This window comes from Polypterus senegalus, chromosome 3 (genome assembly GCF_016835505.1).
Source record: "Polypterus senegalus isolate Bchr_013 chromosome 3, ASM1683550v1, whole genome shotgun sequence".
Taxonomy (NCBI): Eukaryota; Metazoa; Chordata; class Cladistia; order Polypteriformes; family Polypteridae; genus Polypterus; species Polypterus senegalus.
This window is the reverse complement of record NC_053156.1, coordinates 14,539,225-14,827,582: the sequence shown is the minus strand read 5'-3', so window position 1 is coordinate 14,827,582 and position 288,358 is coordinate 14,539,225. Positions and strand designations below refer to the sequence as shown.

The following is a 288,358-nucleotide window of genomic DNA, read 5'->3' as shown; positions in this document are numbered from 1 at the left end:
AAGGCAGGCGGGGGTGAGGAGACGGTGGGATTTCCCTTTTTTATCTCTAGTTGTAATTATTCATTTCCTGCATTTGTTTAATACGATAAGATTTGATAACAAAAAAAGGAAATCCGTGCGATGTGGTCGCGTTGCATCGGTGCGTGTAAACGACAAAAGGAAAGGAGCGGAGAAGGGCCACGCGTTTAGTGACAGGCCATCTGGAGGAGTTCGAGGTGGGCTTGTTGTCACCTCCTCGTGTCATCTTAAAGCTGGGTGGCGCAGTGGCTAGCTGATTATCGAGTCGTCTTTTTCGAACTTTTAAAGTCAGCCTACAGCTTTAGACTTCACGCCCTGAGGTAGTGGGTTCAAATCCCGCTTAGTGACACGGTGTGACCATGAGCAAGACACTTCACCTGCCCATTGGAAAAACAAAGTGAACAATGCTGGAAGACACCTTGGATAAAGATAAAGCGTCATACTACTAATAATAAACGTTCCTCTAAATAAATACCGACGAAACCCAAGGAGTTCAGCAGGCGTCCTGTCCAGGGTTGCTGCCCCGAGAGCTAACATGGGGCTCGGATTTTAAGAATGAATGATGAAAAGCTGCCATGCGAACAGATACTTTTCTCTTAGGGACACCATCCGGCGAGTCACCCCCTACTGCGCCATCGGAATAAACAGCTACTGTTAAGCTCGAAGGGTGCGCTGTTGCTGTGGCGCCAATTGTCAAAGAAACCTCCGGGCTGAAGTGCAGACAATGGCTGATTGTTTTATTTACACGTACTAATTTGACTGTTACTTTTATTCAAAGTGATTGATTGGTTACATTCCTTTGCTAACTGGGGCACAAGCCGGTGAAGTGACTTACTCAGGGTCACACAGTGTTAGTAGTGGGATCTGAATCCTTGGTCTGAAGATCGAAGCCTTTACCACCACACTTCCAGCTGCAGTGACAGACGCCCCCACAGGCATGAAACAAATGTTTACTTTTTGTTTTGTACAGTCGCCCCCAAAGGGCACGCTAAGTGACGACGACTTGAATTCCAGTTAAAAGTTTGTCGCTCTCAGGCCCCGCCCTGGTTGCCCCGCCTCTTTCTGTATACCGATGCCAAGCCCCGCCCTCTTCAAACCGCAGCAGTCGATCTCTTTACTAACTGCTGGCCGCCTGACTTCTAATCTTGGGTTTTATAAAGGTGAGCTTCCACGCGGAAGGCGCTATAAGAGATTCTTCTTTTTTGTAGTGGATGCTCCTCTTTGTTACACAGGAATAACGAATATCTACGTACCGAGGGGCTCAGAGGACTTGTGAGGAGTGTGAGCCACCATTCTCCGGCATTATAGCGCCTTAGACACTCGGTCTCACGATTTTTGAGAAGGTGCGCTGCAGGAAACTCCGATTTCGCTTCATCTTAACTTTGGTAAAATGTGTCATTTATATTTTAGTTGTAAACTTCTGAGGGCGCTGCGAAGGGCGCTATATAAAATCGCACGGACGTGTCTGCCGCGCAGCTCGACTAAACGATAATATAGCGCCATGTTCAGTTTTGTTCGTTGCCGTTTCTTTGATTTTTATTTTTAGCCCTCTGTTTCGGTTTCGCATCACCTCGGGGCACCGCCACGTCGGATGGGAAATGTCATCTGGTCCTTCTGGATGTTCCACTTCTTTTCCCGCACGGCTTCATTTTTGCTATTTTTATTTTATCTCAATCTGGAAAGAATTTGTGAAACGTTTCTTGCCCGAGGCACATGCTTGACCCCGGCGGCTAAGCGGGCTGGCTGCCTGGAGCGTTTCAGCCTCCGGCGTCACACTGGCAGGGTGGTAACCCCTGGCTGGCACGGTGCCCACCCCTGGTCGGAGTCCACGTCTACAGTTCCCATCTTTTTCTTTTATTAGTAAATTATTGAAACAGAATGCTGCGGATGAGTCGTTGGCACAAACCGGGGGGCACATCTCTAATCCACGTTCCGGCATGCCAGTCTTAGTTGGGTGGTATCCGAGGCCCTCGCGCTTCTTCAGCATTGTTAAGAGCAGTACTTCAGTAAAGAGTATCAAGTCAGAGGTGCCAGTACGGGTGGGTTGGTGGGCAGTGCCACCCCCGACACCACCTGTCTTCTTCACGTGGTTGGGATGCTTGGTGTTCGCCCGACCGGGTCACGTAAAACACACCCCCTACTGGCACCAAGCAGGCTGGCACCACCTGGTCAATTATGTGTTGCGTGATGCCAGCTGACCACCCGCGTTCATATGGTTTCAGATAAGGCCATTCGGGTGGGGTAGCAAGTCGAGGCCCGCCGCGGTTGCCATGAGGCCGTGGCCGCCGTTGACGTCTGATCGCTGCGCCTGATGAATGGCCTGCTGCGGGTCACTCGGCTCGCCGGTCAGCTCAGCACATTTCTCTGCTGACTCAGCCGGCCGCTCACCCCTCCGCTCTCTCCGCTCTCTCCGCTCCAGTGACTCGCTGTGCGGCGGCCGGCTCCGGAGCTCCAGGCGGACAGACGAGCAGCATGACCTCCGCTGAACCCGAGAGCAAAGACTGGGGGATCCTGAGTCCCGGGAACTTCATCCAGCTGCAGCAGTACATCGACTGTGAGTGACCCGGGGGGGTTTGGGGGGGGGCAGTAAGGAATGAAGACGTGGGTGGGGCTCGGAGGGCTTTGAGATGGGGGTGGGGGTGGCAGATAGGAAAAAAGAGTAAAAAAAAAAAAAGACAATTAGAAAATGGGGGGCTAGAAAGGGGGTGAAGAGTCAAAAGGAGGAAAGCAAGAACTGGGGGCACGAAGAGAAGGGCAAACAGACGAGTGTGATTAGGCAGTGGGGGCGTTCAGAAATGGGGGTCCGCTGGTGACGGAGTTAAATTAGTTGGTGTAAATAGAAATGGGGGTTTGAATAGTCAGGGGCAGATAGAAAGGGGGGTAGATTTAGGAGTTAGAGGTTGAGGGGTGAAGAGCGAGACGCAGACAGACGGGGGTTTAGAGGGGCCTGGTGGGGAGGCAAGACATTAGAGAAGTGGGGGGGGCAGATAGACGGGGGGATCATTAAGATGGGCGATATGCCTGGGGGGGGGGCAGGTAGGGATGGGGGCTCAAAATGGCAGACATAGAAGCACAGAGGGGTGAAGAATGAGAGCGGATTGTCATGCACAAAATAAATGGGGTCTCAGGTGATGACGGGGTTAAAGACCCCAGAGAGAATGGAAATGGGGGGGGGTTGAACAGTCAGGTAGGCAAAGTGCCTAAAGAAACATGGGGGCTCAGGTGGGGGGGGCAAAAAGAGGAGCAGTTGGACCTGGGCAATTAGACAACAGGAGGGCATAGCAATGGGGGCAGACAATGAAAGGAAGACTGGCACGGAGTGACTGAGGGGTACATAGAGGTGGGGGTCCTAACAAGGCAGGCAGGCAGGTGACAGGAGATTGAAAATGAGAGCAGATTGGCATCGGGGGGTCAGGAGATGATGAAATTGAAGAACTTGGGGCAAATAGAAATGGGGTTCAGAGAATGGGGGGGTTGAACAGTCAGAGTCTGGTTGATTGGGGATTAAAAAATGGGGGCAAGAGGAGCTGGGGGGGCAGATAAGCATAGAGGGTTAAACAAGAAAACAGGAGATGAGGAGGGAAAGGAGAAAAGAAACGGGGAGGAAGAATCAGGGGGGCACAGGCAAGGGGCTTAGAGAATCAGGGGGGCACAGGCAAGGGGCTTAGAGAATCAGGGGGGCAGATAGACCTGGGAATGAGGAAATGGGGGGGGCGAGCGATGAGAGGATGATGAAGAAATGGGAAGCTAAAGGTATGTGATAGAGGGGGGGCTCAAAGTAGGTGGGCATAGAGGCAGATTGGCATACAGGGAAGTGGGCACTAGGAAATGATGGGGTTAAAGAACTTGGGGCAAACAGAAATGAAGGATTAGAAAATGGGGGTCCGACAATCTGGGCAGAGAGACAAGGGAATCAGAAAATCAGTTTGATGGGATTTTAAAAAATGGGGGCCGACAGAGGGGGGGGCAGTTGGTGCTTTGTGGCTGAAGAACTGGGGCCGATAGATGAGGTGGGGGATTCGACAATGGGGTGGATAGAAATGAGTTGTGGAATGAGAGGCAGATAGGCATGAAAATTAGAGAATGGCGGGCAAAGAGAGCGATGGAGGGGCAGATTGAGATTGGGGGGGATTAGAAAATGGGGGCTGAAGAGTGAGAGGGGCAAGTTAAAGATGTGCACCATAGAGTGAGGGGCAGACGCAGGGATGGTACAGGCAAACGGGCAATAGATGGACGTGGGCATTGAAAACAAGGAGGGCAAATGGGGTAGAAAATGGGGGCATGTAGATCAGTGGAGAGAGAAGCTTGGGAATTCGAGTTGGGAGTTTAGGTTGCGGGGTTGGGTGGGCAGAGAGACAGGTGGGTTTGGGAATTAGAGAATGGGGTCAAGTGGAGATGGCAGAGAAAGAGCTGGGGGCAGGTTGGCACATGCCCAGGAGACTGAGGGGTGTGCAGAAATATCGATGGATTCAGCAGAAAAAAAAAAGGGTGGACAGGCGTGGATTTAAGTGGGGCAGTTTGGGGGGCACAGAGTTTGCAAGAAGAGCCCAATGTGACCCATGAGGTCCTGCCCAGGTTCCCCTCCTGTTATCTTGAGCCACCCCGACACCATTTCTGTGTCCTCAACGATGTCCTCCTCCTCCTCTTCCTCCTCCTCCTCACATTCCCCGTGCTTTTCTTTTTAGACTCCAGTCAGAAGGTGAAGGACGTCCTGAAGGATTTCGACGAGAGTGGCACCTTATCCACCTTCCGGAGAGGAGAGGTGAGGTTCAAATCCAGTTACGGGGCTGTGGGTCATCATCTGGGTGTCCGCCTCCTTGGTGCATCACTCGCCTCCGTCTGACCGTAGCCTGCGTCTTTGAGGGCAGGTGGGCTGTGCCAGCGTACACAACACGTCTGTCCCTCCATCTGCTTGTCCTTGACATACACTGAGTGACCGAGTAGCTCTGCCCGGTGGCAGCGGTCCAATTGGTGTGACCAGTGTGGCCACATAGACAGATGGCGAGGTGTATTCATAGGTGCCACTAGTGGGCGCCGTAGCAGCTCCTCCACACACACTTGGTGCCAAGCATACTTGTCGGCTGTTGTGCAGTCGAGGGAATTTGAGGGTGTGCTCCACTGGTCAGTGGTCTGCTGGAAGGAATGTTCTGGAAGGCTCAGAGGAACAGTAGCACAGGGGGACTCTGAAGAGTTGATGGTGCCTTACATGGATTGCCAGGTAATGTTTTAGATCATCGGCCGCTGAGTTGTAAAAATGAAGCTCCATTATGAGGATCTTGTGACTGCTGGGCTCTGTGAACCTTAAAAAAGCTTCACCTCCAAATTCTCATGAGGCCTTGAAACAGAAAGAGAAGGCGGGAGGCTGATTTGGAAAAACATCATGAGATGAGGGGCTATGGCCACCTGGGTCAAAGTCGAGCCAGCAGATAATGCCAACCAAAATGTCTAAACAAAACCTGAAGCTAGACAGAGTCTTGAACATTCAATGCCACACACAATGCCAATATGCAATGCGTGTGTCTCTGTTATGTGCCATTTGGTATGGAATTTTGAAAGCAGTGTAATTGCTGTGATGCGTCATCTGTTGGAGTGACAAATATAATGTTTATGACTGTTATATGGCATTTGCTGTAGCATTGATAAAAGCCAGACCCCCGTGACCCTATTCGGATTCAGCGGGTTGGAAAAGGGATGGATGGATGGATGGATTGATAAAAGCAGGGATAATATTTTCAATACGCCATCTGTTGGAATGACAAATGCATGGAATTTTATTGCTACAAATGTTTGTGCCACACCGTTTGTTGGAATGGAAAATGTAATGTTTATGACTCTGTGATATGCCATTTGCTGTAGGGTTCATAAAAGCACAGTTAATGTTTGTGATCTTTGATCTTTGCTGTTTAAATCTCCGCCCCTACTTTGAGCTCCGCCTTCATGATGCACTGGATTGGTTCAGAAATTTGACACTCAGTGAGTCGTCTAATTGTTCCCACCCAATTTTAAGCCTAATTCAGTCTTGTTTGCCTCCAGATGTACATATTAAACATTTTGGCTTTGTGAACCATGTGTCATAATAAAAGGAAATACTACAATTGTTTGTGACGCGCCATCTGTTTGAATAACAATTCAAGTTTTATTATGACACATGTTTGTGACGCGCCATCTGTTGGAATGATAATTGTAGTATTTCATTTTATTATGACACACGTTTGTGACGCGCCATCTGTTGGAATGACAATTGTAGTATTTCATTTTATTATGACACATGTTTGTGATGCGCCATTTGTTGGAATGACAATTGTAGTATTTCATTTTATTATGACACATTGTGATGTGCCATCTGTTGGAATAATAAATGCAATGCATATGTCTCTGTTATATGTCATTTGGTATGGGATCATAAAAGCTGTGTTAATGTTTGTGATGCGCCTTCTGTTGGAATGACAAATGCAATGCATTTTATTAGTGATATGCCACACATCATGCGTATTCAGCCTGAGACCAAACAGACATTTTTATTCTCCAACATTTTTAAGATGAAAAAACAGGTTTTAGGCCGTTTTGTGATGTGCTTTAAATCGATGTTTCTAAACTACCAGGTCAAGAGCAACTTTTTGCCAGACCAAGTGAAAAAGTAAAAAATAAAATAAAAAAACAGTTGTTTTAGCAGCCGAGTAGCTCACACACCCCATAATAAACGTTCATCATTTTTAGACTTAGGCCCCCTTCTGTTTATTCACCGCTTTTCATTTTGAAAATCTTGCCTGGGGTCACCATTGACTACATGCTAGAAAAAACTGGGACCTGAGGCCATAAAGGTTGACCAGCAGCACCATTTTGAATGACATGCTAGTGACGAAGATAAGGCCTAAAGTGTGCACTCCGTCAGGAAAGCCAATGGGGATTCCAGTTCGGTTCAAAAGTGACAGAATGTTGTGGCGGTCCCATCGTTTCCCCCAGTAAACAACATTTCTATTGTCTTGTGAGACAAGTCGTTCTCATCTGTCCGCTCCTTAAACTCACTGACGGCAATTCATTAAAGGAGAGCATCGGAGAAACGCCATTTGGCCTGAAAGCAGGGTCGAGGTGGGTGTCGCCTGCACACGAGTGACTGTTAGGCCGGGTTTATACTTCACGTGACGTGACGCGACGCTCCAGCGGACACTCCTGCTACGTAAGCGTTGTACTGTTTATACCTGCGCACGTACTTTACGTACATCTGGAAGAGTCCACCAGGTGGCAGTGCGAGATATCATCACGGTGAGAAGACGTTCGGCTTCGCTGTGTTGTGAATTGCCTGAAACATCCATTAAATTCCGATGACACCTTACCGCAATATCTCTGAAAAGGACGTTTAATGATTAGATCCATCAATTCTGGGAGGTGTCCATTCCAGCTAGCATTGGGCACGAGGCAGAAACAATCCCTGGACGGGCATCAGCTCATCGCAAGGTGAATACAAGCACACGCATACACTGGCGTCATTTTAGTGTCACCAAATCTGCATGTCTTTGGAAGAATCCCGGAACACAGTGTGGAAACCCAGCAGGAAAACATGGAAACTCCAGGCAGGGAATACCAGCCACGTGACTCCCTGTGCGAGTGCTCCGCCACCGTGTGTAATTATCAACAGAATTCATTATTTAAACGAAATTAATGATTTATCTGTAAAATGTAACATACCTGCGCTAATGCACTTCATCATGAAAGTGATATCAAGTAGAAATCTAAGGATTCTAAATGTGCAGAGATCTGGAATATCAAACATTTAATGTGTTGTGTGTGGCGATCTATTGCCGTTTGTCGCTGCCGTCAGATGAGAAAAAAAAAGACGGCACAGAAGACGGTATGTGAGACTTTTAAAATGTATCGTGTCATTACGATCGGGAATATGCGACGCTTGAATATAAAAGCACCACGAATGCATCTGCGTGTCGGGTCGAACCATTCATCAAACATCGAAGCGCGCACATCAAACCGACTAGGATCTGCAAAGCGGCTTTCTGGCACACGTGGATAGTAAACAGAGACTCTGACGTCACGTTCCGACTTTTAGCACACTGCGCCCCCGACTTTTTACTGGTACTGCAACTCGCGCACGCGTCGCGTTAATTTCTGAGGAGGCGTCACAATGAACGTTGGGAACGCGTGGCAGCCATGATGTGCGCTCATACGCGTTCTGAGCGTCAAGTATAAACGGGCCCTTAAGTGTGACATTTTCTAATGGGAGATCCCAGTGGAAGTGTGTACAGTTGATGACACTGGTGATCCCAATGCTGACACCATATTTAACTTCTGTGGATGATGATGATGATGATGATGATGTAGTCCTGTCAGCACATTTCTGTACGTAATGATAGACAATTTGATAAATTCGCTAAATCAGGCAAGCGTTGTGCCTGGGAGTCCAGCATCATAAAATAAATTTGAGTGGTCAATAGTGTCAAACGTCAACACCATCACAGTGGACTTCCCTTCATCAGAGGATATCAGAATGCTGTTTACCACACGGGTTGGCGCGCTTAATGATCGCACTGATAGAAAATGAAAGGTCTGACATAAGAGACAGGCAGACATGAAAGACGCTATATAATTGATGGCCGTCCATGGCATTTGCTGCAGCAGTCATAAAAGCAGGGTTAATGTTTGCAATACGCCATCTGTTGGAATGGCAAATGCAAAGAATTTTATTGCTACAAATGTTTGTGCTGCACCGTCTGTTGGAATGGCAGTAATGTTTATGACTCTGTGATATGCCATTTGCAGTAGGATTCATAAAAGCACAGTTAATGTTGGTGATGCGCCATCTGTTGGAATGAAAAATGCAATGCATTTTATTGCTACAAATGTTGGTGATGCGCCATCTGTTGGAGTGCGAAATGTAATGTGTATGATGTGCATGCTCTATTTTACAATTTATCTTTTTGTGGACGTAGCTGCCGTTTCTTTGAAGCTCACATTGACTGCAGCAATACGGTCTTAAGTGAGGCTAACGGACGTGCATCATTCATTTTTACCACTGGCCCTGTGATGTCTTTGAATGCCAAAGCGATCGCCTGCTTTTACTGAAAGGTTATCTTTATTTTTAACGCGTGTGACGCGTCTTCCGCACACACGACACACACATGTCTATTTAATTGGGTCTTTTTGCTTTCTGTCAGCCCCGGTTTAACGACCGCATCTTTGACCTTTGCTGTTTAAATCTCCGCCCCTACTTTGAGCTCCGCCTTCACGATGCACTCACTGGATTGGTTCAGAAATTTGACACTCAGTGACACCCAACATGCCGGCCACCCTTCAGCGCCAAGTCCTACCTGATCTGGAAAGTTCTGCCTTCCTTATCTGGAAGATGTCAGAGCTCAGCGGGGCTGTGGGTAAGGCTGGTGTACGTTGGCATGGCGGCCTGCTGGTTGGGGTCAGAGATGTTTATGAGGGCCTTATTGTCCCGTGAACTTCCGACTTGCAATGCAGTGCGTCGCTAAGCTGCAGCGCCATCATTACTGCCAAGTCCTACCTGACCCCGAAGCTTCTGAAGAACCTCAGAACGGCGCAGTCACCAATAATTGCAACACCGGTGACGAGAAGAGTCGTTTGCCGTGAAGGTGGCTGGGCAGGGCGACACGCTGAATGTTTGAGTGGCAGCTGACTGGACGGGTTTTAAAGAAGCTCAGCGGTGTCACGTGGGCAGACCCCCAGTGATCTCGTGTGCTCGCCAGCACGTAAAGCAACCCGTGTAGCGAGTTGAACTGCCTGACCTAGAAATGTCCGACTTCCTTACCTGAATATTTCGGCTCTTCCTGTAATCGCGTCCCTCTTGAAGAACTCAAATGTTTTTTCAAATAATAAAAAAAAGAGACACGTTACAATGGTGTCTGTGTCACTGGGTGCTGCGGTGACATGAATGCCGCCCCGTTTTCTCACTCCTGGTTCCCCTTTTTCTCATCACCACAATGAAGTCTCTGACCTCCTCACAACCGTGACGATGCGTGTTTGGTCTTTTTATTTCATTTCTAAATTTTAGAGTTTAAAATGTCCTTATTGTTGCACGTGCAGAGTCGCGTGACATTCTGTCCTTGGATGTCACCACTGCTTGGCTCCACAACACTCACCATCCGGGCACAGACAGCCTGGTGTTGAAAATGAGCCTGAAGCCAACTTGAGACGACCCCCAAAACTGGAATGAATGGGTTAACTGGTGGAGGGAGGCCGCTGACATTTTTCCCTCCTCATCCTTATTGTCACTCGTTTTGCATTTGGCTACGGTCAGTGTCACTACTGGTAGCATGAGGCCACACCTGGACCCTACAGAGCTGGCACAGGTAGTCCTACATCTCCAGGATGGCAGGCACATCAATACGTGGCATTGCCAGAAGGTCTGCTGTGTCTCCCAGCACAGTCTCAATGGCATGGAGGAGATTCCAGAAGTTCTTCTAGGAGAGCTGGACAGGACCCCTCGTAGAAGGTCCTTAACCCATCAGCAGGACCCATCAGAGGAACAGGATGAGCACTGGCAGAGCCTACAAAATGACCTCCAGCGGGCAGGCAGGCAGGCCACTGGTGTGAATGTCTCTGGCCAAACCATCAGAAACAGACTTCATGAGGGTGGCCTGAGGGCCCAGCTATGTCCTCTAGTGGGCACCGTGGAGCTCGATTGGCATTGGCCATAGAATACCAGAATTGGCAGGTCCACCACTGGCGGGCACCCTGTGCTTGTCACAGATGAGAGCAGGTTCACCCTGAGAAGAAGCCGTGGAGAACGTTATGCTGCCTGTGACATTGTTCAGCATGACCGGTTTGGTGGTGGGTCAGTGATGGTATATCTGGGGAGCGACGCACAGACCTCTACAGGCCTGACAATGGCGGGCTCCTTGACTGCCATTAGGTATCGGGATGAAATCTTTGGACCCACTGTCAGACCTTATGCTGGTGCACCACAATGCCCGGCCTCATGTGGCGAGAGGATGAAGGAACTGATCCCATTGACTGGCCCCCCCACCCCCTTACTCGCCTGACCTCAATCCAATAGAACACCTCTGGGTGGGACGTTATGTTTGGGTCCATCCGACACCTCAGTCTGTCCAGGAGCTCAGTGATGCCCTGGTCCAGATTTGAGAGGAGATCCCCCAGGACACCATCTGTCGTCTCATTAGGACGTCGTCAGGCCTTGGCATCCAAACTACTGAGTACGATTTGGAGTTCCTGCAATGACATTTTGGCCAAATGGACTCGCCTGCCTGCCTGCCCCATCATTTTTCCCCCCTTTGATTTTTGGGGTGTCCCTCTGTAGGTTCGTCATTTTCACTTCCATCCTTTCGTTCCTCACACATCACCATATCACTCCACAGCAGTAGAGAGAGCCAGCATTGAGATCGGATGGGTTTTCAAAGCGGTCCTTTCATTTTTTTTTGAGCAGTTTATATATGGATAAAAATGTCAATAATCCAAACAGCGATCACAACTGTCATTTATCTGTCATAAAAAGACATGACATACTTCTAGTGTGCATACAGAGTTCTGCTGCCGTCTCATCCACACCATCTTCTGAAGTGCTGGTTGGATGGCGGCTGACAGACACGTTTCTATGCGGTAATACTAGTGGTAAGTGAAACAGCACAGTGTCATTTCTCTAGAATCGCCCTTTTTTTCTTCTAAATTTGCTTCTGCTTCTCCCTAAGGGCTCCTTTATACTTCACACTCAGAACGCAGTCGTGCTCGAGTCATGGCCGCCACGCGCCGAGTCCTCTGAGCAGGACCTTCAGAAATTAACGCGACGCATGCGCGGCTTGCAGTACCAGCAAAAAGTCCGGGGGGATGCAGTGTGACCAAGTCGTACCGTGACGTCAGAGTCTCCGTTGACTATCGACATGTGACCGCAAGCCGCTTTGAGGATCCTACGAGATCGATGTGCGTGTTGCGATGTTTGATCAATGGTTCGATATGGTGAAGCAAAATGCATTCGTGGTGCTTTTAAATTCAAGCGTCGCATATTCCCGATCGTAATGACACGATACATTTTAAAAGTCTCACATACCCTCTTCTGTGCCGTCTTTATTTTCATCAGAATGTATTTGGGCCACAGAGAAAAAAAAAGATTGGGACACAGCGAAAAGGTGTATTTTGTGATTAAGCTTAAATCTCGAAATGTCCGCTTTAACCTCGTAGTTTACTTTATCATTAACGTAGACCGTCGTAAACGTCCTCTTAAATCTGACCCAGTTGTTAATCACTAAGCGCTTCTGGGTCTTCCTCCGGCATTGACAGCAGCAATCGCCACACCGAACACGTTACATGTTTGATATTCCAGCTCTCTGCACAATTTAAATTTGATATCACTTTCATGATGAACTGCATTAAAATATGTATGTTACACTTCACATAATGAACACTGGTAATAATTGCACATGTTGTGGTGGCACTGCTGTCTGGCAGGGAGTCACGTCGCCGGTATTCCCTGCCTGGAGTTTCCACACTGAGCTCCAGTTTCCTTCCAAAGACATGCAGATTTGGTGACACTAAAATGACGCCAGGTTATTGTGAGTGCTTGTATTCACCTTGCGATGACCTGATGCCCGTCCAGGGATTGTCTCTCAGTCGCGCCCAATCCTAGCTGGAATGGACACATCCCTGGACTGATGGATTTAATCATGAAACATCCTTTTCAGTCTGACGTGATGCGAATGTTCAGAAAGGAACCGAAATCCGCAGCAGAAGGGCGTCGAGAAGTGAGGGGCTCCTTCATCCAGGGTGGCAATGCGCCTTTATAGCGCCTCGCTGGCTCGGTCAAGTCGGCAGTTCTTGAGTGTGTTTGAGGTTTGTTGTTGTTGTCCACTTTCTACTGCTTGTCTGGGGGTCCGCACTCTAAGCCCCCCCCTCCACTCCGTCACCTCGTCCAAATCCTCTGGAGGACCCCCCTGAGTGCTGCAGTCGAGTGATGTCATCTCGGTCTTTTGTGGTTTCTGTCTTTCCTGAATGTCGTGATTCATCATTTGCGGTACGGCGAGGTGATTTATTTTTTTACAGTCGTGCGTCGCCATGTTGTTATTCCCGTTGCCGGCACGTGGCTCCTGGTGAAGATGGAAGCGGCGCAGCACGACACCGTGCCTAGCATTGTCAGCGTGACCCTTGAAATCCGGCACAAAGACCCTTTCGGTTATCCGTGATTTGGGTACAGACTCTGAGAAGCGAAGCTTCCTTTCTCGATTGTCCAGTTTCTAGGGGGACAAGCAATAAGGGAGAGGTTTGGGGGGCAGCCACCCCGTAATACTTGGCACAAAATATGCCACAAATGATTAGTCACTAAGGACTGACTGGGCATTGAGAAGAGGCAGAGGGCAGACAGGAAGGGGTGTGCCCGTAGGGGCGGAGCCAGAAGTGATGTCATGCTGGATATTCATTGGAGGGTCTGGAGAAAGGAAGAGAGAGAGAGAGAGAGAGACCACATTGCCACCCCCTGGCCTGGCATAAGGGTACAATCACTGAAGCCCTTCTCGTGTGCTTCTTCTTTTCAGAGATATTGCGGTATTGTGTCCTCGGAATTTAATGGTTTGGCGATTCTACATTGGCCCTAGTGTGTGCTTGGTGTGTGGGTGTGTTTGTGTGTGCAGTAGGTTGGCACCCTGCCCAGGATTGGTTCCTGCCTTGTGCCCTATGTTGGCTGGGATTGGCTCCAGCAGACCCCCGTGACCCTATTCGGATTCAGCGGGTTAGAAAATGGATGAAATTTAATGGCTGTTCAAGGCAATTCACAACACAGAGAAGCCGATCCTGTCCTCACCGTGAGGATATCTCGCACTGCCACCTGGTGGACTCTTCCAGATTTACGTAAAGTACGCGCACAGGTATAAGCAGCACAAATACAACAACATTTATTTCTATAGCACATTTTCATACAAACAGTAGCTCAAAGTGCTTTACATATTAAAGAATAGAAAAATGAAAGACACAATTATAAAACAAAATAAATCAACATTAATTAACATCGAATAAGAGTAAGGTTCAATGGCCAGGGGGGACAGAAAAACAAAAAAACTCCAGACGGCTGGAGAAAAAATAAAATCTGTAGGGATTCCAGACCATGAGACCGCCCAGTCCCCTCTGGGTATTCTACCTAACATAAATGAAACAGTCCTCTTTGGATTTAGGATTCTCACGGAAGGACTTGATGATGATGATGATGGTCACGTAGACTTCTTCCTTTTAATCCGTCCATCATTGTTGGAGCATCATGAAGCTTTGAGTAGGTGGAGGTGGCGCAGGCCACCACCACAAAGAAACCGGAAAAAGAAACAGAAAAGAGAGTAGGGGTCAGTACGGATTTTAGAGCCACCATGAATAGTTATTTTGAGGAAATTGCAAATGTGCAGCAGTAATGTCCACTGGAGCTCCAACCACGTCACGTGAAGTGTAAACCCGGCCTAAGGCCACCTGCTCTTCCACAGCCTCGTCTCCCTCAGGCACTGCCTGACTGGACACTCATACCACCGGCTTCTCCACGCACGTCTCATTTGGGGTCTCTACTCACTTTCCCAAACTCCATATGCTGATCCAGTCCAGGATCCTTCTGGAGGCCTGCTGCCTGACACTCATCCAGGCTGATGGATTTTAGCCTCACAGGAGCGCCTGCAGTGTGCACAGGTACAGCATGTGCCCCCCAGCCACGGCCCCCTGTCCGCACTCTGCACCAAAATACACATTGTGTGGTAACGGCAGCCTGAGACCTCGCTGTGACAAGAAACCCATTATTTCATGCTTCATATTTTCATTGTAGACCTCATTACAGTTTTGTTTTATTGAAACTGGGAATTCTCGTGTGAGTCTGTGTGTGTGTGTCTGATTATTTATTCCAAACTGCGCCCATAATTCCAGATAATCAATAGGCTTCAATTTAATACAAAGAGAGAAGAGGGGATCTGCACAAACCTCTTGTTGTGAAACTGGGACGTCCCGACAGCACAGGTACAATAAACACTTTCAGAAGTTGCCCACTAGAGAGGGGAAAACACCATCAAAAACCCCGACTAGAAACCCAAAGGGCCGAGAACAAATGTTTGTAACAATAAAAGGTTTATTTTCAAAAAAGGATCTGCAATACACAAAGATCCGTAGAACACAAGGAATTGCCTGAATACGTAAAGCACGAAAATGGTGGTCATAAAACAGAGCAGAGGTTCAAAAGTTCAACAAACAGAATCCCAGTACGAAAACCCAAGACGCAGTCGAAAGACGGAGCAGAGGAGCTGAAAAATCCAGGATATCCCAAAGCGGGGCGAAAAGACACAGTGGAGACACGAGACTCGGCCAGGAACGATGGGAGGGCCTCCCTTAACTAGGCTGGTGGGCTGTCCTTACTGGCCCCACCCCCTTGGGAGCCACCCACTAGACACAAGGGCCATAACCTAGGCCACGCCCCTTTCCCAACACACATACACACATAGGAAAATGTACGTTATAATCAAAAGAAACGTTAATAGAAATACATGATACAGAATCTGTGGTGGGCTGGCACCCTGCCCGGGGTTTGTTTCCTGCCTTGCACCCTGTGTTGGCCGGGATTGGCTCCAGCAGACGCCCGTGACCCTGTAGTTAGGGTTGGATGATACAAAATTAAACACAACAGCCAAGGGGGAAAGTGCTGGCTGAAACGTGAAAACCCCCGGCCGTAAATAACAAAAAAACACACTCTGAGTTTTTAATAACAAATCTGAAAAAAAAAAAACCGAAAAAGCAGAAATGGATCGAGAAAGGAAATCGCGTAAAAGGCAAATCGGAACTCGTAATCGAGTAAGCCCAACCAAAGACCGAAAAGCAAAAAAGGAAAAACGCAAAACGTGATGCGAATGTTCAGAAAGGAACCGAAATCCGCAGCAGAAGGGCGTCGAGAAGTGAGGGGCTCCTTCATCCAGGGTGGCAATGCGCCTTTATAGCGCCTCACTGGCTCGGTCAAGTCGGCAGTTTTTGAGTGTGTTAGAGGTTTGTTGTTGTTGTCCACTTTCTACTGCTTGTCTGGGGGTCCGCACTCTAAGCCCCCCCCTCCACTCCGTCACCTCGTCCAAATCCTCTGGAGGACCCCCCTGAGTGCTGCAGTCGAGTGATGTCATCTCGGTCTTTTGTGGTTTCTGTCTTTCCTGAATGTCGTGATTCATCATTTGCGGTACGGCGAGGTGATTTATTTTTTTACAGTCGTGCGTCGCCATGTTGTTATTCCCGTTGCCGGCACGTGGCTCCTGGTGAAGATGGAAGCGGCGCGGCACGACACCGTGCCTAGCATTGTCGGCGTGACCCTTGAAATCCGGCACAAAGACCCTTTCGGTTATCCGTGATTTGGGTACAGACTCTGAGAAGCGAAGCTTCCTTTCTCGATTGTCCAGTTTCTAGGGGGACAAGCAATAAGGGAGAGGTTTGGGGGGCAGCCACCCCGTAATACTTGGCACAAAATATGCCACAAATGATTAGTCACTAAGGACTGACTGGGCATTGAGAAGAGGCAGAGGGCAGACAGGAAGGGGTGTGCCCGTAGGGGCGGACCCAGAAGTGATGTCATGCTGGATATTCATTGGAGGGTCTGGAGAAGGAAGAGAGAGAGAGAGAGAGAGAGAGATTGCCACCCCCTGGCCTGGCATAAGGGTACAATCACTGAAGCCCTTCTCGTGTGCTCGGGTGTCGCAGACTCTACAGCTTCTCTCTCCGACTGTGATTTCTGGTTCACGATTAGCCGTCGATGCATCGGGTTTAGTCTTCCAGTTTCGGTTTTGTTTCATTTCCTCTCCTGCTCCTGTTCAACGTGTCCCGGGTCTGCTCCACTGTCTCCTCTCGGTCCCCCAGGAGGAATCCTAATTATATGCCTGAAGCACCTCCGCTGGTTCATTTCGAGGTGGAGGAGCAGCGGCCGTACATTGAGGGTCTGCACTCCTCGCCCCGTCTCTAAGGCTGAGCCCAGACGACCCTGTGAGGGAAGCTCATTTCGGGCGCTTGCACCCACAATCACAGCTCACTCGTCGCTCGTGACCACAGGTGAGGGCAGAAACGCAGATCAGCTGGGGTCGTCGTTTTCATCGGGAGTGTGAGGATGAGGAGCTGCTGCCTCAGGTGGAGGACTTTAAGTATCTTGGGGGGTCTTCTTCCCGGCAGTAATGTGGACGTTGTACCAGGCGGTCTTGGTGACGATGGAACTGAAATGACGCAAAGCTCGTAATTTACCGGACTGTCTGTGTCCCTGTCCTCCCCAATGGTGATGAGCTGTGGGTGGTGACCAAAAGGACGAGACCACAGGGACAAGCACCCAAAAGTGAGCTTCCTTCACAGGGTGTCTGTGCTGAGCCTTAGTGATGGGGTGTGAAGCTCAGGTGCGTCCAGCCGCCCCAACCCGACACAGACAGGGGGACGCAGGAGGACACAGGAGGACACAGGGGGACACGGGTTCACCACTCAACACACACCGTCATTCCTCCTCGCGGTATACAATAATGTCAAGATTCACAGCCTCCAGTCCCCCACACAGGTCTTGTCCTTCTTCCTTCCCGACTCCTGGCCATTGAATACTGGCAGCTGCCCCTTTTATAGGACACCTGGGAGGACTCCAGGTGTCCAGTGACCTTCTTCTGGCACCAGGAAGTGCTGCCCAACAGGGCCCAGCAAATGTTCAGGTGCCCCCTGGCGGTGGCCATTGGTCCCAGCTAGGTTGAACTTCCATGCTCTGAACCCGTAGCCCCGCTGCCCACTATCAGTCTGGGGGCGAGAATGTCCTGAAACAGCTAAGGTCCTTCCATCATCAGGGCTTGACGTTGCCAGTTCATGGTGGTTCAGCGCTCTGATTAGGATACCGTATGGAGACCTCGGGGCAGACCCAGGACATGCTGAAACAGATAATACGTCTCGCCTGGTATCCCCTGGGGGAGTCAGAGGAGGTGGTGAGGAAACGGACATCTTTGTCATCTGCAGGTCAGTGTCCACGTCACGACTGAGCGTACCCCTGCCATAGTGTGCTCTCACCGCACTTGGACACACACTATTTGTGAGGACCACTCATGGCCAGCGCCCATCCTGACACTTCTTTTAAACACGTGTGCTTGTGGGTTGCATGATGTAGGTGCCTTCTTGCACCCGCGTCTCGCTCCTCGCGTCCCACTTGACTCTCCTGCTTTTCTTCCCACACAGTGGATTGATGAAGATGGCTTCAAGATCTTCATGAAGACCTACTTGGACGTCCAGGATGTCCCCGATGGCCTCTGCCATCAGCTCTTCATGTCTTTTCAGACCTCCTCGGAGACGGACAGCGCTTCTGGTGGTGAGTTGGTGAGCAAGGGGGCAGTCGTTGGGGTCTATAAATCTGCAACGTAGAGCGCAGGCGACATGGGAGGGCGTGTGGGGTTTGGGACAAAGTGGATGATGTGAGAGTCGAGGGCGACCGCTCCATAAGGTGGTCCACAACTCAGGGCCGTCTTAAGAGCATTACAGGACCCCCGGGCAAAGCAGGGCACTGGGACCCCTCGGCAAGTCACAACACATATAGATTAGCATGGGACCCCTATGCTCGTGGGGGGCAACTGCCCAGCGTGCCCATGCGTTAAGACGGCCCTGCCTGTCCATACTGGAGGAGAAGTCGAGGCGGCCATGTGGGCGTCTGATTGGCGGGGTCTGCAGACGCTCTGAGTACTCGCTGCCATCTGCTGACGTCGACGCTCTGTTTGACCCGCAGGTCCCAGACGGGTGTGCCTGAAGGACGTGTCCTGCTACCTGTCCCTGCTGGAGGGCGGCCGGCCCCGGGACAAGCTGGAGTGTGAGTGACCCTCTTTATTCGTCTGGGTGGAGATGGGGGGGGGGACGGCATTCAGTTTAGTGTCAGTGTAGTAAATGTTTAATTTAAAAATGAAAGAGACCCCCATAACCTTCTGGTGCCACCCCTCGTCGGGTACAAAGCTTCAGGAGGTCATGGGCTGCATGCTACTATGGAGACACTGAGACTGGCACAGAGCTCTGAACCCCACCGGCATATGTGGGCAGAGCGGTGCCACCTTGAGGACTTGCCACCTTCTCTCTTGCAGTCACCTTCAAGCTGTATGACAAAGATGGCAACGGCCTCCTGGACAGCTCCGTGAGTCACCCGTTTCTTCTCATAAAGGCACGTGAGGTGTCCTGTGCCAGTCTCTGACCGCCGCCTCTTTCTCCTCAGGAAGTGGAGCGGATCATCGCGCAGATGATGCACGTTGCCGACTACCTCGGCTGGGACGTCACGGAGCTCAAACCGGTACGTCTTGGGTGGTGTGGAGCACGATGGCCTTGGCACCCCCGCTGTCTGTCCTGACACCCACCCAGCGCTCCAACAGGTGGCTGTTGGTGGGGCGAGTAGGATGACATCCCCTGTCTCTAACCCGCAGATCCTCAAAGAAATGATGAAGGAGATTGACTATGATGGCAACGGCACCGTGTCCCTGGACGAGTGGATTCGTGGAGGAATGACCAGCATACCTCTGCTGGTGCTGCTTGGCTTAGAGGGGGTGAGTGCCCGACGGGCCATTTTATATAGCGCCATGCACAATGTCGTTAAGCAGACTGGAGAAAAAGAAATCGGGGTCCACCAGACACAGGCAAGTCTGAACGCTCTTTGAGGGTCTTTGATGTCCTTGATATGGCTGGCCATGCATTTTCACTTGTCGCTTTTCATCATCTTATGATTCAGTGCCGTTGTCGTGAATGACTTTGTGTTTTCTTGAAACTTTGGGGAGTGGTAACAAGAGGAGGAGTGGGGGTGAGAGGATTAGAGAGAAGAGCAGGGAGGGAGTGGCAGGGATAAAGAGAAGAGCCAAGTGGGAGTGTGGCTATTACTGAGAACAGCAGTGAGGGTGGGTGAGAACTACAGAGAAAAGCAGGGGGTGGGAGTATTCAAGAGAAAAGCACAATGGGGGTGAGAGTAGTAGAGAGAAGAGCAGAGTGGGAGTGAGGGGGTTACAGAGATGAGATGGTGTGCGTGGGAGTATTCAAGGAAAGAAGAGAGTGGGAGTTTGAGTGCAAGGCAGAACAGCAGGGAGGGAGTGAGAGTATTGCACAGAACACCAGAGTGGGAACGAGGGTCGCAGAGAAAAGCAGGGAGGGGGATGTTTACAGAGAAGAGCACAGTAGGAGTGGGAGCAATAGAGAGAAGAGCAGTGGTAGTGGGAAGATTATGGAGAAGAGCAAAGTGGGAGTGAGGAGGTTTGAGAGAAGAGCCAGGAGGTTGTGTGGGGAAGAGTAAGTGAGACAGACAGGGGGCGACAGCAATCGAGGGAAGAGCAGGGAGGACAGGTTCACATGCAGCCAATCACAGCATCAGAGCAGGTTTTATGCCCCGCCCCTCATGTCCCACTCTCTCCCCAGGCCGTCAAAGATGATGGGCAGCACTTATGGCGTATGAAGCACTTTAACCGACCGGCGTACTGCAACGTGTGCCAGAGTCTGCTGGTGGGCCTGAGGAAGCAGGGTCTCTGCTGTACCTGTGAGTGTGGGGCTGTGGGGGGGTTGGTGGTGGGCATCGTCACTGGACCAGGGAAGGGAGAGGTGGCAGGGTGGAGGCATCCTGACACTCTGATGTGTTTGCAGGCTGCAAGTTCACCATCCATGAGCGCTGTGCCTCCAAAGCTGTGGCACAGTGCATTGCCACCTATGCCAAATCCAAGAAGGACACCAATGTAAGTGGCCTGCAAGGGGGGGATGGGGGGGCGGCGCAGCAGAAACTCAGTATGGGTGAATTGAGTGGCACTTACCATCACTGTGTCACCATTCTTAGATTCAGAACCACATCTGGCTGGATGGGTACTGTGAGGCCAGCAAGTGCGGGCACTGCCAAAAGAAGATCAAGAGCTACCAGGGGCTGACGGGCAAGCGCTGTGTCTGGTGCCACATCAAGGTAATGTTACTTGTCCACTACGCCAAACCAACAGTGCGGCCAAAAAGGGACAGAGCAGCACAGCCTGACAGTGCATAAGCAGTGAGGACAAAGACACGCGGGCACATGCCAGGGAACACACACGGGGAAAACTCACGAGGCAAACTCAGAACCAATCTGAAAGAGCACACACACAGCCGAAAATGATCACAAAAGTATTACACACAACACCAAACCCACCGTCACACTACTGGACAAAATCACAAGCTGCCCATGTCACCCTGTCACACACTTGTCATCTGTGCACAGAGCCCACCTGCTGTCAGTCACATGTTTACACTCTCTCTCGCACACACACACACACACAGACACAGACCCGCCCACTGTCAGATATTCACACCCAGCCTGCCTACTATCCATGTGACACTGACAGATCCCGCCCACTATCACTTTGGCACACCCAGACAACACGTGTACATCTGGCCCACTGTCACTCATACAGAGCTCTGCCCACTGCCAATCTGACACAGGCAGAGCCCCCCCACCCCACTTTTTCATACATCCTGTCCACTGCCACTCTAATGCACAATCGCAGTTAGTCTGATATACACATCCACAATGCCCACCCACTGTAAATCTCTCATACTCATACAGGCCAGTCCATTGTCACCAGTGTCAATCATTAACACAGGACCCGCCCACTTTCTCTCACTCATATGCACTTTCAGATCTGACAATTGTCAATCATTTACGCACAGCCCGCCCACTGTCCCTCACTCATATGCACATTCATATCTGACGACTGTCAATCATTAACGCACAGCCCGCCCACTGTCCCTCACTCATATGCACATTAATATCTGACGACTGTCAATCATTAACACAGGGCCCGCCCACTGTCTCTCTTTCACATGCACATTACTGATGCGGTTGGCCATCGCAAGAGTGCTTTTGTCTCCCTCTGCTGGCCACACATCCACACCCAACATGTTTTTCTTCTTCTTTTTCAGCTCCACAATGACTGCGTTTCTGAGGTGTCTGTGGAGTGCAAGTTAGGAGTCTTCAGGGATCATATTTTGCCACCCTGTGCCATCTACCCAATCATCCTAGTAAGCAAGTAGCCCACTCGAGGGTTGGTTGGGGGTTAATGGCCTGTAGGAGATTGCAGCTTTTCTTTCAACCTGCCCCGTTTATATGCCCATCAGGAGAGGAGGAACAGCAGCTCACAGCCAGACGAGACATTGCAGGCTTTCACCACGGCGGAGGGGCAGATTCTGCGGGTATGGAGGAGTGTAACCATTTCTGTCTGAAGGAGGCACCACTGGTCTGCTGGACTTGATTTTCTTCTCTTTTATATTTCTTGACAGATCACACCAGTGGCCAACACACACCCCCTGCTAGTGTTTGTGAATCCCAAGAGTGGCGGCAAACAAGGGAAGAGGTGAGAAGCCAGGCGTGATGCCCCTCAGTGGACAAAAATGACCCCAGCTGGGCACACGTACAGTACCTGGTCCTGCATCCTTTATCTGTGGCTCTTCACGGACTGACCTGTGGCTTTTCTCCTTGCATCCCCAGGGTGCTTCGGAAGTTCCAGTACCTCCTGAACCCCAGACAAGTGTACAACCTCTCGGAGGGAGGCCCAGGACCAGGGTAAGAGCACCACTTCATCTTGGCTGACCAGTCTTCTGATCACTATATAGGCTGGACAAGGGGACAGAGGGTGCGCGTACTTACTGAAAGACAAGGTAGAGTCCACTCTGGAATGTCCGCTCAGTGTCAGCTTTATAAAGTGACGTCAGCATCGTCATGGGGCGAATGGACAGTCCCGTCTGGAGAGACCTTTATGCATCACTGTGGCTTTATAAAGAATATCCTATGTTTGTAATGGCCAGGGATGTTCATTTCGTAATGGGTTACCACTCAAGAGTGACCAAATGACATCTCTGTATCTTATTTATGACACGCTGCCACCTTCAAGGCTTGATGGTCACTGCGTCCCAAGGATGACCGCTTGCTGTCCCTGCTTTGTTGTGCTTTCAGGTTGAGTTTCTTCAGAGAGCTGCAGGAGTTTCGAGTTCTGGTGTGCGGAGGGGACGGGACCGTCGGCTGGATCCTAGATGCCATTGGTGAGTGTTAATGATGACCAGTCAAGATGGACGATACCCTAGGGACCCACAGCCCACTTCACAGTGTCCCCTGCTGTCACCTTACAGACAAAGCCAACCTGCCTGTGAGACCTCCGGTTGCGGTGCTGCCACTCGGAACGGGGAACGACTTGGCCCGCTGCCTGCGGTGGGGTGGAGGTGAGACCCTTCAATCGCAGTACCCTGTGGACACCACCTCTACATGGGGTCTGCAGGTGACCACTGGTGACACGCCGCTCATGTCCATCCGCAGGCTATGATGGCGAGGGTCTGGACCGCATCCTCACAGACATCGAGAAAGGCTGCACGGTGCTGATGGACCGCTGGAGTGTGCAGGTCCTGCCCGACAATCCCGAGGAGAAGGGCGACCCCGTCCCATACGAGATCATCAATAACTACTTCTCCATCGGTGTGGTGAGCGGGGGAGGTGGGGTGGTCTGTGGATGGTGGTCCACACAACGTCCAACCTAACTGGTGCTCTTCTCGTTCCCAGGATGCCTCCATTGCTCACCGCTTTCACCAGATGCGTGAGAAGTTTCCCGAAAAGTTCAACAGCAGGTGAGGTGGGAATGGAAATGAAGGATTTGACATGTTGTGGTGGGGGGCTAATAATAGACCTCTAGATGTCTCGTAAACGGAGTGCCCAGGGGACTAATATATCGGGCTCTAATATGAGAGGATGCTTACTGCATAATGGGGGAGGTCAAAGTAGATATTTTGGGGGTTTACCATATCTAATGAGAAGGAGGTCCTCTGCATCAAAACATATCTTCACCAAGTGGAGCTCAAAGTGGGCACTCGCTCACTCACAAGGACATGGGGGTCCTCCATAACTAATTTTGTTTAGTCAAAGTGGTCCCTTTTTAACTAGTATATGGGTATAGGGGTCCTCTGTGGCTAATGGTGGTCTTTATCAAGCATGGGTCTGATTAACTAATAAATGAGACCCTCCAAATGAGAGGGTCAGGGCGTCACTCGTGCTCTTGTATGTGAGGGCTCTCTGTGGCTAACTGCTGGAGGTCTTCTGTGTCTTCACCAAGTGGGGGGTTGAAGTGGACACTCATTGACGAAGATATGGGGGTCTGCCATAACTGATTTTGTGCTGGACCCTTTCTAACTAGGATTCAGGGTCCTGAAACACGTATTCTCTTATTAATGGGGTCCTCTGTGTCTAATGGGGTCTTCATTAAGCAGGAAATGCACCTTTATGAACTATTGTTCAGGCAAATTGGGGTCAAGGGGGGTACGTCAAAGGGACACTTGCATTCTTGCAGATGGGGGTCCTTTATGTCTAATAGGTTTCCAGCAGGTGTCAATATGGACCCCAAGTCCTCCATATCTAATGCAACAAAGAGTCAAAGCTGCACTAATTCTCTTATTTATATGGGGTCCTCTGTGTCTAGTGGGGGAGATCTTCTGCATCAAATATGGGGGGGGTGATCTTTGTCATCTTCACTAAGTAGAAATCCAAGCGGACCTTCAATTCACAAGGAAATGGGGTCTGCCATAGCTGATTTTTGAGGGCTGCATCTTTAGTCAGTGGGTTCAAAGTAGACCCTCGTTCACTGCTCCTCAGGGGGTCTTTTTAATTAGTATATTGGGGTTGTCCCTCTCTAAGATGTGGATGTTTTGAGGTATATGGGGTCCTCTGTTTCTAATGGTGGTCTTTATTAAGCAGAAGTCAAAATGGACCCTAATTAACTAGTACAAGGGGTCCTCCATATCTAAGGTAAACGAGAGGTCAAAGGGACACTTATTTCCATTAGGCCTTGCCCTTCTCCCTATGTCCTGCACGTTGGCATGGGCGTCCAGCTGGCATCCCCGCAGTCTCCATAAACAAGCAGAGGACACCCTAATAACTCCAAGCTGGTTGCCATTGTATATGGGGGTCCTCTGTGTCTGATTGGGGGGTCTCCAGCTAGAAGGAGTCAACGTGAACCCTTGCTAACACATATTTATGGTCTTCTATATCTAATGTGAAGGTGGCACGGTGGCACAGTGGGAGTGCTGCTGCCTCAAACATGGCGCCCGTGGTTCACGTCCTGTGGCGTTTGCATGTTCTCCCCATGTCCGTTTGGGTTTCCTCAGATTGTTCCATTGTGTCTGTGTGTGTGTTTAGGGTGGTCTGGCGCCCTGTCCAGGTGTTGTTCCTGCCTTGTGCCCAATAATTCCTGGGACAGGCTCCAGCTTCCCAGCAGACCCACTCAAGATAAAGCAGGCTTGGAAGATGAATGGATGAGATGAGATGAGACATATCTACTGCGAGTCGGGGTCAAAGCAACACGTCTTGTGTTATACAATGAGTTCTGTGTGTCTAATGGGGGGTTCATGATTTTCTATGGGGGTCCTTAATATGTAATGCAGGTGAGAGTGTATGGTGCCCCCTTGTGTCTAATGGAGGTCTTCTGCCATCAGGAATCAAAGCAACAGCCATTCTCCAGCATACGGCTACACCTCCAAGGCAGAGGGGGGCAGCCCAACACTGCAGGGTTTTGGGGGCTGACCATGTGACCCGTGTCTCATACCTCTGACCCCTCGCCACAGGGTGAAGAACAAGCTGTGGTATTTTGAGTTTGCCACATCAGAGACCATCTCTGCCTCCTGCAAGAAGCTGAAGGAGTGCATTACCATTGAGGTGAGTGGCGCACGGCTCATATAGCGCCTTGCACCAATGGCCAGCGTGCTTGTGGTGGGTGGGTGACTCGGAAGTCGGAGGAAACTCATTGAAACTTCTCTTTCTGTGCCCACTTAGTGCTGTGGGTCACCCATCGATCTGACTGGCCTTTCCCTCGAGGGCATCGCTGTGCTCAACATTCCCAGCATGCACGGCGGCTCCAACCTATGGGGCGAATCCAAAAAGTTGGAGCACAGAGGCTCACAGCAGCAGGAGCTGCCTGAAGTCATCATTGACGCTGAGGTTCTCCGAAAAAGTGGTCAAGGTGAGCCCACCCGTCTTCACTTGATGCTCACCGGTGCCCTCCGGTGGCAAGAGGGTAGCTAAACATACAATAAAAATACAAAGTAAAAAACGCCAAGCGTCCACTTCACGAGGTCCACCGCCCTCATGTCACGTTAGCCCCTCCGATTCATCAATTCACAGACTCGGGGAGATCCTGAGACTCCCATGTGCCCCGAAGTTGAGGGTCCCTCATTCACCGGCACCTCACCGATGCTTGGCTGGATTGAGAGCTGGTGGCTGATGAATTCCCACTCGTGTTTCCAAACTACTCCAGAACCTACGGGAATGAATGAACACTACGACGAGTATCTAAAGGGCATTCTGACCCGATGTGCGGGTTGGGATTTTTGTGCCGGGACTTTGGCTTTTGCTTGCTCAGCTCTCGCCTGCCGTGTTGGTACTCGGAGTGGTTTGTCTGCCCCTCGCCTCGTCTCTGTCAGCCCCTGTAACTCTGATCTGCCTCTTGGTTGGTATTCTAGCTGGCACATCAGGTGCTCTTTGCCCAGCCTAAGAACCCAACCCAACAATCACGGTGAGCATTTAGGAATTCATCACCACTTGCTGGGTTTTTGATACTTTGTCATATCACCAGTGCCCCTCAGTATTTCTGATGCCCCCGTCCCCCCCTGCATACCCATTGGCACCTATGGGAGGTATTTTCTGCAAAAATGAAAATCATAAAATGAAAATGCAGTCGCCCCTTGGCAATTTCATTTTCAAAGTCTGCACGTAGAAATGTTGCAAAAATTAAAATGACAATGAAATGTGTTTTAGAGGGTAGCTGCTGATTGCCATGTGCTCTTCTCCCCACGCGGGGGACGCTGTCCCGTCACAGCTGAACACCATTAGATACAGTGCCAACGTCTATTGATTACTAAAGTTGGTCCTGTTTCATTACTATGTGGGCACAGCCGTGGGGTACAGCTAGTAGAACATACAGTATCTCACCAAAGGGAGTGCACCCCTCACATTTTTATAAATATTGAATTCTATCTTTTCATGGGACAGCACTGAAGATGTGACACTTTGATACAATGTCAAGTAGTCCGTGTACAGCTTGTGAGAATTTACTGTCCCCTCAAAATAACTCAACACACAACCATTAATGTCTAAACAACAAAAGTGAGTAGACCCCTAAGTGACAGATGTCCAGATTGTGCCCAGTTAGCCATTCTCCCTCCCCGGTGTCATGTGACTCGTGAGTGTTAGAAGGTCTCATGTGTGTTAAATTTGCTGTTCTCGCTCTCACACTCTCATACTGGTCACTGGCAGTTCAACATGGCACCTCATGGCAAAGAACTCTCTGAGGATCTGAACAAAAGAATTGTTGCTCTCCATAAAGACGGCCCAGGCTGTAAGACGAGTGCCATCACCCTGAAACTGAGCTGCAGCACGGTGGGCACGACCACACAGTGACAGGTTTAACAGGACAGGCTCCACTCACAACAGGCCTCGCCAAGTTGAGTGCCACGTGCTCAGCGTCATATCCAGAGGCTGTCTTTTGAAAACAGACGTATGAGTGCTGCCAGCATTGCTGTAGAGGTCAGCCTGGCAGTGCTCAGACCACACGCCCGCCGCACATGGCATCAAATTGGTCTGCGTGGCTGTCGTCCCAGAAGGAAGCCTCTTCTAAAGATGATGCACAAGAAAGACAAGCAGACCAAGGACATGGATTACTGGAACTGACGAGACCAAGATCAACTTATTTGGTTCAGATGGCGTCAAGCGTGTGTGGCGGCCACCAGGTGAGGAGTACAAAGACAAGTGTGTCTCACCTACAGTCAAACATGGTGGTGGGAGTGTCATGGTTTGGGGCTTCATGAGTGCTGCTGACACTGGGGAGCTGCAGTTCATTGAGGGAACCATGAATGCCAACATGTACTGTGACATACTGAAGAAGAAACTGGGCCGCAGGGCAGTATGCCAACATGATGACCACTGAGGGTGAAGGTGCTGGACTGGCCAAGCATGTCTCCAGACCTAAACCCTACTGAGCATCTGTGGGGCAGGTGGAGGAGCACAAGGTCTCTAACATCCAGCAGCTCCGTGATGTCGTCATGGAGGAGAGGAAGAGGATTCCAGTGGCAACCTGTGAAGCTCAAGAGAGTTCAGGCAGTGCTGGAAAATAATGGTGGGCAGCCACACAAAATAGTGACACTTTGGGCCCAATTTGGACATTTGTCACTTAGGGGTGCACTCACTTTTGTTGTTTAGACATTAATGGCTGTGTGGGGGACAGCAGATTTACACTGTGATACAAGCTGCACACGGACTACTTGACATTGGGTCATAGTGTCACATCGTCAGTGTTGTCCAATGAAAAGATAGAATCAAATATTTACAAAGATGTGAGGGGTGCACTTACTTTGGTGAGATGCTGCATAGCACAAAAGTGCACCTCTGACATGGGGGTGGGGCGTGGAAAGTGGGTGGAGTCTAAAGAGGTGCAGCTGACAGGGGCGGCGTCACCACACGGGCCTCAGAATGTCTCAGGTCGCCGACTGCTGATGTGGGACATCGAGGCGCAAAGCCCCGCCCACTGACCCGCACAATTTGCATGTCGAGAACTCGAAAGCGAGACGGCAAAGTGGAAAATGAAAACTCCGTGACCAGTTCTTATTTGCGGTTTACTTTTCATCTTTGCAGCTTCATTGCGGTTCAGGCAAAAAATGGAATTGCAAATGGGGGGCATATCATTGTCCTGCCCGGGGTTTGTTTCCTGCCTTGCGCCCTGTGTTGGGTGGGATTGGCTCCAGCAGACCCCCCCGTGACCCTGTAGTTAGGATATAGCGGTTGGGTAATGGATGGCATTTCATTGTCATTTTAACTTTGGCAGCATTTTTGCGTAAATGCAATTGTGAAAGAGAGATTGCATTTTCATTTTACGATTTTCGTTCCCACTTTTGCTGAAAATACATCCCACATGGCACCGGCCATTGTGCGTGCATAAGATGAATGGTTTGACTGAACCGGCAAATGGCGGGTGGCTTAAGCAAAGTGGACCCTCGGTGTAGGAGAAGGAGATCAGAGTCAGGAGGTCTCATTTTCATTAACCTGCTTATCTTTCAGATATGAGTGACAAGCGGCTGGAGGTGGTCGGGCTGGAAGGCGCCATAGAGATGGGCCAGATCTACACGGGCCTGAAGAGCAAAGGCAGGCGGCTGGCCAAGTCCTCCGAGATCACCATCAGGTCAGACTGGCGCCGGTTTTTGGTTTTTTTTTTTGTTTTGCTTCCCCCACTTTGGGCCACAGGCCTCCTAACTCACCAGAACTTTCTGCCAATGCAGGACCAAGAAGCCCCTGCCCATGCAGATTGACGGGGAGCCGTGGATGCAGCCGCCGTGTACGGTACGTGTTCTGCCACCCGGTACTCGTCCCTCGCCATGCAGTTGTGCTTATGTAGTGACACACGATTGTGTGTGTGTGCGCGCATAAAGCTGTCCATCACAATGTATGTCAAATGCCACCTGGGTGGGCACCTGAGGTCAATTCCATAATGATGTGGGGGGCGCTCTATAAAATGTGGGCTGATGGCTTTGTGACAAGGCACAGAGGGCTGTTTGTGAGATGTTTTATAGAAAACAAAGTGTTATACTATGAAAGGCGCTATATAAACTCGGGTCACCTCTTTGAATCCTGCACCTGGTCACCGTCACCATAGAGCGGCACGCTGTCCCTGTGGCTGTAGGTTTGGATTATCTGGGAATTCTACAAGGACCCCTTCGTAGGTCAGGAGTGTGCAGGAGGGCCTGCTGTCCCATCCAGGGTGGCACTCAATACTCAATGGCTGGCAGGCAGGCAGGCAGGCTAAGGACCCGGACCCCAAAGCACAAGGCTGCAGGGTCCACCTCAGATCACACCTGTGACCCGCTGTGTGACTCTGTCTGGCCCCTCCATTGTAAATACATGGAAGCAGCTGTACAATGCAGCGTAAAGTGCCGTGGTATGGGGGCACAAAGAAAGGCGGTCTGTTTGTACTTGTGGCCCTGCTGTATGCGTACTCTCAAAGGGGGGCTATGTCTCGTCCAGTTTGTTATGAAAGGTCCAGTCGGCGATTGTCAAACCTGCATAACCCAAATCAGGTGAGTGGGGAGCTGCCGGCCGCCCCAGCAGCAATGGGCACAGTGCTCAGATCAGCAGTGGACAGGTGCCAGGCCATGCCATGCCAGTTTCACTAACCGTGTGAGATGGCATGAAAAACACACACCGAGGACACCTAAACTCCACCCCGACAGTGACACGGCCAGTAGACCACCTGTGGGCCATTACAACAGAGTGCTGCCTCCTCTATGAAAGGCACTATATAGAATGCAGACATCCTGCTTTGGACAGCCACTTGTCACTGTGTTGGCCATAAAAGTGCCCTGTGCAAACCGAAAAGTCTTACTAAGAAAGACACTATACGTACATTTTAACGCTCTTTGCGACAGACACCACACCATAAACACTGACTGCTTTGTGGCGGAGTACGTTGTGAAAGGCGCTATGAACAAAAAAGACGCAATGCTGGCTGCAGGTACTCAACATGAAACAGATAGAAGAACAGGACTCGGCTGGACTCTTAGCACCATCTAGTGGTCAGTGAGCTGTAAAGCGCTGCAGCTCGGAATTCAGGGCCTTTGTTTCTATTCGCCAGCTGTGGTCACATGACGCACAGTGCAGCCCTCCAGTTGAACAGCGTCGTATTGGATAAGGCTGCTGGTGCACATCCGGTCTGCGCCTTCTGTGCTTTTGATTTCGCTTTCAGGCGCAGTGGAAACTGAAGATTATTTTTTTTTCAGATTGTTAGAGCATTTACAACTAATTTAATATTCTGCCACATAATTTTCTCAATGGATGGAGGGAGAGATACTTTTCTGTTTTGAACGTTTGCAATTATGTGTGTCGTATTGCCGTCATTTATCGGCAGTGGATCTGGCTGCAGTTCTGTTCATCGTGCTTTCCGGCTTTGGTTTCTGCCGCAATGTGCGAGTTAAGCCGATGTCACCTCATGCGACTCGTATTTACAGGGTGTGTCAGACTTGTCGGCCTCATCGCTGAACCGTGTGAATTTACACTTGCCGGGCATGTCACACTTAACAATTGACACTGACAGCCAATAGCTTGCTGCCGCACGGAGCCGGTGTTCTAACGAAACATCCTACCCATCGAAATGATCGTCTCACTGATACTACGCATGCGCAGACCAAAATTACCATAAATTTGATAGACAACTTCTAAATACAACATGTTAAGTGATGACATGGTATAACGTTATAAGTTTAATGTTACGACTTACAATAAACGGATGAGTGTAACAAATATGGTGTATATACCATTCATGCCAAGTAATCTGTTGCTTTTAAACTACGGCCACCGGCGCTGTCACCAGAACGGTGACATTCCATTATGTCGTGGTGCGTAAAACACAAGACATTGGCCAGAGGAGCTTCTCTTCTGTGGTCCAAAGCCCCTGTCCTCTCCACCCCTTATTCCTTGCCACTGCACTGTATATGTTACAATACATTTATTTATATAGCACATTTTCATACAAAAAATGTAGCTCAAAGTGCTTTACATAATGAAAAAATAAAAAAAAAATAAGACATAGTAGGAAATTAAAATAAGTCATCATTAAATAACATAGAATAAGAGTAAGGTCCGATGGCCAGGGAGGACAGAACAAAAAAAAAAAAAAACACTCCAGAAGGGAAAAAAATAAAATCTGTAGGGATTCCAGACCATGAGACCACCCAGTCCCCTCTGGGCATTCTACCTAACATAAATGAAACAGTCCTCTTTGGATTTAGGGTTCTCACGGAAGGACTTGATGAAGATGGTCACGTAGACTTCTGCCTTTTAATCCGTCCATCATTGTTGGAGCATCATGAAGCTTTGAGTAGGTGGAGGTGGCGCAGGCCACCACCACAAAGAAACCGGAAAAAGAAACAGAAGAGAAAGTAGGGGTCAGTACGGATTTTAGAGCCACCATGAATAGTTATTTTGAGGAAATTGAACATACAGAGTATCAGGATTAAGTTAAAATGAAGTTATAAAAAGGCCATGTTAAAGTAATGTGTTGTCAGCAGTGTTTTAAACTGCTCTACTGTATCAGCCTGATGAATTTCTATTGGCAGGCTATTCCAGATTTTAGGTGCATAACAGCAGAAGGCCGCCTCACCACTTCTTTTAAGTTTTGTTCTTGGAATTCTAAGGAGACACTCATTTGAGGATCTGAGGTTACGATTTGGAATATAAGATGTCAGACATTCTGATATATAAGATGGAGCAGATTATTTAAGGCTTTATAAACCATAAGCAGAATTTTAAAGTCAATCCTGAATGACACAGGTGACCAGTGTAGTGACATCAAAACTGGAGAAATGTATTCGGATTTTCTTTTCCTAGTTAGGATTCTAGCAGCTCCATTCTGCACTCGTTGCAAGTGATTTCTGTCTTTTTTGGGTGGTCCTGAGAGGAGTGCGTTACAGTAATCTAGTCGACTGAAAACAAACGCGTGAACTAATTTCTCAGCATCTTTCAGTGATATAAGAGGTCTAACTTTACTTATGTTTCTTAAGTGAAAAAATGCTGTCCTAATGATCTGATTAATATGTGATTTAAAATTCAGATTACAGTCAACAATCACCCCTAAGCTTTTTACCTCCATCTTGACTTTTAATCCTAATGTATCCAGTTTATTTCTGATAGCCTCATTGTATCCATTATTGACAATCACTAAGATTTCAGTTTTCTCTTTATTTAGCTTGAGAAAGTTACTATTCATCCATTCTGAGATACCAGTCAGACATTGTGTTAGTGAATCGAGAGAGTCGGGTCATCAGGTGCTATTGATAAGTACAGCTGTGTGTCATCAGCATAGCTGTGGTGGCTCACGTTGTGCTCTGAGATAATCTGACCTAACGGAAGCATGTAGATTGAGAAGAGCAGCGGACCAGGATAGAGCCTTGTGGAACACCATATCGGATATCATGTGTCTGTCTTTGAGATGTGATAAAGCCGAAATCAAAGTCGGGTCAAGTTGTTGTCTCAGTGGAGCGAGTCGCTGGGGGTGTCAGACCACATGCCTGGACATCACAAAAACGCACCACTAGCTGCCCCTGGAGATGATGAATCCTTTTTGTGCTCCTTTTGTTAATCATCCTCATTGTTTTCTATGCCGGTGTTATGTGTCGTCGTGTTTTGTGGGCGGGGCCACCTGCCTATCACCGCCAGGGACTGCCCTCGGCTCCATAAAGACAGAGTCAACCCACAATTCCTTGCGGTGGTGCGGCGAGTTCTCTAATGAGTTAGTGCTCCGATTTTCAGTGCTTTGCGATTACTTGAATGTTTTAACCTTTGCTTTGGACTGCCTTGGCTTTTACAGGCAATTCCTTTATGAGCCTTTTGATCTCCATTCATATCATAGAGCATTTTTAGTTAGGATATAGCGGGTTGGATACTGACTAACTACAGGGTCACGGGGGTCTGCTGGAGCCAATCCCAGCCAACAGAGGGCGCAAGGCAGGAAACAGACCCTGGGCAGGGTGCCAGCCCACCACAGGCATCCCATCCATCCATTTTCTAAACCTGCTTCTACAGGCCAGCATCGCAGTCCACCTGACCAGCAAGTCTGTAGATCTGGGGTCTCCAACACGGCGCTCGCGAGCTACCGCCAACTCTCCACCCCTTGCCAAGTACTGTAGCTTACCAAAGGGTTGATGAATTCTACATAACATTTTGAAAACTTGATTAGTCAAATCAGGGCTGGGCGATCTTTCCAAAAAAATCAAATCACGATCCACAATCTGAATTGCAATCTCGCTTTTCAATGTGGCAGACACTTAAGAGAATATCCGGACTCGGTCTCATCAAGACCTAAGTAACACTTTATTTTAAATATCAAACCAAGTTGAATGCAATTGTGCTCTCGTTCGCTAGCTGAGCGGAGTTAAGGACCACGGCCCGAAGCTGGCAAGCGAGAGAGGAGAGTTAACCCCCCCGGACCCCAACTGCCCGCTGCGTGTTTCTCGGGTTTGAACAAAAATAAAATCAGTACTGCAAGCGAACTATGAGACATAGCGAAATGAGAGAAGTCGCAAAATCAACTGGAATCTTCAAGCAAATTATAGAAATAAAATCCGTTAAGTGCTTCTCTTGTGAAAAGCGGACAGACAGACAGACATTGGATTTTACATATTATATATTAGTAAAGGGTGGCACAGTGGCGCTGTGGCCTCGCAGTTAGGAGTTCTCCCCGTGTCTGCGTGGGTTTCCTCCCACAGTACAAAGACATGCAGGTTAGGTGCATTGGCGATCCTAAATTGTCCCTGGCATGTGCCCTGTGGTGGGTTGGCACCCTGCCTTGTGCTCTGTGTTGGCTGGGACTGGCTCCAGCAGACCCCCGTGACCCTGTAGTTGGGATATAGTGGGCTGGATGATGGATGGACAGATATATTAGTAAACCTTCAAACTAATGTGCAGTTAAAGTCTCAGCAGCATTTCTGGAGATTAGTAGAGCCCGATAACTAGAAGAATCTTCACCAAGTGGCTCTGAAAATGTCTGCTTTGTTTGGGTCTCCATACCTCTGTGAGTTTGACATGAAGGTCATGAAATCAAAGTTCAGAACACGACTGACAGACGAACATTTAAATGACTCCATGAGAGTGAACCTGAGTGGCTCCACTCCACCATCATCTGACTAACTAAAAAACACATCACACATGCGACTGGACCTGTGAATAAAGTGACATGTGACAAGATGACAAATGAATAAGTCCTATCTGTGGATTTGGAATTGCATTGTTCTGTTTTGACAGCCTTCATGTTTTAATTCAATAGTGTGAGATACACTAGGAAATGCATACAGACGTACAAAATGCACTTGCAGGTGAACTCAATATTTTATTGTGATGTTTTAATGCAAAATGTGAGTTGTGGACACCAACGTTCTGTAAATGTTCAGGCAAAACAAGCTTATTCAGTTTGTTTGGGTTGAAATGAGCTATGAGAAGAAATGTTAGAGAACATGAGGATCTCTCGGCCATTTTCATGTTGTAAAAGTAGCTCTCAAGTTTGGAGACCCCTGATGTGGACTGTGAGAGAAAATTAACAGCGACACGCCGAGAACATGAAAACCGCACGCCGGGAAGACCCGGGTGGTGATCCCTGGGCTACTGCATAGACACACAGTATATAGATAGACGCCGCAGTCACTGCGTTGCCCAGTCGACACGATACGTCAGCGCATCCGCCATATTGCGAGTGGCAAAAGTGCCATTTAAACTAAAACAGGTAGACGTGGAAAACGAGTGTTCTGATGAAAAAACAACATTTAAAACAGAATCGTTTACATACAACAGATTTTGGCAAATTGTTTACATGCAATTATTTATGTCCATTTATGCAAGAATAATAATTATTAAATAATTTGTCCCATTTAAGTAACATTTCTCGGACTGCCTTCTTCCATCTCTGATACATTTCTAGACCTCGTCCTGTTCTTACACAACACAGTACTGAAGTATCAGTTAATGCCCGAGTCACCTCACGTAATGCTATTCTATCTGGCATCCCACAAAAACGTATCCATCGCTTACAACTTCTTCACAATTCTGCTGCCAGGATAATAACCTGCTGCTCTAAATCCACTGACCATATCACACGTATTCTCTCTCACCTTCACTGGCTCCCTGTTCACTACTGAATACTAAATCCCACTCTGAACATTTAAAGCTCTCCACACCTCGCTGATCTCCTCCAGACTGGCACTCCTCTCGCTCACTCAGATCCTGTATTTTGAGAGTATTCAGTCTGGCAATATGGCGCAGCCTTAGTTTATGGAAGACAGACACAACTAAAGACATGAGCATGAAATGATGGCTGCCAATTTCAAAGTGTGCTTCCTCGATGTCTGAACCAATCTCAGCCCGAACAACCTGACTGATCAAAGACACACTGACAGCTTGCCTTCATGTCGACTGTTGATAACACGCTCAGCTACTTTGACCACCTTGACTGGACCCTCAGAAGGAATCGTCAAACCTCCTTTGTTTTTCATGTGAGCAGGTGGTAGCTTTGATCATATGACGCCGGTACAGCATCTGTTACCAAACTGGCACGGCTCACGGCACAGGACAGCTTTCTCCAAATCCCGTCTAAGGGCTACCTGACCTCCCACTGCTTCCTGAGGTGGGAAACCTTCAGAGTTTGAGAAATGTTAAGAGCTAACAACGATCTACACAGTTAGTGACTAAATACGTTTAGCCAAGACGTTGCCTGGAGGCTCACTTGAGCACATAAGTGCATAGCTTTGCTAGCATAGCCTGGCGTAGCTGAAGTTAAGATTATAAAACGGGATTTTCTAATGGCCAAATATAACCAAAATAATTGCTCAGCCTTACCTATGAAATGTAATCCCTGTGATCTGGTTTGGAGCGTACAGCGCTTTGTACAATCCCAAGCAGCACATGCATGAGGCATCTTATCCATTACTTCACTCCACAGCAGTGCCACTCGCAATATGGCGGCGACGTTGACGTACGATGCTGCTGGTCATGTGGCGTCTAGTAATTCTGTGTCTATGGGCTCCTCGGTGTGAATAAGAATAATAATAATAACAGGACCTCCCAAACTTGACTTGATGGTATATTAGAAGAATTAAGTGTACAGGACTGGCGAGCTTTGCTGGGCTGAATGGCCTGTTCTTGTCTCGAGTGTTCGAATGTTCTTAATAATAATACGAGGGACGTTCAAAATGTGTCCGCACTTTTACATTTTCATTGGTGGGAGGAGCAGCAATTGGGCGTGTCTGACAGTGTCATGTGACTGGGAAGATTACATCGCAAACTAAAAGGTGGAAAAGTGATTTGATTTGTTTATGAAATTCTTAATAAATAGGAGTTAGACAAAAAAAAAAAAGGATGATGTCATCAGACTGTCAACTGCAAGACAAACATCACAATAATAATAATAATAATAATAATAATAATAATAATAATAATAAATGAGTCCAAGTCATTACGATAATAAAAATAAGCAGAACTGTAGTAGTAATAATAATAAAATAATTATAAGTCATCTGGTGGACAGACATTACAATAATAACAATGATTAATAATAATGCCAGTCTGTCACTACAGTAAAATAAAATAATAATAATCCACTCCAAGTCATCTGGTGGACAGACAAACAAGAATACCAACATTGAATAAGAATTAGTTTATTCGTTATTATTAATGCCAGTCTAAGCCTCAGTAAATGGTCCACCAGGTGACTCGGACTGGCATTACCACGATTGATTTTTTATTTTTTGACCCCCTGTCAGTATTTTGAGACAGTTACAAAAGCAAACTGCACAGGGAAAGCAGAAATAAAAAGAAAAGAAACTTCAGCGTTTACAGCTATGGCAAAAAAAAAAATGTCCGACTTTCCCCCTAAATGTAACAATCGCATCAGCACATCTTTCTGAGGGAAAAGGAACAGACGCCAAACAGCTGGCGTGGCACTAGCGGGTATCACAGACCCTCCACACAAACCCCCAATCACAACCACACTGAGGGGTCCAAATGACGTTTTTAATTTTAAAGTACAGCAGGCATCGTCCTTCTTCACGGTCAGCAGAGCCACAGTTCCTCCCTGGCACACTTTGTTCATCCTGATCCAGACGTACTCCCGGTGCTCACCTGCTGGCTCCAGGAATGACTTTCAATGTCAAGCAAATCCACCCCAAGATGAGGGGCTTAAAAAGAGCTCCATTTGGTGGCACCTTTGGATGCCAACAGGGCAGTCCTACAGCACCGCAACTCCCATGCTGCCCTGCGGATACCCACATGTGCAGTCATCAAAAGGAATGCCAAGCACAGGATGCCCTTCAGTCACACTGGTAAGGGTATGTTGACCATCCCCCCCAAAGTGCCCCCACAGTGACCAACTACTGCACTGTCCCCCGTGCCCGGTAAGGGACTCCCAGCTATTCCTGACAGATCTCACCCATGATGCCAGCTTTCCATCCAAGTAAGGGAATGCAGGGTCACCTCCAGTGCGATGGCCTTCCATGTGTGACACACCAGTCAATTAAACAACGAGGCCACCGAGACCCGCTGATTTAGGGAAGTCATTGCAATACAAGCCTGCAGCCACAGGAGGGCGCCATGACTAAACTTGAGGACCCCCAGCACAAGGTTAAGCACTGCGGTGGTTACGTTTAGTCCTGGAGCCCCCCGTGATGGCAGGTTTTTGTTTCATCCCATTTCACAATTGCTGTGTCATTTCTTACTTTTAATTGTTCCCATTGTTTTGCCTGCAATTTTTTTTTTTTTTTTAAAGAAATTCCTAAATCTTTGCATTCTTTGCCATAACCGTTTGCTTCTTTTGCGGTTTCCTTGTAATCTGCCCCTGTAAGGTTTGCTCCTTTAATTGTATTTAAATGCTGAGATTAGCGACGAGCAGGGCAGACACGGGTGCAAACCGCACTGAACGCTAAAGGGGACCCATCACTGGCACCCGTCTGCTCGTCAACATGGCACTGAAATTGCTGCTGCCTTCGTTGTTGTCAACATTTGGGTAAAATAAACGAGCAAACTGCAGAGAAAAGGATGAATCAGGAATAAAACGTTAGAGGAAACTCTTTGACACAAATATAAATATTTTGGAATGTTCCAGAAAGAGACAGAAGACGACAAGACTAATCAGTAAACCACGACAACAATTAAAGGTTACAATGAAGCACCGATTGTCAAACTGCTGGCAACATAAAACACACCTCAGCCACAGGGTGTAGGAAAGGAATGGGGGGGGATCACCCAGGAACAGCAAATGTAGGAAATGGTGGAGTGTAATGAGGGAAGAAAATGATTGATTGACGTTAATCAATCAGTTAATTAGTTATCAGTTTGGCCTTCAGCAATGCCAGTAACCCACCTTAATAAAAGGATACGTCTCTGTGTGTCTATTTGGCTGCCGCAGTATGTTTGTCATTCCAACAGATGGCGCATCACAATCATCAAACACTGCGGCTCACAGAACTGCAGGTCAGCGACGTTTTCCCCAACATTACGTAATGCCCACACCATCAGTCACAAAATGAAAGGGTTAGGCACCCGAAAGGCAAACCCCGTATAACTGAATTAAAAAATCTAAAATAATAAAATGCAGAAATGCGTCTTTCAGATGGGAGTCTTAACAGAGCCTGGTCAAAGATGGCGATGCCTTCGGCTTGTGGGATGAACACGCAGGTCGCGGTGAACAGACAGCAGAAGTGACGTCGTCGGTGTTAAAGCCAATTGATCTTCCCGGCTGCATAGCGCCATCCTTTGGAATGGCGAGGAATTACCATTACTAGCACCGTTAAGCCATCCGCTATGCCGACACACGTGACAGCAGGTACTCGGTTGTTTAAAATTAGGATTGTGGGAGGGCTACCTGTGACGGGGGCCATTTTCCCGATTTTGTGACCAGCGTCATTGCAGACTGCAGTTAGACCCATCTCCTGTTCGGAATCCCATATCAAATGGCATATACCAAGGACATATGCATTGCATTAGTCATTCCAACAGAGGGTACATCAAACATTTACACATTGCATTTTATTACTACATGAAATACAAGATACATCCCAATAGATGGTGTACTGCAAATGTTAATGCCGAGGTCTACATTGACTACTTAGGTTTCAGCCCATCTTAGATGGGTAGCACAGGTAGTCCGCCATGATAAAAGGAGAAGTATCTCTGTATCTGAGTGTCTATCTGATTTCTATGTCTCTGCCATTCCAACAGATGGCATGCGACAAACCTCTATTGTAATAAAATTAATTGCATTTTCCATTCCAACAGATGGCACATCATAAACGTCACTTTTACGAAATACCACACCAAGGATGTACAAATTGCATTTTGCATTCCAACAGATGGTGCATCACAAACATTTACACATTGCATTTTATTACTACAAATGCTTGTGAAGAGCCATCTGTTGGAATGACAAGTGCCATGCATTTTATTACTGCATGCAATCCAAAATACATCCCAACAGATGGTGCACTGAGTCCATGATGGGTAACACAGCTAATTAAAATTATTTGGTCAGGCTCCGACTTTATTTTCCTTACCTTTCTCCGTTTTGGTCTCCAGCTGTTAAGACGTATATCAAGCAAACAGAAGCCCACCGTTTTAAGAAACAGAAAATTAGAATTTACGAGTCTCCAAGAATTATCATGAGAGACGTAAAAGAGATGAGAAACGGAAGGCAAAACTGTTGTCGAGGACAGGCAAGGTCAAAACCAGAACATCGTAAAGTTACGTAAGCAAGTGAAGAAAGCACGGGGGCCAAAGGAAAATATCAAAGTCAAAAATAGAAAACGGAACCAAGTGCCAGGCCTGCTCGTGGTAAAGCTAAGGGACACTTGAGGCTTTTCTTGGTTGATCATGCAGCCGAGGGTTACCTTACGCCAGGACCACCGTCGTTTTTGAACCTTCACCTACCAAATGTGACGGTCTGTGTCATGTGACCAGTGTCCCGTGTCAAGTCAGTAATATAACGAGAATAAAAATGAAAACATAACGAACATGTTCAGATACGCCATGCCAGTCTGATGTTCTTCAGTCATTTCCTAATATTTGTCACACCACAGCACTGCCACCACCAGCCTGCACAGCTAAAACCAGAACTCTATTTGCTTGCAGCAAATTTTGATCCTGCCACCTGAATGATGCCAAAGGAACTCGGGTTTATCTGTCCAAGCAGCTTTTAAAGCCCCTGGTCAACAGTCTGTGCCCACTGTAGATGTTCTTTCTCGTTTTACCCACCTGTTGTCACACTTTTGAGTGAGGTGTCCTGAATGGACATCCTGCAAACCAAAGTTGAATTTGGATGGCATTTGCCCAGTGTTGAGCCTTCTGGGTGATGCCCCATATGCTCTTCTGGTCTTTCTGATGCACAGGCTGTTGCCAGTCACTGGAAGTTCTTTACTTTTTTTTTTTTTTGCACCTTCCTTTGAAATGGTTGAATGTGAAAAGTCATTTGGGGGGGAATTCTTGAAGTGACACACCTAGTGCCAACTATCATGCCCCACTTACAGTCCCTAAAGCCACTCGTTTCTTTTTGTAAGGCTCAACCAATACTAGCAGTGCTGGTGTGCCCGATTTGTGCCACACATGGCAATCAGGCAACGAAAGGGAGAACATGTGTGAAGGTCGGGGTGTACCTAACAAACTGGCCACTGGGCGTATTTAAAATACCAATTAGGCAGCCACAAATGTGTTTGTTGTTAAAGGAGTTTGTAAAGTTTTCTTTGATGATGCTCCCTGTGAAAGGCGCTATACGAAACAACAATTCTTATGCTCTTCATTTTTTTTTTTCCTTTTCTGCAGATCCGCATCACTCACAAGAACCAGGCCTGCATGCTGATGGCCCCTCCGCCTCGCTCATCAAGCTTTTTCAACCTGAAGTAGTCACAGTACGGGACCCCGTCCATGCACATCCCCCCGGAAAACACAGGCCAGTTTGCCATTTGGTGCTCTGGAGGAGTAGGGGGGTCCCGTCTGGCTTGGACGGAGCTTGCATGTCCAGCATGGAGTGAGACGTACTATGAGGAGAGCCTGGGAAGTGGGTGGCATGGGACACTGTGACATGCCAGGCTGTGCCTTTTGGCTGCCATTCTTGTACATAATAATATTTAAAAGAACGGGAGTAATATTTTTTTAGCTTGTGGTGAATGAATACAAAAGAGGGCAATGTGTGTCTATTGATTTGCTTGCTTATGTGTATGATCCTTCTGGGCCATTGTGCCCATATAGCGTCCCTCCCTGCCAGCGGTGGCTCCTGTGATTACTCAACAAGAGGCAAGCAATGTTTATTTTATGTAGTGTGTCTTTCAATGTTTCACCTGGATCCAAAACCCGGGCAGCCGAGGGGCAAGTCGCTAGTGGGCATCACAGAGAGCCATCTGACGATAAGTCACCATGGCAACAACCAGACACCACAGGTCTCAGCAACCTGGCACTAAACCACATGAAGGAGAGAGCAATGCCCAGCTTACCCGCTGCATCTAGCAGAGGGCACCACACACTACAGCCCCCATGTATCAACCAAAGAAGCGCAGCAGTCCGCTCTGATCCTGCCGACTACTCCAATCATGTGAACGAGGAGTTCTTCTTCGAAGAGAAGCCATAATTATGACCAAAACGCAGTTCAATCTCCAGTAAGCAGGGTGGAGATGTTAACACAAGAGCGGTACGATACAAAAGATGGCAGGGATTTACCCTTTTTTTAAAAATGTGGTTTTCAACCTCCAATAATAGTATACGGTATGAATAGAAATGTTTGTTTGTCTGGTAAGCAAATCCACCCTGCCAAATTTTGCACAGGCTAATAAAAAAAAAAAATTCCCCTGTGACCGCATCAGGGTTTTAAGGAAATGTGCGCCTGCCCGTTTTCGTTATATGGAATTTTCTTTACCTCGCCACCCCGACATGATGAGGTTTCTAATATTTTTAATTTATTTTATTAGTTTTGAGGCGTGGATTCATTTCGACTCTTGTCATTTTTACGACGACGCTATTCCGCCACGCCATTTTGGATGCCGCCATTTCTCACGCGTTCCGGCAAGCACCACGTGATCGCAGTCGCCCACTTCGGGGACATCACTGGCCTCCCGGCCGCAGTCGAATGACTCGGGGATCCAGCAGTTTATAAAAGCTCTCCTTACGTCAGGCCTTGGCCCTCGGTTAGCAGGCCTAGCGTCAGGTTCCTTCTTCTGGTTTTGATGTTCGATTTGCTTGATTTCGACCTTGGGGAGCTCAGCCCTCCGTTTTGTAATCCTGTCCTGGTTGTTTTCTCCCTCCTCTCAGTAATTATGGGGTACGTACCCCTTAACATACCGAGAGGTACAGAATTATTTCATCATTGCCATATTTAGTGACGTCCCCAGAGGTGGCAAACGTCGTCATGCGAGACTTGCCGGAATGCATGAAAAGTAGCGGCATTCAGAAAGGCGTCGCAAAACGATGGTAACAGAAGTCCATCCAAATCTGTAGCCCGTTGTTTGAGGCTGGTAAAGGAGGGCTACACAGCGGCTCCAGTACAGCTGCAATTCTAGAAGAAGACCCTTACTGGAAGCGTGAGGCCCCCAGCTGGATCCACGCACCACACCCAATAACAAAAACAGTAAGACTGGTCAGGAAGAGACCAGACTGGCGGTGTGGACAGAAGTTGGTGGCATCGGAGGATGGCGCCACCCTCATGAGCAAATTACCTGGATGCGCGGCCTGAAAACACACTAACAAACAGCCAATGGTGCTGGGATGGTGGAGAAGAACCCCCAGGTTCCCGAGGAACAGCCCACTCCGACACAGTGAGGACACGCAGACTCCACACAGCTGGTCCGGCTCATCTCCCACAATTGCTGCTCCCCTTCTTTCAGCTCTCGACTCCCACAAACCCCCTCGTCTCCAAGGCCAGGTCCCCACGTTAGAAGATCAAGATGCATGACAAGTGTGGGGACCGCAGGGATGTCTGCAGCCCTCTGCTCATCCAGTCCGTCCCCTGCAAAGACAAGCAAAAGAGCAGCGGATGGAGAGGGGCATTGTGGGAGACAGCGACTAGGGGGTCAAGGCACCCAATCCAACCCTCGTTGTGTTCTTCAGGGGAGTGCAAGTGGCCACCTAATGGGAGGACAAAACAAAAACAAAGTTGGCAGACTCGTGTGCCCATCATGGGGTCTCTTAATAGGCCGGCCATCTTGCATTTCTTCCGGCAGAGTCCCCTCCGCACTTTATGTCCTTTCAAGACGTCTAGGCGTGTGGATGAGAAAAGATTAGAAAGCTGCGGCTCCAGCTGAACTGAGATGGCACCCTGTCCAGCATGCGGTCACGGGGTCAAGCCCTACAACCAAGACATTACCTGAACGGTCTGTCAAGGGCATCTACAGATGGCACTCCTGACGGGTAAAGAAATTACACACAAAATGCTTTAAAGACTTGGGGTCTGCCAATCCATTAGCGATTCTGTGTCAAGATCAGGCTCCCTCAGTACAATGCGATTGGTACTTGCAGGTCTCCTCAAACTAGTCAGCACTAAAACAATACCAACAAAAGACAAACAAAGAAAAACAAAACAAAATTACACAGGTTGCAAATATTATACAGTATATGTACACAGATATGCCAGCTGTGCTACCCATCCCTGACCTGTGGAAATCCACAACGTAGACCTCAGAGTCCGCAATAAGCAAGGCTCTGTTATATGCCATTTGGTATGGCTTTCATGAAAGCACTGCTAAGGTTTATGATGTGCCATCTGTTGGAATGACAAACGTAATGCCTTGTTTTACTACAAAAGCGTGTGATGTGCCAGTTACAATGACAAATATAATGCATATGTCTCTGTGATGTGCCACTTGATAATGGATTTGTAAAAGCGCGTCCTCTGTTGGAATGACAAAAGCAATGCATTTTGCTACTATTAAAGTTTGTGATGCACCATTTGTTGGATTGACAGAAATATGGCAACCAGACAGGCCTTTTGTTGAGGTGGACTAGACGAGTTGAAATCTAAATAATCAACGTCGACCTCCGCGCTAGCATTTGCAGCGTCTCTTATATGCCATTTGGTATGGCATTCATAAAAGCAGTGCTAAAGACGGTGATGCTCCACCTGTTGAAATGACATCCATTTTGTCACTACAAAAAGGTTTGTGATGTGCCATCGACTGGAATGACAAATGCAAAGCATACATCTCTGTTGTATATGGCATTTAGTAACGGATTTGTAAAAGTGTTGTTAATGTTTGTGATACACCATCTGTTGGAACGACAAAAGCAACGCATTTTGCTACAAGAAAAGTTTGATGTACCATTTGTTGGAATGACAGCGACATAAAAGGCTAAGTGTCTGTGTCTACCCCATTGCTAAGGTGGACGGTGTTACCGTGTAAGATGGGTTATAATCTAATTAATCACAGTAGACCTTAGCGTTAATGTTAACAGTGCACCATGCCCTACATATGTCTCTCTTATATGCCATCTGGCATGGGATTCGTAACAGCATTGTTAATGCGTGTGATGCACCATCTGTTGGAATGACATAAGCAACACATTTTGCTACAAGTTTGTTATGTGCCGTTTGTTGGAATGACCGAGACATCACAATGGGATAGACACAGACACTTATCCTTTTGTTGAGGTGGACTGGCTGTGCTACCCATGTAAGATGGGTTATAATCAAAGTAATCACAGTAGACCTTGGCGTTAATGTTAACAGTGCACCATGCCCTGCGCAGGTCTCTCTTGTATGCCATCTGGCATGGGATTTGTAACAGCATTGTTAATGCGTGTGATGCACCATCTGTTGGAATGACAGACACTTATTCCTTTATTAAGGTGGATTTATACACAATTATGTTGAGTACCACCAGTAACCACAGTAGAGATATGAAGGCAAGAGAAAGGTGGGACAACAGAAAGGAGTGACAGAACTTCCTTTAAAACAAATCACAGCTTTCACTCCTAATATGTACTGTATTACAGGATAGAATATCAAATCATTTTTTACAATTATATAGTGCTTTACATATTGAGCAGGGAGCCACTTCAACCACCACCAATGTACAGCATCCACCTGAACGATGCGACGGCCGCCATTTTTGCACCAGTACTCTCACCACACATGAGCCGTTAGGTGGTGAAGGGGCGAGACAGACAGCCAATCCCAGACAGGGGGCGATTAGGGGAGTCGGAATGACTTGGCTGTGGTGTTTAATTTAGCCAGGGCATCAGGATACACCCTGCTCTTTATGAAGGATGCCCAGGCATCTTTAGTGACCACAGAGAGTCAGGACTTTGGTTTTACGTCTCATTGGAAGGATGGTGTCACTTTTACAACACAGCATTCCCTTCACTGCACTGGGGCTTTGGCATCCACATTCAGACCACCAGGTACGTGCCCCCTGCTGGACTCACCCACACCAACCCCAGCTTCTCCCATCCAAGTATTGGCCGGGCCTAAATGTGCCAAGGTTCACGTGGATGAGCTCTTCGGTGGTATCTACACGTGCACATCCGGAGAGATGCCATGAAACAGTTCAAAAGATCTTACGGTCCCTCAGTGGGCTCTTTGGCAATTGCATGTCCACCTTCCATGGCATTTCTCTTCGGCGCAGTCCTGATAGACGGACCTCCCAGGCTTGGGTCTCATTATCAGGAAGCCCAATCGGACGCACAGTATGGACGAGGCTCTTCAACAAGTTGAGCACATTCAGTGAGGCACTTTATGTTCTTCTGACCGGTGCTTTACCCGCTGTCTAAACTGGTGGAGTGCCCCTCTCTGCCGACTAACCTTCTTACAGATGGTCACAGCTGCCTGGCCCGACTTAGCAAATCTTACACAGCGTACTGCAAGTCTGTATGTCTGCTTAACACGCGAACGTTAAATGAAAACCACACTCGCGGATCACAGTAAAGCAGTCATAGTCTGTGCCACGCTCGGCCCACTCGATGGGGCTTTACCCATCTTGAGCAGAGCAGGAGTCACACCAGGCTGGCGAGGACGGACTTTCAGGTGCTGGTGAACCTTACTGATCAGAGGGGTGGTGTGCTGTGCCCACTTCAGTTCATCAGTGATGACCAGCCCAAGACGGGTAACGCTGCTCAGCCTCTCAATGGCAACCCCATCCAATGCCCATGGCCTTCTGCTTCCCTAATGAGCTCCTTAGTTTGGCCGACAATAAAAGGATATGCTGGGTATTTTTCAAGTGCAAAGTGATTTCTTCTCAGAAATGGTTTGTGTGTGTTTACCTTGTGATAGTGTGTCCCAAAGCCCAGCGTTTGTTTTTATAAAATGTTGCCCGCACTGGCATTTCACATTGGAATTTACTAGGCACAGGTGCAGATGGAAAACGAAAGCCTTAACCCTTACCAAACACGTCCATCTTTCAAGCCAAGACAGCTGTTAAATATCAATCCATGCGCCTTGGGATTACACACACGCTGTAATAAAATACTTACACAGGAACATAGAATTTTTTATCAAAACACCACAATAGCATGAGGCTCAGCCATTTTAAAAGACCACCAGCCGTGCGGGTTACCTCAGTGCTGGTCTTGACCTTTCACCCCCGGCGGGTGGTTTCCTCTCAAAAGGCCAAACCCCAGTAAAACGTTTCATGGCAGGTGGTTGGTTTTGCTTTGATGGACTTCCGTGTTTATGTGCAGAACAGAAAATGTGCCCGTACCTCGAGGCCAACATCACCAGGAATGTGCGAGAAAACGGAGCCCTCGTCGTCACAATCACGTTTTTAAATCAAAACTCAAAGAGGACATACTTGAGACGTTATTAGGCTTTTAAATTTTCTGGTGGTGCTTCATGCCCCATTGCCTCCATTGTGAAGCACCAAGGCAGGCGAGCAGATAGTAGGGGGCTCTGCCCCCTGCTCGCCAACCCCTAGGCGGGCACTACACCACTACCCATTTCACAGCTCTGCCGCTCACGTATGGGGAAAGTGGATGTACAATTTAAACAGATTGTTATTTTCATGAGAATTGTTACATATGCATAATAGAACTATTTTACATTACAGCAAGTAATTAACCATATTAAAAAAAAAAAAATATTAAAATGTAATAAACTGAAAGAAAATGAGGTTTCATGTTGCGTTAAGAGTTATTCGTTACGTTATACGTTTTCATTCTGTTTGGCTTTGAAGTTTACAAGCAGATTGTTAAACTTACACTTTTACTGTAAAACTTCGGTAAAAACAATAGATTGGGAATAAACTTTTCGTCAACATTGCATTGAAATTTTGATTCCGTGTTTGAACTTTCATCATCGCGACAACGCAACGTATAAATGCCTGGGAGTAAATTTCATTTCTTATCTCTTTTTCGAATGTTCGTCCCTGTGATTTGTTAATTGTCATAGCAAAAGCTCTTCTAACGGGAGACTGTAAACGTTTTAATACGAATGGCGTATCGAGATCTCCTTTGGTGTCTCATGTTAGATGGACTACATGACCTTTCTTGGTGCCTGTTAAAATCTGACATGTCAGAATTGTTCGACCAATTTTCAATACAACTAATCTTGTCGTATTGCATAGCCCATCACTCAGACATCAATTACACAATTACATTACAATACGCCCTTCTTCAAACAGTAATTTGACCGGTGGAAGACCGCACGGTGTTAACGGTTGTAGATATTCTTCGTGATATTGTAAGTTGATGTTTTCATCTTCCGCACCATCTCCGCCAACTGTTCCAGCAGAGTCTATTGATACACATTTAACCAATTTGCCGTGTTACTGATCGACATTTTTGCCGTAAATTCGTTTGACTTCGTTTCTCGGTGCTGGGATTGCCCGTGTACTCTTTACTTCTGTTGATAACCCTTCAGGGTGAAATTCTTCAATAAAAGACGACGTATTATGTCCAAATCGTATTAGGAACTTAAATTGAGGAAAACGTAAAAATTTATAAGAGCTGAGAGAGCAGGAACTGTGATGACAAAATCATTCACAAGACTGAGAAGTGAGAGGACTGCGGGTGTGGGCCGTGAACCGGAAATGGTGGAGAGGAGGGCGGGGCTTGAAAAAAATCTCTTGGCAAAAGTCTGGTTTTAAATAGAAAGATCACTCACACACACACACACACACACACACACACAGCTTAAAACCGACCCAGTTGTTAATCACTACCTGCTTCTGGGTCTTCCTCCGGCATGGACAGCAGCAATCATTGGCCACACACAACACGTTAAATGTCTGATATTCCAACTCTCTGCACATTTAGAATCGTTAGATTTATACTTGATATCACTTTCATGATGAAATGCATTAAAGTACATAGGTTACATTTTACAGATAAAATCATTAATTTCATTTAAATAATGAATACTGTTAATAATTACACACGAGGGGGACACGGTGGCGGAGCGGTAGCACTGCTGCCTCGCAGATAGTCACGTCGCTGGCGTTCCCATGTTGTTTTCCTGCTGGGTTTCCTTCCAAAGACATGCAGATTTGGTGACACTAAAATGACGCCAGTGTATGCGAGTGCTTGCGATGAGCCGATGCCCGTCCAGGGATTGTTTCGGCCTCGTGCCCAATGCTAGCTGGAATGGACACTACCCTGGATTGATGGATATAATTATTAAACATCCTTTTCAGAGATATTACGGTAAGGAGTTGTCGGAAGTTGGCACCCAGCCCGGGATTGGTTCCTGCCTTGTGCTCTGTGTTAACCCCCGTGACCCTGTGTTCGGATTCAGCAGGTTGGAAAATGGGTGGGCGTTATCGGAATTTAATAGATACTCCAGGCTATTCACAAGACAGAGAAGCCGAACCTGTTCTCACCGTGAGGATAAATCACACTGCCACCTGGTGGAATCTTCCAGATTTACGTAAAGTACCCGCACAAGTACAAACAGTTGCGTAGCAGAAGTGTAAACCTGGCCACAGAGGACGTGTCACGTGAACGTTAGGAATGCGCGGCAGCCATGATGTGTGCGCGTACACGTTCTGAGCGTGAAGTATAAACCGGCCAAGAGGGTCTGGGAGGTTGAAGTGACCGAGAGTGGAGAGCGAGACAGGAAATTGATGGTCCAGCACTGTCAAAAGCTTCAGTGGACGGGGCTGGGGTGTGTTTGGACAGGTGGTGGCTTCAGTACATCTCAAAACTGCCATTTTAGCTGCTATTTTTTTTCAAACCTTGTGCGCCGGTGACCGCCACTTTCCCGAACTTGTTATAAAATTTCTTTGTGCATCAATCTCAGTATATTGCACACTGGGTACTGCCGTCGTGAGGCTCATTTCAAATTTTTGATTTCAAAAAAACGACATTTTATTTAGCAAGGCACATCGAACTCAGCAGCCAATGAGAAAACCAGCATCTTTGGAATCCTTTACTGGTAGAACTCGAAATAAACACACGCAAATGTAAATTCCATAGATTACAAGGTTCCCCTTCTCTCTGCAAAACTGACAGACCATAATATCCACAAGGCTAGTTTTCATTTCTTTGTAAAATGAGTGCACAGAATGGCAATAGACACAAACACACCTCCAATTTTTTTTTTTATTAACATTTTCACGGTGTCCATCGTGTATTTTTTGAATGGGCGATACCAGCCATCCTGTGCAGGTGTAGTCAGGGCAGAATAAATCCGCTGACACACCTACGACTGGCGACTATCAAGCAGTGCGAAATGTCTAAAAACCGTGCTGTGTATGTTCGGCGTTGCAGTAAGCATGCGTTAAAAAGTTCTAGATGTGTGGCTGCTAAAGCTTTGTGACGTCATCAAGGGGCGCTTGGACAAAAAAAAAAAAAAGGTTCATCCTAAGTCACCCGCGAGGCGAGTTTGCAGGAAAATATTTCGGCGAACACAGCACATTCACTGCAATAAAGCGTTCTGCCGAATGTCGCCTGCCAACCAACACGATTCCAGAGGGGAGTATTGTGGGGTGCACTTGCCAGTCTCATTTTCACTTTGGGCCGTACAAAAACTCATCTGCATCTTAACCATAGTGTACGTCTCTCCATTAGCAAACATACAAGCTATAAAAACCTGGACATGGACACAAATAAATGGACACAGGCTTGGTCTGCAATAAAAATAAAATCCTGCAGTAGTTCTTTATATTCCTTGCTTTGTACCCCCAATAAATACAAATTAAATCGCCAGTATACCAACAACCCAAAAGTGCTGCACTCGCTCAGAATATGGAACCAATGTAGGAAATACTTCAAGATAGAGGAGCTTTTCTCTGTGGCACCTCTGCACGAGAACCACCTTTCCACCCTGACAAACATATGCAGCTTTTAATATCTGGGAAAACATTTGCTATTAAATCACTTCGAGATCTGTACACAGACAATGTCTTCACATCCTATGAACAATTACACTCCAAATTTAAACTTTCCAGCAACACATTTCTTTCACTACCTACAAATTAGAAACTTTGTTAAACAGAACTTACCCAAAGTTCCTCACCTCCCATCAACCACTAATCCGGAAAAAATTTCTCGAGGACTCAAACGGCATTTCTCTCTATAATAAAAAAACTCTTGGAAGGGAGACGAGACGTGATCTTCTCAGAAGACAATTTGACGTCACGCGAGACAAGGCAGAGAGACAACATTTGAATCAAGTTCACGGACATCTAACCTGGCTGTTGTTGGATTGCTTTTGGCAGACACGCTTCATGTGCTCCCAGGCTCTTAAAGCACGCAGCTTGCCGGCAGCAGCAAGCCAGCAGATGATCCAACGGCTTCTCTTTAGCGTGCGTTCAGCCGCCCCCCCTTCACAACGTGAGCAGCGTTATACGGCCTGCGAGAAAGAGGTAACCACGCCAGGGGCCGGAAAAAAAGGACAAGTATTGTTTTCACAAAAGTTAAGGTAAAAAAGTGAAAATAATGCATATGTAACAATTCCCATGAAAATAATCTCTTTAAATTTTATGTAAGCCAAACCCGGGGGTGGACAAGCGAAACGATCAGGGAGCAGAGCCCCCTAGTCTGTAATATTTAAAAAAAAAAAAAGTCACTCAACATCTCAGAAGAGGAGTGGAAGGCAGCCATGCAGAGAATTCACTCGAGCGCCATATGTGCAAAGCATTCGATTATTCAACTTAAAATCGAGGTCATCGCTCTTGTTTAAAATTGTCCAAAATGTTTCGAGGATAAGAGCCAACCTGTAAACGTTGCAATCGAGCTCCAGCCTCACTAGGCCACGTGTTTTAGTCCTGCACCAAACTGGCATTTAAAGATTTTGGTCCAGAATGAAGTTAATCAGACAGCCTTGGAGTCACAATCCCTCCTAATCCACTAACAGCGGTGTCTGGTGGGCTCACAGAGGGGCTTAAAGTGGAGAAGTACAAACACATTGTAATGGCCTTTACTTCCCTATTAGCATGTAGACTTGTCTTGGTCAACTGGAAGAATCCCAACGTCTTCATTTGTCAGCTGCTCCAGTTAGGGGTCACCACAGCAGATCATCTTCTTCCATATCTTCCTGTCCTCGTCATCTTGTTCTGTCACTCCCATCATCTGCATGTCCTCTCTCACCACATCCATAAACCTTCGCTTAGGTCTTCCTCTTCTCCTCTTGCCTGGCAGCTCTATCCTTGGCACCCTTCTCCCAATATACCCCTCATCTCTCTTTTTATATATATATATATATATATATATATATATATATATATATATATATAGTCACACACGCGCAGCATGGGAGGCAGCTAAAGGGCTCGAGTGAAGGCAGTTCTGAGCCATGCCGGGATGTGGCAGAGCGCACTAACTCTCTTTCTCACTTCCCTGTAGACCTAACCCGGGAGGTTCCACCTGTCTCTCTGGACGTCACTTCTGGGACCGAGCCAATGGAGACAGACCTTGCCAGCTCCGGCCCCCCTGATGTCACATCCGGGACTAAACCAATGAGCGATGAACACGTGCCCGACCCTTATGACCTCACTTCCTGTCTCCCCCTTTAAAAGCCTTCCCTTTTCCCTTCTGAGTCAGTCTTGTTTTGGACTCTGTTGTAAGCACTTCAGTGCTGTATTTCTATAAGAAAAAACGATTTTGCAGCCAGGATACCATAATATACGGGTGGCTGCCCCAACTCTATCTGTTCATGTCTCGTTCTTGTGACTATATATATATATATATATATATATATATATATATATATATATATATATATATATATATATATATATGAGATAGGAATATAAGTAACAAGCTGGTTAAGTTTGCACATGATACCAAGATAGGTGGATTAGCAGATAATTTGTAATCAGTTATATCATTACAGAAGGACTTGGATAGCAGACAGGCTTGGGCCGATTTGTGGCAGATGAAATTTAATGTCAGTAAATGTAAAGAATTACAGATAGAGAGTAAAAATGTGAGGTCTGAATACACAATGGGCGGTCGGAAAATCGAGAGTCCACCTTATGAGAAGGATTTAGGAGTCATAGTGGACTCTAAGCTATCAACATCCCAACAGTGTTCAGAAGCCATTAAGAAGGCTAACAGAATGTCAGGTTATATAGCGCCTTGATCTGTGAAGTACAAGTCACAGGAAGTTCTGCTCAACCTTTATAATGCACTGGTGAGGCCTCATCTGGAGTCCTGTGTGCAGTTTTGGTCTCCAGGCTACAAAAAAAGACATAAGAGCACAAGGTCCAGAGAAGAGCAACTAGGCTGATTCCATGTCTACAGGGGATGAATTATGAGGAAAGATTAAAAGAGCTGAGCCTTTACAGTTTAAGCAAAAGAAGATTAAGAGGTGACATGATTGAAGTGTTTAAAATTATGAAGGGAATTAGTACAGTGGATCGAGACTTGTATTTTAAAATGAGCTCATCAAGAACACGGGGACACAGTTGGAAACTTGTTAAGGGTAAATTTCGCACAAACATTAGGAAGTTTTTCTTTACACAAAGAACGATAGACACTTGGAATAAGAGACCAAGTAGTGTGGTAGACAGTAAGACATTAGGGACTTTCAAAACTCGGCTTGATGTTTTCTTGGAGGAAATAAGTGGATAGGACTGGCGAGCTTTGTTGGGCTGAATGGCCTGTTCTCGTCTAGAGTCCTCTAATCTCTCCTCTTCACATGTCCAAAAAAAAAAGAGTCTCGCCTCTCTGTCTTTGTCTCCCAACCATCCCACCCGAGTTGACCCTCTAATGTCCTCATTTCTAATCCTGTCCATCCTCGTCATGCCCAATGAGGTACAGAAGACTAACAACTCCAAAGTGAATCATAAAGGTGTGTGAGAACATGAGGGCAACCCTTGAGAAGGAGATCAGGTAAACTAAAAGGCAGTTGGAGAGGAATACAGCAGATAAGGTGAGCCAAAGAGACTCTTTAGTAGCAAAAGAACAGTCGAGGAGGAGGTGAGGTGCATCAGGAATAGTGAAGAGGAATTCAAAGATAGACCGTGAAACAGCAGACACTTTAAACTCGCATTTTTATGTAAGGAAGTAGATAACCTCCTAGCGGGGAAGTACACAACCTGAACGATTTCAATCAGGGTCGCACAGCAAGCTTTGCATCAGGGACTGTAACTTTGGCTGTTGTAGTCCATTCTTTTAAAACTGGTGTGATGCTTGAGAGTGGAGGGGCCAATGTCTGACCGAGTGGTCTTCTCTTTGGCAGTCATTTCTCTCTCCTTCTAATGCTTCTTTTCAAATCCTTCGAATTTATAGTGCCATGATGGCTGCCTTATGCAAGAGACTGCATCAGTCAAACCCCCCCCAATTTGTTCCCACGGTCTGGCCGATTAATAATCAAGTTATTTTCATCTGAAAGTCCCAAATCTCCATGCCACACACTCCCACAAGCATACACTGTGCCCGCACTGGTCACTTGAGCTATACATTCTCACTGACAATGGCACGCTTTAACAATTGTGTTCTGCAATTCCCAGAATTTCTGTCTGTCTGTTATGCATACACCCCTGGGTGGCACCAGGAAAGGCATTCGGTCGTAAACATCACACCAGGACCTATAAAACATCAACCCCACAAAGTAACAGAAGAAGAAGGTGGTGAGAAGTTAACACAATGACCAGAGTCTTAGCTTAGGTGGGACAGAACAACAGACTGACTGGCACTGCCACTGGACTCATCCAGCACCCGACTGTCCGTGTGGAGCCTGTATGTTCTCCTTGTGCTTCTTTTTTCTGAACTGGAACACAACAATAACTAGTTGTAATGGCCGACCCCTTTACCCAGCGGGCAGCTACCCCTCCAAGACCTGTGGCCTGGATAATTTACTCAGAAATAAATCTACCTACCAAGCCGAACTTCTAACCAATTAAACTTTTCCCACACAATCGACGGTGTAAATGTAAGTACACAAAAGCAGGATGTAAAATTAAAAATGGATTAAATGAAACAAGACATGCAAAAAACAGAACAAATATAAATATCCCTCCACCCCAGCAACAACAAGACCCCACCAAATATAAATACAACAAAAACCCTCCCTTGGCCCTGTAACATAACACACAACACGAATAACAAAATGACTGATAAACTGAAGGATTGTGAACTGGAGTCCGATTATAAAACGGTCCTGAAAACGGATGACTGAACTAGCGGTAAATGCGGCGTTTGATTTTCCCGGCGATTGGAGCGACTTCACCGTGATTCCTCGGCGTATGGTGGATGGTGAATCGACCCCGGGGTCTCAGCAGATGGAGGGTGAAAGACAGTCCGGCAAAATGAAAAGCAAACTAGTGAAAAGGCGCGATGTGAAAAAAAAAAAACCAGCAAGCAAGTTGAAACAAAACGGTCTCCTTTCTCCTCCTCTCCTTCCTGATTACTTAAATAGTCCATGTGACGGTGGTGATTGATTAATTAAGAACAGGGGTTTTCCAGGTTTGCGGCTGTGGTCTCCTTCCATCATCCGTCCTCCTTTACGGGGACGGCATTAACTGCTACACATACAAACAGCAAACGGGACAATGAAACGAGACGCACTCAGGACTGACATTTAACACTAACTATGTGGCCCCGCTACATAGTATTAGTCTACCAGGGGATACCTTTACTATCAGATTATAATGAATGGCTTCCACAACCAAACAACATTTCCAGAAGACCAGCAGAGAATGCAAGTCCGTATTTCAGAATTAGCCTCCATTTTGATTTGAGACTCTGTCCCAAGTCTGGATAAATGGGGAGGGAGAGCTGGCGTCAGGAAAGGCACCCGGCTGCAAATAAATCATTTGGAAATCAATAGCGACTCCCATATTAGAAGGACAACATCATGAAGTAAAAGAGACAAGTTAAAGAAGAATAAACAAAGAAAAACAAAAAGAGAAAAAAGATTAAAGAAAAAAAGACAAGAAAAAGGAAAATAAGAGAAAAAACAAAAAAGTGTTAAAGAAGAAGAAGAAGAAAAAGCAAAAGAAGCAGAAAGCCTACAATGTCTTCATTTCTCTGCTGGATTGCTTGCTGAGCCGACACTCACTCACACACACACACACACACACACACACACACACACACAATTTAAAGATTAAAGCAGGTTGGCGAGAGGCCGCCCACCTTGGAGGTCCGAAGGTTAAGGTCTTATAAACAGGAGTGGTTAACGTGTTCTGAAAGTGGCTGACCTACAGTTACGGGGCCCACTTTGCAGCCAACAATGAGCTCAGGGTAACCTTGGTTATCTTCTTCACGACAGGTTGCGCAGATTACAGCACGTTGTCACACCCACCGCACACGAGGAACCACCCAGACTGGCGCCACCAGTGCAGCGGGTGACACCTCAGCACACCACAGGCACAGTAGGTGGTTTTTAAACGGCAGCTTATTGCCAATCCCACTGCCTCCTCACAAGTTTTCAATGCAAGTTGGACGAGCTGCTTGCAGGGCTGGCGACAGATTAACGTCACACGCAGGGCGGAGGGATTGCAGGTTAAGGCTCCTGTTCAGAGGCCCAGCAGAGATTTTTAAAATGTAACCGTCTCAGATTTCGATTAAAGTTGCCGTATTGGATTATCACACGTGTCAAAGAGTGACTGCTGTGTATAAATATTTCCTGTGTCTCAGTTGGAATTATGGTGGGGATGAAAATTGAAGTCGCTTCTGGGGCAGGGCCATGAGTGGGCACCTGCTTTGGTGATTGGCACAGGGGTAGCTCAGGTCTGGAGACAACCATCTGGTCTGCTTGTGCTGAGCTAGTGAGCCCGTTTGCTTGACGCAGCGGTCCACATGCAGGTAAGACTGCCCACGTGGGGAACCATAAAGCAACAATCCACCAGGTTACACCCTTGGATTCCATTCCACTTAAAACTGCTGCCGCTCTCTGTACACGTCACTGGATAAAGATTTCAACTATGGTGTTGGTTTGGCCTGAACTCGAGGGTTTAGAGGTTTGTTCGTTTAGTTTGTTCCATTTCTAATGCCGCTTTAGTTTGGTACTGGGCACCTCCAGATCGGCGTATTCGGCATCCAGGCATGGCTTCCTGGTACCGGGGGTGGTATCTTCCAAGGTCATGACCTTGACTTTACAACGTGAAGCTTTAAAAGGTCGGCAGATGACAAGCATTCGCCTGTCCGAGATCGAGGATAACAAGCCTTTGTGAAGAAAAAATGTATATGTCTCACTGCGCTGGGTTTGGAGTTCTTGCTTTGCTACTTTGGATTTCAGTTTCTGCTTAACATTTTGATTCTTTCGATTTTCATGCTTTCGACCCCAGCTTTGTTACCCGATTACGTCTCCTCTTCTGGTCATTTTCTTTATTTCTGCTGGTCGCTGCCAGTGCAATACCAATAAACTTCACACAACACGACTGCAAAACGTGTCGTCTCTGACCACAAAAGCAGCGAGGAGGAGCAGAAAAACAAATCACTGAAGCCACACGGAAGAAGATCAGCCACATTAGGGCGAGAGGGAGACACGCCACATTAGACGATGCGTTAGGCTGCTGATACCAGGGACGATAAAACGTCAGGCAATTAACAAGTCACACATTATGTGCTAACCTGCCCAATGGTTGTTTTTGGCAAGTCACCCGAAAACTCAACTTTAAATTCTTCACATTTTTTACCTAGTGCTGCGGTGGGCTGGTGCCCTGCCCAGGGTTTGTTTCTTGCCTTGTGTTGGCTGGGACTGGCTCCAGCAGACCCCTTATGACCCTGTAGTTGGATAATGGATGGATTTACATAGTGCTATTCTCACTACTCAAAGCACTTTACATGGTGACTTAGGTGCCACTTCAGCCACCACTAATGTGCAGCATCCACCTGGATGAAGAAACAGCAGCCATTACTGTGCCAGTACCCTCACCACACATCAGCTATCAGTTGGTGTGAGAGAGAGAGAGACCAGGCCGTGGAGGGCGATTTAACCAGGACATCAGAATACACCTTGCTCCTCAAAAGGAGGCCCACATATGTTTTATGACCAAGTTAGTTTTACATCTCATCCAAAGGACGTCGCCATTTTTACAACAGTGTCTCCGTCACTGCACTGCTGGCATTGGGATCAACATTCAAATCTTGGGGTAAGCGCCCCTGTTTTGATTTGGGAAAATGGTTCAAGGGGTTCTTTAGAATAAGTGGGCAAAAATCAGAGAGAAGAGGTCCGATACTTCAATAAAATTTACTTATTCAATTATAACATATAAATACATATGAATAGTATAATGCAGTAACAATAGGTTATAGAAATAAAATATGCTTAAAGAGACAAAACATACTTACAACAACATACATGCAGTAACATACATCAAAAGACCCAGAGCCAGCATTCTAGACCAGTAGACCGAGGGAGCCCGCATGTCAGTCTCGTCAGAGGATCAACCCCGTGTGCCTTTTATCACATAACGGGCGGTGTGCGCCTTTCCCCACGGTTGAGCGTCCAAAGAAACTGAGGGCGGAACCTTCCCTTATATACTACTATACTTTTCTCCGATGTTGTCTTTAATTAGTTGTGTTAGTGAATTAAAGGAATGGATGAATGAGAACTACTTGTCTTTAAATACAGATAAAACAGAGATGTTAATTGTTGGAGGGAATGACGCTGATCACAACAATATTCTGTCGTCATTTAACTCAGTTGGAATCCCAATTAATTTTACTGAATCAGCCCGCAATCTAGGAGTTATCTTTGACTCTAACAGGTCATTTAAAGTGCATATTATAAAGTCGTCCAAAACATGTTTTTTCCATCTTAAAAATGTTAGGAAATTAAGGCGCTTTCTAAAAAAACAGGATTCTGAGAAATTAATTCATGCATTTATCTCTAGTAGGATTGACTACAGCAATGCGGCGTACACTGGCTGTTCAAACTATTCTCTATACAGCCTCCAGTTAATCCAAAATGCGGCTGCAAGAATTATTACAAGAACAAGAAAATATGAACACATAACCCCAGTTCTTAAATCTTTACACTGGCTCCCAGTTAAGTTTAGGGCAGATTTCAAAATCCTCCTTTTAACATATAAAGCATTAAATGGCCGAGGTCCGGCTTACTTGTCTGAACTTATCATGACTTACAAACCTGAGCGCACATTAAGATCTCAAGATGCTGGTCTGCTTAGGATTGTGAGGATTAATAAAATAACAGTGGGAGGTCGAGCTTTTTGTCACAGGACCCCCTAAACTGTGGGCTGGTCTGCCTGCTACTATAAGAGATATCCCTTCAGTCTCAGCCTTTAAATCCCAGCTGAAGACTCACGACTTCAGTTTAGGACACCTTGACTAGAGCTGCTGATTTACTGTACAGACTGCATCTCTGTTGTCAGTCATTAGCACTAAAACATAAGTAACATGATAATTATATTTGAATACTAACCCTCACCTATTCTGTTTTTCTCGGTACCCAAATGTGGCCATTGGTGCCACGGCCCACCTGCCAAGTTGTTTGCCTGCCTATGGTAAAGTCATCCCTGATGGAGGATCACAGGAATCATGGGAAAGGGGTCCTTTCATCGAACAGCGTTTCAGCCGTGGCATGGCCAAATGGGGAGGCAGCTTGATGGATGAGGTCTCCAGGACTCTAAAATATCCAAACCTAATTATGTCATATCATCTACTGTTAAACCGTACTTCTAACATTTTTATTATTATGCTGTATTAAGGAATTGTTCTGTTGTGTATTGTATTGTATTGACCCCCTACTTTTGACACCCACTGCACGCCCAACCTACCTGGAAAGGGGTCTCTGGGTCTCTCTTTGAACTGCCTTTCCCGAGGTTTCTTCCATTTTTCCCTAAAAGGTTTTTTTTGGGAATTTTTCCTTGTCTTCTCAGAGAGTCAAGTCTGGGGGGCTGTCAAAAGGCAGGGCCTGTTAAAGCCCGTTGCGGCACTTCCTGTGTGATTTTGGGCTATACAAAAAATAAACTGGACTGTAAACTGTACTAATTAGGTGTCCTTGCCCAAAAGCGGCCTACGTGAAAGCAGTGCATGCAGAAGTGATCAGTTTCAGCATACCCCCTCCTTCCACGGGACACAGTGCTATTTTTCTTCTACTCGGCCTTGAGACTAGTGCCTGATACCAGAAGACACAGTAATATGCTTACATGTGAAAAAAGCCTCTCTAAGTGAAAAACAACTCCTTACATAGCCTTGGCTGTATCTTTAGAACATTCCCAGTTGTTTTTCCCAAAACATTAGTCTCTGTAGCTAATTCTGCACTGAAGCGACCAACGCCCATCTGCTCTCCTGATTCCCCCTCCCTCTTTATTTCACCTTTGCTTTTTACAGAGAAAAATCCTTCCATTACAGCCCCCTACTGGCCTCACCAACACCTCTTCCAGCAGCAATGCCAGCTTAGTCCTAGATGGTCTCCCATTCAAGTACTGGCTGGGCCCCAAACACACTTAGCTTCAGGTGGATGACTTGTTTTGAAGAGCCGGTGGCGTGACTTTGGCCAATTCAAACTCTGCATTTCAAATAATAAAGACATTGAAAAAACAGCAGCATTCTAAAATATTACAAGGCCATTCAGCTGGGCACCCTGTGGCCAACAGTGGGTCATAAGCAATACATCATTTTTTTTTATTTTTTATTTATTTTTTTTTTTTATATAAAAGTCCTCAGCAACAGTATTTATGTCATCTTTGAATTATTAGATAGAAAGACACTTTATAACAGAGATAGATGTGAACGGCGTTATATAACAGACAGACAAATGTGAGGAGCACTATAGAATAGATAGAAAGCTAGAAATGAAAGGCGAAGGAGCAGTACAGGAGAAAGCTGGAGCAGAAGTTGCAGAACAGCAGCATGAAGGAAGTGTGGGATGGGATGAAGATCATCACTGGCTGCAGTTCGAAGCGGGGTGCCACCATCGAGACAGACGTGGAGAGAACAAACCAAATGAACAACCTCTTCAACATGTTTGACCACCCTAACCCACTCTCACCTTGGAGTACTGCTTCCTCCACCCATCCTTCTGCCGATACCAGCATAGGAGAGACATCCCCACCCACAATCACAGCAGCCCATGTGAGCAGAGAGCCGAGGAGACTTCGTGCCAGCAAAGCAGTGGGTCCAGATGGAGTATCGCCACAACTGCTGAAGGCCTGTGCGTAGGAGCTGGGGAGAGTCCCAAGGCTTTGGAAAACATCTTGTATCACCCCAGTCCCAAAGGTACCACGTTCTAGTGAGCTGAATGACTTCCGGCCTGTTGCTCGGACGTCACATGTGATGAAGACTATGGAGCAGCTGCTGCTTCACCACCTGAGGCCACAGGTCCGCCACGCCCTCAACCCTCTGCAGTTCTCATACCAGGAGAAGGTGGGAGCGGAGGATGCCATCATCTACATGCTACACCAATTTCCCATTTGGAGAGAGGCAGTGATGCTGTAAGAATTATGTTTCTGGACTTCTCTAGCACCTTCAACACCATCCGACCTCTGCTCCTTAGGGACAAGCTGACAGAGATGGCAGTAGATTCACACCTGGTGGCATGGATCATGGACTATCTTACAGACAGACCTCAGTATGTGCGTCTCGGGAACTGCAGATCTGACATGGTGGTCAGCAGCACAGGAGTGCCGCAGTGGACTGTACTTTCTCCGGTCCTGTTCAGCCAACATACATCAGACTTCAATACAACTCGGAGTTCTGCCACATGCAAAAATTCACTGACGACACTGCTATGGTGGGCTGCATCAGGAGTGGGCAGGAGGAGGAGTATAGGAACCTAATCAAGGACTTTGTGAAATGCGACTCAAACCACCTACAACTGAATACCAGCAAAACCAAGGAGCTGGTGGTGGATTTTAGGAGGTCCAGGGCCCTCATGGACCCCATGGTCATCACAGGTGACTGTGCAGAGGGTGCAGACCAATAAATACCTGGGAGTGCAGCTGGATGATAAATTGGACTGGACTGCCAATACTGATGATCTGTGTAAGAGAGGTCAGAGCCGACTATACTTACTTAGAAGGCTGGCGTCCTTCAACATCTGCAATAAGATGCTGCAGATGTTCTATCAGATGGTTGTGGCGAGCGCCCTCTTCTACGCGGTGGTGTGCTGGGGAGGCAGCATAAAGAAGAGGGACGCCTCATGCCTGGACAAACTGGTGAGGAAGGCAGGCTCTATTGTAGGCATGGAGCTGGGCAGTTTGACATCCGTGGCAGATCGACGGGCGCTGAGCAGACTCCTGTCAATCATGGAGAATCCACTGCATCCACTGAACAGGATCATCTCCAGACAGAGGAGCAGCTTCAGTGACAGACAGATGTCACCGTCCTGCTCCACTGACAGACTGAGGAGACCCCACACTATGCGACTCTTCAATTCCACCCGGGGGGCTAAACGTTAACATTATACAAAGTTATTGTCTGTTATACCTGCCTCACACTCTCCATCTTGCATTTTTTAACTTGCACTGCGCTTTTATTGCTCTTTAATTAATAGTTTATTAGTATGCTGCTGCTGGAGTAGGTGAATTTCCCCTTGGGGATTAATAAAGTATCTTCTATATAAATGAAAAACAAATGAAAGGCACTATATAACAGATGTGAAAAGCACTACAGAATAGACAGAAAGCGTGAAATGAAAGACACTATAACACAAAAATATGAAAGGCACTACAGTATATAACAAATAGATCTGAAGAGCACTGTAGAATAGATAGAAAGCTAGAAATGAAAGACGCTATATAATAGACAGATATAAAAGGATACCTTTTCACAATTGTTTCACATGTGAGAGATAAATACAATCTGTAAATACAGGAGATTGTGCCAACATTAAATACCATGTAAGGCTGACATGTACTCCAGCTACTACATACACAAAACCAAGTGAGCTCATGTATGCGAGACTGATATTTTTACCCACATGAAACCAATATAATGCAGAGACACAAGACCACTGCTATGTGAGCAGACCACTACCGTGTGAACACACGCCAACACAGTTTCTATGCAAACTGATGCCCGTCACTCACAAAACAATGACACACTCACCTGAACCAGTGACATCCAAGTGCAAGTCCATTTATTTCAAATGCAAACCGGTAATCTACATCCACAGACCAATGCAGTTCATCTGACTGAAACCAGTACTGCAGACACAAACCAGTAAAGTGCGCACGCAAGCGGATAATAAAATTCTCAAACTGTGTGAACAAGTAAACTTTACACACACACACAAATATATTATTTATGGCCCATTTAGCCCCTCATAGTGTAAAACAGGCAGTTGTAAGTCAGGGGAGACACCATCTCATTCGACAGATGGAAGCTGGTGATGTAAATGACAATTTCATTCTCTTCTGTGTTGAAAGAACAGGAAAACTACAGTATATAATACGTTTATCACAGAGTATGAATAAAAGCTACAAAGAAACCAAGCTCAATGATGCTAACAAATCTTTCACTACATGCATTTAATTAAAACTGGTAACAGCCCACACCTCGAAAAGGTAACTGCACAGCTTAAGCTAACATGTAGAAAATTAAAACAACTTTAGACATAACACAGCCAGTCCTTTTCTAAACCATTTAGTCCTGAACAGGGTTGTGGGGGTCTGTTGCAGCCCATCCCAGCTGACAGTAAACTTTTTCAGCGAGACGTAATGCTGACTGTCCGTCGTTTCGGTTAACCCCTCCACAGTCCACATATTCCCGCCAGTATTGCCACCCTAACTTTCAGCAAAAACTTACATCATGTAACCGAAAAAAAATGCAGAAAAACAGAGACCCCTTAAATAAGGTATACAAAGTCTAACTAAATACAATAGCAGTACACTTCTGCTACATATTCTACCATATTGTAATAGAACTAGTGACATCCACTATGATGAACTTTGACAAAATGGCGTCCGTGTGACACTCACGCGTTAACGCAGACGTCGATAGGACGTGACAAGTCACGTGAATGAGTCATGTGACGTCAAGACACGCCAAATATAAATTAGTGATGTGCGGAATTCATCAATTTTTTGTTGACACGTATGAAACCATTAACCCATGTATACAAGACACTATTACAAATTTAATTTTAGTTTAAATATTGTGTTAGAAGAATTACTGATTGGGATGGGAAAAAAAAAAAAAGATTCTGAAGTCAAAAACATAGAAACAAGCACAGGACCAGAAAAAGAGATCCATGCGAGAAAACATTGGGATGAAAATACTGATTGCCGCCGTCAGAACACAGAAACGCTTCCAAGTGCAACGCCTCTCGACCCGACTGGTTACGCCCCTTGCCCCACCTTCTGACGCCGATTGGTCATTTCATTAAATGAAGTGTTGGTGTGATTAACACGTGGTCTTCAGTCGAAATGCAATACCCTCGAGCTGAAATACGTTAGGTTTGTTTTTAGTGGAGACAAACGACCTGTGGATATGAATCGAGATGCAATGCGTTTTTTGTATTGGATTTTAAATTGACGTGAAAATATTGCGTGACCGTACAGTGACGTGGCTAGGGGCGGGCGGAGCGGACGGTCCGCACCGGGCGGCATTACTGTATCGCCCAAAAAGCTCAGTACAATTCGTGCGTAAGCAGTAGGGTTCGGATAAACACCCGTGAATGCAAAAAAAAAAGTAAAGTTCTCCGATTTTTATCCACAACAGTAATTTTCAGTGTGTCTTGTGACGGCATCAGACACAGCAGTTGAAATGTGACAATAACAAAAATAAACATTACACCGATAATTTATAGGAAGATAAGCAACTAATTTACAATTTCGTTTTCAATCCGAATGCGTTCTTGCTGTACGCAGAACACATCCCACCTATCACTTGTATACTACACCGATTCCGTTTCTCGCAGCGTAATTATAAATTAGAACACGGCTTATCAATGCGTCTATATGATATTCTTGTCAAGTTGACGCTTATAAGTTATATGTGAAAAATCGTTTCTCAATATATGAATAAATCTATGCAAAATGTATCTTAATTTTTCTCTACACGTCATTTTAACATTTTCTATTCAAATAGGTTAACATATTCAGATATGTTAGAGGGCGGCAAATTGAAGCACCGCCCCGCGCGGCACGAACTCGAGCTACGCCACTGGTGCCGTTGGGAAACGCAGTCAGTCATTCGGTGGATAGGTTTTTAACTATGCCATAAATCTGTATCAAAATTAAAAGCTCCCCGTATGTATGAATCCCATTTCTATGTAGTTAGCATGTTGGACTGCATCACTTTTGGCACGAATCAATGTCGTGCGGAGACTTAAGGGGCGCGGGCAAAACTCCTGAGCACATGCGAGAAATGTAACTAAAAAGTCTCTGCTAAAACAAATTCTTGAATTATAATGTAATTATATATATATATATATATATATATATATATATATATATATATATATATATATATATATATATATATATATATATATATATATATATATATACATACATACACACACATACCTGGCCATTCTAATAACCAGTCTTTTGAAATGAATATTAATGAGCTAATGCCTAAATCTTGATATTAAAACAGTTATATTCTTATTTTTCAAAGCTCCAAAAAGTTAAAATTGACGTTGAGCATCATTGAAGCGGTTTAGATGCCTCCTTTTATTTTTGTGATGTAGCTTTCATCCTCGTGAGGACGACGACCCCCAGTGGACTGCTGGGGGGCATCGACATTGGTTTCTCGGGATTTCTGCCGGCCGGACGAGCTGGCTAATGACTGACTGTGGGGTATGTTGCTGGTCACAATTAATGAAATCCACTCTTGCCGTCAACCAGGAGAACAGCAGCCGCAGGATCACAGACGCCCAGAAGTTTAACATACAAACCGTCGTTCGCTTGTTGCACTTTTAGTGTTTCTCACTATAAGATTTACGAAAGTACGAGACCTCCATAAAGCTATCGTTTTCGGGTCATTTAACTTCCGTTTCACCGAATTAATTAATGGTTGGGATTAGGGGGGTCAATGTCATAAAATAGCTGATAATTGTGTTGGAAATAAGATGTTTGACGTAAAATTTGTTTTTGCACTAGAAACATTTGACCATTTCACATAAATGGTGCTACTTACTTGTTCTCGTTCCAAATTGGTCTCTGTTCAGTTTTCAGCTTGTACCATATTGTCCCGGAGTCTGTATATTCTCTCCACGTCTGCGCGGGGTTCCTCCCACCGTCCAAAGACAAGCATGTTCGGTGAATTGACGGTGCGAAGTTCGTCCTGCCTTGCGCTCCCATGCTAACTGCGACAGGCTCCGCTACCTCCAGACGGTGGTCTGGATTAAGAGCGAGAGAGAGAGAGATGCGAGGTTGGGCGCATGCGCTAATCACGCATTGCTGCACCCACCACATAACGAAAAACCTGGATTAGGACCCGAGTGCAGCGAGTGACTCCTCAGCACCACACTAGAACGACGTGAGATTTTCTATGGTGGCTGGAGTACCAATCTTGTCACCAACCCCCAAGTTTTCCCAGCAATTTGGAGGAGCTGGATGCAGATTAACGTTATACCCAGGACGAAGCAAGTGCAGATAAAGGGCCCAATGGAGTAGAGTCACTTCTGGCATTTTCGGGATTCGAACCGACAACTGGCGCAGATCCCTCGCTTCAGAGTCTGGATTAATTGGATTAGAAAATGGCATAATGGCCATTTGTCCAATTGGTTAAATTTAGTGTTGTCAAATCACACACGTTACTTTAACAATCCAATCATTTAATCCAGTTGGGCGGAAACCACACCAAACTAGCAGCACACCCCGTAACTGTCCAACATCTCCTATCATTGGTTTACCCGTATCTTTTCTTTTATGAATATGACAGATGTAGCGAAGCCGTAAAAAATAAAAGGTATAAAATATATGGATATTTTCCCCCATTAGCATACGTGTTTACATTCAGCAGAAAGATTGGGTACGCTATTAACCTTCCATCGATAACTACCGATTACACACCTGCGCTGCTGTCGCCTCCACTAGGGGGTGCTGCTGCAGGCGACGCCGTGCTTATGGGGAACGTGAGAGGCTAGTTGCAAGGGCGACCGACCCGCAAACTGCTAGCGGTTCAAAAAATAAAACATAATAAAGGACACAAAGTTCGTAAAATAACCTTTAGACTTTAATAAAATGTACAAATTAAATAAGTAAATGAAAATCGCTACGCATGCATGCTGCAAAAATAAATAACCGTCGTGAATCATCTCATTTACTCATGGTGGCATTACTGTAACGGGTGGGGCGAAAGGAGCAAGAAAAAAAAATACAAGCGATCGTCCCAGAATTACTCCGAAACACAATCAAGAACACAAGAGAAAGCTTTCAGCGGGACTTTCGTGATCTGCAATACATTACTCCATAAATTGCCATCTAAATGTCCACTCCATTGGGTGGTAAAGCGTCGACGACACCATCATCAGCTAGTTTTTTGCTGGTTAACTTGAGTTCGCTGCCGTTGTGACTTTGTCAGTTGATAAAAATTTGGTTGCGATTCCTCGGATTATCAGACCGAGGATCTCGATTGTCAATAGCGTAAGGGACGCCATTTGTACCAAAACGAAATAAATGAAAAGATAATTACGAGATACGTAATCACGCGAAAAACTGCAACGATAACCGGCAACTAAGACACAGTTGAAAGACCCACTGATTGATTTGATAGACGACAAAATCAGGTTAAAAGAGACCTTTTAAAAAATATAAAAAAATTATTTTGAGATGTGCCGTCAGGAAAAGACCAACTGTGAAATATAAACACGCCTTCAAAAAAAAGGTAATTTTAAAATAAAACCCGTAGACGTCAGTTTCAAAGTGAATTAATTAAAAGGAATAAAACAGTGATGTGCGATAACGAGAGATGTATTAGTATTAAGTGCAGTATGATCAAATATTCTGTTCTTTGTTAGTTATTTTTACAAGATTCATTTATTTATTCATTTCAGTTTTAAACAAACCGTGGAAGCATTTTACATTGAAAATAACACTACTGTAATTTCTGCCATACTGTAATTTCATCCAGTTCTAAAAATTTGAACGAGAGACGGAGCTATAATACAAAATGTCACTGGTTCAATAGATCAATCTTGTATCTAGATTTATTTTAACTTTTCACGAGAAATGTTTAGGTCAGTAAAATATATAACAAATTGAAAATGAACAAAATGGTAAGCCAATTTTAAAAGTCGATTTTTTTTGTGTTTTTTTTTGAGAAAAAGACCCCACCGCAAATGGGAGGCTGGCTACGCCCCCGAGTTGTGCCTTTAACATTTTTTCATTGTCTTTAATTTCTGTTCTAATTGCAGTTTTACATCTCACTTTATCTCAAGGAAGCTTGTAAATAATACCGAAGTAATTAAGACTTACGGACGGAGCCCATGCCTTCCAGTTCTCCCGCCTGCTTTTCACACGCACCTCCTCTTATACCCCATAAAGGAAAGTAAAGCCCAAAAGAGGGCGGTACCAACTTTACTCCAATCACAGAAGAGCACAGGCTGACTAATACAATGAATGGACTTTCAGTTTTCAATCTTTAAAGTTACCAAAACGCATAGTAATGAAGGTCCCAAATAATAATATCACTAAGACAGCCAATCATTATTTCGGTATATTACATACACATTAAGAACTAGATATATATGCAAAAGAACTTAAGCGAACTCTACCAGTAAAACCAGCAAACGACTTTAGTAGGTAGCACGTTGAAGTTTATTTCCGGATCCTCGTGATTGACTCTCATTTCGTCCAATTGCATGAGACATGCTTTCCAAATTTACGCCTCTATGGGAAATGCCTCATAAGGTGTATTCTGATTGGCTGAGGTCAACGTCACGTTCCGTAGAGGAACCCTCAGAGCGGCAAAATGGCGGAGGTTGTGGAGCTGCACAAACTCAAGGTAAGAAGCCGGTAGTCTGTTTGCGAGGAGTTGGTTGTTTAAGCTCTTTATTAATTTGGAATTGAAAGGATTGTTTAGAGGGTTAACGGGAGCGTGGCAGATCTATCAGTGTGTGCTTTAACCCTTATAAAAGGAGCAGGCGACTGTAGGGACAGGGTGCCTATAGTGTTGGGTTCAGTTTTGGGACGAGGAGTCGCGTGCTTTTAGTTTTCCCTTTTCTAATAAATCAAGTTAACTTCATCTTTGCTGAGTGTTTCTGCCTTAATTGTTTTTAAAGAGGCGAAGGCGTGAGCGTCACATAAGACCTAGGCATTGTTTTGCACTTAAGCTGTATGTTCATGTTAGGTGCACTGAAATGTTAAAGAAAATAAGCAGAGTGACGGCGAGTCGACGCCGCATACTTAAGACCGGCCCCCAGACCGCCGGCTCTTCTAAGAGGGGTGCAGTTAGGTGTTGAGAGTTTTTCAGTCTTGATACGTTTTGATGCCCAGAAGATCGCATTCGAGTTCGAATTTGAGTCCGCAGCGGGCGCGTGTGTGGCAGAAGCTCGTTCTCCGAGTGCGTTACTGAATCCTTCTTTTCTCAACAGCTTGCTGAGCTGAAGCAGGAGTGCATCGCCCGGGGTTTGGAAGTAAAAGGAAACAAACAGGACCTGATCAACCGTCTACAGGCATACCTGGATACACACGGTAGGCAAGACTGTGTCTGTAACTCATTACAATTCTGCTCTTCATGTCCGTACCAACGCCCATTGCAGTGTCAGATAATGGCTCGATCTATTTAACCATACGAACAAAGTAAAACTTGGCAAAAACTATCGTAGATGCATTAATAGAGACAGATCAGACTACTGTTTGGGTGGTAACAGGGTGACACCTGCTGTGGCCTCCAGAGCCTGTATGGCCAGGGAGGAAGACGGAGAGAGACGTGTGCAGTTCAGTTTAACTGGTGCATGTTTGTGGATTGCAGACTGCTTTATTCTAGGTTTATCTTCTTAGTTCTTCCTGCCTTCATGGTGCTAGCTAATAATAGAAAGTGCCACACTGGCAGCCTGGTATTTCACACCATGTCAAAATGCAAGGGATGCAAACCCTTCTAGAGCAGGGGGCTCTTAAACTTTTAAATCTGAGGACCCAAATTAGAAAATCAGAACTGTACTGGGGCCCAGGAAGAGGATTTGAAGGTTGCCGGTTCAAATCCCATTACTGCCAGAAGGGATCCTATTCTGTTGGGCCCTTGAGCAAGGCCTTTAACCTGAAAATTGCTCCAGGGGTGCTGTACAATGGCTGCCCCACACTCTGACATCCAAAGGTCATGCAAAAAGACAGTTTCCCCTTTGGGGACTAAAACAGTGTACCAAATACCCATCCATCCATCCTCTTCTGCTTATCTGAGATCGGGTTGTGGGGGCAACGACTTGAGCAGAGATAACCAGACTTCCCTCTGCCTGGCCACTTCTTCTGGCTCTTCCGGGGGAATCCCAAGGTATTCCCAGGCCAGCTGAGAGACTTAGTCCCTCCAGCGTGTCCTGGGTCTTCCCCGGGGCCTCGATGTGCCCGGAACACCTCACCAGGGAGGCATCCAGGAGGCATCCTGATCAGATGCCCGAGCCACGTCATCTGACTCCTCTCGATGCGGAGGAGCAGCGGCTCTACTCTGAGCCCCTTATGGATGACTGAGCTTCTCACCCTATCTTTAAGGGAAAGCCCAGACACCCTGCGGAGGAAACTCATTTCACCCGCTTGTATTCGCAGTCTTGTTCTTTCGGTCACTACCCATAGCTCATGACCATAAGTGAGGGTAGGAACGAAGATCGACCGGTAAATTGAGCGCTTTGCTTTACGGCTCTGTTACTTTTTCACCAAGACAGACCGATACAGAGCCCGCATCACTGGTGTACCAAATACCAAAAAAAAAAATATATATATATATAAAATATACATATACTCAGCAAAAAAAGAAACGTCCTCTGACTTTCAACGGTTTTTACTTTCAGTAAACTTATTGTGTAGATATTTGTATGAGCACTAAAAGAGTCAACACCATAAGATATAAACTAAAAATGTTTCACAATGTGTCCCTGAATGAAGGGAGGCTCAAAATCCAAAGTACCAGTCAGTGTCTGGTGTGGCCACCAGCTGCTTGAAGTACTGCAGTGCATCTCCTCCTCGAGGACTGGACCAGATTTGTCAGTTCTTGCTGTGAGATGTTACCCCACTCTTCCACCAAGGCACCTGCAAGTTCCTGGACATTTCTGGGGAATGGCCTAGCCCTCACCCTGCGATCCAACAGGTCCCAGACGTGCTCAATTCCTTCGACGATAAACACGAATCCGTCCATCACCCCTGGTGAGACAAAACTGTGACTCATCAGTGAAGAGCACTTTTTGCCACTCCTGTCTGGTCCAGTGAAGGTGGGTTTGTACCCATAGGCGGCGTTGTAAGGCAGGTCCTTACCAGACATCACCAGCAACAACAGGCCTACAAGCCCTCAGTCCAGCCTCTCTCAGCCTATTGCGGACAGTCTGAGCACTGATGGAGGGATTGTGTGTTCCTGGTGTGACTCGGGCAGTTGTTGTGGCCATCCTGTACCTGTCACGCAGGTGTGATATTCGGATGTACCGATCCTGTGCAGGTGTTGTTACACGTGGTCTTCCACTGCGAGGATGATCAGCTGTCCTTCCAGTCTCCCTGTAGCGCTGTCTTAGGTGTCTCACAGTGCGGACATGGCAATTTATTCAGCAGTCCTCATGCCTCCCTGCAGCATGCCTAATGCACGTTCACGCAGATGAGCAGGGACCCTGGGCATCTTTCACAGTCGGTAGACAAGTCTCTGTAGTGTCCTGCGATTTTAGAACTGTGACCTTAAATGCCTACTTTCTGTAAGCTGTTAAGGTCTTAACGACCATTCCACAGGTGCATGTTAATTCATTGATTAGGGTTAATTGAACATGCATGGAAAACATTGTTTAAACCCTTTACAATGAAGATCTGTAAAGTTATTTGGATTTTTAAAACATTATTGTTGAAATACACAGTCCTGAAAAAGGGATGGAGATATATAGATAGATAGATAGATATATATATATATATATATATATATATATATATATATATATATATATATATAGATAGATAGATAGATAGATAAAATATGGACCGCAGCATCATAAAGCGATCTATTATGGATATAATAATAAAAGTTTTTTTTTTTTTTTTTTTTGAGCATATTTCTAACACAAATAATACTAAAAGAGCAAAGTGAAAAGCATATCCATTTTTAAAACAATACTTGGTCATTCCATTTTCCAATTCATTTTATCCTGAACAGCATTGTCGGGGTAACTGAAGCCTATTCCAGCAAGCACAGGGTGCCAGCCCATCACAGGATGAACACACACAGACACCAGTGGGCCAATTTAGCATCACCAATCCCTCTACCCTGCATGTTTTTAGAACTTTGGGAGAAAACCCATTTGTGCACCTGGGGCTTTAACCTAAAGCAGTTCTCATTCAAAACAGGAACACATTCCTGACATATTGAGTGTAAAATTTTATTAAAGTGGAGAGAAACATTCTTAAGGGTGCAGTGTGAGAATGTGGTGATTTTTGAAATGACAGCATGAAAGGTCACTTGACTCGTGGTGCTAGTTAAGGCATGAAGTAGTTCAAAAATTATTTGATGGCGTAGCTTATTTACATTGTCATAGATAAGTTTTTTACTTTTTTATTTAATCAGCGTTTTTCAATTGAGGTCCACCATTAACAAACGATTTTCTAAATTACTTTTTATTTTACTTTTTAGATTTTATTTATCAACTCAACTAACAGAGGTAAAAAAGGCTAAATTATTCTTTAAAAGTATATGCACGGTCATCAGGCAGCTGGGTGTGAGCTTGTAGACGTGCAGGTAGACATTCTTGTTTTCCCACCTTTTTTTTTTTTTTTTACCTTTTTAGCAGGAGATATCAAGAAATTGCCATACCTTTTTTATTCCTACTGTAACCGTGGATTGCCTAAACAAAAAAAATTATATGCAGTATTTTATTTTATACTTTTTTACACTTTTTTTTTTTTTTTAAGTAGTTCTGGTGTTCTTATGGTTCTCACTCATTGGTCTAACAAACACATCCTTCACAGTCCCGGTTGACAGACATTTATCAAACTACTTTAATGTGACAAGGAAGGAATTCTTCGCCATCAAGTCTTGTTAAACGTAATACAAAAATCTTTGTGCCTCTATTATAGATTTAGTTTCAATGTATGCAATAATGGTGAAACCAATTTAAAATATTTATGTAAAATATAAAACGATGTGAAAAACTGATACTCCAATTCACTTGCCTTTCATAACACATTGAAGATCTTCTTACACCGGTTTTCATTTTGGCATTTCAAATTAGGGCAGCATAGTGGTAGTGCTGCTGCCTCGCAGTAAGGAGGATCAGGGTTTGCATCCTGGGTCCTCCCTTCCAGGAGTTTACATGTTCTCCCTGAGTCTGCGTTGATTTCCTTCCATAGTCTAAAGATATGCAGGTAAAGTGAATTGGCAATGCTAGATTGTGTGTGTGTGTGTGTGTGTTTGCCCACCCGCCTGTGCGATGGACTGGTGCCTTGTGCCATATGCTAGACTCCAGCACCCAACCCCGACCCTGCCTTGGATTAAGCAGCTTTAAAAATGATGTGACTTTACTATCTTCTGCCGCCGTGTTTTCACCCTGTTACTCTGTCTTAGGCAGTCATTTCATTCTCTGTCCCCCTTTCTTATGTGTCTACTGTCAGTCTTCCCAGACTTATTTTTTAATAGGTTGTAAGATTACTAACAGTCTCCTTGATATGCCAATGCCATTGCTTCATGCACAACTGCAATGAATTGTATGCTAAATAGCTGGTGGCATAGCATTCAATACAGAATTCACAGTTGGTTGAATTGGCAGTTTTACTACCTTTTGACCTAATTTTGGTCACAATCCATAGTTTAATGAAAAAAAACATTTTAGAGTAACAAATTTATTGCTAAATGGCAGAAGTACTTGCTGTTGCATTTAAATATCTATTTGTGTAATGGATTAAGGTAGCAAAGCAGATCTGTCTTTTTAAAATGTTGACTCTCTTGTCATTGCTGGCTGCATCGTTGGTGTCCCATCCAACAAATTTCTGTTGTTGCTATTCGGCAGCAGATTTAGACCTTCAAGGGTAAAGAGCAACAGATGTAAGAACAGTTTCATATTATACCCAGATACACAAGCATTTTTAATTTTACAATTAAAGCATGAACACCTAATTAAAATAAATGTGATGCTTATAGAGAAAGTTCTCTTTTTCCATTTTAGCAACCTATTCTTCAGGTTTTCACCTGTGGGGGGGGGGGTTGGGGAATCCAGAATCCCATAATCACATTGGTGATGTTAACTGTCCTAAGTAGTGTTCATTTGTCTGCACACATTTCTCTGTTGTTCTCATTCTTGAACTCTGTAGCCTGGATTTTGTGTTCCATGCCTATGAGCCTTCTTGTCAGCCAGCTGCTCAATTGCTCAATATTAAGCCCTTTCTGTGATGTGCTTGAAGCTCAGCAGATGTCGCAGCTTTTCTTTTTTCTCCCTTCTATTGTGTGGTCTTTTGTTATTAATAATAATTCTTTGCATTTATATAGCGCTTTTCTCACTACTCAAAGCGCTCGGCAATTGCAGGTTAAGGGCCTTGCTCAAGGGCCCAACAGAGCAGAGTCTCTTTTGGCATTTACGGGATTCAAACCGGCAACCTTCCGATTGCCAGTGCAGATCCCTAGCCTCTGAGCCACCACTCCGCCTAATTGTTGATTGATCAATAAACTCAATATTTGCACTTGATTCTGCACATGTGTACCTTGTTCTGGGAGATTATCAACAGATGGGCTTGCGCTGACCATGTTTTTATTACGATAAACATTTCTGCCCACCACTAGCTTGTCATGACCCAGACTTTTTTTTTTTTTTGAATTTCCAGGACATATGGGGATATATTCTGGATCACTTCTTGCTTGTCTGTTAGTATTGTTTCTTTCTTTGTTGGTCTTCATTACTTAATCGGTATCTTTGATGTGCTTGGCAGATGACATTGCTCTTCTTCTTCTACTTATTATGTTTTTCTTTGTAGCATAATTGTCTTTTGTGATTTGCTTGATGCTCCGCAGATGTTAATCTCAATCAGTTTACATCAGGAAACACAGGCAGAGGTCACTTTACCAAGGTTGTGACTACTTCAGTTTTTGAATTTCCCAAACGTATCACTGAACAATAAGCCTAGAGAATTTAATTGTGTTAATAAAACATGAACCGTTAACACATGTAGTCTATAGTTTGATCATAAAAATACACTTTAATACAGGACCTAAGGCTTCAATGCGTCTAGTTATGCAGGAGCTTAGTGTAAAAAGGTGTGTTTTTTTTTTTTTTTATTAAAGGGATAAAGAAACAAAATTTCAATCGGCCAATCAAGTAACTTGAAATTGGAGATCACTATCAGTCTTAAAACCGGATTAGTGCATCCCTACCGTTGGCTGAATGGCTTTGGTTTTGCCTAAGCCATCCTAACCTCAGTTTTATCCTGATTACTTGAACATTTGAAAAGCATTAAAGTCTAGATTTTCAGTTGTACAAACAGTATTGCACTTGCAAATTCCTTGAACTTTGCCTTTTTGTGTGGTCCTCTTTTTTATTACACAACCCAATGCAATTTTTGAATCTCCATGTATTGTGGGTGTTATGATAGCTCAGTTTTATTATATATACAAACTAGCCTTCCGCCGTGGCTTTGCCCACGTGTTAGTGAAACAGGACAGTAAGGAGGGACCTGTCTGGCTCTCTACTCCTGACGTCGCTCTTCTCCTTCCCCCAGCCCGCAGCCTCCGTCTCAGATTAGCACGAATATATCACTCCTGCAAGCAAACTCTGATGCTTAACGTAATGAGGGAAGTCGCAAAATCAACTGGAATGGCCAAGCAAATTATAGAATAAAAAGATCTAAATCCGTTAAGTAGTTCCCTTGTTTGCTGCCCCGAGGCAGACGCGTGAGTGAGGAGGGCCCTGCAGCCTGAGGAGTCTCTCTCGCATTCGCACTAATAAATCGGTACCGCAAGCAAATGGTGATACTTAGCACGATGAGAAAGTCGCAAAATCAACGGAATGTTGAAGCAAATTATAGAAAAAAACCCGATCTAAATCCGTTAAGTAGTTCTCTCGTGAAAAGCCAACAGACATAAAAATGGGTCTAAAAAAACTATAAGAAATTTCGCGCTTGGACCATGAAATTTTTAAAACCGTTTCTTAGCGAGCACCTAAGGGCCAAGGCTAACCTACAATCCAAATTTAAGTCCCAAGTCCTCATGGTTCGGGGGATTTTGTGATGAGTGAGTCAGTGGTAGTTGGCTTTTATTTATACATTGCCATTACGATTGATTCAGAATGTTTTTTTTTTTTTTTCCCTTAAATTGGTTACCCGTGCATGCTCCTAACCTGTTTTTGGACAATAGGGCAGAGTGGTGGCTCTGAGGCTAAGGATCTGTGCTGGTATCCTGAAGGTTGCTGGTTCAAATCCCCATCACTGCCAAAAGAGATCCTACTCTGCTAGGCCCTTAACCTGCAATTTCTCCAGGGGTTCTGTACAATGGCTGACCCTGTGCTCTGAACCCAAGGAGTATGTGAAAACAAACAAATTTCTAATACGAGAAATTGTTGAAGGCGAAATAAAAAAGAACAAAAAAAACAAAAATGTGCAGTTTTTTGTGTTGCCCCAGCAAACCACCTCCCCGATTTTATACTTCTGTCACACCATGTAGCCCATGTTTTAAGTTGGTGGACCTCCATGCAAAATTTTGTGAAAATCAGTTGAGCTGTTTTTGCACGGCTGGTGAAGAGACGAGTTAACTGTGGAGACGTGATCTGAGCGTTAAAATGAGGTCCTTAGTGAGCAGAACGGATAAACGAAATGAAACGAAGCCAAGCTGACAAAATGAAAAGACACTCTGAGGTTGTTTCAGTTTTATTTATACGATACAATACAGTTTATTTATGTAGAGCCTAAAATCACACAAGAAGTGCTGCAATGCGCTTTAAACAGGCCCTGCCTCTTGACAGCCCTCAGTCTTGACTCTCTAAGAAGACCAGAAAAACTCCCCAAAAAAGAAAAATCTCAGGAAAGGGGGTTCAAAGAGAGACCCCTTTCCAGGCAGGCTGGGCGTGCAGTGGGGGTCAATACAATACAATACAATACACAGAAGTGAGATGTCATTTATGTAACTTTTGTAATTTTCCTGTTTTGAAAATCTGTTGGAGACACTGATGTCATGCACTGCCAAAAAAACTTGCTTGATTGAAAGAGTCCAACTGTGGCATTTGAGGTTTTTGCAGATTTCTGTTCTGAATCTTCACAATTTCTTCTTTCCAGTTGAAGAGGAGGTCAATGAAGAGGAAGTCTTGGGAGATGACACAGAGGTAGGACTGGTCAGTTACGGTCACTTGTATGTGTGGATTTCTTCCTGCTGTCCAGTGATCTGCAGGCAGCTGTGCTCTCGCTCTGTGTGCAGAAGTGTGGGTTTGTGCAGAAATATGTGCTGGACTGGCGTCCTGGGTTCTCATTTCAAACTTTGATACGATACTAAGAAAAGTAATAAAATCTGATGCAGTTTTTGAAACCCAATAGAGTATATAGTGAAACTCATTTTAAAATGTATTATAATTCTGTATGCATTCAAATATTTACATTGATGAAATCAAATAATTGAAATTGTACTCATCTATACATATAAAGGAGAGTTGGGATCCGAGAGACTGTGTTTGTGGAGGGATGGAGAGTTAAGGCGGGTGGGGGAGTCACGTCATCATCTTCCCTCCCATTCACCTCATTTTATTCACTCCATTTCGCTCTGAGCTGAGCTCCGCAGCTGATGCGGTCTTGCCGTTTTTTTTCCTTAGTGTTTAGTCATTTCTCCTTTACTGATTTACTGTTTACTAGACACAGTACTCACTGAATAGTATTTTTTTCCTTTAGTGTTTCTACTTGGTGTTTCTTAGTATATTTTGGCTCCAGGAGGACAAACCAAAAATGTTGTATATAAAGAAGCTCTATAAGTCGCATGTAGATACTTAATTATTCCAACTACAGCGACTGCGGTGAAGCGCACGAGGTCTGCTAGTTAAATCATAGGAATAATTAGCTATAGTAGCAGTTAATCACCTTGACGTTAACCTTCATGCTCCTTAGGACTCTGTTTTGGTGGGACTTAATCTTATATAGGCAGATTTGAAGAAAAAAAAAATAAAACGTCACAATCCGGGCTGTGCTGATGAGCATTTTATGTGCTACACTCTCGAAGGAAATGCACCACGCCATTGCATTCACGCAGACCCCATCCGTGAAGTAGCTGCCAAAGCCAGTCAAGTTTCAATTCAGTTTCTACCATAGTACATCACGTATATGAACAAATGAAGGACTAGTGCCACTGTTTATACATTTGAGCAAAGTTCTACTGCCTCGTATAGTAAATGTGAAGAAGTCAAATTTGAAAATTGCACTAATAAAGTAAAGCACTTGCAGCAGCGAGGTTTTAAAAATCAAGGGAGCAATGGAGCCCTAGTGTTAAAACGTCTTGGCTCCTGAATGAACTGCACAGAATCAAAATGGCCTGCTGGTAAAAAATAATTTTAGACCCTTGTCTTGTCTTAGGGTGCCTACTCATTCTGGCCTCTTAACTGTCTGTCTCTCTCCCCTTTCCCACCTAATTGCTGATGTGTGGTGAGTGTACTGGCGCAAAATGGCTGTCGTCACAGCATACATTTGTGGTTAAGTTGGTTGCCCACTCTCCATGTAAAAGTGCTTTGAATAGTGAGAAAAAATCTGTATATATAATCTTCATTTGGATCTTGATCTTTGTTTGTCCGCGAATGAATTAGAAGAAGAAGCACTAGATGGCAGTAGAGAGACAGCTAAAACATAGGCGTTGCATTAAGAATCTCCTCCTGGCTTATACTACTGAAGACTGCAGTACGCCAGTCACACCTCAAAACACAGACATTCAAACTAAACAAATTCTTGTGCTTTAAATTAACTAAAGAGATCTTCATTTAGATCTTGATCTTTGTTTGTCCGTGAATTCCACGCATGCGTAGACCACCGTCCAGTTTAGTACGTTGTTGTTACTCACGGATGTCAACAATGTCGCGGAATAACGAAAGGGGTGGTGGATAGTGTTACGCTAGTTAGTTCCTGAGGCCTGGTCAGAGAATGAGATTGCCGAAGATAAAAGGTACGTGCCTACGTAACATATGAATGAAAGAAAGACAGTGGGTGAAATGAATGACAACGTAAGAGCACGTTCTGGAAATTATTATTGTTACGTTGTAGCCGGCGAGTGCTGCGCGTCTCGCAGTTGTACCGTGGCTTGCTCACATGTCAGTGAAGTGATCCCTATTTATGCTTTAAAGAGCCTGGATACCTATGTGTCCCTCTTTTATAACCATTGCTCCGTGTATATTGCCTGCGAGATTGGAGAAAGGATGAGAAGACATCGTGAGAGGAAACGATAGTGTCGTGAAAATGAGACGGAGTGTGAACGGACAGAAGCAGAAATGCTCCTACACCACCACATAATTACCATTCGGACAGTGATTAAGAGTAGGCCTGTCCTATCGAATCAATATCCAAGGGTTTTTTTTTGTAATTTTGTTTCCCTTATAAAAAATCATAATGCTGTGCGACGAAGGGCTCGGTTCACGACTGGCAGCCGCGTTTAAACAGGGAGCCCTTCACAGACAACTTTAACACACGCAACGTAGTTGGGCGCACATGGCTAGTGGCATATAAAATGCAATCTCATCATAGTCTTAATTAAACATTTCATTATGTAATAAAGTATTTAACCTGTAGAGCCATGGAGACAAAAAAACAAACCAAAACAAACAAATGTCACATCCCTGCTTTAAATGCAACCATTTTGAGACGCCTTGTTCCTCCCCAAAGGGAAATTGTCTTTTTGTATGACCTTAGGCCAGCTGTGTCCAGGTCAAGTCCTGGTGGGCCGCAGTGGCTGCAGGTTCTCATTCTAACCCTTGTCCTAATCGCCGAGCAGTTTTCAATGCTAATTAATTCCTTTTCCTGTCATTTTAATAGCCCTGTTTTTGATGATTCAGTCCTCTGAATTGATTTGTTTCTTCATTAAATGGCAGCCAAACAGAAAACAGATGTGACACAAGCCAATAGATGACCAACTAAACTGGAACATCAAACTCCACTCAGTTTCACTCCAACCAATTTCTTGATGAGAAGCCAATTCTTGATGTTAATTAAAGCCATTTATTAAATATCATGACTTGTTGCTGCTCTCATTTTGCCACAGCGGATTGTTGAATTTCTATTTTGTTCTAAGAGGTTTTGGTGACCTGAGCAGACCAACATGACCAAAACCTTCACCTTTCTTTATTTTTAGGTTTGCTGGTCACGTGGCGGCTTGTTTTGTGTCTCATTATTGCTTGGCTGCTCATTAAGGAAGAAGAAACAATGAAAGGGTCGGAGACATGTCAATTAAAAGAAAGGCCAAAGAAGTTAATCCGTAGCAAAAATGGCTCACTAATTAAGAAGATGTTTTAGAATGAAAACCTGTAGCCACTGTGGCCCACCAGGACCGGAGATGGACACCCCTGCCTTAGGGAGTCAAAGTCTAGGGTTGTGCAGGCTTATACTGATTGTTTGTGTCATTTAGAAATAAGAAAAGGAACTGCAAGCCAGGCCATCACAGTGGCGCAGTGGGTAGCGCTGCTGCCTCACAGTTAGGAGACCCGGGTTCGCTTCCTGGGTCCTCCCTGCATGGAGTTGCATGTTCTCCCCGTGTCTGCGTGGGTTTCCTCCCACAGTCCAAAGACATGCAGGTTAGGTGTACTGGCGATCCTAAATTGTCCCGTGTGTGTGTGCCCGGCAGTGGGCTGGCACCCTGCCCAGGGTTTGTTTCCTGCCTTGCTCCCTGGCTGGATGGTATTGAAGGCACTGGAGAAATCAAACAACTTCTTCACAATGCTGCCAGCTTTGTCCAGCCTTGTGGAGCAGAGGGATGACTGCATCCTCTGCTCCAGCCTTTTGTCTGATAGGCAAACTGCAGTGGGTCCGAGTGGTCTACCACAAGAGGACTCGTATAGTCTAAGACCAGCCCCTCAAAGGTCTTCATAATGAGATACATAAGTGCTACTACACTGTAGTCATTGGGTGAAGAGGTGCCTGTCTTCTCTGGACCAGGAACAATGCAGGCTGTTCTCCACAGCAAGTGGCATTTTCCAGAGCCTTGGGGACAAACTGAACAAGTGACAGAGGACACCATAGAGCTGGTCAGCACAGGCCTTCTGAACTTGAGGACTGCATCTATGCTTCTGTTCTGGGGCAGCTCTTCTGTTAATGACTTGATTTCTTTTAAGGGGGTGAGAATGAATGTGTTTTAATCTGTGCTTGATCTGTGTTTTTGTACGTCCATTTGTAAAAATATTGCATTTATCGTTCCTTTGATTAAAAAAATAATTAATAAAAAGAGAATATATGACTGGGTGGATGCATAATGATCACTCTATTTTTTTTTTTGTCCCCATTAGGAGGAACCGAAAGAAGTAGAAGCAGAGCAGCCACACTTGGAAGAAGATGTTGCTATTGAGAAGGAGGAGTGAGTGTTCTTCAGTAGTGCAAGCCTCCCACTTCTTGAGGCGTGTGCTTGTTGTTAGAAGGGTGTGTCTGATACGGGTCACCTGATAGTCACGCTAGCACTTCAGCTTGGCATAATGTGAACACACTGACCTGGCTTAGCTTTGCTCCATTTTCCTATGTGGCTTACTCCAGGTATGCAGTCCCATGCAAAGGTTTGGGTTCCCTGGTCAAGTGACTTTAGGTTTTTTTGTTTTTTTTGGGGAAAAAATAGCCATTTCAGCTTCAAAAGCAAACAAAATAAGACAATGGCATCTTTATGAAAATATTCATCTACATTCATCTACAGTTATAGGCATGAAACAATACACCTCTTCCACCATACAATTCTTATTGAGATTAAACCTTTGCCGTATGAAATCTCCATAAATGAAATGTTCTGTATGTTTAATATTGCCTACTATTAGACACCAGTAATGGCGCACTGCGTGTTAGCGTGCAGTGAATTCACTTAACTTATAGTTTTCATCCTCTTTTTCTGTACGTTTACCATTCGTTTGCTCAGAGGTTGATGCACTTGCTGTTTCCTGAGCAGCTCTTTTCTTCACCCTAGCGGCCTGCTGCTTCTCTTTCGTCGGTATCTTTTCACGTTAAAACTGATTAAGTCAGTGTTTGTGTTGGTATGTTTTTCTTAATTGTTAACTTAAGCTGGCACTTAAATCATTCTTAAGGCAGATTGAAGACTTAAGATATGAAGAGGTAGGGGAAGAGATGGCGATGGTGGTAGGGATGAGAACGGCGCCCATACGCATGTGCCCAGCTGCTGAGATTTGATTCCACAATAAAATAAAAAGTGGAATAACCTTGGAGGTCAATCATCACCCCGGAGGTGGATAGTAGACGTCACGTAGTATACGTGTACCAAATTTCTGGTGAATAGGTCAAAACAATTTGCGAGCTACAGGTGATTTATAATCCTGGACAAACAGCCACGGTAGCGTATTATATATAAAGATTCGTAAATTGGAACATTGCAACACACAAGTGTGTTTGTTTCTAAACTTATTCTTTTGTATAATGAACAATGAGATGGGAAAGACTGAGGCACAAAGCAAAAGACAGTTGAGCCCAAGAATGGTTGCGTTTGTTTCAACCCTGAAAGATCGCACCTTGCAGCTGTAATGACCACAGGAAATACTTCATTAAACTGCTAGCCATAGCTATTCTCATTCTCTACATTATAAAATATAGAGAGCTCAGTGTACCTGTGCGACAGGTTGATGTCAATCATGTATCTGGCCCCTCCTATCTCAAGGGTAATCTTGTACAATAATATCATAAAATACTTGCCTTGCAGTGACAGAAGACAGGTTGTGTTAATTGGCACATGCAAGTAAGAATTTCGCTGTACTCCACGGCAATTACCCTATAAAGTTAGGATTTGCAGTTACTAAAGTACAAAAACATCCAAATTTAAATTTTTATTTTTTGAGTGAACATCTAACTTTGCGTCATCAATGGTAGTCCTGTTATTTTCTGCCTGAATGAATTATCCGTTATCTGCTGGCCCTGACTGGCGATATTTCAGTGGTTCCCAAAATCCTGTCCTGGAGACCCACTGTGGCTGCAGGTTTTTGTTCCAACCAACTTCTGTCTTTCATTGGCCTAATTTAAGCAAACCATTATTCCCCAGTTTCTGTGTTTTTGAGTCAATGTAGAAATTACCAACTAAGTTTGGTATATTTTTATTAATATGTAATAAGCAGTGTTATGGTGAAAAAAAAAAATTTATATATATATATATATATATATATATATTTTTTTTTTTAAGTCATTAACAGCATTTTCAATCTAATTTTCATTCTGCTTTTCCAGGTGTTCTGGTTATTTAATTGATTATTTACTAATTAGTGGGTCTGACACTAAAGTCGTTACTGCTTTCATCATCCCGGGTGTTTGCTATGGTGGTTGTTAATTGTCACTTCTACTTCATCTTTTGGCTGCTTCCCTTAGGGGTCACCACAGCAGATCTTGTTCTTCCATATCTTTCTGTCCTCGTCATCTTGTTCTGTCACCCCCATCACTTGCATGTCCTCTCTTACCACATCCGTAAACCTCCTCTTAGGCCTTCATCTTCTCCTCTTCCCTGCCAGCTCTATCCTTAGCACCCTTCTCCCAGTATACTCATCATCTCTCCACAGCACATGTCCAAACTAATGCAATCTCGCCTCTCTGACTTTGTCTCTCTGACTCGTCCCACCTGAGCTGACCCTCTGATGTCCTCATTTCTAATCCTGTCCATCCTCGTCACACCCAGTGCAAATCTTAGCATCTTTAACTCTGCCACCTCCAGCTCTGTCCCCTGTGCCACCGTCTCCAGCCCATATAACACAGCTGGTCTCACTGCCATTTATTAGGGTTAAATGCAGGGAGCAAACTACACAGGAAAAGGGGAAAATAATAGAAAAATTACAAGAGAGTTGTTTCTACTTAAATCACATAGAAATATTTCTAAATGTCTTATAAATTTAAAAACCATACTGTTGTTTTTCTGACTGCAGAATGAAAGAAGAGTAAAAAAGACTCATTAGTTAAATTAGCTCAGTTGTTATCGATGATTATCACTGATTGTAAATCTTGTTGGAACAAAAACCTGTAGCCACAGGGGGTCCCCAGGATTGAATTTGGGAACCGCTGCTATATGTCCTTTTAATGAAAATGCCAACACTGAACATGAAACAGAGACAACTCCACTGTGCCAATATCCCCTTGCTGTTGAAAACCTTCACTGTGTAAAGACGTAAGCGGAACAGTCTCTGATTAGACGAGAAACGCAAGCATTAGGTGATTGTCTGCTTTCTCTCTCCACCATGTGGGAGGAGGACTGCTGTTGAGGGCCATGCAAAGTCCGCTGCTTTATCATTTCTAAATCGGAATCGGTATATTGATGTCTCGAGTATTTATTATCACACAGCTATAGAAACTGGAGTAAGCTGCCAGCAGTAGTATTTGATTATATCATGTGAGCTGTTGTAATATGATGAAGTTTGTTCTTTGCTGGTCCCAATAGAATTTAATTTGAAAACAAGCCTGTGGATGCAAGGGTGAATTTATGAAAGTCGCTGTACTCTGTCACTGTGTGTCTGTACTAAAAAAGCACACTGAGCATGGGAAAGGCGCTATATAAATAAAATGTATTAGTAATATTATTAGAACACTTAACCTTCAGTCCCAGCCTACTTCCACGTGCAGTGATGTCTTTGCTGTGAGCTGACATCTTGAATCGTTACATCATTATGCAGACAGTGAGTAACGGTTCTGCCGAAGTGCAGTCAGCATGTGTCATGTTATACATTTGATCTACTTTTTCAATCGGATGTTTAAATTCCCTCCTTTTGATGAAATATATTTTAATTTGCCCTTTTTTGTTCCCTTTTCCGTTATGTGGTAATGTCATACAAGAAATGATAAAGACCACAGTTTGTATTGCCGTTATTTTGTATCACAAAATTTGACAGTGACATTTTGCCTCATACTTATACAGTTATGATTCTTTCTTTTTGAACTGAAAATTGTTTTGCAGATGTTTTGGCGCCCTTTCCAAATTAAGGTTTCCATTCTTGTTAGCTTATTAGTCTGGTCTGATGTTGGTCATTAGGCATTAGTCTGGCCAAGAATTGTCATTAGGATATGTAAGATGGTGACATTTCCAGAGCCTGAAAGAACCTTTGGCTCTGTTATAAACTGTATGGCACTTAACGACCATGTGCTTTTCTAAACAATTGGCTGAAAATGAAACTAAAGCCCACAAAGTAGGGGAAGACCACAGTCTGAAATGACGGCTAAGTGAAACCATGGTGTTCAAGACAAAATCTGGAGGACTAAGTAAAGTGAGAGAACAGCTCATATACGTAGGGGGGCAAAGCAAAACCCTGCACAGGGACCTGCTGAAAAAAGCCCTACTGGGTAAGTCTTGTCACAAGAAACCCGTCTTAAGTATGCAAATTACATCTGTAGTTTGGAACCAAGTGTAAAACTAAACTTTTTGGCCACAACCTGCATAAAGGGGCCTGAGTTGCATCAAAAGCTTGCATATTGTATTTTAGTTAGCCAATAAAAGGTGTCATTTTGCTTGACTTCTCACTACAGGCCACAACCATAAATATTTGCTTTGGAGAAACAAATGAGCAGCCTTTGTGTGTGGGTAGGTCAGTTATGTTTGTGGCAGTGGAAACCTTGCATAATTACAGGAAAGAATTAATTATCAAGAATTCCTCGAGGAGAAAGTCAGTCAGTCAGTCACTGATACAAGAATGGCTTCTGTAGTGAGATGACATTTAAACACGCACTTCAAAATCTGCTATAAAGTACCTCAAGAAACTCAAGGTGAAGGTTATGAATGGCCCTCTGTCTCCGGGTTGGACTCCAAAACAAGAATTCAAAGACTACTAGCCAGCTACAAATAACATTTGCAAACAGTGTTTTTTGCCGAAGGGGGTGTAACTAAGTACTGACTTGGTGGTGTCCCCAAACTTTTGCAAATCCCTTATGCACTCTTGTATATTGTGTGTGGTGTTCAGGACAAATAACAACCCAAAGACTCCTTGGCAGTTTTACTGTATAGTTGAACTTGCAGAGACGTCCCCTAAGTGGGCCAGGGCAGACGTGTAGTCGAGTGCAGCTGTGGCACAAGTTGAACGGCACAGGCTGGATTCTGTCTCAGGTAAACATATGGTAGCTTGTTGCGTCAACGTACAGCGTACGAGTACATGTACCACAAACCTGAGTTTGTCTGCTTGGCTTGAATGAGAAGTAAGGTGCATGCAAACGCCGCCTAGTGGCTGTGGTTCAGTGTGAGCAGCACCGACTGCTCCATGCACGCACGCACGCACGCACGCACGCGCACACACACACACACACACACACACACCCGTCGTCTTATAATTGTGTTTAGTTTATTAAATTAATTGTACCTTGTAGTGGTACATTAACATTTTCATAAAAATACTGTTGATTTAGATAGCACTTTATTTATCCATGCAGAAAATTTGGCTTTTTTATTTTTTAATGCACAGCGCCACCTACCTGTCTCAAATACGCTCCAGATTGAACTAAAAAGGAGAAAACGTCTGACTTGGCTAAACATCAGAGGGGCAGCGACGGTCATGGTGAGGAACTATAAAGGCATCTTGCTGTTGGTATAGAAGAGCCCCAAGAGCATTTATCACATTTCTATGTAAATGCTTAGTGTGTTTGGTGCTGAAGTTATATTTTACTAATTAAATTTTTTACTAGCCAACCCGTGGCATACCATACGGCGCATAATCAGGCCGGTTTTTTAATCATTTTTAAGCACAGGGAGAAAATTAACATTTGAAAAATCGGTAATGTAATAAATCGGCAAGGAAAGCAACATTGTAACAATGCACGGAACAAACCAACACACAATCGTCCGTGCGGCGCTCAGGCGCGGAGGGTGGAACGGGAGGAGAGGAGAAGGACGTCCACTCCGCTCCCTCCGTCATGCTAGTCTGCTGATTTCTCGTCCAGTATGCACTGCCTGCTCATGTGCCCACCTCCAACTCGTCACTCGAGTCGTTGTCGTCTTTGCACAGTCCAGATGCACCTGTGACTCACGTAGACTTTTCATTGCTCTACGCGGTTTTGGCTGCCTTTCTATATATAATCCACCAAGACACCTGACCATGGTAGTAGCGAGGTGGGAGAGCGGTGTGTACAAAGTGCAGGAGCATCTAAGACGACGCATGTTTCTCGTGGGTGCGAATTGCCGTATGTAGCATGTAAAACAGTTTGCTATGGTGCACACGGTCGTGCATTGTAACCGAAAACTCGTTTTTTTTTTTTTTTAAAAGACTGCTCACTTCATTGTGTTTTAACCTCAGTTGTAAAGGAATGTTTTAAGGATCCCATGGGATACCCCTCGCAAACAGTTTTACACGCTGCATATAGCGATTCACCTCCGCGAGAAACATGCCTCTATGAACAGTCAACATGGGTCGGAGCTGCATGTGACCTCTACGACAGGTCGTCGTGTCCGAGTTGGTGTGCATGGCTATGTGAGTTGTCGTCGTATCCAATGGTCTTGGAGTTGGTGGCCGTGCTTGCACCATAGGTGTCTCGCTTGTCGGCGGCTTAGTGAATCCACGCCCCTTCCGGTATCCTTTGCATGGGTGTCTTGCCTTAGTGAATTACATATATATACACATCAGATCTCAATGGGAAAAAGAAATCCTCCTGGATATCTATACTGATATAGACTGGGTACTGTGTTAGGAACGAAAGGATGCCACATCGTTTGATGAAAATGAAAATGATCAACCTACAGAGCCCTGAATTCAAAGACGCCCCAAAAATCAGAGTGAAAACATTATGTGGCAGGCTAGTCCATTTTGCCAAAATTGAATTGCAGCAACTCCAAATTGTACGCAGCACTTTGTATGGCCCCTGTGTTCTTGTATACATGCCTGACAACATCGGTGCATGCTTCTAATGAGATGACAGATGCTGTTGTGGGGGATCTCCTCCCAGATCTGGACCAGGGCATCACTGAGCTCCTGGACAGTCTGAGGTGCAACCTGGTGGCATTGGATGGACCAAAACATAATGTCCCAGAGGTGTTCTATTGGATTTAGGTCAGGAAAGTGTGGTGGCCAGTCAATGGTATCAATTCCTTCATCCTCCAGGAACTGCCTGCATACTCTCACCACATGAGGCCAGGAATTGTCGTGCACCAGGAGCCACTGTACCAGCATAGGGTCTGACAATGGGTCCAAGGATTTCATCCTGATACCTAATGGCAGCCAAGGTGCCTTTGTCAAGCCTGTAGCGGTCTGTGTGACCCTCCATGGATATGCCTCCCCAGACAATCATTAACCCACCACCAAACTGCTCCTGCTGAATGATGTTACAGGCAGCATAATGTTCTCCATGGCTTCTCCAGACCCTTTCACTTCTGTCACGTGCTCAGGGTGAACCTGCTGTCATCTGTAAAAAGCACAGGGCACCAGTGGTGCATCTGCCAATTCTGGTATTCTATGGCGAATGCCAATCGAGCTGCATGCTGCTGGGCAGTGAGCTCAGGGCTCATTAGAGGACATGGGGCCCTTGGGTCACCCTCATGAAGTCTTTCTGGTTGTTTGGTCAGAGACATTCACACCAGTGGCCTGCTGGAGGTCATTTTGTAGGGCTCTGGCAGTGCTCATCCTGTTCCTCCTTGCCCAAAGGAGCAGATACTGGTCCTGCTGATGGGTTATGGACCTTCTATGGCCCTCTCCAGCTCTCCTAGAGTAACTGCTTGTCTCCTAGAATCTCCTCCATGCCCTTGAGACTATGCAGGGAGACACAGCAAACCTTCTGGCAATGACACGTATTGATGTGCCATCCTGGAGAAGTTGGACTACCTGTGCAACCTCTGTAGGGTCCAGGTATCGCCTCATGCTACCAGTAGTGACACTGACTGTAGCCAAATGCAAAACTAGTGAAGAAACAGTCAGAAAAGATGAGGAGGGAAAAATGTCAGTGGCCTCCACCTGTTAAACCATTCCTGTTTTGGGGGTCATCTCTTTGTTGCCCCTCTAGTGGATCTGTTGTTAGTTTCATGAACACCACAGCAGCTGAAACTGATTAACAACCCCCTCTGCTACTTAACTAAACAGATTAATATCCCAGAAGTTTCATTGACTTTATGCTATACTCTGATTAAAAAGTGTTCCTTTAATTCTTTTGAGCAGTATATATACACATACATACACACACATATATATATATATCTCTCCATCCATCCATTTTCTAACCCGCTGAATCCGAATACAGGGTCACGAGGGTCTGCTGGAGCCAATCCCAGCCAACACAGGGCACAAGGCAGGAACCAATCCTGGGCAGGGTGCCAACCCACCGCAGGACACACACAAACACACCCACACACCAAGCACACCCTAGGGCCAATTTAGAATGGCCAATCCACCTAACCTGCATGTCTTTGGATTGTGGGAGGAAACCGGAGCGCCCGGAGGAAACCCACGCAGACACGGGGAGAACATGCAAACTCCACGCAGGGAGGACCCGGGTCTCCTAACTGCGAGGCAGCAGCGCTACCACTGCGCCACCGTGCCGCCCTTATATAATGATTTTAAATATCAACAAAATATGCAGTTGGTCCAGGGGGTCTAAAGTTTTGCATGGATCTGTATCTTGTGATGTGGTTTAATATTTAATGAGACAAACCTTCCTTTCCACTTAATTTACAGTCATTGGAAGCACATGGGGCAGAGGCCTGTAGAAGGTTCTTTGACGGCCATGCCGGCCGTTGTCATTCGTGTGTCATTTGGTCCACTGGTCTACTCGCTTTAAGTGAGAAGGTCGGCCGTTCTTGGGGTTTTTTTTTTTTTTTTCCCCCCAATTACAATTTACACCAGTCAGCCACAACATTAAAACCACTGACAGGTGACGAGAATAACATGGATTATCTCATTCCAGTGACATCTGTCAAGTGGTGGGATTTATTAGGTAGTCCGTTCTTAAAGGTGTTGTGTTGGAAGCCGGAAAAATGGGCAAGCAGGAGAATCTTGGCAACTCGGACAAGGGCCAAATTGTGATGGCCAGACAACTAGGTCAGAGAATCTCCAAGATGGCAGGTCTTGTGATGTATGCAGTGGTTAGAGCTTACTAAAAATAGTCCAAGAAAGGACAACTGGTCAGCTAGTGACAGGGGTATGGGCCACAAAGCATAGCATTTGGGGAGCAAAGGTTACCCCGTCTGGTCCGATTCCACAGAAGAAATACTGTAGTGTAAAATTGCTGAAAAATTTCATGCTGGCCACGAGTGAAAGGTGTCAGAGCACACCATGCATACAAGACTGGTCAGAGTGCCCATGCTAACCCCTCTCCACTGCCAAAAGCACCTGCGTTGGGCATGTGAGCATCAGAACTGGACCATGGGGCAATGGAAGAAGGTTGCCTGGTCTGATGAATCACGTTTTTATTTACATCATGTAAATAGCTCAGTGCATGTGTGCCGTTTTCCTGTGGAAAGAGATGGCAACAAGATGCACTATGGGAAGAAGGCACTACAGTGAGACCCTGGGTCTTGACATTTATGGAAATGTTACACAGGCACCTACCACCTGCCTAAAGATTGCCACAAACCACGTCCACTCCTTCATGGCAACAGTATTCCCTGATGGTAGTGGCACCTTTCAGCAGGATAAAGCACCCTGCCACAGAGCAAAAAATTGTTCAGGAACAGTTTGAGGAACATGACAAAGTGTTCAAGGTGTTGACTTGGTCTCCAAATTCCCCTGATCTCAATCCGATCAAACAAAAAAAAAAAAAAAAAGTCCAATCCATGGTGGCCCCATCTTGAAACTTGCAGGATCTTCTGCTTACATCTTGGTGCCATATAGTTCAGGAGACCTTCAGAGGTCTTGTGGAGTCTGTGGTTCGGCAGGTTAGAGCTGTTTTGTCAGCATGAGGGGGACCAGCAAAATATAAAGCAGGTGGTCTTAATGTTGTGGCTGATTGGTATATACGTTCATGTCAGGGTTGGTGTAATAGAGTTATAACTAAAATTCTTATGATGGCATTCAGCGTACAATCCAGCCTATTTAGCGATCCTTTGAGTAAAACCTGCCAGCAGGAGGCAGTATCTTTTTACCATTTATATTCACTGGTTTTGGATATTTCTGAAAAGCTAAATCATTTTTTGTGAGGAAGTTCTACTGTAAATTGAGCAGTCACAGGTTATAAAATAAGAAAACGTGTCGATTTCCATTACTTTTGCTTTTAAATGGTAGAAACTATTAAACATAACCTTCTCAAACCTGCATAATTCTGTTTGGGGCCATGAGATGCAGAATCTAACCTGGCAGGAAACCACCCTGGAAAGTGCACCAGTCCATTGGAGGGCCTGCTTGAGTGCGTATTCATGGTTACAGTACTTATGCCGATCGGTCAGTTTAACGTCAACCTTAACATGACACGTCTTCAGGGATGTGCATGGAAAATTGGGAGACTCTGTGAGAAGGTGCAAATGGTCACTGAAACAGTAGTGTTGTACAATCCTCCATTTAAAAAGAAGCATTTGTTATGTTCTTTTTGGTAACTTTGCCACATGTCAGTTTTAAATTAATCAAAATATAATTGGTTCTAAATGTTCCCTAGTGTGTGCTTGGTGTGTGTGCCCTGTGGTGGGCTGGCACCCTGCCCGGGGTTTGTTCCTGCCTTGTTCTGGCTCCAGCGGCCCCCGTGTCCCTGTGTTAGGATATAGTGGGTTGGACAATGACTGACTGACCAATCAATATTTGTATAAGATAGATAGATAGATACTTTATTAATCCCAAGGGGAAATTCACAATAATAAAACCTAATATTATTAAATAATAATAGGAATAATGTAGCAAAAAGGTTAAAGAGGCACGAGAGGAACAATGCTGTGGCAGTTGCTCAGCAGGGAACAGTGGTGTGGTGTTGGTGGTGTAACTGAGCCACTCACACAATGGCATCGGTTAGTCATCATCTGCCACTCCCTGCTAGAGCCAGAATTACCACTTTGCTAATGTGCCCTCCTTTTGTGTTTATGCTGCCTGACAGGCAGGGTTCCCAGTATAGCCCAACGTTGGACTTGGTAGTTAGTAGCTTCTGGGTGTTTACACCTGTGGCACAGAAGACTTCTTCTGGAAGCCTGCAGTTGGTGTAGCCAATGTGAGTAGCAGCACGCCCCTTCATCCCCTGCTACGTCGTCTTCCCTCATTTGCCCATTTGTGCCTTTAAACATTGTCTCCCCGAACGACTGTTGTCTGTCTTCTAAACGCCCATACGGATCTCTACGGGTCCAAAGATTTGCTGCTCTGTTTTTACTCTGCTTGTTGTTCATTCTGCTCACTTATTTGTTCAAAGGTGATTTTCACTTTTTAAAAGCCAGCTTGGTTGTGATTGACCACTCCTGATTGGTACTTGTGATCACTCACTCATCAGAAGTTTCTAACTTGTAAGGAATCCTTTTAAGAAGATGATATGACTGAGATTGAAGAGAATGAGATGATCTGTTTTGGCAGTGGCGACATTAATTTTAATGTGCTGATGGTAAATGTGGAGTTCATTCCTAGGTGTAACCTCCATGTATAAACTGCAGCTACAGGTCTTGGTGTCCCTTTCAGCGCCATAAGCTGTAGGTGTAGTTTTCCTTCATGACGTTTGGTGCAGTGCAGGAGAATTGATGTCCTGGTGGGAGTGTAAAGGGCTGGGCTGGGACTGGTTTACCGGTTATCTAATCTGCGAGCTTGTGCTACTGTACTGTGTTTGCACTGCAGAGGGCAGTATTGGTCTGAAGTAATATTTCTCCATGAATCTTGGGAACATGCGCTGTGCTCAGTTTGGACAGCGGTCGGGTCCTTTCTACTTTAAGAAATGTAACAGCAAACACTGTTTCTGATCTTATTTACAGTTTGACATCCGGGAACCAAGAGAAGAATGTGGTTAAAACAACGCCTCCCATTTCGCTCGATGAGGTAGGTACTTTTTTTGTTCTCTATGGGCTTATTCACGCACTAGGAGGTAATTCTTCACTGTTAACATTGCTACATCCTACACTTTTTACAAATTACCCCATGGATATTTTAAATTGCTGTGAGTTTACTGGCTTTTCCTCCATATCTGTGTACAGTGCATTCACAAAGTATTTAGACCCCTTTACTTTTTATGTTGAAGCTTTATGCTAAATTTGTGTAAACTAATCAAGCGCCCCTCAATACCCCAGAATGACCAAGTGAAAACAGGATTTTGGAAATTTTTGCAAATTTGTCTAGGGTGGGTGTGCTGTCCTGAACTGTTTTTGTTGCCTTAGTTTTCATTGAATTTAGACAATTTCTTTATGTTCTTTTGTGCCCTGAAGAAGGGGCCAGAGTTGCCTTGAAAGCTTGTGCATTGTAATCTTTCTAGTTGGCCAATAAAAGGTGTAATTTTGATAAAAAAAAAAATATATATTATATTTATTCAAGGCATTCGTAGTCAATCACAATCTGATTCAGACTACGAATGCCTTGAATGTAATTACCCCAATGTACATACTGTCAAATAAAAAAAACGAACCACACGCCGTGGCGCAACGCAAGAGGCTTCGCCTTTAGCTCTGACGTCCGAGGTTCGATTCCCGAGAGGGTGTGCAGTGAGTGTGTACGCCTCGTGAGCCCAGAATTGGGGCAAAACACGTGTCGCATACTCTGTGCATTAGTTGACAGTAAAACTATTTCATTCATTCATTTATTTATATATATATATACACACACACGCAGTGGAACCTCGAGATACGAGTTTATTTCGTTCCAGCACTGAGCTCATATAGCGAATTTCTCGAAATCCAGTTAATCCGTTCCGCACCCCCAAAAATATCAACATAAAAATCAATTTTCCTAACAAATAACACCGATAAATAATATATACAAGTGGAACCTCGGTTTGCAAGTAACTTGGTTTACGAGTGTTTTGCAAAACGAGCTAAATTTTTTAAATTAATTTTGACTTGATAAAACGAGCGATGTCTTGCAATACGAGTAGTATGGATACACTTTGTCTGCTGAGCGTCATGTGATCATAACTGAGCTGATGGTTCTTCTCTCTCGCTCGCTCGTTCGCCTCTCTCTCTCTCTCTCTCTCTCTCTCTCTCTCTCTCCTCTTGAGGGCAATCGTCTCCTATTCTCCGTCTGTATGTCTGCGATATTTTTGGATACGCTTATACGGCGAACTGCTACAGCGAAACAATGAAATCACAAACGCGTAGATCCTCGCGCTACGGGAGAACAAGGAACATTGAGTGAGCTGACGGGCTATCAGCGTCAGCTTGGGTGAATCCCCGAGTCGCGGCGGATCGGGAAACACGTCACGCATACCCACAGCCTGGCTCATGGCTCTTTACGCGAGCCAATGCTCGTATTTAGATCCGAATTTTTCGATCATACTTCTACTCTACTCTTATCTTGAATTTCTCATATACAGAGGTGATCGTATCTCGAGGTTCCACTATATATATATATATATATATATATATATATATATATATATATATATATATATATATATATATAAAAAGTCGACACAAGTATCAGACACTTGAAATTTGGCTCCGGTGCATCTCATTCTATTTATCATCTTTGAGATGTTTGCTGTCCACCTATGGTCAGTTGAATTGACTGGTCAAGGCTAGTACAGGCCCACACTGTTCTATAGGAGGTCCACCAGTTGAGCAAAAACCAAGCCATGAGGTTTAAAGGATTTCCCTGCTGAGCTCGGAGAAAGGATTGTGATGAGGCACAGATCTGGAGAAGGCTGAAAAAAAAAGTGAGTACTGTGGTTTCCATAATTCTTAACTGGAAGTAATTCTTCCTAGTGCTAGCCGCTCTGTTCAATGGAGCCATTGCAGTAGAAAGGCCTTGGTGACCAAGAGATCCTGATGGTCACTCTTTAGGGAAGATAGATCCTCAGTCTGAGAGAATTTTTTAATTGAACGTGTGCAATGAGCTATGTTGGTAATGTGCAATATACTAATGTAATACAATGTATAATATGGAATGTACTATTCATTAACAGGTGCAATAACAATTTATTCTGCTGTACTTTGAACAATAATAATTTGCTCTGGTTACTTGATCACTTAACACAGTATATGACATATTGGAATTATTTGACTTTTCTTTAAATGCACCTTGGGGCTGTCACAAAAAGTCATTTTGTTGTGTTACACAATAAAGTGCTTGAACATTGAACATAGAAACTTTCATATTTTAAATGAAATATGAAACTTCCAGAGGGACAACCAGAACTGCAAAAGGTCACAAGACTAGGCCGATACAAAGCCTCTGCGCAGTAAGATGCCCATGAAAGCCAGCTTGGAATTTGCAAAAAGACAAGTTAAGGACTCTGAGAAACCAGATTCTCTGATGTGATGGAACATAGTTCTGTGTGTCCTTCTGAAAGAATCTATCACTTGCACAATACCATTCCAGCTGTGATGCTTGGTGGTGGTGGTGGTGGCGGCATCAGGGATAGGGAGATTAATCAGGATAGAGAGAGAAAGTTACATTGAGCAAAGCGCGGAGGATACCTTCATGATTACCTGCTCAAAGCGCCCTGGACCTCCGACCTTCCAGTAGAACAAAGCAAAGTCAAACCAGGGGTGGCTTACAGACAACTCTGGGGAAAGTCCTTGTGTTGCTCAGCCAAAGGCCTGGACTTGAGCCCAGAGACCTGAATGTAGCTGCCCACATAATGTTCTCCATCCAACCAGACAGAGCTTGAGAGGGTCTGCGGAGAAAGATGGCAGAAAATTCCCAAATGCCAGGTGTGAGTGAAGCTTATTGGGCCAAACCCCTGCAGACTCCAGGCAGGAATGGTAGCCCAAAGTACTTCAACTAAGTCCTGAGTAAAGGATCTGAACACTTGCACTAATGTAATCGTTCATTTTTTATTTGTAGTTTTCAAAAATGTCTTTTTGCTTTGTCTTTCTGGGGTATTGAGTGTTGCTTAATGGGCTGGGGGGGGGGGGAATTAAAATGATTTGAGCACAGGGTTGCAACAGTAAAGGTGGAAGAAAATGAAGGGGGTCTGAATATTTTTTTCTAATTTTGCTGTATGTGCATTGTGATAAGCACATGCTGGGAATGAAAACCGTCATTTCATGGTAAGTGATTGCAGCAAAGAGTTAAATCAGAGGTTTCTAGGTGGGTGAGCTATCCTGAATAGTCTTTGTTGTCTTGGCCTTCATTGAAATTAGACAATTTCTTTGTGTTCTATGGGGTCACTGGAAAAGGGGTATGTGGAACTCCTGATATCTCTGGAAAAGGATAAAGGTCCAAGTCTTTACAGTCCTGGTGCTTCCCATTTGTGAGACATGGACACTCTCCAGTGACCTGAGATGAAAACTGGACTCTGTTAGTATTGTGTCTCTTTAGATAATCCTTGTGTTGTTCACGGAGTCCCAAATGAGGCACATGACCTGCATTGTGAGGGAGCGTCAGTTGCGGCACTACGGCCATGTGGCACAATTACCCGAGGGTGATCTGGCTCATTGTTGAGGACCCGTGTGCCTGGACCAGGCCAAGGGGGATGCCCATGTAACAACTGTCCGTGGCAGATGGAGGGTCATTTCTGGAAGGTGGGACTGGACCACGTGTCTGCTTGGGGGGGGTTGCCTCAAGCTGTTTCATTGTGTGGTGGGTGCAGCAATGTGCTGTAGAGCAGGTAGATCATTATATCCTCCATGCCAGCCTTTGTCCAATAGGCAGCCTGTCCCTGACTGGGGTGCTTCTGTCTTTCCGTTCCAATTTGAATGCAACATCCCACCATATCCAGGGGAGACTCTAAAGAAGATGTATTTGAAATGTATTTAATTGTAATATTAATAAAAAAAAAAAAAGAAATGGAGTGGAATTAATTTTTTTTTTTTTTGTTTTATTTTTTGTTGGGAGTCTCTAGACCGGCTTCTGTAACTTGAAGAATAAAGTATGCTTAGAAGAGAGGTTAGGTTTAGGGTAGGGGATTCCAGCCCGAAGGCCAAAATTGCGTGGGTACACTTGCTGTACCTATATTTTGAAGAAAGCACCCCTCCTTTAAAAGATATTGGAGCTGAAATAAATTAGCAGGTCTCCTAAATTAGTTAATTTTTTAATTTCTATATATCCAAAATATTTTTGGAAAATGTATTCTATATTTATTGATCCCTAGTAAGGGGTTCAAAAAATAGCGCTCCCTACTGGTCAAATCTTGAAAACACTTCAAATTATAATCTTCTTATACCTTTTCTTTCAAAAAATGGAGCACGCACTGATACGGCGCATTGCCGCACCCTCCACATGACAAACCAACTCGGGATCCCAGATTAGGACCCGAGTGCAGCCATGCAATGGCACTGTTTATTTAATTTGTGCAGGTGGTACCTAGAGTGTCATACGGTGTTGGCCACTATGGATGCAATGAGAAGTGAAGCAAAAGGACGCATTTTAATCTTGCCTGAAGAAGGGGTTTAAGCTGCCTTGAAAGCTTGCATATTGTAATTCTTGTAGTTGGCCAATATAAAATTGTCATTTTTGCTCAGCTTCTCACTTGTGCAACTGGGAACCTAGAATACAACAAACTTTAGCCCTGTCTGTTATGTAGTGCGTTTTACATCCATCTATACGCTTGTAAAGTCTTCAATGGGTTGTAATGTGCGGTTTTGGAGTTCACCCGGCATGTGCCATTCTTGCAGTACTAGTAAGTAGATGTGTCTCTGTGTGTTGTAGTTTAGGGCTTTTGCCACTAGAGGGCCACTGTTTATTTCTAGGCGCTAAGTCTTTAATGTGAAGTGCATTGCGTTACAGGAGAGGCTCCGTGTGACTTTGGAAATATGAATTTGTATCAAAGGTTAGACAGGAGAACAGGGCTGACCGATTTGGCAAAATGTTTATGGACAAAGGGCTGCATATTTGAGATGGAAGGCACTGTAGTTGTGAAAATAAGATACACAAAGGCTACCGGCTTAGCCTAGAGTTCTTAGTCCTGTGAAAACCGGAGTCCCTTAAACATTCTTTACACAGAGTTGTTAAAAACTTTGAAGATTCCCCAGTGAACAAAGAAAGAAATAAAAGCAGCAGCAATTTGTTGCTTAGCCGCTGCTTTACTTCTAACAAAGCATTGCTAACAGTGTCAGCCTCAATGCACTTTGTGAATGAGGGGCTTTTTAATATCAAACATAGGGAAGTTAATTTTCCTTAGCCTTTGAACAACTGTGCACACTAACCAGAATGGTTTTTGGACTTTATGCCTTATAAAAACCAGTCCCACCGCGCTGTATGATAATTCTGTAGACAAGATATGCTCCCAATTTTATGCTTTACTTTTCTAAACCTGTTATTTTCAGCAGCCCAATTTATACTGAAACGTTAGATCGTTTTGTATGTGAAGCTTCGTAACCCTGGTGGTCTTGGGGGGGGTGTTAACTATTTGACTGAAGGGAAGTGGCACATGCTTTTGAGATTTGGCATGCATAATAAATGTTTGAGTGTGATGTTCTTGCCCTGTCATCCTCATCTACATCTTTGGCCTCACTTCCGTTTTGCTCTTTATTCCCCAATTTAAGCTGCCGTATAGCCGCAGTGCAGCCCACCTCTCCTGCTGGCAATTTACATGTCTCTGCAGCCATTATGTCCAAACTGTTAAGATGGAAGGATTGGTAGCAGGCTGCGTCCATGAAGTTGTCACTTTTCTTTCTCTCTTCCCACAGAGGTTGCGTCTCCGAGCCGAGCGTTTTAATGTGCCTGTAACAGCAGACAGTAAGAAGGCCGCCAGGGCAGCCAGGTCAGTGTTGTTTTTTAACCGACTGGTCACTTGTTTGTGCACATTGTTGTTGTTGTTGTTGTTGTTGCCAACATATTACCCATGAACAGATGTTTCACCATTTTCCTCTTTCCTTGAAGGTTTGGCATGGCATCTACTCCCCTGACAGGTAAGAATGTATTTTGATAAGTGCAGTGTGCTGTTTTTGGTAAACTTGCTTTTTTGTAGAAGTGTTTGACTTGGAATATATATGCAAAGTTAAGTCTAGAGAGTTATGTCTTTTAAACATGTGACCAGTACCTGTCTGCCATATTTTTTTTTTTTTAAATAACTACTAAGTAAATATCAGCCTGTGATGACAGTGACGAAGCCATGTATTTACAGCTCATTATTTCTGTAGCAAGTTTTTAAAACCAGAGGTGGCAAACACACTTTCCCTGTCTGGACACCAGCGGACACTTGAAAGTGTGTATTGGGAAGGGTGGTCTGGACTCCACATTCTGTATTTGTGAAGTTTAAAGGGCAATGGATGCCGAGTATCAGCCCAAGTAATTCCACAAGCACAAAGGTGAAGCTCATTCAAGAAACAAATCCAACAGGAGATGAGTTAAGAGTCTGAGAGTAATCATCCGGCTGTGGCATTGTAAAGTGGACCCTGACCCTTTACAAGCTTAGGTTTTGGGACCGTATAGTGCCTTGCGCTTCTCTGTCTAGTGATTAATTGTGTGAGCGCCACCTGATCATTGTTTGATGCACTTTATAGCTTTTGATTTCCAGTATTGCCACAATACTGTAAACTTCACAGATATAAACTGCTCCAAAAATGAAAGGACCACTTTGAAATCGCATCTGATCTCAATGCTGGGGCTCTCTACTGCTATGGACTGATATGGTGATGTGTGAGGAATGAAAGGACGGAAATGAAAATGATGAACCTACAGAGGGACACCCTGAAAATCAAAGGTAACAAAATGATGGGGCAGGCAGGCGAGTCCATTTGGCCGAAATGTCGTTGCAGGAACTCCAAATCTTACTCAGTAGTTTGTGCTGCCCACCCCCATGCCTGATTACGTCCTAATGAGATGACAGATGGTGTACTGGGGGATCTCCTTCCAGATCTGGACCAGGGCATCACTGAGCTCCTGGACAGTCTGAGGTGTAGGATGGACCCAAACATAATGTTCCACTCGGAGATGTTCTATTGGATTGAGGTCAGACGAGTGGGGGTTGAGGGGCCAGTCAATGGGATCAATTCCTTCATCCTCTCGCCACATGATGCTGGGCATTGTGGTACACCAGGAGGAACCAGCATAGGGTCTGACAATGGGTCCAAGGATTTCATCCCAATGCCTAATGGCAGTCAGGGTGCCCACCGTTGTCTAGTCTGTAGATGGTGGTGGACCTGCCAATTCTGGTATTCTATGGCCAATGTCAATCAAGCTCCACAGTGCCCATTCGAGGATGTCGGGCCCTCAGGCCACCCTCATGAAGTTTGATTGTGATTGTTTGGTCAGAGACATTCACACCAGTGGTCTGCCTGCTTGCTGGAGGTCATTTTGTAGGCTCTGCCAGTGCTCATCCTGTTCCTCCTTGCCCAAAGGAGCAGATACTGGTGGGTCCTGCTGATGGGTTAACGACCTTCTATGAGGGGCCCCATCCAGCTCTCCTGGAGTAACTGCCTGTCTGTCTCCTGGACTCTCCTCCATGCCCTTGAGACTGTGCTGGGAGACACAGCAAACCTTCTGGCAATGCCACGTATTGATGCACCTGCCATCCTGGAGGAGTTGGACTACTTGTGCCAACTCTGTAGGGTCCTGGTATGGCCTCATGCTACCAGTAGTGACACTGACCGTAGCCAAATGCAAAACGAGTGACAAAACGGATGAGGAGGGAAAAATGTCAGCGGCCTCCCTCCACCTGTTAACCCATTCATTCCTGTTTTGTGGGTCGTCTCATTGTGGCCACTCTAGTGCACCAAAGCAGCTGAAATTGATGAACAAGCCCCTCTGCTACTTCACTGAGCAGATCAATTGCCCACAAATGTCATTGACTTGATGCTATACTCAAAAGTGTTTCTTTCATTTTTTTGAGCAATATATTTATGCTGATAAACTGTCCAAGGGCTTTGTTTTTATTCCATGTCCATGTTTATGGCATCAGTAGCTGTGTTGACATGTACACACAACACCAGGATGAGATGATTAACCCGGTTGAGACAGAAACCTGGTTTCTTAAAAAGCTCAGTTTCCATGTGCAAGTTCTCCTTTGGCAAAACGCTGCAATGTCATATAAATTAAACGTAATCAATGGCTGCTGTGAATCCCAAAGCAAGTCTGGAGTTTGTGTCTCCCAGGCAGTACTTTTAAAAGTAACGTAGTTCCTATATTCATTATTTACAATAGAAAAGTAACTAAATATTTTATAGTTATTATAAAATGTAATGCATTACCAACAGTGCATTACTTTTTCTTAATAATGATCATTTGCTTTTGTATGAAAAACTACACACACATTTCAGTGACCGGCATTTGTTATTGAATCATAAGCCTCAAATATGAGCCTTCATGAAACTGTCCAGAAACGCAGCTAAAAGGGATCATTTGTATTCTGTCTGATAAATAGGTTTAGTCCTTCATGTGCTGTGACGTTAATAACATTCATCCTATTTGTATAACCCTGACCTGGGCCACCAATGGCTCCCAGTATGGACACTGGCCACTGCGTCGCATGATCGCACTCTTTTAACATATCTGTACTCGCTGTTTGTTGATACATTTGTTATCGCTTTGCACACAGCACACTCTTTACTGCTTGGCTGGCCCACTGAGCCCTGTGAAGGAGTGGCGTGCCAGTAAGTGTGCTTCTGGCCTCACACCAATGCTGCACCTGTGGATGCATATGTGCCAAGCAAATACTGGGGGCCACAGACCGGCGCAGGATAACTTGAGTGCAATGGATATATGCAGACTACACAATCTTCAAGTAGAATACAGTTAAGGGTTTGCATGGCCACATAACAGGATTACTCACAGAGAAACTTACTTGTGCTAACCCGGTTTCTCCGAGACCAACGTCCCAGATTAAAGGTATACAATGGCACTTTTCAAACCAGGTTGTTAAAGTGTGTATAACACACTTGCTGTGGAGGATTTTTAATCTTCATAGAAAGAACCACAGACATCTGCTATATAGTGTACGAGTGGGTACCCAAAAATATCAGGAATTGGGGGTTGGAATTTTTTTAAATTTTTACTTACTGAAACTTTTAGTCTCCTTCAAAGTACTCTCCATGTGAATGAATGCTCTTGTCCAAAGGTTTTCCCACTAGTGGAAGCTGAGGAATATTGTCGAAGGCCAACAGAGATTTTTCTCTGACTTCCTCCATGGTACAAAAATGCTTTCCTTTTGAGTTCTTTTTATCCTATGCGGAAACAAGAAAAAGTCGCACGGAGCAAAGATCAGGCACGTAGGGAGGGTGGCATGAACTCCAACGCACACAAGTACAATACAATACAATACAATACAATACAATTTATTTGTTGTATAGCCCAAAATCACACAGGAAGTGCCGCAAAGGGCTTTAACAGGCCCTGCCTCTTGACAGCCCCCCAGCCTTGACTCTCTAAGAAGGGAAAAAATGGAAAGAAACCTCAGGAAATGCAGTTCAAAAAGAGACCCCTTTCCAGGTAGGTTGGGCGTGCAGTTGGGGTCAATACAATACAGTAATCCCTCCTCGTTCGCGGGGGTTGTGTTCCAGAACCCCCCGCGATAGATGAAAATCCACGAAGTAGAAACTATATGTTTGTATGGTTATTTTTATATATTTTAAGCCCTTATAAACTCTCCCACACTGTTAACATTATTAGAGCCCTCTAGACATGAAATAACACCCTTTAGTCAAACGTTTAAACTGTGCTCCATGACAAGACAGAGATGGCAGTTCTTTCTCACAGTTAAAAGAATGCAAACATATCTTCTCTTCTAAGGAGCGCCGTCAGGAACAGAGAATGTCAGAGAGAGAGAGAGAGAAAAGCAAACAATCAAAAAATCAATACGTGCTTTTAAGTATGCCGAAGCACCGCGATAAAGCAGTATTTTTTAGAGGAGCGTCCGTATCTTCTAGGCAAACAGTCCCTCTGCTCACACCCCCTCCGTCAGGCAGAGAGAGTGAGAGAGAGACATAGAAAAGCAAACAATCAAGCACCACGCGGGAAGCATATCGTACATCATTGAGGAGTTTTAGCTAATATGTAATACATGCTCTGATTGGGTAGCTTCTAAGCCATCCGCCAATAACGTCCCTTGTATGAAATCAACTGGGCAAACAAATTGAGGAAGCGTGTACCATAAATTAAAAGACCCATTGTCCGTGAACCAGCGAAAAATCTGTGATATATATTTAGATATGCTTACATTTAAAATCCGCGATGGTGTGAAGCCGCGAAAGTCGAAGCGCGATATAGAGAGGGATCACTGTAAACAGAAGAGAACAAATTCTCAATGCAGTATAAACAGTACGGAGCAGAATTTAAACAAATCCAAATCTGATTATGGGAGATCATCTACTGTTAGAGTCCTGGAGACCTCAGCCCTCAAGATGCCTCCCCCTATTGGCCATTCCACAGCTGAGTCAGTGCTGGGCTAGCCAATCCGATGAAAGGACCCCTCTACCCAATGATTCCTGCGATCCTCCATCAGAGAGGACTTTACCTTTGACAGGCAAAACAACTTGGCAGGTGGGCCATGGCACCAAGTGGCACATTTGAGTACCGAGAAGAGAAACAGAATAGGTGAGGAGGGTTAGAAATCAATTCTAACTACCATGTTCCTTATGTTTTAGTGCTAATGGCTAACAACAGAGATGCAGTCTGCACAGTTAATCAGCAGCTCTAGTCAGGGTGTGCTAAACTGAAGTAGTGAGTCTTCAGTTGGGATTTAAAAGCTGAGACCGAAGGGGCATCTCTTATAGTAGCAGGCAGACCACTCCAAAGTTTAGGGGCCCTGTAACTAAAAGCTCGACCTCCCACTGTTATTTTATTAATTCTTGGAATCACAAGCAGACCGACATCTTGAGATGTTAATGTGCACTTTGTCAGAAATTGCCCTCATGGTTAAATAGCTTGACCAGTAAAATTCATACTTTAATTGGCTTGAGTTTTTTTTTTTTTTGTGTTTTTGAAAATGTCAGCTTAGTTTATTCTTTTATGACCGCACATAAGTGATGTAGCCAACTTACAGCTTATTGCGTGTATGATGGACAGCATGACTGTGCTGGCCTCTCGACTGGGAATCTTTCACCCGGCCTGGAGGCACTTACAGATGTTTATGGATGGATGTGGGCCGCGTGTTCCTCCAGTCCACTGGGTGGCACCTTCAGTCTGGCATAGCTCCTACTTGGACACCCACAGTGCCACACGGGAGCTGTAGTTCTGGCAGGTAGCCCTGGCGGGGTCCTTGGAGGAGCCGCTAGAGGGCACTGTGAAAGGTCTGCCTAACCCGGAAGTGCATCCTGGGAGCAATATGGTGGTATTGGATGTGCTCCTTAGTCCAACTTATTGGAAGTCCTAACACTTCACCCAAATAAGTCGGAGTCTGGAGTGAAGAAAAGCCGAAACCTGCCTGGAGAGAAGTGGAGGAGGAAAAGAGAGATGGAATTGTAGAGTGGATTGTACTGGAGAAGAAGCCAATTTATTCGAAACTGGAACATGTGTTGCTGCAGTTGTGTTTGTGGTTCTGTGGCTCCTTAGTAAATGGCTGTTGGTTTCTTTGATTATTGCTGACCACTAACAATTCCTGCCATGTGACTTTTTTTTTTTTTCCTTAATGGAATTAAAACTGTAATTTGAAAGCCTTTTCAACATTATAGGGCACTTTATTTGCAATTCACACTTCACCCTATCCAGGTGCATCTTCCAGTTTATCCTGCTGTCTTCATTCTCACTGATGAAGTGTTGGCAGAGCCCATTCAAGACAGCAAGCTATAATTTAGAAACAAAGTTTAAGATTTATGCCTCAAGTCAGAAAGAAAATAATTGAATCCAAAATTGTATTCCTCAGTGCCCTTAGTGTGTTGCAAAGAATTAAGTCGAGCTCTGCAAGAAGGGAAGTCAGGAATTCTGTCCATATGCACATACGGACAGAGCTGGCTGGTAGAAATTCTAGTATAAAGACACGAGTGACGAGCCGACTAGCAAGCAAAAGGGATGTGAAGAAGTGTAGCATATCAGGTAGTTTATCTGGCAGGTTAATTCACATCCTAGTCTTTAGAAAAGTGAGTGTGGTGAAGAGGCAGAACATTTTAAAATATCTGTTTTTATACTGGTATTTTATGGATATGTTTCACCTGATTTCAACATATTTACAGAGGTTAAATGCTTCTCTGGATAATTTTAAATAAGCATAGTAGTATCTCATCTCTTTTATTTTATTATGTGCATTGTAACCACAAGGGGGCACCACTGAACCCCAAACAGCAGACATCATGGCAGCCAACATAATTCCAGGTTCAAATAAAATATTTTTGTCACCAACAATTTTCCACACAGCCACCAGCCCAAATACTCACATATAATTACAAATTCTCTTCTTCCTCCTCCAGTAGATTGTCACCTGTTGTCTCCTGACTCTGACCCTCCAAGGTGATGATGTGGGCTTCTTTTGAACCAGACCCGGAAACTGCTTCTGGTGTCAAACCCAGGTCGTGTGGAAGCGAAGAGTGTCCACCCCTCTGGCAGCGCCCTCTGCTGGCGCCCAAAGACCCTGACAGGGCTGCGTTTTTCAGGCTCCAACTCCCACTCCTCCATGCTCCTGACATGCATGTTCACCCAGTCCATCCATTATGGCCTCCTAGTCCAGTCAAGAAATTATCGTCCATCCTGGTCAGGATGCCTCTCTGTACTCCATAGCACCTGCAGTGTAATTTTCATTTGTTTGCTCAATTAAAAGGCAAGCCTTGACGCATACTTTTTTTTTCTTAATGATACTATGAAAGAAATTTTTACAAGTAAAAGACCACTGCCTCTTGTTTGTTAAACTGTCCCAATATCTCATCGCGAGATTATAAAGGTTATCAAGACGTCAAAGGGTGTCCTCTTTTTATCATAGTTAATGTACCATTATTTTCTGTGTATCATCCAAAATTTTTATTTTCTTATATTAATTATATTTAGTTACATTGTCGACTTCAGTGAATAATCCACAAAAAGGGTTACCAGTGGAACTATTCTGGCCAAATGGTGTCATCAGCATCCACTCAGATTGTGCTTTCAGCAAAGCTGTGGAAAATTTTGTGTTCTGGTATAGCGCTTCCCAATACCAGAGATGGCTGGCAGGCAATATTTCTGCTTAATCTTGTGTGTGTGTCTATCTATCTATCTCTCTCTCTCTCTCTCTCTCTCTCTCTCTCTCTCTCTCTCTCTCTCTCTCTCTCTATCTCTCTATCTATCGTGCTTTTCACTTCTATCTCTCTATCTATCTATCTATCGTGCTTTTCACTTCTATCTCTCTATCTATCTATCTATAGTGCTTTTCACTTCTATCTCTCTATCTATCTATAGTGCTTTTCACTTCTATCTCTCTATCTATCTATCTATAGTGCTTTTCACTTCTATCTCTCTATCTATCATGCTACCGTGACTGTTCGTCCAGGATTTTAAATCACCTGTAGCTCGCAAACCGTTTGACTGATTGACCTGAAATTTGGTACACATATATTACGTGACATCTACTATCCGCTTTCGGGGTGATGATTGACCTCCAAGGTTATTCCTCTTTTTATTTTATTTTATTGTAGAATCAACTCTCGGTAGTGCCCAGCAGGTGGCCGTGCGGCGCATGCGTACAGGCACCATTCTCATTCCTTACCACCTTCGCTGTCTATTCCCCTTCCTCTTCATATCTTTAATTATTCTTGAGGCAGATTGAAGATTTAAATGAACAATGAAAGAAAACCATACTCTAAGTATTTGCAACACAAACACTGACTTGATCAGTTTTAATGCAAAAAGATGCTGACGAAGGAAAAGATGCGGGCAACTAGAGTGGAGAAAAGAAGAGCTGCTCAGGAAGCAGAAAGCGCATTAACCTCTTAGCAAACGAATGCTAAACGTGCAGAGAAAGCGGAGGAAAACTAGGAAGTGTATTCACTGCATGTTATCGTGCAGTACGCCGTTCTATATATATATACACACACACACGCGCACACACACAGGGCAAGTCAAAATTATGTTAACATTTGCATGGTTGAAACTATTTATTCACAAAACATACTTCATATGTGCAAGATGATTTACAGGAATGTCTCAACCTGTTCACATTCATGTTCATTACACAAAAACCAATGAGCAACAGTACCATTTAAATCCCGGACACACATTTCACGAGGAATATATATATATTCACTAAGGCAAGACACCCATGGAAAGCATGCCGGAAGGGGCATGGATTCACTAAGCCGCCGACAAGTAAGACACCTATGGCACACACAGGAGAGGAGCCACACCCACCAACTACAAGACCATTGGATACGACGACAACTCGCAGAGCCACGCCCACCAACTTGGACGCGACGACACAGAAAAACGGCGTTATTTATATTCGTCTGTCGTAGAGGCCACTTGCACCTCTGAGCCACGTTGACTGTTCATAGAGGCATGTTTCTCGCGGAGGTGAATCGCCATATGCAGCATGTAAAACGGTTTGCGAGGGGTATCTCATGGGATCTTTAAAACAATCCTTTACAACTGAGATTAAAACGCAATGATGTAAGCAGTCTTTAAAAAACAAGTTTTTGGTTGTGACGCACAACTGCGTGCACCATAGCAAACTGTTTTTACACGCTACACAACAGCAATTTGCATCCACGACAAACATGCGTCTTCTTCACTCACGGACAATTATATGTTGCTCTCTCCAGAGTTCCATCTTTTCATTCACTTTCTGTTGTACGGTGATCCCTCGCTATATGCCGCGGTTTCACTATTGTGTTGTTTTTTGCTCACTTCAGAGTTCCATCTTTTCATTCACTTACTGTTGTATTCTCAAACCAACCCGTTTTAGACAACCGTGTCTTTCCAGAAGTGTTTAGCATTCAATAAATAATTATGCATGAGATTGAGCGTGTGTCTACCCGGCGCTGAGAGGCATGGGTGAGCCGTTGAACCCCATTCGGGCTGCAAACCGTGGAATTCCCACTAAGTGCGACTCATACACTCTCACTGATTACGTCCCTACCCTTTGTACACACCCCCCTCCCACCTCGCTACTAAGCGCACAGAGCAATGAATAGTCTACGAGAGTCACAGGTGCATCTGCAAAGACGACAACGACTCAAGTGATGAGATGGAGGTGGGCACATGAGCAGGCAGTGCATACTGGACAAGAAATCGGCGGAATAGCATGACGGAGGGAGCGGAATAGACGTCCGTCCTCTTCTCCTCCTGTTCCACCCTCCGCGCCTGAGCGCCGTGCTCCCCTTTTCCCTCCGTCTGGCAGGAGAAGGCGCGATGGCGGTCCGCCAGTTTTCAGTCATGGACGATTGTGTGTTGGTTCGTTCCGTGCATTGTTACAATCTTGCTTTTCTTGCTGATTTATTACATTACCGATTTTTCAAATGTTAATTTTCTCCCTGTGCTTAAATCATTAAAAAACCGGCCTGATTATGCGGCGTATGGTACGCTGCGGGTTGGCTAGTAGTTCATATTCTGTCCTTCAGGTCAGTGATCTCACGAACTTTCCTACTATACACGTGCTCTTTCACCATACCCCATAACCAGAAATCACAGGGTGTCAAATCAGGGGAGTGTGGAGGCCATGGCAATGGTCCACCATGACCTATCCATCGACCTGGAAAGGTGTGGTTGAGATAAAAAATAATCCATTAGAGTTAACATAATTTTTCTATAATTTTGCTTGAACATTCTGGTTGGTTTTGTGATTTCTCTCATTGTGCTGTGTCATAGGTCGCTTGCAGGACCGATTTTTATTTGTGCTAACTGAGTCAGATACTGCTGGCCAAGGTGAGGGGTAAATGGGTGGGGCCTCGGGAGTAGGGAGCCGGGTGGGGTTCTCATCACTCACGTGCTACCCTCTGTTCACGTCGGTCTACCTCTCGCCACGTGCTGGAGCATACCTTGCCTCTGCTTAGCTAGTAATACTTATTTATTGATTTGTAAAGTTTGTCCTGTTTTACTACCACATGGGTGGAGCCATATATATATATATATATATATATATATATATATATATATATATATATATATATATATATATATATATATATATATATATATATATATATATATATATATATATATATATATATATATATATATATATATATAAAACCCTGTTTGAGTGTGATTTTTTTTTTTTTACACTCAAATTTATTCCTATTTTAGGTAGCTGCAATAAATCTACTGCCTTAAAGTTTGATAACTGTCCTGTAACGTTTACGTGTATGCGACTGTTGAGTGTTATAGCAATTGCCAAAATGACGACTTCAACTTACTTATGCTAATTAATGTTCAGTTATTAAGTTAATTGTTGTAAATGTTACATAATAATAACAGGTCTTTTTGATATCTTCTGGGTTTAAAATGTTATTCAAATGTAAAACTGAGCATCGGGACATGTACAGTATGTAATAATTGATCTGGAATATTCCAGGCAGGGATTTGTTTTTCTGCTCGCCTTTCCCGCTTTTCTGGCAACAACCCTAACCATGAAGAACAATAAGCATGCATGTGTACAATTTCCCCTTTTTTTTTTTTTAAACCAGCTGATATATCCAACTCCACATGGTGATAGATAAACACTGCCATTTATATTACTCCAGGGTGCCATATCAACTTGTAAAGCGGTTACTACAGTGATATAGTGCCTTTGGAAAGTATTCAGACCCCAGAATGACTAAGCTAAAGCAGGGCTTTAGGAAAAAAAAAACTGGACGCAAGTATTCAGACCCTTTGCTATGACACTGGAAATTTGGCACAGGTGCATCCCATTCTATTGACCATCACCGAGATGTTTCTACACCATCTTCTGAGCATATGCCTGTCTAGAAGGTCCCACAGTTGAGCCGTGAAGTAGAAGGAATTTCCTGAAAAAGCTTAGAGGCAGGATTGCGGTAAAGCTGAGATCTGGGGATGGATAAGAGAGAAAAGTTGCTCCATTGAAAGTTCCCAAGGGCACAGTGACCTACATAATTGTTAAATGCAAGATGTTTGGAGCAATCATGATTATTCCTAGTGATGGCTGATTGGCCAAACTGAGTAATTGTGGGAGAAGAGCCATGATGAGAGTGGGTGACCAAGAACCCGATAGTCACTTTGGCTGAGCTGTGGAGAAGCTATGTGGAGATTGGATAACCTTCCAGAAGGACAAACCTAAACTGCAGTATTCCAGTAATCTGGGCTTTATGTCAGTGGGCAGACAACCTTTCAAAGCCTGCTTGGAGTTAACAAAAAGACACCTAAAAAACTCTCAGACTGTTCAAAATTTTCTGCCCTGATGAAACCAAGAATGAACCATTTAGTGTCAATTCTAATCATCATGTCCAGAGGAAACTGGGAACCTGATTATCACTAGCACAATACAATACCATTCTGACAGTGAAGCAAGATGGTAACAGCATCAAGATCTGGGAGACTAGACAAGGCAGAGGGAATGCTGAAGGAAGTAAGTCCAGATAGACTTAATGAAAAACCCCTCCACAGTATTCTGGATTTTAGACTGGGCCAAAGGTTCACCTTCCGACAGGACTGTCGTCTTAAGCACAAAGCAAAGACAATACATGAGTGGCTTAGGGACAACTCTGGAAATGTCATTGGGGTGTCCAGTGAGAACTCAAAATTTTACTCATATGAACACCTCTGGAGAGAAATTAGCTGACCACCATTGTACTCTATCCATCCTAGCAGATGATGCGAGGATCTGAAAAGGACAATGGCAGAAAATTCCCAGATCCAGGCATGAACAGCTTGCAGCATCAGACCCAAGAAGAACCCCGGCCTGCGCTATGCTCCAGCCACTTTGCTTCTCTGCCGCTCGTCTACGTGGATTTCACTTTCACCAAACAACAAATCTTTTATTTCTTGCGGATACACCTCTTCATTGGGAAGAAACGGTACTTTTCCCTGATGGCAACACGAATTAGATGATCTCTGTTTGTTTGCGCTAATGCGATCTTTATCCTTTATTTGAGTCTTTTTAATTTTAGTACATTCATTATCTCTAAACTGCTCTGCATGTGTATCGCACCAACATTTTTTAATTCTTTATGACATTTTGTCATCTACTCTTTGTCTTTTATTTCTGGCCTCGGGCATGGTGAAATCTCGCGGGACGTGAAAGTATCTCTCTGAAAAAGTCGCGTCTCATCCCAGGATTTGTTTATTATAATAGAGAGATTTGCAATTAAAGTTTCTAAGATTCTGTTTCTGCTTTGTCATTCTGGAGTACCAGGTGGTGTTTGAGGGGGAAGAAATGAATTAATTTAGCATAAGGCTCTAGCATTCTGCTCTTAATTGCTGTTCCTGAGCACCTATGTAGCCATAGCCACCAGAGTTGTAAGGTAAAGGGTCAGTGCTAGGGCCACAGCTATTATTAATAAATATAAATAATTTAGATAGGAATATAAGTAACAAGCTGGTTAAGTTTGCAGATGATACCAAAATAGGAGGATTAGTAGATAATTTGGAATCTGTTATATCATCACTGAAGGACTTGGATAGCAGACAGGCTTGGGCAGATGAAATTTAGTCAGTAAATGTAAAGAGTTACACATAGGAAGTAAAAATGTGTAGTTTGAATACACAACGGGCGGTCAGAAAATCGAGAGTCCACCTTATGAGAAGGATTTAGGAGTCATAGTGGACTCTAAGCTATCGACTTCCCGACAGTGTTCAGAAGCCATTAAGAAGGCTAACAGAATGTCAGGTTATATAGTGCCTTGATGTGTGCAGTACAAGTCACAGGAGGTTCTGCTCAACCTTTATAACACACTGGTGAGGCCTCATCTGGAGTACTGTGTGCAATGGTCTCCAGGATACAAAAAGAACATGGCAGCACTAGAAAAGGTCCAGAGAAGAGCGATGAGGCTGATTGAGGGCTACAGGGGATGAGTTATGAGGAAAGATGAAAAGAGCTGAGCCTTCACAGAAGATTTAAGAGGAGACCTGAGTGAAGTGAATTAGTGCAGTGGATCGAGACGGGGACTTTAAAATGAGCTCATCAAGGACACAGCTGGAAACTTGTGAAGGGGAAACTTACACAAACATTAGGACGTTTTTCTTTACACAAAGAACGATAGACACTTGGAATAAGAGACCAAGTACTGTGGTAGACAGAAGGACTTTAGGGACGTTCAAAACTCGACTTGATGTTTTTTGGAAGAAATAAGTGGGGAGGACTGGCGAGCTTTGTTGGGCTGAATGGCCTGTTGTCATCCAGAGTCTTCTAATGTTTTGTTAGCATTACTTTTGTGAAAGCCCCCGTGCATGCACATGCTATCTGAAGGCCACTGCCATCACCTCCGTTAACATCTTTGTCTGTAAAGTTGCTAATGCTGCACTATAACTTTTATGGGGAGGAGTTAAGTTTGATTTTTTTTTTTTTTTTAACTTCTAAAATCTCTGCTTTTTTTTTTTATAAATGATTTTAAGCAAGTTTTCTTTCCCACCATTTGCTTGAGCTTTAAGCTGTAAGCTTGCTCCCGTTGCTCTTAGGTGCATGTAGGCTGTTGGGTATCTTACTTGTTCATTTTTTGTCCAGTTGACGGTTTAACTGCAGACCACGGGTCACACGCAGTAGCTGGATCCAGTTCAAGTTTTGATTCATCAGCAAAGGCAGCAGTAGCCGTGGGGGAGGATTGTCCTCTGTAGAGCAGTAGTTCATTGTGCCAGGGGACCTGGCAGTGGGCCGAGTGACCAGCACTTTCTTGGAAAACAGATTAACAGCAGAAATTATTTCTCATTTCAGGATCTTCAGTGACCAGCAAACCAAGCGTAAGTAAGCTGTCTTTTTTTTTTTTTTTTTTTTTTCTTTTTTCCCTCTTCCCCCCCCCCCCCATCTCCTCCTGCAAAGTGGCAGCTTAAAATGACCAATTCAGTGGCTTATGTCGCTCTCACCTTTTTGTAGAGTAAGGAAGGTACGTATAGCAAATAAAGGATGCTCTCTGCCAATTGTCCACACTGCTGCACAGCAAATCCTAATAGAATGGTAGCCCATCATCCCTGCACTTCATTCATTATTAATCAGTTTGCTCAGTGGCCAAGCCTAAGGACTCGAAAGCAAATGCTTGCTGTTTACGACCACAGGAGTCCATAGTGGTCGCCTCCAGTTTGAAGTCACTAAATGCATGGACTGGTCAGGGCTGAACTTTGTGTTGTGTTTCAGGTGAATGTTGACCAGCTGAAGAAGAGAGCCCAGCGCTTTGGGATGAACGTGTCTTCAGTTTCAAAGAAGGTGAGGCATTAACTGTTGTTGCTTTAGCTAAACCGTGGGGCTTATTGGAGGGGCGCTAATTGATTTAAAGATCTCATAAAAAAATAAGCTGAATGGATTGACCATGTGGTTTTACATAAACTTGAAGCAAAACGGTCATGTATGTCCATGTAGAGCATCAGAAATTGAGAGCAGAGGCAAAGGGACCGGATTTCTTGAATTCTAAAAAAAATCAAGCTAGCAAGCACTGTCTGCTTGTGGAACATATTTTACTGTATTGGCTTGTAATTTTTTTTTGGCTGTGGAGTAGCCACTTCTTGAGCAGAACAGGACGTTCGCGCTGTCAGATACCTGGAGTGTCATATCCTAAGAATGCACGCTCCATAAAATCACACTTTATCTCTTGTTGTTTCTGACATTAAGAAAGAGAGGCTGGCAAATGGCTTGCACTTCTTTCTGCATACTGATTTGCTTGATTGACATTCCTGACCTCTCACAATGCACCTCTTTCCAAAGTTGTGGTGCAAGTGCAATTTGTTCATGGCACAGAAAGATAAGGGGGTATTATGTAAGGTCACCCTATCGGCATTTGCACACCTCCAGTCTTATTCTTTTATAATTGTTTTATTTTTAATCTCCGCAACGGAAACTTGAGACAGCGGGAGGGAGATATAATAGCCCCTCGTTGGGAGAAAATAGCTTTTTAGGAGAGTGCAGTGAGAGGAGCAAATTGAATTATCACGGCAGGATCCTCTTGGCTGCCTTTGTGCGCCATCGGAAGTTCCCCACACGTATCTCCTGGCGAGGAAGGATGGCAGAAGGGCCAGTTACATAACTGTAACAATCTGCTCCCCTTTCGTTTGATGCGTCGTGTGCAAGGGGGCACTCGAGGGTCTTCTTTTTCTGACCGTATTGACAAGCCACTTGCAAGCCTTGCGCATATGGAACAACCCCCAGCCTTTCAGTTTTGTTTCTGTGTGAGTTTATACCACGTCTTTCTGCTTCTGTTTTACGTGTTGGGAGCTTCTGAATGTGTTGTGCCATGCTGATGCACCTAGTTCTCCGCACACATACGGTTCGTCCTTAAGCGATTGTTGTTAACAGTACGTGTTTATGGCTTTTCATATATAATGCGTAACGTAAAGTGAAGGTTCAGGTCATTCCCTCAAGCTCACCTCCAACATAAGCATCAGTGATGTGCTCTTTCCACTATTCTTAATGTCTGTTTTTCCTTAAAGGACAGTCAGATGTGCTTTGCAGGCTATATTAATCTTCCTATGATGCAGCAATATAGATGACCTGGAAGTAAAAGAGCCAATCCCTGAAGAGTACAGGAAATGGCAACCTAGTATAATTGGTCAAGTCAGGCTGTTCAGAAATCATAAGCTCAGTGGGATGAAATACTTTGGGAACTGGCACAGCAGTAGTTGGTGCATTCCAGTTAGTTGATGGCTGTCACTTTGTGATCTCTCCAGACTGAATAGAATTGAAGGGGGGTACAGAGAGCTGGGAGGTTTATTCAGTTTTAGGTAGAGTTAAAGAATATAAAACATAAGATATTACTCTCTTTGATATTCGTGATTCCATCTATTGAACTTTTGATCCCTTGTTAGCAAGTTAAGTTACTGTCTATCCGCTATGTGGCACTTTTCTTGTCTGTCTGTCAATTGATCCATACCTTTCCAAAAACTAATTTTTCTGCTTTAGCTTATATGGGTACTCATGCCTGTCCTGGCCATAACCAACCTTGGTCAGGACTCCACTCCATTGCCGGGCCCATTCACACAAATTCGTACTCTGGCAGCCTGGGATCAGTTTCGAGTCGTCGGTTAATTCAGAGGGTCCTCGGGTTCCGGCACAGTTCCATTCCTACAACAGTGATGTAACCTGAATTTTGGTTTAAGTCGAAACACACCCTAACCTAAGTCACTTACCTATCCTAACACATTTGCACAATCATAATCTAGAAGATAAAAACACAATTAAGCCACAGAAAAAGGAAAAGGACCTAATATACAGTACGGTACTGTAGTAACAGACAAAAATGACAAAAAAATTCCTTACCTTTATTCCTTCTGATCTTATTACAATGTCTAATTTCACTTCAGTTGAGATGGCTTTCCTCTTCTTCGAAGCACTACCATCTGAAGACTCAGACTTTCATTTAGGAGCCATGATAAGGGCCAAAAAATTGCCAAACGAAGCAACACAAACAAAACACTTCCTCCGACACGCAACCAAACTAGTTCGCCAACTCCCTCACTCATACGCCATGTTACTGCGTATTCTTCCGCTGCGCGCAACCAAACTAGTTCACCCACGTAGTCTGTAAGTGCGATGCTAACGGTGGAAGCCGAAACACTCGCGTCTCAATTTTTTTTTTTTTAAGTTTTTATGGGAGTGAGCGTTGTAAACTTAATGTCGAAACGTCGTAACCTTAGGACTCCCTGCATAAAGACGCCACATGGAAAATTTACTAGCTTCTGGCCTTTAATAACCTCTTGGGCACATCCATCAGCAGGGTATCTGTCTGCAGAGGGTGTGCTGATCACGTTGAGAGGTTTAATCTTCCCATGGAGTCGGTAGACGGATTGGGAGAGCATGGGAGGTTATGAGGTCGCCTGAAAGGGGTGTGCGCCGTTCCCAAAATCTGTGCAAAGGGACAAAGGTCTGAGCCTTTAGGGTCCTGATGCTTCCCGTTTGTGAGACATGGATGCTATCTTGTGACCCGTGATGAATACAGGACTCCATGTGTGTTCGGAGAATCCTTGTGTTGCTCACGGAGTCCCGAATGAGGCACATAACCTGCATTGTGAGGGAGTGTCAGTTATGGCACTACAACCATGTAGTGTGATTACCCAGGGGTGATCTGGCTCATTGTTGAGGGCCTCAGTGGCCGGACCGGGCCAAGGGCAGATAGACGGACAACCATTTCTGGAGGGTGGAACTGGACCACGTGTCTGCTTTGGGGGCGGGTTGCCAACCAGCATCTTGAGCTGTTTCAGTGTGTGGTGGGTGCGGCAATGCGCTATACCAGTGCGTGCTCCCCAATTTGACCAGAATCTGGGCTTGACAATACAATAGAAATGTACCTTCAGTGGGATTGTGGAACTGCCATTGTGGTTGGCTCATGGCGCAAGTGATAGTATGGCCTGTGATTGTCATATTTAAAGGTTAGGAAAAAATTACACATTAGGAATACTAGACCTCGATGCTGTATATAGTCAAAACTGTGCTCAACAAATGACAAGCCGAGTGGTCTACAGACCAATTGTTTTTGGGTAAACTTAACCTTGGTTTGTTTCCAAAGGCATATTTTGGGAGAGAAAAAGGTCAGGGTGTCTGTGTGATTTAGCCTGTCCAGAGGGGAGTGAGTTTAGTTTTTGCCGATGTTCCTCTTGACCAAGAGCTATAAAGTTAACAGTTAGCCTATTAAAATTATTTTTTTTTATAATATTAGTTTGATGCACTCCTTGGTCATAGTTGCAAACTTGCAACATGTTCTATGTAAATGTTACTGAAAATGAGAGGGCTGCTTAAAGAGTGGACCATCTGAGTGGGTTTATAAACTTGTCGTAATTTGGTTGACTGCTTGCTTCTCTGGTTTTTAAAAAGCTGCCAGATTCAGTCCTTCCACTTTTCCGTTTCTCTCTTGGCCGCATTTGTAGCAACTGTAGAACGGTTTCTGTTAACACAGGGACAATTAAACAGACAAAAATGATGAAAATTGTTTAATGAAAATGTTTAAATAAAAAAAAAAAAAAACAACAAAGCAGAGAGTGTGTCAGAGGGCAGTGTTGGGAAAAAATAGAAAATATCTCAACTCTTCGCTGTGCCATAGATCTTTTTAAAAGTGCATATTTGGAGATCATAAAAATTCTTACGAGTGTAAAGTGTCTTCTTCACAAGTGTCATGTCGCTAATTTTGGTAAAAACGTGCTATCAAACTGCTAGTCAGCAAAGAGTTTGCTTTCAGGTATGTCAATATTTTTAAATTTCTGTTTAATTCTTAGCCTTTCTTGTTTCAATGTATATTTGTATTTCCATCTGTTAATGGGTGCTCCTGAAAAGGCCAATTTCATGTTTTATCATGTTAACAAGACTAAATAAAAACCTTGAACCTTGGTGAGGTACAGAGATGAGAAGGCCTTGGTCATACTTGTGTGTTTCTCTGTGTTATTTCTATATCCACATAACACAGGTAGTCGCCAATAAAATCCGTTCCATTGTACATCCCTGTTCACATCGCTGCAGAGAAGTATTTAAATATGTGACATCCTGCATATTTTTTGCACTACTAGAGAACTTTATTTAAAACCAGACTGGCTAGGATGTTGGACATCTCTGGTCCACGGTTCTTTAGGCTGATCCTCTAATTAGCTGTGAACAAGTCTCACCAAGATGGCACAGTAAACCAGCTGAGGGTAGGAAAGGCTGCAGGGATCTGTGGTATCCGGGGTGAACTTTTCCAGGCTGGTGGTAAGGCCGTCCTGGCATTGCAAACAATCTTTGCTTCCATTTGGGAGACGGGCTTCATCTCAACTAACTGGAAAATGGGACTTGTCGTCCCTATCTGGAAATGGAAGGGTGATCTCCTGGATTGTGGCAACTACTGTACCACTGCTCACGGTGCCGGGTAAGGTCCTTGCTAGGGTCGTCCTTAATAGGATCCATGATCACTTACCAGCGACCGCAACAGTCTGGTTTCACGCATAAGACATCTACCATCGACCGCATCCTGGCACTGAGGGTTGCCATGGAGCGCAAACACAAATAACGTCAGAGTTTCTTTGCAACCTTTGTCGATTTTTATTAAAGCGTTTGATATGGTTGATTGGGCCGCCCTGTGAGACATCCTGAGATTTTACGGGACCCCCTCAAGGTTGTGCTGAATATCATGGCCGGCCTGTACACTGGTACAGTGAGTGCTGTGCAGAGTGGTGACAGAACCTCTGTGTTTTTCCCAGTTGATTCTGTGGTTCGTCAGGGGTGTGTTCTACTCCTACTCTGTTCAATGCTTGTATGGACTGGGTGTTGGGCAAGGTTGTGGGATCCAGCAGTTGTTGGGTATCTTTTGCTGAAGAAAGATTCATGGATCTTTGCTGATGATGCTGTGATCTACACTAAGTCAATGGAGGCTGTGATTGGGGCTCTTGAGAGACTGAGTGAGGAGTCCGAGTGTCTGGGCTTGCGAGTGTCCTGATAAAAAATGGGCTTGCGAGTGTCCTGATAAAAACCAAAAAGCCAGGCCTTTTAATGATATCTTGGGCACATCAGCAGAGTGTCGACTGGCAGGGGGGGTCATGAGGTCACTGGAAAGAGGTGTGATTCCCTAATGGTGATCCAGCTCACAAGACCCTCATTGTTGAGGACCCGAGTGGCTGGACCAGGCCAAGGGGATGCCCACTTAACACCTGACTGCGGCAGATAGATGGTGATTTCCGGAGGGTGGGGCTGGACCACATCTCTGCCTGGGGGTTTGCTAACCAGGATCCTGAGCTGCTTTGTCGTGTAGTGGGTGTGGCAGTGCGTTGTACCAGTGCATGCTCCCCAACCTGACCTGACCTATAGATGCATGCAGAATTGGCATATACAGAATATCTCTTTACAAACGTATGGAAAATTCATCAGTTTTAATGCACAAAAACATGTAAAGCCACACGTGTTAACATGCACCTCGGCATACAAAGGTGTGAATTGGGCCTAAATGCAGTTAAAGGTAATCCTACTGAGCAGTAACATTAAGGATGCTGGTAAGTTATTTAGAATTATTTTTTTTTCCCCAGTTGCTGCTCAGGTCAATTAACTATCTTCTTTTTCACATTGGGTCAGAGGTTTAATATCAACCCTTCCATTTTCTTGTTCACTTAATTTAGGAACGCAGAGTGCTTTCCTCTGTCATGGAAGGTGGGAGCCAACCTTGCCTGTGAGCAAAAACACGTCAACACTTGGGTCAGTTCACAGTTAGCAGTCAACCAAATACCAACTGAAATATGGGGCAAATGCACACAAATCCAGGAGCTGGGAGGCAGAAACGCTAACCACTTACAGAGGGGGAGATTGAGCGCTGGCTGAACAGCAATGGAGTCAGGGTGCTATGTCACCTGTCATTTCCTGTTTGTGGGGTTTGTGCCTGTTAAGCTGGTGGTGGTAGAAGGCAGACATGGTGCAGTGGCTGGTGTCTCGAGTGAGCGTGTGTGTACTAACCTTAAATATTCCTCGTATTTAACAACTCCAAGTTTTAAAGTGCGAAAGATGCAAACACGCACATTGCCTCTGTGTTGCCTTTGCAGATTTTTCCTATGAACACACTCCCCCCCATCCTCATGAACCTGCGCACACTGCCTGTGAATGGAGCTTTCACTGGCTGGGCATAATAGGAAGTGACAGGAGAGAGAATAGTTTCTGGCAGGCGTGGAAATTGTTGTAAAGGAGGGGCTACTGCAGGAGCTGACCCCCTCACCATGGGCTCGTATACTTTCTTTTTTTTTTTTTGGAATTAATATTTGAACGAATACAGTTAGTCAAAGGTGAGATGGGGGTAATGGTTTACTTGGAGTACAGCAAAATTTAGGGTTGTTATTGTTAAGGGTGGTTTGCCACTCTTGGTACTTTTTGTCTGTTTTTTTTCTGTTGTGAAATTACAGCTTCATGGATGACTTACTGTATATTTGTGGATAGGTTTGGGTCCGAGTACAACAATAACAACATGACCACCTAGCTCAGGTAGTTTTCACCCAACTTTAACAGTAGCAGCCACTGAGAAGGCGCTGTTTTCACCCCCCAATCCGCTTTATTTTCTGTCTGCAGTGAGGGGTAACTTGTCGTTTTGTGTATACTGCCCTCTGTCATTATGTGACTTTGTAGATAGGAAAACATTTGACATGCGTTTTGTAGGACTGGAAGTGTGAGGGGACAAGTGTGGTAATTGCTTGCCTTACTACAGGTGACTAGCAGTGTCTGGAAACGTTAGTAGTCACTCCATTGTTATTTGTATAAAGTACAGGCTTTGTTTTCCCTCCAGGTGGATACTATCGGCATCTCACAGTGGGTCAGAGGCCGGGAGCCGACTGGTTTAAACTCAAATCTTACTAACACCTTGGAGCCCTAACTAGGCTGCTGGTCTGGTTCTGGGGAATTTTATTACAGGCAAGAACTCTAATTGAGGTGTTGTTTGTATGTTGATCATGTCAGCCATATGCCATGTTTGTGCAAGTTAACTTGGAAAAGATTACTATTGTGGAGTTTGTTTTCTTCTTCTTTTTTGTTTTTTTGCTTCTCTGCAATTTTTTCTTCTGTAAGGGGTCATCAGGTTACTTAATTTTCATGTTTTCTACACTTCGATACAGAAGAATATTTCCAAGCCACTCTGAATGCTTTCAAAGCCCAGACTTGAACAAGTGCCTGTCCTTTACCTTCTGTCCAGTATACTTAATGTTTCCATTTTGGACAAAAAGTAGGCATTAGACAAAAGGAAACCCAGTGCCAAGCAATAAAGTTGTTATATGCTGTAACTGTTCAGTGATGCTGACCGTGACGACACCACAGTCATGTTGAAGTTGGCCAAGGTTGGCATGGGTTTCACATGTTGGGTAAAAGCCAAATTCCACAGGAGGTTCCAAAAACCAGATTTACCCTCGCGCCCAGTACAAAGCAGATCAAGCCACGGGGGGTTGTGCTTGTGGTTGTGGTGGATGCCTTGGCATATGTTGGGGTAGGATGCATGCATGATGGTGCTTTTGGGAGGTGCATGTGTGTAAAGTGTGTTTGTCTTTTTGGACGGGTTCTTTGTAAATTAATTAAACAATTATATCTGAAACAGATTGGCTGCATCTTGAACCCTCCAGAGTCCCTGGCTCACACACAAGGCAAATGCTCTTAACCACTTACGATTTAATTTTGTGGCTATAATTTGCATTGCACTTGTACCACGTTTATTGGAGACCCTGGCCTCTGAAAGCTCCTTGTTTCTGCCATGTAACTAAATCGAGGGATCCTTCTGGACAATGACCCTCCCGTTCTCCACTCCCAACGCTTTGTCAAACCATTGGCTGCAAATAATTGACTCTGTCCCCATTGTTTGAAGTGGCCTGCTCATGTGATGTCATCGCCCCAGAAGCAGGCGGGCGGGTGGGTGGGAGGGATGTTAGCAAGGGGTCAGCTGAATCTGGCACGGCTTTTTAATTCTCCTTTAGTGTGACTTTGAAAAGAAATGCAGTCCTGACAATCACTGGATCTGGAGAGAAGTCCTTGGGTTTATGGTGATGAGGGGGTGGGGAATGGCATGGCACATGGTGGTTTATATGTCCCTGCTGTGCAACAAAATCTGTCCCTTTTGTTCTGGACATTGAATGCAACTTGCACTTCTGTTGCTGGGCTTCAATGATGTCATTATACTAGGATTCAGCTGGTTAACCCACTTTAGCACAACGGGCAGCAGCAGCAGCAGCAGCCTCCTCCACCTCCCATGTACACTGAGGGCTAAGATTGTTCCCCGATGAGCCCATTGTTGTGAGATTCTAGGAAACGGGATCCCGAAGAAGTGCTCGTTCCTGGTGAGGCTTGTCATTTTCAAAAGGGGTTTTTTTTTTTTTGGGCCCCCTCAGTTTATGTACATAAAGCTTTTATTTATCTAATGGCCAAAGGTCACGTTGGCTGCAGAGCTATAGGAACGTCTTAAAGCCAGATGATGACTTTATGTAAATGGTGTTGTGAAACTGGCTGGTATTTGTGTTGTGGTAAAGCTCCAAATGCTGCAACAGCTTCCCTCCTCGAGGCACCTTTGGTAATGCAGGGGGCTGTGCCATTTTGCCTATTTTTGCACATACTCGTGCTGTCATAGCAACATGCTATACATAACAATCTTGCAGTAGCTGGCACGTTATACTGATGCCTGGCATCAAGCACTAGAGGAAGTTTGCTGAATGAGAATAGCTTGTCATTTAAGCTGGGGAGAGACAGCTGGTAGTTGAGCTTGGCACAGAACTGGCAAGGATCCGTTGGTTCTGGCATAGAGTGAAGAAACTGGTGCTATAGAGTGGCAGTTGGCAAAAAAAAAAAAGCCTGAATCATCAGGGTGGAAACTGTCATTTTGAGTGAGTTCTTGCAGAGGGTTAACTGTGAGCGAAGTGGTTAGGGAGGTAGAAGGACAAATCTGGTGCAGTGCCTGGCAGAGGAGTGGAGTGGTGAATTCTGATGTGCATATAGCAGAGAGAGCTGGCACACAAGCAGAGGGCACATGTGTGTGCTCGTGCAGCTGGCCAAGACTGAAGCCTGTGCCGAGTTCTGCTGCAAACATATGGAAATGTTGTTATTGTTCAATTCTTAACTTTGTGGATGAAAAGTGAGAGGCAGGCTGAGCAGAGTGTCGGTAGGTGATATTAATTCACATCCCTGGCTGGCACTTTGCTTTATACCCTTTTAATTACGTTTCGCTGTCATTTTGATCTAGTATCGCCAGTAATGAGTGAGTTAATATTCTGATTAAACTGGACTCATTTGAATATTAAAATGCACGTTATAAGCCCAGTTTGATTAACATTTGAATTGGGCCTCTTATCTCCCAAGAGGCCCTGCACTTGAAATGAGTAATTTCAGGACCTTGCAGTGTGGACAGTGCTGGCGTCTCTCTTTGTATTCTGCTGTTTTAAAGCAAAAAAAAAAAAGTCGACTTTCTCTAAGAAATGTCTTTTTAAATACATTTTTAAAATGAAATAAGAATGACAACTAGGAAGCTAGTCCTGTCTTCAGTTGTGTATCTGGCCTCTCTCATGTTTATGATCTCTCCTGTCCAGCCTACAAATTCAGACTCCTACAAACCTCTCCAATACTCCGTCCAGCTTGTGGTGACCCTGCACCTTTGCCTAACCCCTTCCAGCCGATCCTGGCTTTCCACTCTCAACACTGATTCCCTGGTCTTTCTGCTTCTGTCTCTTATTGACCATCTTAGCTGTAGTGCCAAGCAATAACCCAGACTGTCCATCCCTCTTTGTCCAGTCTGTCCCCTGCCCACCTCTCCGCCCTGGCTGTTGTTCATTATGCAAAAAGACGACGTTTCCTTATTTGTGCTGGCCTGCTGGTTCCATTTGGTATATAAATCACAGTTAATAAACATGTCTCTTTAACATAAACCAGTTTGTTGCACACTTTACAGCTCACTCTGCTCCTGCTCGCCCTCTTTATTGGAAGGTCAGTGGTATTATTAGTACAGCTGGATTTGTTTAGTGTCCCTGTGTCCCATTTAACCACCCCATACCCCCACGAGCAGAAGGCTTTTACACATATCTGCTTTATATATTTGTAATGCCCCTCTGACCTGAGGGGGTGGGTGCCTCTGGTCCAGGTGAGCACGTGCAGGCCAAGGCAGCCCAGCTGTGTTCAAAGTCCCATGAGTGCATAGACTGCTAGTTAATGTCTGCATATTGGGGGGGAAATGTGAGCCTTTCTGTGTTTCTGAAACGTTATGACAGTGTCTTTTTGGATGGCAGTTTTGTCCCTAAATTGTGAAGAGATAATTATTTAAAAACAAACGCATACTCAAGGTTTTGTACTGTTTCGCCACTATTGGTGAGAGTCACTGGCCACAGATGTATTGAAAGTGAGCTAATAGGCAGTAGTGCAGGAGACTCTTCTGTAAAACATGTTTGAGGTGATGTGCTCTGCAAATGCTGCCGTATAAGCACCAGTCTTGGGTTCACACTGCATTTCAACTGTTGGCAGATTGCATTGAAATTTGTCTGTCAGGCCCGTTTTGTTTAGCCAGTAGCTAAGCTGTCCCAATATCTCATCTAGATTCTTCTCCTTGAAGGTTGTCAAGGGTTTTGCTTCAACTACGTGACTCGGTAGTTTGTTCCAGGGCCCCACAACTTTTTGCATACAGAAGTGCTTCCTAGCTTAAATGCACTTCTGCTCAATTTCCACTGATGTCCTCGAGTATGTGATTCACCCTTAAGCCAAAAGAATGTTGCTGGATCTTCTTTATCAGTGTCTTTGATACCTGGATTAGGTCACCATGCAGTCTCCTCTGCTTGAGACTAAACAGACTCAACTCTCTGTGAGTCTTTCAAAGTAGGACATGTCCTTAGGGCCTGTCATGCACTTGGCTGCGCTCTCTTTCCTGTATCGTGGTGACTAGACCTTCACACAGTACTCCAGATGTGGTCTTACTAGTAGTGCATTATATAGTTTGAGCATATTGTCCCTTTATTTATATTCAGCATTTTCCCGGGATTTGGCCAGTTCTGAAGCTTGTTTAAGTACGATACAATACAGTAGATTTGTGTATACCCCAAAATCACACAAGAAGTGCAGCAACGGGCTTTAACAGACCCTGTCTTTTGACAGCCATCCCCTAGAAACAGTCTTGGCTATCTAAGAAGACAGTTCAAAGAGAGACCCATTTCCAGGTAGGTTGGGTATGCAGTGGGTGTCAAAAAAGGGGGGGACAATACACAGAACAGAACACAAGTAATCCTCCATACAATATGTTGGTGTCTTTTTGAATTTTTTTGCTGCCGCCTCAGTATCTGTCATCCCTCCATTTTAGTGTCCTCCATGAATTTCACAAGATTACTAGCTATACTAGAATCAGTGTCATTAATATAAATCAGAAAAACTAATGGTCCAAGGACAGACCCCTGAAGGTAAGAGTGTGTAAAATAAATCTGAACTAATCCCACAGTATGCGTTCCTCTTAGTATGTTTTGACCCCTTGTGGAATCAGGGTTTCTCCCAGCCTTTGCTGCTGGTTCCTTACACTAACACTGTACTGAACTGCATACTGAAAGTATGTTTGTGAAGTGCTTTGGGTCAGTGTTTTATTTGAACTGGAACGTGACCCATTAAGGAGGTGCACCTTCTGCTACCAGCATCCCCTTTACAATCTTTGAACATGATGAAAGGAAGGATCACACTTGGAGAGGAGCTGCTGCTCTAATTGCAATTAGCCCATTTTACAACATTCAGAAGTGAGGCAATGATGATTGATCCTTCTTCCTGTTCATTAGCCAGCAATGGATGGTGTATATGTCACCTCTCTTCCTTTCACATTTAAAAAAAAAAAAAAAAAGATTTTTGCATTGAAAAAATGATTATTAAAAAGCACTACAAAATAAAAGCATCAGGAGTGGACAACGGCTATACATTTTTCTGTAAGTACTCCTTTATAATTGCCCAACAAAGTTTTTGTTACCTTTCTTATGCCAGTTCAGTGACAGTTTCAGCTAACCCGTTTTTTGAACATTGTTAATGTTAGCCTGTTCTGTTTTGACAGATCTTTATATATAAAATGCTACTTTGGCTCTCCGTTTGTCTGTCCAGGATTTTAAATCACCTGCACAGGTAGTCACCAACTTACGGACATACGACTTACGAACGGGGCCACAGCTGCTCCTTCATCTGTCTGAGGGACGCGACGCAGGCTCCTCAGTAACTGCCGCTCCGTCATCTTTGGCCTGGGGACGCTGCAAACGGTGGTGATTTTGCTGCTCGTGCAGTGTAGTGTCCCTCGAGTGGCTCTGGTTGATGCATGGGGCAGTAGGAGCCGCACCCCATTCATTCTCGGTGGGCAGCTGGGTGAGCTGGGGTCCATAGTCGCCGGGGCCACAGCTACCGCTCGTGTGCTTGGTGGGGCGGTTCACTGCCCGCACACCACGCTGCCGCAGCTACTGCTCCTGACAGCCCCGTTCATTCTTGGTGGGCAGCTGGTGATGCTGCAAGCGGTGACCCAGTTATGGCTGAACGGAGGCCTTTGAGGGTGAATGGGGCAGCGGGGGGGGCAGCATTGTATAGTGTGCCTCGGGTGGCTACCTGTTGAATGGGGGTGGTGGTGGGCGATTCACTACCTGCCTTTGGCTGCACCTTGTTCGTTTTCAGTGGGCAGACGTTGCAGGCAGCATACTGTATGCAAGTGGGGGTGACTGTGTGGTGAATCGCCCCTTGCCAGCCCATTCATTCGCAATAGCTAGCCTGCTTGTACTGTTACGTATATAGCAGGAAGTTGACTCTCATCGGTACACCAGACGTACTGACCAGGGGTGCCTTCCTGCCGTGATAGCGTGTACAGTGCTGTGCAGAAGAGCTCATCTTAACCTTTTGTCTTCACCCTTCAAGAATGTCTCTGAAACACAAATCTGATACAAGTGCTGGTGATACAATAAAAAAGAGAAAAACCATCACCATGGGAAATAATACGTTCAGAGAGAGGTGAATGTCCATCATTCATTGGCAGAGCACTTGTTTATAGTTGGTCAACAATAGCATTTATTAAAATAATGGACCCTGCGGTGGGTTGGCGCCCTGCCCAGGATTGGTTCCTGCCTTGTACCCCGTGTTGGCTAGGATTGGCTCCAGCAGACCCCCGTGACCCTGTATCTGGATTCAGCGGGTTAGAAAATGGATGGATGGATGGAAAATAATGGACCTGTTCTGACTTGCATACAAATTCAACTTAAGAACAAACCTACAGTCCCTATATCGTACGCATCCCGGGGACTGTCTGTACTTTGCAAACCGTTTGACCGATTCAACTGAAATTTGGTACACATACTATGTGACGCCTACTATCCGCTTTCAGGGTGATGATTGACCTCCAAGGTTATTCCTCTATTTTTATTTTATTTTATTGTAGAATCAACTCGCAGCAGCAGCCAGCAGGGTGGTCATGTGGCGCATGCTTACGGGTGCTGTTCTCATTCCCTCCCACCTTCGCCATCACTTCCCCTACCTCTTCATATCTTAAGTCTTCAATCTGCCTCAAGAATGATTTAAGTTCCAGCTCAAGTGAAAAACTAAAGAAAACATGGGCCTACTAAGTAATTGCAGCACAAAAATGAACTTAATCAGTTTTATCACGAAAAGATGCAGACAAAAGAAGAGAAGAAGTGGGCCGCTGGGGTGGAGAAAATAAGAACTGCTCAGGAAGCAGCAAGCATGTCAACCTCTAAGCAAACGAAGCCTAAACGTACAGAGAAAAAAGATGAAAACTAGGAATGCTCAAGTCAAGTACTATTCAAATACAGAATAAAGTTGTACATTAGCTGTAATCTTAAGTGAAAAGTATTTGATCTATGTTTATCTAGCTACTGCTCTTTGTATTGTTTCAAAAGTTTTTCCATGTTTGTTATACAGCAGGGAAAATAAGTATTTCTATCGGGGCATCTTGAAGCTGTCATTCCCAACAAAGGCTTTTCTAATAGATATTAAAGAATTTTCAGTAAGCGTTCGATACTTATTCACTGTGTCATTCCACTTTATTACACATAATTTATGGACTTATTTGTTTTGATTTCTTTGTATGTGTGGATTACTTAGGTTGTTACCGACGTCTGGTGAGAATTTCATGGCAATTGCCACATTAGAAATATATTTACTAAGAAAAACATGGATGCGTTTAGTACTTATTTTACCCGCTGTATATTAAGTCCATAAACTTGCAATATAGATTTACAGCTCATGTAATTAGTCAAAAGAAAAAGAAAAATGTAGTATCATTGCAGTTACGCTGTGTGTACTTACCAGAAGCAGGTTTTCTGTTGAGAAGGCACATGGTGTGCTGTTTTCCATCATCACAGACTCTTGCACATTAACTTCGAGATGACCATTTACCCTTTCAAAAGCCGATTCCTGTGTCAGTAGGGCACCTCGGTTGATTCTAATAAAAAGCTTCGGCACAGCATCAGTCTTAAAGCCAAATTGAAGTGTTGCGTCAGACCTCCACATTGCCCCTAGTGTATACCAAAATTTGGTCCCTCGTCTCTTTTCATGGCTTTGATCCATTTTCTTCTCCATGCGTCATCTGGAAAGCTGTGAAAAATCAGGTAATTTTGTTTTGAATTTGAACAGAGAGGGACAACACAAGTTCTTGTTTTGCCATTCCACCATTGTTGTAATTAAGAGGAAGAGAGTTTTCATGTTGATGAACAAATATGCAGGTGTTATGAAGGGCTAATTGCTCCAGGCTCTGTCAGATCTCTGTGCTTCATGCAGTGTGCAAGTGCGATATGGCTGTAGCTTTAGTAATTCTTTTCTATTTTGCTGTCAAGTGTTTTCCAACATATTTGTCAAAGTACTTTTTTTTTTTTTTATTGTAATTGTGCTTGGATCAATTCTTGTCAAGTTGGCCTAATGTGTTTCCTCTTCATTTTTATACGTTATTTTGTTATGGATGGTTTTGTCACGTTACCGCTGCATATTATTTTGAATTGCAAGCAGCTTTTCAGTTTATTTTTGTTGAACCATGAATCAAGTGTTTTAATTAATGAACGGGACAATCTCCACTGAGCCAATCCTGCAAGGAGTTTTTATTTTTTTTTTTATATTTTATTAATCTGCTCATCTGTCTTTGTAGAAGAACTTAAGTTATGTCATTGAATCTGCTTGTTGAAAAACACAAATAGCTTATGATATAAGCTACACCATCACAGGACAGCATAAATAGTCCTGGACATGCATATTTAGGACTTTACATAAACTCGACAAACGAGAGGACACCATTTAGTCCATCAAGCCTGTTTCTTGAGCTAAGAGCTAAGCTGTCCTGAAAGTCTCTTCTAGATTCTTCATAAAGGTTCCCAAGGTTTCTGCTTCAACTCCTTGTCTTTAGTGTTTTGTTCCAGAGTCCCACAGCTCTTTACATAAAGAAGTATTTCCTGGTGTCTGTCCTAAATGCACTTCCCCCTTAACTTTCACTGATGTCCTCAAGTACGTGATTCACCCTTTAGCTTGAAAGAATGTTGCTGGATCTATGTTATCAATGCCTTTAATGATTTTTAAGTACCTGGATTAGGTCCCCATGTAGTCTTCTCTGCTTGGAACATAACAGGTTTAATTCTCGGAGTCTGTCACATTAGGACATGTCCTTAAGTCCTGGGATGCACCTGGTGGTTGCTCTCGTCTGCACAGCTTCAAGTGCTACCATGTCTGTCTTGTGTCATAGTGACTAGAACTGCACACAGTACTCCAGATGTTGTCTCATTATAGTTTGAACAGAACGTCCCTTGTCTTAAATTCAACAATTATTATATAACCTAATGTTTTTTGCATTTTTGATTGCTTCTCTGCATCGCTTAGTCGATAAATGTTGTGTCAACATAAACCCCTAAATCCTTTTTAGAGGTTGCTTCCTGTTCAACGTCTCCCATCTTGTATTTATAACTGATGTTCATTTTGCCCATGCTAACTTTGCACTTTTTCTACATTAAAGTCCGTTTTCTTTTTAATTCATTTTGTTGTCAACTTAAGTGTCCCTTCAAGTTTAGTGTCATTGGTGACTTAAGTTTACTAGGTACAGTGATCCCTCGCTATATCGCGCTTCGACTTTCGCGGCTTCACTCCATTGCGGATTTTAAATATATATCACAGATTTTTCGCTGGTTCACAGATTTCTGCGGACAATGGGTCTTTTAATTCATGGTACATGCTTCTTCAGTTTGTTTGCCCAGTTGATTTCATACAAGGGAAGCTATTGGCAGATGGCTGAGAAGCTACCCAATCAGAGCACGTATTACATATTAAATAAAACTCCTCAATGATCTAAGATATGCTTCCCGCACAGTGCTTCGCACACTTGAAAGCTCTAACAGCACGTATTGATTTTTTGATTGTTTGCTTTTCTGTCACGCTCTCTCTCTCACACATTCTCTGCTCCTGACGGAGGGGCTGTTTGCACAGAGGCTGTTTGCTTAGAGGATACGGTCGCGCCTGTAAAAAAAATGCTGAAAGACTACCTTCACATTGATCCCTTCATTGCGGCCGCTTTATCGCGGTGCTTCCCAAACTTAAAAGCCCAACAGCCCTATTGATTTTTGCTTGTTTGCTTTTCTCTCTCTCTCTCTGACATTCTCTGCTCCTGACGGCGCTCCTTTGAAGAGAAGATATGTTTGCATTCTTTTAATTGTGAGAAAGAACTGTCCTCTCTGTCTTGTCATGGAGCACAGTTTAAACTTTTGACTAAAGGGTGTTATTTCATGTCTAGAGGGCTCTAATAATGTTAAACGTATTTAGAAGGTCGTAAACAGGTTTTCTATGCGCTAACTGTGAAAATATTAGATTTATAAATAAAGAATCCTACTTTGTGGAAATTCATTTATCTGTCTGGAGTGGATTAACCGCGATAAACCAGGGTTTACTGTATAACTGTGCGGAGAATATTTATAAACCGTGTGGGAGAGTTTCTAAGGGATTAAAAAATATAAAAATAAGCATACAAACCTATGGTTTCTACTTCATGGATTTTCACCTATCACGGGGGTTCTGGAATGCAACCCCCGCGATCGAGGAGGGATTACTGTACACCAGAATCAATGTTGTTAATATAGACCAGAAAAAAATAATGAAGATTTAAGGACAGAGCCCTGACAGACTCCATTGATGACCCCGCTCTTTATCTCCTGCTGGTTAACCACATTTGTCTGTTAACTCTGATACCTACAGCTTCTAGTTTCAGAGTTAATCTTTGATTTGGGACTGTATCCGATTCTTTTTGAAAGTCTTGGTAAATTATGTTGTATGCTTTGTTTTTGTCAACTATTCTTGTTGCTTCTTCAAAAAGATTGGTTTGGTAGGACCTTCCTCTCATAAACCCATGCTGCTGCCATTTAGAATATTATTTACATTTAGGTAATTTTCTGATTTCTTTCTTATTATCCATCCATCCATAGTTTCCATAATTTTGCATGCTACAGAAGTAAGAATAATTGGTCTGTAATTACTAGGATACGTTTTATCTCCTTCCTTGAAGACTGGAAAGTTGCAAATGTGTTTCCAGTCCTCCTTTCTGAAGTGACTGCCCAAATATGCCTAATAAAGGTTTATAGATTGTCTTTCATTTCTTTAAGTACAATTGGTGTACAGAGTTCTGCAAAATTCTTACTTGCATGGGCTTATTAACATGCAACATGTAACCGACCACCAGCACCATAGTTAGAGGGTAAAACTACCTCACCTCAAAATGTCTATTTTCTTATCTGTACAATCTCAAAACATGTTTGTCACTGACATTTATACTGTCTGAACTCAGAAACTTGAAGGTGTGATGCAGTGGCAAATCTAAATTTCATATCCCAATGTAAAAGCACAATATCATTTAGGACATTAGTTTTTTTCACAAGAGCAGGCCATTTGGCCCATCCAAGCTTGCCAATCCTACCTATATTGAAATGGTTCTGCTCCTCCATTCTTTCCTCATAACTTATACCCTGCAGTCTTCGAATCGGCCTAGTTGGTCTCCTTGAATTGTTACTGACATCTAGTGAAATATTCATGTCAATAGCCCCATTAGAAATATATTTACTGAGAAAACTGTGCATTCAATACTCATTTCCCTCGCTGTATATTAGATGAGATTCATCTTTTGGTGTTACTTTTCAGAAAACTTTTACTGGTATGCTAGAAATTAAATATGCTTGCAAATTCTCCACTAAACCGAAACAGAAACAGCAATGATATGGGAGATGTGTTTTCGGTTTGTGCAATACTGCCTTAAAGGTGACTCCTTCCTGTATGGATTTAAATGTGAGCTGTGTCTAATAAATGAGCCTTCCCCCTTAAGAGACTTACCCAGAGTGCGGTGCAGTTGAAGCTGATGGGAAGGAAGGATATGAAGAAGCTGCGTCTTGTGTGGCAGTGGCAATGCATATGAGTGAGTGAGAGAACAAAGCAGTACTTTTATCAGTTCGAATGAGGTGAACACCTGCACTTCCATCTATTTGGGCAGCAGAGTGATATTGTTACAATGGAAAAGGGCCATGTGAGTTAAGTTACATTATTTAGTAGCACATTTGTTTAAAAAGAAAAAAAAAAAAGTTTGTCTGAAAGCTGTATAGAGTTACATTATATCGGTATCTAATGAAACCATCAAAATTTTCAGTTAAAAGTGTGATAAATTTTAGGCTATTCTGCCCTCTCCAATTTCTCTCCAATTTCCACTTACAATGCTTTGCAAGTACAATACAATACAATTTATATTTGTATAGTCCAAAATCACACAAGAAGTGCCGCAATGGACTTTAAGTAGTCATAGCAGCCATTTCCTTTGTAAGGACATGTGCTTTAGGAGATAATCGTCAGAACATGTAGCTTAGAAAAATCACATTTTCAAACAATTAGTTGTTTGTTATGGACATTGTGCCCAGACTGGTGGTGGTGGTGTTAGTGTTAGGCTGTCCTATATATTCTCACTAAGTGTAGTCCTGGTCACCATGCAAGACAGACATAACAGCTCTAGAAGTAGTGCAGAAAAGTGCATCCAAGTGTGTTCTAGGAGTGAAGGGTGAGCTGAACTCTGACAAGCCAAGGGAATTAAAAGTTGTTTAGTCCTGAGCAAAAATGGTTACACAGTAATGTTGTCAGAATGTTCAAAGGCATCAAAGTTGGATCCACCAGATTTTTGATTCTTGTTCATTTGTGAATCTTACGCTCCATAACCTAGTGCAGACTAAGAAGAACTGCATTTAAGTTATAATCTAGATGGTGCTTATCCACATCCAAGGGTCATGGGAATTAGGAACAAACTATTGAGTATCTGCATTTGACATTGGGACATCTGAGATGTCGGTTAACCTAATAAGCAGCCAATGAATTATGAATAAATTGCCTGCTCTTCTTTGCCTACCTTCTTACGTTCCAAGATTGTTTTCATAACTCCAGCCTGAGAATACATCAGCCGCTAGGTGGCCACACTGCCGGATTTGGTCCTGAGCTGTGAGTGGTCCCATTTGAATTCTCTCCTCTTAACCTCAGCTTTTCAGTTTAGTCTTCCTGCTGTTTAACCTGACAGGTCTTGCTGAGATGGGTTTCAGCTTTACCCGATTTTGTTTGGTAGAAAAGGTGAAAGCAAAATGCCAGTATTAGCCTCAGAAGGGGAAGGGGAAGGGGGTGTTTGTGGGGGTGTTAGGCACAGGGGTTAATTCACTGCCCTGAGGTCTATGGCCCATTAAGAATGAGAAGTGTTGCCAGAGGCCAGAGGTGGAGTTGATGAATGCGAAGTTGCTGGCGTTCTGATAGGGGTAATTTCAGTTTGACAGGGGCAGGCGGCCTCATGAATCAAAATGTGTCAGGGAGCTGCTAAAGATGGAGGGCAGCTTATTGTTGGTGCTGACACGGTGCGAGGAGCGGGGCCCTGGCTGGGGTCAAGTGTGACAGATCACTTGTGCAATGTTGATTTAGTGGCTGTGCACTCGAGGGAGGGGGTTGGTGATGCTGTTCATAGAGTCAAAAATGTGCACACGGCTGTTCTTAAACTTGGGAGTGTGTCTGAACCCCGGTCCCTTCCCCCTACTATCGTGTGTGTGTGTGCGCGCGCGCTTTTCTCCATTTGGTTTGCCGTGTAGTTCTTTTGAGATTTGCTTATGGTGGCTCTGCCATGTTTACTTTTGGGGGGTGCATCACCTTTTACAAATGTACTATTGCAGCTAGAAAGGAGCAGGTGTAGATTCTGAAAAATTAAATGGAGGGCCAGCTTGAAGAGCTCAAGGTTACAGGGTGAGGACAAGGCAAAAAGGCACGCGCTGCAAAGAGAAACAGAAAAGGGCCTGTGAGGCTGACTGCTGCCTCGTGAATAATTCATTTCTTTTCCTAATAACTTTAATTTGTAGCAGCTGTTGGCCTTGCTTTTATTTATATTCCCTGCGATTTTGATTAGAATGGTATCAACATATTTCATAATGTATAATGAACAATGAGGGCAGGGCGCCTTGTGGGATGCATTATCATATTCTAATTAGAAGATATACAAAGCCTTTTGTGTTAGGATTCACGTTTTAGCCAACAGAAATCAATAAAAATTCATGAAGTAATTTTCTCTGCTGCAGCATGAACGTTACGAGATGTGTGCCGCAGAGGGTTAACGGCACACTGCGGTGATTGATAGCCTTCTTCTCTTGTTGGCCCGCAGTGTGACTTGAGGACCCATTGTTTCAAGCCGCTGATTTATGGAGATTGGTGGCTCTCTTCCAGTTTGGGCTGCACCCTGCTGTACGTGTGGCAGCCCCCCTCTGCTGCTGATGAATAATTAATTTTTAATTTGAGCAACTTTCAGCTTGGCCTTCTTTGCATTTTAGCAGCACCCGTCCTGTTTCTCTCTGTGGATTACAAGTGCCTCGATGAATGGGTGGGTGGTTTGGTCCCTTTTTTTTTTTCTTTTCTTTTTCTTTTTTTTTTTTTCCACTCTTTCTCTACGACACTACTGAAGGTTGTGACCTCTGCTCCCTGACCTGGAATTTGTAGGGTTTGTCTTGTTGACAATGCAGTGGAGTCTTCTGTTTGCAGAGGGGTCTTATGTCCCCAGATAACCTTTCGTAGTCCTTTCCATTTTACTTCAAATCCACATTCAGGCAGCATCAGTCACAATTGAACAAGCTTTATGGACTGAACAGTGGTCTCCCATTGTCTGTCAAACGTTTGTTGTAACATCAACCACTGGCTGGATGGAGATTGCTAAAGTCAACACGTCCTTGATTTTTACATTTCCTCTGTTTGAATCCTAGCATATAGAATAAGGGGAATCTATCCATTAATTAAAGTTACTGATGAAGCACCATCACCTCTGTTTGTTTGGCACCTCTCACACCTCTGCTCGGTGGCGAATGTGTTCTCTCTGTCTACGTGAACTTTAAAACCCGAGTTTTAACCTCCTAGTCCAAGAGGCTCCTGTCGGATTGGCTTGTGGTGTAAGTGTGAACGGTATGAGAGAGTTCCCTGTGATGGATCACACGTTCCTTGGTTTGCCTGTAACCCTTGTTTTTGTAAGGCGTTTTCACAAAATGCACGGACATTGCTTACATAAGATTTTTTTTTTTTTTAAATAATAGTCCATGAAAGTCAGTTAATTAGTAGCTTGGTGGCTAAGACACTGGGCTTTAAGCCACAAGGCTGCCATTGCAATCCTCTTCCAAGTCACTTAACCTGCCTGAGCTAGTAAAAAATGAAGAAAAGCAGCAAATTTCTCTGTTAAATCCGACAGCAAAAAATCCCAAAATGATCTTATTCAGTGGACTGTTTTGCTTAAGGGGTAAGTTTTTGATATTTTTTCAAATCAGATCAATTTTCTTTACAATTGCGACATATATTAATTTTCCCCATGACATTGTGCTCTGAAGTGAAGCTTTTTTTTTTTTTTTTTTTATATAAATTGTTAAAAAAAAAAAAAAAACCTTGGCCTGCTCTTTAGCTTTATGATGGAGGTAAAGCACATTGGGGTTCAGCATTAAAACAAAAGCCTTTAAAATTACAGAATATGTTCATTTTTCTGGCAGAGTGTTACCAAATATATATGTTACTGGCAATGTATGAAATGAAGGCAATGGTATAGAATGCCTGGCGTGTTTAGGCAAAGTATGAAAAATCCAAATTATTATAATATTTACATATACTTTCCCTAGGCATTGTATGTAATACCTAGGCATTATATAAAATGACAAATGCATTTTAGGCAAAGTATTGTCTTTTGGTATTGCATAGAATGCCTAGGAAATGCGTGACATATTAATTGTTTCATACTTTGACATCCAATTTTCGGCATTCTATACAATGCCTGCTTTTCATACATTACCGGTGACATAATATCTGCATCTTATGATTGCAAATACGGAGTATCTGTGTTATTTTAGGGTGGGGTAAAAAGCAAATTTGTAAGATTCAGCCATTTTTAAAGGCAGACTCACTGTTCACTTCATCCAGCTACTCCTCTTCCTCTCTGGCAGCCTTTCAGCACCAAGGCACGGTTTCCTCAAGCATACACTTCTAACCTCTCAAAATCATCAGTTGCTGTTATTGAATGTTGATACTCCAGAGATGAATTGCTGGTTCAGTTCTGTAGATAACTAACTATGGCAATCCTTGGGGGATAAAGTCATACTTGCAGTTACTCTGTCTTTAGGCTTCCATGCATAATCTGCCTAGGAAAAAAAACGTGATGGATGTAGTTTACTTCACAGCACATGAAGAACTAAACATTTTTAGCAAGTGACAGGTATTATTCAGACATTTCCTGGACTCCGTGTTTAAACATAGTTATCTGTGGCTAACCACACTGATACCAATCAGTCTGTAAAAACACAGGGAGAACATGCACACTCAATGCAGGCCCTGACACTGTGATGGATAGATAGATAGATACTTTATTAATCCCAAGGGGATTAATTTCTGTGGGGCAGGACTGACAGCTCTGTGCAAACATTTTGAAGACACTAAACTTACAAACTTTAACCCGATTAAAACTAAATGTAGGCCTGTTATGTCTGCTTTTATCACTTGATTGCATGCTATGCCCATTCATGCACAATGGTGGTAGCAGCAGTAGGCAAAATCTTTTATGAAATGCATTTTTTTTTTTGTTTTTTTTTTTGGAGCGACAAGAGTAAGCTTCCATATGCTGCTTTAGATGTGGGTGTAGGAAATGACAAAAATCCACCTGGGATGGCTGCAGCATGCAGACAAGCAAACAGAACACCTATCCTTACTTCAGGAGAATTGTATCATGAATCTCTGATAAAATGGATTACTTCCAGTCTACTTTTGGTGTCACAAGCATACCTGAGAAACACAAAGAATGGCTAACTGGTGTCTCTTGAATGTTACTTCTCTTTAATTCCCACTGTTGTCCTCAAGTGTGTAATTCACTGCATCGCTGGATTAAATTCCAGTTGCATATTAAGCAGCACGTTCTTCACAGTTGGCTCTTGTATTCTGTTTTAGATTGCTATAGTTTTTGCTTCTTGCTTTGCTCTTCTGCCATGAAACTGAATAGTTAAAACTGTTTGGTCAAAAACTCTCTAGACTATTCCAGTGGCATAAAATGACATTCACACTAATGGCACTAACTAAATATTATTATTATTTATTTATTATTATTTTTCATATAATTTTGGAGCCATCACATTTGGAGGAGTCAAAATCATTTCCAGTTTTAGCCTATCAGTTGAATTGAGAACAGATTTCATAAATGTCATAAGTTCACATTTTTAAAAATAAATGGGATTGTCAGACTATTGGCCAAGCAATCAAGTGGCACGCTGACATTTTTATAAAATGTATCTGGCTGTTGCTGCAGTGGGGCACAGTATTGCTTGTTTATATTCTCGGAATTTTCAATTGACCCCTCTTTTTTTTTTTTTTTTTATTAAAACGTTCCTCCTTACTTTGACCCCTCAGCTGGGTCATCATTAAAAATGAGGTCTTTTTGCTTGAAACGATATCCCTTGATTTCTGCCTCACAGTGTTATGTAACTGACTTTACACCACCTTTCCACAGGCTGAGGAGGATGAGAAGCTGAAGAAAAGAAAGGAGCGATTTGGGATTGTCACCAGTGCTGCTGGAACGACAGAGGACAATGAGGTATGTTAGCTCCATGAAGATGGAGGATAGGAGTTGAAACTTAGGAAAGGTAGACCTGGTAGATCTTAAAATAATACATTTTTTCCACCTCTGTTTAATTCCTAGGCAAAGAAGAGGAAGCGAGCAGAGCGTTTTGGGAATGTGTAGCAGTGCTGGCAGCTCCTCTTCCATTGATGCCTCCACTTGCTCAGCATAATTTTGCCTTTTTAAATATATATGTGTGTTCCTTCATTTTGATGTTTTTAGCAGATGTTTTTAAAAATTTCTAACATTTGGTTTTCTTTTTTTTTTTTTTTTTGTTTTGTTTTTGCATGTTAGGCCATGTCATAATTTGGTGATGTTACACTGTGCCATTCTAAATGTCCTGTGCAGCTCTCGGAGAGGCATGTGGGCACTGGTAAATGAACTGGTGTTCCAGAGCTTGTGTACATCTCCAGTTGTGGTAGTGGCCGGTCCAGGAGATCCTAAACTGTTTTCCCAGCTGTGCTGGCTATGCATCTTTCCTTCTGTTTTATTGAACGACTGCAGCTGATTACCTACATCTGTTTTTTGATTGTTCTTTTTTTTTTCCCTCATTACTGGTTATTTTAATTCTTTTTTTTTTTTGTTTTGTTTTGTTTTTTAACTAGACTGTCTGCCAGTCATTTGGGAATTCTGTTTTGGAAAGTGTTTTATCAAGGAAATAAAACTGTAGACCAATAACATTTTACAATAAAATGTGTGTGTGTCTTTGTTCCAAAGTACATGTTTTACTTTAAGATCTTGTGTACTGTACAACCATATTCAGTTGGCAAGCTTGATGAACCGAATGGTATTAATCTATTTACAGAATTTTTTCATTCAAAGACAGGGGTGTCCAGGGCAGTTTTACTGAGGACCAAAAATAACACCATAAATTCCCAACACAGAGGATGGAAAACGAGGCCCAGGTACTGCACTCCACATCGCAATCGTATATTCTGCCTGTTTTCTGCTGATGGTTTACAAAGCCTTCAATAATCTGCTCCATCCGATATCCCAGAATGCCTCTCATCATACACTCCAAATCCTAACCATAGATATTCAAATGAGGGTCTGCTTAGAATTCCAAGAGCTAAACTTAATAGAAGTTGTGAGGCGGGTGGCCTTCTGCTGTTAGGCACCTCAAATTTGGAATACGAGTTTACCGTTAGAAATTCACCAGGCTGATATGGTGGAGCACTTTAACAGACTGATAAAAACTCATTATTGTAACATGGCTTACTCAGAGCTTCATTTTAGTGTAACCCTGTTATTCTGTATATGCATTGAATTATCATTTTAATCATTTAAACACCTACTTTCTCTGCTGTTCTGTTTCTGGCTTTCTGTGCTGATGATCTGCACCACCACCTGATCAGGGTGCCATGCAGTCCCTACATTGATGGACTGAAGGCCAGAGGTCCACATGACCAGCATTGTCTAATTCTTCCATGTGATGCCTGAAAACCCTGAGGACTGATTGAAATCATTGATATTGGGTAGAATGCCCAGTGGGGGCCGGGTGGCATTGGAACCCCTGCAGATTTTGGATTTTTTTTTTCTGTCCTCCCTGGCTATCAGACCTTACTTTATTCTTTAATTAGTATTGCCTATATATATATATATATATATATATATATATATATATATATATGGGGTTTTTTTTTTCTTTCATCTTGTAAAGCACTTTGAGCGACATCATTTTATGAAAACAGAAATGCATGTTCATGTTTTCTGTCTTCCCTCCTTATTGGCTCCCCCCAAACCCATTGCAGTAGATCAGGAAAGCTGCCAACAGCCATGGGACTGAAATCGGCAGAGCTGCAGCCCAGACACAAGAATTTGTAGCATTCATGTGTGGCATTTCACCACCTTAAAGAAACTGGGTGTAAATGAATTGGTGACCAAATTAGTTGCTCAGAACCTGATAACGATCACATTTAATGAATGGAATTGCTAATATGTGTTTTCTTCATGTACAACAATCAAGTCAGTGGAAAAGTCAAAAGAATTGTGTAGGGCTTACCCAACTGCTGCCACTGCCCTGACACCTGTGCAACTTTGAAAGGTAAGCAGAATGTCAATAGCATGTGTGAAGGTGAGCTGCCATCTCCTTCATTCCTTTGACATTTTCCTAAAACACTAGAGTTTTTCTTTTTTTTTTTTTGTCACTGTGGCTTGTTACCTTCTTTTCACTTTTTCTTGCTGGGTCAATTTTCTTTCTAAATACTGGTTAAGAGCTGCTGTTCTGCGCAGATAAACATGAGTGGATGCTTGACACATTTTAATGCCATAAGTAAATGTAATCCAGCGAGATACAAGCTGTATTATAAGACAAACGTTAAAGAGTATTATTGCTAACTATATGTACCATGTTTTTACTATTTACAAAGGTCCAAATGGCAGATTCAGCCTATGGGCAATGAGTTTGACATCCTGATCCAAGGCTTGGTATTTGTGTTTTTTTTTTTTTTTTTTAAATCCCATAATGATAAGGTGCTGCTTATGCCAGCAGTGTGTGTAACACTGAGCTGTTTTAATGGATAGAGGAATCTGTGTGTGAATTACAATTACGGATATCTTGGACTAGAAAAATAAAATTCAAAGTCTAACATATGACACACACTAATGACGTACAAAAAAAAAAAATACAAATTTAAGATGAGTAGAAATGGCTCATATCAGTTTAAGATGCTTGTGTTTCACACTTTGCTTTTGGTTTGCCACGTATTATCCATTGCAAAATGTGAGCCTGTGAACTGAGTGAAGCCATTCTCACATTTTCTTCTGTCCACAATGTTGGTGGATGCTCCTGGGACTATCTGTTCTGCAAGGAACAGGGATTCAGGCGTGTCAGCACCCATATGCCAACAGGCCCCTTAATACTCTGGTTAATTTTAATGACCTTATTTCAGTAGGCACAAGCTCTGGGGAAATCGACGTCAATGTAGTTAACCCAGCAGGTTTCTTTTATTTGATTTGTGACTTGTATACTGCATTGAAAACTACATTCCAGGCCGAATCCAGAAAGCATTTCCTTATACATGGGCTTGTGCGAATCCAGAACTGGGTTGTCCAACTCTGGTCCTAGTTGGCTGCAGTGGCTGCAGGTTTTCATTCTAACCATCTTAATTAGTGAACCGTTTTTGCTGCTGATTAACTTCTTTGGCCTTCATTTTAATTGATATGACTCCGACCCCTTAGTTGTTTCTTTTTCCTTAATGAGCAGCCAAACAATAGTGAGACACAAAACAAGCCGCCACGTGACCAGCTAACCTGAAAATAAAGAAAGGTGAACGTCTCTGTCATGTTGGTCTGCTTAGGTCACCAATACCTCTTAGAAAAAAACAAATTCAACAGTCTGCTGTGGTAGAATGAGAGCAGCAGCAAATCACGATATTCAATAAATGGCTTTAATTAAACAGCAAGAATTGGCTTCTCATTAAGAAACTGGTTGGAGTGAAAGTGGCTGGAGTTTGATGATCCAGTCGAGTTGGTCATCTATTGGCTCGTTTCACATCTCATTTCTGTTCGGCTGCCATTTAATGAAGAAACAAATCAATTCAGAGGACCGAATCCTTAAAAACAGGGCTATTAAAATGAAGGGAAAAGAAGTTAATTAGCTGTGAAAACTGGTCACTTATTAGGAAAAGCATTAGAATGAAAACCTGCAGCCACTGTGACCCATCAGGACTGGAGCTGGACTCCCCTGATCTACAACATTAGGACAATTGTGACGAAAACAGTACATTTACCAAACTAGCTTGTCTAAAATGACATCATGATAACATTTGACACTACTTGGTTACTTATTCCATGTGTCTCTGGATCTTTGGGTGAAGAAAAACTTTCTTGTTCAAGAATTTATTGTGAAATGACAACTGGGATCTATTGTACTAATTACCTTCTTAATTTAAAAAACACTTCCCTTGATTTCATCTTCTAATTTCCATTTGCTTAAGCTGAAAAGGTTCAGCTCCTTCATTCTTTCCTTATAGCTCTTATCCCTCTTAATCAGTCTTGTTTCTCTCCTCTGGACTTTCTCTAGCAGCACTTTGTCTTTTTTTTTATAATATGCAGGCCAAAACTGCACACGCCACTCCAGATGCTGCCCCACAGTCAAGTCAAGATGGGGAGCATGCACTGGTACAGTGTGTTGCCGCACCCACTACACAATGAAACAACTCCAGATCCTGGTTGGCAACCCCCCAGGCAGACACGGGGTCCAGTCCCACCCTCCGGAAAAGACCCTCTATCTGCCACAGCCAGGTGTTACATGGGCGACCCCTTGGCCTGGTCCAGCCACTTGGGTCCCCAACAATGAGGATCCTACAAGCTGGATCACCCTTGGGGAAATGCGCCACATGGTCGTAGTGCTGTAACTGACGCTCCCTCACAATGCAGGTAATGTGCCTCATTCGGGACTCCATGAGCAACACAAAGTCAAACCAGAAGAACCCAAGGATTTTCTGGAGAGACACAGTACCAAAGGAGTCCAGTCTTCGTCTCAGGTCACTGGATAGCATCCATGTCTCGCAACCATATAGCAAGGCAAGAAGCACCAGGACTCTAAAGACTTGGACCACTGTCCTTTTGCAGAGATAACGGGATCGCCCCACACCCCTTTACAGTGACCTCATGACCCCCCATGCTCTCCCAATCCGACTACTGACTTCATAGGAAGAGTCACCAGAGACATGAATGTCACTGCCAAGGTAAGTAAACCTCTCAATGATGAGGTTGACGCTCTCTCCGCAGACAGACACACTGCTGATGGATGTAGCCTTACCAATGTGTTATAACATTTAAGGATGACCAGCCTTAACTTCTGCTCCACCCAACATTGTATCCGTCTTCTTGATCACTTAATCTATCAAGTCATGAAGTGGAAATCCTTACCAACTTTTTAAACATATCTGGATAAGATACAAGGATACAATTAGATAATAAATAACACTGTGAATAGGCTTAACTGACTGAACTGATTGTCTCACGTTTATCGAACTTCTAGCTGATGCCACAATATTTACATGGCATGTTATGGCAGAACTGTCAACTGCGATGCAGCTGCGTTTTGTGTGGGAGCGGGGAGCCAGTCCCTGCGTGCAGCAACTACCACTGGAGACTTTATTGAGTCTGCACTACATACAGTATAACAACATTTAGATGTGTCAGTTAAGTGCATTTTGTTTCATTCATAAGTCTCATGTTGTCCTTCCTGCCTCCAGGATTATTAAAATGTGGCTGAAAGAGGAGAGAAATGATTGCCATTTGATTTACAAAACATTCCCCTGTCTGAAATCCTGAACACTGAGACTGGCACAATTATGGTGTGCCTTCTGGAGTGTTTCGTGAAGTGCCAAAGTTCAAGGTTAACAACTCCCAAACACTTTAGTTGTGCTGAGACACTGTGTGACGTACATACTTGAAGTTAAAAAAAAATGCAAAAGAAAAATCAACAGGTGAAGAGAGAAGCCTGTGGTGAACCAGAGTGGGATCAAGCAGGCAGCATCCAGTGGGTGGCCTAGGAAGTAAACCTTCATGACAATGCCGGTATCTGTTGATTGTGGTCACTTGGCACCCTCTGCCCGTTTGCTGTGTACTGCCATATGCTTGCGGAAGGCTTTGGGTATTCTCCAGCTTTCATAGCCCCCCCCCCCCATCTTCTTTCCCACTTTCAATAAAAGTACAAACAAAGGGCTCTGTTAGTCAGCTGTGCCGTCCCTTGTGCCCTCAGTTACCCAAGCATTGTGCGGCGCACACAATGGGTAAGTCCCTATAGCATGTAAGACATCTGATATTTCTTTAGCCAGAATTGGTACATTATCACCTTTCCTTGCCTCATTTGCTGGTTCCAAACTATGTTCGTTTCAGTTTTCATCACCATCAGCTATCCTGCTGCGTTTTCACTTCCTAACCCAACAGCCGAAACACCCTTGAGGAATAAGTCGGCAAAGTGCCACATGTTGGATGGCAATGCCCTATTTTAATGGTTGTTGATTGAATGGAGAAAGATTGTGTACTTGGAGCACGACAATGATAATGGCACCTGTACTCCTGTCACATTTACATTTTTTGAACCCTCACCCTTGTAGGATATCATTTAAAACTGCACTAGCTGCCTCCACAGGTTAATGAGCAAATGCTCTGGTAACACAGGAGGCAGTGTTCCAGTTTGGCCATTTAGGCACAGAGACCAGATGCTGGTTCTGGAGAAGGGTGACAGTAGGTTTGTTTTTTTTTTTTCTCTTATATAAAAAATGAAAAAAAAAAAAAAAAGCCCTCCTAATTTATTTCTGCTCCCAATGCCAGGGGAGGCGGTCGTGACTAATGCGAGTTGAATGGAGGGAGAGAAAAGGCAGCAAAGACACAATGGTGAGTGGAAAGTGTGGGAACGAAGCAGAGTGAAAAGAAACCTGCAACTGCAGCGTGAGAGCTGCCCCTCGCTGCGCCCAGAAACAAATCCAGCGTGACATCACACACCCTTTCAGACCCGCTCTGTGGCCAAAGTACCTAGCAGAGAGCCACTAGCAAGCTGTTGCAAACTCTTGTCCCCAGGTGTGTCCTCTGTCTACTGGGCTCTCATAAGTAACTTTGGATTTGAATCTGCAAAGATGATTCCGGAAATGTAGGAACAATTGTTGCAAGTTTAATTGAGAAATTGGCCAACTTGGCTCAGAAGCATGTGGGAAACAGGTGTTGCCTGCTGCCCTCAGCTCCCAGTATCTCATGGGCTGCATGAGACTATTGAGATGTCATGCCTTAAAGGTGCACACTTGGATTATAAACTGGGACCCCGCTTTTTACCTAATTCTCCAGGAGGAGCAGTGTCACTTAATAGTTAAAGAGGTGAGAGAAACCGGGCTTGGGGTAGAAAAAGTATTGGACTTGATACGGCTCCAGCTGCCTCCACTTGACAAGACCCCTTCTAGGAGCTTAAAAAAACGACTTAAAAGACAAAAAAATGGACTGAATAGAATCCAAGTGCATGCCACATAGTTTACTGCTTTTGGCGCAGGAAGGGGTTTTGTTCCACCCCCACTTAATATTTCTGTGTATGGTAGGTGCGGTCTTCATGGTGTTGTTTTAAGATGGTCTTTGTGAATGCAGCTCTTAATTGAGCCTAACAAAGGTGTTTATGGGAGGACAAATCACTGAATACCCTTGACCATTCTTCTCTTTATTGCTTTAGCTGCTGTCATAAACGCTTGCATTCCTCCCCCGTTTTCGAGTCTCTTTTGTGTTTTGTCAGCCTTTGTGAAAGGGTACCAGCAATGCTGGCTTCACACTTTTGCCAGTATGAAACACTCTCGTACGTTCACTTCAAAGCTCTCTTGTGGCCTACTACTGACAGCTGCTGACTGGACCAGACCCATGCAACTGAGGGCTTCTGTAACTCTTACCTGCCCTCCTTCTCATCTTCTGCTAATACTGAGGCAGATCAAGCAGCTCATTTAAAATGTCACTTGTTCACTCTGGTAACAGAAAGGAAGGGTAACAACCTAACGGCAAAGCTGTCCTCTGATAAAAGTATAGGTGGGAATGCTGTTTTCATCGAAGTTCCATGCATTTCTGTTCATTCTGGCCGACCAGATGGTCCTCACCTTGCCAGGAGCTGCTCCGCAATTGAAATGATTCCAGGATCCTTGGCAGCCTAGTCTGAACCTCGCTTGTTCACATCAGAAGCTCTTCCTGGCACTCAGACAGCTAACAGGAGATGTAAAACACAAGCACGTGTCCTTGTGTGATGCATTCCTGTTTCCTCCTTCCCCTATGCAAGCTCTCCTTATTCTGCCTTCTTTTTTTTTGGCACAACCCCCCATCTTTAACCCTGCCATAAGGAATTGTCATGCTCATCTTGCAAAGCCCCTATGGACTTGGAGTTCTTGGATCTCTGCCTTCCTTGCGCTTCGATTGGCATCGAGCCCCCGGCACTCGCCAAAAACTTAACACAAGCTGAATCAAAAAAAAAAAAAAAGGGAGGGAGGGCAGTCAGCTCAGGGTGGCCTGTGAAAAAGAGAACACATCACTTTGAAAAGAGCAGCAGTGATATGAGCAAACTGGACATGTGCTATGAGACTCCTCACTGATTCACTAAAGCTTAATGTGTAATTTAATAATTCTGCTGGTTACTACAGTTTTTGCGGTAGAGTTCATTGACCAAACACTAGTTTTGAAGCTATAAATTGTAATCTGGTAGCACGTTACACATTACCAGTGTGTTTTGCTGGTAGATTTTCTTTGAAACCGCTTCATTAAAAAGAGAGGACGGGGTAAGCGGGCAGCACTTTGTGGGTGATGGTCTGTGGCCACATGGGTCATTCACTTGCAGCAGTCAGCATAACATATTGAGTTTAAATTCAGTCTTCTTATGATTGTCCAGTACAGGGCACATGGCCCACTGACTCATGTATAAGATAGCCCATAAAAAGAATGAACAAGTTACCAGTCATGGCAGTCATCTATCACTTTTTAGTTGTACATGGTTTTGATAGGCATATGGACAGTCACTGTAACTAAACACTAAACTGTGCTTTAACCCTTGCAGTAGTCATATTAGAACAATCTAGACAAGAATGGCCATTCAGACCAACAAAGTTCACCAGTCCTATCTACTTAACTCTTTTACAATAACATCAAGTAGAGTTTTGAAGTTCCATAAAGCCCTACTGTCTACCACATTACTTGGTCACTTGTTCCATGTGTCTGTGGTTCTCTGTATGAAGAAAAACTTCCTAAGGTTTGTCCAAAATTTTTCTGAAATAAGTTCCAGCTCTGTCTCCCATGTTCTTGTTGAACTTATTTTAAAGTCACAGTCTTGATCCACTGGACTAATTCCCTTCATAATTTTAAACACTTCAATTGTGTCTTCTCTTAATCTCCTTCTGCTTACGCCGAAAACGCTCAGCTCTTTTAATCTTTCCTTATAATTCATTCCCTGTAGCCCTAGAATCAGCCATGTCGCTCTTCTATAAACTTTATCTCATATTTCTTTGTCCTTTTTGTAGCCTGGTGACCAAAACCGCCACAGAAGACCTACATGGTCTTGTACTCCACACAATGAGGCACTATACAGTACAACCTGACATTCTGTTAGCCTTCTTAATGGCTTCTGAACACTGTCTGGATGTTGATAGTACCAAGTGCTCTGCGACTCCTAAATCCTTCTCATAAGGTGGGCTCTCGATTTTCAGACCTCCCACATGGCCTGGAGGACATCTAAAAGCCATTCATCAGATCTGGTAGTTGGTGGCATGCTTGTGTCAGGACACTGACAGCCTCCTTAGGTTGCTTATGAGACACAAGGCTGTTATTATTGCAGCCTTTAACTTGCCCTTGCAGACAAAGGTTCCTCACTCCCAGCTCTTACTCCCTGGTTATCTTATTGCTCCTTTTCCTCCACTGCAAAAGAACACTGTGTGATGGCAGCAGTCCAGGTTGTTTTTCTATGTGAAGAAAAGCAAAGGGAAGTCTCCACGTTTTGGTGAGCACAAGATCATGGCTCTGACATGCATATGTGTTTGCCTTACTTGGAACGTCTTTGAGTGAGACCGACCAATCCATCTCCCGTGGGCTCGTTTTAGTGTGTATTAATTAAGACCACAGTTTTGTCCAGCATTGGCATGTGTGAACTGAAACTAGCTGCACAAAAAGAAAAATAGGCGCATGTGTAATGTGAGTTCCAAAGCAAACATCCTGTTGTCAAGCAGTCCACACATGTGCAGATCAAAGAGTGAGCTTGCCAAGTCCACTCTAGCTTAATTGTGTGTACACTAAAGGAAAACTAAACTGCCATTAGTTTGTGGTGCCATCTAAAAAGCAGGGAATCCAGCCAAGTGCATGGCTCTCAGAGGCAAGTAGCGGCTCCAGCAGTGGCATCAACGTTGGGGGCGGGAAATGACACATCGTTTAGAGGGAGGTAAGAGTCTGTGTTGAGGGGGGGCAAAAGAATTTTTGTGCTTCACATTCAGAGCAGCCCCCAGAGATGTAAGGAGCAGGCTTTTCTGCTGTGCAACACTTCACTTACCATTCAAAGTAAAAAGGACTTCTTATATCAGAATTGTGCGCTACCCATGCAATGTCATCTATTTCTGTGCTGATTTGGCAAACCAAGCTGAAACATCAACAGAGCGCTCAGGTTAACAACAGTTTGCTAGCCTCAAACACATTCTGGAAGGAGTTTTACCAAGAGCTATATTAGAACGTCATTTGTTGTTACCATATTCAGTTGTGCATGATTAGTATATTTATATGCACAGGGCAATGCATTATGTCATCACTGGCATCGGGCATCTTAGTGAGAATGTGGGTGGTCTTGGTTCATTTGTATTGGTAAGCGGTTGCCTCCAATCCATGCTGTCATCCACTGATTTCTAAATTAGGTCGATGAGGGCCATCCCTTCGGCTGACATGTTAATTGGGCCACACTGCAAATTGTACGTGATTGTAACAGAGTGCACCGCTGTCACAGTAAACTTTTGAGATCCAGACACAACCAAACAATGTTTCTTCAAAGAGAAAAATAAGGATCAAGCCTGATTAGGTTTGGGGTAGCGTACAGATTGCAACAGTCACTGTACATTAATGAACGCTTGCTCTTTGTCAATGTTACACATGTTGAGTTTACTTATGAGACAATCTTACCAGTGAGAACCTAATAACAAACACAGATGATTTCACAAAGATGTATCAGAGTACATCACAAATTGTAGTGCTAAATTCTACTTGAAGCTATAAGATGTTTAACTAATGTCAAATGTGAAAATAAAATGCTACAGAGTTTGCTAAATTAACTATAAATAAAATAAATACATCGTTTCAATAAATATGCACACCCCATTGTATCCAACAATTCATCAATCTGTTTTTACTAACCTGCACATTCAGGGCAGTGTCACAGGGTGGCTAGAGCCTATTCCAGTAATCACAAGGCAGGAACAACACCTGAACAGGGCACCAGTCTCATCACTGGGTGAAAACATCAACACAGTCAATTTACCAACACAAATTCACCTAACTGAGATGGCTTTAGACTGCAGGAGGAAACCCACGAGGACCTAAGGAGAACATGCAAACTCCACAAAAGGAGCACCCAAACAATGAACCCTGGTCACCTTACTGTAATGTAGCAACTCTACCACTGCTGAACTGTGCCATCCTATGCCATTTTATGACTCTGGAGTGCTACCAGTTATCTTCATATGTGATATCTGTACTTAAATAAACTCCTCTTGTGTTAAGTTTTCTTGTGTCACACAAGTTCAGATCTAATATATCTGACCTCCCACAAAACTATCAAAGAATCAAAGGAATATTCAAAGCCTCAATATCTAGTGATGAAGCCAGCATCAGACATCCGTCAGCTTGCACTCTCGTAGCTGGGGTACAGAATGGCCAGAAAGGACCTGGGAAGCCATATTTCTGAAGTAAGGTAGACTATTAACATTTGCTAAGGAACATTGGGTTTATCCAGTATCAGGTTTTATGCTACATAGCCAGCTGGCCTTACCTTAATTTACTTTTCTGTGCCTCACCCAATCAAAATTAAAAGCATATTTGGGTAGCTCCACAAATGTATATTTACCAGTCTTTTAACTTCTATATGGTTATGTGTGTTTATAGATATGTTTCTGACATCTTCTGCCCAGATTAAATTACTGTTTTGTTTTTATTTACATACATACATTATATATATATATATATATATATATATACACAGTATATATATATATATATATATATATATATATACATACATACACACAGTGAGGAACATAAGTATTTGAACACCCTGGGATTTTGTAAGTTCTCCCACTTAGAAATCATGGAGGGGTCTGAAATTCACATTGTAGGTGCATTCCCACTGTGAGAGACAGAATGTAAAAAAAAAAATCAGGAAATCACATTGTATGATTTGTACAGTATTTATTTGTACTGCACTGCTGCACACCAGTATTTGAACACCTCTTCAGCAAGAATTCTGGCTCTCAAAGACCTATTACTCTGCCTTTAAGATGTCCACCTCTACTCCACTTAGTAATCTTAATTAGTAGCACATGTCTGAGCTCTTTAAAGACACCTGTCCACCCCATAGTCAGTCAGATTCCAACTACTACCATGGGCAAGACCACAGAGCTGTCAAAAGACACCAGAGACAAAATTGTGGACCTCCACAAGGCTGGAAAGGGCTACGGGGCAATTGCCAAGCAGCTTGATGAAAATAAATCAACTGTTGGAGCAATTATCAGAAAATGGCTCCATGCAAGATCTCACCTCGTGGGGTATCAGAAATGATAAGAAAGGTGAGGAATGAGCCCAGAACTACACAGGAGGAGCTGGTCAATGACATGAAGAGAGTTGGGACCACAGTTTCAAAGGTCACCGTCGGTAGAACACTATGCCGTCATGGTTTCAAATCACGCATTGCACGGAAGGTTCCCCTGCTCAAATCATCACATGTCCAGGCCCGTCTGAAGATTGCCAATGACCATCATGTGGTCAGATGAGACCAAAATATAACTTTTTGGTCTAAACTTCACTCACCATGTTTGGAGGAAAAAGAAGGAGGAGTTGCATCCCAAGAACACCATCCCTACTGTGAAGCATGAGGGTGGAAACATCATGCTTTGGGGGTGCCTTTCTGCGAAGGGGACAGGACGACTGCACTGTATTAAGGAGAGGATGAATGGGGCCATGTATTTTGAGATTTTGAGCAACAACCTCCTTCCCTCTGTCAGAGCACTGAAGATGGGTCGTGGCTGGGTCTACCAACATGACAATGAACCGAAGCACATAGCCAGGATAACCAAGGAGTGGCTCCGTAAGAAGCATATCAAGGTTCTGGAGTGGCCTAGCCAGTCTCCAGGCCTAAATCCAATCGAAAATCTTTGAAGGGAGCTGAAACTCCGTGTTGTCAGTGCCAGCCCCAGAACCTGAAAGATCTGGAGGAGATCTATGTGGAGGAATGGGCCAAAATCCCTGTTGCAGTGTGTGCAAACCTGGTCAAGAACTACGGGAAACGAATGACCTCTGTAATTGCAAACAAAGGCTTCTGTACCAAATATTAACACTGATTTTCTCAGGTGTTCAAATACTTATGTGCAGCAGTGCAATACACATAATTTCTGTACAAATCTTACAATGTAATTTCCTAATTTTTTTTTTTTTACATTCTGTCTCTCACAGTGGGAATGCACCCACAATGTGAATTTCAGACCCCTCCATGATTTTTAAGTGGGAGAACTTACAAAATTGCAGGGTGTTCAAATACTTATGTTCCTCACTGTACATATTATATATACACACATACACAGGTGCCGGTCATAAAATTAGAATATCATGACAAAGTTGATTTATTTCAGTAATTCCATTCAAAAAGTGAAACTTGTATATTAGATTCATTCATTACACACAGACTGATGTATTTCAAATGTTTATTTCTTTTAATTTTGATGATTATAACTGACAACTAATGAAAGTCCCAAATTCAGTATCTCGGAAAATTAGAATATCAATTAAGACCAATGCAAAAAAAGGATTTTTAGAAATGTTGGCCAACTGAAAGGTATGAACATGAAAAGTATGAGCATGTACAGCACTCAATATTTAGTTGGGGCTCCTTTGGCCTGGATTACTGCAGCAATGCGGCGTGGCATGGAGTCGATCAGTCTGTGGCACTGCTCAGGTGTTAGGAGAGCCCATGTTGATCTGATAGTGGCCTTCAGCTCTTCTGAATTGTTGGGTCTGGCGTATTGCATCTTCCTCTTCACAATACCCCATAGATTTTCTATGGGGTTAAGGTCAGGCGAGTTTACTGGCCAATCAAGAACAGGGATACCATGGTCCTTAAACCAGGTACTGGTAGCTTTGGCACTGTGTGCAGGTGCCAGGTCCTGTGGGAAAATGAAATCTGCATCTCCATAAAGTTCGTCAGCAGCAGGAAGCATGAAGTGCTCTAAAACTTCCTGATAGATGGCTGCGTTGACCTTGGACATCAGAAAACACAATGGACCAACACCGGCAGAGGACATGGCACCCCAAACCATCACTGACTGTGGAAACTTTACACTGGACCTCAAGCAACGTGGATTCTGTGCCTCTCCTCTCTTCCTCAGGACTCTGAGACGTTGATTTCCAAAGGAAATGCAAAATTTACTTCATTCAGAGAACATAACTTTGGACCACTCAGCAGCAGTTTTGTCTTTAGTCCAGGCGAGATGCTTCTGACGCTGTTTCTTGTTCAAGAGTGGCTTGACACAAGGAATGCGACAGCTTAAACCCATGTCTTGCATACGTTTGTGCATGGTGGTTCATGAAGCACTGACTCCAGCTGTAGTCCACTCTTTGTGAATCTCCCCCACAGTTTTGTTTCACAATCCTCTCCAGGGTACAGGCGGTTATCCCTATTGCTTGTACACTTTTTTCAACCACATCTTGTCCTTTCCTTCGCCTCTCTATTAATGTGCTTGGACACAGAGCTCTGTGAACAGCCAGCCTCTTTATCAATGACCTTTTGTGTCTTGCCCTCCTTGTGCCAGGTGTCAATGGTCATCTTTTGGACAACTGTCAAGTCAGCAGTCTTCCCCATGATTGTGTAGCCTACAAAACTCGACTGAGAGACCATTTAAAGGCATTTGCAGGTGTTTTGAGTTAATTAGCTGATTAGAGTGTGGCACCAGGTGTCTTCAATATTGAACTCTCATTAGTTGTCAGTTATTATAATCATCAAAATTAAAAGAAATAAACATTTGAAATACATCAGTCTGTGTGTAATGAATGAATCTAATATACAAGTTTCACTTTTTGAATGGAATTACTGAAATAAATCAACTTTGTCATGATATTCTAATTTTATGACCGGCACCTGTATATACATATACATACATACATACATATACTGTACTGTATATACATATATATAAACTGTATATACATATATATACACATATACATATATACACATATACATATATATATATGTATATATATATGTATATGTGTGTATATATGTATATATATGTATATGTGGGTATATATATATATATATATGTATATGTGGTATATATATATATATATATATATATATATATATATATATATATATATATATATATATACACATATATATATATACACACATATATATATATACACATATATATATATATATATATATATATATACATATATATATATATATATATATATATATATATATATATATATATATATATATATATATATACACACATATATTAGCTGTGTAAGCCTGTGCTGTAAAAAAAATTGAATGTAATTGAAATGAACTACCCATGGCATCTCTCTCCTAGGTTTCATTTTGCACATATATATGTGTGTGTGTTTGTGTGTGTGTTGGTCAAAATCTCAACTTTCACTTTTAAACAGATTTAAATGATTTGACCATTTGTCAAGAGATGTGAGCATGCAGTATCTGTGTGTTGTGATTCAATTATAAGGGCATGATGACAAATGGCAGTTATTAACATTGTGAAATGCCTGTTGATCTTGAGCAAAATGCCTTCAGTAGATTTAGCTGCATTGAACTAAAGTTGTTTTTATAAATATTTGCCCTCAGTATTTTGCAACTAAAATCATAGTTTTATCTAGAAAAGGCCATATGCTGGGCACATCATATTTTATATTAAATAAATAAATAAACACATATATATACACACACACATACATTTATATTTGTATAATATTTACTGCATGTCTGAAGATGTTTTTGTTTAGGTAGCATTTCTTTTTTCATGCTATACCTGTGTAGTAGTACACTGGATTTACAAGTGGAAAACCAATTAAGAGTAATTTAATTTATCTCCTTTATATGATAGACTATATGTTACTGCTTCTGTATAATATTTGTAAATCTGAAAAAGCTCTATATTTGGTTTAAATGAAAAGGCAATACAAATTTACCAAAGCACATTAAAGGCTGGCACCCATGTGGATCTTAATAAAAAAAAATATATATTCAGGAAACTTGTACACTTGTCATGGAGACAATGAAGACTCCTATGATACCCATAAAGAAATGACATTTTTCTGTGGCTGCGATGAGATGTACTGTGCAAAAAAATATGTTGATTACTGGCTTCATGGGATAAATTTAAAAGCTAACCATGAGTGCAGTTTGTTAAAGTTCAAATAGAAGAAGATCCTACAGTTAATGTGACGAATATTGACATTTTGCATTTCCAGTTTCTATTTAAAAGACTTGCATATAAAACCAAGCAGTCATGCTTGTTCTATTTTTTCATTTTATATTTGGACATAATTCAATTTCGGCACTTTTGTTGTGAAGCAGCTAACCGCTGATCATGTGAAATTAATCTTCTGCCCACATGAAACTTAGGAATTTGGCTTTTGTTCTTATATATCTACAGATACTAAAGCATATATAAAAATGGACTGATTGCATTGAAGTGAAAGTCTTGAGAGTTTTGCTTTACTAGCTAGAAAAAGGTAACTGAAGAATTGTTTCATAATAGTGTTCAGTGCCAAACTGGTTGTGTATAATATCACAACTGTATCACCATTGCCAATAAGCATAAATGTGGAATTTAGTTCTAAATATACATCTGTGAAATTTATATGTCAAACTTAAGCTGAACACTTGATTTATGTCATTAAAAATGGGTGTTTATAGACACACTGCAATTCATCTGCAATGGTCAATGTGTGCCTACTGATTGTTCCGATGCCTTTTTATTCAGGTTCATGAAATTAATCATGTACTGTTCTTGAGTCTTTTTAACTTAACTATGAAATTCAATTCAATTTATTCTTGAATATGGCTCTTTACTGAGTACAGTTTGCACAGATTACTAACTATGACAACGGTAAAGTAACAGTCCTCACAAAAATTTTCAAACATTAACATGCATATCAAGACAAACACAAATCAGTCTCAGTATAATGCAGTATAATAATATCTTAATAATTAATTTATAGCTTGTTGAGAAAGAAAGAAAAGAAAATGAAAACTAAAATTAACAGAAATAAAGGTATTACAAATTAATAAATGTATAATAACAGGCACTTGACAATCCTACTGATGCACTCCTAAAAAAAAAACCTAAATGTGCTACTACTACAAAAACATACAAAAAAGTATTTTCAAAAGATCCTAACACTACTACATATCTTTCTTAGTGGCATCCCTACTGTAAAGGGTGCTGATGGTAGCATTACACTATGGGGATGCTTCTCTGCCTAGACTTTTGAACTTTCATGAAGGTAAAAGGCACATTCGGATGCAGAAAAGTAGAGAGTCGACCTGGAAAAAAACATTTGCAAGAGATCTGGAACTGAGGAAAGCATTCATTATCCAGCATAACAGCAAGCCAGAGCTGCTAAGGAGTGGCTTCAGGTCTAAAAGGTCAATGTTCTGGAGTTAAAGGTGGCATCACAGTCCAAGAGAGAATGAATGGTAAAAATCAACAATCAGTTTACAACTTGAGGAGATCTTGAACAGTTCTGTACTGTGAATAACAGGCAAAAACTACAGTGCTGAAAAAGACCAAGCTAGTGGACTCAAGGGGAAGTGGGAAAAGATTAACATTGACATGACTCAGATGAATAGCAACAGACCCCAAAGAAATGCATTTGGCTTCCATTTTGTAACAATAAAATATAGAAAAAAATGAAAATGATCAAATATGCTCTACACGAACTGCATGCCGTACACCAAGAACACAGAAAAGACTCAAATAAACACTTACAGTATGAACATCGCTAAAAACATGCTTATCTGATTCTTACAGATAAAACTATACAAAATTAATAATTGTTCTTGAAAAACACATTATAAACATTTAGCTCTTCAAAGAGCTGCTTTGAAAGTCCTAGCAAAAAACATGCTAAAAGTGTCCTAGAAAAAAGGAAAGGTCTATCTAATGTTCAGAATGGGCTTCAGACTAATCATACATTCCTTGGTAATGAGATTAACATCAACCTCATTTCTGGATTTTGTTTAAGCTATTACATTACAACCAAGACGGACATTTATCTGTTTGTCATCCATTGGAGCTCATTCAACACGAGGATTCAAAATTCCCCTTACACCTACAACCTCGATATGGAATAAATACAAGGCATACATAAGAAGATAAACTAAAGTCCATGCAAAGAGCATCACTGTTTTCCCTGCCCCATTACAGACTCACACATTGGGCACTAAAAACATCTCCAGACTGGAAAATGACTTTAAGAACATCAGTAAAACATCACCCAGTAAGCAGGCTTAATTCATACCAGTCTCAATCAATTTTGCATATTGTGGCCTCACAATGTAATAATAACTCAGAAATCAAATTTTGAAAGGAAAAATAATGTAGAATTTTATGACAGGAGCACCATGTTAATTTGTTGATTACAACTTCTATTAAGCATTTATATGATCTTCTCTTACTACACTGTTTGCAGATAATATTGAGAAAATCTATTATTGAGATAATTGAGATTTTGTATTTTTGAATATTAGAGAAGGTAGCGAGGGTAAACAATTTGGGACGGTTTTCACAAGACAAGTACACTATATTGAACAAAGACTGCTCATATTTGCACATATGAACTACTAGGAAAGTGAGACTTAATTACCAACCCATTTCTATGAAGTGTTTATCGAGAGCTGCTGATGTGTCGCACATCTCTAAATTTTCATTGTGATTAGTCATTCTGGGTTCTGAACCACTAAAAATGCTTGGTCCATTTCTGAAGAAAACCTATTAATGACATAAAAGAAAAACAAAAAACAAGCAAGTACATTTAACTGTTTTAAACTATACATTTATCCTAGAAATTAACATGTACAATTTAATTGATCAGTGATTGAAAGGATAATACCTACATTTAACAGTGATTTGGTTGGGCCCCCCTGTTTACAGTACATATCAAGGTGGAGACACCATATTAAATTTGAGCGTTGAAGACTACTGGAAAACTGGCATGGCCTGGTGATGGCTTGGAATGGGAGGTGGGTTGGTTTGGAGATATTGTAGCTAGACATAGTTTCGGCATCTGTGCCGTACAGTCCAAAAGTACCCCACTGGGGGCAGAAAATGAGACATCGCAGGGAAGCAACTAGACACTGATGTCAAACTGAGCAGGCCTGTAGATGCAGAAAGAGGAATTAAAGAATAAATTCCAAATACTGTAATATGTTTTATTTTTTTTAAATAAACAAATCAGACAGAAAACAAGTATTTAGGCTAAAAAAATGATTTATTTTACAAAAAACAATCTGGATGAAGTATAGGAAAACATACGGTAATTATAACATACACACCATGGTACAACAAATGGGATAGATTTAGTGGATACAACACTAAAAAAAAAGTCAACATACCGCCAAGAGCTGAGTGCCTGTTTATTCAAGGGGAACATCTGTGGAGGGAAAAGTGTTGCTTGTCTGTTTACATAATAAAGCCAAGTGTTCATAGTGATGTTATCCATAACTTCTGTAGTGCATTGATAAAAAAACAAAACAGTCCACACAATGCAGAAATGCTCGACACACACTATATAAACTACATTTAGGCCTTATTTGTAAGTCAGTTTGTAAATGCATTTTCGATCTGCTGCCTCTGAGGGGTCTCATTAGAGAAGAGCACTTTAAACACATATGGCGCAACTAGGTACACACACAGTTACCAGTAAACTGCAAAGGGAAGCCTGTGGACCTCTTAGCTTCCAGTGTGCCGCTTTTTATTTAGTTGGGTGCACTGAATTTCCCCATGCAAGAATTCTTGCTCCCTGCATATTTAGTTGCCTTTCCCTTACTTTACATTTTGTGTTTCAGAGCAACACTGAAACAACTTTATCTTTCACACTTAGAATATCAACTGTTTTGTAATCAGTTATAACTTAGGCAGCTGATGATTCTGTATTGCAGGTAGATAGGAACCTTTTTTTATTTTTAAATTGTAGTCCTGCTATGTATTCAGCATAAACACAGCCTAACTGGACAGTGTTAATGGAAGAAACATTGGCAACCATTAGGTGCCTGGTGCATACATCAAATGTGAATGATCACAGAGGGAGTAAGAGAACGAGGAAGCTGCAAGATCTTACAGTAACCTGAGGCTCCTGAGAAAAGCTGCCCAGTACCCTGAGTTCTTACCATCTACTTGGTCATCTCTATCCAAGGCACAGTGGGCAAAAAAGCACTCCTTTCAGGAGAAACAGTTGGTGGACATGTGGACTGTTGCTGAAAAGGCTGACCAATCACTTTGGCACTAATTTAAGTAAGGGAAAAGGAAGGTGTTAAAAACATGTGGGCAACATAGGTGTCAGGCATAATTGCATACATACACGCATGGAAACTCAGCAAATTCATACCATATGTTATGTTACTCTTGGATGTGGGGCAGGCAGATCACATTTAACCACAGCAATATGGGTTTGGTACACATTAAGACTAGGAGAAAGGGAGCAGGATAAAATAAAAAAGTTATAAAATAATAAATGAAAGATTTCAATTTTCTATTAAAAAAATAAGGGAAACAGTATATAGATAAAGAAAAGTACTTGCTAGTTTATTCACACTGCGATATCAGAAGCTTACACGCAAAGCTCAAAGCTATGTCCATTGTCAAACTCTCATGCTCAAGGTAAAACACAACAAAAAGAACACAGTTCTCTCTCGTAACTGACTTTCCATAGTGCAAAGTTTATCGTTGGAAAGGTAGAGCATCTACAGGAAGGAAACTGTTTTTAAAGAAAGTTCCTTTCTTTTCTTCATTCCCTTTTTCCTCAGACTCTTCCTTTGTCCAACAGCATAGTGCTTCTGTTTCAAACAAAGAGCGCCTCCCCAAGTGTCCCAGAGACGCTTCAGACAACTAGAACATATATTCTTGTCTTAACTTACAATAAAATAAAAGTATGACATAGAAATATTTCAATTCAAGCATTCGATTTCCGTAAGATGATAAAAGCTGTTGCTGGCCAGTAAGACAGCTGTATTGTTCACTAGGACAAACTGCTAGAGTTCTGAGTCAATTTCACCTTAAAGCAGGTGTCTGTGTACTCCAACTTGTCTCACATTTATTTCACATCAAGTTTCATAACAGTTTGCACTTTTAATTGGGTTATTCTTCTGACCCTGATGTATACTGCAAGAGTATTTCAAATGTGAGCATGTGATGGTGCAGTAACCCTTAGATTACACCGGTGCTAGCTGCCCAGGCCACCAATGTTGTCTTTTATCTTGCTTATGTTTCCAGTCTACTGCAGGGCTGTGAGCTCCAAGGCTGGGATATGATCATAGATGAGGAACAAGCCATGACAGGTGTGAGGTTACACTGTACTTCAAATGACTCAAGTCTGTGAATACCGTTTAACTTTGCAACTGAAATGAAAGCATTGCCTCCAAGTTTCCAACAATTAGCTAGTATTCTGATTCTCTAAGGAAAGTTAGTACCTATAAGAATCAAGTCTTTCCATCCTAGATCATCTTATAGCTTATATAAAAGCAGGCCTTTACCTGTTACTCACAGTCCCACAGCAGACCACTCCATGAAATCGGTACTACATTTAAGTTTCTTGAGATGTCCACTATAATAAAATATGGCCAAAGGGACTGTCCTCACCAAGTTGCTTTCAACAACTTCAGAAAATTATCAAAAAATGGATTCAAGGGTAACGACAATGCAATATTGGTCAGAACAGTACTGGAAAATGAAATTAAATAGTCAGCTGTTATTTAAAATGCACTGACTATGGAAGTGAAGAATGAGCTTTGTGGAGTGGGGTATAGTTTCTTTCCCTGAGACCAGAAAGAGAGGAGGTAGGTAAAGGGTGCTATGAAACTGTGGGTAGGAATAACTTTGAGACTTGGAAGGTGAAGCCTCAAGCCATTGCCTGGAAGGGTACTTTAGTATATCTATTGTACCAATGTGCATTAAGAAGCAAAACTGAACATTGGACAGCAGAACATTTGGATGAAAAGATTAAGGTGACAAGGATGCAGCTGCCTTTCTGAATTATTTTTGCTCCATTTATAAAAATATATTAATTAGCAAGGTGAGTGATAAAAATGTGTTTCACCAGCAGTTATTGCCCTGCTCTTCATCATTTGGTAGGTGGCCTTTTTAGTGGCTGTGCTGATTATCCCATATTAGTTGAAAGACAGAAACATTGTGTAATATTCATTCAGCCCTTTTTTTGAGACAGGTTACACAAAATTCAAAACTTAATTTGAGGAACATCTGGAGGTGAGAGGAATCAACTGTTATCAGTCCCAAACAAATGTACTTGAACCTTGAGGCATTTATAATGCTAGTCAGTGATCTGTAGATTGGATGATGTGAACAGAATGTCAAAATCTACCCAAAGCAACCTACTGCAAAGCCAAGACATTCAGCAACTAAAATGAAGTAGAAAAACAACACAACTTTTAATCAAGTATCTGTATAAGATATTGCAACAAATTAAAAAGCTTGATAAAGTGAATGGTCTACCAGCGATTGTCAAAGTTTATAACTTATTTGAAATTAATGTTTTCAGCTTGAACACTGTCACAACTTCCATTGTGCGGAGAAGAGAAAATGCTGGTGTGTGTTTGTGTGCGTGTGTTTATGAATATCCCTCTAGAAGTGCAGTGATTGTTGTTAACTATATAATGCATATGTTGTCCAATTCACAACATGTTCTGAATCTGCGATTCTAATGGAATCAAAGTACAAAGGGTAAAAACCAGGTTATTTTGTTATTTATTATCGTTTTGTGCCTAGTTGGTGTATCACATCACATGGATTTCAATTTGATATCTACTTGGGGTGCTGCCTGTATAGAGTTTAAATCATTCTCTTATTTTTTTGCTTTCTTTTTGGACTCTATCACTCTCTCATTGTCCAAAAATAATGCATTAGGTGGACTAATGACTTAAAGTGGGCCTGGTGTGTTTGTGGGTGTACCCTATGATAGACTGGCATTATGTCCAGAGCTCAACCCTGTATTATGATGTTGAATATTTTCCCACAAAAGCAGGTTCAGAAAATAAAACTCACTAGATTAATGATTTTTTTTCTTGCTATGTTAAAATAACTGAAACTTTGAAAATATCTTGAGTTATGCATTTCATTTGTATGTGCTTTATAATAATCTAAAAATATAGTGACCGATTAAAATCTGTTTTCTGCATATTAAGATGGACTCTCTTTGGATTGTATGTAATTATAGGTGTTTGAAAGTGGGTAGATAAAGGTGAAAAAAATGGGACACACAAATCAGAACAGAGAAGTAACGTTAGCATTTTTACAAAATTAGAGTAGTTTACACAATAATGAATATGTCCTAAGGTAAAGATAACAATGTGTTAATGATATAAAGGAGACAAATGGTATACTATAACATAATATGAAGTTCTTGTATGGAAGAAAGACTGATCAACAAACTGCTGTCTGACTAACACATAAACATCATATTACTTGCAGAATCAGTTTTCTGTAATGCACTTACAGTTCTTTAATTAAGAATGTTTAGCTTCTGAGTATAACAGCAAGGTGGTGGAGGCAAATAACCTCACTGGTTTCATTCTAATTCATTCTGTATTGCTATCACAGTAAATAAAATGTACTACATATATTCATGTAGTCCAACTCACTGTAATATTTTTGTACTTTCAGCTTCATTTTTTCTGTTTTAAGAAACAAAACTGTGATGGCTAGGCAGTCTGTGAACATGATTTAGCTGTATATGGTGGTTGAAGAACAAATATTTATTGAATTACTGTGTCAAGACAGATGTTATGATTGGATTTGTCTGCATCATCAGCACAGCACATCACTCTTCAACCTTCTCTTAATGTGATGTAACTTCACTTCCAAGAAATACATCAGAAAAGAATCTGCTGAGCACCAGAAACCATGCTTTGTATCGGAAGTGTTCAAGTTCAAAATGAAGGCAAATGGATAGTACAGAAAATTAATAAAAGTAACACTATCTACATTGTTATTGTGGGTTGTGTTTATGTTTCTAAACGACCAGTGACTTTCATCATAAACCCTTATAGGTTCAAGTTCATGAGTAAAATAATAATAATCATAAAATAATAATAATTGTAATGTAGAAAACAGATTCCTACTGCTGTGAAATTTTAGATTTTGTGTAGAGTGATCCATTTTAAAATTTGTTTAGGTACAGTATATGATAGTAGGCTTAATACCGTCATACACTGCATACATCATTTGCTATTGTGACTAGATTCAGATGGGCTTTATTTAAAATGATACAAGCTAAAGTAAGGCCATTTTTTTCAATCTAAACTTATGTAGATTTACTGTGACTAAGGCTATCATGACTTGCTCCTCTATTTTTAATTATATGAACATTTACAGAAATATTCTTTCAAGTACATTGTAGCAGAGTTAAGGAGAAGCCTGTTACAGGAGAAGTGAAGTATAACTGCCACCCAATGCCGAAGAAGAATGATAGTAGCCTGACAAATGAAGGAAATGCTGAACTGATTCTATCATTTTGTTGGGCAGTTGGATATGGCTGGGTAATATAAGTTTGACCCTATAGCAAGAGCAGCTGGGATGAATGTTGCTCTAATCCTATATAATATATTGTATGGGACAGATCAGTGTAATGTACTCTTTGTACTCTGTAACTTTACTTCTTTAAATCTTTTTAGGAGCATAAATATTGTGGGGGTGTTTACAAGGTCCTGTAAACAGGATACAGACATAACTCTTTATAGATATATACAAAACATTTAAAAGTAAAATGTGTGGCCTCCTAGCAGCTGAAGTGTTGGGACTGTAAAGCATTAGGAGTGTGAGGTTGAGTGAGTCACATTAATCGGGAGTTTACAGTGAAGATGGTGCTCTTAAAGTACCACATGAGATTTCAACCCAAATATGCAACAAGAGTCTAAGGTTTCTTTTTTTTCCCTGCCATCATCAATTTTAAAGCCCAATCTGAGCACACAATGTGATGCAGCGTCTCTTACTCTATACAGATCTGCAATATGGGGGCTCTATGGCTGTGTTTTTTTGCCATCCATGAATAAAATTCCACATGGATTCAATTTGATTATGGCCTTTGTTTTTTGCTTCAATATGGAACCTTCTTTAAAATTCACAAGGCTGCAGCTGACATATGGCTGTAGAACTTTCCCGCCCCCAAGGGCTAGAAAACACACACTGGACTGAAATTTGGTGAAATGCAATGCTCTTTCTGTTAACTGTTTAAAATTAACCTTTCCAGCCATTTCTTGTCCCCAGTGTGCTATGAGTTTACCTTTATTATTTAACAGTTTAACCATCACTGACTTGAAGCCTGTTTTGATAATATACCAGAGGTTAGGATAAGATTTATAAATAAATAAGAAAACTCAGGAGATATCTGGAAAAAAAAACAAGATATTGAAGTTTGCAATGACTAGAAACATCTGTGGATTCCTCGGTTTACAATATACTACAGGTGACATTTGCAGATTTTCTTTTTGCCTTTGTATAATAACTAGTGAGGAGCTGGTCACCTCAGGCCTTTTTGTCTTTACTTATTTCAGTTTTCTTCTTGAAGAGCACTTTTTTTCTCATAATTGAGTCTTTAACTCATTTTCCAGGCTGTGCGGTAACAAGCAATGAGTTTCCTTTAAAAATGATCTCCATCATAAACCTGTACCAGCCTATACATTCATGAAACCTTCCAAAAAAATTCCAGTGAGAAATGTTATGGTGTCACTTTGTGTTCACTTAATACAGAGCAGATCACCCGCCAGAGTAGTGTACTTCCAATGCTGTAAGTTAAAAAGAATAAATAAATCTCCTACAAGGGCCACTAGAATGAATACAAAATATTATGCGTATCTACAATGCAATGAAATCTTAATTTAAGGTCATTTTGATAGAAAGCTTTCTTTTGTTTTTGTAAACGTATAATAGTCTCTTTCCTTTATCTGCTCCTAGCCTCTTTCATCCATTTGTTTCTGCTTATTGCACAGTGCATGTTGTCCTCTTTTAATATATATTTTAACATTGAAAAATGCCACAGTTCATGACTCTCTTTCTCCTTCAAAAAACATTTTTTCCTTCTAGGGTCAACTGTATTTTAAGAACATCCACAGCGATCTACCACCATGCCAGGAATCTTGCCATGAATAATCTGCTGTTTGTCATTGAAGTAAAGCATGTTAATGGGAGACATCTTGGTTGGCGTGCAGCAAGGCCCTGCGGAGCCTCGTGGATTGGCATGCTGCACCAAGTGTGTGTGCGGATACTTCTGCATGAACATGTACTCACACTGGCCTGAGCAGTAGTTAGCTTTGTACCTCTTGGGTGCAATGATCCAGTCCCAACCGAATGCTTCAAAGTCAACTGTGAGTGGGTACCGGCAACATCGTGATTCAGTGGAGTGCTCGTCACAGTCCAGGCCGAGGTTTCTCCGAGTTCGTTTTGTAGTCTCCATCACCTTCACTTCAAGGAAGGGCTGCTGTAGATGAAACAGTAATATCAGTCAAGCAGCTTGAGAAGACTGAACCTTTAAAACAACAAAGCTGACTTCTAAAAAAAACAATTCATGGCAAGCATTCAAAAAACGTTGAATCTATCAGGCTTAATAGGAGACTACAAATAAAAGAGCATTTAACTGGTTCGGCTGCCGTATGTCAACAGGTGTCATTTTTTGCTCTTATTGTCTCATCAAGCATCATCTAGTAATGTCTTCAACTCCCACCAGCCATTACTTGGGCACAATGAAATTTTAAGCTCATCCATTGTATCATTCATCATTTGTCATATATCAAATAAGCATTTCATTTGCTTTTTATTAATTTTTAGGATGGTATGATAGGTAGCATACGGAGTATCAAAGATTGAGTTACTAAAATAAATCAAGACATACCTTACTTGACAAGGTTATCAGAATTTTAGTTAAAACAAAGAAACAAATGCTGTCCACACCCATCCCCAAATAATCTTGGGTTAACTTAAATTCTGTGTGCATCCAACTTGATCTTTGACGATATTTATCTCCATCTCTTCTTAACACAAATTAGAAAGTATTACCTATGTCACCATTATTTTGAAGAAATGCTTTTATTGTTAAGCAACAAATTACATTTCAAACCACTTCCTCACTTTACATGCAGGCCTACCCTAACACTGTCATCAGCCATTTTATCCTCCATGTGTCAGGTGTCTTAGCAGAAACAGAATGTAAAAGAATGCAGTCATAAATTTAACTCAAACATGGAATAAAGTATATATTCCTGTAAAGCATGTTCGGGTGATGTTCACTAAAATAAGTACTATATAAAATCACAACATGTCAAGTTCACTTCCTACCATTAACTCTCCTTGAAACTCTGAGCAAGTCACTTCACCTGCCAGACACATAGTACACATTTTCAATGCTGTATTTATAAAACATCTTTGGACAGTTTCCATTTCAAATGACATTATGTAACATTAAAATGTATTTTAGGACTTGCAATACAATACTTTTCCTGTCAATTAGAAAAACAGCCCCAAATTATAAAAATGTGGGTGCAACAAAAACATCACAAAAATGCCAAGGTATCACAAAAACATTTTGTGGAGAGTTAAGGGGTACACAACAATTTGGATAATTTGTTTTAAAGCGTGCAAATACATTTTTTTTTTATTTAGACTATTTTATTACATAGTGTGTATGTGTGAAATTGGCCTTGGTGTGAGATCACATTTGAATTTTTCTATAATTTTATTTTTCTTTAGAACATCTACCACGGTAAAGCTACAACATGACTCAAGAATAAAAGTATTAAAATTTATGATACTCTTCAATACAGCTTGTTATTTTATATCTGAGTGACAATTTATATTTAGAGGTTTTAAATATCTGGTTTATCAAAAAGAAGTACTGTTGACTCTCACTTCTTAGGTTGGTATACTTTATTATCCCACTGGGAAATGATTATGATCAGGGATCAACTCTGGTCTGGGAGGTCTCCAATGTGAAATGTACAAGTTTGTGAGGATTTCCTTGTGGAAACCTGGATTACTCTACAGCTGATAGCTGTCAAGTTTACTGAAGTCTCTAAACTGCCAAAATGTGAGGTGTGTGAACCACAGAATGCATTGATGGCCAAACAGGAGCTTGTTCTTCTATACAACTGAGGCAGCCTAATCTGCTTAAAATTCTTTCCAAGTCAAGTCACGTTTATTGTCATGTGTACTGTACATAGTGCAATTAAAGTCTTAAATGCATTTTCTGTTAGAACAGTTGAAAATAATACATTCCAAAAATAAATTCCAAGTATACATATTGTCCCACATATAAATTATATATAGTCACGCATGTGTGCTTGGGAGACAGCTTAAGGGCTCTGGTGTTGGTAGTTACCCACTACACCAGGGGTTGGTGCTGTTTGCTAATGCCTTCTCCCTTTCTCCCTCTGCAGAACGTAAAACTGACAGCCATGCCACCTCAAACGTCACTTTCATTGTCTGACCCCCAAAATGCGGGCACTCCTGACTGGAAGTTATATGAACAGAAGTTCAACCACCTTACGGTTAGCTCTGTTTAGAACCTGCATTTGAAAAGATGTTTCCGCTACTTGTGTGCTTTTGTGTGCAAATCTTCAGTTATGTGGGGTCATTAGGGTGGTGCCCCAACCCTTTACACATTGCTGTGTCTAATTTTACTTATGAATATATATATATATATATATATATATATATATATATATATATATATATATATATATATATATATATATTTACAGTACAGGCCAAAAGTTTCGACACACCTTCTCATTCAATGTGTTTTCTTTATTTTCATGACCATTTACATTGGTAGATTCTTACTGAAGGCATCAAAACTATGAATGAGCACATGTGGAGTTATGTACTTAACAAAAAAAGGTGAAATAACTGAAAACATGTTTTATATTCTAGTTTCTTCAAAATAGCCACCCTTTGCTCTGATTACTGCTTTGCACACTCTTGACATTCTCTCGATGAGCTTCAACAGGTAGTCACCTGAAATGGTTTTCCAACAGTCTTGAAGGAGTTCCCAGAGGTGTTTAGCACTTGTTGGCCCCTTTGCCTTCACTCTGCTATTTTGAAGAAACTAGAATATAAAACATGTTTTCAGTTATTTCACCTATTTTTTAAGTACATAACTCCACATGTGCTCATTCATAGTTTTGATGCCTTCAGTGAGAATCTACCAATGTAAATGGTCATGAAAATAAAGAAAACACATTGAATAAGGAGGTGTGGCCAAACTTTTGGCCTGTATTGTATATACACACACATACATATATATGTATACAAATATACATATATATATACTGACTTGACTGACTCCTGACTATATATATATATATATATATATATATATATATATATATATATATACTGTATATAAATAATCTATTATAATAAAAAAATCCTGGGATGAGATGAGACTTTTCTAGCCTGGGACGAGAGCTGACTTTGATTTCAGAGAGATACTTTCACGTCCCGTGAGATGTCAGTCTGTGCCAAGAGATTTAACGACGTCCAGGGCCAAAAATAATAGACAAAGAGTAGAAGACAAAGTAAAACGTTGTAAAGAATTCAAAAACGTTGGTGTGATACACATGCAGAGCAGGTTAGAGATGATTAAAGTACTACAATTCAAAAGTCTCAAAAAAATGATAGTAAAGATCACATTAGCGAAAACAAACGGAAATGATTACTCTGTGAAATAACAGAACAGTAAAATTAGATCAAATATATTGTTCAGATTTAAACTTTAAGTTGGAGATTTGTAGATTGTCTAATTCGTGTTGTCATCAGGGAAAAGTAGAGTTTCTTCCCAATGAAGAGGCATATCCGTGAGAATTAAAGATTTGTTGTTTGATGAAAGTGAAATCCACATACGCGAGTGGCGGAGGGGTTGGCGAGCGAAGTGAGCAGGTGGCAAAGCCCCGTAGTATGTATGCATGTATGTATATATATATATATATATAGATAGATAGAATGTATACACACAATTATATACAATATGTATTTGTCAATATTTATACATACTTACATACTTGTCTTATGACTGACTGTTCAACAACATAACTTGCAGGTATACAATTACTGGCAAAGACACTCCTGGTGGTTCTCATGTGACAATTGGCTTGAGAAACAATCTTTCTTCCACTTTTTAGGGCAAAAGCATGGTGAGTTTGTTTTACATTATTATTGTTTCTTATTGTTAAATTCCACTGTCTTTCTTGGTTACATGTTTTATGTACATATGAATATATATTACATTGCACTATTTGTCTCATTGTCTTATTTTGGCCAATATCAATTTGATAACAAAAAATAACTGGTACAAATGCCAATGGAAGGTAGGAGTAAGAAAAGTGGCTGTTCAGGATGGCTGCGATCTTTAATTATATTGTTTATCCAACAGCAAAAACTGGATAAAGCAAGAATAAAAATGAATAGATGATTAAAAGTTTATCACATATTTTAACACAATTCACTTGTACTCTAGTAAGTAGTAGTAGTAGTAGTGTTGACATATGTACATAGTACAATAAAATTATAACTTCCATGTCTGACAAAAACTCAACAAATTCTCTGGCGCTGTGATAAACAAAAATGTATTATTACACATTATGGGGAAAACCTGAAACATTCAGCAGTAAAAAAATATGGTCATCTCCCGTTAATTTTTATTTGATTTGTGGAGCACCTTGCAATCTGCACTAAAAAAAATGTATTGATTAATGCAGGTATTTTCTGATGAGTAACAAAATGATTCTTTGAAAGCAAGGACCAAAAATGTTATTGATTTTAATTGATCTGACATTACACATACAAATATTTGGAACGAAACATACAAACAATCAAATTATTAATGAAAGTAAAAGATTAATAAATAATAAATATATATATTTGCCTTCGAGAATCATGTCGAGAAGCTGTCAATATAAATTTGATGTGGTTCACTATTATTATTTCATCTGCATGGACCATATGACTTGTTAGAGTTGAAGGAAAAAGTAATGCAAGTCAGAACGGGAGAAAATTAAAATGAAGCTTCTTTCACTTCAAACCATACCAAATATTATAAATATATATGCAAGCTGAAGATTAACCTTTCACCAAATTAATTACTCCAAGTATGACATCACATTCCTATTGGAATTACTAAATATTAAAAAGGGCTTTAGTCTCAAATTCAACCCATCAAGAATCTATTGTTTAATTTCAAAATGCAAATTCCCCTGTGTTTGAAGACTGTATGAAGTACAGCAAACCTGCCATTAAAAATGGGCAACAGTAATTCATAACCAACATGTAAATGTGGCAGACCTACACCCATAAGACATAAAGACCTATTGTAGTAAGAGATTGTTCAACCAAAATGAGTTGGTTATAAATACTTTGAAAACAGCTGATTTCCATTTTGGAATATGATTAGATATCTACAGACAAACAGCTCATTTTGTCTTTGATGTTTTTTGAGTTTGCAGATGGCAGCAAAATGTGTAAGTATACTTTGCAATACAGTAACACTTTAAAACTTTTTTAAAATCTGTATACACTTGTAAGGCACTACATAATATCCTTTAATTTCTTGAACACACTTTTTACCATTACATGAACCAGTTAACCTAGCATGCATTTCTTTGAAATATACTGTAGTATGAAGTCTGGAGAACTCAGAGAAAAACTTACATAAATATAGCGAGAAGATGAGGTAAGAAAGTGAACCCAGACATTAACAGACATCAGTGCTACAAACGTATTATATTATATTACTATGTACAATTAGGATTATGTAATTTAACTCACAATTGTAATTCTTCTCAAACTTATTGAAACAAAATATATTATTTTTCAGGTGTTAGAAACTGGCTGAAAATTTTTAAGGCCTTACAAAAAAACTGTAGCCCAAACTAATTACTTAAACTAAAAGCTTGAACTAAACTAAAAAACCTGAAAATCCTGCTACCCTCTAAAACTAAGGTACTTAATTTTACTGAACAAAGGGGTTGCTATGAACATCTATGATCAGAACAAGTCCAATATGTAGGGTTTGAGGAGTTGTGTTTATATAAACACTTCATTCCTTCATATCATATGTATAATTGTTGTTTTTTTTTAACAAAAACAGGCTACAAATTTTAAATAATTCACAGCTGGAAAGTATGTCTAAAAAACCAGATTTAATAATTAAAACAAAAAGAAAAAGATGATAATCATCATCATTTTCTCTCTGTTAAAAGTAGAATTTACATAGTTACATGTCTGCAATTTATAAAAATTAAATAGAAACCTAGGCTGACCGGCTGGCAGCTAGCAAGCATGAAAAACATTTAAACCTGCATTAGATTCAGCCACAATGGCTTATTTTTCCATTGGTACAGCACACCCATATGCAGCCTATGCAACTTATTGTACGTCTCCACTTTGTAGCAAACTTTAAATTTGTAACTGCCAGCCCTAATAGTAACACTTTATACCCTTTATAATTCTAGTTGGGGAAGAGAGAAAATCTGTAATTGTTTTATCCTAGCATTATTTACTACTAACACTTTAAATCATCTTGTACTGCTCTTTGTTATCTTGCTGCTTTGAATTATGCATATCCTTTTGTGCTTTGCAATGCAAATGATGATGGTGTGCTCTGTGAAAGGCAGTATATAAAATACAGATTGAGTGACTGACTGATTTGTTAATTTTTTAACAGGTTTCTCTAGGGAAAATATAAATATATGTATATAAGGGAGCCAGTATTCTCAGAGCTCCTGTAGATCACTAGACACCCACTTTTTGGTGGAGTATAATTTTTTTGAACGTTACATCCAACCCTGGCAGACCTCCCTCTACACTATCGTAAAGTTTGTCACATAGTTTATATTGGTAGCTCGGGTAGAAATGCATGCCAATACTTATCATTATATATTTATGTTAATATGAAATTTAGTTACTTACTGGCATATTTACCAGTTTTTGTCTATTAACAGGAATCTCAAGATACTTCTACTACTGTGCAAAAAATCATTTTAAATTAAAAGGTAATATCTGATTATCAAACAGACAAAAAAATAGAAGAAAAAATTAATTCCAGCAGTCAAGTTAGATAACATAACAGCTTCGTGTGGGCTGAAGTCAACATCACCGGCCTTCACATGAACTCATATTCATGTATTGCCTTAGGAGTGAGATCAGCTGGCTGAATGACATTAAACAGTCAAGCAGCTGTAGATAATAGAAAGGGAAATACATAATTAAAATAATTCAAAATGAAAGGTACCTGAGGTCCTGTTAACTTCAAACATCTGACCCTTTTTTGGGTCCTGAGATATAATAAATCATAATGGACTCTTTTCTAACTTATTCAGATTTAGTTGTTAAGAATAATTTTTCTGGCAGAAAATTGCATTTTTGCATTGGTATTCATTTTTAGTAGACTAGCAGTAATTAATATTTGTCATTGGTATTCACAACCCAAAATTATAAGCTGAATTCAAATTATAATATTACGCAGTGTTTCGCAATAATATTTGTCTTTAAGATTTTGGCTTTAGGCTTTAATTATTACTACTAATTCCAGGGAATTTAGTTTGATTCCCAGTTTGTTCACTGTATATGTGGACTTTGAACACCATCCTTGTGTCCTTGTGAGCAATACTTGGACACTCTGACTTCTTCCTACATCCTTACACCATGCATGTTCAGTTCACTGCCAATGCGGAAGTGGTCTGTTATATATTGAAAGTGGATGTGCGTCCTGCAACAGCCTGGCATTGCTGTCCTGCACTACAAAAAAAAAAAAAGTCAAAGAGAAAACTGTGAATAAAATAAAAAATGGGAAAACTGGTTTAGAACCTTCATATATGTACTCCTTTGGCTTGGTTTCTTTGCGTAAATACTTTTGTGAATGAAAAGAGATATTAGGAGATTTCTGAAATTATATTTTGTTTTTCAGTGTCTGCTGTGTTTTCAGGTTTTACCAAACAGCACACATTCTTTATGCTTGTATTTAACAGGAGCCTTCTAATTGGCCTGAGTCAAGAATCAGATGTACTGGATGGCAACTACCTTACACATATACTCATTTTGCATTAGTTTAATTTAAAAATCTCTTTAGTTATGAAACATAATGGCATTCAATTATAACAACTGAATGATAAAGAAATGCCAAATGTCCTCCTGATTCTCCAAGATTTCTGATTCAGAGCCAAAGGCTACAGTAATGTGACACTGAATGATTCTTTATTTTAAATTGAAAAATAAGCTGCATGAGGGTTTACAGAAAAGCAGAACCAGCCTGTAGCACAAAGAAACTCCCTCTTCATGCATGTATGCCGCCTGAGATGCTGTTAACGCCATAGAAACTGTGCTCATACATATGGACTCCAAGGTCATCGGTTCAAATTGCTTGAGAACCATCTGGACATTCTCATTTGCCAGCCTCCCTTGAACATTGTGTTGTGTGAGAGCTCTGTGCTGCCAGAGAGGCGTATGGTACAAAACATACCAGCAAGAATTCAGGCAGCCTGATGAATAAATACTGCCTGCCTTGACATCCCGCACTGAAGCTGTCACCTAGTATAGTAAATTAAAGTTGTTACAATATGAGTTTGAAATCTGTTTCCATTTCCCTGCAATATTATTGATGCATTGCTTTAATACATATTTCATCTTGAGAAAATAAGATAGGGGTGCAGCAATCAATACTGCAGTGTGCTGGGGGTCACAAGGTGCAGCCACTCAAAGGATTTACTCCAGACTAAAATTAAAGAGGAAAAAAACCTTTTACATCTCTGCTTTTTTTTTTTCTTTCTGTTCCTTCCAGGTCAACCCTTCGTACTACAAAGCTGCAGCTGCCTTTTGAACAAACAACTGAGACATAAATGATGTAACACATCCCTAAATAAGGATAAAGCTTTCAGGCTTTGCTTATTTGAATGTGGTACAGCTTGGCGATCCTATGGCTGCACTGCAAATTGTTTTTCTAAGGCACTTGCTCTTATACATTGGTTTATGTAAATGATGTGGGTATTTATGACAAATCACTACAATGAATGAGTTACAATGGGTGCAATAACACACTACAAGGTGACTGGTAAAACTAGGGCAGTAGGAGATTGTGGGAAACTGATCACATACAAATGTCATAAAGAGAAAACTGTATCTCTGATAAATTTATTGCATCTTGAGAATGTGTGTACAGTGAAATGTGATGTAGACTGATTATGTGAATTTAATGGTGATTGCATTATTATTAGTCCTTTACTATTTACAGAAAACCATGAAAAAGTAACAGCATATCATTACGGGGGTGTTTTTCTTAATAACTTACCAGTCCTTCTTCACCTGGTCCAAGAGATGTGACTGCTAGATCATTTCCACTGTCATCAAAAGCATTGATATCAATGCCCCAGTTTGTGTGAGGCTGCTTAAACCAATTCTGTAGCACATGCTTAAAGTCAATACTCTGCCAGTGCCCAGAGCGTGAATTTAGGTCTATCTTCAGGGAACGAATACGAATATGTCGGCTTCCTTCCTCTGTCACAGGTTTCAGACGCAGAATCTGCAGGTACACTGTAGACGTCTGCTGCAATGGTCGCAGATAAACCCAGAGTTGTGCCTTCAGAACCTTAGTGAACATGATCTTTGGACTAAACTTGAAGAAGCAGCAGCTTGGCTTACCATCCACCTGTACAGTAGCATCCGCTGCAACAAAAGAGAACAGACTGTTACAATGTTAAAATATGTTTCTTGCCCGAAAAGTTGCAGTTTGAGTAGCTATACTGGAAAAATGAGAGGAATTTGTGCAGGACTGCACTGGCCATCTGACAATTCTGGTCAAACCCAGAAAGCCTGGTGCAATTATGGGGACAGATCAACTCATACAAGAGTAAAAATAAGGTCAAGCAATAAAGAAACAACATAATAATTATACTAATAGTGAATTAAACTGCATAATTAAAACACTGGCATTCTCACATTAAATTTTTGACAAGTTTATTCAAACTTCTCCAACCCACTCCCCACCCAAAAAAAAGTTGCTTGTGCCCAGAAAATATTTTACAACAAAAAACATAGCAGGCCCATTTTCCCTGCCCTTTCTAAACACCTTGTTAATGATGCCTCATTGAGTACTAATCTCATTTGCAAATATTTTTTAGGATGAGTGAAGACTGTTCATTTTAAACGGTTTATTTTTTATTTATGGAATTTAATATCTTGAGAAAGAAAAGCTGATTAGTAAAAGAATGGGGGTTAGAATGTTAATGTGTCAAATAATCAAAACCTCGCTTTTATATGAGAGTTTTTCTTAATTTAAAAGTCCATTTAACCATATAGTCTTAATGTGCCAAGTGCAAAAGGGAATTCTTCCAGGCCATCTAAATATACTTTAATTTACTCAAAAAAAATCTCCTTTTAGACAACTTACTCTTTAAATTTCAAGATTATTGATTTTATAAATTGGTTTATGAAAAATAAAAGAAATGATACCGCTTGATTCCTCAAGAGATATTCTGCATATCAGCTTATCTGAGACACAGTTGCCTTGACAACACAGCCAGGCTTCCTGGGTCAAAGGCCAGTTTGGCACCAAGGCCTTGTTAAAAAGAAGGTCAGAGGTTAAAGCCCTCAGACCCTTACATCCCTTGAGGATTTAGCGGGCATTGCTAACAGCCAGATAAAAATTGGTTTTGAAGGTCAAGGTCGAACAGCCATTCTATTACAGGGCATTTGCTATCCATCTTATTTTTAACTTCAATCTTATAAAATGAAGGTTTTCTTGTTATTCCAAACATGTTCTAAAATATGTTTATCAAAAACCTTTGGAACACAAAGCACAATCCCTTCTAGTGCAGATGGTATAAAGTTACTGTGAATAAAAAAAAACAAAAAACTTTACCATTGACAATGGCAGGCTTTCAAATAAAGATTAGGATTAATCAAATGAGTGAAGTAAGAGATTAAAGAACAAGTCTTAAAAGAAAGTGCTAATAAATACCAGTCGAGCCTGTCATTCAGACCAGTGATTATTACTCTAATTATTTTTAACACGTGACACATCATGCTCATGTTAGCAAAACATTACTGAACATGTCAGGCTCTTTTACTTTTGCATCAGACCAGCACCCCAACTGAACTTCTGTGAAGCAGTAATTATTAAAAATAATGGTGCTTAGATCAAGTAGGAATCCCAGACGTAACATTTGTAATATTTCATTTTCTGCAACAGCAGAGACATATACTAATTAAACTTAATAACAAGATAAAGTCAGCTTTAATGTGAAGATTTCTTTTTGGAGAATGTACGCACAATTTAAATGATCCCTTATTCTTTAAACAACTACATCATCTATGAACAATGTTTTCCACCTGTATATTAATAAAACTTAAGTGTTTTCTCAAAATATGGAATACAGAAAAGTTAATTAACTTTTTTTTAAAATGTTATTCTCACAATAAACTAGTTACAGTGCTCAAAGTCTGCTCTCAGCAAAGGGGGGTATAGGAAAAACTGAATTGATGTGAATTGTTTTTCTGACATAAAAATCTTTAAGTTGTACACAGATCACAGAACAAGTGCAGTCTTAAACTTCTAAGGATAAACAATGGTATGGGGGTTGTTTCAGATAAAGCTTTTAACTGCAGGTTTTCAGATTCACAAATGATCTGCTAGATAGAGTGAATGTAATGTAGGTCTAATTTTTTCTAAGCATTTAAATGTACATTAGCATAACCTGAGCTATTGGTTTAGCTGTTCATACTACTGTTTGAACATATCTGTTGCCATGCATGTGCAATTCAGGATCACCCTCCTGACTCATTTTAGGTAAGCAATCCCACCCCAGGACAAAGGGGCTGCTGTTACCAATGGTATCATCTCTTTCTGCTCCCACAGCCAGGAGAAGGTACCTAGTAAGGGCAACTGACCTTGCCCCTCCTGGATGTATAAAGGTGAGGTGCTCGCAGAAGGTGACATCTCATTCTGGACCGGAGCTCCAAATCAGACCTGATCGATATAGGCTATCAATCCTTGGCTGTTTATGTTTTGTACAAGCAGCATTGTGACCCGGCTGGTGCCCCAACATTTCTCAAGACAAACTGTCATACCATGCACAGCCACACTGTTCTCTTTTTCCATTAAGAACCCCCCTGTTCAATTTGATGCCATTGACACCTATTCACCTCATTCTGTCCATGGAATTATACATCATCCATGCATCCATTACCCAACCCGCATAACTACAGAGTCACAGGGGTCTGCCAGAGCCAATCCCAGCCAACACAGGGCACAAGGCAGGAAACAAACCCTGGGCAGGGCGCCAGCCCACAGCAGTCAGAGAAACCTGGTTCCTAAAATTCTATGTTCTCCATTAGTAAGGATAAAGAATCCTGGGTTATTGGTTTCTGAGAAACCAGGTTAACAGATGTAGACTTCTCTGCGAGTTACCCAATTATGTGGCCATGTAAACCCTTAACCAAGTTACAGGTAAAGATTTTATAGTCTGCACATGTTCACTATACTCTAAATACCTGTGCATATGTTAGTTTTGCACACACTTTTAGCAGCCACAGGTGGAAGCATCCATAAAATACATTTTCAGAGGCAAATGTTTGGGCAATCGTGTTATTCCTATTCCAGACTGTTTCAGTATTTTAGAAATCACTAAATTAATGTTGATGAGCTGCATGTACAGTGCCCAATCCTGGACTCCCTAAACCTAACCCTAATATGCAATGTGTAGTAAAATTACTTTTTAAAGTAATGAGTAACCTAATGCAGTCATTTTACTGAAGGAAAAATGTCTGCATTATTATTATCCAAACAGCACTGTGGGTAAGGCAAGAAGCACACATACTTGTATGGCACTCTTTTTCAGGACTCAATCGCCATGCCAAGCAGGATATACTGTAGTATTTTACAAGCAATCCAGTTAAAGAAACATATTAATAAAGTGTCCAGCTATGTGGTCTAGACATGTTGAAACAGTGTGATGGGGTGACACAGTGGTCAGTGTTCATGCCGTGTATCATCAGTTGCTCAGGTTGATCGAGGATGTAAAAAAAAAAAGGGGATGGATGTTATTTAGCTCACTGCACATGAAGAACTAAATGTATTTATGAAACACAAGAAAATCAACACAGGCTTTTTACTTGTTGTCAGATCAATGGCAGTCAATAATGACGTTGAACTCTTTTTTGCACAGTTTAATGACATACTCCAAAAGCATACGTGTCCATGTAAAAGAGGATTTTGAGAAACAGGTTTCTGCCTTAACTGGGTTATTCTGTGTGCATGTGAACGCACTCTGCTTCTATTAACCAGGTTTCTCGGACACTAATAATCCAGTTTCTCTAACCACAATACCAGTTTACATGGCATTTCTGAAACCAGATTTCTGTGAATAACTGGGTTATTAAAACACATGTAAAACTCATTGTCTTTTGGGTTCCCATCCTTTCTTGTCCTACTGTTCATTTCAGCCTTTATTAACTTCATAATTATCTACTGAGCACTTGGAAAGTACTTTCTTACCCATGCTACCACACTTGTTTGATATAAATAACGCCTCAACATTCGCATATCTACATTTAGATTTTTTGGAATCGGTGCCTTTATTCCTCTGCACAAAGCATTAAACCAAGACCTGACATTTGCTTACTCTCTGAAGGTTATTTTTTGATGTTTTCAGAATAGAACTTATTCACCAAGAGAAAGACATGTTTTGATACACTGCTGGGACTACAAACAGTTTACAAGGTGCTTCAATGCAGACTAGTGATGGTATTTATAATGCTGCTCCTCATATTTAGTGTTTATCGGGCTAGGGAGACGGGTTCTTTTTTCACAAAATACCCTTATTTTGACCTGAGTGCCAGACTGTAATTACATTAAATGTAATAGCTAGAAAAGTCCAAATGCAGAATAGATTTACTGCTCAAACAATGGTTGTTGTCATATAGGTGAAAACTGTAAAGACGTAAATAAACAAGTGAGGCTCAGCATGATGTATGAGAATAACTGATGACAATGCTAGCTGATGGAAACTGAAATTGAAAGAAAAAACAAAAAACAAAACATTATGCACAGAAGAAACATTGAACAGCCCTTGAAATGATGAAACACTGAAAATCAAATGCCGGGTAAATGGAAAACAGCAGCTTAAATATACTGCCTCATTAAATGTGACTGAATTTGTGTGATGAGCCAGTTAACTGCATAATAAAAAACATTGTAACAAATAGAAAGAAAAGAATGAAATCACAGTTACTTTGAAATACAGATTGACAGGATGGTCTGATGCTGAGAACGGTAAACTTTTGCCTTTCCTTGAGAACTTGTCATTTAATCACATTTTTGTCAGTATTCCTTCTGTGTAATTATTATGTATTGAAATGTTGCATTGCACCTTGCCGCTTTGAATTGTCATCTTGTGTTGGAATGTGCCGCGAAAGACACTATATGAAATAAATACAGATTGACCAATTGATCTGCAGTCACACAATATAGTTTTAGAATGGTTTAGCACATTTGAAACTAATTCCATAAAAGCACATTAAGAAAATAACTTTAGTCAGTGTATTCCGGTTTTAACTAAATATGAACAGTTCATAGTATAAAAAAGGAAACATCTATTGAGGAGTAATAAAAATGACTTTCCAGTACAATAAAGCAGATGATTCAAAAACAGCCCAATGTCTTGTATTCAAACAGCTGAGAGAGATGCGTGTCACTTCTCTGTTCAGGTCGCTCTATACTGGCTCCTGGTGGCATTAAGTTAAACTCCTTGGTGCTTCCCTATAAAGTAGTCAAAGGATCATACCCATGTATATGGGGGCACTTATGAGGTCCCTCTGCTCTTTCTCACCCACTCAGGTCTGTTAGTGAACAGCATCTGGTGATGCCATCTCTGCATGGTGTTCATTGTCCATCCAGTCTCTTCATGTGTAGTTCTTAACGGGTGGTTACAAGTTGCTCACCTCCGTCCAAACTACTGAGTGTGTGTGTTTAAGACAAATTTGAAGGCTCTTCTCTTCTGTCTAATTGATATTGGTTTGGATATGTTCTTGAAACTCAGGAAAGATGAACTAGTCTTGCGTTGTACTGCTTGGTTTTATGCTATTCACCTGTGATGATTAATTTTGTATTCTTGTCCTCTATCACTTGTTCCTAAACAGTCCCCCAGACTGATGTTTACACAATTAATTCGAACTAAGTGAATAAATGTAAATGTAAAATGAAGGTGACACTGTGAATTTAGTACTTCATCCCAGTGGTGTTATGTTACAGCCAGTGTTTTTTCCTAGTTTGTATTTATTTGTTGTTTTATGGGCATTTTTGTCATTTATGAATGATCCTTTTTAATGTTTTAATGTCAATCTATTAGATTTGTTTATTATTTATTTGTAAGTTGTTCTTTTAATTTTGATTGTAGACAGTATATTGGGACTTGTATGTATGACTCCAAATCACAACAAGTGGTACAAACATATTTAAGATAAAGCAGTCCTCGGCCATTATTGGAGTCATCTGTGTTCATTACACTTTGGACTGTACTATTCGTGTATTACATAGACAATGCCAGAACAAACTTGTCTCCATTAATTCTTTTCTGAGCATTTTGTCCATTATAGGGTCATAGGGAACTAGAGCCTAATTCCAGTAACATCAAAATAAATGAAAGGACCAAACCTACACTGGACACTGGTCTACCTCATGCTACAATCACATTCTTACCCATACCAATTATCAATGCCATATTAGCCTTTGTGGTTGTAATAGAAGAAACAGTCAATTGTAACCGATGTTAGAAGGCAGAAAGTTAAAAACAACAACAAAACCATAAACTAACCAAAATCCAAAGTCAGCAGTAAATGAAGTTACAAAATTCTTAAGTGTTTCCCTAATCCATGTACTTATTTTTGAAGTCCTCCCTGCCTTGGACATCTTGTTTAAGATGACACCATTTTTTGCATTGGCTGTGTGATGCCATTACATGTTACACTATGTCATATCATGTGAACAGCAAAACGTGTCACTGTTGTACCCAGTATGCCAGCACACATGAAGATCTAGTCCCAATATGGCAGCACCCATGGGAAAACAGCACACAAAATGAATAAGTACATTCTTTTCAAGCCTTTTTGTACTTTTTTGACTCTGTGGTATCTGCTATTTTACCATATGAATGTCACTGGATGTTTATCTTTTGTTACTATTTTATCGATGTCATAAATATAAATTAAAAAGAGCAACAGACCAACATTGGCCTTTGAGAGAATTGTTTGCTCAACTAATTTTCAGAAAGTATTCCTTGCTTTGAGTGCTTTGTTTTCTGGTCTTAAGCAATTTCTGCAAAACAAAACCTTATTTCTTATAGTTTGACACTAAGCATCTTATATGACAAAAGGCTTTAGAAATTTTAGGTAAAAAAAACAAATTTCCTCAAGTATAGTCAGATGCAGTTGCTTCATCCTCAGAAAATTCCAACACAGCCGATACATACTGACTGTCCACAAACACAATGTGCTTGACTGTTGTTTTGGTATCTTGACTATTCAAATTTGTTCATATTAATCTGCTATTAATGTATACTAAACAATAGTAAACAATAGCTACATTAAATGATTAGAGAAAAGCCAAGCAAAATTAGACTGGACTGAATTTCCTTTTTTATATAATGTGATGTTTTTTAGCTTCACAATTACCCTAGAATACATTCATTTCTGAAAAAAAGGTAAGAACAAGTATGTACATATGATTACTAGCTAATGTGTATTGAGTAAATGTTTTCTGGTCGTTGATTTAAACCCAGTAGCACTTAATCCGAAACAATAACATTTCCATTAACTACTAGTATGTTAATAACCTTGTCAAAGGTGGAATGGTACAGTATATTCTTTTCAGTATGTGTTGTTTCTGAAATACTGTTTTTGATCCACTTAACTTGCTTCTAAACTGTTGAAAAACACTGAAAGAACATCTTATTTCTTCTTAAGCTTTTGTTTTTCTTGGTTCACCCCTCCCATACATTTTTCTAAAATTTCTTTTTTACAATATTTTGAAGCTCAAAATATTGGTTCTGGTTTGAAATAATATCAAAGAGAAAATTAAAGATACTGGTAAATGCAGTATATTGTACTAATGTGTGAAATAGTGCACACTTGTCAAAGAGGAATTCATTATAATACTAGAATGACAATACGAGCTACAAAAAAAAATTATGTTTACATAACATTTCCATTCTCCTGGAAGCAAGTAAAACCATAAAATCAAATTAAAAAAATTGTGATTACAAGTCCTTACAGAAAATTACTGTCACACAGCTTGTTTGTGTTCAAGACATATTTAGTTTACACTGCAAACTCCATTATTAAAAACCATAATAATGTCTCCTTTCTCTCTCCTTCACTCAGGACCATTTGCACCTTACCACAAGATTCAGGTTTTAACAACAGGTCATAAGGCCACTCAACAGCTGCATGAGTGGAACTGGGGTTTCTTATATTTACCATCTATTGCTGTGTTTTCATGTTCTACGGTACGTCCTACTCATTGTCTGTTCTTTGTTATTGTGCTACTGTCACTGGTCTGTAGCAGACATGTAACTAAGAAACTAATTGGAATAAGGAGACTACATATGAGTGTAATCCATCCATACATTTCTGAATCAGCTTGTTCCAAATTAGGGTCACGGGTGGACACAGAGACAGATACAGACACCTGTAAATTATAAAGTGAATTCAGATATTGGTGGAAATTAAATGGCTTTCATGGCAAAAACCAGAGCACTTCTTCATGCAAAGAGTTATGGGGGTCTGAGTCAAACAGCAACCATCTCAGTAACATACTGGGACCACTTGCATGTTAGCCAACCGAATGAAACAATTGCGGACTGTGAATAGACTCTTAAATAAATGCACTTCTTTTACATGTACTTTTCTGATTTCTATATTATATGTCTACTTTTAAAATGTGTGTGTGATCAACTGAATGTGACTATTCCTGCACTGAAAAAAAAAATAAAATAAATTAAGCTCAACTTAAAACAGAGTTAACATAAGTCTGCACAATGCGTAGTACAGTTGTAGAAGCCGAAAGGAAATATATCTCCATATGTGTAAAGCATATAATTATTCAACTCAAAATTATATATCAAGTACATCTCTCTTGTTTAAAATTGTCCAAAATGTTTTCAGGGGAAGATTTAACCTGCGAACGCTACAATCGAGCTCTAGCCTCACTGGGTCACATGTTTTGGGCCTGCACCAAATTAACATCATTCTAGACCAAAATCTTTAAATGCCTATCAGACAGCCTTAGTGTCACAATCCCTCCAACCCATTAACAGCTGTGTTTGGTGGGATCATGGAGGGGCTAAAAATAGAGAAGGACGAGTAAACTGTAATGGCCTTTACTACACTATTGGCACGTAGACTTATCTTACTCAACTGGAAGAATCCTAACTCTGCTATTCTAAGTCAGTGGGTAACTGATGTCATATACTATTTGAAATTGGAAAAAATCAAATTCTCACTTAGAGGATCTGTGCAGAACTTTTTCAAAACCTGGCAGGATCAGATCAATAACATTTTAGAATAAGCTTTTAAATCTTCAAGGAAGCAGATTCTCTTCCCTTTTCTTTTTCTTCTCACATTTATTTTTATTCACTTATTAATTCATCTATTTACTTATTTTTACTAGCTTTAAGTTTTACTCTGCTGGCCATGCTCTCTTTCTCAGGGGTGGGGGTTGATTTGTTTTTGATCCTATTTTTGTAAAAATGATCTATTTGTATGGAATGTTGCGTGATTTCAGTAAAATCAATAAAATAATAATAATAAAAAAGAAGCTGAAAGAAAATATATCTAATCAGTTAAAAAAATAAACCTTAAGAGGCAATTTTATAAATGAACTATAAAAACAATGTGACTTCACAACTGAATGCCCTTATAGCAGGGTTTACTTGCTCCACAAACACAGTCTTTACAAGAAAAAGCATTCTAATATCTTTATTGAAAGCCTAATTTTCATAATTATTCTGTTTTTCTAATTATTGACATTTAGGAAAAGCACATTACAATTAAAAAGGATTGGTATTATTTGCACAGTTTTATATGTTTAAAATATTCTTATTGCCATTGAGCAACTCAAAAATATTAAGCGTGAATATTAATATTAAGTGTTAAAGGTTTATGATAAACTGAAAATGCAGATACCTAGAATACAAAACAAATGTACTTCTTCTATTAGATAAAAACTGTGAAAGTCCTACATCCAACATGGAGGAGACAAATAATGAACCACATTAAACTCATTTATATCATTTCAATAATACTTTTGCTAACAGCAAGATCTCTAATATTTACAGAGAAGTCCAAATTTTAAGTATATCAATGATTGGTGACTCTAAATTGGATCATTTGGAATGTGTACCTTCAATGAACTGGCACACTCTACAGGTTTGATACCTGCTTATGGCCAATACAGTAGTACTGTAATAAGTTACAGTTCCTATTTGAACATGTAATAGATTAAATTGACTCATGAATGAATGAAGGCAACACAACAGTTAGCTGTTTTGTTTCACATCACATGAGTGTTCAGTTTTCACCTGAGCTGACTGGAACCTGCCTGTTATCTTCACTTTACCTGAACACAAGAAGAAGCAAAAAGAAAAACCTCATGGCAACTGATGCAGTGTTATTGTTTAAAGTTCTTGTAAACAACAGACTAAAACCCAAGTTCACCTACTATAAACTGATTAACAATATGAAACTGTTTGATGAAACGTGGAGTGTTGGACACATGCTGTGCTCTATTCAAGCGGATGAGTCAACTTTAAACTAGTAACACATTGCGAATGTTTGGGGAGTGTAGAACACAGTGGAGGGCAGCATTTTCTATTTATATATGACATGTATTAATGTTTGTTGTTTATGACTTTCCTTCACAGGAAGCAAATGTTTTGTATGGATGATGTTAGTGGACAGAATAAAATGCAAGACACAACGCTAACTCTTAAGTGTGAGTTTTGTATTGTAATCTTTGTAGCAATGTGATAGTACACAGTGATAATGTGATATAGTATGTAAAGAAGACTTGATTGACTGACCAGACTCATTTGCAGTAAATAGGAAAGATGCAAAAAGACTTACATACTTGTGATTTATTTTAAACGTTAAAAAGAAGCTAAATGGAAAAATGTTCACCTTAGTTTACGAGAGAAAAAGAAAACATTCATGGATAATTTTTGGTGGGTTAATTTTTATTTTATATAAACAAATATTTTAGGGGAAGTTTCACCGTGATGTAGTGCATATGACTGGTGTTTCATATCTCCTGTAGCCTGCATTCAAACCCCATACTAGGTAACTATTAAACTGTAAGTGTTATGTGTGTCTCGTGATGGACTTGTACAAAGTTGGCTACTGCTTGAATCCAGTTTTGCTGGGATTGACTCCCTTTCGATTAATAGAGATTGGCAAATAGATGGGTTTTTAGGGTAGGCAGTGTGGTCAAGTAAATAAGGCATCTTACTTTTGAACATACAGTAAGGTTCTTGGTTCAATTTGGAACTCTGTACCATTGCTTCACATCCAAATGGTATAACTAAACATGAGGAATTGAGTATGACCTCTTGATAATGCAAAACCAATAACCAGTTGAGGATTTGGTGAATTTCATGACAAATTGGCTCAGAAAATGAGGGAAAAGGATGTCACTCCTGTGTGCTGAAAGTCAGTCTATATGGATGGTGATTCTTATACACACAGTGCTAATGCTAGGTGGGCATAAAAAAGGAGTGATTTCAGAAAACTTGGGATCCCAACACATGTTCTCTTGCTTCATCTTAAACATGCAGGTCTGAAGTCACCTTTAGGCTTCTGTGCTTTGAAACCCCCACTACACCACCAAGTCAGGGTCAGAGAGGTCATGGACAACTGATAAATAGCTTTGGGACCCAATTAACCTCACTGGGTCTTTTCTCTGACACCGAAAAGAGGCCGCCGGCAGATTAAACAGAATCTCCCCCCTCACACACACACACACACAAAACAAGCCACATACTCTTTTATAGTCCTGACCCTATAAAAGGGTCGTTTCCTGAACGCTCAGGAACCATAAACCTTAAGAAAGGTTTTAAAAAAGGAGAAAGAGAAAAACTGGGGACTGGTTCCTGGGGAAGGTTTTACAGATTTTGGCAGATATAAGCTACACGTGGGCGTTTTTGAAGGGGGTGGGAGAGTTAGCCTCCTTTGATTGCACAGCATTACGACTTCTTTTTTCTACAAATTGTCAAAAGGGTTCAAAAAGAAAAAAGAAAAAAAAAAAAACAACGCTCAATGCAGAGAAACACAACATGCTGTCAATTTTACGGGTAATAAAATTTCAAAGGAACCAAAGTCTATTAATACCCAGGGCACAGTTTTGTCAGTGTGTTCTGGAATCCAACCCCTTCGATCTCTGTTTCCCTTTCTCACGCCCCAGTCTCTCTTGCCACCCTCTTACTTCTGGGGTTCAGCGTCTCTCTTTTTCTTTTTCTCTCTGTGTCTGCTTTGCAAAGCAAGCAGGGAATTCTATCTTGCGTCACAATTACACAGAACTTTTGGCTTGTTGTCCACTCATTTTATATGCTGAAATTCAACTCCATGTGCTTTTATATAGCACTCTTTTCAGTAAGATGGCTCAAAGTACTGCATGGATTGTCATATTCCAATAGACTACATATATTACATGACCAATTAACTAATAGTAACAGAATACATAATATCAAAAATGAAATATTCTAATGAGAGCATAAACATAGGAAAATGAGTACACATTTATGAATACACTTAAAGTAGCTATGTAGCACCCACAAACTGTACAGCTGTGCATAACATTAAAAACAGCAGGCAACAGAAGTGAGGAAAATAAAAACTCTAGCTGAGGTGCTTGTGAGGACTTTGGGAAAATCTAAAGCTTTTTTATAACAACAATCACCATTTATTAAATACTAAGCAGAGATGTTTTATCCATAAATTTGTCTTTTCATCTGGCCTCGTCTAATTTGGTCTTTCATAAAAAACAAACAGGCTCAAATGAAAATGTACAGCATTCACAAACAAAGCAACACTGAGAAAAAATGTATGGAAAAATGACACATGTATCCCTTATAATACACAACAACATTTCAAGATGGCTGGATTCATGTGAAAATAAAATGAGTCTGAAAATAAGGTTATTGTGAGTAACAAACTGGAAACAATAGTGAAAAACAGAAAAAAGGACTAAAACAAGTAGAACAGATGTGTTAAAAGAACATCTTTGAAAAACAACTAGTCAATCCAGTGCTACTTTATATAGCGTTATGAAAAACTAAATCTGTGAGGCAGGAAAGTGCCAAGTCACTGTCTGTGTGGAGTCTGCATGTTCTTCCTGTGTCTGCATGGGTTTTATTCTAAATATTTTGGTTTTCCTTAAATACCGTATCCCAAAACATGTTTGTCAGCCTTGATGGAAAATCTAAATTGGTCCATTGTTATGTAGAGGTGTGCATTAGGGTACTCTATGATAGACTGAATTCTGCTTTGTACCTAATGTGGCTGGGACTGACGTCACCCCACTATGATTCAGAAATGGATCATTTGAGAAAATCGTAAAGGTTCCACTTTGTTTAAAGGCCACTTATTGAGAAAGCAACATTATAATACTGTGTCCATCTGCAAACTCACATGTAGAGCACAATTAAAAACAAATTCCAAAGTTAAAGGCATTAGGAAGCATTTGGAACAGACCCAACATAGAGAATAAACAATAATGATACTGAAGAACAAAGAAATTTAGAAAGGCTCCTTCACAATAAACTATGATAGAGCCCACTGGAGACAGTGAATTGTGCTATAAAGTAAGTGAAGCAGTGTTACTTCACCCTTTATTTACAGTTTACATCAGTAGATGGGGATTTTGACCACTTCAGATTAGTTGGGTTAAAGGTGTCTAGTAATTTGAATTTATAACTTTGACACTTAGAAAGGACCTTGCGCTAGGAGTATTGATGATAGACCTTTTGATCAATGCAGTATTCTGTCTTACAAATTAATTGCAAGAGTACATATAAAATACTTGCACCGCCTCTATTTACTGGTTTTCATATTTTAATTAGCTGAATTAATAAGCAAAAGTGTTAAAAATGTTGTTATGTGACATAAGGCAAATAATATCCCATTCAGTATATTAGTAGCGATATAACTGAAATGTGGTGTCTTTATCTTTCTTTACTTTTCAGAGTGGAAATTAACCTTTAACATTTTCTTCTTAGTTCATTGAAGTTTCATTAACAGACCTAGGCAAAGAGTTAAAGAAAGTATAGCCCACAAAACTAAATAAACATTTGCAGAGAAACAATTACTGACATTACAGAACAGCAAGTAGACTAATGTCAGAGGATATTCCCCCGTATTTATTTGGAGTAAGCAGCAAATTTTTTTTTTTTTTCTAGGGTACTAGTATTGACAACCTTTAAAGATTTTTTGAAAAGATCACCTATTTGATACTAGCCTCTATCACTGAGTCAGGTGAGGTGTTGCACAATTGTGTTTGATCAAACATCTAGTGGCTATCTTGTGGTTAAACTTGAAAATGTCATGAACTAAAATAATCTAAACTGTGTGCAGTTTCAGTTCCCATTTTACAAAAAAAAGACAAAGTGCAGAGAAGGGTGACTAAATGGATTTTGGGACTGCAAGGAATGATTAAAACCTGAAGGAGGTAAACCACATCAGTTTAGGCAGAAGGCGATTGAGATGTGACATGATTTAAGTCCTCACATTATGAAGGGAATTAGTGCAGTGGGTCCCAGTTGCTATTTTAAAATGTGGGACACATGGGGTCACAGATGGAAACTAGCTAAAAGTCAATTTTGCACAAATATCAATATGTTTTACTTCACATAGAAAACCATAGACACATGGAATACATTAGTACAGTGGATCCCAGCTGTTACATTCCAAGAACATGGGGACACAGCTGGAAACTTTTAAAGGGTAGTTTTTGCACAAACATTAGAAAGTTTTTCTTCACACAAGGAACCATTAACATATGGAATAAGTGACTAAGTATTGTAGTAGACAGTAGGACTTTGGATATTGTTGGGCTTAGTTGGGATAAATGGCCTTTATTTGTCCAAATTTTTTTAATGTTTTGATCTTCTAAACAAGGAGAAGTATGAATTAATTGCTACAATTTTATGATGTGGCAGAATAAAGTGTTGTGACAAAGAGGTCTTACGCACGATTCAAATTGTATAGTCCATCCTGATCATTAAGAATGATGGTATATTTGGAAAGGGCCCAATTTTCAATCAGAATGAAAAAAAGTCTAACTGGATGCTTTTATCAACAGTGATAAAATAAATGAAATAAACTTTCTCAATCTTGGAACAAGAGATAGAATCATTCTTATAACAGTGCTACCTATTTACCTTAATAACAACAAATATAGTGACATAAATCTATAAGAAAATATGCTAGGAAATTACAACAAAAACATAAAAATACTAACTTACATGTGAACATCCAACAAGATGAATGCGCTGTATGCTACCATTCTGACTATTAGCATTAAGGGTAAAGAAAACACTTGTTACTGGTTCTTAGTTATTCTATCAAAAATGAGATTCTGCCCTGTTTTGCCTTGCATGTTAATGGTCTTGCACTGTACTTTATCTTGTGTGCTTCAGAAAGCACATTCTGATTGTTTGTTTTGTAAAAGGTATTATAAAGAGTGGTCCAGAACTAATTATGAAATTTTCATTACGTTATAACTTACGTTTATTACATAGAGAATTCACAAAAAAATATTTTTGTTGCTGATAGATGGCAGCACCTGCCCTGCATTCCAAAATGGCGGGGAGACAGTTGTCAGTCGAACAGCAGGTGTGATGTGTTCGCCTTTTCTCGATAACGGGCAATGTTTCTGAGGTGCAACGCAGGATGTTGGAGGAATTTGGACCACCTGCAGTGCATAGGAACACGATCTCCCAAATCAACGAAATGTTTGACCGGACTGGAAGCACCAATCACCCGAAAAATTCCGGACCATTGAGAAGTGTGCGAACTGATGACATGAAGAATCATCTTCATACCGAACTGGAATCGTCCCCACATAAATCAAAGTCATCCAGACGATTGTCTGCAAAGCTGAACATTGGTAAAACCAGTATGCTGAGGATGTTGCATGAAATGAAACTAATCAATAATATTTTAGAATAAGCTCTTAAAGCACCAAGGAAGCAATTCTCTCCACATTTCTTTTTCTTCTCCATTCATCTCTATTGCCCTATTAAACTAATCAGTTTAGGTATGTTTACAAGCTTTATGTTTTACTCCGTTGGCCATGCTCTCTTTCTCAGGGGTGGGGGTCGATTTGTTTTCAATCCTATTTTTTGTAAAAATTGATCCATTTGTATGGAATGATTACAATAAAATTAATAAAATAAAAAGAAAAAGAAATGAAACATACGCCCTACCATCCACAACTTCTTCATGCTCTCAACGAGGACAACTTCGACAGGAGGATTGAGTTTTCGGAAGCGTGGCTGACAAGACTGGAAAGGGATCCAGAACTGGCTTGAAATGTGGTGTGGACTGATGAGGCCATTTTCCACATATCTGGCTCAGTCAACAGACACAACTGTGTATTTTGGCACACAGACAACCCCCACATTACCATTGAAGTCAAACACAAGTCCCCGGGAGTGATAGTATGGGCTGGTGTGTCTTATGATGGTATCGTGGGCCTGTATTTAATTGAAGGAAATGTCACAGGGGACAGGTGCCTCAACCTGCTTGTGAATGATGTTATCCCTGAACTGCAGAACAGACAGAATTTCGACCATGCTGTATGTGGTAGCAACAGGACGGGGCTCCACCTCACTTTGCGATAAATGTGAGGAACTTCCTTGACCAACCGTTTCCAAACCGGTGGTTAGGACATCAAGGGCCTGTTGAATGGCCTCCACAATTACCTGACGTTACCCCACCAGATTTTTTTCTTTGGGGATATCTTAAGGACAAGGTCCATGCGCATCCTATTGACAGTTTGGAGGATCTGTGCCTGGCGATTGTTGAGGAGTTCGGGAAAGTTCCTCTGCAAATGTGCCGAGACACATGTGATGCTGTAGCCAGAAGACTCCAAGCCTGTATCCAACTGAATATAGGACAAGTGGGACATTACATGGAAAATCAGTGAATTAATTCAATGTAAGTCCATTTTCGTTTATTACAAGATATTTCAAACAATTCTTTTGTCTTGTATTGTTTTCCTGCATTGCATTAAAAGTTGCATAATTAGATCAAAAAAAGCATTGATTGGTTATACCTACTTCCACATTGAAACCATTTTGTTTCAGTAGATGAGGCTACCAACTCCGTTCATCAACTCTCTCATCTTACTTTATTCTCTTGACTGGAGACTGATAGGCACAAAGCAGAAAACAACCGTGGAGGAAACACAAACTCACTTCGGGACACACCCATGTTGAGTCAATTTGGAGTTTGCAATCTACCTTAAAGTATGCATTTGATCTATGGGAAGCAACCCATGCAAACCCCATATAAACAATGATCAAGTCCTGCAGCTTCAAAGCAACAATCCTTGCCAGTGTGTGACTGTCAATCAATCTACCTTTGTTTTATATAGCACCTGCCATATAGTACTAATCACAAAACTCCAGAATACATGCAAAAGACATATAGTTTACAGTATCGTGCACTGTAGCCAAGGCCATTGAGTTGTACAGAATCTTGTTGTGTTATGCACTTTGTTAATCTTCCATATACATTAAAGAATGATACATGGACCGACTGAAAGAAAATATAGATCACAAAAATGGATAACTCTACCAAAATCTCCCAGACATTTAGCCGATCAGTCTCCACTTAATGCAGAATGCCTTTCTGTATTCACTAAAAAGCCATGAAAACATGGCAGCATTAATAAAATGGCAAAAATTAAGCTGCATCAGCTTAAGGAGGCTGCAGGCCCAGCTGGAGCCAAATAATTAAAGTGAAAATAAGATTGAATATCTCTAAATGGCCTTTTAAAGAAGGTTTCTTAGAAAGAGACATAATGACACATTACCTCTTAAACAGAGGTCAGTTCATTTGGAGAAACACAATAAATATTAAAAGCAGGCATGTGATCATAAATATAAAGTTAGTAAATGGTAAGGAACCATACCAAACTTGGAAATGCTCTCCTTCATTTTAATATACATAGTGAGAGCATCAGGACAAAATCTATCACTGCACTATACGGTACTTTACATTCATTTTATTAACCTGTTAAGAACCATGTGTATATGTGGATATGCTAAATAACAAATAAAGTGAAAAAGACATTGGTAATTTTTAGTAGTTGGGGAATATTGAGAGCAAACTAAAATAGTTTAAAAATTTCAAATATCATAACATATAAAGTTAAGAAATACATGAAAAATGAGTGAGAGGTAAATGAAGAGCTTGTATACCTATGAAAGTGAATTAGTAGCCATATTTAAAACTGACAAACATTTTGGTGTTAAATACAATATTATATCACAAAAGACTTGCTGCATAAAGTGAAGACGAAAAGGCTAAAAGTGTGGGAGATGCAGTACTCTGGGGTAACAGAAGAAGCAGGTGTCAATGAATCAGCCACTCAGTTTGCTTTGTATTTAACCTCTTACACTGCACACCATAACAAGTTTCTGTGCAAAGTACACAAGAACATATATTAAACAAGGAAAAAAGAAATGTGGGAAAGTACACGTAAGCAGGAATTGATGAAAAGTGTGACAATGGCTGCAAACTAAAACAGTACGTTCTGAGGACCACTAGCAAAAATGTGTTGGAAGCGTCACTTTCAAGGCTGCAGATGCCATTTTGCCCAATTTAAAGATGTAGAAAGCAATGACTTAAATGAGAGCTCTCAGATGAATACAAGTAGCAAAATTAGTTACTTAAGATCTTATCAGTGCGAAATTTACTTTCATTAAGAAATTAGGGTGATAAGGCCAGAACTGGAATTGTCTGGAAAACATTAAATATATGCTGTTGTACAAATATGTTACATATTGTAACACAGCCAAGGACACATTTGTATTACCACAGGTTCAGAAAGCATAAAATGATTTAATTTTACAGAACAGGGCAGCTCTAGCATTATTTCAATCAGCCAGTACTCTGTAGTTTACCTTTCTTTGATGAGCACCATCCAAAAAATTCTTTACATGCTCATTATAATATGAATGTTTTAACATGTATATTATTTTAAACAACTGGTTCCCTAACCCGATGTAGTGTATTGTTCAGGATTATTACATGGTGATTCAGTGCTGAGGAATGAACTCTCAATTAACTAGGCCACAATTTTTCCAAAAAGCTGACCCCATTGGGGAGTCAGGTTCTGTAAGTGAAAGCAGTGCTATTTATAAAATTATGTAGTCTTACAATTTGAACTGTTCACATATATGTGGTTTGCTAATATATATATATATATATATATATATATATATATATATATATATATATATATATATATATATATATATATATTAGTTTCTTACTATCAACTATCACCTGTTTAAACTTAACACACTTAATAGAGAAATGTTTTTTGTGCAATAAAAAAGTTTATTTCTCTCTGTTGTGTTATATGATATTAACCTCTGAATTCAAGTCAATGGTTGTTCCTCTCCAACTCTAAAACATACTACTGAAATTTAATTTGCAGTACCGTGTGCAATTCTACTTATCAGAATACAAAAAACACATAGTGTAGAGCTGGACATAGAAGGGTAGCCAAGTGACCTGAACTTTCGTGTTCCATGGAGATCATCAGTCAAGGTGATAAGCTGTACTGATGTTGGCCCTGATATACAGTAGAATAAACTAACTAGACACATATTTGATGCAAAGAGGAGATAATAGCTAAATACAAAACGCTGATGCACTGTATTGTATACTCCTCTGTAGTATTTAAGATTGAAAGTTCATTAGAACAACTACTGTCTTATTTATTTCTGTACTTTAAAAGGTAGGGCATATCAGAGTCAATTTAACATCAGATAATGAAAACAGGAAAAATATTTTACAAATCTACTTTCACGTTATCCTGCCAGCCATTAACAGCAGCCAAGATTTTAAATTTGCCATTTAAAAATACATGCTTTCACCCATACACAAGAGCCTTTAAGTTCAAAGCACATTTTCATTCATTTAACTCTTCATCTGTTAATGTTTGATCTGATCATGCTATTTTATAATTCGGGACAACCATAGACTTCCTCAGTGGGAATTGTTATTACAAAACAAAATTCTGAACTGAATGGTACATTAGCACATTGCAGAGCGCACTCTCATACACGCCCATTCTTGCCAATGTAATGTAATGTAAGATCTATTTTTTTAATGTAACAATATAACAACTTCTCAAAAAGGCCTAATTCAATTCATAGCTAAAAATGTTTATTGACAATACCATATTGCCCCTGTGTGGGTGTGTGAATAAGTAGGCCCTACACTGGAATGATTTCATGTCCAGGGTTGTTTCCTGCTTTGTTCTTATTACTGCTAGGATTAACACTAGCCCCTTGACCTCTAGAACCAAGACCCTAGATCTCTGAGGCAGAGAAGCCTACTGACAAATAATTGTTAATATATGTGAAACATGCATACATCCTTTGTGTCGTTCTGAATCGGGTCACTCTAACTCTGTATACATTGTTCTACAAAGAAGCCATAGGAAGTCAATTACAAAGCCAAAACAAAGCCAAACTACCTTTAAAATATCAAATCTCCAAATATGCATCTTGTAGGAGAGTGCTGTCCACACTAATATTGACAATTATTGATCTGAGCACCATTAACCCAGCCACAGGAGATGCAGAAACCAGTGTGTTTCTTCGTGTCAGTCCCAAGCCCGGATAAATGGGGAGGGCTACGTCAGGAAGGGCATCCGGTGTAAAATTTTGCCAGATCAATATGCAGACAATTCAAACTTCCATACCAGATTGGTCGCGGCCAACAGGGTGCTAGCGGAACTTTGGCTACTGTTGGCCGAAGAAGGAGAAGAAGCAGGAAAGACATGTCAAGAGGCAGGAGGAGAGGAAGAAGGTAAAGAGAGTGGAAGTGAGGGTAGGAACTTTGAATGTTGACAGTATGACTGGCAAGGGGAGAGAGTTATCCTGAAGGAACAGTATGTCAAGAGTGTTTTGGAGGTGAAAAGAGTGTCAGACAGAGTGACAATTATGAAGCTGGAAACTGAAGGTATGATGATGAATATTGTTAGTGCATATGCCCAGCAAGATGGGTGTGCAATGGATGAGAAAGTAGATTTCTGAAGTGAGTTGGATGAAATGGTGGAGAGTGTCCCCAAGGAAGAGACAGTGGTGACTGGAGCAGATTTCAATGGACATGTTGGTGAAGGGAACAGAAGAGATGAGGAGATGAGGGGTAGGTATGGTGTCAAGGACAGGAATGCGAAAGGTCAGATGGTAGTGGATTTTTGGCAAAAGGATGGACATGGCTATGGTGAATACATATTTTAAGAAGAGGGGGGAACACAGGGTGACATACAAGAGTGGAGGAAGATGTACGCAGTTAGATTATATTTCCTATGCAGGAGGGTCAGTCTAAAGGTGATTGTAGACTGCAAATTAATGGCAGGGGAAAGTGTACTTAGGCAGCATAGGATGGTGGTCTGTAGGATGACGCTGGAGATCAAGACGTGGAGGAGAGTGAGGACAAAGCCAAGGATAAAATAGTGGAAGTTAAAAAAGGAACACTACAAAGCTGAGTTCAGGGAGGAGGTAAGAAAGGCACTGAGTGACAGTGAAGAGTTACCAGACAGCTGGGCAATCTCAGCAGAAGTAGCAAGGGAGACAGCTAGAAGGGTGCTTGGTGTGACAACTGGACAGAGGAAGGAGCAAAAGAAACCTGGTGGTGGAATGGGAAAGTACAGGACAGTATACAGAGGAAGAGGATGTCGAAGAAGTGGGATAGTCAGAGGGATGCAGAAAGTAGACAGGAGTACAGGGAGATAAGACGCAAAGAGAAGAGAGAGGTGGCAAAGGCTAAAGAAAAGGCGTATGATGAGTTGTATGAGAGGACACTAAGTAGGGAGAAAAGGACCTGTACCGATTAGAGGGACCAAGCAGAAAAAGACATGCAACAGGTTAGAGTAATAAGGGATAAAAATGGAAATGTACTCAGAAGCAAGGAGAGTATGTTGAGAAGATGGAAAGAAACCTTTGTGAGGCTGATGAATGAAGAGAATGAGAGCGAGAGAAGGGTGAATGATTTGGAGATAGTGAATCAGGAAGTACAACAGATTAGCAAAGAGGAAGTAAGGACAACTATGAGGAGGATGAAGAATGGTAATGCCATTGATCCAGATGACATTCCTCTGGAAACATGGAGGTGTTTAGGAGAAATGGTAGTGTTTTTAACCAGACTGTATAATGCAATCTTGGAAAGTGAGAGGATGCCTAAGGAGTGGAGAAGAAGTGTACTGGTGCTGATATTTAAGAAAGAGGGGGATGTGCCGAGCTGTAGTAACTACAGGGGGATAAATTGATGAACCACAGCATGAAGTTATGGGAAAGACTAGTGGAAGCTCAGATAAGAAGGGAGGTGATGATTAGCAAGCAGCAGTATGGTTTCATGCCAGGAAAGAGCACAACAGATGCAATGTTGGATCTGAGGGTGTTGATGGAGAAGTATAGAGAAGGCCAGAAGGAGTTGCATTGCATCTTTATGAAAGCATATGAGAAAGCATATGACAGGGTGAGGAGAGAGGAGCTGTGGTATTGTATGAGGAAGTCGGGAGTGGCAGAGAAGTATGTAAGAGTTGTAAAGGATATGTACGTGGGAAGTATGACAGTGGTGAGGTCTGAGGAACAAGACAATACGTGTGTGAATGAGAGGGAGGTCTTAGGAATGGTGAGAACGCAGGGAGTAGAGTTGGCAAAGGTGGAGGAGTTTAAATACTTGGGATCAACAGCACAGAGTAACAGGGATTGTGGAAGAGAAGTGAAGCAGGCAGGATGGAATGGGTGGAGAAGAGTGGCAGGGGTGATTTTTGATAGACTTATTTATATGGGTTGAAGAAGGTAGCACTGAGCAGAAAGCAGGAGACAGAGCTGGAGTTGGCAGAGTTAAAGATGTTACTTTTTGCAATTGGTGTGACAAGGATGGACAAGATTAAAAATGAGTACATTACAGGGTAAGCTCAGTTTGAACAGTTTGGAGAAAAAGTCAGAGAGGCGAGATTGCATTGGTTTGGACATGTGCAGAGGAGAGATGCTGGGTATATTGGGAGAAGGGTGCTAGGGATGTAGCTGCCAGGCAAGCGAAAAAGAGAAAGGCCTAAGACAAGGTTTATGGTTGTGGTGAGAGAAAACATGCAGATGGAGGGTGTAACAGTGCAAGATACAGAGGACAAGAGGATATGGAAAAGAAGAAGATTGCTCTGCATACCAATGACTGGACTGTTTCCAAATTTAAGATTTCTAAATAAATAAGTTCTATCGAGGCACTGTCTTTGCCTTGTTGCAGGAGTTTCAGTTCCTATCTATCTATCTGCCATTCCCGCAACACATTGTTAAATAGTTAATCTACCATATTGGGGAATCTAAGGTTAACATTGCTGCTGTACAGACCCAACATCCTGGGTTTATAACCCACACTTGGTCATGTCTAAGTAAACTCTCCTGTGGGTAATCCCGTTTCCCTCCTGCAACCCCCTAACATATGTCTTAGGTATAATAGTGAATCTAAATTATCTCAGTACGAGTGTAGAGGTTGCCTTGAGTGTACTCTATAATAGACTGGTGTCCCAGATCCCGACATATTCTGATGTTACCAGAATGGCTTTGGCTTTCCTACAATCTTAAGCTGGAAAAGGTGGGTCTGAGAGCTTTATATTATATAATACTCCATATCCTATAATGGTTCCTAACTAGCTTTCTAGAACAAGTTAAGCACAATAGCGTTGGAGGCCAATAATAAAAACATTAATAATCTTAGACAGTGTAAAAATGCAGAGCATGGAGACAACTGCAACAAAATGTAATTTCAGCAAAGACACTGAATTGAAAAAAAAAAAGCAGTGGGGATAGCCCACTATGGCTTCCTTGACAACACTTTAGCCTGGAATGACAGACTGATCTGGGACTCTAATAACCCTTACAAAAGGTAGTACATATACATGTTGGTTATAAAGGCAAGGGTTTAATCATGATCACCCGGTGACTTACACTAGAGAATTAGTATCACAAGAGAAATAACTGCAGTTTTCAGGTTGCTACAGTTGATCATTTCAAAAAGTTCAAATGAAATCCTAGACATCGAAGTCCATCATGGACATGTTATTTCTAATCCTCATGTGGCCAAAATATATTTTACTATAAACAGTTCCAGATATTCAAAATGATTCAAAGTCTAAGCTGTTTTCTACCAGGTTAATGTACAGTACTCTGAGAATGTGTATAGGTGTAGTTCAAAATCACATTGACATAAATAACATGCAGATCTCAGTTAAGCTAATGCAGGCATTGTTAAATCCAGAAGCCATCAGGACAATATTTGATTACTACATTCCCCCGTATTCTTTACCCTGAGCTGAACACCCACATTTAATCAATCAGTATATACAGTATATGTACTGTAACATGTAGGTAGAAACAGTGTGCACTACCACAAGACACATGACAGGGGTGAGAAACCTCCGTCTATCTGGTACCAAGTCTGCCTAGTGGACTTCTTCAATAAACTCTAATAAAGACTGAAGTATACTGCCATTCTAAGTTTGTAAAGATCACAGAAGGAGCTGATTTAATGAAGGGACTGTAGCAGCCTCTATTGGGCAGAATACTTATCTTTCCATCTACTACATTAACTCTTTAAGAATCACATGACCTTACGCATGAGTGTTTAAAAGTTAAAGCAAGCCTTCAGGTAATGTTCAATTCAGCCCCTGCTTTGACCTAGCTTTATATGTAACACGATTCTAAGAGATGTAAACATTTAGAACCATTTTAAACATTTCACCATAACAAATTTAAAGGATTCACATCCCGTGTTTGCATGTTCCCCTCATGTTTGTGTGTGTTTCTTCTTGTGCTCCAGTTTCCTCCCACAGTACAAAGACACGAAGGTTGGATGAATTGGAGTTGTTAAATTGGCCCCAGTGTGTGTGTGTGTGTGTGTGTGTGTGTGTGTGTGTGTGAACACCGTTCAATGGAATGGTTCCCTATCCAGAGGATATTCCTGCCTTGTGCCAATGCTTGCTGTGATAGGCTTCAGCTTCACTGTGATCTTGAACTGGATAAGTGGGTTAAGAAAATGGACAGTACAATTTAAAAATCCCCCCAATACTTTTATCTACAACACAACTTGGTAACATTTTTTATGTATTGTTCTCTTTGTAAATAAATATTTCCTAATATTTTTTCTAAGTTTACAGTACCCCATGTTTTCTTTTTTAACTCATTTGAATGTAACAACTTCCAACCACTACACTAGCTAACTACATAATTTTAAACACTTCTGTCATGTCACATATTAATCTTTTCTTAAACTAAAAAGATTCAACTCTTCATATTTTTCCTCATGTAACTCATCACCTGCAATCCACAAAATGAACTGAGTCACTGTTCTTTTTTACTTTTTCTTTGGCGTTATTATATCCTTACTGTAAAATGAAAAACAAAGTTGCACACAATATTTCAAAAGCATCCTTCCAAGTGGGTTGTTTTGCTTAAGAATAGTCGCCCTTAACATGTACTCAACACATTGTACCAAGAAACCAATGTAACATACAAACCCACTACTAACAGCAATTTGTTGTTCCACACTTACTTGCTGTTTTTTCTTTTTTTTTGTATATTTATAAATATCATAACAAAACCACATCTAGCCAAAATATTGAATTAATTAAAACCTTGTATCAGTTTGCGCCTCACATGTCCTTCTTGTGAATTTATATTTGAAGGATTCCAGTTCTCTACAAAGACTTTTAAATATAAATTACTCCACTTTCATCCAAAAACTGCCAAATATAAATGTTCTTAGTCTGTATTCATAACTGTGCCTTGAAAATACACTAGTGCACCCTCCACACTGATACTTGTTACTAAACTATTACAGTCTCTGACTTGCTGTAACCCAGTATAGGCAAAAATGTACTGTAGTCTTGCAAAATGGATGGCAACGTTTAGGCACCACCGAAGTGTGACTTCCTGCTTTATAACGATGCTGCTGAGGTAGACTATAACTCACTGTGTCACTGTCCTGAGTCATCAGGTTCAAAAGACAAATGAAAAATAAGCACTAACTTTTTTAAGTACCGTAGTTGTTCACTACAGCCTATTAAATAAGTGAGGAGGAATCCTGTCTTCCATAACTCAACATGACTATAGCAAACTGATTTTATCTTGCACTGCACATCAGGTTTTGTGTTGTTTCTCATTTTTCATTTGGCTGTCTGTATGAAACGTCTTTACACTGCACTCACTTTTAACATGTTGAAGTTCCAGACATAAACTTTAAAATTTTTCTGTTGCACTACTTAAAGGGTTTCATATCTGGGCCATATTTTCTGTGTTTCTTTAAAAAATAAAAAATAAGACTTACTGAGCACACTACACCTCAAGACTTATGTGAAAAAAAATTAGGAACCTTACATCTTAAAAATGAGTTTAATAATTAGGACTTAAAAAAAACATTAAAATAATAAAATTAGTTTATTTTGATGCAGAATGGTAAAAAAAAATTCATAGTTTTGAAGAATACAATAAATGTACAAGGTGATATTGCAAAACCTTTTCGCTAATGCCAAAGACATAATGTAAGAATAACTCTGAGAATACTGAAAAGAAAAAAGTACTAAAAATTTTAAATGACACAAGGGTACTGTAAGAAAAATCAGTGTGGCATTGAGGTTAAAATTTTGCACTTCAATCCCAGAGGTTGTGGGTTTAAATCTCACTACTGACACTGTGTTACCATGAGCCAGTCACTTCAACTACCTGTGCTCCAAACAAAAAAGCAAAAAATAAATATAACCACTTGTATCCTTTATCTTTGGATAAAGACATCAGACAAATAAGTAAAATAAATAAATAATAATTATAATAATAATAATGTGGTTTGTCAAACAAATCCAACTTATGCCTGTCAACACAAGAGTTATGTAATTCTAGGTTTGATCTGCGAAGGTCTGTGTAGAAATATTGCGAACTTTCCACAAATAAAAAAATAATTTTTACACAACTGCTGACTTTTGTTTTTTCTGTTTTTTTTTATATTTAGAGTACTAGTTGCACACCACTCTTTACGACAAGTGAAGGGCAACAAACACCCAAAACCATCTTGGTTGCAAAGCTGCTTGCATAAGCTATATTCCTTATAAATGCAATCCTTGCACACAAAATGATTCCTGTCATTTTTCGACTAACAATGTGATTGTGAGAATCATTTCTTTTTGCCTTGTGTATTCCTTTTTTAACCAAGTAGAACCAAATTTAAAAAACATACTGTATAAACAAATCATCACACTTCCCAAAGAAGCACCCGTGTTTCTCATCCAATGGCTATCTGCTCTTTCCATTACTTCCAGTTCAAATGATGTTGTTTTCTAAAAATGGAATGTGACAGTTATACATTTAAATGTCTACAAACTGAAAGCCAAAATATATAGGAATCCTTATGTTTACATGCAAGTAAGAAATACAAGTACAACAATGAAACTATAAATCTATACAGTATATATGCGAAAAGGATCTACATTTTCAAAGAATGCTCATTAAATTAGTGAAAGCAAAATTCAATGCACATAGCATGCAAACTTTAAATGCAGAGTTTATCTTTGGGATGTGCTGTAAAAAAAATAGTGTTTAGTTTTCCATGGAAATGTGCTTTGAGATATTAATTATATGCTTAGTGACAACACTGTATTAGTATACAAGTGAAGTATCACACACTTTGAGCATTCAGTCAAGGGCTGCAGGCAGTTCACAACATAAATGCCCTTTTTTCCTTATCATCCACTGCGGGGTGCCCTTTTGAAAATCAGCAGAATGCTCTGATTATATTTCTAGTAGAGTTAAGGAGGTAGAATTAAACTCTAAAATGTACTGGAGAAATCTCATCAAGAATATGTCTTTAGTTCTGGCTGTTACATGACGCAAACAAATTCTTAGTTATTAGATTAGGGGAAAAAATCAGATTTAGACATTAAAGTGAAAGATACTGAAATAGGGCCTAACCCATTTAGAGAAATGTATGCAGTATACAAACATGAGCTGGCTGTCCAACACCATTTTTGCATGACATACAAAGTCACAGATTTAGCTACTAATTTAAACTTGGGAAACAATAGTTCCAAACAGAGTACATAAAATACCCTGAGGCACTTGAGCACAGTGTTACATCTGACTGAATACTGTCATGAAGAGACTGGGCGTACTGTACAATCTGCTGCTGAATTCTAGATTTGAAAAGTTATTACTCAATAAAGTTGTTTTTTTTTGGTGGTAACCAATGGACCAGGATTAAGAGCTTAGGATTCATTTAAAAAGAGACATCATGACCTGGATGGATTTTTTCTTGCTTGTAAATTGACTCAAGACTGTATGTGTAACAAGTAATATAACTCTTGCCAGTGACAATATGGAGCCGATATAAACGCTAATACTGAATGTGAGGCAATCTCTGATTTTTTTAACACATTTTACACTTCATTTACATCTCATCTACAGTATGTATAAATCTTTCATGAGTGAGTCCTTCCTAATCAGCACCCCACAGTAATGAATTCCTACTATGATTTATTTTAGATTAAACCAATATTATATGTCCTCACAAGTTTTACGATTAACATTTCATGATCTGATTCACAGTTATTCAGACAAAAAGCAGGCACAAGAAAGAACAATATCATTAAAATTATACAAGCACTACAGGGCTTTATAGTAGTAGCAGTAGTCGGGAGACCTAACACATCTAAGTAGTGCTATGCAAGATATTAGTTAAAAAGAATGCCAAAATTCAGGCCTATCTCATCAGCAAATTGTGAACCAACAAATTTGAGGACACGTGTTTTGCTTCCAGTTCCAAACTTTAATCACAAGAAAACTAATGCAATAGGCTTTCATTAACTTATATAGCAGGGTATGTTGGATGCTATTCACTAACTGTGTATTAGATCCAAGCACAGAGAGGCAGAAATGCTGAATAATGTATTCAACAACTAGCAGCTGGCATTTCTGAGGAGCCCATCAATATACATGTAGGCTGTACTGCAGCTGAAAATGACATCAATCTGAATAATATAGCATGCTGGGGATCTTTAAAAAGATTTATGAGAACATTAACCATGACTAAGTATTTAAACTTGAATCTTAACACTGCAATTGTATTTTGGAGGAAAAAATGAAAAGAGACATAATGTCACTGATATAACTGAAGGTAGGGTGGTAATACTCCATATAAAATGACAAAAATCTGTGAAAATGCAGCATTATAATCTTCTGTTGTCAATTTAAAAAATGACAGCAATACCTTTTGAATCTTTACACTGAATTTGTAAAAATAAAAAAGGAATATAATATCACAGACAAATGACAGTGGGGAAGTAATACTCAACAAAAAAGACAAAACAGTTTGAGCCTACAGCATTTTATTTTTCTGCTTTAAATTTAAAAAAGACAGTAGCAACCTTTAGAGCTAATACTTGCAAAACAAGAAACTGGGAAACTACAATAAAAATACATTTATACAGTTTACTCTGAGAAGAACTTCTGAACAATAAATGCTTAAGTAATTTGGGGGTGGTAATAGGACTACACAAACCTGCCCTTGTTTCTTTTTGCAGAGGATTAGCTTAGCTAGATGTGTGTCCGCCAAATGCAGAATACATTAAGTGTGGAAATCTTGTTTAACAGTTCGTTCTTGGTTGTCCTGTGCAGCTTTCTTTTCAGAACTGTGCCTCTGCAAGATTGTCTTAACTTGCCATTTCTTTATTTAAACTATTATGCTTAAATTGTATATAGCACAATTAAAAGCATGCACCATCATGTGGCAATATAAACGTAAAAATAAATACAAATAGAAACAACATGTACTAAGTGGAGCTACATAAAGACTTCCCATTAAATACACTGAGTAATTTAGTGGATACACAGAAATCAACTGAAACAAGGAAAGCAGCGCCAGAGTCAACTACACTAGAGTCTGTCTGAAAGAGTTAAGACAAGCAAAACAGTTCTACAAAGCAATTCAGTTTTTTCCACATTTGTGCAAAGCCACCCTTACCTACCCCCCTTAAACCAAGCAGCGCCTAGAGAGAGAAGCCCTAGCTGACCAGCCGAACAAGTGCAGGTCACAGAACATGGAATGAGTACAACAGCTGCAGAATACCACGCATCATCTAGTCAGCCTAACATTGTGGCCCGATATGGGCGCTGATGAAACAAGAGGAGGATATGGGTGAGTGCACCTTAGAGAAAGAGAGAGAGAGGTTGAGAGCATGCACTGATACAGCACTTTGCCGCACCCACCAAATGATGAACCACCTCAGGATCACAATTTATGACCCGAGTGCAGGTGATGAAACAATTCCATCCTGTGCACTGAATGGTTTACGCTTTAACTGCACAGTAAGAGAGGAATAACAATAACTGTTAAGTGGATAATGTATCTTAATGTACCGTTAATCTGCAGAAATTCAAAGTCTGTAACTTGCCCATTCCCAAATCAGCACCACATTTTCTTTTATGTTGTATCAGCTCAGCGGTTTCCAAACTCTTTTTGGTTGCTGCATCACAATGACAGTTTCCTCCAGATGAGGTTCAGCCATCCTGTTTATCACTGATGTCAGTGCATATACATGAAATAACCACTACTGACATGTAGTACTGAAAATTAATATAAATGAGGAGTCCATTAATGTGAAACTAATCAAAGATGGAAAATATCAGCTTAAGGAAATTATATATATTATTATAACTTTCTGGCTAGTGTCACCTGCTGTTTAAAATGTACATCTTTCCTTGGGGCTTCCTATCAAGGATAAAAGACAAGGCTGTTTCGTTATTTGGCTATTTTAAAAATTGGCATGTGTGGGATGCGAGCACCGGGGTGTCATATGAATTATAGTCATCCCTTTCACGGCTATTTCCAGTCTTCGTCGATTTCGAGAGCTTTCGCCTCATTAATGGATAATCAGGAGCAGAAAATGAATGGATTGAGAGATGGTAAATGCGTCGCCTCCCGGCTTAGTTTTCTTCCCAGTTTGCCCTTGTGCTGGTGTGGATTTAAATCCAACAATTACCGGCATTTGTAATGAAATTGTGGGTGTTTGCTACGAACAAATACGTCTATACTCAAGCTCCTGCGTTGCGTCCAATGTTGCTAGAACTGAATCCGGCTCCCCAACGACAGGTGGATAAATGCATCATTGTTTTTCATATGTAATAAATGTCCTCGCACACGTACCCATGGTAGAGATACTCTATACCAGCTGATCTTAATAGCTACTGGCTCGTTAAAGACGAGAGAAACGAGCTGTCAAGCGGCTGAAGTAACGGCAATTTGCGCATCTAACCTGAAACTGGCCAAAGAGGGCATCGACAGAGAGAGAGAGAGAGAGAGAGAGAGAGAGAGAGATAAAGAGAAAGCAGGAGACACAGGCTGCGAAAAGTCCCAAGATCTGAAGCACAGCGTGCCACTGAACCCTCAACACAATGGCCTGCCCGATAAAAATGGTCCTTGCATGTCTCGAGCGAGCCGCAGCACGGTATTACACACTTACGTTCCGAGGCCATGGTGATGACAGTCTCAGTGGTGGCGTGATACTCGTCCTCCTCGGAGAAGTCTTCTTGTAATGAACCGTCCCCTTGGAACTCATGGTGATCCAGAAGCTGCTGAAGCGGTGGAGCTTTTGGAAGGAGTTGGTTTGCCACCTCCCGGCTGATGTTGGGAGCCTGCTTCAGTCGCAGCTTGCTTAAGATCTGTGACTTGATGGTCTCCAGCCTTAACACTTTACTGTGCTCTCTCCACATACAAGCCTTACACTGCGGAACCCCGGACTCCTCGGCTTCCACTACAACTAACCCTGCGGCTTCCGTGAAGCTCTCAGTTCTGGACTGAGGTTGCTGCAGCTGTTGGTGGCTCGGCTCATCACTCCCCGAGCGCCCGAGCGAAACCAGTACCATTATGTAAAGCAAAAAGTTATAAGTAGGCATGACGAGATCACGGGGGGATTTGATTCACTTCACTCCGGATGGCTCTGCAGAACTCGACCCTGCCACTTTCCAATCCTCTTCTATTGCGCAAAGTTCTGCAACTGATTTCGTCCTGGGTGGGGAGGCCCGGGGTTCCAAATAATCCCAATTCCAAACTATGTAAGAGATCGATAAGAAGATGTGTGAATAAATAGTGTCGCGGGCAAGGCTAAAAGGGTCCCTTTTTATATCACAGCTGCTCCATGTCGTATAAAGCCTCGATTGGCTGGGAACTCAACAAAAGACTCCTTTAAGGGCTGTCATCAAGTCAAGAGAAACCGAGAGAGGGAGAGAGAGGACCTGGAGAGAGTTCTCGTGTCAGTTCCTATTTCATCGTTAGTTCTCCTCTAAACCTGCACGTAAAACTGAAGGTAAAGGTTAATGCAGTTTACTCACTTCATTATTATTCATTAGCCATTCACTCTGAATAATCCAGTTTATTTATTAGTGATTCATTCAGAATAGATCCATCTATTGAATCATTATTTTTAAGTGAATGTGAAATTTGCTAATATTCATTCTGAGTGGGGCTTTGCAGTCTTCTTCTAGTGCATGGTTATACTAATGTACGAGTCTCCTTATGACTTTTGTCGGTTTGATAAACATCTGTTAATTAAAGTTCCTCTTCAAAAAAGCGTCCCTGAATGGCGCATGCTGTTAATAGAACTGCGTATATATAAAAATAGGAAAATGACACTGTTAATTATGAATGAACAAACTGAATAGTCATTAACTGTTCATTTTATATTATTTGGTAGAATAAATTAGTACAACCTATTCATTTAAAGGACATTTACCAACAGTGTTATTGTTTATTACTAATTAAATAAGAAAAAGGAATTCTTAAATACCAAATATTTCAAAGTTAACATTACCTATTAAACAAATTAAATTATATTAATTACAGAATCATTCAAAGTAAATCTGTTTTCATATTTTCTCGCCATTTTCTAGGTAGTATTAAAACGAACATTGAACCACAAGTGATGACAAGCTTTTTGTTTTGCTTCCATGTTTTTGACGAATGTTACAAGCTGCCTTATGTAGGTTATATTTGACACTTCAGACTTATCATAGCCAGTTGCTGCTGTTATAAGAACATGTATTTGTTTAATAAACTTGCTTGGTGTGAAATACCTTGACAGGTTTCTCAGCAACGCGCACGTGTAAAGCAAACCCCAATTACACAAATTACGAGTTCTGCCCGCTGTCGAGGATAAGATTACACAAACGACATGACAAAGCGGCGTCACGGACGTGAGAACAACCCTTGCGACCATAAACTGGATTAAGTGGGTATGGTAATGGTTAAATATAATAAACTCAGCAAACTTGAAGACAACGTCATTAGCCTTTTTATAGAATGCGTAGCAGGTGACAAGGTCAAGTTTCACATTCATCGCTATGATTTTTATACAGTGTAACAAATGTTCATTGCGCAGTGTCACGCATCATATCTTGTCCTAAATGCCACTGAGCCATTATAACGCGACTTCTACTTGCAGCTTTTGCCGATGCCACTGTGGTAAACCGTGTCGGCGTGGAGTCGTTGTCAGCCAGGAGCATCGTCACAAGACTTGTCCAGGGACAGTTTTTGGTCCAGGTACGAGTTTTTTCGGAGATTACCTGCCCTTAAAACTTTCTAGGTGATTAGAGTTTGGTATCTGCAAGGTTTGACACATCGCAAACCGTAAGTATTTCGCTTGGTGCTGTCTTATTAAAGGCCATCATGAAAAGAGGACCAGGCACATCAACTTTTAATTTGTTTGTATTACTATTTCCCTTTTATGTTACTATTTGGTCCGTTACTTCTCCAGTGAAAAAATGTACTGATGGGCTTAGCAGTGCCAAGGAAAAGCTTTCACTGTGAAACTTGTTACATTAAATTATTTTCCATCACTGAAATATCTCCTTTGATGCTACAGTAAAACATAATTGTGTTATTTAACACTGGAGTCCCCCTTGGTGACGTTTTCCATTACTCAGCTAGAAAAAAAACTGTCAAAAAACAGAAAGTGTTAACCTGGACTTCTTAATGCTGCAGTTTATCAGCACAGTTGGGGTCACTGAGTTCTAGTTATGTTACAAGGACTTTTTTATCATTCTGTTCTTTATACTTTGAGACACTTTTTCTGTTGGATAATCATTATTTTAATTTTTAAATCTTAAAAACTGCAGAAAATGTTAAAACCTAACATTTGTTTGATATGTATAATTCTGACTGAATAAACTGTTTTATTTAGTTTTTTAATTTTGGCCCGTTTCCAATTTTTAATGCTATTATTGCATTCATATTCACAATTTAGTAATGCAATCGGTCATGTTGCAGTAAGCAAAACATAAAATCAAATCTGGTAATTTAGGCTGAAGGAGCATTCATAACAAATGAATCACATATGAATTAATGCTTATTAAAATGCAGATTTCTGTAATGTAAGAAGCCATCCTTATAAATGCAGTTTTTCATTTTAAAAATTTCCCTACTGCTTCTTTTAAGACAATGAAAGCTTTAGTTTCTAGCTTAAGAGATGCAGGGTGATAGGTCTGAGGATGCCCTCATTTATCAATGCCAAACTAGCTTTATGTAGTAGAGAGAACCCAAGGTCACTGAATAAGAATAAACATGAAGGGATCACAGAGGGGCGAGCACAGGGCAGCAGTGTGCTCCTGTCCAAATACATGTGCTATTACTCCTAAAAAATTATAAAGCACTCTAACATGTATAGGACCTAGAATAAACAAATTCAGTTGATTTGTGTAAATGTCTTGATAAAGTGAAACAACTCAAAATAATATTAAAAAGTATTTCCATGTGCAAAGCATGCATTCGTTTAATATGCTTTGTAATGAATAATAACCTGGAGGATGCTAAGAGTTTTGAATTGACCAAACTACTGACCAAGCATAGAATAAGGGGCATAAAGACACAACATGATTAACATTTTAACAACAGAAATTTAATTTTAAACACTACTACAAGCATTCCTGTAAGATTAATGACTTCATTTTTTTTTAGCAGATTGATATTCATGAGTTCTGCACATATGATAAACATTTGACCACTTTTGGCATCAATGGATCTTAAATGACCTTCACTGATCCAACTGCTTTATATTTTAAAACCAATAACTTACAAATAATTTAACAACATTGACATCAGTTTATCTAAAATAAAAACTTAAATCTGTTGGTAACTATCCTCTTCCTCGTGGATACAGATCTTTATTATTCTGATTTACATTTGCTTCACAAGTGAAAACTGAACTTGAACTATAAAAAACAATGATTAAATATTAAGGACATCTCAAGTACTTTGCTCGAAGAAATCCTGGTAAACATAACATAAAGCTGCAGCTCATTTGCTGTATAAGAAGCTTGCCTCTGAAAGGCAAACACGCTGGAGCTCACCAACACCTGGGCAGATCATAGCTGTAGGTCACGTTGCATTACATGTGACAGGAAAGCATGCAGAAGCTGTCCTTAGATTTCTAAATAACACAAGCCAGTGTAGACTGGTCAGTGTAAGATATGAAGCTACAATAGTTCAATATTTTATGTTTCAGTATTGTTATATATTTCATCCGGTTTCTTCACTACTTTAAAAAAACAAAAAGGCACTGACAGCTGATTACAAGAGTACCCTGGAAATTGTCTAATTACTTTATAAAATAACAATTTTGTGTTATATCCCCTATAAATCAAAACAGGTTGCCTGATGACTATGATATTTCCTAAGGAATGTTGTCTCAATAGGAACTGGACATATTCCACAGCTGCTGCCTTTTTATCTTGCTGCTCCCATTAATAATTATAATTCTTTCTTTGGACTATTGGCTAAGAAAAAGTAATTAACACACCATTTAGCAATAATTCAAAGGTAAAAATGGATTGTAAAGTCAATATAATGTATGAGAGAATAAGAATATTTGGTAGGTCTTACTCTTTCACTGAAGATAGAGCATACTGAAAGAATGATCCCTTACCTCCCATAATGAGAGATGTGGTTGTGACAGAGAGACAAGTGCATGTCACAGTACTTACTGGAAATAAAAATGATACGCCAATTAGAAAAGCAATCTGTTTATGACCATGTTCTTCCAAAACAGCCTACAACTGCTTCAGAAAACAACCTTTATGGTAATATATAGTGCAAATCCATCTGAGTTGAATCTACTATAAACTTCAATCAACCAATGGTAAGGAAAAGCGTTGCTGAGTTTTAGCTTAACATTATATTTTACATTATAATTAATTTACTCTCCACCATAAAAATAGACATGAAGTAGCATACTAGTCTGATTACCTTTCAAAATCACAATCAAGAAGTTGGCTTTTATTAATAAAAATGGACAAACCATCTTAATTTTGTATGGTGAACTCCATCCCAAGGCACTTTAGAAGTGCAGAGCACAACTGTTTTCATAGTCCTACAATGGGAGCAACAGCAGGGTAAGTGCTCATTCTGCGTCATACTGGGAACAAACAGCAGAGATTAAATAAACATCTTTGAACCCTAACAATCATCCCACACTGTTTATGAAACACATTTAATTAAATTGCTTCTAACAAAATAAAACTAAACTAGACTAAAAAACAGTATGATTATGGTATTTTTTAATGTGTTAATTATTTTGAATTAACACATTTTGAATGTGACAGTATCTTCAGCATTCTGATGTAGTCAGTTGAAGAAGAATACTGTTTACGAAAAAACAGAACTGAATTAAAAATTAACACAGTTCTAGACTGCATAAAAAAATCCAACTATAGTATATGAACCAGTGTACAAAAATGTGCATTTGCCAGAGCTGGCAACGAAAATGTTAGGAGTGTTAATGCCCCCTACAGGAAATTTCACATAAGTGCTAAACTAATTCAATTCACATTTTATGATACAAACACACTTTCACCCATAAGCTAATCGTGCTTTCACTATTACAAATATAGTTAAAATCAAGTAAAAAGTGACAGTTACCAAAAGCATCATGTAAAGTAAAATGTATACAGAAATACTGTATATACACTTACAGGTTTTTCTCAATACAGATCAGTAATTCACCAAGAGCTGCAGTTTTTAAATCAGTCATACTGTATGGTTCAATGAAAAATTGTAATAATTAAAAATTCTCCTCCTGCAATTGGAAATGTTCAATCCTCTAAACCTCAAAAGACATTATAGTGATAGAAGGGTCTAGGTTAAACAAAGTATACAACAAAAACCCTTATTATACAAAAATATTTATTGATACATGTTTGAGTTATTTTGAGAACATAAATTGGCATAACTCTGAGTTCAAATAAAAAATGTAATTCTTCCCATAAATGTGCATGTGCACTACTATTCAACCTGCAACTTCACTTTGTTCAGAATCCTATAGCCTTTATAAATTCTAATAAGTGTTTTTGGTTGTTTTTAAGTGCTGACAAGCTTCTTGCACCTCTCTATTAGAATCTTTGCCCATTATTCATATGCAAAAGCCTTCAGCTCACTGATGTTTGATGACTTCTTGTTGCAACTGCCCTAATTTCTAGGAAACATGATGCCATTTACACAATCAAGATAGACAATTCCTATGGTAGAAAATATCCCCACATCATCACTGACCGAACTCTTTGCTTGACTTGGTATTATAGTATTCTGATCATAAGCCTGGCTTTTCTCATGCCACACATACTGCTGGTCCATGTATACAAACGGTTCCAGTTGAATTTCATCAGTCCATAGAACTGTATACAAAAGCTCTTCAGGCCTATCCAAATTTCTTCGGGCATATTCTAGTCGACCTTTGATGTTTGTCATGGCCAAGAGTGAACTGCATCTCAAAGTCTGGGCACGACATCCTTGTTTGTTCAGTGTTCATCTAATAGTTGCCACTGAAACACCTGTCCCAGACTTCACCAGTTGTCCTGCTACAGTTGCTTTGGGCTCTTGAGGAAATGTTGGGCTTTCTCCCATGGCCAGGAAGGCTTGCGGCTGTGCCATAACTTTTAAACTTCCTTATAAAGCTCCCAATGTTTCGTCTTGGAATGTTACATTTTCAGGAAATCTTCGTATAGCCAATACCCTTCAAGTGCAATGAAATAATTTCTTTTCTCAGCATTTGTGAAAGCTCTTTAGTCTTAACCAAGACTGCAGCTCACCTTGAGCACATTCATGGATGGGGTTTATTTATGTATCACAGCTGAAGCAAATTAAAGATCATTATAGAGTCCCCAATGGCTTAGTTATGTTTTAGCACCAATTTAGGCCACAAAAACTAGCAGAAGGTTTTAAAACAGGAATATCATACAGGGGTTGAATCACTGGGGAAAAATGTTGAACAAATGTTTTGTTGGCCTTAATTTTTAAGCTTATTTACACTAAAATAGGTATGCTGATTCTGAAAGTGTAGTTAGTTTTCTTCTATCACGTCGGGTTTTTTCTCTACTGCTTATATTAGTGCAATTACTGTAGCATGGATTTGTATAGGCTATTCATTTACACACAAGACAGTGTGGTCAGAGGTTGTGCGCTGCTCTACGTAGTGAATAAACAAAATCTATTTTTCTACTTACACACATATTTCCTTTCTTTCAGATAATGTCTGGCTCTGCTGTTTCTTGTCGTAAGTGCCTAAACAACACTTATTCATTTTGTTATATCTGTGGCAGTTTCACCATTCCCAGTCAAAGGGCGAACATCAGCACATTTGTAGAGCAAGTCTATTTGGCATATTTCACAGTTAAACTTGGTGATCAAGATAAGTCTTGAGACCCTAATAAGGTGTGCAAACAGTGTGTTGAGGGTTTACGGATGTGGACAAAGGGAACACGTGATAAGATGCCATTTGGTATACCTATGGTTTGGCGAGAGCCAGGAGATCATTTCAGTGACTGCTACTTTTATATAGTGAAAACTGCAGGATATAACAAGAAAAATAAATGTAACAGAGTATCCTAGTCTACCATCAGCTATACGCCCAGTGGCTCACTCAGATGAAATCCCAGTGCCGGTTTTCATTACACTACCCTCTCTTGAAGAATATGATTATGGTGTTGAACTAGGTGACCACAATGATGAATAGTTTGAAATTGAAGAGGACTGTTCGTAAGGGATTTGAGCAGCATGAGTTGAGTGATTTGGCACGTGACTTGGGACTATCGAAGGTGGCTTCAGAACTCCTAGCATCAAGACTGCGTGAGAAAACTTACTTGAAAAAGGAACAAAGGTATTGTAACTTCGAACCAGAGAAATTGCATTTCTGCTGTACTTTAGAACTGACAGTGGCTTTGTGTACTGCCATAACATACCTGGTTTAATGGAGGAACTGGGAATTCCAATCTATAACTCAACTGAATGGCGACTATTCATCGATAGCTCAAAGCGGAGCTTAAAGTGTGTCCTTCACAATGGCAATATATTTGGGTCAGTCCCAATTGGCCATTCAGTTTCTCTTTGTGAAGAATATGCAGATATAACGAGAGTCATTGAGTTGTTGCAATATCACCAACACAATTGGGTCATCTGTGTTGACCTTAAAATGGTATGCTTTCTTCTTGGTAAGCAACTCAGATACACCAAGTATCCCTGTTATCTGTGCATGTGGGACAGCAGAGTTCGTGAGAGGCATTGGGTGGAAAGGAATTGGCCTCCAAGATCTGCCCTAAAACCAAGTGATCCAAACATTCTACATGAGCCGCTTGTGGATAGAAAGAATATTATATTCCTGCCTCTGCACATGAAACTGGGTCTGATGAAGCAGTTCATTAAAGCTTTGCCAACTGAAGGAGACTGTTTCAAGTACCTCATTTTGGCATGTCCTAGCCTGTCATTTGAAAAAAATAAAGGCCGGTGTGTTTGATGGTCCACAGATTCGGCAGCTCATCAAAGATGAACATTTCATCAGGACAATATCAGAAGTCGAAAAAAATGCTTGGTTGCAATATGAGCATCAAGGTACATTTTCTGCATAGCCATCTTTCTAACTTCCCGGAAAACCTTGGTGCAGTCAGTGATGAGCAAGGTGAACGATTCCACCAAGATTTAAAGGTCATGGAAGGATGGTATCAGGGTAGATGGGATGTGGGATGTACATAAGATGGCTGACTATTGTTGGAGCAGCCGGCGGGATTGTCCTAACACTGAACACTCCAGGAAAAACTATAAGCGTAAATTTTTACCTTAACCGCTTACCCAATTAATTTTCAAATGTTTTACTGTAAAAAAAATGTGACAGAGTAACAATAAATCATTTGTATGAACAAAAGAAATTTAAATAAACAGTACATTCAAGTTATTATTTCATTGTATGTACAATTTGTATGTTTTTTGACAAAAAATGGAGGGTACCCTATATCATAAAAACAGGATGTGATAGCAAAAAACTGGGGTCTTTTCTGGATTCACCACCCAAAAATTAGTAAAAAACAAGTGTACATCTAACTCATCAAAAATGCGTTCCCCCGTGAATTGTGACCTAGCTATATTAACAAAATATACTATTTCACATGAGTACTACATCATGCACTTTCTTTGCCGATTTTATGTATCACACAACTAATAAAGGAATAATCCAAGGCAAAATCTAGCTCATTAAAAAAATCTTCAGTTGGTAAATCCTTACAATCTTTAGGGGGGTTGGTGTTTTCCAATTGCAACTGTACATCCATGTTCAAAGTACTGCAGTAATTTCTGTTAGCTACTGCACTCAGTTACGTCCATCCAAGTCTTTTTATTATACAAGTATCTACTACTTAAAACTGTATTAAACTAAAATAAATGAAAAGACTTACTGTAAAAATAATTTTATAGGTATTTTTTTCACAGGAAATGCAATGTTTTATTAGATAACAGTTAAACACAATGCATTATAGGAAGCAATTTAGAGTTAAGCATGTTTAACAGTTAAGTACTGTACTTGAAGAGAAAATGCAATGCATCATGGGAGGTGTTACTTCTAGCTGAAAATAAATTAGTTTGGAATTAAATATGTTGCAGAGTCTACATCACAAAAGCAACATTTCCTTCTCCTTGGCTTAACATTTCTTTTACAGTTGAATCTTGTTAAACTATTTTCCCAAAGATGTAATTTTAAATGAATTGCCTTTCTCCACAGATTGATTATTTCTGAGTAATGTGCACTTGAGGAAAAAGAGCTTTGCATGGGTTGCCATATACCATATAATGCAATTTTTAGGACAGTTTATGATGCATTTTTCTTGGCAAAGAACTCTAAATTTGCAAAAAGATGGACAACTATACAACCTAACAATTAAATTAGGGCATAATGTATATGAAAACGCCCCCTTTGGGTGTGCAAATGGTTTGTGATGATTCCCACAACATTAGTCTTTGGGAAAGAAAGGTAAAGATAGTAAGTAAAGTTATTTTGTCACAAATGCTACTTGGTTTGTGCGGTTGTGGAAGCCGATTTTTGGTGACTGTTTTTGATAAGCTGGCAAAACTGCCAAATCATAAATGCATGCTTCTCCTGGTGACAGTATGTGTAAACGTCTTGTCTGAAATAGTCTAATGACTGTAGTCTTGTAAAAGAAATATACATTTTATATTAGTTTTATATTAACAATTTATACATGTGTGAATGTGAGTGTTCTTGAAACAATTAAATCTAACATTAATGATGATGGGCTTTCATTTTTACTACATTAAATTTTCATAAATAAAACAAATTAGGGCATAATTATTTGCAGTAGTTGCACTCTATGGCAAATTACTAGTAACAGATGTGTACTCTATAGTAAATTTCTTTATTTTCATGTAAACCTTCTTGCTGTATTATTTAGAGTACTTACTGGCAACTTTGTTACCAGTAATTTACTGTAAAATAAACAGTGACATTTTTTTATTGTGCTTGGAAATTAAGAACATGACATTTAAATGGAATCTGCAAAGTTTACCATAAGTACATTTATACAGAGTATGTAACCAAGAATTCTTCTTATGAACTAAGTTAAATTACACAAATAAACTGACAGACAGAAAAAGCCCTAAATGACATATTAAACTTAACAATTTGATAACCACTGAAATGTAAAGATGGCAGATTGTCCAGGGTTTGTTGATACCAGGCACCCAGTGATACACATATAGACTCTGACTCCTTTATTTAGATTAAACTGGTTGGGGAATGGGCTGGTGAACTGTAAAGGATTTCAGAAATGATACGCTCATTAATTTTTTCTATTTACTTTGTCTAAACTCTGGGTCTTTGGGAGGGAATTTATATCCTGCCAGCACTGGGTGCAAGACAGGAGGTAACTCTGGACAGAGTGGTAGTCATCACAGGGCACGACTTGACTTGTACAATTAACCATACCCATGTGTAACAGCCATATTAGGGACATAGCTTAGCCCAATAAATTCATCTTGAGAATGTGTGATGAAAAGGACAGTACCAACACAATCTCCTACTCAGATATAAAGGAAAAGTACATATTCCCTACAGTCTGTAGATGGTCCTGAATTCAAAGCTGTTAAATAGGTGCTTTGAGATAGAAGATTAAATCACTGCTTTACAATACCCTTCAAAATGATACAAAAAAACACTTTAATTAAATGTATGTAAACATAATGTCACTATGTTATCTGAAGAAGTAGACCACATGAAAAGATTTACTTTGTATAAAATATTTGACAAAACGATATTTAATTAGCATTTCAACAATACTTATATATAGAAGGTGACGTAGGTCGTAAAGGTCACTACTTAAATCCATGCATATGCAATTTCCTTATTGGGAAAATATTTAGTACACCCCTACCTTTATTGGGATCCTTAGTTGGTCTGTCATGTGGTGGGTGCAGCAATGCACTGTATCAGAATGTGCTCCTAACCTCTCTCTCTTTCTCTCTTTCTCTCTCACTGCATCAAATTCCTAAAATTAGAATTATGCACACACAAACAGGTGCAAAGAACAGTTTACTGCAAATTAAACTAGATCTTTAGATAGGGGCAGGGACCTGCCTTATTACACATATATATATATATATGAAAGACCTGTGTGCGTGGGTGTGATTGTGTGTGTGTGTGTGTGTGCGTGGAGCAGTTCACTCTGCTCACACACAACCACAGCCACTAGATGGTCTCACTACGAAAGACCTGTGGGCATTAATTGCCACTGCGCTACAACAGTGTCATGGTAATGACACAGATGAAGAGACACAACATCAAAACAAAGCAATTGCCGCGGCTCAGCCACATGCATGTGAAACACTTCAGCAGCGGAGGGCAAGGCTTAAAAGTTTTCACTAAAAACATTGTCTATCTGGAGGTTTTTTCTCGAGTCAAATATTAATACGACTCATATGCCAGCAATGCGGCTAAGATATGGCATCACCAGTGTCTTCTTACAAAAGACAGTGAGGCGACAAGCACAAGGTGGGTCCATGTCCTTTAACTTGGGTAATTCTTAAGAGTTAGCTGACACCTCTCCAACTTCATGAATATATTAAATCTGCTAGGGAGTCTTTACGCTGTTTTTTGTCCCTAAGACCACATGCAGCTATATAGAGTAACTATCAAGAACACCTGGTAGGATATGGTCTTACCAATTGAGGTGCATGGCTATATCATGCCAAAAAAGACAAAGAGCTCTCTGAGAACCTTAGGAAAGGGAATGTTCATATCTATGAGTCTGGAAAAAGTCTTAAAAACTGTTTGTAGTCAGTCAATCCACTTTCTAAAATATCATCTACAAAAGGGAGAACGCTTCATATCACTGGCAATCTATCTTAAACTGGTGATTCACTAAATTCAAGAGATGACGGAAAGAAACTACAGAAAGACTACAAGAACCCTAAGAAAACGTTAGGAGATTTACTGTACAGGTAAATCTTTCCTCCGTGAATGAGAAAATGCCTGAGTTTACTGTCTAAGAGGCTGAACAACTTTGCTCTCTGCTCTAAAACAACAATGTAGATATATGATTGAAATGTTCCAGATAACTCCCAGATGAAGAACAGGACTAATGAAACAACAATGTGCTCTGGATGGAACTGTTGGCCACTTTGCCAAACATGATGGTTGGCAAAAACCAAAAGCTATCTTTGACAAAAACAACCTTGTACTAAATGTAAAGTGTGGTCTTTTCTACATCAGGGATTACCCAACTTGACATTAAACTTGAATCCCAATTGTATCTGACAGAACAATTTGAGGAGAATGTGAGTCCATCTGTCAAAAAGCTGAAGATGAACTGTAAGTGGGCCTTACAACAAGACAATGGCACAAAATAGTCAAGCAAATCTACAAGGAATGGCTCAGAAATTAGAACTACAAGGTTATGAAAAGACCAAGTGAAAAAATATTTTATAACCCCATAGAAATGCTGTGGTGGTGTTGGAATGGTTAATAAATGCAAGAAAGCCCCTAAATCTACACAACAGAAGGAGCTATAGTCTTTATGGAAGGATGGGTAAAGATTTCTCCAAGTCTATGGAGGTGACTGATAGACTATTACAAGAGCTAATTTTAAAACCAGCTGTTTTTTTAATGAATAGATCATTGCAAACAAGAATTTACATTGTTATTTGTTAAATTAGATCTGTTTAACTATGTATATATTCAAAATATTGCCTTTTCATACTACTGCATGTGTTAGTCGCATAATTAAAACAATAGTTAAGGTAAATGTATATTGTGCCTAGACAGGACACATTTTAGGGATCCAGGAGGAAAACAAGAGCGCTTGCAAAACAAACACTACACATGGGAATAATATGTATACTCCACACAGAAAATGACCAGTGCTGGGGTTCAAACCCAGGACAGTGGAGCCCTTAGTCAGCAATGATACCCATGGTGCCAATACGATTACAGTATATTTATGGGATAAATAATAAAAGCACCAAACAGTGATGAGCTCTGTAATTATATATCATTTATATTGCTTTGACCGTACTGTATATCCATATTAACTGTAAAGAGACATGTCAATAATGAATGTTTCATGCACATCAATTAATAATAAAATGTGGCCAACATACTTTTGAGACCATAACTCAATTTAAGTTAATCATCCACTAATGGTTCCTTCCCTTAAGCACAAAACTGAGGCTTTTTCCATTCCTCTAAAATTTCTATTAAACATCTATAAACATCTGTTTTACACATACAGAGACTGTTCTTTCAGTTGGGGCTTCACCTGTTGGTTTTACCTATGTTCAAAAACCCTAACATTTTTAGTTATGCTAAGCAACTTTTTATTCAAATATCAGTTATGAAAATATACACTTGATGGATCACTTTAACACGTAGGAACAGTCAACAAATGAGTGCCCCTAAATGATTCAAAGTTTTAAAGAATTGACACATTCTAATAATCCTGTTTTAGATTTAATTATTACTAGTTGGATTAACAATAAAAGTAATCATGACTCTTGATAATGAAACCTTTTTAGATCATTATTTAGTCACATTTGATCTGCTCTTTTTCTCTCCAATAAATAAAGAATTTAAATAATAATAATTTAAGAACCTCGTTAGTTAGCCATGTTTTACTCAATGTAAGAAAGCTAATTTTCATATCACTAATAGGATAATGTAGAAAGTCTTACTGGTTAACACTCTAATGTTTAGTAATGCCAAATTTAAAGCCTTGGAAGAACATAGCTTTATTGGAGTGTTGAGGCACCATGAAATAGTCAATTAAGTTATTTACATTTATCCCGCTTTGTCTGGACCTTTCAGTTAGACCATGGTGCATTACGATAGTGCTGATATAATGCACATCTGTAAGTGAAGCCACTGCAGAATGATCATATCCTCTCACAGGTTTAGAGATATCAAGACTTGATCTATGTAGACAGTTTAAATCTACATCACTACTATCATTATTTGTTACATAGAATGATTTACTAGATACAGCACTAATGCTAAGTAAGGTTTTTATAAGTTACAGCTTGGCATGATTTGATCAAACAACTAAGGACTGGGATATTTATTAAATTGTGGACATTGAACCCTTATCCTATACTGTGTTTAATACATTTATTACTAGTTACATGTGGCTTGTTTAGACAATTCAGCAACTGGCTCGGCTAGATTTGAAACATACATTAGTATGAAGATTGATTTCAAAAAGTCAAAACTGATTAATTACCTTAGCTGTATTGTCTGAGAGGACCTGGGCACCTTGCCTGTTTGGATGCAGCCCATCTCTTTTGATAAACCTCGGTTGTTCCCAGAACAAATCAAAATTGTTGATGAAGGCAAGGCTGTGCTCAGCACAGAAAGTCTTCCACCAGGTGTTGAGGGAAAACAGGCAACTAAAGGCCTCATCTGGACATTAAAGCATTGGAAGTGGTTCAAAGATGACAATCCACAGGGCTGAGTCCCAGGTCCCTTCACAAGTGATGTGCTGCAGCAATATGAAGTCCTGTGTCAGCACTTCTGACTGGCAACTATGAACAGCGTTTGTTCCCATATGGATAACATTTTACTGCCAGAAGGTGCACGGTTCACGTTTTGTACAATGGGATTCCCCAAAATGACAACAACACTTTGGCAGGCATTTGGTGCAGAGTTGAGAGCTTCAAAACGGTTGCTGAACTGCAACATCAGTGCTTCTCTGGGTGCTTGAGGTGCAGACACCTTTTTTCGTTGGTGCTCCCACACTCTATCCTGAATGGGCGCAGAGGTCAAAAACATACTCTCTGGCTTCAGCCGTTGCCAGGGTGTGGGCGAAGCCACCAAGCAATTGATGGGAGGGAAAGCTGCATCAGAATACCCTGATACATTGCACTGTAGCTTAAAGGCTTTCAGGCGACTGTAGCCAGTGAACTGATGTCAAGAAGCTCGCAACAGATGTTCTTCATTATTTCTATGAGATCCTGAGGATGACAAAAAAAGTAGCGATAAGCCAACACACAGATCATCCGCACTAGACTATTTTCTCTTCATATGATCTCATTTAGGTGACAAAGTTCAAAAATATAATGTCAGCTTTCACATCAATATTAATGACACTCTACTCTATTCATCAATTAAATGATACCTGTTCAGGTACACTATTAAACACTTTGGTGAGAAAATAATGAATGAATGAAAATGATTTGTTTTTAAAAATTAGTTCACTAATTTGTTTCAAGCAGTGTTGACTAATATAAGAATTCATTATCAGCCATATTCTTTGCTTTTATGTGTTGTTCACTCTTAGATAGATAGATAGTGTAAAAGAACGAGTCTCAACACTTTCAAAAGGTTGGGGCAGCCACCCGTATATTGTTCCTAGCTGCAAAGGATTATTTTGGTTACAGCGATGCTGTGTATTCGAGTTCCACACTGAACTGTTTGAGTTAGCCAAGATGGAGGCTTTTATGTCTTGTAACCCGGAAGTGACGTCAGTCTGGGTGCCGGGACAGGAAGTGACGTCAGTCTGGGTGCCGGGACAGGAAGTGACGCGAGGTCAGGTAGGTTTTCCCGTATTTGATCTGCAGAAATAACAGAGAAAGGTTTAAAGCACCCTGCCGCCCCCTGGCCTGGCGGGTAATTACCTTCACTTGGTCCCTTCAGCTCGCCCCTAGTTGCACGTGTGTGACGATAGATAGATAGATAGATAGATAGATAGATAGATAGATAGATAGATAGATAGAGATAGCACTTTATTTTACCCTTGGAAGAAATACAGCATTTTAGAGAAACTCAATAAATATTATTTTATTATAACAAACACACACCAGAAGGACTAAAAAGATACAAAAATAAAAACAAAGAAAACATTTGACTTGGCTAAAGATAAAAAGTACAGTCACAGTCATGGTAAGGCATTATAAAGGCGTATTGCCATTGGTATAAAGCAGCCCCAGTACTGTTCCTTGACATACTTTTTTGCTGAATAATTCATTGGCTAAAAGTACTCATTTTTTCAGTGTCAGAGAGAGGATGTGCAGCTTTGTTAATAATGATACTCAATTTTCTCTTCATTCTATCCTTTTCTACCATCAAGCAGTCAAGAGTGCATCCCATAGCTGAGGCTGCTTTTTAAAATTAGCTTGTCTGTTGAAGTGATGCTACAAGCCCAGCACCCCACGACACAGAAAATCACAGTGGCCATTAGAAGAGTTGTAGAATACTCTACCCACTCTAAAGATCATTTGGACATTAGACCAATCTAGACGAGAACAGGCCATTCAACCCAAAGGAGCACAATCTCCTAAGAAAGAGAGAACGTTCCTCTGTGATACAAGACCATTCCAGTTTTTCATTGATACAGACCCCCAACAATCTGTAGGCAGTGCACTACCTTCACTTCCTGAACCAGACACAGACATACTTTGATGCGGCAAAATCAATAACCAGTTCCTTGGTTTTGCTGATGTTAAGTTATAGACAATTCTTTTGGCACCAAGAATAAATGTTCACTACCTGACTACTGTATTCTGTGTCACCCCCCTTATCAATACATTCCATTAGTGCAGAATAATCAAGAGAATTTCTGCAAGTGACATGACTTGGTGTTATACTTCAAGTTCTTGGTACACTGAAAAAAAAACGTGATGATTCACACTTAATATTTTCAATCTGAACCAATATAATTCTTTTTAGCTTATTGATCCCACAATTTTTAAGTTGAGGCAAATCATTTAGAGTGAAGTAAATTTATAAGAAGTTTTAATGGAAGAGAATATGGTAAAGACTTGTGAAATTGTGATTCCAGGAAATGTTTAATAATACATTTTATTTATACAAGGCGCCTTTCAGAGAACTCAAGGACATTGAACAAACAATAAATAAATAAATAAATAAATAAAAAACACAATTATAAACAACTTAAAACATCAGAAAATCTAAAAATGAAAACCAAACAAAACCACTATAATCAGGAGGAAGAAGAAAAAGCCATTTTAAACAAATGTGTTTTAAGTTTACATTTGAAAGATGAATATGATTTGATATTTCGGAGATCCGCAGGTAATGAGTTCCAGTGCTTGGGAGCAGAACGGCTGAAAGCTCTGCTCCCCATGGTGGTTAGACGGGCGGAAGGAACGGTCAGATGGGTGGAGGAAGAGGATCTAAGGTTACGGGATGGAATGGCAACATGTAGAAGGTCAGACAGATATGGAGGTGTGAGGTTATGGATGGCCTTAAAAGTTAGTAGCAGAATCTTAAAATCAATACGAAACTTGATCGGGAGCCAATGAAGCTGCTCCAAGACGGGAGTAATATGGTGAAAAGATGGGATTCCAGTGATGATAAGTGCTGCAGAATTCTGGACTAACTGAAGCTTGTGAAGAGATTTATTAGGGAGACCAAAGAGGAGTGAATTGCAGTAGTCCAGCCGAGAAGTGACAAGACTATGAACAAGAATGGCAGTAGTATGAGGAGTGAGGGAGGGACGAATGCGATTAATATTACGTAAGTGGAAGTAAGCAGACCGGGTGTTGTTATTAATGTGACATTGGAAAGATAGAGTACTGTCGAGGATGACACCCAGACTCTTGACCTGAGATGATGGGGAAACAACAGAGTTATCAATAATAAAAGAAAGATTACTGGGTTTGGATAATGATGATTTTGAACCAATGAGGAGAACCTCAGTTTTGTCACTGTTTAATTTAAGAAAATTTGAAGAGAACCAGGATTTAATTTCAGAAATGCAGTCAATAAGTGAGGGTGGTGGAAAAGAGGAGGTGGGTTTACCAGCAAGGTAGAGCTGGGTGTCATCAGCATAACAGTGAAAATTAATGTTATATTTGCGAAAAATATTGCCAAGGGAAGAAGGTAAATAATAAAGAAGAGGCCCCAGGACAGAGCCTTGGGGCACACCAGAAGTAACAGCGGTGGGTTGGGATGTGAAAGTTTTAAGTTGTATGACCTGAGTGCGGCCTGAAAGGTAAGATCTAAACCAATCAAGTGGAGTGTGAGTAATGCCAATCAAAGATAATCTATTAAGGAGAGTGGTATGACAAATTGTATCAAAGGCCGCACTCAGATCAAGAAGGATGAGAATAGTGATTAGACCAGAATCAGCAGCCATAAGGAGGTCATTAGTAATTTTAACAAGTGCCGTTTCTGTACTATGAAGGGGGCGAAAACCAGACTGGAACTTCTCATATAGATTATTGTGAGACAAGTGGGTGTGAAGTTGGATAGCTACTATTTTTTCAAGAATTTTGGAGATAAAGGGCAAGTTAGAAATGGGGCGAAAATTATTGAAATTAGTAGGATCACAACCAGGTTTTTTTAATATTGGGGTTATAGCAGCAGTTTTGAAAGATGAGGGAATAATACCAGTAGTAAGAGAAGAGTGAATGATGGCAGAAATAAGAGGGACTAGAGAGGGGATGCAGGCCTTAACCAAAACTGTAGGCAGGGGGTCCAGCTGACAAGTAGATGACTTGGATTTGCAGATGAGATCTGAGATTTCAGAGGAAGTGGGAAGCTGGAAAGAAGAGAAAGAGTGAATAGGTGAGTGTAGTTCAGAAGAAATACAGAAAGGATCTGGACCAAGGTGCTGATGTATCTTTTAAATTTTCTCATTGAAAAAAGACATAAGAGAATTACAGAAGGCAGCTTGAGTAAAGGTGAGATGGTAAAGAGTCTGGAGGTTGTGTAACTTTATTAAGTAATGAAAACAAAGACTTGGTGTTACCTGTATTACTAGTAATTAACTGAGTGTAATAATTAGATTTGGTTTGAGCTATACAATCCTTATAATAGAGTAGATGATTTTTATACATCTCTTTGTGGACAAAGAGTCTGTTTTTTTTAAACAACCTTTCAAGTTGCCTGCCTTTAGCTTTCAGAAGCTGAAGTTCAGGCGTAAACCAGGGGGCAGAAAAGGAAAACGAAACAGATCTGGTTTTTAACAGGGCCAGAGAATTAAGAATACCATTAAGACAAGTGTCATAATATGAGACCAGTTCTATGGGAGAGGATAAATTATGAAAGTCCATTTGTGAATCAATTCTAGAAGACAGCAAATTCAAGTTGATATTCTTAATGTTACGAAAGGCTATGAGACGTGGAAGCTTAGGAACAGAAAAGGTAAGTTTAGCGTTGAATAAGAGGAGAAAGTGGTCGGTTATAGTGAGTTCATCTGCTGTAAGATCAAAAGGAACAACACCAGAGCAGCAAATCAGGTCCAAGATATGTCCTTTACAATGAGTAGGAACATCAGTGTGCTGCTGGTATCCAAAACTCTCCAGGCAAGATAAAAAGTCTCTAGTGAGAGCGATATTGGTATTGTCCAGATGTATATTAAATGTTATTAATATGTTTAGGAGATGTGGGCAAAGAATACATCCATCCATCCATTATCCAACCCACTATATCCTAACTACAGGGTCATTGGGGTCTGCTGGAGCCAATCCCAGCCCATCGTAGGGCACACACACACACACACACACACCCACACACCAAGCACAATTTAGGATCGCCAATGCACCTAACCTACATGTCTTTAGCCTGTGGGAGGAAACCCACACAGACACAGGAAGAACATACAAACTCCACACTGGGAGGACCCGGGAAGCGAACCCGGGTCTCCTAACTGCGAGGCAGCAGCGCTACCCACTGCGCCACCGTTCCACCCCAAACAATACATTTTTATGCAAATTTTGTTCAAATGAAATGCACTGGACTTCTGCAAAAGAGAATTTAACTCAGTTTTACTACAGAGGTTTGAGATTCATAATTTGGATTATACAAAAGAGGGTGCAATTGTTTCAAAATGCAACTTTGTCTTCAACTGAAATTTCTATATATTTTTTCCAATACAAATACCAGGCAAGATAAAGTGAATTGTGTTTAAGAATCTTTCAACAGACATCTATAATACAGAGAATTTGAAAATGCAGATCTTTTATTTCAAGTTTTATGACTGCACCTGAAAATAAAATTTCCAATATGTCAATTTTAAGAATAGTAATTTCTGAATAATAAGGTACTGATGGAGTCAAAGGAATCTTCCCTTATTGATTAGATGCTGTTTCTTCTGAGAGTTGTATGCAGAAGTAAAGTACATTGTTTCATATCTAGGATATTAATAGAAGAACTAGACAAATGCATTGAATAAAATATTTAAAACTGGACATAGTTTCAGAAAATAAATATACAATTTGGGTAAGAGCTCACATGGCAGACTTCCATCTTAGCCAAATAATGAGTCCCTAATTAAACTGTCAAACATAAATTAAAAGTAAATGGAGTACGATAGAATCCAATTTTAGCAGCTGAATGATTCAAATCAAAGGTAAAAAAATAATTTCCTTGGGTTGCCTAGTCAAAGACCTGATCTCATTTCCATTGTACATCAATTTAACAGTAAAAGAACTGTCAAAGCATTAAGACAGTAGAGGAAATTAAACAAGCAGAATTTCTCATTTTTCATAAAAATTCATCTGTGAACAAGTGAAAAACTCTTCAGTAGCTTATTGTAATAATTATATAATTAACTAATTATATAGTATTTGTGGGGAAGCACAGTGGTACATCACCACAGTTTTCCTCCAATAGCAACAAAAATATTCTGATTAGGTTAACTTACAACTTCAAGTTGCTAAAATGAACTGGCACTCTGTTCAGGGATATTTATTTCCTGTAAATCTCATAATCATGAATTGGATTATGTGAGTTTGAGAATGTATGCATGATTATAACTGAGTTGGAGATGACATAGAGAGAGTAAGAGTAGAAGGAGATGGAGACTGAGACAGAGAGGGGGTTACTATAAGGATTAAAAAAACTAATTAGAAATTTATCAGATCAAGAGTAAACATATAAAAATGTGTTCAAAGAAACTAATGATTTTATACATATATAAAACACCTTATTGAATGTCTTCACAACTCCCTAAATACTAAGTAAACTGCTAAAAACTGGGATCCATTATATAAAACGGTGATTCAACTGATTCCAAGTAACTATATAGGCCAGTTAGTTCATATTTCAATAATATGAAAAAATTCAATGCAGAAACAACAAAAGCATTCAATCAGAGGAAAATGTTTAGAGAAAGGCCTATGGATAAAGAAATAAAAAGTAAATACAAGTTGTGATCTTATATATGGTAGAGTTTAGGATTGCTTTCAGCTTGTAAGAACCCAGCATGAGCTTCTCGTCACAATAATCTCTTCAGTATCACAACCGGTAGACAATTTTAGCCCAACACTGTCAAACATATGGCCAAGAAAGGCAACTCAAAATGCAACATAGTGTGACAGTAGGGGGTGCTGTCATTCCTCCAAACCTGCAGACAACACGTCCAGACACCAGGTAAAAGTATCAGAAATGATTTTAATTTCTTCAATACTGGGCACAAAGCACCTCCACAATACTCAATAATTCACAAATAATCAATACAATAAACATAATAAATCCTCCTCTCCACCCAGTAGCTCCGTCACCCTTCCTCCCAACTCTGGCTCAGCTTGCTGGGTTTCCCACAATCCTTTATATAGTCCTTAACCCGGAAGTGCTTCTGTTCTTCAGTCCATGAGATTCCATAGCACTTCCGGGTCAAATGAAAACTCACCATTTTTCTTCAGCCCGGAAGTACTTCTGTCCTTCCGTCCCCATGACTTGTGAGCACTTCCAGGTTATAATAGAAACAATCTTTGTGTTTCCCTGCAGCGTCCCCTGGCGCCCCCCACGGTATCCAGCAGGGCCGTGAAGCCGAACTCCATTGTCCATGATGCCCTGCGGGAATTCGGGGCACCTCCATGTTGCAGGGAGGACTCTAGCAGTGTGAATGTATTGGCCAGGATAAGGTGCCGGCCATCTCACACAATAGGAGAGTATTTGGTACTGGTTGTTCCAGTTAGGAAAATATTCAACAGGAAAATAAAAGTATAAATAAACTTGTAACATATATTGAAAAAACAAGTGAAAAGCAAAAAATACTGGTGCCATCTTCTTACTTAGCTACACTACTTATGATAGTAAAAATTTTCAAATACAGTAACATATCTTCATAATCTTCACTAATTTTCAGTGTAATTAGCTAAACTCGAAAACTTGAAATTACACCTCTTGGAGTTTTAGTATATAGATTATCCATACTGGTTACTGATTGGAGAGATGCAGCTGTACAACTTAGTTGAAACATGAAAACTGACAGGAATGAAATGAAAAGAAGATATGTGCATCAGGGCATAGATGTGGTAAGAGTAGAATGTAAAGACATTAGTGTTTAGGAATGAATGAAGAGAGAAAAGAGGGTCTAGTTCAAATCTATGATGGATATTTAGGAAGAGCTCTAAAGAGAGGACAGTTACAATCGGTTATTGACAATGAATGAATGTCTAGAAAGTGTCAGAACAGAGTTTACAGATTGGACTTACTTGTCCACCAGTGCAGTAATATTCTGTCACAGTTTTATTATCTCTCAGTTGAACTTTGTGATTCTGTTGTCAATGATTCTCTTGCATTATTAGATCAAAGAGGTTCAAAAGGCCGTTTGCAGAGAGTTTATTTGGACAGAACACTTGTAAATTTCATCACTGGATTCTTTACTGATTATAAAATGTTATCCCACCTAAAAATGTTAGATAAAAATCAGGGAAGGTTCGTATGAAATTCTGTAATGCTATAGTGAGACCACATTTCAAATATTTCAGCCGCAGGGATCCCAAACTCTAAAGTGTTCTATCTTCCAGTATTGTTTTTTAAAACTTATGTGAATTTTTTTTATTACTCTCTAATATGCCTTTCCTATTTTCTTTCTCTTTTTCATCCAGATATCCTGGCATGTGGAGTCACCATGCATCAAGTTATCCTGTGAATAGGACCATTGATATAGCATCACAAATGACAAGCCTGGCATTGTAACCTTGCTTGTTCTGGCATCATCATTGATATCTGCAAGTATCATGGGGCTATGATAGAGTGCTAGAGGAGGGTAAGATAACCAAGTGGACAAATGGAAGATGTATTCCATGCAAAGAGGATTTTTATTTTCTTTCTGCCTTTCGCAGATTGGCCTTAGTTTGATATATTTAATAAGAATAAATTGTGCATATTAAAAGTATTAATAATATATTTAATATATTTATATATATATATTACTCGTTGTTTTGTGTTTAATATTGGACAATCTAAAAAATTTCATAAATACAAAGTACAACATGTGCGCAAATACAAAATCAATTACAAATCCAAGATGAGAGTCTGACACAGTCTGACAGATGAGACACTGACCTAAAAAACTTCTGAAAAAATTTGTTTATGTTGATACAACATTCTCATTGCCTAAAACAATGTGCAGAAGTGATTAAAAATAGGAAAAGTGTGGTATAAATAAAATGTAATATTTATTTATCTATTATTATTAAAGGGAAATAAAATGTCAGGTTATACTGTAAAAACTGTTGAATATAAATCAATAGACATTATGCTCAGATTACATAATGCATTAGTGAAATTGCATCTGGAGTATTGTGTTAAACACACTGAAAAAAAGGCAGCAGCACTTAAAACTGTGCAAAGGAAATTAATCAAGTGCATCATGGGGCAAAAGGGCAGGTAGAATTCAGACAGGCTAAGAGAATTAAACCTATTTAGTCTCAAGCAGAGAGGACTCGTTGGGGACCTAGTCCAGGTCTTTAAAACTCTCAAAGACATCAGTAGGTCCAGCAAAAGTCTTTTGACTAAATGGTGGAAAGTGGAAATTCAGGGGAAGTACATTAAAGAATAAAGCCAAGAAGAACTTCTTCACAACCTTTAAGAAGTACCTGAATAAGATATTACTACTACTACTAAAATTAAACTGTACTCAGCTAATTTAAATCTGTATTACTATGCAATAATGACCACCAGAGAATCTACTCAGAGAAGAGCAGCCAAATATATCTCTAGAATAAATGGCACATCCTACTCTAACAGTCTGAGTTTCGTGAGTCTATTAGTCTTCCTTAGAGAGGGCTACATCAACACATAATCCATGTTTCCAAATGTCTGAAAGGACTTCACGATGCAGAATTGTTTTAGTTAATTTGTGAAACATATTCACGTGTAGACACAGAATTTAAGGAAATGGTGTTAAAGGTGGGAACTCCCACAAAAGGTTGGGGGTACTTGAGAAAAACAACTAATTAATTTTTGAAGTCAAGGTCATAATGTTTATAAATACAGTACAGTACAGCTGAGACATTGAGACAATAGTAGTTAGGTATTAGCTTACCAAAAGAGCTGGTCGACTAAATGGCCTATTTTTTATGTTGTAAACCAATAATTGAGATTAGCCTCTATGCAGAATTAAACAGCATACTCTTGTAGCATTTTTGAACCCAGAATAAAATTATGAGGGCCAAAGCAAATTAAGTGTCTGTTTACTATAAACAAATTGATTACTTAAGTAATACAGGTGTTTGGACCACTTGCTCTATAATGTAATACCAAGCAATCCCTGAATGTCTCTCCATCTCAGTGTCTTGCTTCTCTTCATACTTTCAAACATTTCACCTCCCAAATCAACACTCAGTAAGTCATTAACTAAGGTTCAGTTTGACACTCCATTCCTGGGTCACTTGCCCTGAAACCATTTCTGATATCATAGACAGTCATGTATTTACAAAACAGGCACCCAGTCAGAATTTTACATGGATTCCCTTTGCTTTCCCACAATCATTAGCCTTCCTTTGGCCTTAAAGAACCAGACGTCTAAAGCATCTTGTGTGTTGTCTGCAGATCATGTTCCCTATAGTAGCCAGGAGGCAGAGCCATGCCTGGTGTTCAGACCTTGGCCTCATTCTCCCCCTTAACATAGTGTCAGGCAGTTCTGAAAACTGATAGAATGCTTGCCCTCATCTTAAGGGAACATGGTTAGTTTTTCCCAAGACTCATTTTTTCCTCTATACATATACAAGCTCTCCCTTTTTGCCCTGTTTTCCACTACTGCTGCCGAGATTATCAAACTGACAATGGACATGGAGAAGGATTTTGCCAATGGCAATAGCAGCTTCCTTTGAACATTAGGTCACTGTATGACACTCCTCCTTTTATGCATGGATTCCCTGTTTTGACTGTGACCATCGTTACACTAATTAATATTGGGTTCTGGTGCAACTATGGATAATAAACAAGTTTCTATTTTGGTAATTTAATAAAAACATAAATTCAGATTTAAAACTCAAGTTATTCTATAAATCATCCATGTTCCCAGTACCAATAGCTTTTTCACAAAACCTTTACATATGATTATAGTTTTACACATAGTTGTTTAAAGTTTAAAAGGGAATATAACATGAAGAACTAGGCACTGCTATGCCATTAAGAGATGTATTGCTGTTAATGCCTTTAAAACTTGAGAACTGATTTACATGCTGTTGATTAAGTCAACCAAAGTTTGTTATTGATTAAAAAAAAAACTACAATCTACTTAGGTGCAATCATATAACTTCTATAATCTATATTAGGTATCAAGTACTTTGGCATGCCTTCACAAGTTCTTTGCAAATTCTATAAGTGGGAAATAGAATTTTTATTTACCAATTGTATCACGGTCTCGGGTGGCAATTGATTTGATTCTGAATGTAGGGCCCCAAAGATGATGTTTAAGCCAGCACTTGCTGCAACAGCCATTTGTTAGTTATTGAGGTTATGTTAAGTTGATAAAAGTATTTTCTTAGTTATGTTAAATGTTTGCCTATGTATTTGTGCATAGTAAATGGGAGGGTCTATTATAAACCCTACAAGCTAAATTAAAAATGGAATATTATATTTCTTGTCCCTCTGACTACAGATTAGTCTCACTTAGTGATTTACCTTGCCGTAGTTAAGGCATGGAAGGCACACAGTTTCAAACCGTGCCAAGTTGTATGTAACGTAACATGCTCTACTGAACGTGCAGTGCTATATGTATAGAACATAATGAATGTATTAAGGAAAGCACAGAAAAATAACCCATTTTAAATACAGAAAACAACTGGTTTAACAAGAAAAAGTTAAGTTGAAAGAAGAAACATCCATCCATTATCCAACAAGCTATATCCTAACTACAGGGTCACGGGGGTCTGCTGGAGCCAACAAAGAAGAAACTTTTTCCTTTATTTGCCATTTATTCTCAATGTCTAACAATATTTTCTCTATTTTTGTGAGAACTGTTTGCTTTGAATTTTCACTAAATCTTTTTACAATGAACTTTACTGGACTGAGAAATTTCTTTTGGTACACATTTGACTCATGCTTGATCCTGCCTTTCAAACTTAGCAGATACTTTTGTCATTGTTGCAAAAGAAATACCACCATTTGAGAAAATATACTTAGCCTCTGGCATCACAAGGTAAGCACAATAATCAAGAACTATATTCACATGGTTATAAACATATATGTTTACACCTCTGGATGTAACATAGAGATTTCTTATTTAAATAATAAGACTGCGATTACAGACTAACTATGAATGCTGTTCATTTATTTTCACCCAAAAAAACAATTACAAGCTAAAAATGTAAAAAACGTATCCTAATGCTTACCTTGTGCTTTTAAAACTTGACACATGCATGTGCAACTGTCTTTTGATTAATTGCAGTTCACATTTGTCTTTTACCAATCTAACACAGTCCAATGCACCCAATTATTAGCACAGACGTTCTAAATGTATGAAATAATTTGTTTTCTAGAAGCACTGCCATCCAGAACACTGCTACCAGTGCAAGGTCTCCAATATTAAGCATAATTATTTAAATCTCAGTAAAACTGATCTTTTAGAATGCAAGAAAATTCACGAAGCATGTCAGATGAGTGCTAGATAATGTGAACGTCTGATGCCCAGATGATCTGATACCCTGTCGTATGCAAGTTCTCCACTCGGTTTTGCAGACTGGCGGCACCCAGCGTCAAAGCAGTACTACCGTTCCTGTGTGGTTTATCATTCTTCTTCAGATCCACATTACTGACGCGACCTTATAAATACACTTAAATTAACCGCATTTTATTTATTAGTTTAATGCATCTGATTGTAATTAACCTGTAACAATATAATGGTCCACAGAATGGTCAAACTATTCTAAATACCATAGCTGCTTTAGCGTTGTTACTCTCAATGCACCTTTTTCTTCTTCTTTCAGCTGCTCTCATTAGGGGTTGCCACAGCGGATCATCTTTTTCCATATTACTCTCACTGCACCACTCGGAGCAGCTGATCGGAAAGAGAATTATCATTATACAGCATCAAGCACACGCTGCCTCAACCATGCTTCCTATTTGAACTGCTTTCACACGGCAAATGCTTCAAAACCTTTACTGTACGGACCTCGCGGTTAAGAAAGATTTTCATCCCAAGAGCTCTAAACGCAATCAATCAGTCCATCAAGTGCTCCTTGTAGAACTGTTTGTACTTACAAGTGTGACGACCTCACTGTAAACTTGCTATACAGTTACAATATTGCACAACCTGAGCCACTTTATAAAGCGCGTATTTACATATGATGATGATATCATTTTTAAGATGAAATGAAGCAAAATGTTTTTATATTATACAGATAAAACTTTAACGTCATTTAAATAATCTATATTGTTAATAATTAAAGGACACGATGTCGCTACGCAAGCAAGGATCTGGCACTCCGTTCACAGATTGTTCCTGCCTCACACTGTATGCTTCACTGGGACTGGTGTGAAGGATAGAATAATTAAACATGTACTACAAAGATATTTCAATGTTCCTTGAAAGTTTTGAAGAATCGGCATTATAAGTTTACAGATGGCTTAACGTCTATTACAGAGCTGATTGTGTGGTGATTGGGTATTTGGAGAAAGAAAAGGAAGGACAAGAACTGGAGGTTAGTATATACTGCTGCAATAAATTATTTCATCGAAGGTCGCGCACAATCACTGCACCACCGTGTTCCCATGTTTAATAACATGCTTTAACTCCTATCATCATAAAAATGATATCACGTATACATCTCAGTATTTTAGTTATTCAGAGACCTGTAATATCACGAATGTAATGGATTCTGTGTCCTGTCGGAGGAAGAGAAAGCCGGTTTAAGAAGCAGGTAGTGATTTACACACATAGAGCACACAGACGATCAAATACATAACAAAGCATTTAACGTGCTACTTTAGTTACGTTGGGATTTGAGAAACTAATAAATTAAACAATATTAAGATGAAGTTTATGATGTTCTACTTTAATGACAAAATTACGTGATTAAAGTGGAAATTTCGAGATTAAAGTTTACATTTCGTGCTTTTTCCCCACTGTGTGCCCTTTTTTTCTCTGTACCCTAATAAGCTTTCATATGAAACTCAGACGGTGGGCTACGACTCGCCTTTTCACGGCGACTTTGATATCTATCAACTTCTTCTTTTATTTTGGGCACTGTGCGACTTTGTGAACTTGAGCTTTCGAGTTTCTCTGACACTCTATGTCACTCGATCAACTTCCTTTTTTTGTTTATACCACTGTTTAAACCAACAAATAGTATGTTTTTCCTTTGCCTCCACTTGGTATTTGCTGAAATTCTTATATTTTCCCCAGTGCTTTTCCCATTGTCTTTTCACAGAGCGCTGAGCTTAACGGCTATTTATATTGATTTGCATATTCAAAGAGGCTTAATTCTGGGAAGAGTTGGGACGGGACAGAAGGCGCGTGCACGAGCGTTACTTTTCACGCTGACCGGGATTTATGTAGCGGAAGAAGGTGGAAGTTGACGAACACACAGATTCTTGCATCTGGAATTTTTTGTGAGTAAGCACATTTCGTTTTTTGTGCTTACGTCACGTTATAGTGCAAATTCTATGCACGGCGTTATGCATGAGGCCCCAGAGCTGTAGGTTCACAGTAGACTGAAACAAGTTCTCCTGCAATATTGTACAGGATTTGTGTCCATCAATTGTCCCTTCAACTTATTCCTATTCCCAGCACATGAAGCGCATCCCCGCAGCATGAGGCATGGGCAGTGTTAGTTTACGCCACACATATCTCTTTGAAATCTGGCAAAAAAATATATATTTTGGTCTCATCTGACCATAAAACCTTCTCTCACATCTAAAGTGCGTCTTTCTCATGCTTTATAGCAAATGTCATATGTGTTTTTATGTGGACCTTCTTAAGGAATGGCTTCTTTCTTATTACCCTCCCATACAGGCCTGTTTCATGGAGAGTTGTTGAAATTGAGGACCCCTATATTTTCACTCCAATTTCAGCCAAAGAGCAAGCATTGCAGACTTCTGAGAGTGACAGCTGGAATTTTAGTTGACATCCTGCTCTGATGTTTAGTTTTGAGGGATGACATGTTCTAGTAAAGCTCTGGGTGCTGCAATGAACTTTCCACTTTCTGATGATGGATCCAACTGTGCTTAACATGATACTGAAACTCTTCAATATTTCTTATACCTATTTCCTGCCTTGTGCATTTCAATGACTTTGTTTCTCAAATCAGCAGAATACTTCTTTGTCTTCATTTTTGCAGTGATTGTCCAACAAAGAATATGGCCTTACAATGGAGGCTTTTTATATCCAGAGAGACAGAAAGGACTCACAAGTAACACTTAATTATGTTTCATTATGACTGTCAAATGACTGTCACCTTTGTGTTGTTTGTGACTCATTTCTCATTTGTGTAAACCTGAAGCTTCCAAAGCACAGGGGTTTAAATACGTGGCCAAACACTAACTTTTGAGTTTGTCTTCTTCAGTTAAATATCTACAGAAAGTCATTTAATTTAACTTTGAAAATGTAATGTTATAGTATAAGAGTTCACATTAAAAATACTGAATGGATAAATATGTTTATAGATCTTTTGACATGCAGAATATTATGATGACTTTCAATGGGATTGAATACTTTTGAAAGCCACTCTATGAAAGAAAGGGCAGGGCAGGTCTGTTTTCTTAGGTGACTGCATTCCTTTAATGTGGGTAATGACATCCTTCACCACTTGTAAAACTCTGTGAAAGCCACTGCGATTTTCTAAGCTGTGACATGCTGGACCAGTAATATCACTTCAAGAGAGGCCCACCAAATTAACAAACTAAGTAAAAGGACAGGCTCAGTTACGAGACAAATTCTGTACTCCCTGGAGGTAGTAAAGGAGAAGAGTGTCATCATGAACAATGCTGCACATTCCCTCTCTGACATATTAGCACAAAGAATTTTCAGAAATGGAGACAGGACTACTTCTTGTGATGTTCCAGCATTGCTCACATCAGTAACCGAAACAAAGTCATGAACTCATGAAAGTGTTTTGTAGTTTCCCTGGAAATTATGACATTTTATAGTTTCTGATACTAATATTAAGGTTTGACCATAAAGATAACAATAGTAATAATAATAATTAAAATATTAGTAAGGGAAGAAGAAGCAATACATAATAAGGCAGGATATTGCTCTAAATTGTGTGGAATTGTTACCACTTTATAACAACATCTAGAATAAAACTGACAGTTGATGCAACAGTGGGAATTACATCCAGGATGACACTCATCCCTGCTATTCTTACACTGGTGGACTCTGTGTTTTTATGAATGATATGAAATGATTTAGCTGATTCTACATGACTTGCCAACCCACTCAGTTTACTACTGTATAACCAGCTTGTTATTTACATTCCTATCCACATCATTTATATATACTGTATGTACGCGTGTACCACACGCACATTTTTTCCTGAAAATTAGCATTAGAAAATCAGGTGCGCGTCATACACGAGGAAATGCAATTCTGTAATGTTTATTTCTTCTGCTTGGGCTCTCTCGCTCGCACGCTGGCACTCTCTCGCTCTCGTTTTTTAATCAGTTTGGAGTCGTCATTTACGTCATTTTCATTTACGCTCTTTCACGGCCAGAGAGAAACTAAAAGTGATTTTGGAAGAAGAGAAGATAGGAAATCGGGCAGCAGGTCGCAATTACGGTGCTCCAGAGTCATGTGTTTGAGATTGGCGATGGAAGAGAGAAAAACTTTCGTCATGCAACAAAAACAGAAGGGCATTTCAGACAACGTGGCCTAAACGCTTCCTTTACAATCACAATGCGCGTCGTACACGGGGCAAAACGATTTTCGCGATTTTCTTTGTAAAAATTAGGGTGCGTGTCTTACACGAGGACGCATAGTACACGAGTAAAAACGTTTAAAACAGCAGCAGCCCCAGCACTGACCCCTGATGGACACCACTTTTAACATCACCTAAATTTTAAAAACTACCTTACACCACATCCATTTGCTTTTGGTGTTTAAGCCAATTCTAGTCCTGTCTGCACACTACACCAAAACCATACTTCTCTTTGTCTGATCACCAGCCTCTCACGTCAGGCCAATCAAAAGCTTTCTGAAAATCAATAAATAGCACATGTACTTCTCTAACTGAACACTTTTCTTGCTGTCTAATAAAATTCCAGTGTATTAGTCACACATGCTGACTATTAATTACTATACCTTTTTTTCTCATGTCATGTTTGATCTTGTCCATACTGATTTCTTCCATTAATTTCAATGATGAAAGATAAAGGAATACTCCATCCAACATTATATTGTTATTTGTCGCTTAACAATGTAGTTTATAGTGATGTTTTCATACAGGGAAGAGAAAATGTTTCTGAAAGATTATGTGTCTATGATGACTAACACTGTCCATTAAAAAAATCTCAAGTTATCCATGTGGTATAATGCACAAGTCAAATCATCTGATCGTATGCTCACAACATCCCAAACGTGTATTTTTACAAAATATTGCAAATAAATGACTTCTTGGAAACTATATATTGAACTAAAATGGAAACTGAGGAGTGTCAGGATTTTAGTAACTGCAATAAAGGTGGTTCGTCATTTGGTGTGTGCCACAATACGCTATCAGCAACATGCTCCCGACCTCCTGCTTCCAACAGTGATGCCAGGACAATGATCGCTCCCTAAATGTCAGCTACACCAAGGAGATAGCCACACACTTCAACAAGCATGGATGCTGACCATACTCTTATCCAAGGCAAGAGTCACAGCCACTGCTAATCTGAGTTGGCCACAACAGATCTATGCCATTTTCAAGAAGGCTCAATAACACATTTAACTTAAACATATGCAGAAAGCCCACATCTCTTCTGTGTTCATTAACATCTACTAACAACACAGTACAATAGAGTCAATTCTCACTTGTTGCAGAAAAAGCTTGGTAAAGCAGCTGGTCTGCTTAGGACTGCAAATAAGTACAGATGTTGAGGAAGTCACCTTTTACTGACACACAGTTACGTTATGGCTCTCCAGCTTTTTAGCAAGTGGTTCAGGACCATTAGTACTCAGGGACAGTTTTTGAACTCAGGTTAACAGCTGCTCATACTGAACACCCTGCATGAGTGGACCTGATATTTCTTATGTCTATCACGGAATGTTGTATTTAATGTTTGTTGTTTACTGATGGGGCAGCACGGTGGCACAGAGGTAGAGCTGCTGCCTCGCAGTAAGGAGACATGGGTTCGCGTCCTGGGTCCTCCCCTGCGTGGAGTTTGCATGTTCTCCCCGTGTCTGCGTGAGTTTTCTCCGGGTGCTCCAGTTTCCTCCCACACTCCAAAGACATGCAGGTTAGGTGCATTGACGATCCTAAATTGTGCTTGGTGTGTGGGTGTGTGTCCAGGATTTGTTCCTGCCTTGCGCCCTGTGTTGGCTGGGATTGGCTCCAGCAGACCCCCCGTGACCCTGTGTTAGGATATAGCAGGTTGGGGAATGACTGACTGTTTACTGACAATAATCTGTGGGAGAGTATCCCATTGTATTGTACACATGACAAACTTGAACTTGATGATGCAAATACTGTAGTAGCATCAGCTTCTGTTAATACAGACCAGAACGGCACATTGTCTGCAGGTAAATGTAATGATTTTTTAAAAGATATAAAAACAGCATAATAAAAAATATGAAAACAATTACAAATGCAACACAAGCTTACACTTTCCTGTTCTGACATTTTCAGACATCAGAGTCCTTACTTTTTGTTAGATATACTAAAGAACTTTTATACATCCACCATCATAATTACTCTGGCAGAATGTATCACTGCCAGGTTTGGGAACAGCATGCAGCAGGACCACAAGGCTCTGTAGAGAGTGATGCAGTCAGCTGAATGCATCACAAAATGTGCACTCCAATAATTCAAGGACATCTACACCAATTAATATCAAGCCAGAGCAAGGAAAATTATTTGCGACACCACCCACCATAACAACAGCCACTTTTTTGTGCTTCACTCAAGTCAATGTTACTGCTGCCTAAAATCCAGTTCAGGGAAACTGAGGAGGAGCTTCTTACACATGTTGAATAAGTGTCAAGATATACATGATGCCCTGCTGTTTACTTACTCACATTAAGTTAATTAAGTCATCTATTTAGTTATTATTATTAATTATTATTACATATTAATAATTCTGTTAATTATTTTTGAAATTTCAGAGTTATCTAATGTTACTGTCCCTTTATACTCACCTCAAGGCACAGTCATAGGAGTTGAGCAACTAAGCATGTCCCTGCATATTGTACTGTATGTAAAATCTTTATGTGACAAATAAAATTTGAATTATACAATTAGTACTAAACCACCAGTCTTGCAGTTTGTAGTGTCAGCAGCAATACTAAAACCATTCCTGAAATTATTAATGCAGCCTGAATATGAAACATCAATGAAATATGCTTTACTAACATAGATTTGTTCATATGCCTGCTTGGTAATTGTATATAATTAACCTTTCAGATGTAAAATGACTTCTGTCCTTTAATCTATTCTTAAGCTTGTCTGATCATCACTTCTTGTAAATATTTAATATATACTGTAGTTTCTACATATTATTGTCATTAACAGTAAAAAGTGGTAGAACATCTCTTCAGCAAATTAATGTTCATGTTTAATCAGAGCATTAAGTTAATAAAAAATGAAACAAATGTAAAGACTCAGCATATGGTGATATAATAATAGTAAGTTTGTTACTGATTGCATATTCAGTACATTATAGAACCTGCAGATTTCACTCAAGCTACTCTTGGGAGACCATTAGCTTCTGTGATTACACTTGACTCATACAATTCTACAGCTTAACATTAAAATTCCAGGTGTAAATATTTTAAGCAGCTGGTGAACAGAAGTTAGAAAGAAACTTTCTCTTCCTGAACTTCGGCCAATTTGAAGTAGAAGAAATCCACTACCGAATAAGGCACTATGCTCAAGATGTACACTCCAATGACACCCCTGGGGAAACTAAAGGACATCTTGCCAGCTGACACAACACCTTCCTGTCCACGCCTGTCAGCTGTGGAACTCACTCCCTCGTGTCTCTTTTTTGACAAGAATTCAATACACGCAACTGCTTTTCCTCTCTTACTTTCTCCTCTTGACATCTGGTGCACTTGTAACCTTGCTAACTCATACAAACTCAAATTTACTTTCAACTTGCTTGTATATGAAGGTTTGGATATATACTCTGAGTGCAGATAAAATGTAGCTATAGAGGTATGAGTCTGTCAGAAATCAATTATATATTGAGTAAAAGTTATAACAACAAGTCATAAGAGAAGTCAAAAAATCATAACACAAGGAATATTAAAAGCCGCATATAGTATTAATGATATTCTGGCTACATGGATATAGGAATCTTGCTTAAAATTAAAAAGCCATGACTGACATGGGGTAGAAATAACATAACTCTTAATACACAAAGAAATATATAAATCAGTAATGAATGCAAAACAATTTTTAATGGAAACACAAGTGTTTTCTGTGATTTTTTCTAAAACTATAAATAACTTAGAAAAAAGCAAATAACTTTTGTTTTATTTTGCAACTATCATGGTGAACATATCTCAGGATGCTTTACAAATTTCTTTTATGTATGGTATATACTTATACTTATAGTATATTTATATACTTATAGTTCTCTGTCACATCCCTTAGCCAGAATCTCAACTAACCTGTACTGTATAACTGACAAAATAGATGGTATTTCAAACATAAACAAATTAATTACAATTAATCTTTTTATTAATTATTTCCTAATCCATAAAACACATTCAGCGTCTTGGGTTATACTCTCACCCCAAACACTATACAGTACTTCCTTCCTGTGTCTGCATGAATTTTCCTCTGATTACTACAGTTTTCCTCTAGTGTCCTTGATGATGTGCAGATTAGGTTAATTAGTAATTCCAAATTGGCCAGCAGACCCCCGTGATCCTGTAGTTAGGATATAGCGGGTTGGATAATGGATGGATGGATGGATGGATGGATGAATGAATGAGGAGAATTTTCATAAATACGTAGAACAAATGTGCATGATTCAGTTTTAATATACAAGATTAGCACCTGACATGACATCAAACCACCATCACATATACTGTATATAAACCATTGTCACGCTTGCACGTCTGTTGATCACTCTCCAGGTTCTTCTGAGGTACACTACTGGTCAAAAGTTAGAACACCTCAGTTTTTCCTAAAATTGAATCAGTTGAAATGCAATGATTCACCTAAAATGGTGAAAATGTAAGCAGTAAACAGCCAGAGGTTTATATTTAAAGTTCAGCATAGGAAAAACTGAAAGAAAAAAGGAAATTTCAGTATATTACAAATGGGCCTTCCCCATGGAACAACTAATAGGTTACAACCTACGGTTGTTTTGTACCAGTTAAAGTAAATTAAACCTTGTAAGTTGAAGCAAACAGTTTGCACAGGTGTTGCAACTTTTGTTAATTACTTAAAACCCTCTGTCTATCTTAAAGGGAGAATTGGAACAGACTGTGTTACAACACACCCTACACACTAGAAAGTTTTAAATTCCAGTAATTATGGCAAGAAAATGTCAATTAACAAATTAAATGAGACAGAGCATTATTACCCTTAGAAGTGTAGGCCTGACATTTAGAGAAAAGTGTCAGTGAGTACAGTGGTGTTCTACACAGTCCAAAGGCAATTAGAAAGTGGAAGAAACTCTGATAGGAAGAGATCTGGCAGACCCAAAGTCACCAGCCAATCAGAAGACAACTTTGAGGGTCAAAAGCTTGCATAATCACAGGTGCCTCACAGCACACCAGCTTCAAGCACAGCTTAGACTGGAAGAAAGTCTCATTGACCAATGAATGCAAATTTGATCTCTTCAGTTCATCACGCAGAGTGTTTGTACACTGTCGAGTTGGTGAAAGGATGGTTCCTCAGTGTGTGACACGAACTGTCAAATATAGAGGAGGAAATATGATGGTCTGGGCTTCTTTTGTTGGAGGCAGAGTTGGTGGCTTGCACAGAGTGACAGGCAATCTGAATCAAAACGGTTACCACAGCTTGGCTGTTATGTCAGCAAAAGGTGACTACTTTGATGAATCAAAAATCTGAATAAAACTTTGTACACATAATGATTCCTTACTTTTTTAATTTGCCATTGTTTATTTGTTCTATGTCAGTATAATATTGTCCAAGAAGCACTTCAGAGAGTGTAGTAACACAGTCTGTTCCAATACAGGGTTTTCAAGTAATCAGCAAAGGTTCGGACACCTGTGCAGATTGTCTGCTTCAATTTGCAAGGCTGTATTTACTTTAATTGCTGCAGAACATCTGTAGGTTGTAACCTATTAGTTATTCCATTAAGACAGCCTGTTTGTGATATTCTGAAATTTTCTTTTTTATTCAGTTTTTACTATCCTAAACTTTAACATTTAATCCTCTGGCAATTTACTGCTTACCTTTTCACCATTGGTGGTGATTCATTGTATTTCAGCTGATTAAATTTGAAGAAAAACTGCAAAAACCAAGGTGTTCTAAAACTTTTGTCCAGTAGTGTATGTACTACCACCCTGGGACAACAGGGGGCATTGGCGCTAACATTCTCCTCTTTTATTTCCTCTGCCGCACTTACAAGATGCCCAGCGTTTTCTTCTGGTCCCCTGCTATTTCACAGCCACCAGAAGGAGATATTCCTTTTTGAACAGAATGCACTGAAGGATGGAGGTCGTATTAAAACAGGGACGACTAGGTCCTTTCAATGTGCAGTATGCAGTGCTATGAAACCGCACTGAATGGTCATTGCATTAACATTCATTTAATCTTAAATTTATAGCGCTCTTAATCACATGAATCCATGATAATTTGCTTTACTGAGTCAAAAACAATAATATAAGATGCATGTACCACATATGATGAAACACAAAAATCTCCTTAAGACATATGAAATGATTTTGGCATTTGCAATAAAACAGAGATAAGTCAACAAACTAAGTTGCTTTTATCAACTGAAGACCTGTACCAGTTAATAATAAAAACTGTTATTGGACCTTCTAGGCCCTGGACCAAACAAAGTGTAGATATGAAAACATTTTGTATCTGAAATTAATGAAACCTTGTATTACAGAAAAGGCTGAACTATAGCAGTGTTTATTGTAGATTTCTATAATTGTAGCTCATTTAACTTTCAAACTGCAAGTCACTTAAGAGAAAACTGTCTAATAAATAATCAGGGCAAATATGCCAAAATATTAAATTATACGTTTTTAGAAGTTGGGAAAAAAATGTTGTGGTGTGCATTTTCATAATGATGTTCTCTGTGTTCAAAGATTTAAATCCATGATAAACTACTTGTACTTCTGTTGTATTTTAGAATGTATTTTTTTTCTTCACCGCTTTTATATACAGTAATGATTATGTTTTTCTAGAGATTCTATTTTCTTTTGCGTAAACTCAGTGTACAGTTTGGTTTACTTACTACAGTACTGTTATTATTAGCTTAATAAAGTGTTTTATGAGTAAAACTGACTGTCCAAGCATTATACACACAGATTTCATAGATCTGCTGTACATATATTCTACAATGTTATAATTCGTGAAAAAGGAATCATGGAATGTCTCCTGCTAATAGCATTTTAAATAAAGAGAAATGGATTAAGGAACTGAAAGACTAATCAGCAATCTTCTTCCATAAGGACACCATGTAAATAACCAATTAAATGGTAGCTTTTCACTTTAAAAAACAGGACATCAAAATAATAAATTCAGCAAGATTCTGCAAATTACTTTAAAAAAAAAAACAACTTATGACCTTATGCGTTATGTGAATACCTTCTCATATTTTAAGATACAAGTGGATAAAATGTGGAGTAGCTATTACAAAGTCAAGCAAGGTAGATTGACTGAGCAGTTTTATTAGCTCATTTATTAACTTTTTAATTTCCTCAAAAAATATGCCCACAAGTTAGGCATTCAATTTTAACCTAAAGTTGCTCTTAGTTTGTTTACTTTGAAATTAATTTCTCTTTGAATTTCACTTCCTTCTCATCTTAGGTGAGCTGCAGCACAGAAAATTGATCTACATGAATTCATCTTGATTTACACATGACAATACAGTAGATGCACCTTAATCAAGATTATTGAAATTAGTATAATTTTGTTCAATGCTGAAGATATAAGGCAGTCCCTTTAATACTTTACTTTGGAAATTAATTACAATTGTTAAAATAACAAGAGTAAAATTAATCATTCTAAGTCCACATTCTTTAAAATAAACAATTTGAAGAAATAATTATTAGTTATTCAATAACACTATTTTTTAGACAATTTTCTGAACTTTGAGCTTTTTAGATTTGTTCCGGTACATGTTTCTAAGTTGTTCTGTTGTTATTTCATACTGGTCAGCTTGAGCACTTCCTTTTGGGAAAATAATTAATCTCAGCAACTTTATCTTGGGTGATAATTGTGCGTCACAAGCTAACTCCCTACTTATGGACGTTGTGAAGTAGTTTGTCTCATACATCTGCACTCAAGTTCCAGCATTGCAGGCCCCCTCCCCCTTTCACAAGTGTAAGGAGCAGATGTGTTGAAGAATGAAGTCTGACAGCAGTAAACCCTCAAGTGAAGCCAAGAGTTCAACTGAAAAAACACCTGCTGTGCTTCTGATGCACAAAACTTGCTGCCTGCAAAATGAAAGCTGGGTGCTGTTATAATAATTTGCAGTCGTCCCCTATACACACACACACACACATTTATTTATTTGTAAATTTTTTCTCATTATGTACAGTATGAAGGTATTTTCTTTATATCGGTTGTACGTGAAATTCAGTTCAAATCATTCTAATGTAGCACACTTTTCGCTGGACAAGTTCAGACTGCTGTACACAGTTATAAATACAAGATGCCTAAAATAAAACAAAGTGCAACATAATATATGAATAAAATACACATGCAAAGTATCAATGCATACAGACATTATTTTTTGAGGTTTTGAAGGTTTTTATTATTTTTTTTTTTTTAAGGTTTCTAGCCGCAGCAATGTAATGCAAAGAAAATTACAACAAGGTAAGGGGGGCTTGTTACAGTTGGCTGAGTGGAAATATGCAAAGATACCATTCAAGTAGCATCCGAATAATTTCAACTCTTTGAAAACATAAGGGATTGGTCTTTAATGTCATTTAAGAGAGCACACAATGCACTGTCATGAAAAAGTGTTTGCCCCTTCCTGATTTCCAGTTAGTGCAAACTGTTGATTATGAATATTTTCAGCTCTTCAAACAAAACCGACGGGCACCTAAATGAATAAATAACACTTTTTCACGTTCTTTTAATGTGATTCGTTTATCTGAGGAACAAAGGTATCCAACACAAACTGCCACTGTGTGAAAAAGTAATTTCTCCCTAGTTCACAACCCGATTAAAGGGATGAGTAAAGTCAGACGATTGTACACAACCAGGCTTGATTGCAGCTAGCCCTTATCAATATAAACCTCACTTCTTCTGACCTCAAGCATAAGAATCAAGCTGCCAGCACAAAGATTCAACAAGCACATAGTACCATAATCAAAGGAAACTCCTGAATACATGAGAAGACAAATTGTGGTAATGTGTCAGTCTGAATGGAGCTACAAACCATTTCCAAAGCTCTTGAAAATTACTGAACCAAAGTTAGCTCCATAAGCTCTAAGTGGAGAACACTTGGAAGAGCAGTGTGTTAGAGGGTCACTATATCCCTGGCTCAAATATGTTCTCTTCTTATTTAATCTTTTTCTTGTCCTTAAAATATTATTATTATTATATATTACATAATTAATATTATTTAATTATTAAATAGTGTATTTTATGTTATTCAATTTTTCTTTTCATTATTAATTGTATTTATTGAATATTTTGTTGATTCATTATTTAAAAATCAATTTTATTTAGTTTAATAATTTAATTTAAAAATTAAGAGCAAATAATTAAGAATTTAAGAATTAATTTTAAATTAGTTACATTTAATACTTTAATTTTACAAATTTAACAATTAAGAAGACTACAGATTTTTTTTCAATAAAAGACCAGAAAGAGTGACGTGAGCCAGAAAAACAAGCCAAGGTTTATAACCTGGAAGTCGATTACACACTATTGTCAAGCAAAGAATTTAAAAAACCAAACTTGTAGTTAAAAATACATAAATCAGATGTCATTTACCAGAAGCACTAACTAATTAAATACACACTACTCTTATTTGTCCACAAACTCAGATAGGAAGGAAGTGTTAGGGAAGAGCTTTATACCTTTGACCCTGGAAGTGATACCCAAACATGATGGTGTGGTACAGTATATGGTGAATGGTTTATTGATAAGTTAAACAGCTGAACTCTCAGTTTTTCATATGACTTGTACTGTTCATTGTAAGAGTAATCATGTCATTATCAGTGTCATGTGTTTCCTGATCTCTGAACACAGAGGAGAGGCTCTATAATGCCATGAATGATCTTACTCTCTCAATTGCACAGCCAGATACTATTGAAGACATGTGGCAGTGTCTCGGTGTGTCTGGTGGGAGGCTGCTATACCAGCCAATGAAGGTCTGCAGAATCGTGGTTGCATATGTACGAGTTTGATTAGCATGCTCCATATATGGAGGTTTCAGGGCAGCATTTGAGGTGCGTTTGCATACACACATTCACAAGGTAATTGTGATTTTATAAAGGGTAAATTGTGCAGAAATCGGTTTGCACCAAATTTTATAAATCTGATTTTTTTTTTTTTTTGTTATATGCATTTTTCTATTTTTCCAGCACGCACAAATACAAGGAAAGTTTTATAAATGAGGTCTCTGGACTTTGCCCAACAATAACACCAATGTCAATATTCAAGGACAGCTGACTAATAGACACTTTATTAATTACCAAGTCATCTTAAATTGCATTTTTGCAAAAAGTATGTTATGGAATCTGCGGTGGGCTGGCGCCCCGCCCAGGGTTTGTTTCCTGCCTTGCGCCCTGTGTTGGCTGGGATTGGCTCCAGCAGACCCCCATGACCCTGTAGTTAGGATATAGCGGGTTGGTTAATGGATGGATGTTAAGGAATCTTTTACATACTATGTGTTAGATGGCTCTTGCTTTAATGGGAGTGAATGGAAAAAGAAAGGGGTTTGTATTTTCCATTACACTCTCTACTATTAAAATTCACCATCTGCAGTAAAAGCCTTCCCTACTGCCACTAATGTGTCACAGCCACCACTTTACTGATGTATGCATGCCTCACCTTTGGTACTCATTCACGTGGTTCTAGGGGAGTGAATAAAATGGGCCATTATTAATTAGTTCTACTCTTAAACAAAACAGATTTTGCAAGAGATGATGAAAGGGAACAGCAGAGTACTGTTTTTAAATAGACTGCAAGAATAAATCTCATTTAAAATAAGATCAAAAAATAATTTCTCTCTGTTTTACTAGAAAATTGTGTTCTGAATTATGAAACAACTTGAAAGGGGAATGACAGAAAAAAGACACTGCATTTGATGAACTGAAAACTGCATTAACTCAAAGAAATGATGCATAGTTGGACATAACACTGAAAAGCAACAAAAAACAGTAAGACTGATAAGGCAGAAGTGGTGGTAAAGTGACTTGTGTCATCACTTATCTATAATTATCTCATGCAGTGCAATACAACTGAGCAAGCATGGTACTTCTCTCAATTTTCTGGAATTGCCCGAGTTTGATATAATATTGTATATCAGTTTCTCAGAATCTTTTAACAACAACAGGAAGCTACTTATTAGTAAAGTGTCTGAATTAAAATGCAGCCTACAAGCAATGGAACTGCAACGTACGGCATAAGGAATTATATTAAACCTCTGTATATTAACAGAAAAAGTGCAGTATCTGATTTCTTATTGACTGCTTTCAAATATACAAATATACAGAAGATGCCATCAATTGAGCGTATGGTTGACAAAACTAGATGTGAACATCATGCACACTGAACCCAACTGTGATGTGTTATTATATTTTTCCATATACACACTAGGGAAAGAAATTGAACATGAACAAGCTGAAAAAATCTCCCAATACAAAAGAAAAAAAGCCAGATAAACAACATACAAAAAACAACTATACTAGAAGCTTGAGCTGAACAAAGTGAAGACTAATAAACAAAACACATCTTAAATACTTCAGCTGCTGGTAACAGGTTTCAGGTACTGTATATAAGCTAGCAGGTGTGTGCACAGTTGATTAGGCTTCATTTATTAAACATATTTATGAATATTATAATTCTATCTGGTATATTATTTGAATCATTTAACTCTGCTAATTCTAAGCCACCTGTTCCCCATTCTCTGGTCTCATGCTAGCCCTCTGTATACTTCTTCTGACTGCATCAGTCCTCATCAGAACATTAGAACACTCTAGACGAGAACAGGCCATTCAACCCAACAAAGCTCGCCAGTCCTATCCACTTATTTCCTCCAAGAAAACATCAAGTCGAGTTTTGAAAGTCCCCAACGTCTTACTGTTCACCACACTACTTGGTCTCTTATTCCAAGTGTCTATCGTTCTTTGTGTAAAGAAAAACTTCCTAATGTTTGTGCGAAATTTACCCATAACAAGTTTCCAACTGTGTCCCTGTGTTCTTGATGAGCTAATTTTAAAATACAAGTCTCGATCCACTGGACTAATTCCCTTCAGAATTTTAAACACTTCAATCATGTCACCTCTTAATCTTCTTTTGCTTAAACTGTAAAGGCTCAGCTCTTTTAATCTTTCCTCATAATTCAACCCCTGTAGCCCTGGAATCAGCGTAGTCGCTCTTCTCCGGACCTTTTCTAGTTCTGCTATGTCCTTTTTGTAGCCTGGAGACCAAAACTGCACACAGGACTCCAGATCAGGCCTCACCAGTGTGTTATAAAGGTTGAGCATAACCTGCTGTGACTTGTACTCCACAGATCATGCTATATAACCTAACATTCTGTTAGCCTTCTTAATGGCTTCTGAACACTGTTGGGATGTTGATAGCTTAGAGTCCACTATGACTCCTAAATCCTTCTCATAAGGTGCACTCTCAATTTTCCGACCACCCATTGTGTATTATATTCAAACCTAATATTTTTACTTCATATGTGTAATACTTTACATTTACTGACATTAAATTTCATCTGCCACAAATCTGCCCAAGTCTGTATGCTATCCAAGTCCTTCTGTAATGATATAACGGATTCCAAATTATCTGCTAATCCACCTATCTTGGTATCATCTGCAAACTTAAACAGCCTGTTACTTATATTCCTATCTAAATCATTTATATTTATATATATTAAAAATGATTTAGATAGGAATATAAGTAACAGAGGGCGGCACGGTGGCGCAGTGGTAGCGCTGCTGCCTCGCAGTTAGGAGACCCGGGTTCGCTTCCCGGTCCTCCCTGCGGGGTTTGCATGTTCTCCCCGTGTCTGCGTGGGTTTCCTCCCACAATCCAAAGACATGCAGGTTAGGTGGATTGGTGATTCTAAATTGGCCCTAGTGTGTGCTTGGTGTGTGGGTGTGTTTGTGTGTGTCCTGCGGTGGGTTGGCACCCTGCCCAGGATTGGTTCCTGCCTTGTGACCTGTGTTGGCTGGGATTGGTTCCAGCAGACCCCCGTGACCCTATTCGGATTCAGTGGGTTAGACAATGGATGGATGGATATAAGTAACAGGCTGGTTAAGTTTGCAGATGATACCAAAATAGGTGGATTAGCAGATAATTTGGAATCCGTTATATCATTACAGAAGGACTTGGATCATCTTAAGCAGTTCCTCTATTTAAACGTTGTATATTTCCCCAAGTTTGGATCAACATTCTCTTACTGTACAGTATCTGTTATGTTATCAAAATAGTCTATAACATGTGAGATTGGGCCTGGCTGGCAAGGTATTACGTGGTGGTACTGGGTCGAGGAATCTCTAAAGTACCACATTTTCAAAAAGAAAGGCCCTCAACAAGCTGATGTGGAAAGGCAGGAGCTGCCAGGTACTGCTAAGAACTACAGGTGTAGTAGGATGCACCAGTAAGACAAAAAGCTTTAGCTGGTGGGACAGATACAGTATTTGCTTTGGAGGAACACATTAGGAACCTGGTAGCCATTAGAAATACAAAAATTGGATTTACTTAATTTGTTTAGATAATTCAGCGGTTTCTGATTTACCGCCAATTTCCCCAGGTCAGTGATGAACACTGGAAGCTAAGCATCTTGCTTTAACACATTCACTCTATGGTATCTTGTGATATTATGAAGTGGACAACTTTCTTAGTTGTTTCAACTAACACTTTCATGTAACATTATTCAGAAATGAAACTGGTCAATGTGATGAATGTTCCAGAAAGTAACCTTAATTTTTCTATGGAAAGATAGTAGTTGATGCTTGGCATAATGTTTTGGGTCAATTCCATTTTCTCTAGCTTCCAGTATTATTTCTAGCAGTAATGAAGCTAACTGAGCTGAAAACTTAATTAAAAATTCCACTGCATAAAAGTCTGAGACTACAGCGTCTCCTTTTTCAGTGAGTTTATATATAGCATCTTGAGTTTCAGAGAATGTCAAAGGTTTATCAAGCTTCTAAGGTGGGTGGTATTATGGAAGTGGTTTAGAGAACAGAACAAAACAAAATCATTTGTTTAAGAATGAAAGAGATGGTTGCTGCTCTTTGTGTGCCACTTTCTCTGCAGTTGACTATTGTAGGATCATTGACCTAAAAATATATATATGTATACCAGAGTATGAGCACAAAGCTTTCTACTAGAGGAAACTGGGAAGACTCAATACTACATATAACAGAAAAAAAACCTGGACTTGCCCATGTAGGATGTAAAAACAGTTCATTCATTACTTTTAAACCAACATACAACTTCAAGCGATGTAAACAATACAGTGTTATGGTATATTTTGATACATCTGCTATTTTTTAATACATTTTTGCATATTACATTATCCATCCATCCATTATCCAACCCGCTACATCCTAACTACAGGGTCACAGGGGTCTGCTGGAGCCAATCCCAGCCAACACAGGACGCAAGGCAGGAAACAAACCCCGGGCAGGGCGCCAGCCCACCGCAGATATTACATTATTGGTAACTATTATGTATTTGCTTTTCTTATAAGTTATGCTTTAAATTTTTTTTATTACTTTATTTGTATATTTGTATTCTTTATATACATACAGTATAATGCAAAGTAGAGACACTCACTCCCTCATTCATAAACAAAAATACTACTTCCTGTTTAGCTGAAAAGCTATAATTTGGCAGGATTGTACATGTACGCCAGTAGGCATCCACTAAGAAAGAACAGGCTGATATATAAACATTTAGGGGTAACGCCCCTCACAACAGAAAAACTAAATACCTCCAAAATCTCAATACTGTTTTGACTGATTTGATCGAAATTTGATAATGTTACAGAAAATTGGCCAACAATGTTTTTATTTGATGGTATTTGTTGATAATGCTGTACTGACAGGGCTATTCTTAGACATGGCATCTGTTTATTCTCCCTGTAAGCACTATTGATAATACATATCATCATAAATGTGGCTTATTGTCTTACAGAATTTTGTATATCTGTTTATTGTTCTTTGCTTCAACAAAAACTTTCTGCTTCATGCATTTATCCTTAAATTGTTTTTTATTACTTTTTTCTGTCCAGTGTTATTTACTAAGCTTCCTCTATGCTCCAATTCCTCTTATACCCTTTTGAATATTCCTTGTTGCAAATTAAGCATGGGAAAGGCACTAAATAAAAAAATGTATTATCTCTCTATTATAAAAAAAAATCCTGGGAGAGAAAGACGGGAGATGATACATGATCTTCATGTGAAGATCACGGAAGACACTTAAAAGACCCGTGAGACAAAAGAGACTGGCCACGGAGCATCTCGCGGGGACCTTAAACATGAGACTTTGTGCCGAGAGCTTGACCCAGAACCGTCTTGCGGGGACGTAGAACATGAGATTCTTGCAAGACACACCCTACTTACAACCAATATCAAATAAGACCACGGGCAGCAAAACACTAAGTCATGTAAAGGCACGTAGCACACACAGATCCAGGGCTGTCAGCGCATATAAGGACAATACGTTATAAATGAAACATCAACAACTAAGCGAAGAAGAAAGTAGCATGGAAAAAAGAGCAAAAAAGAAAAAGAATAAACTAGGTGCAAATTCAGAAAATAAGGAAAGTAATTATCAGCCCGGAACAAGTGGAACTGAAAAAAAAGCATGTCCAATCGTGCATAGAATTAAAAGACAGAGAGTAAAAGACAAAGTACAACTTCATAAAGACGTTCACAAACGGCGCTATACACATCCAGAGCAGGTTAGAGATTATGAAAGCAGTGGAATATGAAAGGCTCAAAAAAAAAAAAAAAGTTGGCGTGATACATATGTGGAGAAAGTTAAAGAATATGAAAGTAGGAAAATTAGAAAGTATAAAAAAAAAAAAAGATCCCAGTAGCGCAAACAAATGGAAATTATTACTCGAACAAGGGAAAATAATCACCACGGACCAGGTGTCATTGAAAAAAAAGCAGGACAAGGTGAGGTCAGAAATAAAAGACAGAGTAGAAAACAAAGTAAAACGTCATAAAGAGGTTAAAAAACAAGGGAGCTAAACAGATGCAGAGCAGGTTTTTGAAAACTGGAATTCAGAAGACTCAAAAAAAACGTAGGTGCGAAACACATGCAGAGCAAGATACAGAATGTGAAAGCAGAAAAAAATAACAGTGTCAAAAAACGAAAGTAAAGATCGCATTAGCGCAATGAAAGATAAATTATTATGCGGAGAAATAACGAAAAGACGAATAGAGATAGAATATATGGACATGGGTGATATGTCAGAAGTATGTAAATATTGTAAGGCTTTGAAGTTTAAGTCAGAGAATTTCAAAAATGTGGTTTACCTCACATGCATTTATTGGTTACTTTGCTAAAAAAATTATTAACTGCTGATGATGTCAATCATTTTGTCTGTGATGAAATTCCAAACAGAGAAATCTATCCTGAATTATGGTACAAAGTCATTAAACACGTCTCCATGACCTCATTTAAAAGATTCAGTATATTGGGACTCGAAAGATTCCAAATATTGTTTTTACAGAAGTTCTGAAATAAAAGTGAAACTAATGAAATAGCAACAATTCAAAGAAAAAAAAATCTTAAAAGTGTATATCCATAAAACCAAACATGGGGGGGGGGTTAGTGAGCAAAGCCCTCTAGTTATTTAAATGTTCAAAACAAAGCATTTCCTTTGCTTATGGCATTTTTATAAATTCATTATTCCAACGTCTCCACTAGATGTCATCAAAGCCAAATTTTATTGTTGAGAGGAACGTAATCTGCAAGCCGAAACTGTTGATGCTTATTAACAATTTGGAAAGGCACCAGGCACTATACTAGTTTTGCAGACACCCAAAAGCACAATGTGGTCTGTTTTACTATACTCAATAAATACTTTACTCAATAAATACTATTGTAAATGAGAATTTCTTTAAATAATTTATAAAGGAAGCATTAGGACATTAGTGGCGCATTGGTTAGTACTGCTGTCTCATCATTCCAGAAGAGTTAGTTTAAATTTAGGCCTACTCAATGCATGGGTAACGTTTACATTTTCTCTCTGTATCTTTTGGAGATGTCTCAGAGTACTCTGCTTTTCTTTGTCTGGTTAGGCAAACAGAAAACTGTTTACTGCCATAGCATCCCAGACTCATTCTTTCCTAATATTTGACAAATTCAGGGTACATTTTACCTTTTCACCATTCTGAATAAGAATTAACAGATTCAGAAAAGTAAGACAGACTGATTAATGTTATTTAAGCAATACATCCATTGATTTATTAATCAATCACTTTTCATAAATGCTTTCTCTATTCACAGGATCATAGACAGCAGAAGCCTATCTTAGCAAAAAATGGCAACAGACAGGAATCCAACCTGGACAAAATGTTAGTCTACGGCAGGGTACACTATGCAGAAATTCACACTCACTCTAATCAGGACCATTTTGAGCTGTCAGTCAAATCTGTACAATATCACAGTAAAATAATTACAGCTGTAAAAGCATGTACTGTACTTTATTTCTACAGTATACTTTGTCAGTACACTCTACTCTATAGTCGATCTACACCAATTGCTTCCACAAATGCTCCAAAATTCATATGAACTCATTCATTTTAACAGGCTAACTTAAAAGTAATCTATTATATTTAAATGCATGATAAATAATAAATGGCTTGGGAGTGGCCACACAAACGGCCATGTATTTTTATTGTATTTATTCCTACTTGTTACAAATCAATAATTGCATCAATAATTTACTTAATTCAGCTTTAAACTAATTTTTGCTTGCTGCTACATCAAAACAGCAGCTGTGATTACAACTTTTTCTGTAAGCCAGACAGCAGTGGGTGTTGTCACCATCTGTGTAGCGCAGTAGTACTTACTTAGATGAAGGAGTGGAGAAGAGAAGTTGTTATATAGTACAGTATATAATTTTTCTCATGTTGTGGAAAACATTACAAACATGTAAGTATGCCAGGCCTTTAATATAAAAGCCCAATTATATAATGAGGGTTGATATTATACTTGACTGTACTTTAACATCACTTCCATTAATTTGGTTGTGATCGCGATAAAATAAACTCTCAGGTTTGGCGCAGTTTCCTTTTTCCACATAATACTAAGAAGCTTCTTAGAAACTGCCCTGTTTTGTAGTGACCTCCAAATAATACAAATTACAAGTCTGAATATGCACTCCATATCTTGAAGACTCAGGTTGACAAGTCAGTTTATTCATGTTTAATATTTCTTATTTTTATAGCATCTCTCTCTCTTTTTCTCTGTGTAATCTGCAAATTGTTTAGTATAAGATGTACCTATGGGCGTATTACTGTTTAACTAAAAAATAAAATGTATTCACTTTTCCTTTACATATGTATATTTTATTTTCTCATCCAATTCTTAGTGCAGATGACACAGCGTAGCTTTAGTTGAGGCTGCTGTCTCATGGATTCATCATCCTGAATTTGAAGCCTTTGCCCAGTTCCTATGTGTGTGGATTTTGAAGGCGTAGGTTTTGCCAATTCTAAATCAGCCCGACAGTGGTTGTCTCTGTGTGTATTCAGTCATTAATTAACTGATGCTGTCTTGCTTATCTTTAATAATCTTTTCCACACTCTTATTTTAAATTGCAAAGCCAATAATAAAATATGCTTTTCAGAATTATTTTTCAAAGGTTAATAAACCTTACTCAGTTTTAGTAGTCAGTACTGTGTTCTTCCTTTGCCTCATAAAATATTATTATCAAACTTTTAGTCTTTAAGAATGAGCTAGGATAGATGCAGAAAAATAAGCGTTAGAGTTTTAAAAAGAAAACAATTGTAATTACACTTGTGACGGACAGCCGGGTCCCATGCCCGGCCAGGACGCCTCTGATGCATATGTCCCGGGGGAGCCATCATGGACTTTGCAATACCTCCCCCGGGGCGCTTGGGGGCAGTCTCCCTGGCACTGGATTCCTCCTCAATCTCCCCCGTGGCTCCATGGGACATGGAGTCCACCACAGCAGCCCGGTTGGGAGATGGGGTGGCCGCTAGGGGGTGCTGCAGAGATCCAGCCACCACAATGGACGGTTTATCAGCCCCACCCGGAGGTGCAATTAAGACCAGCTGGTCAGGCACCTGGATCACTCCCGGGTGGGGCATAAAAGGGCCTGCCTCCCAGCAATCGAGGCCAGAATCGGGAGGAAGAGGACGAGGTTGCCTGGGAGGAGTGGTGGAGCAGGAAAGTGTTTGGTTTCTTTGTGTGTTGGTGTTTGGGCTGTGTGGCACGGGGAAGACGTGTCACACAGCTGAAGAAAAATAAAGCCCTTTTGAGTGTGAACACGTGCCTCTGTGTAAGTCTGTGCCGGGTCGGGCGCTATATAGCGCCTTGTTTACACACTTTTTGGTGACCTTTCTGAACTGATGAGAATCTTTTTTGTTTTTAACATTTGAAAAGGCGCAGTACATTCATCAGTTAATCCATCTATTATAAAACCATCTGAACTGTCTTAGGGTCATGGTGGCCTGATTTTATTTGGGCAGCATCAGGTGTAAGGCAGAGACTCTCTCTGGATGGGGTGCAATTCCAGGGCACACTTAATATGCACAGTCCAAGTCTCATATCAGGTAAGTTTAGACTGAACAATTTGCTCATTATGCAAACAATGTATATAGTGTGAAAGAGACATTATAATAGAGAATTAAGTTATATATTTTTTTCAACACGGTATATTCATTTGTTCTAGAACAAGAAAAAACATATTATTAGCTTTATCAAACATTTAGAGTCCTAAAATGACAATTACCATATGTGTCAGTACTAATCCTGCTTTGTTTAGTAGAACATTCAAGTTAGTTGAATTGCCAACTGTTAGTTCAACTGAAAAATATAAAAATAAGCTTTTATATTGTGCTGTATAAATATGAACGATTGTTTTCAAAATGACAAAGTTGTTGTTTGTTGTCTACCATATCTGATAACACAGAAATTATACTCACAACAAACTCAAAAATGATAAGTGAGTCACTTTAGCAGTCTCTGGTCAAGTTTTATTAAATTGATGCATCCGTTGGTTGACACTTAGAGGCATGCAAACTAACTGAAAAATGCAAGACATGATTCAGTACTTTTAGAGTGTAATATAATTTTAGTGTTTCAGGTGGGACTCAAGTTAATTCTGTCTAGCTCCCCTCAGCCTTCTTTTCTTGTTGGTTTCATACCTTAACTTTTAATTAGGCTGGAGATACCACAGGTTAAAATAACAACAACAACAACATTTATTTATATAGCACATTTTCATACAAACAGTAGCTCAAAGTGCTTTACATATTAAAGAATAGAAAAATGAAAGACATAATTATAAAAAATAAATCAACATTAACATCGAATAAGAGTAAGGTTCAATGGCCAGGGGGGACAGAAAAAACAAAAAAACTCCAGACGGCTGGAGAAAAAATAAAAAATAAAATGGAATGGCTAGTGGCGGTGGAAGGCTGCAGTCATGCTAATGACTTCAATATGTATAAAATAATCTTCTCAGTGTTCTCTATTTATGATAAGTGTCTAATAACACACTTTCAAGAAACAGATTATGAATATTGACCCCTAGTGAACTTTAAGACTGCTGAACAGAAAATGGCTTATATTCACGAAATGAAAAAAACACAGCACGCATCATTTTGAAGATGTCTTGCTGGGTAAAATATGCTAATGTTTGCCTTTAGGCCAAGGTTTGTAAGCTCTAATAAAGACAAAGTAACAGCTTAGGACTAAATTATACACTGAGGTTAGAGCATTTAAAGCTAGTATTCTATGCTATTATTCATTACAATATTTCTTGTGACACCCCGCCTAAGCCGTGCAGCATAACATTTCTAATATTGTGAAACACTTATACTATACTAGTGAAGTATCTTGTAACAATGTTAACTTTTAAAGGTGCTATATGAAGCAAGTAAAATTTTGTCATTGAAAGCACCCCACAAGCAGAAGTTTAGAAACAATTATAGTATATACTTATTATTCATCAATGGCTTTTGGATACAAGTGTAAGCTGAATAAAATAATCTGTAAAACTACTGATAGAGCCACGGGGATCTCTAACAATTAAGATTTAGCACTACAACTGCTGATCAGTTAGGGAAACATTAGCCACAATTTAATAGTTTTTCAGTTAATGAAAAGGATTCATATCAGTTTTGAAGCACTAAAGCATAACCCACCAGCACTAATATACACAGAAGGAAACCAAACTCACTGCTGAGAAAACTGACCAGCACTACAGTGAATTCAGAAAGCACGGAGACCCCTTCACTTTCTGCAAATTATATTTTGTTACAGATTTAATTTTAATAAATTGTCAAACCTTTCAGAAAACATGCTTTCACTTTGTCATTATGGGTTATTAAGTATAGATTAATTAGCAAAAATGTCAAATTTATCCATTTAAAATCAAATCTACAAAACAAAGTTTCCAGAAAGTGAAAGGGTCTGAATACTTTTTTAAATCACTGTTTATTATGATAGACCTATAAATTCAAATTATTGAACACAACAGGGTAGGGGTAAATTTATTTTCAAAAAGCTATCACAGGGTAAATGGGGCAAAAATTTTGGGAACTCCTGATCTACTGTAATACACAAAGGAGTATTGTCAGGGCTGGCTTAAGACCGTTAGTGACCCTAAGCACTTAAAAGATTCTGCTGCCCCCTATCTGTAGATGACTGAATAGGACAGCCGACACCACCAAGCTAAGAACGATTATGTGATCCTCTATGGACTGTGTGGCAGTTACCAGATTCTAATTTTGTTGTATACCCAACATTAATATATAAACAATTAACCTCTATTATTACCATTTTATTATTACTTTTATTATTGTATATACACTGTATGTATTTTTTCATATAATGTGGGAGCCCTTTTTTGTGGAACCTGGTTCATCTGCACCATTTGCAGTTTTGTACCATATGGTCCACGGTAAATCCAGCAATGGAAAATATCTGTGGTGCCACCCCCTTCCCTTGATCCCCCAAGCATGTGCTTATTTTGCTTAAAACTTTGAAGGCAGTAGTCAACTTATGTCGACATAGGTGGGTGAAATAAGGTGTTGGACTAATCTTGACATCCAGGTTTGAGGGTGACAGTCAGTTTGTACATGTTGACAAAACATTACATTGTAGTTCGACTCTGTTTCCTAAAGGGCAGTTAGCTGCGGTGATCCGACCACGAATCTCTGCATTTGAGCAGAGTAGCATAGAGTAAGCGTTCTCTAAAATGGTATCGTCATCTGGCGAGAGACCAAAGCGAATGTAGAAAACAATACTCTGTTGAGGACATTTTGCGGATTATTGCTAAATCGGACCCCGACTTATTTGGATTCTTGTTTTCAATTTCAACATCACTTGCATCATAATCAAAGTGAGGTGCAATTGTTCCCAGGCTGATCATAGTGATGAACATGTTCAAGTAGCTGATGGCAATGTTCACCTGGGAGAACTACCAAGACAATGATCTATGGTAGGCAAGTGAGACACAGCATGCTAGTGTACACTACAAATTGACAACCACTTGACTACTTCAAGCTGTTTTTTCCCAGAAAGTTCCTTTGAATTTATGAGTGATGAGAAGCAAATACCGACAAGTGAAGCAGGGTATAACCCCCTGTATAAATCCAGATTGCATCGTATGCAGCAACAGATGCCTAGAACAGCAGCAACAGCACAACACATACTGCATACATAATGTGGCAATGCATGTCACTGGCTGCTTCAAACACTACCATACTTTGCAGGACTATGCTACAGTATGTAATAGGTATGTTAACTGTCATACTATAGAGCAAGAGTTCCCAAAGTGGTCGATATCGACCCCCTGGGGTCGATTTGAACTTTCATGGGGTCGATAGTTTCAATAAAAAATTTGGGGGTCGACGACAGCAAAAATAGACCCCCTCACTACTGCTATTTGTTTGTTACTTCAAAATATCTATGATTACAATAGGTACCTAATTAAGAAGTAAAATAATTCAAAAAAACTCTTTCTTGATAAAAACACATTGCATACCAAATTTGAGAATGAAAAGGTAAAATGTGTCATTAAAAGAGTCACACGTAAGATTGCATGAAAATACATGTAGCACAAACATGTCTGTGCATTGTCGTATCGAATGTATCAAAGCAAGTGCGGACATGAAAAACCGCTGCATTTCCGCACTTTCTCACTGTGGGACGAGACAACGGATATTTGATATTAGCAGAATCTATCAGTCTTGTACAGTCATGCTTTCATAAAACACTATAAATTGGTTTGTTTGATGTGACATGTACTTATTTGTGATTTGAACTTTGAATATAATTATTTATTGAGGAGCAGTACTACGAAAAAGAAAACCAGAGGACACAGTTTATTTATGGATGATTTTGATTCCAGTTCGGCGCAAAGACGATTCTTCGTGTCGTCAGTTCGCACACTTCTCGATGGTCCGGGATTTTTCGGGTGATTTTCTATGAAATAAACTGAATAAGTTATAGCGTAATGAAAATTGCATAATTAGATCTGGACCAGCCTATTCATCAGACATATTGACGACTGGTGCCTTCCTGCTGTAGTATAGCAATAGCATGTTGTACAGTGCTGTACAGAAGAGCTCATCTTAACCTTTTGTCTTCACCCTTCAAGAATGTCTCTGAAACACAATTCTGATGCAAGTGCTGGTGATATAGTAAAGAATGGAAAAACCATCACCATTGAAAATAAAGTAGAAATAATAAAAAGGTCAGAAAGAGGTGAAACTCCATCATTCATTGGCAGAGCACTTGGTTACAGTCGGTCAACAATAGCATTTATTAAAATAATGTACCTGTTCCGACTTACATACAAATTCAACTTAAGTGCAAACCAACAATCCCTATGTCAATACTACCTGTACCTACTTTTATTGGTTTTTTTTATCATAGGGGCTGTCGAAATTGTTTGTTAATAAAAGTTTTTTTTTCTTCAGATATTAATATGACTGAATCAAAAAAGAAATGCAGACAGTACAGCTTGGACTATTTGTACTTATTTTGAATTTACATATTTAATTTTCGTTAGTGCAGGTTTCGATATTAAATGTTGCACAAGATAATGCCATATTCCGTAGTCCTTTTATCTTTTTTAATCATTATTTACAAGTGATTAAAATGAAAAGGTAGATATCTAGTGAAATATTTAATATCGAGTACTGTACAAATGTATTACTTTGAGTAAGTAAAGTAAATGACTAGGGGGTCGACGGTTTTCAAAGTTTTTAGTAAAGGGGCTTGCGGCCAAAAAAACTTTGGGAACTCTTGCTATAGAGGCTCATGTAACATGAAACAGAGTGATATTTCACATAAATATTACTTTGTGTGCTTTTCAGAACAAATACTGGGCCAAAACAGGAAAAAAATGAATTAGCCCTCAAAGAGTTAATGGTTGATCCGGCCCCCGGCAGGGGTGTGTTCGGTTGGGCTTTGATAGAGAGTGGAAATGCATCGCAACGCAAAGCAGAATCAAAGGGCAGAATCAACTCCTGCAAACGAACCATCGGCCCTGAACTAGGAGGAAGAGTCAAGACATGACAGCGTCCGTGCTTACAACCCAGCAAGGAGCTGCCGCAATTCTGGAATCCAATCAGACCCCAAATAAAAAAAAACAAATTCTCGTCTCAGGAGAGCAAAGACGTTGAGAGTAAGGCGGCGTGGATGACGGATGGGACGGCTTTACTTTCTTTCCTTAACGCATTCTACAAATACCTATATTATATGGGTAACGCTGGGTACTTTGGTTAGTTTACTTATACAAGTGGCAAGCCATTAGAACAGAACCCAGCCACAGGGGACGCACAGACCACTGTGTTTCTTCATGCCGATCCCAAACCCGGATAAATTGGGACGGTTACGTCAGGATAAAAGAGTAAAATTTTGCCAAATCAATATGCGGACAACAATACAAATACATCGGTTGAGCCCCGGCCGGGTTAACAGCGACCGCCACCAGTACTGTTAGCCAACAGGGTGCTGGCGGAAATTGGGATACTGTTGGCCGAAGAAAGATATGGATGATGATCCGCTGTGGCAACCCAAAACGGGAGCAGCCGAAAGAAGAAGAAAGGGGAGTGCTCCATTATTTTTTTCCAATACCGTTTATAAGGCTTCTTAATTAGTAATCGATACTTAAAAGATTCAGATTTCCAGAACGGCTGACAAAGATGGAACCCACAATTGAAACGTCAAAGCGGCAAACCCAAAAGACGGTCTTGTGATATATTATGGACGGAAGATGACGTGTGCAGAATAGGGACACATAAACCGAGTTTGAATACATTACGAATGACAGAGTATTCGGGTGAGAACTGCAGAGAAAGGACTGACAGAGATGAGGAGGACTAAAAAAAAAAAACGAAACACACGGTTGCGGGTAGTTGGATACCGCGGAGGCTGCATCAGTTGCAAGACAAACTGAGCCCTGGTGGGACGCCGTCCAATAGCGAGACATTCTCTTTTAACTCAATATAATTACACCAAAAATGACAAACTCTATATTATGCTGTACAACAAGAAAAAAAGTTAAAGTATTTCGCCTTACCAAGGTTTTAACTTTCTTCTCCTGGACAGGCTGAACGTCTCTCTCGGCTCAGGTCAACGCCACCGTTTCAGCCACGCGCACATGGGCGTCTGTCGATTTCTGATTGGCTTGGCGCGCTGCTCCGCCCACCGCCGCTGGTCCTTCCCGCTTTCGCGTTTTCCCGCCTGAGTGAGATGTAGGCGGCTCTGTCTGCGCAGTTGGACGGCGTTGGCCCGAATCACATCAATAAAGAAACTTTACTATTTTTGATATAATATGGCAATCCGAATGAAAATTTAATAATGTCACAAAATGAATTTCAGTTATATTAAAAAGCCTACAGACTTACTTTAAAATTAGTATTTTATCATTGACTCCTGTATCCAAAACGACTTAGAACAGGTGAAGTGACTAGCTCAAGGTCACACATTGTCAGTACCAGGATCTGTACCTAAAAACCTCCGGGTCTGAAGCCTAATGTCTTAGACACCACCCTGCCTGCAACTGCGGCTTAAAATCGATTTGAGATATCTTAAAATGTATTTAACATGTCTTGAAATAGACGTACAGTATAATCCGATAGCAGTCATTCTTTTTAGGATATCTTAAATATGGCAAGCCAAATGAACATATAGAGATATCTCAGAATGAATTTTAGATATTCCAAAATGCTGTTTATTTTTTGATATCTGAAACTCATTTCTAGATATCTCAAAATGTTCATTTACATTTTAAGATATCTGCAATACATGTTGCGATACAGCAAATGCATTTCAAGATATTTAAAACATATCTTCAGATATTGCCAAAATACTTCCTGTGCATTACAAGATATCTCAAATACATTTTTTCTCAAAATCACTTATTATAAAATGTCCTCTTGTTTCAATTGTACTACCGGTCTCTTTTAAGATATCTTTAAATTGTATTTGACACATTCTGAAATGAACAGAAAGTTATTTCGAGATGTCTTGAATGTATTGGAGACTAGGGGGCTTTGCCCCCTGCTCACTTTGCTCGCCAACCCCCGTTTTTGTTTTTCCAGATACACACTTTTAAGATTTTTTTTTCTGTAAAAACAATATTTTGAATCTTTTGAGTCCCGACGTGCTGAATCTTTTAAATTAGCTCGGTGAGACTTGTTTAATGACTTTGTACCATAATTCAGCATAGATTTCTCTGTTTGGAATTTCACCACAGACAAAACGATCGACATCATCAGCAGTTAATAATTTTTTTTGCAAAGTAACCAATAAATGCATGTGAGGTAAACTCCGTTTTTGAAATTCTCGGACTTAAATTTCAAAGCCTTACAGTATTTATATACTTCTGACATATCACCCATGTCCATATATTCGATTTCTATTAGCCTTTTCGTTATTTCTCAGAGTAATAATTTCTCTTTCTTTGCGCCAATACAATGTTTACTTTCTTTTTTTTTGACACTGTCGTTTTTTTCTGCTTTCATATTCTGTATCTTGCTCTGCATGTGTTTCGTGCCTACGTTTTTTTTTTTTTTTTGAGTCTTTTGAATTCCATTTTTCATTATTTCTAACCTGCTCTGCATGTGTTTGGCTCCCTTGTTTTTTAACCTCTTTATGACGTTTTACTTTGTTTTCTACTTTGTCTTTTATTTCTGACCTCCCTTTATCCTGCATTTTTTTAATGACTCCTGGTCCGTTGTGATTAAATTTCCCTTTTTCGAGTAACAATATCCTTTTGTTTGCGCTCCTGCGATCTTTACTTTCTTTTTTTTTACACTTTCTAATTTTCCTACTTTCATATTCTTTAACTTTCTCCACATGTGTATCACGCCAACTATTTTTTTTTTGAGCCTTTCAAATTCCACTGCTTTCATAATCTCTAAGCTGCTCTGCCTATGTATTGCATCAACGTACCGATTGGACGTGCTTTTTTTTCAATTCCACTTGTTCCAGGCTGATAATTACTTTCCTTATTTTCTGAATTTGCACCTAGATTATTCTTTTTCATTTTTGTCTCTCCAACGCTTTTGAGTCTCTTTTCTCCGCACTGCTTTCTTCTTTGCTTTGTCATCTACGTTTCATTTATAACGTATTGCCCTTATACACTTTATATGTGTTGAGAGTCCTGGATCTGTGTGTGCTCAAAGCCAAAACACGACTGAGTGAGTTTGCTGGATGCCTTTGCTCTTATTTATTTGTAAGTAGGGCGTGTCTTGCAAGAATCTCATGTGCTATGTCATCGCGAGATGGTCCTGAGTCAATCTCTTGGCACAAATGTTTAAGGTCCCTGCGAGACACTCCATGGCCAATCTCTCTAGTCTCGCAGGTCTTTTAAGTGTCTTCCGTGATCTTAATGTGAAGAGCACGTATCGTCACCCTACTGTTTCTCTCCAGGATTTTATTGTCGCCCTACTGTTTCTCTCCAGGATTTTTTTTATAATAGAGAGATGTCTTGAAATGCATCATTGACATCTTGAAATATATTTCAAAAATCTTTCATTATATTGTAGATGTCTGAAAAGTGTGAAATAATTTAATGGATTTTTAAAGATATCTTCAAATGTATTTGAGATATCTTGAAATAAAATTTGAGATATATTTTAAAATACCCATTTTTAGATATCATGAAAAGTTTTAAGTTATCTTAATTATGTAAGTCTCTATTATATAAACATAATCTTTCGATGTGACAAGACCTTTTTGGAAAAGATTTTTTCAAGTCCTGCAAGACGAGAATATTGCCATGAGATTCTTTGAAGTCACGCCCTCCTATCAACCATTTTCAAACAAGACCACGTTCACCTCTCAGTCTTGTGAATGCTTTTGTCAGACACACTTCTTGCGCTCTGAGCTCTTATAAGTTTTAATGTTTCCCTCACTTTAAGTTCCCAATTAAAGAAGACATATTATATTGAAATCTTATTGAAGAATTTTACGCCAAAAATGTCGATCAGTAATAAGGCAAAATGGTTAAATGCGTATCACTAGACTCTGCTGAAACAGTTGGTGGTGATCGTGCGAAAGATGAAAACAACAACTTAAAATATCAAGAAGAATATCTATAACCGTTAACACCGTCCGGTCTTTCACCCTGCACGAATTACTGTAGAAATAAGGATGTATCCAAGAAAGGTAATTTGGTACATCTTCCGCAGATAAAATTAGACAACAAAGGAGATCTTGATATGTAATTCTTATTAAAACGTTAACAGTTTCCCGTAAGAATAGCTTTTGCAAAGACAACTAACAAATCTCAGAGCCAAACATTCGAAAAAGGCGTTTTATTTAATAGAGAGAAAGAAACAAAATTCAGTCACGGGCAGTTATATGTCGCGTGGATGAAAATGTAAAACATGAAATGAAAATTAAAATCTGTTTAAATTGTACATCCGCATCCCCATACGCGAGCAGCAGAACTGCAAAGAGGCTAGCGCATAGCACTGGCATGGAGGTTGGTGAGCGAAGTGAGCAGGGGGCAAAGCCCCCTAAGTTATATTATATTATATTATATTATATTATATTATATTATTTTATATTATATTATATTATACTAGCTATCCCCTGCAGCTCCGCCTGCATAGTAGTGAAACAGGACAAACTTTAAAAATCAATAAAACAAATTTTTAAAAAATGTAATGATTTGTATTGAAAAGAATTTAAATTGATAGCTTTCGTATCCAAGGGCTTCTTGATATACAATATTTTTGGTTTTGCTATCTAGACGAGAATTTAACTGTGATCTCTTTGCCAAAAATGTAAAAAGTTGGCAAGGTATCTCTGGCCAAGCAGAAGGTAGGTACACTCCAACGTCTAATGTTGGCACTGTATCTGATCGTGTTCAACTCAGGTAAACAACATGACTCAGGAGATGTGAAACACACTGTGCTTTTATTAATATCGTTTTACTTTAACTGTTTTATCTGAAAAGACAAGTGAGGTGTAGCAAACTGTAATAAACCACTGTGGCCGGGTGCAGTAAGGCAGGACTGACAACGAACGAATAGTTGAGACACCAACAGAGTCATCTCATTCGGTAAATGTTTCAAAGAAATAGAATGTTCACAAAAAGGCAATAGAAATGCTCACTGATCTGGTGCTATCGTAGCATGTGGCTTTGCAATAGACAATCAGGAGGTCCATCCAGCAAAGCAATCCTGGGTCAAATGGCAACTCATCTCTGGGCAGCCGTCTGTTTTTCTCGATGGACCCTGGATGGGGTAGGTTTAAGTGCCCTCAATGCGTAGCTTCTTGGCACTGCATAGAGAGGAGAAGAAAAGAAGGTCAGAATCAGCACAACAAAGTCTCAATTCACAACTCGAATGTCAAGGTCAAAAACAGAGCAAAGGTTAAAAAAACAAATCCAGAACATCTCAAGACAAGCACAAGGCACAGCAAAATGCAAGAACTCCCCAACACCAAACCGCATTCACAATGAAGAGCCAGGAACTGTGGGAGTCCTCCAGATTTATAGGGTGATTGGCAGGTGGCCTGTCTCTTAGGGGGACCTCCCACGAAACACACTGAACATAACTAAGGCAACTGATATACATAGAGAAAAAGAAAAACAATGAATGATGTACATAATCAGCATAAAATAAAAGAATCAAAAATGAACAAAACCTGAATTTGAACTCCAGCCGAGGGTGGAACCCTGGGCTATGATTTATGGGTGGCTGGGTTTTGCATTTTCAATACAATTTATAATGGACATCTTTGCTTCCTGAATTATTTGTACCGGACAATCTGTGGAGGCTGCAGATTCCATAAAGAACTGCAACAAAGGGTTCAGCGTGGTCACAGGTTTAGGCTTCATTATCCAACACCTCAGCAACACAGTTAGAGCAGCTCTTGGAGCTGTGCAGTGGAGAGCATCCCAGAGGAGATCCCGGCCTGCTTGTGTGGTACTCTTTGGAAGTCTCAAGCTCCTTTAGATCATGTTTCTGACTCCATCTTACAAAATGGAGCTTTCACTACTGTTATGGTATAGCCAGGGCCTTATCCCTGGCTCAAGTACAGTAGAACCTTGGTTGTTGAACATAATTAGTTCTTAAAAGGCTGTTCAGAAGCAGATTAGTTTGAAAAGTAAAACCATTTTCTCATAAGAATTAATGTAAAAAATAGTTTAAGACAGAGAAGCTTTTATCTGTGGCACCTCTGCATGAGAAACAGCTTTTTTCACCCTCTCAAATGTACACATCAGGAAAACATTCAGGATTAAATCACTTATAGATCGGTACATAGACAACGTCTTTGCATCATGCGAACAGTTACACTCCAAATGTAACTTTCCAACAACACATTTCTTTCACTACCTTCAAATTAGAAACTTTGTTAAACAAAAGCTGCCCGATTTTTCTCACCTCCCACCTACCTCCATTCCAAAAAAAAAATAAAATTGCTCAGTCTTGGGAACTCAGACGACATCTCTGTAATATACAAAAGTAGTACAGTGGGAAAAGGATCTCTCACTCAACATTTCAGAAAAAGAGTGGAAGGCAGTCATGCACGGAATTCACTCAAGCTCCATATGCACAAAACATACAATTATTCAACTTAAAGTTAAATATTGAGCATGAAATTGTCCAAAATGTTTCCAACCTGTGAACGTTGCAATCAAGTTCCAGCCTCATTAGGCCTCATGTTTTGGGCCTGCACAAAATGAACCTCATTCTGGACCAAAATCTTTAAAAGTCAATCAGACAGCCTTGGGGTCACAACAACAACAATTATTTATATAGCACATTTTCATACAAAAAAAATTAGCTCAAAGTGCTTTACAAAATGAAGAATAGAAAAATAGAAGACACAGTAAGAAAATAAAATAAGTCAACATTAATTAACATAGAATAAGTAAGGTCTGATGGCCAGGGTGGACAGTAAAAACAAAAAAAAAACTCCAGATGGCTGGAGAAAAAAAATAAAATCTGTAGGGGTTCCAGACCAAGAGACCACCCAGTCCCCTCTGGGCAATCTACCTAACATAAATGAAACAGTCCTCTTTGTATTTAGGGTTCTCATGGAAGGACTTGATGATGATGGTCACGTAGACTTCTGGCTTTCAGTCCATCAATGTTGGAGCATCATGATGCTTTGAGTAGGTGGAGGTGGCGCAGGTCGCCACCACAAAGAAACCGGAAAAAGAAACAGAAGAGAGAGTTGGGGTTTTTAGAGCAACCATGAATAGTTATTATGATGAATTGAACATACAGAGTATCCGGATTAAGTTAAAGTGAAGTTATAGAAAAGCCATGTTAAAGTAATGTGTTTTCAGCAGTGTTTTAAACTGCTCTACTGTATCAGCCTGGTGAATTCCTATTGGCAGGCTATTCCAGATTTTAGGTGCATAACAGCAGAAGGCCGCCTCACCACTTCTTTTAAGTTTAGCTTTTGGAATTCTAAGGAGACACTCATTTGAGGATCTGAGGTTACGATTTGGAATATAAGGTGTCAGACATTCTGATATATAAGATGGAGCAGATTATTTAAGGCTTTATAAACCATAAGCAGAATTTTAAAGTCAATCCTGAATGACACAGGTAACCAGTGTAGTGACATCAAAACTGGAGAAATGTGTTCGGATTTTCTTTTCCTAGTTAGGATTCTAGCAGCTGCATTCTGCACTCGTTGCAAGTGATTTATGTCTTTTTTGGGTGGTCCTGAGAGGAGTGCGTTACAGTAATCTAGTCGACTGAAAACAAACGCGTGAACTAATTTCTCAGCATCTTTCAGTGATATAAGAGGTCTAACTTTTGTTATGTTTCTTAAGTGAAAAAATGCTGTCCTAGTGGTCTGATGAATATGCGATTTAAAATTCAGGTTACAGTCAACAGTTACCCCTAAGCTTTTTACCTCCGTCTTAACTTTTAATCCTAATGCATCAAGTTTATTTCTGATAACCTCATTATATCCATTATTGCCAATCACTAAAATTTCAGTTTTCTCTTTATTTAGTTTGAGAAAATTACTATTCATCCATTCAGAAATACCAGTAAGACATTGTGTTAGTGAATCAAGAGAGTCGGGGTCATCAGGTGCTATTGATAAGTACAGCTGTGTGTCATCAGCATAGCTGTGGTAACTCACGTTGTGCCCTGAGATAATCTGACCTAACAGAAGCATGTAAATTGAGAAGAGCAGCAGACCCAGGATAGAGCCTTGTGGAACACCATATCGGATATCCTGTGTCTTCGAGTTGTAATTACCACAACTAACAAATAATTTTCTCCCTGTCAGGTAGGATTCAAACCAATTTAAGACCCTGCCAGAGAGGCCCACCCATTGACTAAGGCGATTTCTAAGAATATTGTGATCAATGGTGTCAAATGCAGCACTCAGATCTAAGAGGATGAGAACAGATAAATGGCCTCTGTCTGCATTCACTCAAATCATTTACTACTTTAACGAGTGCAGTTTCTGTGCTGTGATTTGTTCTAAAACCTGACTGAAATTTATCAAGAATAGCAGGTTTATTGAGGTGGTCATTTAACTGCATAATGGCTGCCTTCTCTAGAATTTTACTTAAGAAGGGCAGGTTAGAGATGGGTCTAAAATTTTCAAAAGCAGAGGGGTCCTAATCCATTAACAGCTGTGTGTGGTGGGCTCGCAGAGGGGCTTAACATGGAGAAGGACAAACAAACTGTAATTTCCTTTACTTCACTATTGGCACGTAGGCTTATCTTGCTCAACTGGAAAAATCCTAGCCCACCAATTTTAAGTCAGTGGGTAACTCATGTTATATATTATCTAAAATTGGAAAAAAAATCAAATTCTCACTTAGAGGATCTGTACAAAACTTTATCAAAACTTGGCAGGATCTGATCCATAACATTTTAGAATAAGCATTTACATTGAGGAAGCAGCTTCTCTCCCCTCTTTTCTTATACTATTTATTTTTATTCATTTATTAGTTTATCTATTTGCTTATTTTTATTATTATTAACGTTTTACTCTGCTGGCCTAGCTCTCTTTCTCATAAATCATATTATGTGATATCATCTGTTAAATTCTGCTTCATACTTGTAAAATTTTTATTTTTATACTGTATTGAGGATTTGTTTTTGTTCTGTGTATTGTATTGACCCCCTTCTTTTTGACACCCCATGCATACCTGGAAAGGGGTCTCTGTTTGAACTGCCCTTCCCAAGGTTTCTTCCATTTTTTCCCTACTGTTTTTTTTTTGTGGGAGTTTTTCCTTGTCTTTCTAGAGACTCAAGGCTGGGGGTCTGTCAAGAGGTAGGGCCTGTTAAAGCCTATTGTGGCATTTCTTGTGCGATTTTTGGGCTATACAAAAATAAATGGTATTATATTGTATTGTATGGGTGGGGGTTGATTTGTTTTGAACCTAGTTTTGTTAAACTTGACTTGCTTGTATGGAATGTTATTTGATTTTAATAAAATCAATCAAATGCTTAAAAAAAAAGAAAAAAAAGAATTACAGTAATCCCTCCTCGATCGTGGGGGTTGCGTTCCAGAACCCCCGCAATAAGTGAAAATCCGCGAAGTAGAAACCATATGTTTGTATGGTTATTGTTATATATTTTAAGCCCTTAGAAGCTCTCCCAAACTGTTTATAAATATCTGCACAGTTATACAGTAAACCCTCGTTTATCGTGGTTAATCCGCTCCAGACAAATAAATGAATTTCCACGACGTAGGATTCTTTATTTATAAATCTAATATTTTTGCAGTTAGAGCGGTGAAAACCTGTTTACGACCTTCTAAATACGTTTAACATTATTAGAGCCCTCTAGACATGAAATAACACCCTTTAGTCAAAAGTTTAAACTGTGCGCCATGACAAGACAGAGATGACAGTTCTTTCTCACAATTAAAAGGATGCAAACATATCTTCTCTTCAAACGAGCGCTGTCAGGAGCAGAGAATGTCAGAGAGAGAGAGAGAAAGAGAGAAAAACAAACAAGCAAAAAATCAATACGTGCTGTTGGGCTTTTAAGTATGCCGAGCACCGTGATAAAGCGGCCGCAAAGAAGGAAGCAACGTGAAGGTAGTCTTTCAGCATTTTTTAGAGTAGCCTCCGTATCTTCTAAACAAACAGCCCCTCTGCTCACACCCCCTCGTCAGGAGCAGAGAATGTCAGAGAGAGTGAGAGAGAGAGAGAAAAGCAAACAATCAAAAATCAACACGGGCTGTTAGAGCTTTGAAGTGTGCAAAGCACCGCGCGGGAAGCATATCTTCTATCATTGAGGAGTTTTATTTAATACGTAATACATGCTCTGATTGGGTAGCTTCTCAGCCATCCACCAATAGCGTCCCTTGTATGAAATCAACTGGGCAAACAAACTGAGGAAGCATGTACCATGAATTAAAAGACCCATTGTCCGCAGAAAGCGGCGAACCAGTGAAAAATCTGTGATACATATTTAGATATGCTTACATTTAAAATCCGTGATGGAGTCGAAGTGCGATATAGCGAGGGATCACTGTAATGTAAAACGGATGAATCCATTCCCAGACCCAAATGATTGCTTATTTAAACATTTGTAACAATACTTCATGCATAAAGTTGTACTCAAAAACAACGAAAATGCATACAATCTTACACAAAAGGAATAAACACAATAAACAGAAAAAATATAAACGAACATTTAACTTCACTTTACTTGTATGGAGGAGAGTTGATGGCGTAAGTGGAAGGTGATGAGGAAGAGGAAGGGGAGAGATGTTATTGTTTGAAAGGGGAGCCCCCATCCATAAAAACATCAGGTAACTGTCCTCCTGGGGTTTTCCTCTTTCTCTTTTGTGTTATTTTCATGTTTGGATTTGATTCATTTTTTTCACTTTATTCGTGGTTCTAACAACATTTCTTTTCACTTTGCTTAGGGCTGCCAACCGTCCTCATTTTCCGAGACATGTCCTTATTTTTAATGTGCCATGGGACTGTCTGGAAGGAATTTATACAAATTTTTAAAATGTGTGGAATTTTGGCTCTGAAAATGGGAAAATCTCCATATCTTTATTTTTGGTAAAAATTGAAAGCCGTACACCAGGGGTCTCCAACACGTCGCTCGCAAGCTACCGGTAGCTTGGCACCCCTTTCCAAGTAGCTCGCCAAAGGGTTAAGGAATCCCACACAAATTTTGAAAACTTGATTAGTCAAATTAGGGGTGGGCGATCTTTCCAAAAAATCCTATCACGATCCTTTTAACACAAAATCACGATCCACAATCTGAATTGCAATCTCTCTTTTCAATGTGGCAGACACTTAAGAGAATATCCGGACTCAGTCTCATCAAGACCTAAGTAACACTTTATTTTAAATGTCAAACCAAGTTGAATTCAATTGTTCTCTTGTTCGCTAGCTAAGCGGAGTTAAGGACCACACCCCGAAGCTGGCGAGTGAGTGAGGAAGGCCCCTCCCCTCGGCCCGTTACGTGGATTTCGGATTCGTGAAAATTAATCGGTTCCACTAGCGAACTATGATACATTGCGAAATGAGAGAAGTCGCAAATTCAACCGGAATGTTCAAGCAAATTATACAGAAAAACCCGATCTAAATCGAGTTGTTCTCTCGTGAAAGGCGGACAGACATACTGACAGACATTGGATTTTATATACAGTATTATATATTAGTAAACCTTCAAAATAATGTGCAGTTAAAGTCTCAACAGCACTTCTGGAGCTTAGTTGAGCCAGATAACTCTTAAGAATCTTCACCAAGCAGCTTTGAAAATGTCTGCTTTGTTTGGGTCTCCATACCTCTGTGAGTCTGACAGGAATGTCATGAAATCAAAGTTTCAAAGACGAACATTGAAATGACTCCATCAGCGTGAACCCAAGTGGCTCCACTCCACCATACACCTCAGTGCCAGTCATCTGACGAACTAAACAACACATCACACATGCGACTGGACCTGTGAATAAAGTGACACAGTGACATGTGACAAAATGACAAATGAATAAGTCAGATCTGTGTACTGTATTTGTAATTGTATTGTTTTGTTTTGACAGCCTTCATGTTTTAATTCAATAGTGTGAGATACACTAGAAATGCATACAGACGTACAAAATGCACTTGTAGGTGAACTCAATATTTTTTGTGCTGTTTTAATGCAAAATGTGAGTTTTGGACACCAACGTTTTGTAAATGTTCAGGCTAAACGAGCTTATTCAGTTTGTTTGGGTTGAAATAAACTATGAGAATAAATGTTAGAGAACATGAGGAGCTCTCAGCCATTTTCATTTTGTAAAAATACCTCTGGGGGGAAAAAGGTTGGAGACCCCTGCTGTACACCAATCAGCATTTGCGGATGTTGTGCGGCCCCTTTTTTTTCCCAGAATCCCCACTTGCATTCCGTTGGCGAGAATAGTCAACGTCTGTCCGACTTGGCTTTTTCACTTCATCTTTTGAATTCAGCTTTATCTTCTTTGCCACTATCACTGTGCTTCTTCAGCCTCATGGTGGTTTATTTATCCATCCATCCATCCATCCATCCATCCATTTTCCAACCCGCTGAATCTGAATACAGGGTCACGGGGGTCTGTCGGAGCCAATCCCAGCCAACACAGGGCACAAGGCAGGAACCAATCCTGGGTAGGGTGCCAACCCACTGCAGGACACACACCCACACACCAAGGCCAATTTAGAATCGCCAATCCACATAACCTACATATCTTTGGATTGTGGGAGGAAACCGGAGCGCCCGGTGGAAACCCACGCAGACACGGGGAGAACATGCAAACTCCACGGAGGGAGGACCCGGGAAGCGAACCCGGGTCTCCTAACTGCGAGGCAGCAGCCACCGTGCCGCCCCTGTGGTTTATTTAATATTAATTAATATAAAACATGACAAAACACAAAGAAAATCAAGAAAAAGACACTGCAGATTCGGGAAGGCTTCTGCACTGAGCGGAGACTGCGGTGTAACTGACGTTCTCCTGCCATACAACAGCCTGTGGAGCACTCGGTTGCCGGTTTGCCTGCTCGGGAACCTAGATTATACTGTACTAGCCAACCCGCGGCGTACCATACGCTGCATAATCAGGCCGGTTTTTTAATGATTGCTAAGCACAGGGAGAAAATTAACATTTGAAAAATCGGTAATGTAATAAATCAGCAAGAAAAGCAACATTGTAACAATGCAAGGAACTAACCAACGCACAATCGTCCGTGACTGAAAACTAGCGGACTGCCATCGCTCATGTGCCCACCTCCAACTCGTCACTTGCGTCGTCGTCTTTGCACAGTCCAGATGCACCTGTCACTCACGTAGACTTTCCGTGTTCCTGCAGGAGCATCTAAGAATTCGCAGATGCGAATTGCTGTATGTAGCGTGTAAAACAGTTTGCTATGGTGCACGTGGTCGTGCGTCATAACCGAAAACCCGGTTTTTAAAGACTGCTCACTTCATTGTGTTTTAACCTCAGTTGTAAAAGATTGTTTTAAGGATCCCATGGGATACCCCTCGCAAACCGCTTTACACGCTGCATATGGCGATTCACCTCCGGCGTGGCTCCTTTCTGCGTGAGCCATAGGTGTCTTACTTGTCGGCGGCTTAGTGAATCCACGCCACTTCCGGCGTGCTTTCCATGGGGGCCTTGCCTTAGTGAATTATATATATAGATTTAAAAAATAATTAAAAAAAAAACAAAAAGAACAAATAGAAAAGAAATTATACAGTGGAACCTCAGTTGTCGAACGACTCCACACTCATCTCGACCACATCAGTTCCTGAACAAAACAAATGCACCGGGTTTCCAAGAGGTTCAGACAACTAAGGTTCCTCTGTATAATTTCTTTTTTATTTGTTCTTTTTTATTAATACTATTTTTTTACATACAGCAGAAATCCCTGCATCTGCTGACATGGTTTCTGCTGTTTCAGTTTTCTGAGGTTTACCGTGGCCTGAAAACATTCAATGGAAAATTCCATAAATAAACGATCGCAGCGTTACACGCATAGTGCGCGGTGAAACCCCAGCTGTGTCTGACGTCATCTTGGCCGTGCTGACGTGTCAGGTGTTCTCGCTGTCTGCATTCGTTACTGCGTTATTACAGTGGCGTGGTGAAAATCATAGACATAGAATTACTAGACGCCTCATGACCAGCAGCATCGTACGTCAACGTCGCCACCATATTACGAGTGGCACTGCTGTGGAGTGAAGTACCATACCATAGCATACCATATTTATTTGTTGAGCGCTTAAAAACACAGCATTACAACTGACCGAAGCGCTGTACAGTTACAACAAGCAGGACTAAAAGCAAAATATTAAAAACAAACATTAAGAGAGAATTAAAACAGAGATACTAAAACGGGTCAGGGGACCAAATAAAATAGAGAAAATAGCAAAAGGCAAGTGGAAAATGAAACAGGTTTAGAATTAAAAGCCAATGTGAAGAAGTGCGTTTTTAGGCGAGATTTGAATGTGGCGACTGAAGCGGCTAAGGGCAGGGAGTTCCAGAGCCTGGGTGCACAGACGGAGAAGCCCCTTTCACCACGGGCTTTAAAACGTGCCTTGGGAACGGCTGATCTGCGGATCTAAGAACACGAAGGGGATTGTGACAATGGAGCAAGACACTCAAATAGGCGGGGGCTAGACCGTTTAATGCCTTATAGGTTAGGAGGAGAATCTTAAAATCGATTCTGAATCTAACCGGCAGCCAGTGTAGGGTTTTTAAAAATCGGTGAAATGTGTTGGATTCTGCTACTTCCAGTTAGAAGCCTTGCAGCCGCATTTTAAGCCAGTTGGAGTCTAGAAAGAGCGGCTTTACTGATACCAAAAAGGCAGGAATTAGAGTAGTCAAGCCGGGACGTAATGAATGCATGGATTACTGATTCCAGGAGGTGGTTAGACAGAATAGGCTTGAGTTTGGCGATTCGCCTTAGATGGAAAAAGCAGGATTTTACTGTGCTGTTGACTTGAGCATCCATATTCAGGAACGTATCCATTTTGATTCCAAGATTGGAGACAGACGAAGTTACTGGAATGGGAAGAGAAACGAGGCCAAGGGGTGGAGCCTGTTTGCAGTCGGGACTAAAAACAATGACCTCGGTTTTTGAATCGTTCAGGTGAAGGAAGTTTATAGCCAGCCAGTCCTTAATGTCAGCTAGGCAGTCGAGGAGAGGTTTGGTGGAGTCAGTTGGCTTGAGGGAGAAATAAATTTGGCAGTCGTCAGCATATAGGCGATATGAAATTGCATGTTTTCTAAAAATTGCACCTAAAGGCAGGATGTAGATTGAAAGAAGTAGTGGATAAGAGGCCTCATGCATGTTCTGCTTGGGATTGTACAAAGCGCTGTACGCTCAAAACCAGATCCCTGGAGATAACATCTCATAGGTAAGGCTGAACAATTGTTGTGGTTATATTTGGCCATTAGAAAATCCCGTTTTATAATCTTTACTTTAGCTACGCCAGGCTAAGCTAGCAAAGCTATTCATTTATGTGCTCAAGTGAGCTTCCAAACAACGTCTTGGCTAGACGTATTTAGTCACTAACTGTGTAGATTGTTGTTAGCTGTTAACATTTCTCAAACTTGATGTTTTTTCTCAAGGAGCACATCGAGGAAACACAGTTTGAAATTGACAGCCATCATTTCATGCTCATGTCTTTAGTTGTGTCTGTCTTCCATAAACTAAGGCCGCGCCATATTGTCAGACTGAATACTCTCAAAATACAGGATCTGAGTGAGCGAGAGGAGTGCCAGTCTGGAGGAGATCAGCGAGGTGTGGAGAGCTTTAAATGTTCAGAGCGGGATTTAGTATTCAGTAGTGAACAGGGAGCCAGTGAAGGTGAGAGAGAATACGTGTGATATGGTCAGTGGATTTAGAGCAGCAGGTTATTATCCTGGCAGCAGAATTGTGAAGAAGTTGTAAGCGATGGATACGTTTTTGTGGGATGCCAGATAGAAGAGCATTACAGTAATCAATACGTGAGGTGACTCGGGCATTAACTGATACTTCAGTACTGTGTTGGTAAGAACAGGACGAGGTCTAGAAATGTTTCAGAGATTGAAGAAGGCAGTCCGAGAAATGTTACTTATATGGAAGGAATTATTTAATAATAATAATTATAATTATTTAATAATTGCCATTATTAGTGTATAAATGGATATTAATAATTGCATTTAAATGATTTGCCAAAATCTGTTGTATGTAAACGATTCTGTTTTAAACGTTATTGTTTTTTCATCAGAACACTCGGTTTCCACGTCTACCTGTTTTAGTTTAAATGGCACTTTTGCCACTCGCAATATGGCGGACGCGCTGACGTATCGTGTCGCTGGGCAACACAGTGAATGTGGCGTCTATCTATATATGTCTTTGGTGAAAATAACCTTTAATTTCGCTTATTGAAGCCCCCAAAGCACTAAAGTACATGTAATGAAGCTGACAGTTCTTCAAAGTTTAAGAGAAGCCGTGAAGTGCATCCCATCAGTGAAAACAAGGAAGAACAGAGAAGGCGGTGAACACCCACAATAGGCTAAGATATTTATTAAGAAATAAAATAAATGCAATAATGTATTCCAAAAATTAGTTTAAACTGGGTGTGTGTGTACAAGATATTTTTCATTGCACTATCGTACATTGAGGGTTAAGCTAAAACCCCCCAAAGCACAACTATAATAATGTACAATGTATTTTATTATTACTTAATGTTGGTAATGTCTGATTGTTGTTTTGTCTGATTATAGACAATTAATCAAGTAAACGATATCATAGGTATACATGTAAAGGAAAAATTACATTACATAGGGTCTTCTATTATCCGCGTTTTCGGACATCTGTGATTTGTGAGGCTCAAGGACTGTGTGAGCAACACAAGGAATAGGCCTGTCTGCTTCTCTCTTCACTCCGTGGACCTCAGTAGGTCAGGTCACTTGTAGAAATTCTCAGATGATTCTGCATTTAAGGGTTGTGATGATAAGGAGGGTGAGACAATGGAGAGGAGTCAGGGGGAGAACTTTGAGAATTGTCTATAACTTAACATCAGTAAAAACCAAGGAACTGCTTATTGACTTTCACCGCACCAAAGGACCTCTACGCCTCGTCACTGTTCAAGGAGTGGATGTGAAGATGGTGCATTGCTAAAAATACAGTGACAGTTTGGACTGGTCTTGTAACTCAGAGCAACTAGATTGAGCAGGCTCTTTATTATTAGGAGACTGATCTCCTTTGATGTGGGAAATGACATCCTTCACATCTTTTACAGCTCTGTGATGGCCGGTGTGGTGTGCTGGGCTGGCAACATCATTAAAAGAGAGGACAACCGAATCAACAAGGGTGAGCTCAAGTATAGGACATACTCTGTAGCCCCTGGAGGTAGAAGTAGAGGAGAGAATGAAAATGAAACGGAGTACCATAATGAACAATGCTGCACATCCTCTCTGTGACACACCAGAACTGAGGACTTTCAGCCAAAGAATTATACAGCAGAATTGTGTTGAAGAAGTGCAACTGGGGGCTCTTTATACTACCAGTAATACGGCTGTAGAGCACCTCACTGGGACTGGGACTGGGACTGCCAAGTCAGACGCTTTCTTTCTTTTTAGTCATTCTGGTGTGTATTTGTGTGAGGGATTGTTGTTTTTTTATAATAATGTGTTTATTTATTGTGATTCTGTTAAAAAAATATTCCCATTGGGGTTAGGATTAGGTTAGGGGTAGGGTTTATTCCCATTGGGGACAAAACTAAAGTTCTGTCTATCTATCTATCACTTCTTGTATTACATAGTGTCTTTCATATCTATCTATCTATAACTACTTATATAGTGCCTTTCATATCTATCTATCTCTACTTGTATTATATAGTGCCTTTCATATTTATTTATCTATCTATTATATAGTGCCTTTCATATCTATCTATCTCTACTTGTATTATATAGTGCCTTTCATATCTATCTATCTATAACTACTTATATTATATAGTGCCTTTCATATCCATCTATAAGACATGAAAGGCACTATATAATATATCTATATATAGTGCCTTTCATATTTATCTATCTATCATATAGTGCCTTTCATATCTATCTATCTATCTATTATATAGTGCCTTTCACATCTACCTATTATATAGTGCCTTTCACACCTATCTATCTATTATATAGCACCTTTCATATCTATCTATCATATAGCTCCTTTAATATCTATCTTTCTATCTATTATATAGTGCCTTTCACATCTATCTATCTATTATATAGTGCCTTTCACACCTATCTAGCTATTATATTACGCCTTTCACATACATCTATCTATCACTACTTGTATATGTCGCCTTTACTGTATGTTTTTGTACTCGTCGCCAGTAGATGATTTTGTTCAGGTCTCACTAGTCTTTTGGAGATTTACTAAGAAGAATACCATTGTACTGTGAATACATGACAAACAAGTCAAGCTTGAAGAAACCCCAGAAATTCAGCCTAGTAATTGTTGGCATAGTAATGTTTGAAGTGATGCTATATCACTTTTATTACACAACAGGTGTATTTTATTCCAGGAATAACCTTGAATGTATGGTAGTTAATACTGCCAGATCTCTTTGTGATAGGAGAAGGTTTGACATTCAGTGTCGTTTTTGAAGGTGCCACGCCAGCAGAGTATGATCTGGTGGTAGCCTATTGTATTGAGTATTGTTAAACATCGAGTTTTAGGAGACCTCAAAACCGACCGCGTCCTCAGAAAAGAAAGTCCCGTTATGTTACAAAAACAATGTATACATATTAATCACGATTATTATTATTATTATTATTATTCACTTTTGAGAACCTAACCTTCAAACAGAGGATGCATGGACGGCGTAATTGATATTCCGACCCTTCCAGTTGTATTTCTGTCGTGCTTTGGCGACCTCTGCTGGCCGTCTTCTTGATTTCTCAGTTCAATTCGATCTTTCTGTTGCGTCCGCTCTGCGCTGAGGGAAAAAGTTTCATTAAGCAGTTGCGCTTACTGTTTGTTCCAAAGTAATCTTCTAATCTTTCAGCTTCGAGTCAACATTTCATTGTCATCTCTTAACAAATAATAATTTTTTTTAGAATTTTGCGTAGTGTTAGAGCTTTCGTGTTATTATTATTTTTTACCAAGAACAGTGGTTACATTATGGAAAAGGCCAGGCTTGACACAAGAGCTGCTATGGGAAAAACTATTGTAATGTGTGGTTAGTTGTAATTGTTAGCTTTAGTTAGTTGTAGTTGTAGCTTTTTTTTTTACTTGCACAGGTGCGCATAATGTACGCGGGGAAGTCAATAATTATCTGCATGTTTGTGATAATTGCATTTGATTAATTCACAGGTTTCTTCACCTTTGAATAAGGAGGACAGTCTGGGCTTCAAGTCTAACGCACAGCATTGTGGGAATGACGTCTTCCTTGCAGAAATGTAATGCAGAGCTTTCTGGGTGTACCTGTTAATATAATAGTTTATTTAAAAAAGCAGGCATTTTACATGTTTAGACCATGAAATGGATACCGGAAATGTGGATGATGCGACACGAGTTACGTGAGAAGTTTTTTTTTTCCACTGCTGGTCACCTATCGACTCCGTTAAACTTGAAATATTCAATCTCTCCACAAAAATATTTTCTTCTGCCACCACTCTAAACTATACGGAGTAAGTAACATTTAAAAAGTATAATTTTTGGGTGGAATATTCCGTGTAATGGATGGCACACCTGTACTGGCGTCCCCACCAGGATTAAACAAGGATTCTTTGCGAGTTTATTCTTCACGTGACGCGACACCTGCTCCAGCGGACGCTCCTGCTACGCCACCGTTTCATTGTTTATACTTGCGCGCGTACTTCACGTAAATCTGGAGGAATCCACCGGGTGGCAGTGCGAGATATCATCACGGTGAGAACAGGTTCGACTTCGCTGTGTTGTAAATTGCCCGAAACATCCATTAAATTCCGATGACACCTTACCGCAATATCTCTGAAAAGGATGTTTAATGATTAAATCCATCAATCCAGGGATGTGTCCATTCCAGCTAGTATTGGGCACGAGGCAGAAACATTCCCTGGACGGGCTTCAGCTCATCGCAAGGTGAATACAAGCACGCCACCCACATACACTGTCGTCATTTTAGTGTCACCAAATCTGCATGTCTTTGGAAGGAACCCGGAACACAGTGTGGAAACCCAGCAGGAAAACCATGGAAACTCCAAGCAGGGGATACCAGCGACGTGACTCCCTGCGAGACAGCAGCGCTACCGCTCTGCCACTGTGTTACCCCCAGTAGTGTAGTCCAGGGTATACGACTTTTAAATTCTCCCTGTTACGGGTATACTCTGCAGTGTAATACAGGGAATACGTGGGTATACGGCGCTTTTCAGTTCTCATTTTTATCGCTAGATTTCTGAACGGGTCCTTGAACCGACGTTACTTTCCAGGCTTTACCGAAACCTTCCAAAAAGTAATTTTACGAAGTCAGTCCTGAAACGACACAGACGTCACTTCCGGGTCTGTAACTGCGGTGACGTATGGTGCTGTGGCTCTGCAAGCGGACGCTTTTCAATCGGAGGGGGTGCTGACGCTACCTCTCCGATCGACGTTGTAAATTCGATGGAAGAACACGTCAACCATGGTGAATACTTTATAATAGCAGGATTTGTAAATTATGTTAAAACAGCGTTTCTACAGCATTAACTAGAAGCGTTTTTGTTTCGTTTATTTTTTGTTGTTCCAATTTGCTCATGCTGTGGCTAGTGTTAAGGTGTTCTGACGATTTATCCTACTTTGTCGAAGTATCCTACTGTAAGCAGGAGTTCATATCAGGAAATTTCAATAAAGTTAATTGATAGATTGTTTAAGGGAGGAGAAATTTGGTGGGTGGAGTAGAGAGAGATAAAGATAGAAAAAAAACACAGAAGTGGTTTTTGTGTAGCTCAGTGCGGTATGTCCACAGTTGTGTTCTTAAAGAAATAAATATAACTGGCAAATAGTCCACAAAACTGGGGTGACCATCTCTTTGTGCCTTTCCACACATCGAAGACTCAGTCGGCTACGCTACCGAGGTCGCCCTAGCAAGACAAGAAGAACCGACGCCGAATTCTGGTAAGGAGAGTAGCGGATTCTTAACACCCGCTCTTACACTGGTGGCAGCGGTGGGATATTAAAGCCTGTTTTAGTGTGTGAAAGGCTTCATCTGCTTCAGCTGTCCAGATGAATGGCACACGTTTGTGCGTAAGGTGATGCAAAGGCTCAGCGGTATGGGCAAACCGTTTAATGAATCGTCTGTAATAGGAACAAAGGCCAAGAAAGGCTCTGACCTGAGTAGGTGATTGTGGGACAGGCCATGATGCGACTTTGTCTGTGTTTGTAGAATCTGGCTGAATGCCTTCACTCGAAATGGGGTGGCCTAAAAATGTGACAGAGGAGCATGCCAGAAGACACTTTGTGGGTTTGAGCTTGAGCCCAGATTCACGGAAACGTAGGAAAACCTCGCGTAAATGCTGAAGGTGTTGGGAGAAATCCTCACTGTAGACAATAATGTCGTCAAGATATATTAAACATATGCTCCAGTGTAAGCCACGGAGCACCAACTCCATCAAGCGCTGAAAACTTGGAGGGGCATTAGAAATACCCATTGGCATCATTCTGAACTGATAAAGTCCAACACCTGTAGAGAAAGCAGTTTTCTCCTTGTCTCTTGAATCAAGTGGAATTTGCCAGTATCCTGCAGTAAGGTCAATAGTACTAAATATTCGGGAACCAGATAACCTATCCAGTGTGTCATCAACCCTGGAAAGTGGGTGAGAGTCTTTAACAGTAACTGCATTAAGGCGACGGTAATCAACGCAAAATCTGTGGGTACCATCCTTTTTCCTAACTAATACAACTGGAGCCGACCATGGGCTATGAGATTCTTTGCCCTCTACAATCATCTGAAAATGACCCTCCTGTCATCTTTAAGCTCCAGGATTTGTCAAAACCCCAGACTAAACCAAAAGTTATTCATTACAATCGACTGAAGCCATATGTTACAAAACCTCATCATGAGGTTTCTCGTCATCACCCAAACTTTGTTTCACCTCCACCTTTAAACAACTTGTCAGGTCTTATTCCAAGTCATGTACCACCAGCTGTACCTTCAGTTCCTACACAGCTTCAATCACAAGTACAATTGCCTGATCCTACTGTTGCAAGCCAGGGCTGTACTTCCTCTACAACAAACCCATCCCCACACCACCCAGTTCACCCAGGAATGACATAAGTTTAGGTAGCCCAGGATCATCAGCTTCTTCTCCTTGTGTTAATGACTTGCCTCTACGTCAGAGGAACATGCCTGCAAGATTTAAGGACTTTGTGTTCTATTAAGTTGTTTTATTGTTAGTATTGTTTTGATTAGAGCTAAATGCTCACTGGACGTAAGCTAAATCTGCACACTGTTTATGTGCAAGCATTACTTGCTGATGTTTTGGATTTTGTTAGAACACTCTTCTCATTTTATGGGGAAATCTGCCTTTAATTAATTATTACTGTTTCATTACTGTTTAGGTAAGGTCTGATTGTGGTTCACCTACATTGTTGTTGCTTTTACTATATTTCTGAAAAATGTTACTGAAATGAGGACATTTCTTATGGGGTAAGGGAGTAATGTAAGCAGGAGTTCATGTCAGGAAATTTCAATAAAGTTAATTGATAGATTGTTTAAGGGAGGAGAAATTTGGTGGGTGGAGTAGAGAGAGATAAAGATAGAAAAAAAAGAAAACACAGAAGTGGTTTTTGTGTAGCTCAGTGCGGTATGTCCACAGTTGTGTTCTTAAAGAAATAAATATAACTGGCAAATAGTCCACAAAAACTGGGGTGACCATCTCTTTGTGCCTTTCCACACATCGAAGACTCAGTCGGCTACGCTACCGAGGTCGCCCGCAAGACAAGAAGAACCGACGCCGAATTCTGGTAAGGAGAGTAGCGGATTCTTAACACCCGCTCTTACACTACCGTAGTTTATTTATTGCCCGAAAGAGAGCCTGATGCAAAGATTTCACAAGATGGTCATTACTCGTGCATGGGTACAATGGCCTGTACACGATCAAAAGTCACACATGCAAAATATACAAGTTATAAAATGTTGACAGTAAATACCTATGCAGTAAACTGTAATAAATGCATTAATCTAGTAAGGCTAAGAAAATCATACATATTACTGAAATACAGTAACACAAGCTCCGAGAAAAGTTGCCTAATTTTGATCTGCGCATGCGTAGTATCAGTGAGTAGATCATTTCGATGTTTCGTTAGAACAAAGGCAGCTTCCCTGAATTTCATTAGCATCAAAGCTTCTAGCTGTCAACAAATTCCGGTTGGTTGCATTTTAAAACGCAGATATTTCAACCTGACTTTCACATCAGTGCTCGTTTTTGAGTACAGACAGATTAACAGGTGTTGGGGAGAGTTTATAACGTTACACTCACACCGTGTTCCCCGAGCACTAGCCGGTGTCCAAACGGCCCGGACATTAAATCCTATCTAGCTTAGGTACGCTATGCTTCCTGAGAAATGCTGATTTTAAACTTGAAACTGTGTTAGTGTGTTGGTACCATTTTCACGCCAATAATTTCATGACTAATGCTGTTTTTTTTTTGTAGACACCAATAATTAATGGCCACAGCCTTGTTATTGCTCTCTGTTGTCATAGTTAATGAATATTCAGAATGGTCAAATCCAAGTATTTTATTTTGAAAATCAGCTGTTTACATTTTGTAAAAATAAATGTATCTCTGACTGAAAAGCCGTTGACTTCATGTTAAATGTATCTACTATTAATGAAATGGGCCTCTGTACCACCAGTAATTTTCGCATACTGCCACTGACAAATCATTATAATTTTATAATTGTGTCACTCTCTGGCCTTCACTATCTGTTGCAGATTAGATATTCTAAGACACCGTTTACAAAGGAATCTGCTTTCCTCATGGACTACGAAAATGTATGCATTATGCAGTTGAATCACTCTGTAATCTGCAATCCTGGCCGAAATTATCGGCACCCCTGGAACTTTCCCAGAAAATTGTTGCAATTCCAAATGTTTTGGTGTCCACGTGTTTATTTCCTTTATGTGCGTTGGAACAACACAAGAAAACAGAGAAAAAAAGCCAAATCTGACATCATGTCACACAGAACTCCAAAAATGGGGCGGACAAAATTATTGGCGCCTTTTCCAAATTGTGGGTAAATCGTTTAATTTCAAGCATATGATGCCCGTTTGAACTCACCTGTGCTGGCAATACAGCAGTCCCACCTGAGGCCAGTTAAAATGGAGACAAGTTGTGTTGTGTGTCTGAGTGGGCCACACTAAGCACGGAGAACAGAAAGAAGAGCAGAGAATTGTCTGAGGACTTGAGAACAAAACTTGTGGAAAAACATCAACAGTCTCAAGGCTACAAGTCCATCTCCAGAGATCTTCATGTTCCTTTGTCTGCTGTGTGCAACATAATCAAGAAGTTCACAACACATGGCACTGTAGCTCATCTCCCTGGACGTGGACGGAAGAGAAAAATTGATAAAAGACCGCAACGAAGGAGAGTCCGAATGGTGGATAAACAACCACAATCAACTTCAAAACGTATTCAAGCTGCTCGGCTGACTCAGGGTGCAACAGTGTCAGCTTGAACGATCTGAACGAAATGAAACGCTATGGCGGGAGAGCCAGGAGGACCCCACTGCTAACGCAGAAACATAAAAAAGCCAGACTGGAGTTTGCCAAAATGTACTTGAGGAGGCCAAAATCCTTCTTGTGGGCAGATGACACCAAGGTGGAGCTTTTTGGTAAAGCTCATCATTCTACTGCTTACAGAAAACGGAGTGAGGCCTACGAAGAAAAGAACAACAGTACCTACAGTCAAACATGGTGGAGGGTCGAAGAGGTTTTGCTGCCTCTGGCACTGGAGGCCTTGACCGTGTGTAAGACATCATGAAATCTGAAGACTAGCAAAAGATATTGGGGCGCAATGTAGGGCCCAGTATCAGAAAGCTGGGTCTGCGTCAGAGGTCATGGGTGTTCCAGCAGGAATGTGACCACAAACACACCCAGAAATGATGGAAGACAAAGTGCTGAAGAGTTCTGAAGAGGCCAGCAATGAGTCCCGATCTAAATCCGACTGAACACTTATGGAGAGATCTCAAAACTGCTGTTGGGAGAAGGCGCCCTTCAAATCTGAGAGACCTTGAGCAGTTTGCGAAAGAAGAGTGGTGGGAACTTCAGCTGAGAGGCGTAACAAGCTTGCTGATGGTTATAGGAAGCGCCTGATTTCAGTAATTTCTTCCAAAGGACGTGGAGCCAAATATTAAGTTGAGAGCCAATAATTGTGTCCAGCCCGGTTTTTGAGTTGTGTGTGACATGATGTCAGATTTGGCTTTTTTTTCTCTGTTTTTTGTGTTGTTCCAATGCACATAAAGGAAATAAAATGTGTATACCAAAGCATTTGGAATTACAACAATTGTCTGGGAGAAATGGTGCATTTTCGGGGAAAATTCCAGGGGTGCCGATAATTTCGGCCATGACTGTATAAACCAGACAGATCTGCATCTCTGCTTTGTTGATCTCCAGCTGATCCTTGAAATGAATGAAGTCAGACGGCGGATGTAAGTAGTACTGTCCCTTTCTAGTGGGAACTAAATAAGTAAGACTGTCACTATTAATAAAGGGGCACTTTTTTCTTTTGCTGTGTAGGCCGCTAAAAAATGTGGGGGCTGAATTTACAGTATACCCACTTCTCCAGACACCACTGCACCACTGGTTACCCCCATGTGTGTAATTATTCATTATTTAAATGAAGCTAATGATTTATATGTAAAATGTAACATACATACCTTAATGCACGTCATCATGAAAGTGATATCAAGTATAAATCTTAGGATTCTAAATGTGCAGAGAGCTGGAATATCAAACATTGAATGTGCTCTGTGTGGTGATCTACTGCTGTTTGCCGCTGCCGTCAGGTCCGGAGGAAGCCCCAGAAAAAAAAGACGGCACAGAAGATGGTATGTGAGACTTTTAAAATGTATCGTGTCATTACGATGGGGAATATGCGACGCTTGAATATCAAAGCACCACGAATGCATCTGTATGTCGGCATTTTGCTTCACCACATCGAACCATTCATCAAACATCGAAGCGCGCACACCGATCCTGTAAGATCAGCATAGCGGTTTTCTGTCACATGTAGATAGTAAACGGAGACTCTGATGTCACATTCTGACTTTTATCACACTGCACCCCCACACCCGACTTTTTGCTGTTACTGCAACTCACACACGCGGTGCGTTACTTTCCGCCGTGTGAGGCGGAGTTCCGTCCCTCATCGTCACGCCTCCCGTGTAATTGAGTGCCTGCCCATATAAGGCCATCCGTCAGCGGCAATCCAATAGAAACACTCTGCCGCTAAATATTCAGATGAAGATTAGAAGGTCACGGTGGTGTTTGGCACAAACTCCGCGAAACTGAGAGAGAAACTTTTAAGTGCCGGGTCTTAGCTAACATTAAATAAAGCCATGGACATTGCGAGATCGCATGGGATAGCACAAGCACAGCTGAGAAGCTTCGATGCATGTACTCTGAGCGGCTCACGTGAACTGACTTTGCAGGACTGGGAAAGGTAAACTCGTGCATGCAATGTGTGATGTCTCGGACACACTACTTCTCTGCTACGAAGCGCGGGTATCTGAGCTAACGTTAAATACAGCCGTGGACATCGCGAGACCGCACGGGATACCACAAGCACAGCTGAGAAGCTTCGATGTGTGTGTGTGTGTGTGTGTGTGTGTGTATATATATATATATATATATATATATATATATATACACACTAGCAAAATACCCGTGCTTCGCAGCGGAGAAGTAGTGTGTTAAAGAAGTAAAGAAAAAGAAAAGGAAACATTTTAAAAATAACGTAACATGATTGTCAATGTAATTGTTTTGTCACTGTTATGAGTGTTGCTGTCACATATATATATATATAATCTATACTAATAAAAGGCAAAGCCCTCACTCACTGACTCACTCACTCATCACTAATTCTCCAACTTCCCGTGTGGGTGGAAGGCTGAAATTTGTCAGGTTCATTCCTTACAGCTTCCTTACAAAAGTTGGGCAGGTTTTATATCGAAATTCTACGCGTAATGGTCATAACTGGAAGCTGTTTTCTCCATTTACTGTAATGGAGATGAGCTTGAACGCCGTGGGGAGTTTCGTGTGACATCATCACGCCTTCACGTAATCACGCAGTACATAGAAAACCAGGAAGACCTCCAAAAAGCGCTGAAGAAAACATGCATTATATAATTGAGAAGGCAGCGAAACAATAAGAAGCGGCGGTGACATATACAACCATATTCATGAGTTCTGCTACTTGAAACAAAGCACGATGTAAACCTACACTTTAAATTAAGTTCATAGACAGGCTACCGCTGGCGTTTGTAATTTAGTGCCTGCCCATATAAGGCCGTCCGTCAGCGGCAATCCAATACCAAACTGCCACGGGTAAATATTCACGGGTGAAGGACTGTGCTTATGCAGAGGAAGATGAGATGGTCAGGGTGGTGTTTGACACAAACTCAGCGAAACTGCGAGAGAAAGTTTTAAGTGCCAGGACTAAGGTAACATTAAATACAGCCACGGACATAGCGAGATGGCACCAGCACAGCTGGGAAACTTCGATGCATGTACACCGAGTGGCTCACGTGAACTGGCGCAGTGCACAGATAAAAGGCAACAGTTCCAAAGGCTGAACAAAACCGAATTACACAATTGAAAAGGCAGCAAAAAATATGAAGCGTCTGATAAGCATATTCATAAATCCAACTACTGTGGAAACAAAGCACACGGTGGAAAAAGTCAATGTCCCGCTAAAGGAAGACAGTGTAAAAAACCCGTGCATGCAGTGTGTCAGGTCTCAGATAAAGAAGAAGACGAGCTGTTTATTGATGCAGTAAGAAACGAATCGATGAATGAAACCTGTCATCTTTACAGCGATTGACAAACACGGAATGTAACTTGAACACAACACATCCTACAAATACGAACCTGATTGAAAGAAATAATGATAATCAAATCCTTGATGACAGCAACACTCAGTAACACTCACAAAACAAATACTGTATATTGACAGTCATGTTACGTTATTTTTAAAATGTTCCCTTTTCTTTTTCTAGCTTTTTTAACACACTACTTCTCCGCTGCGATACGCGGGTATATATATATATGTATATATATAGCCCGATCTATATACTCGAATAATGGATACTTTATTCGCCATCAATGATTGTTTTGGTAAAGCCATACTCAGTGATTCATTAGATGAACGGTAAAAAGTAAGAGCGAGGGAGGATGACTCATTGAGGCATGCA

At 40.8% G+C, this 288,358-nt stretch overlaps 3 protein-coding genes and 1 long non-coding RNA gene across 5 annotated transcripts; 3 read left to right on the top strand and 1 right to left on the bottom strand.

Annotated features, from left to right (window-relative positions):
* The first annotated feature begins 794 nt into the window (after positions 1–794).
* On the top strand, positions 795–44,441 carry dgkaa (diacylglycerol kinase, alpha a). The gene is made up of 24 exons (XM_039746670.1): positions 795–1,178; positions 2,438–2,572; positions 4,704–4,780; positions 18,175–18,304; positions 18,716–18,796; positions 19,062–19,111; positions 19,190–19,264; positions 19,395–19,514; positions 20,371–20,488; positions 20,593–20,681; positions 20,780–20,899; positions 21,889–21,987; positions 22,084–22,158; positions 22,246–22,319; positions 22,454–22,528; positions 22,919–23,004; positions 23,092–23,181; positions 23,276–23,436; positions 23,516–23,580; positions 25,567–25,657; positions 25,775–25,961; positions 29,051–29,171; positions 29,269–29,329; positions 41,333–44,441. The coding sequence occupies exons 1-24, from the start codon at positions 1,091–1,093 to the stop codon at positions 41,411–41,413; spliced, it is 2,349 nt and encodes a 782-aa protein (XP_039602604.1). The 5' UTR covers positions 795–1,090; the 3' UTR covers positions 41,414–44,441.
* A 24,201-nt stretch (positions 44,442–68,642) lies between these two features.
* Positions 68,643–138,205, top strand: LOC120524864 (SAP domain containing ribonucleoprotein). The gene is made up of 11 exons (XM_039746668.1): positions 68,643–68,740; positions 69,330–69,429; positions 77,164–77,210; positions 81,348–81,415; positions 92,855–92,918; positions 98,663–98,736; positions 98,856–98,884; positions 112,693–112,718; positions 113,110–113,178; positions 137,405–137,488; positions 137,594–138,205. Exons 1-11 carry the CDS (start codon positions 68,708–68,710, stop codon positions 137,633–137,635), a joined length of 636 nt encoding a protein of 211 aa, XP_039602602.1. The 5' UTR covers positions 68,643–68,707; the 3' UTR covers positions 137,636–138,205.
* LOC120524863 (growth/differentiation factor 11-like) lies at positions 135,258–204,822 on the bottom strand. Of its 2 annotated transcripts, XM_039746667.1 has the most exons (6): positions 204,311–204,822; positions 172,805–173,178; positions 163,788–163,948; positions 156,360–156,620; positions 156,114–156,234; positions 135,258–136,049 (listed from the first exon to the last, which is right to left on the bottom strand). In XM_039746667.1, the coding sequence occupies exons 1-4, from the start codon at positions 204,741–204,743 to the stop codon at positions 156,593–156,595; spliced, it is 996 nt and encodes a 331-aa protein (XP_039602601.1). In that variant the 5' UTR covers positions 204,744–204,822; the 3' UTR covers positions 135,258–136,049; positions 156,114–156,234; positions 156,360–156,592. The 2 variants fall into 2 exon arrangements, with proteins under 2 accessions (XP_039602601.1, XP_039602600.1); XM_039746666.1 differs by lacking the exons at positions 135,258–136,049; positions 156,114–156,234; positions 156,360–156,620 and having other exon boundaries at positions 156,713–163,948.
* Positions 204,823–205,050: 228 nt separating this feature from the next.
* LOC120524865 lies at positions 205,051–213,209 on the top strand. The gene is made up of 3 exons (XR_005632860.1): positions 205,051–205,153; positions 206,288–206,385; positions 211,360–213,209. It is a non-coding gene; the product is annotated as an uncharacterized LOC120524865 (long non-coding RNA).
* The last annotated feature ends 75,149 nt before the right edge of the window (positions 213,210–288,358 follow it).

Coding starts and splice junctions, on each gene's coding strand:
- LOC120524863 (XM_039746666.1), bottom strand. CDS start 204,743: ATGCCTACTTATAACTTTTTGCTTTACATAATGGTACTGGTTTCGCTC. Junction 173,179..204,310: donor CATCACCATGGCCTCGGAAC/GTAAGTGTGTAA, acceptor CTTTTGTTGCAG/CGGATGCTACTGTACAGGTG. Junction 163,949..172,804: donor GACCAGGTGAAGAAGGACTG/GTAAGTTATTAA, acceptor TTTCATCTACAG/CAGCCCTTCCTTGAAGTGAA.
- dgkaa (XM_039746670.1), top strand. CDS start 1,091: ATGCCAAGCCCCGCCCTCTTCAAACCGCAGCAGTCGATCTCTTTACTA. Junction 20,900..21,888: donor GTGTCTGGTGCCACATCAAG/GTAATGTTACTT, acceptor CTTCTTTTTCAG/CTCCACAATGACTGCGTTTC. Junction 23,182..23,275: donor CTGCCTGCGGTGGGGTGGAG/GTGAGACCCTTC, acceptor GTCCATCCGCAG/GCTATGATGGCGAGGGTCTG.
- LOC120524864 (XM_039746668.1), top strand. CDS start 68,708: ATGGCGGAGGTTGTGGAGCTGCACAAACTCAAG. Junction 81,416..92,854: donor GTTGCTATTGAGAAGGAGGA/GTGAGTGTTCTT, acceptor TCTTATTTACAG/TTTGACATCCGGGAACCAAG. Junction 98,737..98,855: donor AAGGCCGCCAGGGCAGCCAG/GTCAGTGTTGTT, acceptor CTTTCCTTGAAG/GTTTGGCATGGCATCTACTC.